Genomic DNA, 288,358 nt, shown 5'->3' with positions numbered 1-288,358 from the left:
CACTACTTTTATTTAAAGGTCTGAGACAAATGCTTTGCATTTTCATGATTATAGGCTCTGTTGGTTCAGTGGCCTTGGAACCTGAGGGAAGGATGCTGTATTAGTTTCCTAGGGCTACCATAACAAAGTACGAAAAAAATGGGTGACTTAAAACAACAGAAATTTACTGTCTTACAGTTCAGGAAGCTAGAAATCTGAAATCAAGGTATAAGCAGAACTATGTTTTATGTAACAGTTTAGGCGAGAATCTTCCTTGCTTCTTAACTTCTAGTTTGTCAACCATCTTTGGCACTCCTTGGCTCATTGATGCCCCTATAGTCTCATGCCCATCTTCTCCATTTGTGTCCTCACATTATTTTCTGTGTGTGCATAATTGCCTCTGTATCCAAATTTCTTCTTTTTATAAGGACACCAATCATATTGGTTTAGGGTCCACCCAATAACTACATTCTAACTTGATTATCTCTGTAAAGAGGCTATCCACAAGTAAGGTCACATTCTGAGGTACCAAGATTTAATACTTTACCATATCTTTCTTGAGGGACACAATTCACCCATAGATGCTTTACTCAAAAATGAGCTCCTCCTGTCTCTGGATGAATGGGAAATTCAGATGTTTAGTCTGATGACTGAAATACTGTTTATCAACTGTTCATTAAGGCAAAGGGGTGTGTTGTCTGAGGTATGTCCTAAAAATGCCTTATCTTATAATTAAAGCTAATGGAAGAGTACAGGCAGCACCAGTAGGAGCTCGTATGCCTAAGGATGGAAATTATGAATCACAATACAAGTAAAGAACACTTAGGATACTAAATGAGCACTAAAGTAACTTGAGATTGTTTCCTTCTGTAAGACAGTAAATAGACCAGAGATCAATTGGATTAGCTTAAAATCTAATTTTTTTTTTTTTTTTTTATGATACAGAGAGAGAGAGAGAGGCAGAGACATAGGCAGAGGGAGAAGCAGGCTCCATGCACCGGGAGCCCGACGTGGGATTCGATCCCGGGTCTCCAGGATCACGCCCTGGGCCAAAGGCAGGCGCCAAACCGCTGCGCCACCCAGGGATCCCCTTAAAATCTAATTTTTAAGATTCCCTTGCAGCTAGAGTTCTCATGTTACCTCTGCTCTGTTGATCTGATGCACCCACAAAAGGCCAGAAGAAAGAAATGAGTCTTTTTAAGTGGTGGTCATCTGAGAAAAGTCAGATCTGCCAGGCACACAGCAAAGGCAGTTGGTTCATTGGAGATGTCTGCAGGGAAATACCTGGATGTTGGTACCTAGTATCAAACAGGCTAAGCAACAGTTAGAAGTATCAACTTTATGTGTTGTTGGATTTGGGGTTTTTTTTCTGGATGCATCATAACTTGCTGCTTTGTTCTTGGCTCTAAGGCAATAAAGCCCAGGTCTCTGGCTGTCCTGGAGATTCTACAAGCTTTCTACATTCTGATTTTTTTTTTTTTTAAATTCTGTGATTCTAGCAAATTACTATGACTGATAGACTGTATTGGGAACTTTTCCATCTTTTTACCCAGTGTCATATCTGGATCTAACAATTCTGTGAATCAAGCTTTTATTTCGTAGCTGACTGACCAAAATTCCCCTTGAGTAACCCAGGCAGAAAAATTAGCATTTTCTAGTGCAGAGTTTCTCAATCTTGCCACTAATGATATTTTAAGACAAATAACTCTTTGTCATGGCTGGCTATCCTGTATATTGTTGGTTGTTCAGAAGTACCCCAGCCTCTACTGATAGTCACATACCCTCCCAGCTGTGACAACCCGAAATAAAATGTCTCCAGACACTTCCTCCCTGGGAGGAAAACTCACCACAATCCCCTATCTTAAAACCACTGTGGAATAATTACAGCTAACATACTTCACATACAACAATACAGTTAATCACCAAAACAGCTAAATTAATAATACCATTTTCCACATTTTACAGATAAGAATTCATGTATAGAGAGTTTACTTCACTTGCACAAGTCACATGAATACAAAGAAGTTGATCTAGATATATATGTAATCTAGAGCAATGCTCTTACTGCACTCTGTTCCTCTTAGCTCTATCACATTGTGTCAGCACTCACCATTCTCATTAAGCCTTATAGCCCTTGGTGATCTTGAGATGAATAGTCAGCATTTTAATTCTGATATGAAATTTTTAAAACATTTAAGATATTGTAACTTCATATGATATAATTTGACATGCCAAACAGTAAAATTTCATCTGACTTTGCAGTGCATCTGGCATTTTGCCTCTAGTTGTTTTTCTAAATGATAATTCCTATCTAGCAACTCTCCCCAAATCTAATGTTTGCCTTCACCTACAAAGTCTTCATTCTTTACCATTACAAATAGGGATCTTTACAGCAACCTATATATCCATGTTCATATCCTACTACTATTGTCTCCAGAGCATAAGTTAAGCACCAGCACCAGCCATACGCAACTCCCCTCTTTCCAATAATACTCCAAGCTATACCAATATATAAGCAATTTTCCCCTGTCTAGAATAGCTTCTTTTGTCTCTATGCCTAGAGATATATTCATCCTACAGACTTTGCTCTAATGCTGCCTACTTGTTAAGATTTGCACATCTCTACTTCTTAGCTGCAAATTTAATCCCCTGGGTTCCCATGGCATTTTTATAAACCTCTATTAGAACACTTGTTATATTGAACTGTAAATATTGGACTTTACATGTTTGTTTCCACCTGGAGATTATGAGCTAATTAACGGCCATACTGTACCATATCTTTTATGTCCCTAGCACTAAGCAGAGTGCCTAGCTCATAGCAAGTACTCAGAAAATGTAGGTCAATAAATGAAGGACCTATCAACTCAGGTTAATTGTCAAGGAGCAAGCAGAAGCAGTCAGTCCTCATGACTCCATGTACAAGGATGTGTTTGGAAGGATTCTTGACCCATCAAAATAACCTGTCCCTTTCCCATACCTGCTTGTTTGCTTCTGACCACTGCAAGTTCAGAATTTCCCCATTTATAGGAGGTGGAATTTCACTCTACCTACTGGTAGAATTTCACTCTACCTCAATCAAATTGATTGTTCAATGAATAAATATTAAGTTTTTATCAATTTAATAATTCTGAATAATTTAAAATTGTATAGATTTCAAAATGTATTTATCAGTCTTATCTACCTAAATCTACTAGATAATACTTCCAGTACTCAATGATTTGGATCATGTGTATATGGTCATTCATTTAAAGTCCAGTGTATTAATATAAACTGATATTATTTTTAAATGAAATATATAAATATCAGCTTGCTACTATGTCATTAAAACAAGCAGAACTGACGTTGTATTGGGGAAAAATAAAAGTTTTGGACTAGAAATGTAACACCAATTCATAGTGCTGGTTCTCTGAGAAACTGTAAGAGACACCATGAGAATATCACCAAGTTTATCTGACACTTCATATCTTTACCTAAAAATTAGAAATAATAATCCTAGTCACTAAACATAGTGGTTAAGAGAATCATAAAAAAATAAAAGTGCTTAAAATGCAAACAGCTACACAAATATGACATACCTTTATTAAAACCATTTCTTTCAAAAAATTTTTACTCTTAACACTCGTGCCAACGTTTGTGGTTTGTTCTTTTGGATGCTGATTGCTAACACAAGGGCTGATGTGTGATAAAGTGCTTATATATTATCATTTATGTCACCTTAAAATGGTGACATTGAAGTTTAAAGAAACCACCAAATACATTACTCAAGGGAGGAGGTGCTAATTAGTCAAGCTGAAGAGGGATTTTCTTTCAACTTTGGTTTTAGAAGTGCATTTCAGTAATCATTTCCATTTCAAAGTTACCAGCTTTCCTTTGCAGGAGTATTTTGGTGATTTCACAGTTGAAAACATAATCTTAGTGTTTCAATTCTTACCTTAGCTTCTTTTTTCCATCTTAATATGACAAAGAGCTTCATTATGCTTTGTTTTTGTGTTTGGTCAATTATCTAATAAACCAAAAATGAAAAGAAGTGATTGATATCATATAAATATCTATAACTAGGAGAAGCTGCTTTTTAGAAAATTGGACTGCTTCCTGCAAGGATAATGAACTATTGCCCTGGAGTCTCCCAAGGTCAGATTTAGATTTTGGTAGTCATGTATAATTTATTCATTCATTCTGCCATTCAATATATATTTATCGTGAATGTGCTAAGTATACTACTGGTCCTTCATATATAACATTAAAATAATTAATTAAAACATTTTCTGTTGGGGATCCCTGGGTGGCGCAGCGGTTTGGCGCCTGCCTTTGGCCCAGGGCGCGATCCTGGAGACCCGGGATCGAATCCCACGTCGGGCTCCCGGTGCATGGAGCCTGCTTCTCCCTCCGCCTGTGTCTCTGCCTCTCTCTCTCTCTCTCTCTGTGACTATCATAAATAAATAAAAATTTAAAAAAAAAAAAAACAAAAAACATTTTCTGTTATATTTCACAAAATGTTTAATTTTCCAACTGAACTTGCATTAATCTTTTCCCATAAGCTCTGGGTTTCTGAAGACAAAAGTGATCTAAAAGATTTTCATAAAATTTGTCCTATATTTGGCATTTATTAATAAAAATATGTTGCTTCATGGGAATAACACTGTTCAAATAATTCATATGAGTTTATTAAAGAGTGAGATTAATCACTGTTTTCTCTATTTTTTAAAATAAATACTACTGATTTGTATGTTCATACTTAGGAACACACTTCTCTTACATACGCCCCTTGAGCACACAGAGATCTAAACCATGTTCCTAGGAAAAAGGCGCCTGCAGCCCATTATAGAAGCAGGATAGTAGGTGGTTCAGGCCTTGGGCCACATCCACCCAAAAACTCCAAGGATGGTAGGTACAAAAATGTCAAGCCTACATTTATCATTTCTGAAATATTATTTCTGCAATATTCTTTTAGGCTTCTGCCATCTACTCCTTAAAAAAGATATTTGTTTATTTTCTAGATATTTATCTATGTGTCTTTTAAAACATATTTTCTTTTTTTTTTAAGATTTTACATATTTATTCATGAGACACACAGAGAGAGAAAGAGAGAGAGAGAGAGAGGCAGAGACACAGGCTGAAGGCGGCGCTAAACCGTTGAGCCCCCCGGGCTGCCCTAAAACATATTTTCATAAATACTTAGAGTGATCAAGATGAGACATACTAGTTAATAATTTATTAAAAAGGATTCTGTCTTGGGGCACTTAGGTGGCTTGGTAGGTTGAGTGTCTGCCTTCAGCTCAGGTCATGGTCCCCAGGTCCTGGGATCAAGCTCTGCATCTCAGACTCCCTGCTCAGCGGGGTGCCTGCTTCTCCCTCTATCCCCCACCTCCTGCTCCTGTTTTCTCTTGCTATCTCATCCTCTCTCAAAAAAGTGAATAAAGTATTTTTTAAAAAGGCATTCAGTCTTAAATGATAATATTTATAAGGCTCAATGTAGACTTTTTTAAACAAAAATAATGGACAAATGATAAATTTTCACAAAGTGAATACACCGGCATAACCATCTCTGAGATGAATTACCAGCCCTGTTAATTGTTCCAAGTGTCCCATCCATCCCAGATGCTATTTTCTCCCTTCTCCATAAGGAATTGTCTTACTATGACCATAGATTGGATTTACCTGCATCTGAACTTTTATTAATAGAATTATAGAGTTCATATTTTATTGTGTCTGGTTTGTTTGCTCAACATTATGATTGTGAAATTGATCCATATGATTGCAAATAGAAGAACTGCATTTATTTCCATTGGTATATTGTATTCCATCCAACATTTTTATACATTGGAATCATTTTCAGGTGTTGGCTATTATTAACAATGCTATTACAAACATCTTTGTAGTCATATATACATATATATCTGTAGAAGACTCTACTTAAGTATATAGAATTATTGGGTGAGAGTATGATATGCTCCGTTTCTGTAGATATTGCTAGTTTTCCAAAGTGATTGTGCAAATATAAGCTCCCACCAGAAGTTTATAAGGCTTCCAGCTGTCCCAGACTTCCATTTGCTCTACTTGTATCATGTATACGTTATTGTGTATAAATTAGCCCTTCTGGTGGCAGTATAGTCATATCACATTGTAGTTTTAATTTGCATTTCCTAAATGAATGATGAGACTAAGAATGTTTTCTGCATTTCCTGAATAAATGATGAGACTAAGAATGTTTTTATATCTTTTTTTATCTCTTAATTGAAAATCTTTTAAGAAATGTTTATTCTAGGGGCACCTGGGTGGCTCAGTCAGTTAAGCACCTGGCTCTTGATTTTGGCTTGGGTCATGATCTCAGGGTTGTGAGATAGAGACCCATGTCAGGCTCTGCACTGAGCATGGAGCCTGCTCTCCCTCTCTCTCCCTAAAAGAAAAATGCATATTCAAATATTTCCCCTTTGCTTTCTATTGAATTGTATCTGTCATTTTTAATTGATTTTTATGTATTTTCTGTATCAGTTTTTCTTAGTTGTGGGTTATTTTATCTCCCTAGGGATAAAACATTGCTAAGTAGCAATGTCTGGAGACATTTCTGTCACAACTGGAGGGGTGCTAAGATCATCCAATGGGAAAAGTCCAGGGATAATACTAAACATCTTAAACAAAGAGGATAGCCCACCAACTACAAAGAATATCTGTTCCAAAACATCAATAGTTCCAAGGTTGAGAAATCCTGAAATATGTGTATGCATAATTAAAATATATATACTACATTATATTTAATATAATATATACCATCTTCCACTCTGAGGCTTGCTTTTCTTACTTTTAATTGTTTGTGATGGATACAAGTTCTTAAATTTGAAGTTCTACACTTGTTTATAGTTAAGACTCTGTGATTATGAAAAGATCTTTGCCTACCCAAAGATCATACAGATATTACACTCAGTTATCTTCTAGGACTGCCCTGGCAGTACAGAAGCTACTACCCATGAATGGGTAGTGAGCATTTGAAATATGGCTAGTCAAAATTAAGATGTGCTATAAATCTAAAACTTATACCAGATTTTGAAGAATTTTGAAAACAAGATTGTAATGTGTTTCATTAATTTTCTACATTGATTATATGTTAAAATGATAATATCATGGATAGATGGTTTTAAATAAAATATATGATAAAATCAATTACATATGTGGCTCATATTTATTTCTTTTTTTTTTTTTTTTTAAAGTAACTTTTTTTTTTTTTTTTTAATTTTTTATTATAGTCACAGAGAGAGAGAGGCAGAGACATAGGCAGAGGGAGAGAAGCAGGCTCCATGCACCGGGAGCCTGACGTGGGATTCGATCCCGGTTCTCCAGGATCGCGCCCTGGGCCAAAGGCAGGCGCCAAACCGCTGCGCCACCCAGGGATCCCGCTCATATTTATTTCTATTAGCACTTTCTAGAAGATAGACTGTTTTACATTCAACATTTCAATCAACAATCCACTTATAACTCATTTTTGTATACATTATGAAGCAGGAGCCAAAAAACGTATTTTATACCACTTGGATATCCTATTGACCCAGCACAATATATTAAAAGGAACATCCTTTCCTTATAGCACTTCTATGTCTCCTTTGTCATTATTTAAACTCTTTATTTTGTTCCAAGTATTTTTTGTTATTCTTATACCACCAGAACATCATCAGAATTACTCTCCCTTGATATGTAGTAATAGAAATTCCCTCATCTCATTCTTTTGGGCCATTTGCATTTCCATGTATATTTTAAAGTCAACTTTTCAAGTTTCAAATACCTGCTAAGGTTCTCATTGGGAATAAATTTAATATATAAATTATATGGAAAGAACTGAAAGCATTAACCATACTGAATCTTCTGCAAAGAGAATAGAATCACTCCCTCCAACTTATTTGGTTAATTCATTATTCTCAGTAATGTGTTCTGTCTAAAGGACTTAAAAATCTATTGTTAGACTTAATCCTAGGATCTTAATGATTTATGAGGCTAATGAAAATGATGTATTTTTAAAATTAATTTTCTAATTATTTTTACAATTAATCATTATATACATGTTGACCTGTTATCAGATGACCTTGCTAAATTAACTTATTAATTCTAAATGTTTTCATCTATAGATTCATTCTTTAGGATTTTTCAAATACATAGATTTATTTTCTGTGAATAATGGTGATTGCATTTCCTCGGTTTCTAAACATATATCTTCTATTGCAGTTTTTTTTTTTCAGTTTTACTGAGAAAGATTTAACATACATTACTGTATAGCATGACTGATTTACATACATTGTAAAATGATTACCACAAAAGATACAGCTAACATCCATTTTCTTGTCTAGATACAATAAAAAGTAAAGAAAGAAGAAAACATATCTCCTTGTGATGAGAACTCTTAGGGTTAACTCTCTTAATAACTTTCCTACACATCATACAGCAGCAGCAGCTATAGTCATCATGATATACATTACATGCCTGGTACTCCTGGTACTTATTTATCTTACAATTGAAAGTTTGTACCTTTTGACCACCTTCCTCCAATTTTCCCTTCCCTCCTCTGCACTTCTGGTAACCACATGCCTGATCTCTTTTTCTATGAGTTAGATTGTTTGTTGTTGCTGTTGTTTAGATTCCACATGAAAATTAAATCCTAAGTGTATGTCTTTCTCTGTCTGGCTTATTTCACTCAGCATCATGCCTTCCAGTTCCATCCATATTGTCACAAATGGTAGGTTTTCCTTGTTTCTTATGGCTGAACGATATTCCATTGTATGTATATACCATGACTTCTTTATTTATCTGTGCATCAATGGACACAGGTTGTTTCTACATCTTGGCATGGTAAATACTGCCACAAATATGGGTGTGCAGATATCTTTTGAGTTAGCATTTTCATTTCCTTTGGATATACTCCTGAAAATGTCTCATATATTTCTATTTTTATTTTTTTGAGGATCCTCCATACTGTTTTCCATGTAGGTTGTACCACTTACATTACTATCAACAGTGCACAAAGGTTCTCTTTTCTCCGCATCCATATCTATCGGCTTTTGTTATCTATTGTCTTTTTTATTATGGCCATTCTAACAGGCATGAAGAGATATCTCACTGTAATTTTGATTTGCATTTCTCTAATCACTAGTGATGTAGAGCATCTTTTTCATACACCTTCTGGCCATTCATAAACCTTCTTTGGAGAAATGTCTTCTTGACATATTGCTCATAGTAGGAGACTCAATGCAGTGTTGAAGAGGAGTGATAGCAGTTATTTTAGCCTCATTTTTAACCACATTGTATAGAATTTCAATATTTCCAAAATATCTACAAAGCTGCTGTCATTTCTGTTTTTGTGTTTAACATACACCTTGGCAAATTAAAGAAGGTTCCTACTATTTATAGCATAGTAAGAATTTTTATCAAGAAGAGAATTGAATTGATCAAAAGCTTTATCTGCATTTGTTGAAATGAAAAAAAATATTGTTCTCTTTAATCTTTTAATATGATATAACAAATTGATTTTTGAACCTTTATATATCCTTGGTTTCCTCATATAAGCCCAAATCAGGGATAATGTATTCTCCTTGTGTAGGTCTCTAGACTAAATTTGTTACTTTTTTAAAGGAATTCTTATATCTAATATTTATGAGAGTGATAACTGGCCCATAGTTTCTTTTTCTTTAATATCTTCTTGAGATTTTATTAGCAAAGTTATATTGGCTTCATTCAACAATTTAGATTGTTTTTTTTATTCTCTGGAAGTTTGTTTAGAATTAGGGTTATTTCTTAGAGATACAAAACAAGTCTTTGCTGAAGTCATTTGATCTAGAGTTTACATTGTGGAAAAATTTTAATTCAAGATTCAGCTTATTTAATAGATAAAGAATTGCATAAATTTTCTACTTGTCAAGTCTTGGTTTGCTGTGTTTTTCTGTAAATTTATCCATTTCACCTAAATTTTCAAACGTATTTGCATCAAGTTCTTCATAATATGCTAGAATTGCCTATTGATTGCCTACAGAATCAGTAGAAATTTGTTCTTTCTTATTCCTGATCTTGGTAATATGTTTCTCTCTGTGTGTCTCTCTTTATCTCACTTTCTCTGCCTCTTTCTTCCTCTGCCTCTGTCTTTCTGTCTCTTGGTCTCTCTCTCTCTCTCTCTCTGACACACACACACACTCATGCACACACACATCAGTCTTAGGGGGTTTATTAATTTAATGCATTTTCTTAAAGAAGAAGTTTATGGCTTTGCTGCTTCTCTCAATTCTAAGTTTCTTTTTAATTAATTTATTTCTGATTTTATCTTTATTATTTCCTTCCTTCTACTTTCTTTAGGTTTATGTTACTGTTCATTTTCTAGCTGGCCATTGATGTTTTAGCTTTTCTCCTTTTCAAACATAATTTATATTCATATATACATGCATATCTGAAATTTTTATTTTTTTTCTTTCTGCACCACAGAAATATGTTGATATGGTTCTACTGATATACAATCCAGATCAAATGTCCTTTCTACAACTGTGTTTAATGTACACTAAAAATCATTTATCACATTCTCATTTTTCAGTTATAGAATTAAATTTGATTATTTTTATAGATTTAAATTCTCTGGTGAAATATAAGTGTTTTCCATTGCTAGTGGTTTTACTTCTATGCTTTTCAGTCTATCTTCAAATGATGTTATTCTGCTTCACATAAAACATAAGGACCTGACAACACTTCATTCTATTTCTCCTCTTTTGATCTTTATGCCTTATTGTTATATATATTTACGTACATCAATGTTCTAAACCCCCCGAAATTATTTTTACTTAAATATATTATAAAGATATTAAAAACTAAAATTAAAGTTCGTTTTATATTTATGTATATATTTACCATTTTAGGCATTCTCATTCCTTGTGTAAACTCAGTATTCCATCTGGTCTCATTTTTCTTCATTCTGAGGAACTTCTAATATTTCCTGTCATGCAGGTCTGTTGGCAACAAATTGTATCAAATTTTGTTTGTCAGAAAAAAGGTTTTAGTAAATCTAGATATAGAATTATAGAGGATACTTGTTTTGTTTTGTTTTGTTTCCTTGAACCCACTGTATCTTTCCCTGTATCTTTCTTCAGAGTTTTTCTAATGAGAAGTCTATAGTAATTCTCATTGTTATTTTCTCTATACATCTAAATTTGTTTTACTTCTTTGAAGGATTTAAGTCCTGTTCTGCCTTTGCCCAATGTCTAAATACAGCCGCCCACATACTTAACCCTGTTTTCTAGTTGTTATAGTGGGAGGGTAAAATTGTTGATATTTATAGCATCAAGCCTGTAAAAAGGCTTATCTGGTTGCTCTTAATTAAATGACAGAAATTGCGTATGAAAAGATATAGAGTTTCTTGGTATGATCTTCAGAACAGTTTTGCGTGTGATAGGAGGGGTGAGGTTCTGGTAGACAGTTGGAGTAGGAACACAGAACCTTAATCCAATCAGAAACTGAACTGGTTTACAGATGAGTTTTATTTAGTCTCCAATCTCCAATTATCCCTTACTTTTAAAATTTAAACTCTCAGGGCCCTGAATAAATTAATGGGCTATTTAGCAGGATTAACCTCCTCCAGATTCTAAACACACATTTTTCTCTCCTAGTTCCATGAACCATGAACCATCGATAATGCTGCTTAGCTATTCAGAATTTTATCAACAGCTTTCCGTTTGCTTTCTCCACATCCCAGCTGCTCTGCCTATAGAAGGCTAAATGTCTTAAAGGGAAACAATGAATTAGTCTGCTGTGACTAGTTTGTGCTACTCATCAGGATATGAGTCCTAAAATACTTGCATTGGTAGACTTTTCAGTTTTTGTTTTCCCAGTCCAATAAGATTCCAGCTTCTCTGCTTAATAGCTAGTCGTTGCTTAGCTTCTCATAGCTCTGCAGATGTCACTTTTAATTAAAAACTGCCCTTGGATATTAACCCTTTATCAGATATATGTTTTTTTTAAGATTTTATTCATTTATTCATTTATTCATTTATTCATTTATTTATTTATTTATTTATTTATTTATTTATTTATTTATGAGCGACGGGGACGGGGGGGGGGGGGGGGCAGAGACACAGGCAGAGGGAGAAGCAGGCTCCAGGCAGGGAGCCTGATGTGGGACTCGATCCTGGGTCTCCAGGATCACGCCCTGGGCCAAAGGCAGTGATAAACTGCCCAGCCACCCAGGCTGCCCCCTAAACCATCCTCAAAACATAAAACCTGAGGTGTGTCTGCATGGCTCACTTGGTTAAGCGTCCAACTCTTGATTTCGTCTCAGGTCATGATCTCAGGGTCGTAAGATGGAGCCCCATGGTGGGCTCTGCATTCTGCAGGGAGTTTGCTTGAGATTTTCTCTCCCTCTCCCTTTGCCCCTCCCCCTGCTTATGCCATCTCTCTTTCTCTCTCTCTCTGTGTGTGTGTGTGACTATCATAAATAAATAAAAAAAAAATTAAAAAAAAAAGTTAACTCCAGTTTCCAAAGAAAAACAAGATGACGGAGAATCTAACAAAGCAAAACAAAATTAGTACCAGGGTATAATATTCACCCAAATTACTAAATCTGAACAACTGCTATTCTGTAGCATTTAACATGTGAAACATAAATATTCAATAGCCATGTGGATTTTCTATGACTATATTCTCAGTATACATTGCTAGTTAATTTAAAAATAAATAATGACAATAGCACAGTATCTAAGTAAAAAGACTGTAGATCAAGTCAGCTTGGGTTTGAAACCCTTTTCAAGGAGATACTCTATTTTATCTCAGACAAGTTATTTAAAATTATTTGCATTACAGCTTCATTTCTTTAAGATGGGGCTTAAAATACCCACTCCATAATACCCTTAAATGGAAATACACGAAGTGAGTGGCACAGGCCTTAACAAATCATTAAGTGTAAACTGCAATGTAAGTTCACTGAGGGTAGGAATATTTGGGTCTTTTGATCACTGCTGAACATTTAGCACCCAGAAATTCCCAGTAAACATCTGTGGAATGAATGACTATTGTTATTATCAATAATTACTCTAAGAATTTTCTCTAAACTTAAATACCAGCCTAAATGTGATGCATTAGATGCTCTTAGCTATGTTCTACAAAGTCAACATAATCGCTAAATTAGTGAAACAGGAAGCATTACTCCTAGGGAAGGAAAATATGGGGTACCTGTGCGCCTCTGGCCACACCTCATCAACCTATCAATATATGACTTTATGTGTGTTTCTGCTTAAAAACACTTTATTTACCATGGATGGTCAATTCATTAACTTCAAACTCAACAGCCAAGAGCATCATAACTCATGCCTGACTGAAGCTTTTCTAACACATGTGTTTTCTCCATAGGCACATCATAGCCTTCTTGCTCTGAGGAACATCAGCACTTCAACAGTATGCCTGGGGGGCATTTTAAACAGCCAAATCTCTCTCTCTCTCTCTCTCTCTCTCACACACACACACACACACACACACACGTGGAAAAAAAAAAAAAAGGCACTAACTAGATTGCTAAAAGGACCCTACCCTTATTTACAGTAGAGCAGGAAAGAGAAGTGTTGCCTTGTTTGACCCCAGCTGGGAACGCGCATGTCAGGAAACAAAAATTATCTCCCACCATGCGCAAATTCCATGAATGACTGCAAAAGACACAAGAACACTGACTTGGGAGTTACCAATAAACTTCTGCAAGTAGACAGATTCATAAATATGGAATCTGCAAGTAATGAGGACTAACTGTATATCTAACAGGAAATATAAGATATTTCTGTAAGGATTACGCTTTCTAATTTTGTACCTCTGTCTCCTTTCCCCCTTCCATTTGTTCAACAGTATCCTGAATACTGTTTTTCCCAACAGCTGCTTGCTAGATAGGAAAATGAGTATATTTCAGGGAGTTTTTGTCCAGTGGAAACTAAATACTCAATAGGACTAAGAACATCACAACTTTTCTTACCATCTTAAATACATCTAGTAGAGTAGTCATCCAAAAAATACTCTATACAGCACGTCATTTTGAAAGACGTTACCTACAAAGGCATGGCCTTCCATGAACGTTATCAGGTTGTGGAACAGTTAGAAGAAACAGAAATATGTTAGATGAGGTTGAGTAAATAGAAAGTTGATAGAAAATCACTGGTTTCAATCAGGGACTATAGGACATTATAATCATAAAATGGTCACATCAGGAAAAGGCAGCCCAGAAGAAGAGGGATTGCACACAGTTGGCTTAAGTAATATGTTATTAAAAATGTCAAGTCTGTCAAATCCTGTCACATTACTTATTGTTCAAGACAAATGTCTAGCAACTGGTCCTTTCTCTGTCCAGGTTTGTGCTTCTGCAGGAAAGTGCTCACTCAGTTAATATAATAAAGTCAATTTCTCTTAAAGGGGAAGAAAGAGCATTTTCTATGCTTTCACTTTCTTTTTTTTTTTTTAATTTTTTTTAAATTTTTATTTATTTATGATAGTCACAGAGAGAGAGAGAGAGGCAGACACACAGGCAGAGGGAGAAGCAGGCTCCATGCACTGGGAGCCCGACGTGGGATTCGATCCCGGGTCTCCAGGATCGCGCCCTGGGCCAAAGGCAGGCGCCAAACCGCTGCGCCACCCAGGGATCCCTATGCTTTCACTTTCATATATTATATAATGAATGCATTTCCCCTCTGAATAAAGTCAGAAGGTTTCGAATGTCCATATGCAGCAGAGACACAGGGGACCTTGGTAAAAATGTACAATTCTAAGCAATATACCAAAAAATCAGATTTATAAATTCTGGAATTCCTTCAGGGATCCAGGCTTGGGCCACTGAAGGAATCATCTGCCCTGCACCTCCCTTTAAAAACTCAGACACAGAAACTGCAGTGAGACACCCTTCACAGCAACTTTGTAGGGGCAGTGATGATGCCTACAGACTATCTTTCTGCAGGCCGATGTCATCTGATCTCAATAAAATTAAAACAAAATGACACGGATAACACACTTATATTTGCAATGAACCACAGTAACAACATATCAACAGAAGGCAGTCCTTTCAAATTTATGATCGCAAAACTAAATCCTTGAAGGATCTCAGTTTAATATGGTCTTTGAACTAATCACACAATGTACTTAAAGTGAATGTTACACATAAATATTAAAATACTGTGAAGCACAGCATTCTTCTAAAACTTAAAATGGAATTTTAAGTGCTTTTTTGTGCTAATCACTTCATATACTATTTGCTATAACACTGAACTAGATACTTAATTCCCTAGAATCTGAATTCTATTAATAAAAATTTAAATATTAAATGAGATGGAACCTAGATATACTGCACATGAATGGTGTATATGTGTCAATTCACACACAAGTAAAATACATGCCCCAGGATAAGGCATTCAGTTGAAATCATTACCTCATAAATGACTGATAATTATATTTTCAAATTCCAGTAATAAGGTGATTTGGCCACTCATCAATATGTATCATTTCTCTGTACCAACACTGTCGACACATAATTTGTTTTCCAACCCCACTGTTTTTCTCCAGGCAGATGTATCATTTCCCAATTATGAAATTAAACATTCGATTGAAAACATGTTGGCAGTCTAATTCCAGGTTTAATAACTTTCTGTATATTTTTAGGATGATATTCTGCTAGAACGCTGGGGAAAATTATGAAATTCTAAATAGCTAAAATGTTACAGAATGTAATCAGACTGCAAGAACTGTTCGAGTAAACTACCACCACAGGTTAAAGTGTTCAGAACACCTTCGCCTTTCAGAGTTGGCGAAGTCTTTGGAGTGGAGAAGCCACAGTCTTTTGTTAGGCAGGAAGAAACAGGCTGCCTGGAGCTTCGGAGACTCTCACTAGCATCCAGACTCAGGGGGACACAGAGGTACTGAAGCCTGGTCTCCATATTTTTCAAAACACAGAACTAGTATTTGTGGAATCTGATTGCAATTTATTATTCTAATCTTAATCTGAATGCTCAGTACTGAACTGATACTATGAGAAATAAAACATCATTAGAACATATAAGGATCTTGAAATCCTAGTGAAGATTCAGATCTAGTTTGTCAGGTGTTCCCCAAAAGCGTAAATAAATAATAATAAGATCGCTCACTATGGTGGATACCCATTTTTAATTTGGTTGAATTTTCCTCAATAATCAAGGAACTACTCCTGTGTATGCTGTGATCCACAGCGAAGAGGAAGGGGTTGACACGCTCTTCCCATTTCATGCTGCATCCCTTCCCTAGAGTCAACCATCTGGCCACAGGCATCTGACCCATGCTGCCAGACACAGCCTGACCCGAGATTATGGATGTGGTGCCCAGGGGGTTACCCGACCTTTCTCCAATGACCACAGCTCTAAGATTGTACAGATTGAGAGTACTGAGTGCTTGAATTTCCCATCGTGTAGACCAGGAAGGCAGAGAGATACAGAGAAAGATGGGGCGGGGCGGGGGGGGGGGGGACAGAAAGAGAGAGAAAGAATAAGAGAGAAAGAACATGGCAAGTACCCAAAAAGGAGCAGAGAGGCAACTAGTTTCATTTGTTTCCTGAGAAAGTCATATTCCTCCTCTTGGGTAATGGGAGATCCAGCTCTCTCCTCATAAAACAAAACAAGAACCTGTTCTTTCATGAAATGTCTACAAGTTGGATTCTTATCAAATATTCATCTATTATCTATCAAAATCTATCTATCAAATATCATCTATTATCAAAATAATAAATATGTAATTATATGGAATCACATATATGAAAAAATATATGAATATATGTATTTCACCTATATATGTAATTAAAAGCATTACAATATAAAAAGGAAAAGAGTCAACATTTTTTTAAAAAAGATTTTATTTATTTATTCGTGAGAGACACACAGAGAGAGAGAGAGAGAGAGAGAGGCAGAGACACAGGCAGAGGGAGAAGCAGGCTCCATGCAGGGAGCCCGACGTGGGACTCGATCCTGGGCCTCCAGGATCAGGCTCTGGGCTGAAGGCAGCGCTAAACTGCTGAGCCACCCAGGCTGCCCGGATCTGAACTTCTGATCATCTTGGAAGTAACTACATTTTTCAAACCTCCACATCTTCAGCATTATATTTTAGAACTCAAATTAAATTTAAAATTAAACTTTAAAAATGATCCCATTAGTGCAGGACAACAGAAAAGAGAAATTACAAATAAACAAGGTAATTTTAAAAGGAGCAGAGTTAAAATACTGAAAATTACACCATTTAAAGAAAACCAATATTAATATATTAATATGTTGAGATATATATATATATATATATATGATACTGTTTACAACTACATACAAAATTCTGTATTTACTTTGTAATATACAGTCTTCAATCAGGATCTTGTCCTGAGCCCTTTCTATATTAGTAATCATTTTAAGCAGTGTCACTGTAATGACTCAATCATATCTAATTAGCTGATGTATTATCATTACCTACTCCATCTGCTTTATTGCGTATTTGTCTCCAATTTTCCACTATCAAAAGAGGAATCTTTGTTTTTTCATCTATTTTCTTAAATTCTTTGAGATGAGATTACTGCCTCAAGCCATGTACTATTTCAGGGCTTTTGAAACATACTGAAAAATTTCATTCTAGGCAGGTTGTTCGGTTGCAGGTTGGGCTCAGTAGGTATATCAGAATGCCATGCTGGGTTCCAAGGTTTTTGGTTAAGTCTGCTGATCTAAAGAACAAACAGCTACATTATGTTTTAATTACCAGGGAAAACGAACATTTTCTTGATCATTGTTATTTCTCATTTTATGATTTGCACATTCATGGTCTTTCCTCATTTTCCTACCATCATGACAGTTGTTTTCTTGTAGATTAATCCTTATATAGGAGAAATATGAACTTTCTAACTAGCATATTTATGTATCAAGTTATTTTTTTCCTATCCTAGTTCATTTCACAATGATTTTGCTGTTTAGAAATTTGAAGTTTTAATCTTTATTCAATCTTTGACTCTATGATGTCTGCCTTTAATTTTCCAATATTCTATAAATACTTACATTCCCCTAATTATTTCTACAGTGGTTTTTAGACTTAAAATTATATGTCTATAAATACTTACATTCTCCTAATTATTTCTACAGTAGTTTTTAGACTTAAGATTATATGTCTATTGAATTCATTTTGGTGAAGAATATAAATTCAAGTGGTAGAGCTTTCTGTCTCAGTTTTCTTGTGGTAGAATTAATAATAACAACAACATAAAATTTAGATAAGAGTTCTTAACTTGGGGTTCAAGGGCTTACAATAAACCTTGAATATTTTAAATTGTCTCTGAAAAGTTGCATTCCTATGCCTTTGTAAATCTTACGAAGAAGTCTCAAACTTACATAAAATTCTCAAAGAGGTATATAAAACTATATGGCAAAGAAATTTGTCTTAAAGAGTAAAATACAGATTAAACACACCATACTCCTTTTCTTTTAAAAAGTGGTAAATTCCTTTTAATTTCAGAAGAGCAGGTATGGTTTTCTGATCTTTTGGCCTCTAAAGCCTTTGTTTAAATGAAATGTCCCACAAAGCCCAACAGATAACGGCAAAGTTCTGTTAAATCAGGAATTGGAGCATCTAGAAATCTGCAGCAGAATTTTAAAATATTTTATTAGAATATGGTTCAAGGGGCAAAATATATATAATGAATTCATCTTCTATCTCTTTAATTAGTCTCAGAATGATTTATCATAACTCAAATTTACCAGGGTTACCGAAACTGAAATAAATTATGTAGTGGACCAGTTAAGGAAGATGCACCCTTGCCTCAAAGAGCTGAATATAAGATGACCCAAGTCATCCTCCTCCATCAGGCTCCCTGGCATTAGTACCCAGTTGGGTTGACAGTATCACAGAGGGAGCTTCTGTGCTCAACAGTGACTGCCCACCATAAAATCAACTTCCAATAGCAATGGCAGCCACTGAACACCACCCCCCTTCTCTCAATAATCTGCTAGAGTTCACACACCCATTTTAGAATGTAACAGGCATCCACATGTAAATTTAAATAGGTCTGTAAGTCCACACAAATATGAAGATTTCTTCAAGCAATAAAATTCAGTTCTTTTTAGGTTTCCTATTTTGTGCCCTACTAATAACACCAGTTCATTTCTATTTAATGAATAATGTAGCCAAGTTACTTAAAGACTATTGCAATGCAGGATTAGTTATTCCAAGCTTAGTCTTAACCCTAGATACTATTTAAGGTCAGAGCTCTGACGATTTTGTTTTGCTAGTTTTCACATATGAGGATCTAATAAAGGACCAGAGAAGAAACATGCAAATTTATACCCAATCAATTTTAAAAGGAAATCATTATGCAGAAGCCATTAAATTCTTTTTTTTTAATACTAAGAGAATGAACAATAGGATTCATCCATAGGCATTATCTTTTCAGTTTTGCATTTCCCGTTGTAAGCAATTTGTTAGAGGAGATAAAGTACCGAATATGTTGTCAAGCAAGAAAAGATAGTACATTAATCTGTGGGATTGAAACTGGTCATCAAAACTATTGAGCAGTAGGACATTTAAGTATTGGTTTTAAAAAGAAAAAACAACTGAATAAACCTTAATGATACTGTGTCATTTATTATTCAATAAATATATAGAACAGTTCATTGGAATATATTTCAATTTAAATATTTTTGCTCATTTGTAGATAGAGAACAAAACAATGCCAGCTTTTGCCCGAATCACTGGCTTATATGCTGGCCATACTAAAGAGTAGTCACTTATATTGTCATTTACAAAGTGGAAATAATACATATATCAGTCTTGATTGAAGGAATATAGTTTTTCAGCTTTAGAGTTCTACTCTATTTTGTTACCTTATGATCTTTTTCGGAATATAGAAGAGACTGCCCCTAACAACTAACTTCAAACACTGGTGCTTGGGATCCCTGGGTGGTGCAGCGGTTTAGCGCCTGCCTTTGGCCCAGGGCGCGATCCTGGAGACCCGGGATCAAATCCCACATCAGGCTCCCTGCATGGAGCCTGCTTCTCCCTCTGCCTATGTCTCTGCCTCTCTCTCTCTCTCTCTCTCTCTCTCTCTCTCTCTCTCTCTGTGATGACTATCATAAATAAATAAATTAAAAAAAAAACACTGGTGCATTTCTGACTACAACACTCTTTAGCTGGAAATACAGTCACTACCTCATTTCTTTTTTTTTTTTTAACTGTTTAAAAAATTTTATTTATTTACTTGAGAGAGTGAGTGAGAGGGAGAGACAGAGCATGAGCACAGGGAGGGCAGAGAGAGAGGGAGAAGCAGACCCCTAGCTGAGCAGGGAGCCTAACACCGGGCTTGATCCTAGAACCCCAGGACCATGACCTGAGCTGAAAGCAGATGCTTTACCGACTGAGCCACTCAGGCGCCCCAACTAGCTCCTCACTTCTTATATCCAAATCCATTCTAGCTTGCCTTCTGTCCCTCAAAATGCATATCTTGTCTGACTTTTGGGTAGTAGAAAGAGTTAAGATCAAAGACCACAAAATAAAGAGGATGAGGCAGACACCTGTGAGTACCAAACACCACTTCAAAAGTTGGGGAAAAAATGTCATTTTCACCACATTATATTTTGAGGAATTATTTCACCATTTTGATTTCATATAAGAAAAGATAATAGAAATTCAGTGGGCAATTAAAAGAGAGAAAAAGATATATCCTAAATCTGTGTCAAACAGGAAGAAACTTAGACATCTGTGCTGGAGAAAATTGGACATAAAATTCTACTGTGCTATGTATTAGCAGTAGGACCTTAGAGAAGTCATGTAAAGTAAGCATTCATTTCCTTATCTGTAAAGTTTAGAGAACACCAAGCACTATCCTGAGATGAGGTGAGATAAGCACAGGAGGGCATAGATAATCATCATACCAGTGAACGCTCAACACCTGTGATTAGTGTCCCTTCATTACATTTTCCCCAATTCTCTTCCTATTTGATATCACTCTCTCATGGAGAACATTTCCCCCATGGAAGATTAACAGTTTGTGATATTTTACCCAAGAAGTTGATCTGAATAATATCACAAGTAGAGCTCAACCTTTTCCATTTCTACAGAATGTCATGGAGGGCTATAGGTTGTTCTCACATGAGAAGCCCTGGTTTCCAGAAGGGACGAGAGATGGAGCATGTGTCTGAATCCTTGATGTACTCTCTTGAGTACCAGCCCCCAAAAGTCATGTCATCCTGGCACCTGTGAATGTGACATGTATAAAAAGGGGCTTCTTTTAGAGATGTATTTATTTTGAAAGAGAAAGAGAGAGAGCGAGCGAGTGAGAGAGAGAGAGAGAGAGCAGGGAAAGGAGCAGAGGGAGAGAGAGAGAGAATTTCAAACAGACTCCCCATTGAGAATGGAGCCCGATGCCAGGCTTGATGTCATGACCCTGAGATCATGACCTGAGATGAAATCAAGAGTTGGACATTTAATTGACTGGAGCCACCCAGGCACTCCAGGTCTCTGCATATATAATCAAGTTTCGGTGAGGGCATATTGGATTGGGGTATGAGCTAATCAAGCGACAGATTCCTTAATAAAAGGAAAATTTGGACACAGACACACACAGAGAGAAGTAAGCCATGTGATGATGGAGGTAGAGATTGTGGTATGCTGCCACAAGCCAAAAATGCCAAGGATTACCAGCACCCAACTGAAGGTAAAAGGGTCAAGGAAGGAGTCTCCCCTGGAGCCTTTGGAAGGAGAATGCCTGGCCCTTCTGACATGTTCCTTTAGGACTTCTAGCCTATAGAACTGAGAGACAATAAATTTCTATCGCTTTAAGACACTCAGTTTGTGATCATTTTTACACAGTAACCTTAGGAAACAAATATAGCAGGGTAGTGGGAAGGGCACCCAAATCTTGGTTTTGCTGTGGTCATGAAGATGCAGGGCAAAGCACAGAGGGAAGACTTCCCCCAGCCCCTAATCAGCCAGTTAGCAAGAAAAAAGGCTGTTTGAAAACACTGAGACTCAAAATTGTCACCTTCTATTCTACTGACAACGTATTTTAGAGAATATTTTCTGTTAATTTAATTCCTAATCATAAGCCTCTGCTGAGCATGCAAATGTTTCTGTAGAAACAGAGATGAAGAAAAGTAAAAGATGTAGTCTATGAGACTCTAAAACAGCTAGCAAAATTTGCACATGTACTATATGACAGGCTTATTCGTATATTATTTTTATCCACAGAATCAGAAATGTAATATCAAAAATCCCAATCACTGCATAGATGGGAAGACTGTGACTTAGAAAGATTGGTTAACACACAACCTCACTAACAGCTGATGAGAGACTGATCTGGGATTTCCCCACAAAATATCCCTGATTGTAGCTATAACATAATGTTTTATCCCAGGAAGATGTTCCCAAGGTACTCACGTAGAAAAAAAAAAATTGCATGTTCCTTTAAAAAGGGAGGGGGGGCGTAATCTTGAATTCCAAATGATAGAAATATTTTATTTTTAATGTTTAACCTTCTGGTTATAAGTCCTTAATGATAATGATCAAAATAATTGAATAATTGAGAACTAGAAGGCATTCCATAATAAAAAAATTAGGTAAGTTATATTACTAGCTATTGGTGCTTCCAACAAAAACAGTATATAAAATCTACATTGTCAAAAAGGATAATCTAGGGATGATTATTTGTTAAGGAGCATTCCCCTTCATTAAGTAAGCCTCAATAAATATGTAATACTCATGACATATACAGGTGAGGCATAATTTTGCTCCAAAAAGTTAATTGTATAAACACATCTTCACTTTCAATTACTTTGTTTTATTTATTATTTTTTTAATTACTTTGTTTTAATATACTCAATGAATTGTTTAAATAAATTACCATAATTGACCGTCACATGAGCAAAATGTCAAGAAACATCTCTTGGCATATGAATTTGCCTCTCAGCTATACATGAATCACCTTTCTCTTCAATAAACAGGGTCTTTGTACACAACTACTTTAACAGTAGCCATCTATCATTAAGCCAAAGATGGCATTTTGCCCATAACTAGATAATCAGTTCATTGACTATTGATTACAAAACACTTCTTAAGTCAAGTTGATCTTGGCGTTTCATTCATCAATGTTCAAAACACTGAATTTGTTAGATGTCATGGTTATATTCATATATCCCATTCATTTGCTTCTCTTCAGTTAATAAGATTAACTTGGTTCATGTTTCGAGCCTTGGATCAAGTTCTGAGGCCAGGAAAATGGAGTTGGTTCAGGCCAGGGCTGAGTCAAAACTTCACCACTGAATCTGAGACAGGAGCAATCACAAAACTGAGGAAGAGTAGGCTTCTCTAACACATATTATGGACTATGCCTGAAATACAGAACTGGATCCTTGGTAAGAAAAAGAACAACAGGCATCCTCTATAGCCTCTATAGCCTCTATAGCCTCTATGTCCAACATTTTTATTCTAGTTCTCAAATGGCAGTTGTGTCGGAATTCACCTGAAAATCTCAGTAAAAAACAGGCCCTGGCTCTCTTTCAATGATCCTAGGCCCTCATGTACTCTTTATTAGCTCTTCCATATGATTCTTATTCTGATATACCTAAAAAATTGAAAACTACTGGTCCACCCCATAAACGTAGGTTTTAGCACCCGATATTTGGTTTTAAGGAAGTCCTAGAATAAAAGAATTTCAGGGATCCCTGGGTGGCGCAGTGGTTTAGCGCCTGCCTTTGGCCCAGGGCGTGATCCTGGAGACCGAGGATCGAATCCCACGTCAGGCTCCCGGTGCATGGAGCCTGCTTCTCCCTCTGCCTGTGTCTCTGCCTCTCTCTCTCTCTCTCTCTTTCTCTCTCTGTAACTATCATAAATAAATGAAATTTTTTTTAAAAAGTTTAAAATAAAAAAAAAAGAATTTCAAAGTTCAAAGATCTTAATGGTGTTTACTACCTATGCCACTCCCTGTATGATTTTAACCAATCAACTGTCAAATGTCTCTTTTAATTTTGGGATCAAAATCTCCAGGCCCAGAAGTGCCTGGGTGGCTCAGTTGGTGAAGTGTCTGACTCTTGGTTTTAGCTCAGGTCATGATCTCAGGGTTGTGAGATCGAGCCCCACATCAGGCTCTGCCTTCAGTGGGGAGTCTCTCTCTCTCTCCCTGTCCCTGCCCCTCCCCCTGTGCTCTCTCACTTTCTCATGTTCTCTCTCTCTCTCTCTCAAATAAACAAACCTTTAAAAAAAAATCTCCAGGCCCAAGACTACGAATGGTCAGTAAATTCTCCAGTGATTCTGAGCAGCAACTCCAGCCAGGGAATCAAAGTCAATAGCAATAGGGATAAGTCATGTTGACAGGAAGTAACCCTAATGGAAATGGCACTTTATCTGTGGTCTTCCCTCCAAACCCAAGAGCCTCAGTCGAATCTGGGGAAGAACATAGAGTGTTCCGTGACTTTTTCATGAGGTGTCCTTTGTATCCAGCAGGGCTAAAAGAAAGAAGTATTTAAGAAGCTAATTTCCTACAGGAATAATTTTTGGTTTAGACCCTTCCAAGGGTGTTCTTGCATAATTATCTTTACTATTTTTTCTTCCGCAATGAACACATTCTTCCATTATTGATGTTCCCGGAGTCAAACAGCCTACTGGCAAAATGTCTTGGTAGCTGATAGGTACCAGTTAAGCATGGAGCTCTTGTGTAAGTTTGCACAGTGGTTTTACTTTCTGAGCCAATACAGAACAAATGTAATAATGAGCAAACTCGTACTCACCTAGGGTGAGGAACAGAGATAACTGCGTTTACTAAGTACAAAGCATTGAATCGATGATACAGTTGCTTTCAGATCTTTTAAATCTCACATCTGTTTTTGGCTCTGTATTTAATAACAAACCCTGGGCCTCTGCTCAGTTGCGAACAATGTAATTTGAGCAGGTACAGAGATGTCTAGATTCAGTGCTAGCTGCACCTATGATAATTCAGCAATTATAGTTTCCATTTTTGCAAGGCTTCTGGGGGGACATTGTATCTAAAAGTGCTTGAAATGAGAACGGCTGGCACATTCCAGGTATATAATTGGGTATCTCCATAGGCAGCAATTATTTTTTGGCTTTATGGTTTTCACATCTGCTTATATACCCTTAATCATATTGTATATTTATAAGTTTCACTTTTATTCTAAACTAGCACTTCCTTATTGTCAAAGTTAAAAGCAATACTATGATACCAAATCGCTAAACAATAACAGTTATTTTGAGCTGAATATAGTGTTCTAAATAATGAAAATATATTTTATAACAAATTTTGAAAAAATAAGCAACTTCATAATTAATTATAGAATATTTGGAAAATACAGAAAAAGCCCAAAAAGGAAAATAATTCTGACATTTAGGAGATGTGAATATATTGATGTTTTAACACTTTTTTTTCCAAACTCATCTCTGCATCCATATCTCTCTGATCCTGGAATACTATATAAATAGCTTTATTTATTATGTGTTAAAGTGCATATACTTTACCAGGTTGGATACAACCCAAACATGAATTTAATAGTACATAGCAGTCCCCTATATGGATCTATCCTAACTTATTTATTATAACTTATTCGGATAATTCTACTTATTAATTGTATTGTAATGAATACCACTTTATCAAATATATATTCATTCAACTAGCAAGCTTTGAGTCCTTGATACGGGCAACTGCATAACAAACACAATCTTTGCTCTCAAAGACTTATAGTGTAGTGGCCCTGATTTGCCCTGAAGCACCAAATATGAGGGACCTGGACACATTTCAAGATTTTTAGAACATAAAGGGAAAGAAGATGGAATTCTGATATACGAAAGGTTTATAAAGAAGGCTCTGTAGGGGATCCCTGGGTGGCTCAGCGGTTTAGCGCCTGCCTTCGGCCCGGGGCGTGATCCTGGAGTCCCAGGATCGAGTCCGACATCATGCCTGCTTCCCTCTGCCTGTGCCTCTGCCTCTCTCTCTCTCTCTCTCTCTCTCATGAATAAATAAAATCTTAAAAAAAAAAAGAGAGAAGGCTATGCATTTACACAAGATTTAAATAAGATATCCCAACATTCACAGAACGAAGATCCACTGAGCAATTTAACTCTGTGTTTTTGAAAGGGCATTTTGGTTCCAATGGGGAAAAAGACCTACAAAGTACAAGACTGAGTAAATAAGCTATTGCCATCATCCAGCTGCTGACTGGGTGCTGAGTGATACTTCAGAGGTGGGCTCAGCAGGGCTTCTGCTCAATGGTTGAGGAGTGAGAGAAAGAGCCACCCAACTAAAGGCTAATGAAACATTATGGAAATAACCCTTTCTGTTCCATGTGATTCCCATAGCTCATTTTCCAGTATGTTGCTGGCTGTCATTGTCCAGTGTGTTCCAATATGAGAGGAAGGAAGTTTATTTCCCATTCTACAACCTGTTTCTGCTACTGTTTCAAACAGAGATTTCCGGACTCATACCATGTTATACCAGTCCTCCGAGAATTCAATGTTTTACAGTCAGTGTCTACTCTTCCCCATATCTGATCCTGCTATATTGCTGTTGGTTGTTTTTTTTTTTTTTCTTTTCTTTTCTTACACATATTTTTTTTTCTGTTCCAATCTGATTTGTAAAAAAAAAAAAAAAAAAGTGTACTATATTTTAACTGCTAATTTTTATACCGAGGATTCTTATGAGTTCTCCACTTTTTCAAAGTCTTCATACTTTCTGGGTTAAGACTGGCCAATACTTTGACTCAGGGACTTCTAGATAGATGCTATTTCAAGTAAAAGCCATTGCTCCTTTTTAAAAATACATCACAAATTAAAACAAAAATGAAATGTTGCTATACTTCTATTAGAACAGCTAAAAGATTTAATAAATAACCTTGATAATCCAATTGCTGTTAAAGATACAGAACAACCTAACTCTCATTGGTGATGGGAATGTGAAACAGTTCAGCCACTGTGGAAGACAATCTGTCAGCTAAATAGTCTTCATATACTATCCAGCAATTACACTCCTAGTTACCTATGCAAAGTACTTGAAAACATGTCTAACCATCACACTGTATATGTTAAATTTATAGGAGGTTACATGTGAGCTATATCTCAGTAAAGCTGGGGGAACCCCCATGTGAATGTTTACAGCAGCCTCATTCATTGTTACCCAAAATGGAAGCAAGCAAAGTTTCCTGCGGTAGGTGAAAAAATAAATAAACTGGGGGTATCCACAGAATGAACTATTATTCTGCAATAAAAGGAAATGAACTACCATGACATGAAAAGACACGGATGAATCTTAAATGCCTATTATTATAGGAAAAAAGCCAGTCTGAAAAGGCTACAGACTGTATGACTCTAAATACTGACAATCCCAACTTATGATGGCTCAACTTACAATCTTTACACTTACAATGATGCAAAAGCAGTACGGATTCAGTAGAAACCTTATACTTTGAAGGTGGCATTCCGATCTTTTCCCAAGCTAACATGATGCTGGGCAGTGGCAGTGAGCCAGTCAGGTGATCACAAAGGTCAACACCTGATACATTGATAACCATCTGTATCCAATCAAACATTCTCCTTTTCACTTTTAGTGGAGCATTACCAAGTTTTGACTCATCTCTGCATCCATATCTCTCTGACCAAAGGTTTTGAGGAAGGAAAACAAAGATGACCAGTGCAACCCAGGGGATATTTTAAAGCTGTTTCTCCATTGAACTGTAATGGTGGAGACATGATAATATGCATTTTTCAGAACCCACAGAACTTTACAGCACAAGAGGGATACTTAGTGTATGCAAAGTTTGAAACTCATTTAGGAGATGGGGGAATCTAAGAGTGGAATGCAAAATGTGACAAAGCAATCTGCCGGTGTTACAAGCAGGGAATCATCTCACTGAAGGCAGTAGGGGGGCAAAGACAGAGTGACCTAGGTAACTCTGAAAGTGAGTGCAGACTGTGGCACTAAAGGAAAATCAATTGTCTTGAAGCACTGTAATCTAGTTTTTGTTTTCCACAGAGCTACAGGTTAACAATTCTGCTCCTCCTGTAAATGTAAACTGTCATTGAACACTAAAGTAAATGGGTGGCCGATGGGTGGGAGGATTCCTCATATTTAGAGTCGGAAGTTACACAGGGAGGAAGTAGAATGATCCATGTCCTAAGGGAGTAGAGTTGTAGTATGTAGCTTCATATAGATACAGATGGTTACGTATGGAAACATTTATAGATAGGTATATATACTCAGTACCCACACATGTACTCCTTGCCCAGTCACCAGAGAGGGTCTAACACAAGGATACCCCAGGAGCAAGGAGTACACCCCATTCTCCAATAAAAGGAGCCAGGGCTCTCTGGAAACATGGCTGATCCCCAGAACGGTGGCAGGGACAGTACAAGATGAGCCTGGAGCATCTTGCAGCACCAGAAAACAAAAAAGTGCTAAAAAAAAACTGCCATCAATGGTCCCCAGTATTACTTCAACAGATATGGTACTGAGGTTACCAAGTCCCACGGAATGAGGATATACAATATCCAATTCAGAACCATGATCAACACAGAGAATTGATTGGAAATGCAGGAAAATGCAGACATATTCTCTAATATAGCTTTAGACTTGTTAGCCATGTGATCATTATAGATTTGCGTGTGCAAAGCCAAATGTTTCCCCTTGAGACTCAGTCTACAAATTGCATGCACCAAGACCCAGGAACAAAGGCATATGAGCATCGTCTGCACGTTCCCATGGGCTTACTTAACCAAAAGGAAACACATGCCATGTTTTTTCTATCAAATATATATTAACACGGCCATTATTATTAGAACTGCTAAGCTTATAAATTAACTTGTATTATTCATGATTGTGTCTGAGTAGGTTATATGCTGCTTTCTACAATGGTTCTCTCCCTTACATTCCACTTTGGTACAAAAGAAAAACAGGAAATATTCCATTAGTAATAGCTGCTCCTCACAACAGATATTCTCATCAGATGTAGGGTACCACGCTATATTAACATTGAGATGGGACAGCACAAGCACCGCAGTCTGAAAATCAATCCCACTTCTCTGTCCAAAGGGATTCTAGAAACATGTGGCCACTCTTCTTCCTTTTCCTACTCTATGGCACCACATTAAACATCATACATTTAAAACAAAATGTGCAGACTTACAGTTATTGGAGCATAACAAAACATGCTTGATTCACTTATTCCCAAGCATTTACTGAACACCTGCCACCTGGCAGGCCCTGTGCCAGGAGCTGAGCACCCCTCCCCCAAACTCAGAGATGGAAAACTGTGATGCTTATCAGAGTTTACGGTCCAGCGGGGCGCAGAGATAGAAACAGCAGTCACAATGCAGCACAGTAAGTACTAAGATCAATCACTGCTTAAACTAACCCTAACTTTCACTGGGAATTCTTTCATTTAGAACCGGATCCCCTCAGGACCTTTCTGTGGCTCTGGGCCTTCAAACAAGTTTCATGCCAACTGTTCTGTGGCGCTTTCCAGAGCTACCAGAAGTTGATTTCCGCTACAACTAGACATTCTCCCTTACTGTTTCCCCCTCCTGGCTGGCCTGTCCACCACGTTGGCCTCACCTGCTTTCTTTCATCCCTCTATCATTGGCACTCACACTAAGGAAAATATAAACCACCACCCTTCACAGCAAAGTCAGCAACAGGAACCAACATCTCTGCATTTCCCAAAACACAGCAACATTTCGCAAGCCTGATCACAACCCCATCATTTCCTTAGCAGAGCCAATTATTAACTCTCATATTTTACAGGCTCCCCAGTTGGTTATCTGTATCCTTGGAATTGTAAGTGTTTCCATGTTCATTTGCTCTTGGATTTAGAAACATGCTGCATTGACCATTTTTACATACCACTCCCAGCAAGGTCTGGAGTAGTACTCATAACCAAGCCTGTTGATATTTCTAAGCCAAAATGTGAGCATTCACATTAAGTGGGATGAACAGGGACTATATTTAACTGTGCATCAGTCCAGGTGAGATGTGGTCCCTAATGATTTTTCCATGAACATATAAAAGAACCTTTGGTTTTCAGAGCCTCATGCATCTCCAAATCACAGGTAAGGCACTGAGAACTTGCACTCGTCAGACTAGCTAGCCCTTGAACAATCAACTACACATGCCAAATCTGATACCAAGATCTCTTAAAATTATTCCATCCTTCTTCAGTTATTTACTCCATCCCATTGGAACATGGATCCATTGGACTACAGTTTATAAAGATTTCAGCAGAACTGATCTGTACTGAAATACAAAGGGTACTTTCATTACAATGTTTACATGACCAGAAGCTCAGCAGTTTCAAACTGCATTATGTGTATTTACTACAAAAGACATTGAAAGTGGAGAGTACTGACGACTACCAATAAAACATCCAAAATGATTCAGAGGGAATTAACTTGAGCCATAATGGCCCAAGTCCACTAAGAAGGGAAAGGTGTCAGAATTATCACCACTGAGACTGCTTGGGAACACTTCAATCTGTGGTTTTCTTTTTTTTTTTTTTTTTTTTATTTTTAAAAGTTCCTTGGATTATTTTTTTTTTAATTTTTATTTATTTATTTATTTATGATAGTCACAGAGAGAGAGAGAGAGAGAGAGGCAGAGACACAGGCAGAGGGAGAAGCAGGCTCCATGCACCGGGAGCCCGATGTGGGATTCGATCCCGGGTCTCCAGGATCGTGCCCTGGGCCAAAGGCAGGCGCCAAACCGCTGCGCCACCCAGGGATCCCAATCTGTGGTTTTCATGGAAGGAAGATTCCTAGAACTTAAGTCCCTGGGAGTGATACACGTTGAGAACTGAGCTAATATTTGAATGTTTATGCAAACTGCGACAGTACAAACTTTCTGTGATATGATGGAAAATCTGGATATTTCCATGATGAGATTTTTAACTGTGGCAACCTTATTTTATGCCTCTTAATACAACTGAATTCTAAATGGGCTCTCCACTTATTCTAGCATTCCATGGAATCATATCACTTTCAAAGTGATATAAAGTCATACATAACACAATCAAACATAATTGAACACCAATAAAAATTAATTTTAAAAAAAAGATGAATCTTCAGGACAGTCTAAATTCTGAAAGTGTATGTGTGTCACAATAAACTGGCAAGATTCAAACCTAGTCATCTTTTCTTAGACTCTATACTGGGAAGGTTATTTCAAAAATCAAGAAACACGTTCCTAATGTCATTACCTAACTCTGAACTGACTCAACCTCTTTGGATATCCTGAAAGCATGAATCTAACAAATGATAAAGAAATAAGCCGTGGTAGAAATGCCTATCTAATGCCAGGGAAAAGAGGCAAAAGTACTAAGTCAGGGTAGAATCAGGCCTCCAACTGCAAGTAACATTCCATCATCACCACCAAATACTGACTTATCACCAGGTGTACACAAGGATAAAGTAAAGTTCTGTTCTATACCAACATACAGGAACGGGTCACAGCTCACTAAAGGCTCACAATTTAGTCAGGGACAACCAAAAAACAACTATAAACAATTAACGGCATATTCTGTCAAATACATGGTACAATCCATAATGGTTGAAGAGCTCAGGGCATGAGGGAGGTCACTGTCATACGGGAGGGAGAACTTGCATGAGTTCTCAATGGTACAGTAGAACTTAAGAAACAATACCAGCTATAAACATCGGCATCAATGATCCAGTCAATGAATCAAAGAATCAGTCCCTGAAGCAAAAAGCATGGAAACTTACAGTACCCTACTTTTTAAATATTGAGAAAATCACGTGCCCAGAAAAACTCGGCATCCTAAATGTAAGAACTGAATGTAACACCATATGCACTCAAGTGGAACTTCATATTTTTTACTATATGAAATATATTTGCATATAATACATTATATTTTATACAGAAAATCCAAATCTAGTATCTAGCACAGTAGTTTTAAATGGTATTATGTACATTTTCTGAGCATTTGCTAAAGCTGCCATCTGAGCCATCATGTTAATTTGACTTAAATTGCTAAGATTATGACATAAGCTTAAAAAGCAATTAAGAATAAGTATGACACTGATGATGAAAAAGAAGAAAGGCGTTTATTAAGGACGGTTGTGGCGTTTGGGATGATACTCATAGTGTTTTCAAGGATTTACTATAGTAAATTAATTTTTAGCTTAATTTTGAAAAGCAATCTGATCAATTATAAGAAATGTCAAGCCACTGCCTGGAGCAATGTTTTGAAAATTAAATGTGCATTGCGTTAAATTTTTAAATGTGGATTACTACTTTTAACAAATGTTGATTTCTAAATTAAAATGAGCATTTTTTTCATCTACTATAAAATATAATTTGCAATTACATCAATTGTGTTGTGTCAGAAAAACCATTAACTCAAAAAACAACTTCGTTTCTAACACTTATTATAAGGCATGATTGTAATTTGGAGAGCGACCAAATTACTGGTGTGTGCATGTGGGTGTATGTATGTATGCAGGTATGCTATTGATTAAAATGAAAAGTGATGAACCTCTTAAATCAGCTAATTAAATGTCGTCATACTACTTTAAATGTGAGCCTAAAATCCTAGGATAAATTAGCCAACACCTGGAATCAGTACTTAAGCATCTATTTTTAAAGAAAGACACACTTTGTGACATGCAGTGGTGAAAATGGCTCTTCTATTTGTATCCATAACATATTTTGTATGGATCATATGGATCATAGTCTATGTTGAGTTAGATGTACTGATTATACATTAAGCCATAAGAAAGCATCCTAAAAATGAAAAGTTTACATTTAAAAGACATTACTAGAAATATATGAGGATTTTACATTCAGCCAACAAATACTTGTTGGATTTCCTAGGAATCAACTGGGATCTGAGACATGGAGGGAACTGAACCACATGTACAGTTTCCTGTGAGGAAGTTTCCTCACATAGTTTACAGAGGAGCTAAAATCTGACCTTGGCCTTCCAATTCCAAATGCCATACTCTCTCCACCACACAACAAAGCTGCTTAATTGAGATCTGGGTAGACAGTATTAACTACAGAGAAGATAGTTAAATACTGCTTGGGGAACTTACAACACCATCTCCAGTGCTCAGTTTAATGGGTCAGCAGAATTGCCGATAGGATTTGGTTATTTCATTGCCCTCTTGATCGCACATATGAGTGCACATATGTAGCACAATGGACTGATCCTAAACTAGATTTTTCTAAAAGGCTGTCATGAAATAAGATGATTAATGACAAATAAATGTAATAGGCTATCGGAAGTTCTCTTCACATAAGTCAATACGTAAAGTAGCAAATGCTTCCATTTTGTGCATTTAAAAGCTAGATCCACCCAATTTCAATTTGCATTAGACAGGGTCCAGTTGAGTCCTAGGTTTATATTAAGCATTGCTTAAGTGCTAAAAAGTCAATTAAGCTTCTGATCTATTTTCATTTTGGCATTTAAAGATAAAGGGGAATAAGTATTCATGAACTCTCCCATTTCAATAATGAGAGGATCTGATTAGTAAAATCACATAGAGTTTAAGGCTTGAGGGGCACCTGGGTGGTTCAGTGGTTGAGCATCTGCCTTTGGCTCAGGTTGTGATCCCGGGGTCCTGGGATTGAATCCCGCATCAGGCTCCCCCCAGCGACCCTGCCTCTCCCTCTGCCTATGTCTCTGCCTCTCTCTCTCTCTCTCTCTCTCTCTCTCTCTCTCTCTCTCTGTGTGTGTGTCTCTTATGAATAAATAAATAAAATCTTTTTTAAAAAATTAAGGCTTGATAGCCCAATTTCTTTCTAGACACTGGATCTACAGGTAAACTGCCTGTTATGGACTGTTTGTATCTCCCAACTCTCCACTCCAAATTCATATGTTGACCCCTAACCCAGGGTAGCTGTATTTGGAGGAAAGAAAGAGGTAGGTAAGGTTAAATGAGGTCCTAAGGATGGGGCCCTGACTGAAAGGATTAGTGTCCTTAATGGAAGAGACATCAGACAGGTAGCTTGCATGTGCGTGCCTCCTCTCTCTCTCTCTCTGCTTCCATGCACTGAAGAAAGACTATGTGGGGACAAAGCAAGAAGGTGGCCATCTGCTAGTCAGGAAGAAAGTCCTCACCAGGAACTGATTTGACGAGAACCTTGATCTTCCAGCCTCCAGAACTCAAAAAAATAAATTTCTGTTGTTTAAGCCCTCCAGTTTGCGGCATTTTGTTACAGCAGCCAGAGTCAACTAACACACTGCCCTTGGATGAAGAGAAGAAATTGGCAGTGTCTTCGATTAGGAACAGCATCAGGCATGGCATCCTCAGAAAGATATGTGCATGCTTTTCTGTTCCATTATCTTCCTTAAAAATCTTTAGTAAAATGGCTATCCCTATAAACTTAAAGTGCTATTGTAACGTAATAAAAGGATACGTGGTAATGTATCTCTACTTGAGGCATTTACTAGACAATGAAAGCATTACTACGATCAAATGTTCAAAACAGTCTAATGTGCCCTGCCCTTGTGGAGCGTATCTTCTACAAGAGAGAAATGAACACTACACACTGAAATAAACTAGTACTTTAGAAATGTCCAGCTGTGTTGGAGAAACCAAGCAGAGAAAGTGAATTGGAATTGCTGGGTGAGATGCTGCTTTCTTAAGTGGAGTGGATCAAGACGTCTTCCTTGAGATCACCGGCATCTGAATAAAGATGAGACAGCACCTGAGGGGCAGGAATCAAATTAATTACATTAATTAGAACTGCAGGTCATTATCATTACTCCATGTTTGCAATCCTTGCAATTCCAGCTCTATTTCAAGTCTTAGGACGATTAGAATGTTTCTTAATTCTGTAAAAAATGTGTTCTTTAGTTTAGAGGTCAATTGGGAAATAGACAAAATCCCTTCTGTCCTCCCATAACTACAAGCCCGGAAACTATGCTGAGGCTGACATGACAGGGGCCCTATTTATTTTTCTAGGTTCCTAGTTCACATTCCCCCACTGAGCAGACGCTGTAGGGATCTCTCCATCATTTATTCCTTTCCTAGTCCATTTTTCAGGGGCCATGGCTTTTGTGTTGAATTGACTTAAACACCACACTGTGACAAACCCTAGGGTAGTAAATGGTCAGCAACCCAGGTCTCAGTTAATCCAAGCAGGTCATTTCATTGACCTCAGTGAACAATACACATGTGGGCAAAACCTAAGATAGACAAATAAAAGCAAACCTGAGTATTTCTGTTTGGTGACAAGAAAAAGAAGGTTCCTTTCTCCAGTAGATGTATTCGGAAATGTGACATTCAGAACTATTGCAACCTTTGTTTTATGATAATGGAAGATGCCTGGAATCAAGCTTACTCTTAAAGAGGAAAAGTGAAGGCAATCACATAGACAAGTCATAGAACCCTGATCAAACCATGCTTGAAGCCCACAATACCTGCAGACTTTTCAAATAAGTCAAACAATAAATTCCTATGATCACTCAATTCTGAGTGGAATTTTTTTCCTGCTTTATAGGGCCAAAGCAACCTGAACTGTCATCCCCCCACTGCAAAACAAAACAAAACAAAGCAAAACACACACACACACACACACACACAAAACAAAAAACAAAACACTTAAAAGTACATACACACTCAGATATAGGCTTTAATAAAAGCCTACAATTGGGATTTTCCAGAATTTCTTTTTTTTTTTAACATTTTTAACATTTATTGAGGATTCTTGCCCAAATCTGTCCATATCCTAATGGTTACAAACTTTCTAACTCTCCTACTCCTTCCAGTACATTAGAGAGGGGGAAAAATTTTTCAGAATCTCCAAATCCACAACAATAAAACAATGTTGGAAACTGCCATAAGAACACAAGTGAAAAAAAAATCTTTTCTAAGAACTGCAGGACTATAAATTTAGGAAGGACACAAAAATTATAAATGAACCAAACTCATCAAATTATATACATTAAACGTATAGCTTTTTTAAAAATGTTACTCATACTTCATTTGAATGGTTTAAAAAAAAACGAATCATGCCAAAGAAAACCATGATTTTTAGCTTAATTCTGAGTTAAGAATATTAAGAATTTGCCCACAATGCATATGGCCTCCTATATACAATAGATGATCTTATATACAATTTAAAATCCAATACATTATGAATTTATGATTCAGAAGTACCCTTAAATATTTTTAAGCAGTAGAAACACACATGATAGTTACAAGTAGAAATAATACCCGCAAAGTGTTCCACATTATTATCCCAGAGACATACCATAGAGGTCTCAGGTTATTAAGAAAACATCAAAAAATGTTTTCTATATTAAGAGTATGTTTTGGGGAGTGGGAAAGAATAACAACTTTCCCTTTGGTTTAAAATACTCAACAGCCTGAAGTCACGAACCTAAGAAGGTGTAGCTGTCTCTGGAGGAGTTGGAATTGCAGAGAAATCCAGTGTGGAAGCACACCTGTACTTTCCACTCCACCCCCCACCCCCAAACCCTCTGCCAGGCGAGGCTCAGATTCCCACTTTAAAAGAAGTTAAGGTCACTTCTATTTCAGAAGGGTAAACGTTTGGTAGTATGAATGACTTTTTCTTCTTATTAAATAGAAGAAATGGTAATTTCTGAAATGCTCTTCCAATTTAAAATCTAAGAGCTCCCGCATCTCAACCCATGAAGCCGCAGGCCCCAGTGGAGGTTGGAGGGTAATCTGCAATGCACTAGCCTGTGTCCCTGTAAGCAGGCAGCATGGAGGGTGTGAGCTGCCTACAGCCTGGCCATCAGTGTCACCACGGAGTTGACTGTAGTTCTCTTTGTACCATTGATTATAATCATAGCTGTGTCCCTTTTCCTGCTATTGAAAGTTCATTGGAGGCTCTTCATTAACACCTTATTCCTGCGAACACATTTGGGACACAGCATATTGTCCTCCAGCTGTGGGGGTGGAAAGTTACAAGCGGGGAGCAAGAAGAGGGCGCATACTCTCCCCCGCTTTTCAGGCACCCAGGTTTGTCCTGCATGAAATTGCAGGTGAACCCAACCTTCTGTGCCTGCAGGCATGCTTCTCCCATGGACCACACACCACTTGGCACCATGGGCCTCCTGTGGCGATGCCACTGTCTCCATCTTCCCAGCCCTGGCTGCAATTCTGGACCAGGAGGCAAACATGGAATCTGGGGCCAAAGTGGTCACAACAACAGTATTGACCCCCTCCAGGAGAGCATCAGACCCCTCAGGATGGGCAGCCACTTCAGGAGGGTAGGTTCCATCAGAAGGTATCTTTGTTCCAGGACTTTCCAGAGACATTTCCCCCTTGTCCATCATCACCCTTCTTTGTGTCTGGGTGAGAATCTTGGCCTCCTCTGTGGTGACAGGAAAGTTCTTCTTTTGATCTGGGTAAGCATATTCGCAGGTTCGCTTATATACATCTAATTTCTGGCCTTTGGTACTCAGCTGGAGTTCTTGGCACCAGGCCCACAGGATATCTTGGTGAAGCAAGGTGGCTGGTGGTAGTTTCAAAGGTAATGGAGGAACTGGGATTTTCTTCCCAATTCTTACTCTTGTACTCTCTTGTGCCGTCTTTTCTGAACAGGAAGCTTTGCCTTCTTTCATAGATCTCTTCCGTTTGGTCCCACTTGCTGAGGTTCCTGGTAACTTTGGTTCACCATACACCTGCTGTTTCTCTTTGGCTTCTTCCAATGCAGGTTGGGATTGGCCAGCCAGATAGTCTCCCCCCCCCCCCCCCCGCCCACTTCGTGGAGCCCTTTTTGCCTTTTGCTTTCTCCATATCCAAAGGGAAGTCAAGGTTGACAGAAAGTCTTACTCCTGAAATCCAGAATCTCATTTGTACTACATTCTTCTAGAATAAAATGAAATAGCACAGCTCTGCCTTAGCCACCCAAACCCTGGAATGCCGTTACAATCTGAAGTATCTTCTTTAATTTATCATTTTAATAGCCTGAATAACTCTCATCCACTACCACTTGTTATGGAAGTCTATTCAACTATTTCTACTGTTAATTGGGTCTTGTATGAACTGGCATGCATTTTCAAATACTTCCCTAGAAACTGATATTTTTGGTGGTACATATACCTCATCTTATGTCAGCATCCACTTTGTAGAACAGTCCACATGTGTTTTAAAGCAAACATTTAAATAAGTGTTTTAATCAAAATGTTAAGAAGGCTTTCAAATGAAGCTGTAATTTGCACGCTCTTCTGCATGTCACTGATGGGCACACTTATTCACTGCTCCAGGTAAATCCCATAATAATTTGAATAATTATTTGAGAAGTATAATCTATTACAGCTATGACAAAATGGCTAATTGTGCTATTTTTATAATTTTTAGATTTTTTAAAATTTATGCTTGCTATGTACCTGAGATATATTCGCATCACCTATGTATTTTATTTATCTTGTGTATCTACAATCCCAGCATATGCCATTTTAACACCGATGAAAGTAAAATATTTCAAAGTTCATTTAGGTGCTATCTAAAACATTTAAAATTATGCCAATGAAAAAAAATAAAAAAAATAAAATTGTGCCAATGCAAATTTTAAAATGTGAGTAAAATGTGTAAAATGTGTCTATACATTGAAACAGAATGCATTTCTGTGTATCTACACAGAACAACCAGAAATTTCATACATAGGAGCAAAGACATCTTGACATTGCAGAACACTTGAGTTCCCAGTGGACATGCATTTAATTAAAAGACGTGGTAGGGACGCTGGGTAGCTCAGTGGTTGGGCGCCTGCCTTCGGCTCAGGGCGTGATCCTGGAGTCCCGGGATCAAGTCCCACATCAGGCTCCCTGCATGGAGCCTTCTCCCTCTGCCTGTGCCTCTGCCTTTCTCTCTGTGTCTCTCATTAATAAATAAATAAAATCTTTAAATTAAATAAAAAAGACATGGTAGATGATGGTAGTTCAAGTCCACATGGTGAGATATTGCTGATAGATGTAGTAACACTATAATGGATGGCTAATGTAAATAGTTCTATGACAGGCAGATCCTTCTAAAATTTATCTTAAAGTTTGCAAGCAGTAGTGACAGCACCTAGGCTCATGGGATGGAGAACTACATAGTACATGTGGAAAAGCAAAATGAACGGCACCTGGCCAGGTGGAAAGAGGAAGCTACACAGCAAATGATGAGCTACTGCTGGTTGAGGCTAAGCTACTTTGAATCATATCCAAGATGCAGTTTTAATGGGCAAATGTCAAGGATCTTGCTAGGAAATCCCCAGGTCTCATTCTAAAGAGGACTCTGCGATGCAGCCCAAATATAGAGTTTTCTCTACTTGATCAAAATAAAATAAAATATCAAATGAAAGTATAGTAGCAATATTACTATAATTTTGGTTGTAAGATTACAATGGAGATTGGGATTTAAGATTTCTAAACAAGGTAAGTGAGTTGGTATTTCCATTATTGAGATCAACTAGAGCTAAGCTATAATTGACCAGGGCAGATTTAACAGCAGATTTAGATTATAAAAAGTAAACACTATTTGAGAACTTACTTTTAAGCTCTTCTCTCATTTTGTAGGATTTTCATTAATGAGAATTTTGTGGATGCCAAGATCCTACTTGCTAAAGGAATTATGCCTGCAAGTTATATATAAAAACCCAAATCCCTACAAAACGAACGTTCATTAAGACAGGGCAGACATCTTTAAGGAGTGATATACAGCCAGATGTAGAAATGACATGAACACTGCCATAAACAAAATGAAAATGAAAAAGAAATTTAATTCAAACCCATAAAAATGTGAAGTTTCTGTACCTATGAGTCAAAATTAACATTAAATATTAATTAAAACCAAATCAAATATGCCATTCAGGTAACAGGGCTTGTGCCAGCAATCTGTTAATACTTACACAGGACGAAGAATGGAGCTCTTCCTTCTCCCTGGGCATTTCAGCAAGAGCAGCTCTTCTAAGGAGAGCAGCTGAAAAGAGCTGCCATCAGCCTCCTCCAAGACTAGCTAAGAGGTGAGGTGTCTGGTCCTAACTTTGGGAGAGCAGAGAAGAAGTCTCCTCTCCGACCCCCAGGCCACTGATGGGGTCTCCAAGATAGCCATTGAGATATAAGGGAGTGTCTGGGAGGAAGAGGGATAGCTTCTCATTGCACCTGTTGGCCAGTTGAGCTGCAAGAGCCTGAGTCTACCCTGGTACTCACATACAGAGTGCTCTGAGGGCCTGTCTAGTGTCCCTGGGCCTGGGGGCTGGCACATGTCTGAAGAAATCTGAAAACATACACAGCATGGGGCAGCCATCATGGGCAGGGTAAGGAAAGAGGGCAAGGAGAGATTAAGTCTGGTCATCCCTTCTTTGCTAAGAAAAGTAAGTGTGAAGTTCCCATCAGTTACCTGGAGAAAACAAAAGTTAGCCTGAGCCTTTCGGTGGCATCCTTGCCCCCATAGGGTAGAGCGCTGAGGCAAGGAGATTACAGAAACAAGATATGGTCAGGGGTCTTCTGTGCACAGGACCAGCTTAAAGACAGGAGAGAATTTCAGGAGTTTATGAGTGTGTCACCCATGAAAGCTACAGGGATCAGGGGTTCATGCAGAACTAGCATTTGGGAGCTGCCATATTAGAGCCCCACAGCTGGCTGAATTAGCACAACCACTCTGCCCCTAAGCGGCTCAGCAGAAGCCAAGAGCACAGAGTGAGGACAGCAGACAGCCAGCGAGGCTGCTGATTCACCAACACCACTCCATCCCACTGGTCAGAGTGGGGGCAGCTTTGGCCTGTAGCTATGATGGAAATTCAGAATCAAGCTGGACTTGGAGCATGAAAATTGTGTGTGGTTATTAAAATCAGACAGCTTCTCTATCTGAAAGAGACCAGGAGTGGAGACTGCTTTGTCTCCACGGAGACGTTAGGGGATTCCACAGGACCTGCTGGAAGGCAGAGGCTATGGAAGGCACTCGCCCTGACCTTGGGGATGTGGGCACGTTCACCTCAGAGGATACTATGATTCAGCTCAAACAGGACTAGGGCCTTATGTAGCACAGCAGAGGAAAGATGTTCTTTATGCTTAAAAATACTACTACAAAATAAGAATATTAATGTTGGAAAGAAGCACATAATCTGAACACAGAAATTGAGGACACAGACTAAACTAAAACTTCATTAAAAAAAATTGGGGAGAGTTTCAAAATTTGATTAAGGAAAGGTATATATGATGGGACTTTCTTTTGTCCACGTCTCCTTCATCCAGTATCAAAACCATACATTAGGGATCCCTGGGTGGTGCAGCGGTTTGGCGCCTGCCTTTGGCCCAGGGCGCGATCCTGGAGACCCGGGATCGAATCCCACATCAGGCTCCCGGTGCATGGAGCCTGCTTCTCCCTCCGCCTGTGTCTCTGCCTCTCTCTCTCTCTCTCTGTGACTATCATAAATAAAAAAATAAAAAATTAAAAAAAAATAAAAAATAAACAAATTAAAAAAAAAAAAAAACCATACATTACATTTCCTTCCAGAGGATAAGAACATCATGAGTTTGCTGGGTGATCATGGTTCTTAACCACATGCTGGCTAATTAAACATGGAAATCAATTAATGATGAAAAAGCAGGAGGGAGGGAAGAATGGATAGATGAAAATAAGGAAATGTATTGTTTATGATGGGTCTAGACATTATGGCAAGGGCTTCAGCATTAATACAAGGATGCCTATGAATTCATTAATTCACTAACTAAATGCATTAATTCCTTCAACTATGTATGAGTCCATGAGCCAGGGTTTAATTCCCACAGCCAGAAAGGGGGCACAGGGCGGGAATCTCATCTGAAGCAAGCCAACTGGCTGCAGTGTCTGCATTCCTAACCTCTAAGTCTGTTAGGCTGAAGTAGCAATAAGGTAGTGGCAACAGGTTGTACTGGAATAAGCAAGTCTAAGAAAGTAAGAATGTACCAAAGAATGTGTGTGCATGTGTGTGTGTCACAGGCATTAGAAAAGGAAAGCTCATATGAGCCAACTGAAACTAAGCCTCAACTGTGAGTCAACTTACAAATGAAGGTGCCAGGTCCTTGATAAAGCAGGTAATTGTAGATGAGGATATAAGCAGAGGGGAGGAGATACAATTTGCTTCCAAGACCTATTTTTTCTTTTTAGAACCTTTTCAGAGGCTTATAAATAAGCTTAATAAGTTTTTTTTCTTTCCTCATGGACTGTTGGTTCCTTGTGGGGAAGGGCTGCGCATTTCTCTGAGATCCTACTTCAACGTCTGTACAATAGGAGTTCAATAAATATTTAATTCAAAGTGCTAAACCAGGCTTTGTGAATAGGAGACATAGGAAAAAAAGGAATACAGATTTTAAAAGAAACCAAAATCTGTCTTTATTTTCTTAATGGAAGAAAAATAACCGCAAAACCTCAAGTACTTTCCTTTCCTGACACTTCTGGGGAACTGAGTGCTCACCGACCAGGAGTGTTCAGAGTTCTGTAGCTGTGAGGCAGCAACTAATAAATGTTTACTACGTTCTTCTCCATTAAAGTCTTCCTGAAGATGTACTGAGGCATGGGGAGAGGTGAAGCAAAGAATTCAAAAGGAAGGGTGCCTTGGTGGCTCAGCGGGTTAAGTGCCCAACTCTTGATGTCAGCTCAGGTCATGATCTCAGGTCCTACTTTGGGCTCTGTACTCAGCAGGGAGTCTGTTTCTCTCTCCCTCTTTCTCACCCTCCCTACCTCATGTCTGTCCCCCCCTGCTCATGCGCACACACTCTCTCTCTCTCAAATAAAGAAATAAATCCTTTAAAAAAATTCCAAGGATTCTCCTTGTTTCTTAGAGACTTTGGGTGTATCCATGTAACCTACTGGCCACAGTTTTTATCACAATACAATAAATATATCTTGAATAATTTAACTATAAAAATGACAAAGAAAAACATTAGAATGAGGTGTCAGATGTGCCCACACATGCCAGCAAAAAAAAAAAAAAATATATATATATATATATATATCCTATTTCTCCACAACTAGCTTTATTTTCGCAAGCTGGAGCCATCAGTTGGTGGAAAATTAAATTTTATGGTAATGAGGTAACTCTAGCCAGATTAAATAATTTAAACAGCTGAATGCAGTCTTTACCTGTATGCCTATGAATCAATGCTCAGAATTTTCAGGGTCTGGCCTTCCCCTCCTCCTCCTCAAGGTGCTGCCCGATTGGTATGTGAGCCGAGTGCAATGACAGGGACATGGACTCTTGGAATGCTCTGGCAGTCCCTGTTCTGGACTGTTCCGCAGCTGGAGGGCTGCAGGACTGCTGGGGCTCTCCCTCGGCATCCTGTCAGGGCTTGCTCCAGAAGCTGGAGCCTGGGGACACCTCACAGTGTCTTCTCAGTCTTCATAGGAAGGGTCAAATCAGCTTCCCTGCAGACTCAAGTGAGTCAACAGGTGTCTTTAATCCTCTTGAGGTCCGGATCCAGAACAAAACAATCTCTGCTGCCTCCTGGATTGTCCAGCCCCTTTTGCCTGGCCTTGGCATCGTCTTCAGCAAACTGTCTAGGAAGAGTCTCAACAGACTCCTGGGCTCTGTCGTGGCAGTTTCGGACTTGCGCCCTGCTCTGGGGATCTCACAGTGGCATGGGAGAGCTAGAAATAAGGCTGCACTCTGAAAAAAGCCTCACAATTTACTTTGACAAGACTGTTCTGGGTAGCATGCAGTGCTTCTCTTATTGCTAAATCAAGAAGCCTCAGCAGGCCTCAGCCTCTGGCTTTCTCCTTCATTTTTCTAATATGTGTCCTCCTTCAGAACTTACGGTAGGAAGAGGAGACAAAGGGCCACATGTCTGGCTGCTCGCTCCCCCTATTTTTGCCTCACCTCTTTCCTACACCCTCTGAGGCAGGATTGTGAGTTCCCACCTTCTCATCTGATCTAGACACAGATATGAGACTCTATAGTCTAATCTGTCTGTCCTGGTTATTGATATGTCACAGGGGATCAAAAACATGGAAAATCCTTTTATATCTATGCATGCCATGGCATTCATGGCTCTGTCATGCTAGAAGGTCAAGAAAGCCAACTCGAGAATCAAAACTGACTCTCCATGCCGGGTGATATCTAGTATCTCCTTCCCTGGAACTATAAATCTTATGGCCCAACCAGAGGGAAAATAGTGGAATGGAACAAGTCTACAGGTAGAAATTAAAATGCATTGGGGAGCCTGGTGGGCTCAGTCAGTTAAGCGTCTGACTTCTTATTTCAACTGAGGTTGTGATCTCACAGGTCGGAAGATTGAGCACTGTGTGCTTAATTAAGATCCTCTCTCTCCCTCTCCCTAGGCCCTTCCTCCCCCCCCCCCCCAAATAAAAACAATTAAAGAAATTAAATAACTTTTGTATTTGCAAAATATTATCTATATGACATTCACTTCTCTCTCAAAATTGACAGCACAGCCTGTACTTACAAACACTGTGGTAAATTAATATAAGGACACCAATCCCAAATAAGATGTGCTCATAAAGGGTTTCAGATATTCAAATAAAATTCTCTTGGCCTTCCACTCTACATATGGAATTTACTTTCTCAATTTACAGAACTGCTCCTATTTGTATTTTTTTCTATATGGCCTGTAAATCAATGTACTCCTCTGATTTAAAGTGTTCTGTGAATGGGGCATTCACTAAGACAGTTGTATTTCTATCAAACAAGTCAAGTTAATGCTCAAAACTTCAGGCATTGTATGAAGTGGGTTTTAAAAGATGTTCACTCTCTGAACTTGCACTAAATGCCGGGTTCAGTTCATTCACAAGCTATTTGGCAATAACTGACAGCCTCAGGACTATCACAGTAACAGAAATTATCCTCCATGGTAAATTAAGCTTTCAGAAGGATTTACAGTTAACCACCATTTATTGAGCAAAATACTAATGTCTGTGATAGTCTCTAACAATGTTTATTCCCCCACATATTACAAAAATAAAAATTTCTACTTGTACCTTTAATTCCTATGAATTTTTTTCTGGGTAATATAATTTTGGCTAGTTGTCAAAATACTGCCTCTAATTATTTTCTATTGATTTCTTAAAAAACATGTAACATATAAACTAAAGGCCTAAAATTCATTCGTTAATGGTTTCCTTTGTTGGGCAGAAACCTTTTAGATAGTGACACTGTCCCACATGTTTATTTTTACTTTTGTTGCATGTGTTTTTGGTGTCACATGCAAAAAGTTATTGCCAAATCAACATCAAAAAGCTTCTTTCCTGGGACACCTGGGTGGCTCAGCGGCTGAGCGCCTGCCTTTGGCTCAGGGCATGATTCCAGAGTCCCAGGATCGAGTCCCACATCGGGCTCCCTGCATGGAGCCTGCTTCTCCCTCTGCCTATGTCTCTGTTTCTCTCTGTGTGTCTCTCATGAATAAATAAATAAAATCTTAAAAAAAAAAAAAAACTTCTTCCCTATGTTTTCTCCTAGGAGTTTTACAGGTTTTTTTTTTTTAAAAAAGGTTTGATTTATTTATTCATGAGAGACACAGAGAGAGAAAGAGAGAGAGAGAGAGGCAGAGACACAGGCAGAGGAGGAGCAGACTCCATGCAGGGAGCCCGACACAGGACTCGATCCCAGGACTCCAGGATCATGCCATGGGCCGAAGGCAAGCACCAAACCACTGAGCCACCCAGGGATCCCCATTTTCAGGTTTTAAATTCAAGTCTTTAATCCATTTGAATTGATCTTTTTATAGGGTATAAGACAAGGTTAAATTTCATTCTTTTTCATACAGAGATTCAGTTTTCCCATCACCTGTTATTGAAGAGACTATCCTTTGCCCATTGTGTATTCCTGACACTTTTCGTCAGAGACAGTTGTCTTTCTAAGTGTCAGTTTATTTCTGGGCTATTTTGTTCCATTGCTCTATTTGTTTCCATGACAGTCCCATACTGTTCTGATTACTATAGTTTTGTAATAAAGATTGAAATCAGGCAATGTGATACCTCCTTCTTTTGTCTTCTTTCTCAAGATTGCTTTGGCTGTTCAGAATCTTTTGTGGTCCTACGCAAATTTCAAGATTTTTTCCCTGTGTTTGCAAAAATGCTACTGGGATTTTTATAGAGACTGCACTGAAACTGTACATCACTTTGGATAATGTGGACATTTAACAATCTTAATTTAATCACAGTGATTGATCTATGGAAGCTTTTCTATAAATCATGGCTCCTTTATAGATCCCAATTCAGTAGCAAAGAGTCAGTTAAATTCTATTTTCACTTAAATACAACTTTAAACAAGCCAAGTAACCCCCAATAAGAAAACAACAACTCAAGTTTACTAAGAGTGAAGTAATAGTTTTTCCTCAGTAGGAAGGATTTCTCATTCTTTAAGTAATGATATACATATTACTGATAAAGCCCACTCATGTAGTACCTAATGCATACCAGTACTATATTAAATGCTTTAAATTTATCATTTTATGTAAACCTCCAAAACTAGCAAATAGGATGGCACTGCAGTCTCCATTTGAAAGAGAAGGAATGAGTCTCAGAGATGTGTAGCAATTGGTAGAAAGAGATTATGAATAAAATCATACCTTGACCTCTATGTGATACCTCTTCCATTAAGTTCTTAATAACAGTCTAGGTCTGTATTTCTAACACCATGTTTGGGGAGGAGGTCACAAATTATGATACAATTTGAAATAAAGAGAAATTTGGCTGAGAATAAATTCTGGTGATGTGATAAAAAAAAAGATAAATAGTGTATGATTTTCAAATTCTTCAAAGCAACTTATTTTAGGATAAAAAAGTATAGTCTAACAAAAGATTCATACAATACCTGGTTTGTGTAACAAATGATTAATTTCAACCAGCATGTGGCCTCTATGATGGGCTCCACACCCTAGTATTATTCATTCTTTCCCTATGAATAACTTCCCTCTTAAGTAACAACCAGCAACATGAGGTGCCTGAGTGGCTCAGCAGTTAAGCATCTGCCTTCAGCTTGGGTCATGATCCAAGGTCCTGGGATTAAGCCCTGCTCAACAGGGAATCTGCTTCTCCCTCTCCCTCTGCCCTTTCCCCTGCTCATGCTCTCCCTCTCATTAATTAATTTTTTAAAAACCGGGTGACACGGATAGGATGTCATTTCCATGAGTAGGCTAAAGATTGTGAACTTGTATTGCTGGTAGACTATCTATTGTTTCTTTGCTTGCACACAGTGATGAAGCAAGCTGCCATACTGAAGAGGCCAACATGGCAAGAAACTAAGGGAAGTCACTGGCCAAAAGCCAATGAGGATATGAAAACCTCACTCTGATACTGGCAAGGAACTCCGTGCTGTGAAGACCTACTGAGTGAGAATGGATGTGCTGTATTCTTCCCCACTCAACCCTTCACATGAGACCACAGATCATGATTCAGGCCTTGTGAAAGACTGTGAAACAGAGGGCCCAAGTGAGCCATGCCCAATTTCTTACCCATAGAAACTAGAAGATGATGTGTGTATACTGCTGTAAGCTTCTAAGTTTTACATTTTTGTTATAAAACAACAAATAATGATACATACAATATTACTGTTAAAATAATTCAATTATTCTAACTACTGATAATTATATTTAATTTTAATTTCCTTGAATCCATATCCTTAGCATAATTTTAATACTTATATCAACAATTCAAATATATATTTAACTAAATTAATGGGAATTATGTTCAGAAGTAAAACACTGACTAATAAGTGAAGGATCAAAGAGCCACACATGGTGAAGATTTCAAACTCTGGTGCTTAGTGTCCTCCAAAAGGAAGATGAAAAGATCAAAATAAGGAAAACCACTAATGAAGCATGCAATTTTCCCCAACTACTGAATTTTTTAGTTCAGGCTGAGTTACATTAGGAAGATTACTATAGCCAGTCAGGAATTCTATTGACTTAACTTTGTTCTCAAATATTTTCAAAGAAAGTATCTCATTATTTATTTTTTAGCTTATTTCTAAAGCATTTCAGCCATGGTTACGGAAACACAAGTAGCCTACCCAAATTATTAATCACGAGGATACTTCCATATCTGAGGAGAATAAGAATGAAAGTGTAAATATCAGCCATTGTAAAACCACTGAACTTTTTTTTTTTTTTTTTTTTTTTTTTTTGCTGTCATACGATTCATCTTCATTAACCAAATTAAGGTTATATATTTACATGATAAATATTTTGTAAGGTAGAAGAGCATTTTCGTACCAGTGATAAATCTGGATGAAGGCATAATTCATGATAAAGTATAAAAAGGTTTCTAAGGCTACTTGGTACCACTTCAGTGCCGTACTATATGACGGTACTTCAAAAATCAAATCTTTGGTAGAAATTAGGAATGACATCCAGGGAAATGCTTATATGAAAAGTGTAATACACCATGTGAGGCACTTCTAAACACTAAATTCCAAAGATTATAGAGCTACACTCTCTCACCAGCATCCTCATCACAGTTATCTTTATGAGTATGGATACACATGAGCGTAAAGATAAACAAAATGGAATAAAGCCAGTTTTGTACTCTTAGGCATTTTTCACAATAACATCAATAGCAAAATAATAAAAATAGTACTAGCAATTTAAATAAATTTTGGTATCATCAAAAAGAAAATTACTGAGCCATCAAGCATTCTTGTTCCAACCTGGATACTCAGCAGAACAAGCTAAATGCAGAGTCCCTCTATTTGACACATTGACAGAAAGGCATTAGTGAGTTTTTTTGTTTGTATTGTTTGACTGTCTGCCTGCTTTAGATAATTAATTGGAAGTTATAATTATTATCTCTAAGTACAGCACGTAGGACTAAATGGTTTAAATAATTCTTCAAATGATGAATTTTTAAAACACTGATTTTGTTGATAGAGAAGTGCAGGAAAGGTATTTATAGCTGCTGCATCAGAGAAGTATAAAATGTGTCAGGTTAGCTTGGTGGAGGGTTCAGAACAGATAAAGAAGGGAAAGCAGCTATGTTACTTCAAGGAAGAAGTTATGATGCCCCCCTACACAGGGGAAAGGGGGGGTGCTCAGATGGTAAATACGTTTCAGTGTCAGTTTTAATAGTCTTACAAGGTATGTATAATGTCACAATTATATAGAGACAGAGAATTCTAGAAAACCTATCTTTGGAATTTCGTAAAACCTATTTATAAATATTGATAAAATTTTTTAAATTAAAAATATTTTTAGACAGATGCTCTTGTCACCAGGTCCCTCGGGATCCATCCAGACTCAAATGGAAATGAGTTATACATAAATACTGCTCCTGTCAATGGGAAGTCACTCCATAAATGTCCTTAGCACCACAGTTAAAAGTTCAGTCAATAGGCATACAACGCAGCCCTCAGCGTCACTCCTGTGAAAAACACAGGAAGCAAAAGCACTGCAGGAAGGTGAGCAAATGCTTTCACTCCAGGTTGGATGGGAGGGTGACAGGTGGCAGTAGTAGAAACAAAAAGTGTCTCTCTTGAGGAGGAGGAGAAGAGATAACCCTCTATCCTACCATCTGCAGGAAGCAGATGATGAAAACGCATTCGAGCAAATTCAACACCATAATAAAAGCCTTCTGCAGACTAGTAATAGAGGGGAACAATCTCAATCTGACAAAGATGATCTAGAAATAGCTTACAGCTAAAATCAGTCTTAATAATTAACCCCTTGATCATTTCTCCTAAGAGTGAATGTACAGTAAGAATGTACAGTCTTGCCACTTTTATTTAGCATAGTGCTGGACAGTCTAGCTAGTAAAATGAAGAAGGAAAATAAATAAAGGATACATTGTTCCAGAAGACAGAAATGAAACAGTAATAATTCACAGACAGCACAACTGGTTATGTACCGATTCCCAAAGAAACTCCACAAAACTTACTAGAACTAGTAAGTTGCCTTATAAAAAGAGCAGGACTCTGCTTAATACAGAAAAAAAAATATATATATATATGTATATTTGCCATTAACAATTGCAAATTGAAATTTAAAATTCCATTTATAATAGCAAAACATATGAAATATGTGGGGATAAATGTCATAAAAATAATTTTAACATTTATGCAGTGAAAATTATAAAGTAATAATGTGGGAAATTTTTTAAAAGGTATAGTTTTTTTCACAGATTGGAAGACACAAATTACACATCTCCAAATTAATCTTTAGATTTAAAAAATAAAAATAAATCAATAAATAAATTTAGTGCAATTTCAGCATCAAACATTCTACAGCATGGCTGTAGGAATTGACAGGTTAACACTAAATTTTGCCTGGTAAAGGGTAGGACTAAGATTGTTTAACAAAATTTTTGCCTGGTAAAGGGTAGGACTAAGATTATCAAAAAAATTAAAAGAAAGAAGAGTAAAGTTGGAGGACTTACGCTATCTCATTCAACACCTGGGGTGAAGGTAGAATAATCAGACCCTTATAAAATGTCTTTCTGACCTAGGAATAGAAACAGGGGATGAGTGAGGAGAAGCGAATTCAGAAATATGTGCACTCATGTGTGTGGGCCCATTGCTTTGTGACAACTGTGCAGACATAATTCACTGGCCACAGGAAAATCTTCTCCACAACTGATAATACTGAAACCAGACATATTAAACAAAAGCATAAGAAGCATCTCACGTCGTGTACGAAACGTGGACTTAAAAGGCTCAGACATCTGCTGTGAAACTCACTGTGTAAACGTCCTAGAAGAAAACGTAAGAGAAAGTCTTCATAGCCCCGAGTCGGGCGAAGCTTTCAAACAAATGACACAAAAGGCATGAATGAGTCAGTGAGGAGAGAAATCGAAAAGAGCAGAACATCATCAGAATATAAACGTTTCCCTCTGAGACACACCGTCAGGAGAATGAAGAGACGAGCCCCAGGTGGGGAGAAGCTGTTTCCCGAATGCGTAACTGAGGAGAGGCTGGTACCAGGAGGCAGAAGCGCCTGCTGCTGGGGCGCCGACCGGCGTGGCCGAGAAGACCCGAAGGGACACCTGCGCAGCAGCGGTCACCGCCACAGGTGACTCTGGACCTACCACAGCCGTAAGGCAGGGACGTTCCGGAGCCGCACGGCGCCGGGCGGGGCGGGGCGGGGAGGCCTCGGGGTACAGCGACGCCGGACCGCCCCGGCCCAGACGGCGCCCTCGGCAACCCCACCCCAGAACCACCGCCTTCCAGAGCCCCCCGCAGACCCGTCAGGCCCTCGTCAGCCCCCCCCCCGTCAGGTCCCCGTCAGGCCCCCGTCAGCCCCCTCCCCCGTCAGGTCCCCGTCAGCCCCCCCCCGTCAGGTCCCCGTCAGGCCCCCGTCAGGCCCCCGTCAGCCCCCTCCCCCATCATGTCCCGGTCAGCCCCCCTGTCAACCCCCCCCCCGTCAGGTCCCCGTCAGCCTCCCCGTCAGCCCCCCCCCCGTCAGGTCCCCGTCAGGCCCCCGTCAGCCCCCTCCCCCGTCAGGTCCCCGTCAGCCCCCCTGTCAGGTCCCCGTCAGGCCTCCGTCAGGCCTCCTCGCTCGGCGACCGCCCGCCGCGGCGCAGCTGAGCACAGCGAAGGGCGCTCAGGGGGGAACGCAGGGTGAACACACCACAGCGCCACGGGAGGATACGTCAGTTCACCCGCTTCAGACGGTTCATTTCCAGCCAGTCGTTCTGACAGAACATCTAACCGGGGCTCATTTAAATTGCATCAAGTCCATCCAACGCGCAGGACAAGCCGGCGAAGGGCGCCTGAAGTGCTCTCGTGGAAGCAAACGCCAGAGCGGCTGCCCAAGTGCTGCAGCGCCGCCTCCTGGCAGGGTCCCTCGGAATCGGCCGAGCGTCTCCTCAGACCGTGGGGCGCAGGACGCGGCGCCTCTCCTGCCACACGGTCACCCTGACAAAACCCCCTCGAAACCGCCCCTGTGGGTGGAGCGCGGACCAGTCAGAAGGGTTGGCAGATGCTTCTCGAGAGGACGCTGCGCAGTTTCCTTCCCTGAGTCACGTGCCATCTCTATCCGCGGGGGCTCAGCCGGGAGCACATGGGCACGTGTGTGTAGTCACGTCCCTGCTCTACACGCGTGGACACAGAGCGCGCTGGTCTGCTCAGTCCAGAGAGGTCTGCAGACTCACTGCTGCGGGTTTCCCCCAAGGCTCCCTACGCCCTCTGGAGACTAAGGTTTCGCATGTCGTTTGCCGTTGGTCCTACTTCTCCCTTTTAGGTTTCACATTTTTTAAGAATCCACAGGCAGTAAGATTAACTTTTTGCATACAGCTCTGTAAATCCTGACACACGGATAAGTGTGTGGCCACCACCACACACGATAAAGACAAACAGCGGGGGCGCGAGCGGTCAAAGCGCCTTCCGGAGGCCGCCGGATTGCGCTTTTTTGCCGGTCTGTCGCTTTCGAAGTGCCCTGAGCGAGGTTCGGGGAGGCCGCCGCCACTGGAGGGCGTTTTTCTGTAGCTCTGACACCTCCCGGTGCCCTTGCCCTTTGACCCTGCTCGGGGCGGGGTGAGAGGTCGGTGGCCATCTTGTGGCGGCGGCGCGGGCGGCTGTTACTGCGGAGACCCATCCCCTCCCCCTCCTCGCCCCCCTGGCCGTCAGTCAGTCAGTAAAGAGCCCCGCAGGCGTTCCGGTGAGGCCCGGGCCTCGTGCGTGCGGTCGCTCCTCCCGCCGCACTGGGCGGCCCAGGCTGCTCCCTGCAGGGCCCCGCCGCCGCCACCATGTCCTCCTTCTCCGAGTCGGCGCTGGAGAAGAAGCTCTCGGAGCTGAACAGCTCTCAGAAGAGCGTGCAGACCCTGTCGCTGTGGCTCATCCACCACCGCAAGGACGCGGGACCTATCGTTTCTGTGTGGCACCGAGAGCTCCGCAAAGCCAAATCAAATAGAAAGCTTACTTTTCTGTACTTAGCCAATGATGTCATCCAAAACAGTAAAAGGAAAGGACCTGAATTCACTAGAGAATTTGAATCTGTTCTTGTGGATGCCTTTTCTCATGTTGCCAGAGAGGCAGATGAAGGCTGTAAAAAACCTTTAGAAAGATTGCTGAACATCTGGCAAGAAAGAAGGGTGTATGGCGGCGAGTTCATACAGCAGCTGAAGCTGTCTATGGAGGACTCCAAGAGCCCTCCCCCCGAAGCAACAGAGGAGAAGAAATCTTTGAAGCGAACTTTTCAGCAGATACAAGAGGAGGAGGAGGATGACTACCCTGGAAGCTACTCTCCCCAAGATCCTTCTGCAGGACCCCTCTTGACTGAGGAACTGATCAAAGCTTTGCAGGACCTGGAAAATGCTGCATCAGGGGATGCTACTGTCCGGCAGAAGATTGCTTCTTTGCCCCAGGAAGTGCAAGATGTTTCTCTGTTGGAAAAAATAACAGACAAAGAGGCAGCTGAACGTCTTTCAAAAACAGTAGATGAAGCATCTCTGTTACTAGCAGAATATAACGGGCGTCTGGCGGCAGAACTGGAAGATCGGCGCCAGCTGGCTCGGATGCTGGTGGAGTACACCAAGAACCAGAAAGATGTTTTGTCAGAAAAGGAGAAAAAACTAGAAGAATATAAACAGAAGCTTGCTCGGGTAACCCAGATCCACAAGGAACTGAACTCCCATATTCAGAGCTTGCCAGACCTCTCATTGCTGCCCGACGTCACAGGAGGCTTGGCCCCCCTGCCCTCTCCTGGTGACCTGTTTTCGACTGACTAGGACAGGTGTCATGCCCCAGATTCCCATCTCTATCAACAGAAAGAAGAGGGCAAGTCGTGGTTGGAAATAACCTTGTGGCCCCAGGTTCTGTCCCTCCTTCATCCTGGTCCTGCAGCCTCAAGAAAGAACCACAGACCCTGATTCTCCTCTCCGTCCTCTCTTTGTTGAGCACAATTCACAACAGTGGCAAGTGGAGTCATTTAGGTTCATATATGGAAGGAATACAAACTCCCACTTCATGTGTTCATGCCCCTGTTGGTTTTCCATTCTTAGCTCTCTCTTTACACCCAAGAAGTTACGAAAATCATGTGTACTTCTGGAAGCTTTCAGAAGAATCTTGTCGCTTAGGACAGCATTGTGTCACGAAAGCAGCTTCTTTTCTGAGCTGGGCTTGTTCAAGTTCAGTACAGGCCTCCACTGAAGGACTTACTCTGGTGTCATTGACTTTCCTGGCTACCATCCACCCCAAAGGTTGGAGGCACAACTGTCAAGCAGCTTTGCCATAAAGAGTTTGCCAAATCTCATCCTTCCTTTTCCTTACTTCCAGTGACATGTAGTCACAGGTGAGGTGTGTTTGTTTTATAAGCTGACTGGGGAATCTAGCAATTAGATTCACAGCTGATCTGGGACATGAAGTTGTAGTTGAGAAACAAGAGTAACAGGGATCACAGGTATGAGTTAAAAATAAGTTACTTACTTCAGGTTCCTACAAACAACCTTCCCAGGCACCCACTGTCTGAGAAAACGTTCCTAAAAACATGGTCTTTTGGCCCAAATCGGTTGTGAAGGCGGTTGTTAGAAATGGCACTGGTGGACCCCAAAAGCTACTGAGTCTGGGCTCTGCACAGGTGTTGCTTTTTCAACCCATGTCTCTTGGGGAGTAGGGCTCACACTCCTTTCCTTCACTGGGCGCATGTCTACAGTATGGTGAGTAAACATGAACATGTCCCTTGTGAATATGACACTTTGTGTATGTCAGTTTCTGCCACTGGCCACTGTGCCTGTCCTTGTGCCCGGGGGAGGAAAAGTACTCTGATGAGCTGTGACTGAATAGCTTGGGCAGAGGAAGGGGGTAAGTCACGGATTTTAATTTTGGGTTTTAATTCCACTATCATGCCAGCTGACATTATGACTATATAATGTAGTTTGAGAGGATTTTTACCTTGCTTTTAGTGAAGGTTAGGCCTGCTGACTGGAAATCGCTCTGATTTGGCAGGCTTATTTTTGACATTGGAAAGGGCAGAAACCAATTCGCCCAAATAGTATACTAGGAGTCAGAGCCCAGAGGCTGAAATCCAGAAGCTGTAAAAAGGAATTCAGTGGTGGGGGCTTCAGAATCTCCATTATTTTGAGTTATTTTCAGGATTACCAAAAAGCCAATTACTTTCAGTGGTGGGGGCTTCAGAATCTCCATTATTTTGAGTTATTTTCAGGATTACCAAAAAGCCAATTACTTGTAATCTTACATGTTAAACATGTTGAAACATAGCCTGTGTTTTAAACGTGTGGCAGGCTTTCCTTTAAGAAGCTCTCCTGCCTGCCATGAAGCAAAAAGGATGAAAAGTCGTAGCAGGTGTTCAGTTTAACTCTCTGTAGAACATAGTAAGTAGCATTTAAGCTGTTTTTTGGATTTGAATACAGACTGTGTGTTTGCTTATTGACACTGCCTGTTGTCCTGTCATTATTGAATTAATGAGTCTCTACAAAGTTTTTCTTCCCAGAGGCCATAGGGCAGTAGGTGACTTTTCTAAAATTGAAAGATCAATTCTAATATTTGCTGTTTCTGCACATATTCCCCCTCCCCATATGGCGTGCTGCTTTAGTCCTACACATGAGCGCTTGTTTTGGAATAGACCCATCTTGGACATTCTCTGTGCTTTCACCAAGGAAGCAAAATGTTACTAGCCATGAATCAAAGGGGTATAGTAGATATTTGCTTCTGTCATCTAGATGAAAATGTTATGACATAATGGATTTCGCCCACTGCTATGTTTTATCTGATTGAGTTTGACCAGCAATTGGTGCATAATTATTACAGCAAGAGCAAGAAATGAAACTGTAGCAATTATGTAAATGAATGTGTTGGCCTCCTAACCCCTGTTACTAGTGGACTTCCTTATAAGGAAGTTAGTTTTGGGTTTTTTGTTTTGTTGTGTTTTTTAATAAAATGCTTTTGTTTTTTAAATTTTAATTCTCCCCGTATCCTCCCCAAGTGTGCTATTACTTCATTTGTTTAATTTAAGTGAACCTTTCTTCTCCTTGTATGTATGAGGTGATCGGGTGGGGTGGGGTGGGTGGTTTTGTGTTGTGTGTTTTCTTTTTTTTTTTTTTTTTTTTTTTTTAAATTTTTTATTTATTTATGATAGTCACAGAGAGAGAGAGAGAGGCAGAGACACAGGCGGAGGGAGAAGCAGGCTCCATGCACCGGGAGCCTGATGTGGGATTCGATCCCGGGTCTCCAGGATCGCGCCCTGGGCCAAAGGCAGGCGCCAAACCGCTGCGCCACCCAGGGATCCCTGTTGTGTGTTTTCTTTACTTAGGGCACCCATAGGCCTCAAAGGACCTTTCCTTTAGGTCATATTCCTCAGAAAGTCTTCATTCTTCTTTTGTTTTGTTTTGTTTTTCTTAAAGAATATTTTTAAAGCTTAAATTTGTATATTAATTTAGGACTTTATTTAGAAGTATAGGCTGTCATTGGTGGCAGCAGTATATTCTGAAATGTCTCATAGATATATATTTTTGAATAAAGATGGTGTTGTTGAACGAAAAAAAAAAAAAAAAAAGACAAACAGCGTACCCGACACCCAGCAACTCCCCTTCTCCCTCATCCTCACCCGCTGGAGCCCACGGATCTGTTCTCTGTCACAGCTCTATCCTCCCCTAAACACCACATAAATGGAGCCAAACAACACGTTCACCTTCTAAGTCTGGCTGCCTTCTAAAACGCTCTTTAAATTGTAAATATGCAGTAAGGACATTTTTTTCCAGTGACCAATATTTGAGGAACAAAACTGATACCACCTCAGGACCTTACTGCTTTTATGGAATTTTTAGCAAATTAGGTTATTTAGTTTTTGTTTTAACCGGCAGATGGGAAGGCAGGGAAGACCCGTGACTCCAGAAGGTGGCAATCTGGAATCTCAGCGCATAGCTGAATAGTTATGCCACTGACCTAGATGTTGGGTTTTACATAACTGGATCTGCCCGTGTTTCCTCAGCTTTTTTTTTTAGTACAGGGATCTCTGGGAACCAATCAGTCCCTTTGGAGAAGTAGTAGGAAGCTTTTGTTTGTTTTTCTCAAAGAATTCTTCATCTTTTCTTGAATCTTTTTTTTTTTTTCAGCTAAAAGACTCAATCAAGAATATGTTCTAGTGTGAAAAGTAAGGTGCACAATTTCTTGTCATGATTATTCTCAAACTCCAGTTGGTTACTGGCATTTCCGGTCATATTCTGAGAAGAGATCAATTCTGAAAACAGTCAAATGTATATACTTTTGCTCTTATTCCTATTTCCAGGCCCTTTCTTCTTTTGCATTACGATGGCCATCATCTGTGACCCCCGGGCCTTCAGCCCGGGCCACCACCACCAGGCCCTCTACAGGAACGTCTTAATGATTCATTAGCTCCTCCAGCAAAGACTCTGATACATGTGGACAATTGAAAGAGAGAGCTATGGATGTCGGGCACTATAATTCAGCTGCCTCAGAAAGTTGAGAGTAAATGACTACTTAAGTCCGATGTTGTAGAATAAAAGTCAGGTCCTGGAACAGACTGACCCAAATCATGCCCCATTTCCTGAGCTTATCTTGAAATTTTATCTTTCATATTCTTTGCTAGAATGAGAGTATCAATATTAAATATTATATTGCATCCACTTATGAGATATACTTTCTCACATTTTATTGTCTTTGACATGGGATTATGTCTTCAAATCTTCATTTTAAAAATGTTTGTCAGCATCTTTTCTTTCACATTACCACCTAATAGTACATCTTAAAATTAAAATTTAAACATAAGAAAATCTTACTCTAATGCAAAGTTAAACATTACAATTCAATTAATGTCATAGAAATAAGGTAGGAGGATGAGGGGCACCTGGGTGGCTCAGTCAGTTAAGCGTCTGCCTTCAGCTCACGTCATGATCCCAGGGTCCTGGGATTGAGCCCCAACTTGGGCTCCCTGCTCAGCAGCAAGTCTGCTTCTCCCTCTCCCTTTGTCCCTCCTCCGTGCTTGTGTACATACACTCTCTCTCTCTCTCTCTCTCTCTCTCTCTCTCTCTCTCATGCTTTCTCTCAAATACATAAAATATTTTTTTAAAAGAAAGTAGTAGAATGATACAATATTAAAATTATTGATTTTGGGCACCTGAGTGGCCCAGCAGTTGAGCATCACCAGCCTTTGGCTCAGGGAATGATCCTGGGGTCCTGGGATCAAGTCCTGCATTGAGCTCTCTGAGAGGAGCCTGCTTCTCCCTCTGCCTTTGTCTCTGCCTCTCTCTGTGTCTCTAATGAATAAATACATAAAATATTTTTAAAGATTGTTTTAAAAATAAAATAAAATGATTGATTTAATTCAGTCCAGAATATTTACATTAAAAAGTATAAAAGAAGAACTGATACCATGGTGATATAGTATCTAATCTCCTGGAGAAGTGAAGTCTTTCCAAGAGTCAATGTGGTTTGTTAGGAGCCACGGAAGTGTGAAAGTTGTACCACATTCTACTTTTGGATTTCTTGCCTTGTGGTCACCAAACTAAGGTTCATCATGAGAACCTTTCAGAAAATAGTATTCCAGAGTCATCTATTTCTGTGTAACAAACTATTCCAGACTAGGTGATATAAATCAGTGATTTTTTTTAAATTATTACTATCTATCATGGCTCCAAGGGTTACTTGGGCTCAACGAGGTAGGATTTATTCAGCTTCTTTCCAGGGTTGCAGTCAGAGTTTTTGTTTTAACTCCCATTAACTGTTGGTAATATGCAGGGCGCTGCAGTAGGACCTGTGCTAACTCTACATTCTATCCCTTGACAATCTTTTTTCATGTTTCCCATCACTAGTTGCTTACTTGATACCTCAGTTCCACATGTCCAGTCAAGATCTTCCTCCTGATTCTCAGCCTACATATCTAGTTGTTTATTTTCCTATTTCCTTAGAAATCCAGGTCTCTATTTTCAATACTTGGAGAAAATAGAGTTCTTTTCACAAACAGAACTAGGAAAAGGAGCAGATGTTCTTGGTTTTTAAAAAAAGATTATTTATTTTAGAGAGAGAGACAGCATGAGTGGGAGGGACAGAGGGAGAGGAAGAGAGAATCTCACGCAGACTTCATGCTGAGTACAGAGGTCGACACAGGGCTGGACTTCAGGATTCTGAGATCAGGACCTGACCCAAAATTAAGAGTCAGACGTTTAACCAACTATGCCACCCAGGCATCCCTCTTACTTAACGCTTAATCTTGTCCTAGCTATTGTTTTCTCTGGGAAGCCTTCTACAAGCACAAAATCTAGATTAAGCACCCTTCTTACCCGATAGCACCCTGGACTTCTCTAACGGCACGCTGTATTATACTGTCTTATACGACTTTTGGTCACTATCAGGTGACTGTAAACTGGCCCCATGAGGACAGAGAAAACACTAATTTTTTCCACTATTGTATTTAAAACACTGCACAGTGCACACAGCAGGTGTGCATATTACTGAGATGAACTGAACGGAATGGGATTAAATTCTGCCTGGGTTCTCTCTCTAAATATAGGCCACCAAAGTGAGGTTGTTTGACCTGCCCTGTTAATCTCCATGTCTCAGCTGTCACTTTTTAGGGATGGTTGCTCAGATATATTCCCCAAAAGTCATTTTTCCAAGGTTATCAACTCTTGCTAATTGATGCCTATGAAGCCACTGACCCATCCATTTCTCAGAGAAGGAGAATCTACAGATCCATCTGGGTTCAATTAACACCTTGCCACACTTTGAAAAGTCTACCCCATGATTATCACCCCCCAAGTTTATTTAGATGTCTTTAAGCATACTGAAATAATTTATTGATCTGGAATTTATGTTCCTAGAATATAACTATATATCTAAAACCATATATAACTATAGCTATGTTCTATATATAGTCATATTGTACATATATAATAGTATATATAGCTACATTCTATGTATATAGTTATAGTCTACAAATATATACATATATATACATTCTAACAAATATATATATATATATATATATATGTATATCCTAGCACTAATTATTGAACTCTTCAAATATTCTCCAATGACTGAAAATTTCAACTCTACTAAATCATAAAATGTCCTAGTGCCTTAGAGAAGAGTGTGGATTCCAGAACCAGATGTGCAGGTCCAATTCCACTCTGACACTCAATACACCTTAGGCAGGTCACTTAGCCCACCAGTGCCTCTGTAACTCAGGGGAGCAAACACTATCTTTTTGGGGTTAATTTACATGTAAAATGCTTAAAGGAGTATTGATATAAAGCAATGTTACTGTGTATTAATCACTGTCTTCTGTTTTTATCTTCAGCTCCATTCACCTTTTCATTGTTGAACCTGTGCCACACAGTTCTAATTGCTGTGGAAGGCTAACAAATTTTCATGTCTAGGAGAATAATCTCCCTGAGTTATCACACCTTTCCCAGCTTCCTCTTATTAAAGAAAAAGACCACTTTGCTACTCGTGTACAATTATTTTTTCAGTAAAACGTATTTCCCCAAATATATTGGCAACAATAGCTCACTGTTACATACAGCTTGCTTTTTCTGGGTCAGGTTCTATGACAAAGGCTTTACTGACACAAATAATCACATTTAATTATATGAGGTATATTTTATTACTACATTTGCTTTATAGATTAGGAGAATGAAAATTGGAATCATTAAATAAGGAACCCAGGTCACCTGATTCTAATATATATACCCTGTATAACTACAGTGCATCACTTCTTTTGTATAAACTTTTATGGAAATTGGGCTCAGATTTAGATTAAATCAACATAGTTATTTAGGGAGAACTGATGGTGTTGAATACTAAGACTTCCTATTCAGTATTAGAGTTATTCTTTATCCAGTTATTTATGTTCTTCCTTAAAGTTTTATATAGTTACCATAACTAATATTTAGAGAGCACTTACTACATTGTAGGCACCTACTTGAATGCTTTACAAATATTAATGAATTTCATTCTCACCATGACCTTAGGTCAATGGCATTATTGTTATTATCTCCATTTCACAAATAGGGAATGAAGCCACAGCAATGTGTCTTTAAATTAAGTCACTTCATATCATATAGCTGATGAGTGGCAAAGCTGATATTTATACCATATGCTCTTGGCTCCAGAACCCGTGACTTTTGATGACTAAGCTCTCAACTATTGCCCAAATCATGGATAAAATATATTTTATCTCTTCACATACCTCTGATATTTGTGACTGGGAACGTTTTTCATTCCATCTGTATTTTATTACTAGTTATTACTAGTGTACAGGAGAGCATTCATTAGTTTACGTATATTATCTTCCTATCCTGTTGAAAAAAGATAAATCCCAATTGTTTACCAGCTGATTATCCTAGGTTGTTTAGGAAAGTCACGAAAATCCATCTAGATTTTGTTTCTCAATATCCAAAATTTATCAATTTATGTTATTTAAAAACATTTTGGGGGATCCCTGGGTGGCGCAGCGGTTTGGCGCCTGCCTTTGGCCTAGGGCGCGATCCTGCAGACCCGGGATCGAATCCCACATCGGGCTCCCGGTGCATGGAGCCTGCTTCTCCCTCTGCCTATGTCTCTGCCTCTCTCTCTCTCTGTGACTATCATAAATAAATAAATAAATAAAATTAAAAAAAAAAAAAAAACATTTTGGTTGGCAATTCCTGAGCAATGTTTTTTTTTTTTTTTCCTGAACAGTTTTAACTAGATTCTGCATTAGAGTTACCTGTCTTAATTTCCACTTCAGTGAGGATGCCTCTGATAAGACAGCTTCTGCGATTTTGTTTTTGTTTTCATTTTTGTGTTCAGGTGGGTAATGTCTAACATGTTAATGAAACACTAGGCACTTATATTCAGACACTTACTGGACTTTTGATTATGAAAAAATGCCATAATTCGCCCCTACATCCTGCAAAATAGAACTACCTGTTCAATTGAGAAAACAGCTACATATCACCCAGTAGAATTCTGTTTGCCGCACTATTCATGCACAATTCATACTTGTAAACAAAAGAAGTGTGAGGAAGGGTTTATGCCTCTTATCTGTCATGATCAATCCTTCCAAATTCACTTAAAAGCATTTCATGATAAATTATACTAATAGGCACTTCCAAGAAAGACATGCATCGTTCAGCTCAAGGTCACAAATTTTTTATTGAAATAAATTACAATTCAAATGGCAGAAAGCTTTGCTATACCCATTGATTATTTTCATTGAGGGCTTAGGAATCAAATGGGATCAATCCAAATGCACTAGAAGCAACCCTAAGTAGCTTACATACATTTCATGTATGTTTACCCAGGAGGTAAGCATTATACACACTTGTGGTTTCAGTCATTGAAATGGCTGCTAATGTGGCTCCAAGGTTTCTAAGTTTCTGGGTTTTTTTGTGTTTTTCTTCCTTTCAATGATGACACACACTCATTTGGTTTTCAATATGTGAGGTACTGAGTCAATGATCTTTGCTTATTTTTGTAGCAGCATTGAAAGTTTAGTACCGTAGCACGTTCCTCTTTGATTTAATTTTAAAAAATCATTTTAGTTTTATAATGGCTCTGAATCATTTCATTCCAAATCTTTTTCAGGATGTTAAAACACAGGTATAATTACAGAAAAAACAAACATCTATAAATTGGCAGAAGAGTATTACGGTCAAAAAAGACGAACATCTCAAGCAAGATGAATCTGGATCTTTTTAATCTATATTTATGTATGCTTGTTCAGTGTTAATCCATATACATGTTACACAGAAATATAATCAATAAGTAGTTTTATGTCTCCACTCTTCCCATAATTCTGTTTGGAATGTTACGGTTTGCAATATGTAAAACATTCAAGAAAGTAAGAGCAGTGTGGGACTTCAGACTTTCCTTCAACCCTTGCTGGCTAAAACCACCACCTTTGATTAGTCAACCCTACATCATCTCAGCTTCTATACTCTGCTGAGCACTGCCACAGAAATCTTCCATACTAATGTGGATGAGAGCCACTACATAATCCCATTTTTGGTCTTCAGAGTACTTGTTAAAGTCGTTTTGTTTTCTGGATTCCCTGTCTCAGTCACCACAGAGGTTTTTCCAAACCTACATTGTGCTCTAATGGCCAATGAAGTCACCAGCTCCCCATTTCAAAGGATAATTTTTACTCCTATTGACCTATGAGCTGTGGAAACCTACAGATGGAAAAGCCTTCCACCTCTCTCCTACTGAAGAATATTAAAGTAGAGCCTCCTAAGATGAACTATGACCATCTCCGAATTTAAATATATAATCATAGTGACAAGAAGAAAAATGAGAGAGTAGTCCATTCCAATAATTCTGAGATGCACACTTTTCCACATTTTAACATCTTCAAAATCAGAATGCGTCTTATAGCCAGTAGCTTCTTGACAATCCCTTTTCCGTAGATGGTGGTCATGGTGCTATTCTCAAGTCCTGCATATGTGGGCATGTGGCCCCCCTGTTTCACTCAAATGCACTCTTAAAGGATTTTGAGGAAGAAACAGCAGTTCTGGCTGTTGTCTGAAAACCTTCCAGTGACATATTCTGGTGAGATCAAGAAAACAAAACTTGCAGAATGTGTCACAACAGCTCAGAAGACTATCACAGGGGCACTGTAAAAACGCTTCTTAGAAAGATTCTGAGCCCTCACTACTTCTATGTCACTGAGGATAGTAGTATGCACAAAGCAGAGATGCTGATGACACAGCATCAAAAGTGAGTCAGACGAGAAAGATTGTGGAAAAGTTTTGGGAATATTTAACCAACTTACCAAACTTGTACTTTCATTTTTTAAGAATATGCAATAATAGGGAAGCCTGAGTGGCTCAGTGGTTTAGCGCCGCCTTCAGCCCAGGGTCTGATCCTGGAGACCTGGGATCGAGTCCCACGTCGGGCTCCCTGCATGGAGCCTGCCTCTCCCTCTGCCTGTGTCTCTGCCTCTATCTCTCTCTCTCTCTCTCTCTCTCTCTCTGTGTCTCTCTCATGAATAAATAAATAAATAAAATCTTTTTTTTAAAAAAAGAATATGCAATAATAACTTCCATTTTCTTAAATAGTGCACAACATAATGAAAAATGTGTATCTAGATGAGTCTAAGAGAATTTTTCCAATAGATATAAAATTGTGAAAAGTTACAAAAAAGTTCTGTGTCCTAGTCTATTTTCTTTCTTTACTTTTCTTTCTTTTTTCTTTCTTTTCTTTCTCTCTTCTACTTTCCTTCCCCTCTCCCTCATATACCACTTCTCTCTTTCCTTCTTTTTATTCTTCCTTCCTTCTTTCTTCCTTTCATCCTGCCTCTCTTAGTGGTACATAAAATTATGGTGGGTTTTAATTTTAAATTAAAATTGATCTTGACAATCAATTTTGTCTCTGATTTTGGCAATAATTAAAATAGTGTTTGTGATTCTGACATTTATTCACACACGGTGACAATCAGTATAAAGGCTGACAATACAAAAAGCCATTTTTCAGATTAGTATATTTTTTCACAAGTACATTTTAAATGCCCTTATTTTCATTGGCATACTAGTTAAAATATTTTTTAAAAGTCATCTGATAAGCTTCTTGCACATAAAATTCAAATACTCGTAAATTTAATGCTTTATATTTTAAGTGACATAAAAACCTGAGTTGTTTCTTATTAACTCCATGACGCATGTTATAGAGATATTTAGAATTGTCTTTAAAGTAGTTGAAAATCATCTTCTCAGAATCATCATCCAGGGGAATGTTGTTTATTTTTTATCAAAGTAAAATTTTATTTTTTCAAAAAATCATTATCCATCCCTTATTTTCTGGTCTATAGCCACAAATTGTAGTAACATTCCTCTTCAAGTTTTTTTTTTTTCCTCTTCAAGTTTTATAAGATTATGAAACTTACTATACTCTTTTCATCAAGTGAAAATGACACATTTACTGAAAATATCTTGTATGTCTGGTTATGGGTGTTCACATTGACACAAGTCTTCACTACATGAAATTAGTCTAACAAACCTTCCACAGATGACAAAGAATATAATGGCTGAAGTGAAGGTCAAGATCAATAGCAAAAAAGAAGAAATAAATAAATATGCATTAGGTAAAGCTTGTCTGGGCAGCCGGGTGGCTCAGCGGTTTAGCGCCGCCTTCAGCCCGGGGTGTGATACTGGAGACTCAGGATCAAGTCCCATGTCCGGCTCCCTGCACGGAGCCTGCTTCTCCCTCTGCCTGTGTCTCTGCCTCTCTCTCTCTCTCTCTCTCTCTCTCTCTCTCTCTCTCATCTCTCTGTGTCTCTCATGAATAAATAAATAAAATCTTAAAAAAAAAAAAAAGAAAAGCTTGTCTGAACATCATGGATATTACAGTAGCTTGACGGTGATGACACATCCTGAATTCATTTGCCATTCTAGACTGGATTAGAAGGAGTCAGGTCAACTTACTGACAATCAACAACAAAAAAAATCCATTATTGGAGAGTCCTTATTTCCTCTCTCCCTATTCTATTCTGTATTGATGTATTCAGTGGGAAATTCACTAAACTGAAAAAACCTGACATCCTTCATCTGGGTCAAGTTCCTAAAAACATTACAGTCAAAGTCTGGAAGTCACTTAAGCCCTCTGGCTTCATGCACTTAGCTTGTAAACTCTCCATGAATGACGGCTGATTGCTGATGGGAGGAAGTGACAAATTAGTGAATTAAAATTTTACACTGCATATGAATATATTTCCTGACATTTGGCATTATTGGATGCTGTATTTCAAAAACAAGTATAACAATTGAAATTTTATAAAGAGGTTTTGTGTAAAAAAAAAAAGTCACATTTTTATTTACTTTATAAGGATAAGCAAAAAACCTTAGCGATTTATGATAATTAGATATAAAATGATGAGCATTTAGGAGTCATTTAACATTTTAATAAAATGTTTTAAAAATTCATTTCAGCATAAAGAGTAGGCTATTTTTTGCAAATATTCTTAATATAGTACATGCTATTAGAATGGATCCTTAATTCCCATAGAAGCAGCTTAGGTGTGGACTACAGATATCCAGGTACGATTCTCCAATTTGCTAGTGCATTATAGCTTTCGAGTGTTAGCATGTATGTTACCCCAGAGCACCAGCTAGTAAATCCCTCCAGGACTAGAACAAGAACCAGATCAGGGAAAAAGAGAAAAAGGACTTGTGATGCCTGTTCAGGAGATTCTCCCCAAATGGGTGTAGTGGCCCCTCCAAGCTTAAGGCATGTGAAGGCCAAATGAAGTTTTGGTTATGGCCATCATTTCTTCTGCGGGGGCTTGAAGTTTTAGGACTTTTCTATATGTCTCTTTCTGTAATGTTTGTTTATTCTCATTGATTTGACTTAGTATTTTGTCCCAATTTTAGCTCTCACCCCATGGTTTAGCCTTACTTTTCCATTCCTTATGTATCACACTTTGTTTTCCTTGGGGGTCTTTCCATATGTCCTCTAGCCAGAAACACTTCTCTCACAGGTATTAGCTTGAACCATCTGCAGTTATCATTTTTTTTACACTTTTTATTTTCTTTTATTTAAATTCAATTTGCCAACATATAGTATTAACACCAGTGCTCATCGTTTCCAATGGAATCTCAGCAGTACTGTAAGGGTATTAAGGTTGTAAGGGTTCAAACAAGGTGTCCCCCACCCATCTACCCAGACCAGGACATTCTCCCATTCTGCTGCTTTTAATCTTATGTAGCAATTGATACTTGTCTAGATTTTATAAGTTATTTATTTAGTTGTTTGACTTGCACATTATCTCTGAGAGCCTTAAAGTCATGAGTCATATTTTATTAGATATCATTGTTATTCTTTTTAGAAAATTTTTGAGTATAGTTGACACAGAATGTTACATTAGATGCAGATGTACAACATAGTGATTCAACATCTCTATACTATGCTCACCACAAGCATAGCTAGTCTGTCACCATATAACCCTATTACAATATTATTGACTTTACTCTTGATGAATCTTTTATTTCCTAGGTGGAAGCCTGCATCTCTGTCACCTATCTTACCTATCCCTAACTCCTGCTTTATCTAACAACCACCAATTTGTTCTCTGTATTTATAGGTCTGATTCTGCTTTTGGTTTGTTTATGCATTTGTTTTGTTTTTTATTTTTTTTAATTAATTTTTATTGGTGTTCAATTTACCAACATACAGAAAAACACCCAGTGCTCATCCCGTCAAGTGTCCACCTCAGTGCCTGTCACCCATTCCCCTCCAACACCCGCCCTCCTCCCCTTCCACCACCCCTAGTTCGTTTCCCCGAGTTAGGAGTCTTTATGTTCTGTCTCCCTTCCTGATATTTCCCAACATTTCTTTTCCCTTCCTTTATATTCCCTTTCACTATTATTTATATTCCCCAAATGAATGAGAACATATACTGTTTGTCCTTCTCCGATTGACTTATTTCACTCAGCATAATACCCTCCAGTTCCATCCACGTTGAAGCAAATGGTTGGTGGGAATGTGAACTGGTGCAGCCAGCCACTCTGGAAAACTGTGTGGAGGTTCCTCAAAGAGTTAAAAATAGACCTGCCCTACGACCCAGCAATTGCACTGTTGGGGATTTACCCCAAAGATTCAGATGCAATGAAACGTCGGGACACCTGCACCCCGATGTTTCAATCAGCAATGGCCACAATAGCCAAACTGTGGAAGGAGCCTCGGTGTCCATCGAAAGATGAATGGATAAAGAAGATGTGGTTTATGTATACAATGGAATATTACTCAGCAATTAGAAACGACAAATACCCACCATTTGTTTTGTTTTTTAGATTCCACATGCAAGTAAATCATATGGTATTTGTCTTTTGCTATCTGACATATTTCAGTCTCTCTAGGTCCTTCCATGTTGTTGCAAATGACAAGGTCTCATACCTTTTACAGCTGTATAATCCTCCATTACAATTCCATTATAATTCATCAATAGATGAATGTGTAAAGATGTGATATATATTTATCTATTGATGGACACTTGAGTTGCCTCCATATCATAGCTATTATAAATACCGTAAATAATGCTGCAATAAACACAGAGGTGCATATATCTTTTTGAATTAGTGTTTTCATTTTCTTTCAGTAGATACCTAGTAGCGTAATTATTAGATCACGTGAGATTTCTATTTTTCATTTTTTGAAGAACTTCCACTGTTTTTCACAGTGGCTGCACCACTTTACATTCTTACAAAAAGCACAAGGGTCCTTTTTCTCCACATCCTTGCCAACACTTGTTTCTTGTCTTTATGATTTTAGCCATTCTGACAGGTAGTTAGGTAATATCTAATTGTGGCTTTAATTTGCATTCCCCTGATGATTAGTGATGTTGAGCATCTTTTCATGTGCATGTTGGCCATCTGTGCGTCTTCCTTGGAAAAATGTCTATTCAGGTCCCCTGCCCACTTTTCAATCAAATTGGGAGTTTGGGTGTTGAGATGTGTAAGTTCTTTGTTATTCTTTTTTTAAAAAATATTTTATTCATTTATTCATGAGAGACACAGAGAAAGAGGCAGAGATATAAGCAGAGGGAGAAGCAGGCTTCCCACGGGGAGCCTGATATGGGACTCCATCCCAGGACCCCAGGATCATGACCTATAGCGGATGGCTGACACTCAAACACTGAACCACCCAGTCGCCCCCTTTGTTATTCTTAATGCCTAGGAACATTTTTTTTAAGTATCATAGGTAATACTTCCATATTTGTCAAACAAACATTGAGGATTAAATTCTAGTAATAGATTCATTCACTGAATAGATTTCATTCAAAACGAAAACAGCCTTAAAGACTGAGACAGTATCTTTTCTTCTTAATTTCTACAGCTCTGAGTACAATGTTTGGTTTAATTATTTTTCTTGAATGAACAGGTATATTATGTGCCTTAAGTAGTGTACATTTATAAATTGCAAATATATCATTCACACAAACAACTGTAAGGGACAATAATTTCTGAATTACATGAATGCATCTGAAGTGGGCTTGTAAGGCCGGCAAAATTTAAATCGGAGAAATAAAATCAAAAAGAGTAAGACAAAAATGCAGAGAAAGGGATTTCAAAGTTATTTTTTCTGATTTCCTTGTTTTTTCCAGGTCATACTCAATTTACTGAACTAGATTTGTTTTTGAAAATTTGAGACAAAATTTCCCTAAAATGAAATGCACATATTGTAAGTATACAATTCGATCAGTTGTTAAATTTATACAATTATGTAATTCACACTTGAATCAAGATAGAGAACATTTCTATCATCTCTAGAAATACCTCATGCTCCTTTGCATACAACCCTCAAGTACTATCTAATTTCTGTCACTCCACTGTAATTATGCTTCCTTTCAAATTTTATACAATGGAATTATAAATAAATTGGGTCCATGATCTTTGGCTGAGCAAAATGACTTTTTGAGTTTCATTCATGTCGTTTTATATTTCAAAGGAATGTTAATGTTTACTTGATGGGCAATACTCAATTCTATGGCTCTACCACTATGTGTTTATCTATCAGAGGTATTTTTCTTATTTTCAACCAGGGGCTATTATTATAAAGTTACTATGACATATTAGTGTCACTATCTTTTTAGACATATGTTTCCATTTCACTTGGGTAAATATCTAGGAATAGAATCACTGGGCCACATGGTAGATGCATGGGTAAATTTATTACTAACTACCAGCAGAAAGCTGGGACAGATAGGCATCTCACCTCATATGCTTCTTTTCTTTCAAGAATCAAGTCCTGCAGAGCATGCTGTGCAAAGCCTGAAAACTGCAGCCTCATATACTTGTTCAGTGTTACAGGTGTTCATACCATAAGCGTCTCTTCTATCAATTACTTCTTTATGGCCAGAAGCAGAATTCCAGAATCACATGTATAATCATGGTTGAAGAATTATTTAAATAACTTTTATTTGCTGACAATGACAACTTTTACCATATATATATACACATACATACATACATATATAGACAAGGGGTAAACATAGAAATCAGTCTATCTTATCTGAAATACAAACTCTTAGGGATAGAAATACAAGTATATAAACTTGGGATTTCCCCCCCTAAACCAAAGAAAGAATTTAATTAAAAAGTTACTAGGAAATCAATAGTTTTTAAAAAATTGATTATAATTATAGCAAGGAGTAAGAAATGAACAGATTTGAAAAGAGTACTAGAAAAAGGCAAGGAAAATCTTTAATTGGCCACACAAATCCTAAGCATTACTTGGGAGACATCTTAGACATAATTTAATATTTTTATACACTACAAAGTGAACATCAGAAGTCTAGTTATCATCCATCATCATGTAACCACAAACTGTTTTATCTATGAGTTTTGTTTCATTTAGTCATTTGTTTTGTAATTTTAGATTCCACATACAAGTGAAATCACATGGTATTTGTCATTCCCTGTCTATTTCATTTAGCATTATGCCCTCAAGGTCCATCCATGTTGTTGCAAATAATGAGATTTCATCCTTTTTATATCTGAGAAGTATTCCACTCTGCATATGTAGTATCATGCCATCTGCAAATACTGGCAGTTTTACTACTTCTTTCTTCTTTTCTCAAGTGGGATGCCTTTTATTTGTTTCTTGCCTAATTGCCATGGCTAAGACTTCCAATACTGTGTTGAAAAGTGTCAACAGTGGTATCCTTGTCTTGTTCCTGATTTTATGTTCCTGACCGCCAGTGATTATGAGGTTCACTGTGATGTTCTTTTTTTTTCCTTTTTTTTTTTTTTGATCTTTTTTTTTTTTTAATTAATTTTTATTGGTGTTCTTATGCATGGCTTTTGTCATGCTGAGATCCTTCAATATCACTTTGGTGAATGTCTTTTTATCATATATGGATGTTAAATTTTGTCACATATTTTTTCCTGCATCTATTGAAAAAATCACTTTTTTTAATCCTTCATTTTGTTAATGTGGCAAATTACTCATAGATGCTGATGTCAAACCATCCTTGGATTGCTGCTATAAATTTCACTTGATCACAGTGTATGATCCTTTTTGAAGTATTGTCGAATTTGGTTTGCAAATATTTTGTTTAGGATCTTTACATCTATGGTTATCAGGCATACTGGCTTGTGATTTTTTTTATGTGTACACAAACGGTGGCCTCTACATTTGGTATCAGGCTGGACTCATAAAATGAGTATGGGAGCATTACCTACTCTTCAATTTTTTTGGAAGGGTTTGAGAAGGATGGTATAAAGTTCTTTTGAATATTTGCTGGGATTCACCAGTGAAGCCTCCTGGTGCTAGATTTTTTGTTTGTTGGGAAATTTTTGATTAGAGATTCAATCTCCTTCCTAGTATTTGCACTATTCAGATTTTCTATTTCTTCATGATTCAGTTGTGGAAGATTTTATGTTTCCAGAATCTATCCATTTATTTCTGTTATCCAGTTTGTTGGCATATAATTGTTGACAGTAGCCTCTTATGATCATTTGTATTTCTGTAGTATCAGTTGTAAATTCTCCACTCATATCTTATTTGAGTCTTCTTCTTCTTTTTTTTTTTTTTCATGGTGAGTTGCAGTAAAGGTTTGTCAATTTTTTTATACTTTCAGAGAACCAGCTCTTCATTTCATTGTCTTTTCTACTATTTTTTCATTTCTATTTTATTATTTCCATTCTGATCTTTATTCTGTCATTCCTTCTATTAACTATGGGCTTCATTTGTTTTTCTTTTACTAGTAGTTCATTTAAGTATAAAGCTAGATTGTTCATTTGGGATTTTTCTTGATTCTTGAAGTAGGTCTGTATAGCTATGAACTTCCCTCTTAAAACTGCTTTTCTCTGTGTCCTATAGATTTTAGATTAATGTATTTCCATTTTCCTTTTTCTTAAGGTATTTTTAAATTTCTCATTGATCCCTTCATGACACATTGGTTGTTCAATGGTGTATTGTTTAATCTCCACATATTTGTGACTGTTTCCAGTTTTCTTCTACTAATTAATTTCTAGTTTCACACTATTTTGTTAAAAGAAAAAGAGGCTTGATAACATTTCAATCTTCTTAAATGTATTTAGACTTGTTTTGTGGCCTAACATATGATCTATCCTGGAATGTTACATGTGCACTTGAGAAGAATGCATATTCTACTGTTTTTGGATGGAATGTTCTGTATGTATCTCTTAAGTCCACCTCATTTAATGTGTCACTTAAGGTAGATATTTCCTATTGATTTTCTGCCTGATTTAGCCAGTGATGTAAATTGGGTGTTAAATTCTCCTACTATTATTATAGTATTGTTGTCTATTTCTCTTTAACTGTGTTAAAATTTGTGTTATATATTTAGGTATTCCTATGTTGCATGCATAAATATTTACAAATGTCTTATCTTCTTGCATTGACCCCTTTATGATTATGTAATGTCTTTGTCTTTTATTATAGCCTTTGTTCAAAAGTCTACTTTATTTCACATACAAATAGCAATACTGGCTTTCTGTATGCTTCCATTTGCATGGAATAACATTTTTCATCCCTTCACCTTCAGTCTTTGTGTATACTTAGATCTGAACTATGTTACTTGTAGGCAACATATAGATGGATCTTGATTTTCTCTCCATTAGGTCACTCTGTCTTTTGACTGGAGAATATAGTCTACTTATATTTAAAGTAGTTATTAATAAGTATGTGCTTATTTCCATTTTGTGTTTTCTGCCTGTTTGTGTAGTTCTACATAAATGATTCTCTGTTCTTTTCTTTTTCTCTTCCTCTCTTCCCTTGTGGATTGATGATCTTCTTTCTTTATTTTTAAAAGTATTTTATTTATTTACTCATGAGAAACACACAAAGAGAGAGAGAGAGGCAGAGGCACAGGCAGAGGGAGAAGCAGGCTCCCTCTGGGGAGCCCGATGCAGGACTTGATCCCAGGACCCTGGCATGATCCCAGGACCAAAGGCAGAGGCTCAACCACTGAGCCACCCAGATGTCCCTAGAAACCTTCATTACTGTAATGCTTAGCTTCATTTCCCATCACCTTTTGTGATAAGTTTCTGCTTTGTGGTTACCATGAGGTTTACATATAACAGCCTATAATATGTATCTAAAACAGAAGAGTTTAAGCTGATAAAAGCTTAAACTTGAATAAATTCTGAAACCTCTACTTTTTTTACTCCCTTCCCAGCATGTTTGCTTTTAATGTCATATTTTTGCAACTATTACTTTTGTGTATTACTTAACTAATATTGTAGCCAATTTTACTACTTTTCCTGTTTACCCTTTATACCAACTTTATAAGTAGTTGATCTACTACCTCTACTATACATTCAGCTTTACTAGTGAGATTTTTAGTTTTACATGTTTCCTTGTTTATCAGTTAGTACCTTTTATTTTCTGCTTAAAAAAGTCCTTTTAACATTTCCTGTAAGGCCAGTTTAGTGGGTGATGAACTGCTTTTGGTTTTGCCCGTATGGAAAACTCTTTAACTCTCCTTCAGTTCTGAATAACAGCTTTGCCAGGTAGAGTATTCTTGTTTGGAAGTTTGTTTTTGTTTTGTTCTTCTTTTTCCCCTTCAGAATTTTGACTATGTCATGCCACTCCTTTTTAGCCTGCAAAGTTCCTGCTGAAAAATCAGTTGTCAGTCTTCTTAGTGGGCTTCCCTTATACATAACAAGTTGTTTTTCCTCTTCTTGCTTTTTTCAAGAATTTATCTTCATACTTAAATTTTGACATTTTAATTATAATACATACAATTATAAAGTATCTTAGTGTGGATCTGTTTGGGTTCATCTTATTTGGAACTCACTTGTGCTTCCTAAACCTGGATGTCTGTTTCCTTCCCCAGAATGAGAATGTTTTAAACCAATATTTCTTCAAATAAGTTGCTGGTTCCCTTCTCTCTCTCTTCTTCTGCAACCCCTAGAATGAGAATGTTACTCTGCTGGTCTGTTCTTGGTCTCTTAAACTATCTTCACTTTTTATGATCATTTTTATCTTCTTGCTGTTCTGCTTGGGTGAGTTCCACTGCCCTGTCTTCCAGGTCACAGATCTACTCTTCTGCTTTATCTAATCTGCTGTTTAACCCTGCTAGTCTCTTTTTCTGTGTAGCTATTGCACTTTTCATCCTGTGACTTCTGTTTGGTACTTTCTTACAGTTTTTATCTCCTTGCTGAAGTTATCCCTATTTTTTAATCCATTCTTCTCTTGAGTTCAGTGAGTACCTTTTGGCCATCACTTTGAACTTTTTGAAAGGTAGATTACTTATCTCTGTTTCATTAAGGTCTTTTTATAAGTTTTGTCTTATTCTTTCATTTGAAACCTATTCCTTTGTTTCTTCATTTTGTCTGACTCTGTGTTTGCTTCTGTGTATTAGGTGAAATAGCTCCCTCTCCCAGTCTTGAAGAAATAGCCTTGTGTAGGAGATGAAACTTATTGTTCTACCTTGGCCAAGCTCTTGGTTTTCTCTTCAATATTTGTGACTCTCTAAGTAGTTTGATTTATGTTTGATAGGCCTCAATTGTTGTGGGTATGCAAGGACCTGTCAGTGTTCCAAAGTGAGTGGCCTCGGTCAGCACCTAATTTCGGGCTGACTGGAAGCCAGATCTTCAGGTGGGAGCTTTTAACGTAGGTAAATAAAACCAGTCCTATGGAACCGCAATTGCAGACCCTTCTGACTTCCAGACCAGAGCTGTGTGTGTTGCCTGGGAGACAGTAACAAGAATCAGGGCTTTGGACAAGTGTATAAACCTCTTTCTGGGAGGTACCAGTGAATGTGGTGAGGCCAAGGTAGAGCACAAACATGGCATCTCCCTGCCCACATTTCTTTAGAGTACCTCAGTAGCATCTGGGTGTGTGGGAAACCTGAAGCCTGTCCTAGCAAGGCTCATGATGCACACTAGAGGTGGGTACTTCATCAGCTCTGGCCATGTAGAAAAGTGTTGGGAGAGGGACAGCAAGTCTCTGTCCATGCCCACCCATCTGTGCTAGAAAGGTGAAGGAAGAATGCAAAACTGGCACTCACCAGCACCACTTTCTCTGAAGAAAGCCCCTCACATAGATGTTTTCAGGTTAGTAAATGAAAATCCTTTACATACAATCCAGTCACCTCTCAAACTGCTGCCTTTGTGCTGGGTCCTGGGAAAAGTGAGTCCATATGAACACCCTTAAAAAGGAGTACCACAGATCCCCACAGACCCCCAAAACCCCTGGATGTAAGCCGAATTGGTTTCCAAAAACACATGTTTTGGGGGCTTCAACTCTCCCATACATATCTCAAGGGCTGGGGTACCTGGCTGATGTAGGGTATAAACCCTTCATTCTTTAAGGAGAAGTTCAGGATTCATGAGATCCCTCTCTATTGTGTGTCACTGCATAGGCGTGGGGGTTTTGGCAAGACCACATCCCTTTTTCTCCTGTCTTCATGTGGTCTTTTTTATCCCTTATTGTGGAAGCTGTTCAGCTAGTTTTCGACTATTTTTCAGCAGGAACTATTCCATATGTAGCTGTAAATTTAGCATATCCATGGTGGAGGGGAGTTCAGGGTCTTCCTGTGTGGCCATTTTGGACCACAGGTCCAACTTTCCCACTTCAAAATATTTGTATGTGTTTTGAAAACTATACAAACAGGAGGGTTTTATAAAAGTATATATCTAAATTTGCTGGCAAACTTTTCTTTGCTGGGCCATTAAGAAAGTCATTCACTATGGATACTAAAAATGGAAAGAGAGCTGTTTCCCCTTCTTTAGAAAGCAATTACTTCCTTCTGATTAGAAACCCAAATAAGATAGAATTTTAGATTTATAGTTCAGAGGGTGAAAAGAAAACCATACTTTTTCTTCTTATTACCTTTTGGAGACAGAAATAAGTTCAGAGCAAAAAGTAACTCCTTCTAACTGATGTAGATAACAAGAAAAGCAAATTAAGGCCTTTATTTTAATTCATTCTACAACCCTAAACATGATTATTAGACAATTGCTTAGATAAAAGCCATCACCAAACAAATAAATGAGCCAAAATATTTCCAGTCTGGACTCACTTGAGAAGGAAGACCCAAGAGCATTATGTCAAGATTTTATTAAGGCATGAGTTAAAGGGAATTATAGGAGTGAAGAAGGCACCAAATGGTACTTAGCTATTTTTAAGATTTTCATCTTAAAGAAATGCCTCAAATCTGGTTCTCAATTAAGGCAAGACTCAAACACAGCACTCCCCAAGTCCTTGCATATGGTCTTCCATGCATTTGGACTTTCTGGAAATAGAAAGATCATGACATTGTAGAAAATGTGTCTACATAATTGATTTGAAATATATATAAGCTTAAAAAAATAGGCTATTCTAGTGTTCTCCACTACCCTAACACTCTGTGGATTAATCTATAATGAAAAGAGAATCACATTTTCCCAGTAAAGTGAAAATATCCAACTTGAACTTGCAGTTCCATTCCTATTTGCAACTGATATTTTAATATGGACAGCCTGTCAATATATGCAATGGAAAACAGAGTGAAATTAACAAATAAGTTGCTTAACAGGTAGGATGAAAATATTACCAGAAGATATCCCTGGAAAATAAAATAGTCATTTTCTTTACAATGACAATCAGAAAATACACTGAAATATGATGTGCTCCTCAAACCACGGATTAACATTACATGTGTATATGCATAAAATGTATTTTCAAATAAGACGAGATAAAAATTCCTCTTAATTAATTATCATCCCCAAATATTACATTCTAGTGTCACATTTAGAAATGGAGAACTGGGATGCCTGGGTGGCTCAGCAGTTGAGCATCTGTCTTTGGTTCAGGTTGTGATCCTGAGGTCCTGGGATCAAGTCCCACATAGGGCTCCCTGCAGGGAGCCTGCTTCTCCCTCTCCCTATGTCTCTGCCTCTCTCTGTGTCTTTCATGAATAAATAAATAAAATATTAAAAAAAAAAGAAATGGGAAAATAAAAAAGCCAAATTTTAAAGTTGTACAATGTCTTAAAACATGTATACTCAATTCAAAGAATCTGTATACGTCAAAGATTATTTCTAATAAAATAATCCAAAAAGGAGTCAGAATTTGACCAACAAGGAATAAGAATATAATTATAAGATATTAGATATGTAGAACAATAATATGTAAAAGTACTCTTTCTTTATTTTACCACTACACCCATGGCTAATAACGTTAAATAAGTTAATGTTATTATGTCCTTGAATTATATTAGTTTGTGGAATTAGTTTTAATGATGGTAGAAGCGATTTGATTGGCAGCACTCCAGAGAAGCATTTCTTAGTGAGCCAAGAAGGTAAAAACCATCTCAAGACCAGATGCCATTCCTTCTTCAAATTCCATTAGCTGCCAACATATCTCAAAGTGACAGAGTAGTTAATTAAAAAGGTTTAGTCTTGAAATTCATTGAAATCTGGCCTCAGTTGAAGCTGCTAATGAAAATGCTCTTCCTTAATAATAGAGATTGGTTGTTAACATTAATATCTTTATTTGAAATGTCATATGCCTATCAAATACTTATGTATGTATCATTATCAAAACTGTTTGAAAAAATGATCACTTCTTTGTCATACTTTGAGAAAAATTTAGAAAAAGAATTCTCAGGACTGACTGTGTTAAGGAAACATTTAAAAAATAAAAATGGATAACATCCCTTAAATTTCATAACATAAACTCATGAATGAATTAAAAAAATTATCACTGAAAAACATTTGCCCATTTCCCTGGTCTCAGATGGCTGAGCTCATTCTCAACCAAATTATCAGCTCTAATTCACTTGACTTGCTATTTCCCCCTAAGGACACTTATCAGGCAAAACTGGAAATGACAACTTAGTTTCCCATTCTCCACCGAATGAACTGCTCCAAAGATCTTGTTCAGGGAATGAAGTATGAAGTCGTTCTTCACTGTAGGATTAAATATGTAATTGTGGGTGGGAAGCAAATTAATTGCATTGTGAAATCTTTGCTTTGAAGGAAAAACCCCAGTTAAAGGAATGGTTCCCATGGATGAGAAATCACTGAAATGTTTCTGTTTGACATCTCCTAAGACTCTTTAGATGATGAGTGTGAGGGTGAACTGGAAATTAAGAACCTTAACCAGATTTCCTCTGAATAACTAATGTCATCCTTGAGTTTACATATCTGACCGTGCCTATTGCAATTTAGTCTAGGGCTCAGTAGTGAAATTCTGTAGCTCACAGAGATGATAACGAGTATGTGGACTGGCTGGGACCTTAGCCTGTGAATCTCAGCTTCACCACTCAGCTGCTATGAGATGGTCAGCAAGCTATTCCAAGTTACTTCATTGCTGGACTTGGGATAATGACAGCTAGATGACTGTATACGTGGATAGAGATTACTCTGCATAGCATAAAGACAGTCACTTAATAAACACAGATTTCCTGAGATCTGTGTGTAATTCTTATTACATTTTCACAAACACAATGTTGATATCTTTTGGTATTTCACTTGAGGGGAAAGTAGACTAAATGATATAAGGGCTTTCTTTCTTTTTTACTTTGTAAAAGACCTTATTTATTCATGAGAGACACAGAGAGAGAGGCTGATACACAGGCAGGGGGAGAAGCAGGCTCCATGCAGGGAGCCCAATGTGGGACTTGAGCCCTGGACTCCAGGATCACGCCCTGGGCCCAAGGCAGGCGCTCAACCCCTGAGCCACCCAGGCGTCCCAAGGGGTTTCTTTCATTTCCGGTGTTGTAATTCGGTGTTACATTTTAATGCTATATGTGATATCACATGGCTATTACCTGGATAGTTTTAACATTCGATAACGGAAGATTTTTATAAGTATACATGTGTTAAATAAAAAGTATCAATTTTTTCTTTTCTCCATCTTAATACTGATATGAAATTGAGAACTGAGTAAAAAGAGTATTCAAGGACCAGCTAAGTGACCAGAGGACTCTTGGCAGTCAACCTCTCAACCTCACTGCCTGATCTTGGTAGAATCCCTTTGCTCTGTCCTTCCAAATGGACCAGTTACCCCAGTGTTTCACAAATAGGATGTCATGCTGAAGATGTAACAGCTGAAATTTGTCAGAAGAAAACAAAATGTAGCATATTCTTTTAGATAATCACTACTTACAAATCTCATGTATCATGAGCAAAGAAATATAAACAATCTCCAAAGATCTGAGCTCTTCTTCTCCAAACCTGTATGCAGTGATCATATGATTATTAATTTACTTCAAACACTGAATTTGTAATATAGAAGGATGGAGATGAAAGATGAGAGGTAGGTCTCAAACCTAAAGTTTTGGGAGACACAGGCATGTACACAAATTGCAATCTGAGATAAAATTATAGCCTCCAGGTCCAGCTGCACAGTTTGTGCACTGCCAAAAAAGCAAATGGGGGGAGAGGTAGAGACTGAAATCTGATCCTCACTATACTGGCTTACCTATGCACCCCGGTCTACAGCTGTCTTTCTAGAAGAACATTCTAGAAATCAATGGGCTTTTATCAGCCCAGAGGGTAAGGTGTCCCTTAGAGGCATAGAATGGAACAAGTACTTTAAGAAAAGGACAAACTTTTTTAAAGAAATGGACAAAAGAACTACTTTTGCCGAGAAAGATCACCATACCCTTCAGAGAGGAAGTTTTATAAAGAATTTTCAGAGATGGATTTATTTCAATAGTCAGAGATTACAAAATAAACAGAGTTTTTCCCAGATTAAGTTGGAGGAATATGTTTGAGTAAAAATAAAAGTGCACTGTAATGCAATCATAAAATAGAGCTAATTGTGGCTCATTATTGAAATTGTTCTCTTTTGCATCTAAGCAGCAGAGACAGAGACTATTGCTGGGCCAGCTATTGCGTTACAGAAGGAGGAAAGCACTGAAAGTCTTAACTACTCTTTTGTAATGTAAAGTGAATGAATTCTTCTTCTCTTCAATTTGAGAGAATCAGATTTCTATAAAACTGATAAATCCACAAATCTGGGATGCAAAGAAAGCTGAATTTCCTCTAACGTTTTAGTTGATTACTTCAATAATCATAGGTTATACAATCAGGAAACCTAGGACTTCTGTTTTGGGAACACCTCACTTCTTCCCAATTTTCCAGAAAGTCTGGAATTTACACAGCCCATAGGTAGGATCAATCTGATTTTCCCACTGAGGTAGGAAGCAGCAGGAGAGCAGAAGATAGTTGCTGTTGATCTTTACTGCCTGTAGTTATCTATATTTATCTCTCTGTTTATAGATACAGCTCTCACTATTTACAGAGAGTTACAGATATAAATGCCACTGTATTACAAATGCATGCTTGTGGGTTTGCAGTACCCGCCCCCCCCTTTTTTTTAAGCTGCTTCAATGTTGAGCAAAGACTTATTTCAAATAGCAGTAAATTATTATGCAGATGCTTTCGTTTTATGAGTTAAAATTAACTTGGAATGCTGTTGCTTTACATTTGGAAATTCAGTCTAATCTTTTTCTCATATTTTAAAATCTTATTCTGAAGGCTGGGTTTTATTGTTCTGGAACTTTTGTAATGGCCTCAAGCCAGAAGCATCAAGAATTCCAGTTGATATTAGCATGCTGATTTACTTATTCAATATTAGGAATTTAGCTGATGTTTACATTAAAAGTGAAGTGATGCTTTAGGCAGAACATTATTCATAACTTCAGATAGAGAGATAGTGAGACATAAAACTGAAAAATATATATCTATAAAATATATAAAATACACATACACATATAATTTGATGTTAGTTGGAGGCTCTATCATTGATCAACACAGACCCTAACTCAGAACCACAGAAAGGAAAAGTGAAGTGCCCCAGGCATTGGCTCAAGAGTGAGGTTTTTGATTCACGTATGGCCCCCAGATCATAATTAGGACTAAATGAGTTCAAGATCTGAGGAAGAGCAATTCAATTTAAACCATATTGACCAGATCTGAGCATATTCATCCCCATTAAAAAAGTGACTCCATATTCATTCACAGATGTTTTGGAAATAGATATAAGCATCCAATCATCACAAAAAGTCATCTGTATATTAAAATGAGTAAGTGACTCTTCCAGTCCCAAACAACTATACAATTGGGTTAGTCTAGGTGTTGACTCTGAGTGTCTTTTGAATACCAAATGTATTCATCATTCGATTTTAAAGTGAAATAATATCTAGAGCTGGTTTTTCTTAATGAAATAATCCATTAGTTTCTAAGATCATAGTGAGTTTTTAGAAAGGGTCTATCTGATACAACATAGGTCAAGTTTCTTCAAGTTCTTTATAAGGAAAGTACAATTTTTGAGTTGATTCAAATATTCAAAGTAAGACTGCAGAAGGAACTATTCTGTACAGAGAACTGAAGGAAATATAGCATTTACTAAAAAAAGGAGGAGGAGGAGGAGGAGGAGCACTTGCTCTGCTATACTCCTACTTGAGATGGGAAATAAACCAATCAGGTAAAATGAAGTGTAGCAGGATAGAAACTTTTCACAGTACCCACCCCGGCCTCTGCTTTAATTCTGTTATCCCATTTTGGAAGCATTCACTGGCATGGCCAAGATAGACTTATCTAAATAGAGCCTGTGTTCACCAGGCAAGTACACACTGGATCCACAGGAGTGGGATGAACGGAAGGGAGGGAAACCAGTGGTCAGAGCCCAACTAGAGATGCCCTTTCTTATTTCTCCAGAGCCCCATCTCCCTCTCATCTCATTCCCTGCGTAACCACACCCTCTCCCATTTTTAACTCTTTATATTTCTTTTCTTCCTTTCTCCCTTAACATTTTGCATATGCCAGTCCAAATCAGAGGTGACCCTGAAGAGATTTTTATTAAGATTGGTTTTTAAACAATTATTGATGTAGCAACAATGAAAACGTCTCCCTGAATAAAAGGGAAAGGAGAGAAAATGAGTGGGAAGGAAATATCAGAGAGGGAGACAGAACATGAGAGACTCCTAAATCTGGGAAACAAACAAGAGGTGGTGGAAAGGGAGGTGGGCGGGGGAGTGGGGGTGACTGGGTGACGGGGCACTGAGGGGGGCACTTGATGGGATGAGCACTAGGTGTTATGCTATATGTTGGCAAATTGAACTCCAATAAAATGGAATTTAAAAAATAAATAAATAAAAAGAAAAAAAAACTTCTCCCTGTGAACGACATATTCATAAATCCACTAAATATGAATTTCTTTTAAAGGAGTGAAAATCCTACATATACATAACATTTTCCAACAGCTTCCATATGATTTCCTTTTTTTTCCCTATTCCCTTTCAGATATAACGGCAGCTTTATACAGCAGCTTGCTTTCTATAGGATTAGGCTCTATAAGATGTGGCAAGGAAGTGTACATCATGACTTGTCACCATTGCTGTGAGCCTCTTAAATGGGTCACAGTTACTGAGAAAAGAAGTGAGGAATTCTTAGAGAGTCATAAAGTACGGAGGTGAAATAAATGTTTTGCACATCCTCGGCAACATCAATCCTGAGGGTTTAGGGTCCAATTTAAGGGACAAAGGAGTTCAGGAGGAGAGTGGGAAGAAATGCTGTGATTAGATCAGCAGTGAGGAGCGCACAAACTAAGAATGGATGAGTATTTACAAGTGATGTAAATCTGCAAAGTTTTAGGATAGCAATTAGAACACTAAACGGTCTAAATAGTTCTGGGATGCTCACAGAAGTGAAAGAAAAAGAGATCTACATCTACATCTTTCAAGTCTCTCCGAGCTAGCTGCCTGCAGCCCAGGCGTGATCCTGGAGTCCCTGGATGGAGTCCCACGTCTGGCTCTCTGTATGGTGCCTGCTTCTCCCTCTGCCTGTGTCTCTGCCTTTCTCTTTCTCTCTGTGTCTATGAATAAATAAATCTTTTTAAAACAATGAGTAATCTTTATTAAAAAAAAAACAACAAAAATTAGTGACATAAAAGCGGCAAGGGGTATTTTATGAATTGGCATGACTGGTCCCATTTATGGAGATGAAGACTTTTATTCTAATTTTGTATGGCCTGTTTGGCTGTTCTTTTTGTTTATATAGCCTTAAGAAGTCTCTATATACTCACATGTTTTTCTTTTGAGGCTTTTCAATTTCATCCCCCACCTTTAGAAATTTGCAATTAGACCCTATTGTGTCTTAAAACATTTACTCCATCTATTTATGGCATATGAATGTCAAACCTTTTTCCAGTTGCTAAACTAATTTTGACACCATTTATTAAATTACTCTTCTTGGGCTTTATGATACCATATGGTAATTTTTTTTAGGGTCTGAACAAATTGTTCAGGATTACTTCATAGAGGACTAATACATTTTATTATTCGTCAGGACTAATACCCTGTAGTTTCTTGCAAGAATCTTTTGTATCCTTTCCCTGCAAATCATTATAAAATCTTTTATAGTGCTGAATCTATAAATTAATGTGAGAAGACATTTTTATACTAGTTCTTCCCATCCAGAAACATTCACTCATGCTAGACACTGGGATACTGTCATGGGTCAGACTCACTTTGGGCAGGAGACATAACACAGGGGAGCATCTAAGTCCAATATTATAGATGGCAGGGTTCATACTTGAGAGCTTATCTGAACTAGGCAGCTGGTTCAAGAAAGGCCCATTAGGTAAGAAAATTCCAAACTGGTAGATTCCAGGACCTCTGGTTTGCTGTGACCAGACCAGCTACTGTTGGGGAGATTCTGGGAGAGAAGAGACAGGAGAGGTCACCCTAAGAAGGGTGAATAATGCCCTCTTCACAATAGGGGCCTCTAAAGGAATTTTAGAAAGATCTCTTGGCTGTTATGAGAAAAGGAAGCAGGCAAAGTGACTTGTCTAGGTTATCACCAAAATAGGCCAGAGTACAGATTAAAAGTGCTCCAACTATAGTGTAAGCAGAGCAGAAGGGCATATGGGATAAAATAGATGTCAATGTTAGACTGAACAAGATTGGGGTGTGAAGACAAAGTAAGGCAGCTGTAACTTCTGAGCTCCAAAGGAGACAAGTGTACCCTCAGAACTCCCTCTGTGACCCGACATCACCATTCCTTGGAGGTCTCCTGGAACTGCTTCCATGCTTTCCAACCCTTTTCCCATCACAGCACAAGCTGACAATGGGACTCTTAGGTACCAGCTGGGAAGCTCCAGCTTATATGGTACAATTTCAAAGATATATATGATAGACCACATTATGGTCAGAATGTTAGTGTCTTTGCCTACCAGACCCATCATAGAGGGCAATGGCCAATGAAATGAACAAATATGTCATTTCGAACAAATTTTAGAAGCTCTTGTGCTTTTCAACTTATCCTTTCCTCTGCTGCAGAGCCAGCATGTGGCAGCTCACCCATCGTGGATGTGAAACACAAATGAGAGAGAAACCGTTATTGCAGTGAGTCACTGAAGTTGTGCAGGTCATGGTGACACCATATTAGCCAGTGATAGCTGACTGATGGAGCAGACAAAATCATTCTTCTGGCACACCTTTTATACAGTTGTCATAGTCCATTAAGAATAGTCACGAATTATATCAACAGTGGTATATATTTAATAATTTTCAGAATATAAGCTGCATAGCTTTTTAGAATAAAAGATGATATAACCTGAGGTACATGCTTTAGGACACTTGGTTAAACAACAAGCAATCTGTGTCTTTGATGACCACCTCAAAAATGTGGCAAACTTCACAGTGTAACTTGAAAACAGATGTGGAGATAGACAATTATACATCATGGCATATTGTCTACAAAAGAACATTCTGACATTCTGACAACTTAAATAGAACACAGCACACAATTTCAAGTATTCAAGCAGTGTTTTCTGGCCAAGTAAAAACTGTCTAAAAACCGCTGATGTATTTTGACTTGGGGGGAGGGGGGGGGGCGGAATGTAGCTGCTTATTTTTCCTAAAGACAGCATTTTTTTTTTTTCCAGAATGGGACTGGCTCAGTCCAGCTTAAAAGCATTGGAGGAATAGCTATTCCTCTTGTTAAGAAAAAAAAAAAAAAACAAAAAAAAACCTAAAGAAATAAATACAACAACAGGGGTGGGCTGTGCACTAGGAGGATGAAATAATCAAAGGGAAAACCAGCTTCCCATCATTGCATAGTCTCCTGAAGCAGCAAATGTGAAAGACAACATGGAAAAGCTACTTCCTTTTCCCATCACCCAAGGGTCAGGGTCATTTTTCTGACCACCTGGGCCCCTTGACAGAGTGGTTGCTTTCTGAGAACCCCTATAATGCAACCTACATACCCTCCAAAAGAAGGTAGTTCCCATCACATGAAGCACAATGAGAAAAGATACACACTTAGGACTCCACAAAGCTGCAGTTGTCTCAGCCTCCTGATATCACTTGGATACACATTATGGGCTTGGCAAGGTGGAGCCTTAGAGCAGAGTCAGAAGGGGAGTTGTCTTTAGTCCTTTGTCCAAAGGACTGGGACAATCCTAATTCTAGCAGCTGCTATCGGTAGGTGTTCAGGGCTCCTGCAAGAGGGAAAAAGTAGCTGGTCCCAGGTCTCCTCTTAGGCCAGGGCTTCCGACACCAGACACTTGCTGCTGCTATTCCTTCATTGACCCAGATTTCTTACAACTGTAACCCAGGCAAAGAAGGGAGCCCCAGGCTTGCTCTAGCTCTGAAAGCACATTATAAAATAAAATGTACATTGTAATAAAAACTTTCTGTAGCTAATTAAGTGAATTTTTATCAATCAGATCAAAAGCACTTGTCCAAAAGAGGGAGCACCTAGCCAGAGACGCCACAGTCTGACCGTGGTTTAAAGTCTCACTTTAGATTGTTCCTTCTCTACAGGTGATCGGAGGCTGCCACCAACTCAAACCACTGCCTCAGAGCATCGCTGAGTGTCTCAGGGAGGGCATTCACATCGCGAAGAATGATGTAGAATGGGAATGGGAACTCTTCCATGTATGATCGGATTTCGGGCATCTCTCCAGGTCCTTTAAATATTGGCACTTTAATATCCAAGATAGAATCCTGTCAACAGAAAACATTTTGATATAAAAGAAAAACCAAACCAGTATCCTTGGCTAGCTTTTCTCTGATCTCTTTTGCTAACAGTTTTTACGTCTCCTATAATCTAACTCCTACATATAAAATTAGCTTTTATTACCAAGGAACAATTTTCAGAACTCTTACTGAGGCAGCAGATCTCTTTCTGAGCACTCTTTGAGGGAATATGGGCATTAAAAGGGAGAAAAGGGCAGACAAGAAAACCCAAATTTCCTATAAGGATATTATCCCATTTTCTACATGGAGTAATTCACAAGTCTTCCAACTTGTTATCCAGGCCTTAATGTGACTTGTAGAGACAATGCTTCCCCTGGAACAGAACTGCCCTGTGGGTATCTTTCACTTAGCAACCGCTGCACCCTGCTCTGAGAAGGGCACTGCTGGGATAGAAGTAATTGGAATGGGCTGGGGCTGGTCTACAGTTTCAAGTGGATAAGGCCTATTATCAAGGGCTGCAGTACCTACAAGAAGACAGTGCAGAGGGAAAGGATGACTCACGAGGGTAGGAGATGGCACAGAAAGGGTAGTCTCTGGAATCTGAATTCTGGCTTTCCTACTCATTACCTATAATAACCTGTGTTTATGTCTTTCACTGCAAAGTGGGAAAAATGATCCCTACCTCACTGGGTTATTCACCAAAAAAAAGCGCCTAGAAGAGTGACCAACAGAACATTAGGGGTGATGATGGTGTGACTTAGGCCATATTTCATCAGATAGGACAGGCTGAAGGGAATCCCTACTTTAACCCCAGAAAAGCAACTTTTAGTAACACTTACCCGTGAACTGGGATTGTCCAATACAACAAAAATGACAAAGATGTTAGCATTCCGGGCGGCCTGGACTGCTGCCAGTACTCTGTCTTTACCCTCAAGGAAAAGGCCACGTCCATCAGAGACCACCAGGAGGAGTTGTGCGGTTTCTAAAGTGGAACATATAGTAGGAGAGGAAACAGGGAACAAAAAAAAATCCCACTTTTAACAACTCAAATCTACTTGAAGACAAATTAGTGTAGCCTTTCTCTATACTATTAACCAAAGAGATGTCCAAAACCGATGAATTCTGGACATAAACAAAAGGGACCTAAGTCTATCACTTCAGACCCTCCAGTGGGACAAAGGCTGCACAAAGACATATGAAGCTTCTGTCAATAAAACAATTTCTCTGTCACATTAGATTAATTTCATTATAGCAGTAACAAAACATATTTATGGCTATAAAGTATAAACATAGCAGTATTGAGGGGTGCCTGGGTTGCTTAGTTGATTAAGCACCCTGCTCTTGGGCAGCCCCGGTGGCCCAGCGGTTTAGTACCGCCTTCAGCCTGGGGTGTGATCCTGGAGACCCAGGATCAAGTCCCATTTCAGGCTCCCTGCATGGAGCCTGCTTCTCCCTCTGCCTGTGTCTCTGCCTCTCTCTCTCTCTCTCTCTGTCTGTCATGAATAAGTGAACACAATCTTTAAAAAAAAAAAAAAAAAGCATCCTACTCTTGATTTCAGCTCAGATTATGATCTCAGGGTCGTGAGATGAAGCCCCATTTTGGGCTCCACACTGGCATGGAGCCTGCTTAAGATTCCCTCTGGTCATGAGTATAGTGGGATGAAGCAAGCAGCTTGTGAATGTACATAACAGAAAAGTATTTTGTTAATAAAAATTAAAAACTGCAGCTCACCTGGACTGGTGTTCTGTGAGGGCTGCTGAGCAGCTGCAAACATGCTGGCTACGGACTCCAGAAACTAAACCAGAACCAGAGACAGGCCATTAGAAAACTACTGAAATTCTCTTCTTTGTTGCAGAGACTGAAATTACTCCTAACTCTTAAGTGATAATCAAATAACCTTCTCAGATATATAGGCAATCACACTGCCCCTTCAAGCCACCTGTACTGGGGACCAATGACTCGCACTGTTGGCATCTATCCTTGGGTAGTGGCATTCTCCAGCACAGACCTGCATCTCTAGCATACACGCTATTAGTGTTCTCTAACACACCCTAGAGGAAAAAAAACACTTCCCTTGGGGGATAAAGATAAGACATCAAAAATGCCCCCAAATGAACAAAACAGTTGTCTTCTTTCGGAAGAAAATAATTGAGTAGAAAAAGGCAAGAAAACATACAATCTCTAGTGCAACATAATAAAAATAGGTTAAATCAAGGCAGATATGAAGAGGACAGAATTATCATCCTATGCTGTTTTGAACTTATGTCATCGTGAGCAAGTCATTGGTTTATTTTACATTATTTCTTCTCTAGACTAAATGGGGGAGAAAAATTGGCCGAATTAGAGTACAGGAAGATGGTTTATTTTTGCAAAAGTCCCTAATCTCTCAAAAAACAGGGAGCAAGAGAATTAGTGACACAAAGTCAAGCAATCTTTGGGGAACTGAGAAAAAGAAGTCATGCCCTATTTGCTAATGGGTGCAAATAAGTTTTTATTCCCATGGTAAATAGGCTGAAGTCTAGAACTATTCTGCATTGGAAATTTTACCTGTCCTAAAACCGTACTGGGGAGGAAGAGAATGCTAAAAATTATGTCTCTGGGGCCCCTGGGTGGCTGAGTCAGTTGAGGTTCTGCCTTAGGCGCAAGTCATAATCCCACGGTTCTGAGATCAAATCCCATGTAGGGCTCCCTGCTTAGTTTCTCTCTCTCTCTCTCTCTCTCTCTCTCTCAATCTGGCCCTTCCCTCACTCATGCTCGCTCAATCAAATAAATGAATAAGACCTTAAAAAAAAAAAAAACCTTTTCTAATTAAAAAAATAAAAATTACGTCTCCCCACACCTGCTTAAGAATGACTGTGCAGAGGATCTTTGATGTCGTCAGCATACCTGAGCAATCTTGGTTTTCTTCTGTTGGAATTTGCAAAGTCGCAGAATCTGGGACCCCGAGGAGTCACTGAACTGTTCATGGAATGGATGTAACAGCTTTACGGACTCTCCAAAACTAGAGAGAGAAAAATGAAATACAGTGGGAGTTATTTTTTGTGTGATCAATGTAACAATAGTTTGATTTTCCTACTGGAATTAAAAGGCACCCTTACCTGCACACAGCAATCTGACCCACTTCCAGGAGTGTAAGAGCATTTCCAATCACAGCCAAAGATTCAAATGCCAGCTATGAAATAGAAAGTTAAGGGTTGAAGCAATCAGAATATCCTCTAGATCAATGCCTCTCAGCTTTTATTATACCAAGAGTCCCAAGGAAAATGGTATTTTTGCAGGGCCCACAGGGAATATCACCATGGCTATTCACAATCAAGCCAGAGGCCATAGTGGCTCAGACCCTGTCAAGTATCACAAATCCTGAAACCCAGAATCTATTACACTAGTAGCAAAGGTCTTCTCTAGACATCATCTCATAAAAGTGATCCTAAGAGATTTGGTCCATAAAATTTTTAGAATTTTTCCCTTTGGGGGGTGGGGGTGGAGGGTAGGGCAGGAAGACTACATAAAAAGTAATCTCTTATGGCTACAAGATTCTAAAAACCAATTTATTTTAACCCATATGTAAATGATATCATAATTTTAGAATTTAAATCTCACTAAAAAGGTGATACTTATAGCAGCTAACATCTACTGAACACATATCAAGTGCTAGGCATTAAACTGAGTACATACTTCATTTTAATTTTCACAACTCTGCATATAATAGATACTATTTCAATTCTCATTTTTCAGAAGATGAAACTGACAGCAAATAAATCACCCAACATCATTAGGAAAAAGTGAGGAGCCTGGATTTGAACCTTTTTCAAGGGAACATATATAGAGATTTAGGTTGTTCATTGGTTCATTCTAGGTAATAGCATCAATGCAAAAACCATCAGTCTTCAGTGTCCATAATGGTGATATCCTAATTCAGGCCCTTAATCCATATGTATACTAGGGGCACCTGGGTGGCTCAGATTGTTAAGTGTCTGCCTTTGGCTCAGGTTATGATCTCTGTGTCCTGGGATGGAGCCCTGCATCGGGTTTCCTGCTCAGTAGAGAAGTCTGCTTCTCTCCCTCTACTGCCCCTCCCTCCCACTTGTGCGTGTGCTTGCTTTTTTTTTTTTTTTTTGAATCTTAAAAAACAAAAAAACCCTTGTGACTAAGAGAGCACTAACTCCAGATAATTTCAGACTTAGAGAAATACACTGAACACTTAAAAAAAAAAATCAATGATAGATATGTTGTTGTACAAGGTCATAAAAGATAGTTTAGTTGCATTTTGTGGAAAATAAACATTGTCATAGTTACTCTTCTGTGGCTAGACAGGAGCATAGCAAGGTTAAAAAGAACAACGAAGCCTGCCCCCTCACCCTGTGTGTGTCTCTCTCATGAATGAATGAATGAATGAATAAACAAACTTAACAGGCCTCCAACAGTAAGGGACCAAATTATTTTGAGACATCCTAAATCTGCCTTTTTAATTTCTTTTAAAAATTTGAGGTCTTCTCAAACATGATATCACATTCTAAGAACAGTAATTGGTATTTCAAAGTGCTTTTTGCCAGAACAATATTTTAATCTTCTAGGTGGCCATGAAGCATGGCTTGGGGTCAATTTCTCATTAAACTAGCACTGTGCTTCCTTACCTGTTTGGTATGGTTGTCCACCATGCTAGAAGAGTCATCAATAGCCAAACAAATCTGATACTGGCGTTTACTGGGCTTGGTCCTTCGAAGCCAAATCTTGTCTTTCCGAAATTGACTAGCAATGTATGGAATGACCTTCCTCATGTTTAGCCGCTTCCCGGTTCGATAGTCTCCTCTATTAAATTTACCCAAATGAGGCAAAGATTAGTTAACAACTGCTCCATCCTCTGATAACTTTTTTTAAAGAATAAAATTACATTGTAATACTTCATAAACAAGAATACCAAATAACCAGTAACCTGGCACACTCAAGTGTCACTGTCAATTGAGAATTGAGGGCAGTCAGAAAAACTGGCTATGTATTTGGCAATAATAATTAGGTCCTTCCAGGTAAGCTAAGACACATTTTAAAAATTAGAAAAATAGGGCAGCCCAGGTGGCTCAGTGGTTTAGCGCCACCTTTGGCCCAGGGTGTGATCCTGGAGACCTGAGATTGAGTCCCACGTCGGGCTCCCTGCATGGAGCCTGCTTCTCCCTCTGCCTGTGTCTCTGCCTCTCTCTCCACACAGCCCCCCCCCCCCCCCCCCCCCGCCCACCGTGTGTCTCTCATGAATAAATAAATAAAATCTTTAAAAAAAAAAAATTAGAAAAATATGTTTGTGCTGATTAAATCTTGGATTCTTTTCTGTTCTGAAATTGTCAGTCTGGATAAATCTTTGAAAAGATCTAAGTGAGTAACACATGCAGCAAGCCTACACACCCATCTAAAGGCTCAGCCAATTTTCCCATCAGATGTTAATAAATCAAAGGAACTGTAGTCATACCAAACTTAAAAGACACTTTTTAGAGGTAACATGAAAAAAGGTATAGAATCACATACTGGTGCCTATGCAGCACAAATGGCCACCACAAGCCAGTACTGTAAGTGGTTAAGGGCTGAGCTCAATAGAAAGGGTGACAATGCCATCTTTTCAGGGCACTATGAGTGAGTCCAATGGAGAAGACTTACTTCAGCTTGGCTGCCTGGGTAGGCTCTAATATGAGGCGAAGCTGTTCACACAACTGCTGTGAAAGAGGCGCAGTTAAGGCCAGGTAACTCTGCCACATCTCAGCTGCAGCCTTTTCCTGTGACAATAACGTGGAAGTTACCCATAGAATGTCAGAGCCAGCCAAAGTCATTACAGCAAGAGGACACTTGAAGCAGAGCAGTACAAAATGACCTGCATGAACCTGGTCCACAGAAGCTAACTCAAAAGGTTCTCTTAGCAAGCTGCCATCTAGTTCATATCCTTAAAAATGTCTCCTCTTCTACCAAACCCACAACCCTCGGTTCCAAAAGAGAAAGAATGAAAATGGCAGAAAATACTGGAATTCATGCCCAAATCAACACTTTATTCTCACTACTTATGAAGCCTATAACCTGTATGCTTCATGTGGCTAGGGAGCTGTGGATGGATATTATGGTGCTATGAGATCCAGCCACATAATCATGGGCTCTCGGGAGTCATGTTTCAAAAGCAAAAGCAATGAGTGCAAATATCTCAACAGTGTGCTTATTGCCTAGACACAAAGCTCCAACTATGGCAGAGCCCTCCTACAGGTCTGTAGGGTGAATGAGGATAGTGGCTGCAAAATATAAACATGTACACATACAGTAAATTTAGGATGCCAAGTCATTAAAAATGAAGCTTCTGACTTAATGCTGACACATTAAGTCAGCCAGCAACATTCCAGGTGGCCTATTCTGTTAATGACACATTTTGCCTCATTTTTCAACCAATGTCATATCTGTTTTATCTATTATATACAGTAAGTAATGGAAATGAAAGGAAATAAACAGGGACGTCTGGATGGCTCAGCAGCTGAGCATATGCCTGAGCTAAAGCTCAGGTCCTGATCCTGGAATCCAGGATCGAGTCCCACCATCAGGCTCCTTGTGGGGAGCTTGCTTCTCCCTCTGCCTATGTCTATGCCTCTCTCTTTCTGTGTTTCTCATGAATAAATAAATAAAATATTTTTAAAAAGACTTTTTTAGGGACAGCCTGGGTGGCTCAGCAGTTTAGCGCTGCCTTCAGCTCAGGGCGTGATCCTGGAGACCCAGGATTGAGTCTCACCCACGTCAGGCTCTCTGCAGGGAGCCTGTTTCTCCCTCCGCCTGTGTCTCTGCCTCTCTCTCTATGTGTGTGTGTGTGTGTGTGTGTGTGTGTCTCATGAAGAAATAAATAGTCTTTAAAAAAATAAAAAAAAGACTTTTCAGTTTATTTATTTTTTTGACTTTTCAGTTTAAAAAAAAAGGAAATAAATACATCAGCTTCTCTGTTTTAATTAAGCTACATATCTAGTGGCAAAGTAGGCAGAAAGCAATGGATAGGCTTAGGCTTCAGACTGTAATTATAGCCTCCATCCTCACTCTTGTTCAAGGGTGATGGGTGCTAAGAACCTGTTGAGCTTGCTGTATCTATTTAAAAAAAAAAAAATCAAGATATCTTATGAAAAGACCAGTGACTTACTTCTTCTGGGTTTCCAGACTCATGTGGCTGCCACATTTCCAGCTGTCTCTCCAGTTCCTGTCTTAGCTCGCTGATATCTTTTAAAAAGGGCTAAGAAGAAAAAGCCACAGGTAAGAGGCAGTCTAGGGTGAAATCACCAACTCATTATCACTGGCTGCCTTCTTCCCAGCAGTATGAACTCCAAATACATAACATGAGAAACAAAACTTAAGCAAATTTAATGGCACAATAAGAAGATGCCAGGTAACTAGTCTTCTTCCCATTTTGTAAAGACAAGATAAAGGAAATCTTACCATTTACAAGAAATATATACAGCAAAATAAAAACCAAAGGTATTAGTATCAGAATGTTCTTTGATTAATCGAGACTGCTATTAAATCAAATGATTAGGGAAAACAACTCCGTTAAATCTGCTTTCCCTAAGGATTCTTGCTACTTCACCAGCAAAAGCTATAAATTGTCCCTACAGGATTCTCACACAAGGATGCTGGACATGAGAAGAGTAGATCTGAGAACCTGAAGCTGGAGGACCAGACCCACCAGCACAGCCAGGTCAGGACAGATAATCCATCAGGACCCTGGGATTGACTGCTGGAAGAGTGTTATCTATTTAGAGAGAACTGTCACAAAGAGTTCTAAAAAATTTGATAAGATACTCCCAACAATGAGATATTCCATGAAGTTCTAAAGACAAACATTTAAAAGCAGTTTATAACTACATTTTGTTAACTTATTAAAGCAGTAATCTGTGAAAATTTTAGTACCTGGAAAACTGTGTCCATGAGGAACTGATGGGCTGTGTGAATGGTCGAATCTCGGCTTCTCTCTGGTTTCTCATTCTCTGTCTCCTCCTGTGATACGTCAGTCCTGGGATCTTGGTCTTCTTCTGTTTTAACAGCTTGAGTCTCCACCTCCATCTCATCAAAGCCTATTTGCATTTAAGAGAGTTTTACTTACCATAATATTACAAAAAGACCCTTTGCAATTGCCTGCCAATCCTAATAATTACTCAAACCTCACTCCTTCACTCCTCAGAAAATTTCCACATGTTCTTTCTCTTTGGGTCAGTCACTGCCAATTCTTAGTCCATTAAGCTCCCCTCCTCCCCACTGCAATGTCAAAGGCGGCTGTTCTACAAAGAGAAGTAGGGGAGACTCCGAATTACCCTGATAAGCCTTGTAAAAATGTGTGATTCTTTAAACTACATGCATATAGACCTCGGATAAAAATAAAAACTAAAAGTCACATTCCATTCTAAAGATGAGAAAACTGAGGCAAAGAATATATACTCAACAAACATATTTCCTCAACCTATAATGTGAAGAAGAGGCAAAGTCTGGATTCTGAATTTTCATCAGAGCTATGCCATTCCCACTGTTATATAATGGCTGGGCAGTCATAGTTCTAAAACCCGAGAGGACAAGAAGAAGGCAGAAAAAAAAAAGGCCCTTGAATTGGGTAGGTTCTTTTGAATTTGCATTTATTCCACCACTGATAAAGTTATTTTTTAATGTGTTAAATGTATGTCTTCTTTTCTTTTTTTTAATAAGTTGTCTAGTAATAATACTTGGTCAACTATATTTAAGACATTTGGTTACTTTTTCTTTTTTTTTTTGTTTTAATTTTTATTTATTTATGATAGTCACAGAGAGAGAGAGAGAGAGAGAGAGAGAGAGAGGCAGAGACATAGGCAGAGGGAGAAGCAGGCTCCATGCACCGGGAGCCCGACGTGGGACTTGATCCCAGGTCTCCAGGATCGCGCCCTGGGCCAAAGGCAAGCGCTAAACCGCTTCGCCACCCAGGGATCCCTGGTTACTTTTTCATATGCATTTTCCCCATTCTATTTCTTTAAATATTTTTACTGTATCTTATGCTAATAGTCTATATTTTTATATAATTGAAAACATTTCTCTAATAATCAAGAGTGTATCTTCTGATCATAGCTGAATTAAGTATACTATTTTGTTTCCTATATATTTTTTAAAAAACTGGTGGCCTGAAACTCAGGTTTCTGAGGTGTCCTTGAAGGATACTGTCTACACCACCACCCCACTTAAAAAAAAAAATTATTTATTTTATTCATGAGAGACAGAGAGAGAGAGAAAAGCAGAGACACAGGCAGAGGGAGAAGCAGGCTTCCCACAAGGGAAGGAGCCTAATGTGAGACTCGATCCTGGACCCCAGGATTATGCCCTGAGCCAAAGGGCATATTCACTTACTGAGCCACCTCAACCACTGAGCCACCCAGGCGTCCCACAACTCCACCTTTTGACTCGGAAGTGAAATATAGTGAAATTATCATAGGCAAATAAGTACCTAGACCATGGTTTAGGATACGGGAAAACAAGCCAGATCAGACTACAGAACACCAGAAGTGATTTCTCCAAGTCAGAAAGCTCAGAAGGGATTCGTTCACTGCAGGACTCACCCGGCGTGGTCCCTGACTTGACCTTCTCTGGTTTCAGCTGCTCTATGTCTGCTGCTCGGAGCTCCTCCTCCTTCTCTGTGTCCAGGAGGGTATCCTCCACCTCCTCTTCCTGATCCCTCCTGGAATCTTCTGTAGACTGTTGCTGTTGCTCCTTGCTTGCCACATCTTGCCACATCAGCATAAAGCATACAAATACATAGAAGCCTAGGTCTTTGTAGAACAAAGTAATCATGAGTGGGTGTAGTTTGTCCTTTTTAGCTTCCAAGGTTTTATTCATGCTGGTTCTCCTGCTGACCAACTATGTGCCATGAACACAGTGCTTGGCTTTTCTGTGCCCCGGAAGCTCTACTGACCTACTGATGTCACTACCTATTCTCTACCACAAAAGTAAGATGCTTAACTAGGTTTTTACTGCTATTACAAGAGATTGAACTAGAATAAACAGGCTGGACAGATGACTCAGCAGTTAATGGAATTAACCATTATGTGCTCCATTAACCATTATGAGTGAAGAAACTATAATGATTAAGAGTATAACACAGGACACAGAAGAACCAACACCGAGACTAGCATTGTGATTTGGACAAGTTCTTAAACTTGTCTGGCTTCAGTATCCTCATCTATGAGGTGGAAATATCATAGCCCAGGGATGCCTGGGTGGCTCAGTGGTTGAGCACCTGCCTTCGGCCCAGGGAGTAATTCTGGAGTCCCGGGATCAAGTCCCACTTTGCGCTTCCTGCATGGAGCCTACTTCTCCCTGTGTCTCTGCTGCTCTGTTTGTCTCTCATGAATAAATAAATAAAATCTTAAAAAAAAAAAAATCATAGCTCATTAAGATTATTGGAAAAATTTCATGATCATTCAACAGACCGAAGAGTGGTACAAAGTAAAGGCTCAATTCATGGTAGCAATGATTATTACTGCTTTATTTTTCTAAAAAGTGAAGTCAGAAAAGTAACTCATGGTAGAGCAATCATTTCTGAAACTATGTTCATGGATAAGTATCATGAACACTAAATTTTGCATATTAGGAATAAAACACTAAAAAGTCACCAAGAGAACTAGAAGGAGAGACTAAGACTGGTCACTCCCTTGTGATTTTCTTCCTCTTTTCACTTACGAAAAAAACATACACTTCTAGTTCACACCTCCTGCCATTGTAGGAGTGACCTCACAGTGACCAAGAAGCAATATGTCCAGTACTCAGAAACCCTGAAACTAGTGCTAGGTTTGGATGTGGCCAAATGTTATCATGGATATTAAAAGACTTATCCCAGACCCCGAAACCCTGAACACTTGCACTTGCTGCAGATATCGTTTTAGACCCAAACCAAACTGTATTCCTGCATAATTCTTATTAGAGAGAAAATAGTTCAAAAAAGCCATTCCCACCCCTAAGATGAATTTATTTATCTGCTGGGCACACAGTCATACAGCCTAGTCTCACAGAGAACTCAGCAAAGGAAAAGCCTTCTCTGAACCATACCATACATCTGTGCATCATAGGGGTCGCTGCCTTGCTTAATGTGCTCAAAGGCATCTGCGTCTTCTGCCTGCGGCTGGGGCTGGGCTGGCCCCTGCTCAGTGTGGTTCTCCATATCCACAGTCTTCAGCCGCTTATGCACATGCTCACTGTGATCACCCATGGAGCGTTCATTGTCGGCCTGTCCAGGTTTCCTCTTGAAACTCTGTGGGAAATAGGAAATTCACTAGAGTTTTGTCTATACTGGCAAAAAAGACTTAACATACCTAATAAAGTTAACCAGCCCCCTATGGATGGGCAACCACAGAAAAATAGAATTCAATGCAGCTGTTAAAAAGAATGGGCTGATCTCCAGACAAAAAGTATAGATCTGTATGATAGACTTTAGATCTGAAATAAAAGGAAGAAACACATCCATACTTAAGTTACATACACAAAAGTACATGTAAAACAAGAAAAAACTGTTGGCAACAATTTATTCTTATGTGGCTTAAAGACAGGAATAAGATGGAAGCTTTTTAGGGGATTGCTTTTTATATATGAATTTCATTTCATGTACATGAATTATATCCCGTTAAAAAAAAAAAAAAAAACCAAGAAACCCTAATTTTTAGGGTCACCCATGGGACTCAGTCAGCTGAACATCTGACTCTTGATTTTGGCTCAGGTCATGATCTCAGGGTCATAAGATCGAGCACCACATCAGGCTCCAAACTGGACTCAGTGCTGTGGGCACAGGGTCCACTTGGGATTCTCTCTCTGCCCCTTCCCCCACTCATGCTTGTGCTCTCTCAATAAATAAATAAATGAACTTTTTAAAAACCCTTATTTTTAAAACACAAAAAAGTGGGACAGTGGAAAAAAAGACTGGCTAGTACTAGGCAACAACAGCCAACACTTGGCTCTTAGGCTGTGTAAAGGAATAGGGAAAGTGTGTGTGTGTACACACACCCCCATGGGGAAGGAGCCTGGGGTCCTGATATGCTTGCTATAGCCACCATCATGTTTGGTGAGACAGCAAAGCCTGGGAGCTTGGCTGTTTTTAAACCACCACACTCGGGATCCCTGGGTGGCGCAGCGGTTTGGCGCCTGCCTTTGGCCCGGGGCGCGATCCTGGAGACCCGGGATCGAATCCCACATCGGGCTCCCGGTACATGGAGCCTGCTTCTCCCTCTGCCTATGTCTCTGCTTCTCTCTCTCTCACTGTGTGCCTATCATAAATAAATAAATAAATAAATAAAAAATAAATAAATAAAAATAAACCACCACACTCAGGGCATCTTTTCACACATAGCCTGCGCCCAAGTTCAGCAGAAGAGGGACAGAGACCTGTGTGTTTTTCCTGGTCTGTTTCTGGGAAGCCAACCGAGCGATGAAGTTGGATTCATGGCCTTCTGCCTGATTTGCATCCGCAGCTCCACTTCCGTGTTCCTATGAAATCCAAGCGACGAGAGAATGAAAGTGGAAGATGCCGTATGAGCACCTGGCTACTGTGCTGTTTTATGTGCAGTTTCTCTATTATTTTCCTCTCAGAGTCAAAACAATACACCTGCCTCCCTGGTCCAGAACTCACCTATGACTAAGGCCTAGCCTGTGGGCAAAATTAAGAGCATCTAAATCCAGATAGGTCACCCTCTTGAGGGACTTCACTGTGTAAGGCTGATTAGTTCCTTGTTTCCAGAACGGTAATGGCTTACTCTGAAGGCAGGAAAGACCTCTACAAGAATCCAGGCTCTGACATTTACCAGCTGTGCACCCTTGAAATGGTCATTTCACTTTACTGTGGCTTATTTAGATCAAATATAAAATGGAGAGAGTAGTAACGATAATCAGCAGTCTTAGAGAACTATTATGAGGATTTGAAGTAATAAAAATCCTTAGCACCTACCTAAATGGGTGCTCAATAAATGGGGGGTGGGCAGTACAAGAAGTATAAGTAAGTGTTGTTACTGGTGAGAAAACTGGGTTCAAAGAGCATGAACAAGATGTCCAGAGTCACCACTGTAAGTAGCAGGTCCTCTCTTTCCATAGCATATAAGTGGCCTGAACTGTGGTCCATATAGAGAACAATCACTCTAGCTAAAGGAACAAAGAAGTGCTTTGCTTTTTTAAAAAGAAAACCTTAAGAGCAGTGCCTAAGTGGCTCAGTCATGATCTCAGGGTTGTAAGATCAAGCTCCAGGTTGGGTTCTGTGCTGGGTATGGAGCCTGCTTAGGATTTTGTCTCCCTTTCCCTCTGCCTCTCCCCCTCCACTGATGTACTCACTCTTTCTTAAAAACAAACACAAAACCTTTAGAGCCCGGTGAACAGCAAGGAAATACTATTAAAAGGCAGATTACTGCCTCTTGAAGACTAAAGTCTAAATTCAACCTTCCTTTACTTGGAAGCTTTCTAAAAATTAACACCAACTGGAGTATCCCATGATGTACTACCAGCCTAATAGCTTTTTCTCATTAAGCACAATACTTATATACAGCATGTAGCAAATATTCTAGGGTTTGTTCTGAGAGCCATATAAAAGTGCATATCTGAATCATTTTCTTAAAGAATGGAAGATCATCTTTTAGATGTTAAGAGAACATCACATATACACCAACTACTTCTAAACAGATGGTGGTTTCACCCAGGGGAAAGAGACCCTCTAGAGGCAGCTGGCACAGGCAGTGAGGGCCTATTACCTCCTTCCCCCGCTCCTTCTCAGGCGCAGTCCCAGCCAGCTCCACAGCTTGTGCACTCTGCACACTCTCCAACCCAGTCTGTCCGCAAGAGTCATGCTCTTTCCTCTCCGTGGCCTCTGGCACCTGTTCCTCTGTGTCAGAATTCTCTCTGCCTTCTTCTTCTTCCTGTTTTTGCAGGGTAAGCAAACACCACATTAAAATACTCTGAAGGAAGAGTATGAGGCAGTGGGGTGAGGGGTGGATCCTGCAACAATAAGATACCCCATTCCTCACCATGGGGAGTCTGCAGGGTTATTAGCCAGAAAGGGTCTTAAACAGAAACTTAAAGCTGCTCAGCAGCGCCACCTGGTGATAGAGAAGTATCCTAAAAGATTCTGATCGGAATATAGTAACCTCTTTGCTATTATTTTTACTTGAGACAAGCCAGACACTACACAATACCTGGGGCTGGAGACCTTGGTCAACAGGAATGCCATTCTCTGCACTTCCCTTACTGGCTTCCTCGTCCTTGTCTTCCAGAGACTGCTGCTCATCCTCTGAGTTTTCTTCAGGATGTTCAGCAGTATCTTTGTCTTGGCCGTCAGTTCCCGTGTCCATCTCTTCCTCCTCCTCGCCCTTTTCCTCTTCACTGGGGCCTTCCTCAGGCTCATGTTGGCCCTGCCCTTCACTGTGGTCAGCCTCGATCTCTTCCTTTATTTCCTCAGCTTCATGACCTGCTTCTTCAGTATCCATTGGTTTTTCTTTAATTTCCAAAGGATTTTCTTCTGGATACAACAAAAGTAAGAAACACAGAATTTAACACAACTTAACATGGGATTGAGTTACATAAGCTTTTTGTTATTACTCTTGAACCAGGAATTGGCACACTATGGCCCAAGGGCCAAATAGGGCCCACGTGTCTCTGTAAATAAAGTTTTATTGGAATACAGCCACATCTATTTGCTTACTCATGTGTTTAGCCTGCCTACTCTGTGTTGCCTATGGCTGCTTTCACACTACTATAAAAGCAGAATGGAGGTTTTGCAACCCCTGTCGCAGCTTATGGCCTATAAAGTATGATACATTTATTATCTGACCCTTACAGAAAAAGTTTGCCCACCTCTGCTCTAAAACACTGTATGTTACATATAATTGTCTGGATGGTGCATTTCATTTTTTTTTTAAGATTTTATTTATTTATTCATGAGAGACACACACAGAGAGAGGTAGAGACACAGGCAGAAGGAGAAGCAGGCTCCATGCAGGGAGCCCGATGTGGGACTCAATCCTGGGTCTCCAGGATCAGGCCCCGGGCTGAAGGCAGCACTAAACCACTGAGACACCCGGGCTGCCCTACATGGTGCATTTCATTAAAAGATTCTAAGTAATCTACCAAAAAAATCCTAAAAGCCAGCACAAAAGGAATATTTTGGACCAAAGATGGGCAATGATGTTTTACCCTTGACAATAACTGGTAGACAGACTTTTTTATCATACACAGAAAATACAACATATGTTCAATGGAAACATTCCTATTTGGAAAAGTTTTGTTTATTAAAAGCATGTTCCTATACTTTGGACACTTCAGAAATCAAAGCTAAATAATTTTTTAAAATAATTGCTTCTGGGGGATCCCTGGGTGGCTCAGCAGTTTAGTGCCTGCCTTCAGTCCGGGATGTTATCCTGGAGACCCGGGATCGAGTCCCACATCAGGTTCCTGTGTGGAGCCTGCCTCTCCCTCTGACTGTGTCTCTGCCTCTCTCTCTCTGTCTCTCTTATGAATAAATAAAATTTTTTAAAAAAAATTGCTTCTTAGTTTATATACACAATTGTCTACATCTTGAATTTAAGGTTGATGTCAGAATCCAAAATTATATGGTAGTGAAATGGTCTCAGAAGTAGCAACTTATACAGTGCTAAATAAGTCAGCTAGAATTTTTTTAAGTAGGCTCCACACCTTGCATAGAGCCCAATGTGGGGCTGAATTTAGGACCCTGATATCAATACCTGAGCTGAGATCAAGAGTCGCACACTTAACTGACTGAGCTGCTCATGTGCCCCAAAAGTCAGAGTTTAAATGTAACAAGCCTCACCTTGAGATGCTGGGAAATTTCCTTTAGGTTTCTTAATAAAACTATACAAAAATGGGGGATGGGTGGGTGGGGAGTAAGCTATAGAGAGATTCAGAGAGTGAAGACTTGTTCTTAGGATGAGGAAAGCCTGTTATCAAATTTTCAATCAAATGATTCTGGTTAAGTAACAGTTCACAAATTCATTTTTTTAATTATTAAATACTTCAAGCATGGAAAACGCATTTTAAAATTAAAAACCTGGGCAGCCTGGGTGGCTCAGCGGTTTAGTGCCGCCTTCAGCCCAGGGCGTGATCCTGGAGACCTGGGATTGAGTCCCAGGTCAGGCTCCCTGCATGGAACCTGCCTGTGTCTCTGCCTCTTTCTCTCTCTGTGTGTCTCTCATGAATAATAAATAAACAAAATCTTTTAAAAAAAATTAAAAAATAAAATTAAAAACCACCTAGATTTAATAGATGTGAACACTGTGCTGTATTTGTATCAAACTTCTGTCACTTGTTTTTAAGAAATAAATGGTTCTGGGTACAACTATATGGATTCTGGATGCCTTTGCCCTTCCTACTTCCTCAAAGGTCACCATAACCTGAAGCTGCTGTGTTTTCTTCCTTTTTGTGTTTTCCTATATTTGATGCACCCATTAATATATAGTATTAAACTTTTACATAAACGTTACCTCTTATTTATTCTTTTATAACTTACTAATTTTTTCCAATATGGGGTTTTAAAAAGTTTAATAACTTTTCTATATATGTAACAGATTTGTTATGAAGCACAGTGAGGCTAGCTTCTATCTGTCTGATTACCCACCATGACTGGGGACTTTCTTTCTATTATAGGGGCATTTTCCAAACAATACAGTATCAGCTCTCCCTAGGGAACTCACTCAAACTGAACAGCGGATGACAGGCAGATTACTGTCAAGTGCCCTGTGACTTCTCTTGATTATTCAGTTTCATTCCCTGTAACAATGACTTCATATTTCAAATTAAACATGTAACAGATGCACAGCCACCAATAACTGAAACAATCATTTCCCTAAAAAAGCTGTACCTAAGGCTCCACTAGAGGCCTCATATACTCAGATTTCAGTGTTTACATCAATCCATGAGATGGGGCATCGAGATGGCTGTGAGGAAATGAAGCTTTGTGTGATGAAGGACCACACAGCTACTGCAATGCTAAAACATAGGACAGGAGAGGACATTAATGACAAAAAACCTGCTAGTTTACTTTCACTGTACTCAGCTTAAGCTTTAAGTCTAACTCAGGTGAGAGAAACACTACAGAGAAAAAGCAAACAATTTTCTCAAAGAGGAATTGAGATGACTGGACAAGATTTTTGACCTGCCCATGATATGGCATGAAGAAATTGGTTATTGTACATTTTTAGTGAATTCCAACTGGTCTCTTTAGGTTTTGAAAGACATACCTCCTTCTTCATGGTCTGTGTCCTCACCACCGTTCTTGTCTTCACTGTCTAGGTTCAAGTCATCTGGAAGGTCCAAGGCCTCAGGTTCTGGCAGCTTCTCCTGATTGCCATGGTAAGGATCCACCTCATTTTCATCATATTCCCTCTTTGGACAATGGAGAGAACAGGAAAAAATAAATTACAAACTTTTTAAAAAGTAGTATTTGCATATAATTATCTTTAAGCAGCTATGCTAACAGAATACAAAGTCTCTTCTCTAAAATTTCCCCCATACTTCAGAATTTTACAAATGCTTCTAGAAATTTCAAATTTCAAACTTCACTTTCTATGCACGTTCTCCACTGATAAGAGGTACTGTGTTGCTTAATTTCAAGAAAGAAACTAAGGTTTACGAGGAGATATATAGAAAAGAATCACAGAATTTAGCTTTCAAACTCCAGCATGAGCCCAAACAGCATGAAGACTACCTCATTAGTAACCAATAGATATTTTATGAGGTGTTGAGAGACTTTGTTACACGTTTTATGAGGCAATGGGAAAACAACTGATGAACAGGATGAAAATATCTTAAGACTTCCCCAGGAGCTCTGCAGTACAACAGCCCTGGCCTTGAATCAGGGGTAGATCCATTTCATAACCTCATCACCTCATCTATTTGTTCATTAATTTTGTCCTGGCCTTGTCCATCATCAGCAACTTCTTCTTCCTTTTCCTCCTTATCTTGGTTTTTATCTTTGTTTGATTTCCCAGCATCTAAGTTGTCATCTTTGGCAACAAGTCCACAATCTTCCTAAATGTCAGAGGAAGAAAAGGCACAAAATCACAAAATCATTATTCTCAATCTAAGAAACTGCTTTCATGTAGGTTGATTCTATCTAAATTAGTTCTTAGGCATGTACAATTTCTGCCTGTTGGGCCAATCCCATGGAAATATCCAGATGACAGGGTGTCATTTACAACCTAGAAAGAATAGTCTGGCTTTAGCCCAGATGGCAGCAGTAATAGCAGAGGTGTGAACAGTGGGATGGGCCACACTGTGCTGCTGCAGAGTCCCATCCAGCCTGACTTTTCCCAAGCAGGGAGGTGGAGAAGTTCAGTGGCCAACAGCCGAATCAGAACACTTGCATTGAGTCTTAACTTGGCTCTTCCATAATACATGGCCCAGGTTAGGCCATTCTTCTGGCTTGGAATACAATCAAGAAGAGGCAAAAAAGAAGAAGAACAAGAGGGATGAAAGAAAGAAGAAAAACAATGACAGAGAAGAGCAGTAAATAACAGAAAATGGTAACGGGTGGGAACAATGTCTCCTCTCAACCTGGGGACTATAGGATAGGGGGAATCTTTTAATTACCTCATCCATTCCTGGCCCTGTTTCTTCAGTTTTACTGTCTTCTTCCTCCTCCTCTTCTTCCTCATCATCATCACCCCAAAGCCGCTCATCTAGTTTATCAGCTTCCTCACCATTCAGATCGCCCATCTGTTTATCTAGGTCTCCACCATCACTATCTGATTTCCCATCATCCTCTTCTGAAAGGGAAGACACTGAGCTAAGGTAAATCCCCAAACTGGTCCATGTGTGCAGAACAGGGATGGATACACTACCTGGCAAGTGCCCCATCTGAGATTTATTGCTTGCATTTACAGGACTTTGTACAGGCAGATGCCTACTGAAGTAGTCCTACTGTGTTTTGCAAACTATTTGAAGGAAAAAAGAAGTCCATAATATGTGATATTAACAAACAGAAGGTGGTAGAATAGCTGTCAGTGTGTCTACTTCTGGTGCTAGGGGGAATATTCATTATGAGACTCAGCAACTTCACTGGGTTGTGGTTTCTTATCTGTGAAATGAAAGATTTAAACTATATGACTTCCAAGGTTCCTCCCCATTTCTAACACATTATATATACACTTCTATTTTATCCAACATCTAAAATCGTGTGTCTAATTCAATAGAATTTTCTTACCATTGTTTTTGCTCAAGGTCCACTGTGATAAAGGTTATATTCTTTAAAAAAAAATTTTTTTTTAAATGTATTTATTCACAAGAGACACAGAGAGAGGCAGCGACAAAGGTAGAGGGAGAAGCTCCCTATTGGGAGCCTGATGCAGGACTCGATCCCAGGATCCCTGGATCACGACAGAGCCAAAGGCAGATGCTCAACCACTGAGCCACCTGGGTGCCCCTAAAGGTTATATTCTTATGTTTCTTAGGCAAGTGTATACTTTTCTACTTTAAGGTCAACTCTCATTTCTGCAATACCTTCACTTACAATAAGACATGATATCTCAAATTACGCTATGGTCAGAAATTTAGGGCAATTGCTGAATTATGGTACAAACCTGTGACAAGTGATAATGTGCTATTAAGAAATCACATTCTCAAATAATTTATAATGATAGGGGAATGCTCATATGTTAAATGAAAAAAGCAAACTGACTATAAAGGACCCTGGGTGGCTCATACGGTTAAACATCTAACTCCTGGTTTCTGGCTCAGGTCATGATCTCAGGGTTGTGGGATCAAGGCTCACATCAGGCTCCACGCTGGACATGGAGCCTGCTTAAGATTCTCTCTCCCTCTCTCTTTGCCCATTCCCCCAGCTCTCTCCCTATAAAAGGAAAAAAAAAAAAAAGCCATCTACAGAACTATTTATGGTCTCTGTGTGTATACATATACACACACAATAAATGGAAAGGAATAAAAATTTATTAAGTGGTTTGAGTGGTAAGTCTAAGGGCTACCTATTCACTCCTGCACTCTCGTTCCAAATCATCTATAACAAATGCCTACTACTTTTTTTTTTTTTTTAAGTTGTTTAAAGAAACTACCCTGACCAATTTACTTTTGAGCTGAGAGTCAAGCTCTGTTAGGGGTATCTCTTCTTGTTCTTTCAGGCTTCCCTGAAGGGGAAGTCACTATGTCTAGCACAGGAGGCAGCCAAAATACCAATGTCTTGAGTTTACAGAGATGAATCTCCAAAACTGACTATAGACTTCTGCCTCAGTCAAGACAGTGAAGAAATATACATATGCTAATGTTTTCATTTTCAGTTATGCAGAGTAATAAACTTGTTCCAAAAAATTATAATAGGCTCCTTATTGAGAACATGTAATTTCCTAGATAAACTATTTTTTAAAAACAAGAATGAAGTAACAACCACAAACCTTGTTCTTCAAGTTCCCCACCATGCATTTTCCCATCAAAGTCTTCTGACATCTCAATGGCATTATCCTCGCCCTTAATGTCTGATTTTGAGTTAGGATCCTCTTTATCCTTTTCTTGACCTTTCTGAAATGTATCTTCTGCCTATATAAAAAAAAGCATTATAGAAAGCATAAATGCTGTCACTTTGCTGTTGTTTATTCAGCTCTAAATAGAACATAAATATATAAGCCACCATTAATGATATTAAGTTATCTCTAGGGAGAGGAAAAATAAGAGAACCAACGGGGATATAACCACACACAATAATTTCTGGTTTGCTTTAGTAGGTCTGTAATTTCTAGTTTTATTGCATTGGGATTAGAGAATATAGAATTTTGTTGAAGTTTTCTTCTTGTGAATTGTTAAAAAAAAAAAAAAAAGGCAATTCCAGACATATGCATTCTTAAAGAACGCAAAGAATACGCATTCTTAAAAAAAATAATAACTTCTTAAGAATAAGAAGGATAAAAAATTCAATCCTATTATAATGTCCACATCTTTAATATTTTTATCACTTTGGTCTCAGATAGTAACTGAATATAATTTTTGTTCACTTTTCCTTAAACTATATGTATTCCTGTATACTCTAGGTGTTATTTGTGGCAGAAGATTCATGATTGTTCTCTTATTATGGTTGAATTTTATTTTTTTCAAACTATGGTTGGATTTTAAAATGCTTTTTAAAAATACAAACACGGGATCCCTGGGTGGCGCAGCGGTTTGGCGCCTGCCTTTGGCCCAGGGCGCGATCCTGGAGACCCGGGATCGAATCCCACGTCGGGCTCCCGGTGCATGGAGCCTGCTTCTCCCTCCGCCTGTGTCTCTGCCTCTCTCTCTCTCTCTCTCTCTCTCTCTCTCTCTGTGACTATCATAAATAAATAAAAAATTAAAAAAAAAAATTTTAAAAAACAAACACAATAAAATCCCATTAAAAGAACTGTAAGCAAAACAGAAAGAGTAAGTTTCCCATGGAACCACCATCCTGCAAAAATCTCAAAGAAATCAGTATCACTGACATTCTGGTACATCTTTTTATCCAAGAATACACCTAGGTGATCTGTATCAGTACACACCCCCCACATCTTTATAAACAAAAAGGGATCACTGCTTTACTAACTGCTTTGCAATCTGTTTTTCATTTCTTTTTTAAAAAATTTTTTATTTTTAAGTAATCTCTATATTCAACATGAGTCTCAAGCTCATGACCCCGAGATCAAGCGTTGCATGCTCTATTGACTGAGCCAGCCAGGAACCCGGTTTTTCTAATTTAAAAAATATCTTGTAGATAGATTTATATGTATCAAGATGGAAATCTATCTCATTCTGTCTAATTAGCTTAAAGCACTGTTCTGCATGGATGGTGTCATAATTTTTTTTTGATGGTGTATAATTTAAACAATTCCCTCCTGGTAAGTATTTGGAATTTTTTTCACAATCTTCACCATTATAATGTTATAGGGAACATCCTTGTACAAAAAAACCTCCTTCATATACCTATTTATCTTTAATATTAACATTTCTCTCAGAAAACACGGAATTCCTAGGTCAAAGAATACATACAATTAAAATTTATGAAATATTGCCAAATTGTTTTGATAGCTTTTATCCCACTTCATGTTTTTTTGCACAGGATTGCACTTTTCTATTAAGTTTGTGATTTTTTTTTTTTGCTTTAATTTTTTTTCCATGAAAAAAGTAACGTTGGCAAAGAAGTTAAATTTGAGAAATACAGAAAAGCCAAATAAAAAAACGTATGTGTATTAAACAGAGCTCTACCATCAACACTAGCTTAACTCTTTTTGTTTTTCTTTCCAGTTTTCAAAGGATAAGTTTGAATTGATTTGCTTCTTTAAGCTATGGTTGTAGCTATTAAAAATAAATAAAAATGTGTGGTCTGCTTTAGATTTAGAATATAGGAGCTTAAAAAAAATTCCATTATTTCTTCAAGTCACAGTTGGTAAATCTGTATGACTAATAATAGTATGCTTTAAAAAAAAAAAAAAAAAAATCACTCCCAAATAAGACAGGCATTTAAAAAAAGCAACACAGGAATCTTAGCCCAAAACACCTATTTCAAAAACATTCTTGATTCCAACTAAAACAGTATATAAATTAAGATTTTTCAACAGGTCTTAAAGATATACAATAGAATCTGTTAATAATAAACACTGGTATTATTATTTAATGCACCTTACTTAAAATAGCCAAGTTTTTTTATCCTTAAATGAGTCACTACCAAAAATACTCTAGAATATCAAGATCTCTCCATTTAAAATAAAAAATTTTAGATTACTTCCTTGTCAAATTATAGCTATAACTAATGACTGAGCTACAAAGATCCCTTCTGTAGTTTTTTGGCTTTTTATTTATCTCCACTCTCTAAAACTTTAGTATTCTTAGGGCTCCACAAACCAGAGTTTGAAAATCATTAACCTAGTAAAAAACATTCATGTATAAAACTTAATATTGAGAAGAAAATAAAAAGGGAGTGAGTTTCTGAAAACTGTATGTATATTTCGGGCATGCGATAACATACCTGTTCTTCATTTTCTATCTGGTCACTCACATCTTTCATGCCCTCGCCTTCCCCAATTCCACCTCCCTCATAGTCATGGAATTCAGTTGCTCCTCCTGCTGAATCTTCCATGAATTCTTTAGGCAGGCAAAATCCCTTAAAAACAAGAGTGAATAATTAGGTACAAAAGCAATAAAAGAAAAATAATTTTTGACCTTTTCTCTCAGGATTTTCAATCTGATGGAAATTCATACAGTAGACATGGCATTTCCTTCTTCCTTGGTGATAACAGTTATTATGCTGTTCAAAGCTGGACATTAGATTTAACATATAAGCTTTTGACTTTGTAGAGGTCTTTCTGATATGTAGTAATCTTAACTGGCAAGACAAAAATCTGAATCAATTATACTAGGACAACATTTTAGGACCAAGTCACTCAGCAAGAGTAGAACCTCTCAAGTGTCTAAATCCCAAAGGGATAATTCATTCTTCTTTATTTACTTCTCAAATTAGTAAAGCCAGAGAGCAGCCTGGGTGGCTCAGCAGTTTAGCACCACCTTCAGCTCAGGGCGTGATCCTGGATAACTGGGATCGAGTCTCATGTCAGGCTCACTGCATGGAGCCTGCTTCTCCCTCTGCCTGTGTCTCTGCCTCTCTCTCTCTCTCATGAATAAATAAATAAAATCTTAAAAAAAAAAAAAAAAAAAAGAAAAGAAAAAAAAAAAAGAAAGAAAAGAAAAAGAAAAAGAAAAAGAAAAAAGAGAAATTAGTAAGTCAGAGAAGAGAGGAGGGCAAGAAGACCTATAACCCTGGAGGTACAGCAACTTGAAGCAGATGACACAGTGGGAAATTTCATTTTTACTTCAAAAATTGAAGAAAATTTGGTGTGATGCTCAAGTAAAATGTTAATTTTAATATAAAAGAAACATGCCTCCCCCTCAACTCTTGAGGTAGAACTGTCACTCTTAATGTATGTGCCACGTTTTCTACCAAGGCATCTGGCATGCCATGGGTTCTAGAGTCAAGAACAAGGTCAGACAAAGAAAAGACTCATGAAGTGTTAACAAAACAGTGTTTAGTGTTGGAAAATAATCTTGGAAAGGAAAATCAACTACTAGCATATGGGACAAAAATGAACAGAAAAACAAGTATAAGAAAAGAGTAGTTCTCAATCACAAATTTTATCAGACAAGCTATCAAGTTATTTGTCAATCTTAGGATGGAAAAGTACTAAGAAATCAGCTGCCAACTAACACAGAATCAAGAGCCCCAAACCAGTTGCCAATTGTGTCACCAAAAGCTTTCCATGGATTGTTAGAATTATGACCTAGATCTTAGCACTGAGTCTAACCTACTTTGTTTCCCTCAGGACTATTCAGAAAGGATATGAATACAATGTGGATACATAAAAACTTAAAGGAAAGGCAAAATCACTTTTAGGACATGTATTCCTGGAATATTGATTGAAAAATATGTTTTGGTTAACTTAACTAATTTTCCCATTGCGCTACATTATTTTAAAATAGGTTTAGATATAGACAGAATACAACCATACAGGAGAAGACTCAGATGTCCTTCTGCAGGAGCATCACTACAGTAGCTACCTCTAGAACAGCCAAAGGACTCCCAACACTTTTGCTTATATCAGACCCCCAAACCCCACCCGAAGCACAGGCCAAATTCACTCTAGAACCTGTCAGATCAGAGCAACAGCACAAGTGGACTAACACAGCTAACTCAAATCTCAGGGCACCCTCACTATACACTGTCCTGCTACTGTCTTTTGCATGTAGTCTATCTTCCAAAGAGTGATGGGGAAAAAAACAAAAACAAACAAACAAACAAAAAAAAGTGATGGGATGTGAGATTGGCTCAGTGCCCATTGAAGAGAGGGAGCAAATCGGACTAACTCATTTATTATTAAACAAATACAAATATCTATCCTCTAGATATGCTTGCTGCATGGGCTTGCCTCCCATTTTTAAACCCTTTCTAGTATTCCAGATACTCAGAACTAAGAACTCTTGACTATTTATAAGAAGGCTAGACCCAATCTTCAGTCTGTAAATTCCTATCTTTCTCAAGTGATTCTCACCTGTATTGTACCTGGATTTGGAGAAAATCTTAGAATACTAAAGAAATAAAAACAAAACAAAGTATATATTCAATTAAATGTAGTTCTCACAAAAATGGTAAGGAATGTAGGCAGATCTCACTTTACAAATGAGGAGACTGAGGCTCACGACAGCCCCTGGAGTCTAGGGAATTCATCAGAGGGGGACCTGCAGGTTCCAAGACCTTAATGGAAACAGGCTTAGCAAAAGGGTGCTGGATAAAGCCCTGAGAAATCCACAGGGAGAGCAAATCACCTATTTGTGAAGGTTCAAAAAAACCAGCTTGGGAACCCAAGCACTAATGGGTATGGAGGATCATGGACAGTCCTTACCTCCTGGGCCAACTCTGTAAAGACCTGGGCAAGCACAGAGAGCAGCTTTGCAGTGCTACGGTGAGTTGCCAGAGACACAGTCAGGAAGAAGAGGACGAGGTCTGAGTATCTGGAGAGCATGGGCACCAGACGCACCAACACGCAGCAGGACTGGCTGAAGAACTGTGGGCAAAAGACCACAAGGCCTGTTCACACTAGTAACCAGTACCAGGTTTTCTCTGGGGTAATAATAATGTTCTATAACTAGACAGCAACAATAATTGCACAACACTGAACCTACTAAATGCCACTAATAGTAAGTTTTATGTATATTTTCTCTTATACACACACACCCTTATGCTCACTGATATTTCCTCCTTGTTGACACAAACCCTCACGAAAGTACATTTTAAATTCTGTCACTTAGTTTCACTTAGTTAACAAGGTTTTTCGTTTTTGCTTTTAAATAAGACGTTTACATACAAATTCTATTTGGAATCAAAGTTAGCACTGGAAGCAATACTAGAGACTTATGATATCCTACAAAATAAATTGCTTCTCTGGGATCCCTGGGTGGCGCAGCGGGTTGGCGCCTGCCTTGGGCCCAGGGCGCGATCCTGGAGACCCGGGATCGAATCCCACATCAGGCTTCCGGTGCATGGCGCCTGCTTCTCCCTCCGCCTGTGTCTCTGCTTCTCTCTCTCTCTCTGTGACTATCATAAATAAGTAAAAATTAAAAAAAAAAAGTTGCTTCTCTGGACTTTTATGGACACAGCAACTTCCCCCTCTGCTGGTTTGTTGTGAAGGGAAAGGTATTTGCAGAGTGTGGCCATTCAGCCTTAGACGACAGCAGCAGCATCCACATTAAGATCAAATACCCAGGAGTATGTGGTGGAGTATGAAAGAATCCCAAGAAAATAGAGAACTCTGGATTGCTGGCATTTTTTGCGTCTGTGCATCTTACAACTATAACCCTTAGCTAGCAAGCCCTAAGAATTACAAAGTTTGTCAGTGATGTTTACATGCATAAAGAAATCAAACTTAGTGATTTTTTTTTTTTTTTTTTTTTTTTGCCACAAAGGCCTGCTTTGGGACCAACCACATGGAGCAAAGTGAGACCCACTCTGCCTTTGCTCAGCCCACTCTAGATAGCAAGAAGTCTATATTACCGTGTGCTTTGATGCTATGCCATCCTCGCCATATGATTTCAGCCTCTCCAACAGCTCAGAGACAGCGGAAATTATTTTCTGAACATGCAGAGCGCTCACATCAGCCCGTAAGTCATCCTCTAAGAGTTTTGTTAGATGTCCTGATTGCAATCTTTCAAAGCCTGCTGCCTCTTTCATTCACAGAAAAGGAAGACATGATGAATAATACAAAATACTCTTTTCATCTCCATTCATCCAGTCATCATTCCTAACATCTGTCCTTAAATATTTAGCCACAAAAATATATTTAAAAATTAAATAAAATATAAAAATCGTTTTTGCCTGATTTCAGACATACCATCCTCTTCTTGTGGTCTTGTTTGGTCAGCGTTCTCCTCTGTCTTTTTACTGTTTCTTTCTGCTAAATTCTGGATGGCACAAAGGATGGCCCTGATGGCAGTTTCCACTTGCTCTGAAAAATCTTCCACAAACCCTTCCTCCAACATTTGGTTTCCTAGTAAGTAACATGGTGCAAAACAAAAAAACCCCAATCATTTGCTTCAATGTCTCTGGAAATAATTAACAATTCTCACTTGTTACTTTTTACAAACAGCTACCTATCAAGTACCTACTATGGGTGAGCCACCGTGTCAAATTGCTGAAACAAAGGTGAATGAGACTTATTCCTTATCTAGATAAAACCTACAAGAGTTTACCATCTTTTATTGAACGCTTTCCTGGAAGAATGCCAAAAATATGAAGATAGTTGTGATGGTGCATATAAACACCAACTTAGTTATCAGCCCTCAACTTTCCAGTGTAAGAGAGAATGGTTTGTAACAGCGAGTGAGCCTGTGCCACCTCCCTACATATGTGCTACAAAGTGATATCATCAATTCAGAGGCAAGGTACTCAAAGAAAAGAGGCAGCAATAGTTAAAAGCTGTGAGTTCCAACCATACCTGTCTGTCTTAGAAACCTGGATAGATATGTCCGGAACAAAACATAATGTGTTTTTAGGATAGGCTGGACTTAAATCTGTAAGACATCACTCCTACCCTGGGCTCTGACTCCCTTGTTGAAGGACAGTCCTTACCGCCTTGGCTGCCTAAAGCAAGTAGATGTGTCTTCCAGGTAGTAAAGTCATCTGTGGCTTTATTGATTTCTCCTCTTAAATATTCCAGGCTCTCAACTAATGCCATTTGTTGATCTGTTTGCTCAACCTCCATCCCTGGAATAATGAACAAGGACTCTAGGCCTTGCAAATGAACTGACATCTGGGATAGGCAACTCAGCCCAGAAGAGCAAACTTCAAAATCTTTCCTGCAACAAGAGAAATGCCACAACGTTGAGAGGAAGGGGCTACCGTACACACACACACATACACACACACACACACACACACACACACACACACACACACACACACACACACCTCCCTCCAACCACTAAAATTTAAGCAGGGGAAAATTCACTCCATTTCAAGATTAATAGTGAAATATATGCCACAAAGCACCATGAAAGTCCACAGAAAAACAGAATTAAAGCAAAATCCCTTTCATCACTTGCTCTCATTACTAAACCTTGATCAAGTACCCGGGCATAGAGAGAGACAGTAAAGACATAGGCACACTCACCAAGAATGAAAGAGAGTCTCACAGGACAGCTGCCTGATTTTGTCCACATCAGCTTTTACTGTTTTAATAGTTTTCAGCATCTCTGTTAATCTTGCAGTTGACTGTTGCCAAACTTGGTCCTGTTTACGCATCAAGCAACCAGAGGGCAGCTGATTTCGAGGTACTGGGGATGGATAACTCAGTTCTGATGGGACGAGGTCCTGTACTGCTCTGGAAAACCGTCCCTCACTGAGGTCTGGTCCTTCTGGGTAGGCAGCAGAAGGCTGACCCTGTGCTTGGGCATCACCTCGGCCTGGAGTTGGCCCTGCACTGGGGCAGCACTGGAGGAGCCAGGAGAGCTGCTCCAGCAGGATCTGGCTCTGCATGGCTAGGTGCTGCAGCCTTTCTGTCCACTGCTGCACACCATCCTGAGGAGGGAAGGCCACTGGGTACACCAATGGGCCAGTCAGCCTGCTATGAATCTCCTGCACACAGCCAAGGAGGTTCCTGTGCCGAGAAACCAACAGGGAAAACACATGGCACCTTAAACTGTGTCACCATGTTGTTTTAAACAGGAAATTCATTTATTTCTAAACAAAGTATGGGCTTTTTCACATAATCAAGAAGACAGGATCCCCCACAGATAAGAAGTCTGTTAAATGCCTTTTAATACACTTAATTAAACACATCCTTCTGAAGACTGAAAGGAGGCTCTTCAGTCTTTCACAAGTATCAAAACTCACTGCTTATCTATTCCCTTACAGCTTATCACACCCAACATAGTCACACCACTGCAGTGATCTCAACCATTATTTAAAAAAAAGAAAATCCAAGTAATTGTAGTATACTTTGTTAGATAAACCCTTATGAGTAAAGAAGAAAACAGCTGTAGCCAAAGTGTGTATATAGTCTGGAAATACTACCTTTCAGCCAACAATCCACTCAACAAATGGATGACAGCCTTCCTAACTGTCCTCATCTTTTAAATATCTATTTCCAATGAGAAGCATCTGTGTATGGCTCAGTAAATTGCAACTCTGTGATCCAAAAAGCCTAATGAATGGAAACAATCACAAATCTGATCTGTGTTCAGAGACAGATACTCCAATACCATAAACACAATCCTGTCACACAGCCAGATAGACTGTCAACCACAAACCCCCTCAATCCAGACCTGGGTGTACTTTAGCCCGGAGCTCCTCCTCCAGGGCCCATTCTCCCAAGAGGTGGTACCAGAACCACAGAGCAGAAGCAGATCACCAAGAGCAAGGGACAGAGCCAAGAGAACCGCCACCTACATCTCTGAGCCTCAAATTTCATTTCACATGAGAGCGGACTCGAACAATTCTTCCTAATTCATGCCACAAATCCTACTAACTAGTTAGCAAATACCTGAGGAGGATCCACTGCTCAGTCAGCGTGGTCAGGGAGCGCCGCTGTCGAATAAGCATCTTCATCAAATGTGCCGAGAACCCTTTGCACCGCTCAACGTTGCTCATGCCCAACTCCTGACAGGGGGAGAAGGAAGCATGCCAAGGTTGCCGCTGGCAAACACCACCACCTATGCAGGTGTCATCAGAGAGCCGGTTCATCTAATCCTCTCTGGGGAAAGTGCCCCTTGCGTAGATAAGCTTTGGATATAGACTGCAGTCTAGAAGCAACGCATTCATCTTTTTGAGCAGTGCTTTTCAAATTATGCGTCCAGATGTTCCATGAATAGGAACTAGACTTAACATCAAAATTAGTAGTCTTTTCTCAATTCACAAAGAGAAAAAAATACCTGAAGATGGCATTCTCACTTGAAGCTTTTTTGACTTAACTTTTCTTATGCATTGGGTCTTGCTGGCAAATGTAAGTAACAGAATTTATGATAAAATGCTCCATGATTAAACACAAAATTGGCCAAATCTGATTTATATTAAGTTTAATGATGTTCTACAAAAAACTCAGTCAGTTTCGGTAATGTACTCTGATCACTTAACAAGACTTGAGAATGCTACCCTAGGGGAACAACAGGAGCTTTTTTTGGGTTTCTGCAAAATCTCTGGGGTTCTGTCACCTACCTTGACAGGAGCTGCTAAGGCTGCACTAAGTCTGGCGTGTCGTGCAAGAGAGCGAAAGAAGTATTTCTGGCATCCATCCCATGAAGATGAGATTTCTGTAAGCAGTCTAGAAAAGAAATCAACATGATTTACTTAAATAAAACCACTATTTCCCAGCGCAGATCCTGAAGACTCAGAGATTGAGACTGTTTAATCACAACTCAAAGTCAAGTGTGTGAATAAATTTATTTCTGTGCGGTCTCATTCAGTCAGGTACTTGTCAGCCCTTTATGTGAAAAATGTGTTATATATTCAGCACTGGAAGGATAGTAGGGAAATAAATTATGATGACAATATAGTTTCCTTAATGAAAACTTTGTAACTATCTTAGGAGTGGAAGCTAAGGGTCATAAATTCTGATGCTATAGGGGCCAAGCAGATAATATAAATGATTAAGGACAGCCAAGCACAAAATGATACATGTCAATGACAACTGACTTCAATGTGGAATACGCAAAAGGTATTGTTGAAGACCACAATGATCTGAAGAGCATATGTGCTGTCAAAAGGAGGGAGCTACAGTTTTAACTTTTGAGTACATGGGAAAGTGAACCCACTTGGCCAAATCTTCCTGAAAAACTGAAATCCAGAATATTTATGTAAAATTTCTACTTTTGGGGTGACTGCCTGGCTCAAGTAGAAGAACATGTAACTCCTGATCTCAAGGTTATGAGTTTGAGCCCCTCGTTGGGTGTAGAGATTGCTTAAAAAGACTTAAAAAATAATTTCTATTTTTTACAATGTTGTGTTGAATTAAAATTTAAAGCATTGAGAGGACCATTGGCAAACAAAATACAAATGTATGCATACCGAGGTGAGCAAATCATCATTTACAACCATCTCTGCCATAGTTATGAACACAGTTCTGTCTCAAAAGGTTCTCAAATTCAAGAATATATTAGAAATTATAAAGAACCTATGTACAGGGAACAGCTACAAATGTGGCCATTCTCTCATGGATTTTCACCTGTGAATTGAAATCAAGTGAAGAGACCTTAGGAAAATCAAAGGACCAAAAATATAATGGGAGAGGTGAATACAAGGAGGAAAGGAAAAGATACTTTTAAAAAAGTGTGTGTGGGGGGGGGGGGGTACTAGCTGGCTCCATCAATAGAGCATACAACTCTTGATCTCAGGATCAAGAGTTCAAACCCCATGTTGGGTGTTAGATGGAGGCAGGGAGGGAAGGAGGGAGAAAGGAAGAAAAGGAAAAGAAAGAAGAAAAGGAAAAGAAAAAGGAAAAGGAAAAGGAAAAGGAAAAGGAAAAAGAATGAACTCTTATTGAACGAATGCTTACCACAAGCCAGATCCTAAGCCAGGGACTTTTCTAAATGTTATCTGTACACCAACACTAGGAGAGAGATATTCTGTACCCATTTTGGCAAATAAGGACATGGAGGCTTAAATAACTTGCTCCGTTTATAATTTAAAAAACAAACCTAGAATCAGCTTCCTGAGTGCTGACTATAGACAACGCGCTCCGGACATCTAATGGGTGAAGATAAAGCATCTCTTGAGGGTTTTTTGAACGGGCCCAGGCAAGACCTTTGCGATATGACAAACCTGGGAAATAAATATCATGTGTTTAAGAAACTCAGAAGAGAATGAATGTGCCATGCCTCATCCCATCCCACCATCATTGCTACTCAAAATAAAGTCCTTGGAACAGCACAACCCAGTAGCTTCTTAAAAAAAACAGGCTCTCAGGCCCTGCCCTGCACCTGAAACAGAACTACTACACTTAACGAGATTCCTCAAGTCATTTGTACATGCACTAAAGTTTGAGAAATGTTGCTTTCTAAGTTATGTTGAAAGGGTGGGTGCCATACAACATGTGGTGATGAAAATAAAGCATGGTTTTTGAGAAACTTCATTACAAAACTGTGAAAATATTTGGAAATCACAAATGGTTCATCAGAGGAATTTCATATGTATGACTGTACTCTCAGAATGGCATTTCAAAATCTTGCCTACATACCTTCTGTTTCCCACCATCAACCGTCTCTAGAAATTTCCCCTAAATCACTCACGTTGTTTCCCCTGCTAATAGCTGACCATCATTCTCCATCAGGTTTCAAGCAATAATCTTACCAGTTTTTGCAAGGTGTTGAAAGAGGTCTGCTAAAGCTCGCTGCTTCCGCAGAAGAATGTGCTTGGCTTCTGATCGTTGCTTCTCCTTCTCTGCAGAGGGCTCCACCTTTAAGCTCTGCAGTTCACCTACAGAGGAAATCACTTCACCTGAGGAGATAATGAGGCAATACTGAAATCACAAGGGCTTAGTCATGTGTTAAAACCAATACTCAAGATTCAGTACGTTATGGAAAATAAGAACCAGATGACGTTCATATTTAAGGCTCTGACAACTAGCATAGTCCCTAGCACTTTGTAAATTCTAAATTAAAGGAATCAAGATGCATGGAAATAGAAAATAAAAAATCATGGATTTTATCTCAACAAACAACCCAAATAAAAGTAGTTGTTTTTTTTTTTTTTTTAATCTAGGGATTTATATTCGATCGGGCAGAAAGCACTTGTTTAGCACTATGCGCAGCAATTTATAAGAATTTAAGTCATCTGAGATAAATTTCCCATAAATATGATACATACTGAGCTCCTATCCTATACCTAGTTCCTGGTAGATGTTCCTTTATACCGTACAACTCCAGAAGCATTGATTTCTAGCTGCTTGGAGAGGCTCAGAGAGGTCTCATCACTTTCTAAAGTCCATTTACTTAAAGAATGGACTAGGAGGGGTCAGCCTGGGTGGGTCAGAAGAGAGGCCTCAGAAGAAACCAAACCTGCTAGTACTTTGTTTTTGTATGTTTAACCTCAAAACTGAGTGAAAATTAATTTCTCTTAAATCACCTTTGTTAAGGTAGCCCTAACAAACTTAACACGGGCCATCTAGCCTTCCAGTAGTCAGCAAATGTACTGCATACAGACACTGCAGGAGTGTTAGAGAATTATGTCACAGAGTGGGGGCCCTTTCCAGAGGATCCACATGGAACCTTCTGTTGATCCTGGTCATCAGGCTTAGGGTAGGGAAGGTTATCTTGAGAATGGAGATTATTAGGCTATTCTTCTAACAAGTTTTAAAGATAAAGAGCTCCCTGAGATCAGACTGTAGCCTCACTAAAGGACCTGACACTACTGACACTACACTCACTAGGGATGAAAGGGGAGAAGGATAATGGTGAAAGGTAGCCAAGACCTCAATCTATTAAGTTCTAAAATCTGTTCCTCAGTCATTGCTGTTATACTACAAAGCAAATCTTGACTCTCAACTTCCCTATGTGAGGACAACCAGGGAGATGAAATTGCTCCATTTCTCCACAGTGGAGAAAACAAGAAAACTTAAATGAAAGAAGATTCATCCACAGAGAGACAACAGTTTAAGAGGTAGGGATAGCTTACAGACTCTGGGAAATCCATCTCTCCAACCAAAGAGAGCTGATATAGACAAGGCTATTGTAGAAAATGGCATAACATAGCATTAGTTTACATTAAAGGAAGACAAGATGAAAATTATGGCTCCTGCATCTGGGGTCTGTTAGTTTTTAGCCCACTTGTTTAATTCAATGAACTACTCAACACTATTCAAGAGATCAAAAAAGGGCATACATAACAAATTTCCACCCTCTTTGGGGACTGGGGAAAACAGAGAGCAAACCCCACCCTCTGCCCTGGCTGCTGGTACCCACCAGTGAAGTGATCGAGGCTCTCCACTAGGTGAGGCAGACGGCTTTCCTTCAGGAATGTCAGGCACATCTTCCTCATTCGTTTCACGAGCTTTGGCAGGCGACGCAGCAGCTCTCCCTCTGAAGGAAAAGGAGCACCCTGACACTGTTCTGGAATCACAGCCTGTGAGACAAAGCACAAGTTAGTCTCACTGCCAAGAACAACAGTAATAGCACTAACTTGCACATGTGCTAAATTTAAATGCTACACCCCTCCAAACATACCTGGCTCAGCAAATATTAAACTCTCTCCTCCCCATCTCTGAAGTCTCACAAAAAGCATCATCAAAATGAAAAAGGCATGTGTCCTGGATATTCAGAAACCCCTCCTGCTGCTCTACATGAGATCACTGTAGAAGGAGCTCTTGTACCCCAAGCCAATGCTACCTGTGCTAACCATAAGAAGGCTCCAGTCCTCATCTCTGAATGTAGTAACACTGCCATCTTTATGGTACTGTGCTGCAGTGCATTTCTCAGCCACACAAATCCTACTTCTAACCATCTCTCCCCACCCTCCACTTCCTGACAGTTCAATTATCAGGAACCCAGACATCCAATAAAGGGGAAAGCTTTCACCCACAAGGGTCTATTTTCTTTTTTTGTTTTTGTTTTTTGTTTTTGTTTTTCCTTTAGAATCCCTGAAACTCCTATGTTGTCATCAAGAGCAAATAAAAATTTTTGGTCATCAGGACAGAAATCAGTGAGTTGATGAATATAATCAAAAGAAAGTAAACTTGGCACCCATATCATTTGTAGAGCCATATCATGGCTATATGCTCAATTTCTATTATGCTTTCTGTACTGCGAAAATACCAAAAATAGCTTGAGGACCTTCACTGCTTACTCTATGGACCCAAGATGGGAAATATAGTAAGAAAGCAAAAGCTATTACTCTCTTGAGGTGTGCTCCTTGATCCCAGAGCTCTTTACATCTAAGGATATGATGTGAGAACATACATCCTATAACAGATCTGCTCACCCAAGCTCTCCAGGACTATTATATTTTCTGGAATTTTACAAGCCAACTCTTAACTGCTGGTGCTTGAAACTGGCCACAATAAGAGAATTTATATCATGGTCATCAGCAACCACTAAAATCAACAGAGTACACTGCATACAGTCACTCCCTGTGCGGCAGCTTCAGTGGCGTACTCCTCAACTGATGCTTCGAGTCTTCTGTCACAGGTAGATGAAATCTTCACAGGTGAGCACAATACTTACTTCTCATAGGTGACCATTAAACTTTCAGTACCAGGATCAATGCTTTCTGCATTACCATGCAGCAGTGTCAGGCAGACATACAAATGCTGTACTTGTCCAAAGAGCAATATTTCAAAGGCATTCCCTTGCCTAGTTCTAGGAACACCCCCTACAGAGAAAGCACACATCTCCCCTGACTAGGCAGGAATAAGCAAACACTGTCTTAGAGATATACCTGTGCAGCTGCCGGCCGGGCCAACAGGGTCTCCCTCAGTGCCTTGTTCAGACTCTGAATGGAGGATGCCTCACTAGTGGCTGCTGGCTGTGACAAAAAGTCAGGCTGCTCCTCCTTGTGACTCTCCACCAACGATGACCGGCAGGGTTCACTCAGGACAGCTTCAAATTTCTTCATGAACTTAAAGAGGGTCCTGGCCCCAGGTAATGACAGATGAGGAGGGAAAAATGGGTGGAAAGTGAGGAAATGTAAAAGTGGCAAAACGCATACATACATAACTTAATAACCTATACGTACTGTATACATGAACTCCTTAGATATTCATAATCATCCTGTTTGTTTTTAAGGAAAAGTAAGGCAGGTATTGTCATCTCCCTTTTCTAGAAGAAAAACCTAAAGTCAGGAATGGTGGGATCACTTCACTCAAGCTGAAACAGCTAGTAGGTGACAAAAGACTCAACCCTTCTACAGTGCTTAACCTGCTTTGTCTCAAGGCACACCAATTCCTTTTGCACACACATTTTGCTTTGGGTGTTACGGTGCTGTTGAAAAGCCACACCAAAACAATCTAGTGCTTCATAATAAGTTCAAGGCAACACTACGTCAGGCCACATTAACAATGTAGTCTTGCTATCTAGCATACAAAAGTTCTGAGCTTTGGTTCCCCCCATTTTTTTTTAATAGGCTCCACACCCAGCATGGAGCCCAACGCAGGGCTTGAGCTCATGACCCTGAAATCAAGACCTGAGCTGAGATCAGGAGTTGGACATTTAACCAACTGGGCCACCAAAGCACCCCGTCACCCTCCAATTTTTAAAAAATGAATTACCTGTGTGTCTTTTCCACAGACTGTTTAATGGACCAGAAGCTGACATCATTCCACTTGGATATTTTAACAAATTCCTGAAAGATAAATGAAGATCAAGGAATGGGTTATCAAGCTGGTGTTATTCTGTTCCTTTCTAAATCATCTGTTTGCCAAAGACCAGAGCCCACTCCATCCCAAATACCAGACTATGTACCAGTAAACAAGTCCAAAAAAGGAACCACCTATTTGTCACAAAGCAATGAAAAGAGTGCTGCCACAATCAACAGGTCACCTGATATGTGCTGTTTGTGCCACGGTTGGTTCCATAACCACAGAGTTCTCAAAAGACAGGGCCCTCCTTTCCCCAAGGCATCCTGATAGCACTCAACACTAAATAACACTCCTCTGAGGTGGATAATCAGCCTGGGCAAGAGCAGGTGAGGGAGCACTAAAAGAAGTATGTGGCAATCCTCTTGAGGAGCCTTTGACTCCACTAACCTCTCAAACCCCTGGACAGGTCAGTAATGGAGCCAACGCCACAAAATGTAAATCTTGCCATCCTACTTGGCAGTTGCAATGCTCTCTTCCACTCCCGAGAGCCCCCCGGCCTCACAGTTAAATAGATAAAAGAACAGAACCAAAAAGAATTTACTGATTTTATTCTCCCAAGAATGATCATGACAATTGCTAATCTTACTTTAAGTTCTTTCTCAAGGGGAGAACGAAGTTCCATAATTTTGGCTTGGACCCGGTCAAAGAATTGCTTGTAATAATGGTACAGATTCCACAGAACACTGCAAAGTGAATCTGGAAGAAATGAAAAGGAAACAAAAACACCACACACTTGCTGCATATGCTACTTGCCACACCTATGGGCTCCAACTTTCAGTGATGCTCCTTCCTCATTACTTTTAAGACCATGAGATTATAGCACAACATTCCACAGGTAGATTATTTAATAGCTCATTGGGGAGCCTGAGTCTAGCTGTTCTCAGAGAAGCAGGCACACTGTCAACACCAGCCCATTTTTAAATTTCAGCTTGTACTGAATTTTTTGCACTTTTGTTCTTAAAGATGGTGAATCAGATGTTCCACTGAACACAATTTCAAACCCTTTCTTGGAATCTCAACATAAAGTAAGCAGAAACTGAGCCCATCTTAAAAGATGGTGAATTAAAAGGTTCACCCTGGCTGCTCATTCACATACAACCTATAGTCGTGGTTTTGTTTCATCCAAATAGGTGTGGTCAGGGACAGTAATTAACAGTGTTTTATGTGCAGTTACTTGACATGTAGCAGAGCTCTCACTAGATCAAAGAATCTAATTATGCCCTCGATCAAGCAAAAGCTTAGCAGGACATCTACACTGTCTAGACAGAAAGATCTGTAGCCTCAAAAAAAAAAAAAAAAAAAGATCTGTAGCCTCAACACACTGGTTCCCAAGATCTGAATTTGGCAATTAATCTCTGGCAGAGTCCACTAGTCAGGGCTTCATCTATAACCAGTTTGTACTTTAATGTTATTCTCTGTATCTAATGTGAATCACTTCAAAGTAAAAGATGACTAAAAGTATCTTATTTATCTTTAAAGATTTTATTTATTTATTCATGAGAGAGACAGAGAGATAGAGAGGCAAAGACACAGGCAAAGGGAGAAGCAGGCTCCATGCAGGGAGCTCGATGCAGAACTTGATCCTGGGTGTCCAGGATCAGGCCCTGGGCTGAAGGTGGCGCTAAACTGCTGAGCCACCCAGGCTTCCCCAAAAGGATCTTATTTAAAACCTGGTATGCAGAGATGCCATACCGTGGCTGGTATGCAGAGATGCCATACAGGTGGCTCAGTTAAGCATCTGACTCTTGGTTTCCGTCAGGTCATGATTTCATGGGTTGTGGGATAGAGCCACACATGAGGCCCCACACTCAGTGTGGAGTCTGCTTGAGATTCTCTCTCTGCCCCTCTTCCACTCATGCATGCTCTCACTCTCTCAAATAAATAAATAAAATCTTTGTAAATAAATAAATAAAACTTGGTATGCAACAAGATACCTATCTCATGGAGAATTCAAAGCCTAACCATGTAAATAGCGTAGTGTAAAAGAAACACACACACACACACACCCTCCTTACCCTTTCCTTCAACTTGAGGCATCAACAAGACATGACAATGGAAAACCAGTAACATCTGAAGTCGTACGTGGAATTCTCCCAGTGAGGATACTTCAATAAATGCTTGTAATGTGCTGACCAGCAACATCAGGGTCATCTGTTTGTCATCTTTAGAGATTCAAAGTGGAAAACATATGTACTTGCAACTATCATTCTGGATTTATAACATGCATCTAATCTACTATGGGACACACTGAAGGATGGCAGGCAAGTACAGACCACTTAATGTTTCAAAGCAAAACTTTGAAGCAAAGGACTAGAGATAAATTCTAAGCTGATATAAAAACAGCTGCAGGCAGGATATGTGATAAATGCAGTCACAGCAAATTATGAAACTGAATATAAGATGTTTTTTTAAGCATGAAATGAAATACTTTTAACTAAAGGACATCAACTAGTACCTAAGGAGAGAAATCTTCATTGTGACTTGTCTCTTGGATACAGAGAATAAGGAAACCTTATCTAACAACCAGCTCTCTACAATTTGAACAAAGTCACTTAAAACTCTCAGGAATACTATCAAGTCAAATGATGAATTCCATGTAAAAGCAGTGGTGCCAGGAAACAAGGCAAACAAGTAAATCCTACACTTTGCAGCACTCTCCAATTAGCCTGAAACTTTTAAATATGCAGGGAATTTATGGACAGGTGTTACCTTCCTGTTCCTCTGTTTGTTCCTGCATGTGCTTCTCAAGCATCTGATAGATAGAGAACCAGTGTTTAGTGGATTTCTCAGTATGGCGCTTCATAATATTATCCAAACTCATAGACCAGCAGCTGAAATGTGAGAGAAGAGGTCAAAGAGACGTTTAAGGAAACCCATTTGAAAGATCTGAAACCACTGAAGCAGAAGCTAAACGTTCCCTAGTCTCTCCTCCTAAGGTGGAGGTGGAGAAGCCACCTAGTTTGCTGCCTTGGAAATGTATGCTGCTGTCTGGTCTCTACTGAGACCATTTTAATGCCCTGCATTTAATTCTGTGATTAATAACCGAAAAGTACATTCTCAGTCTTACTACATCAACAAATTATCAAAAGACAAGTGTCTCTACAGCATTAGTTTGGGAGGGGAAGGGAAGTGACAGATTATCACTTACTTCAGTTCCAGTTTACGCCAACGAATGATCATCTGACTGACTAAATCGAGATGCTTCCTCAGAGAGACAGCTCGACTTGCATTCTCCTCCCAATCCTAATAAAAGCAAAGATAAAATTTACTATGGCCATTATTCAATTTCTTAATCATCTCCCACCCTCTGGAATATCTTAGACTTTTTTTGTCTTTGAGTAAAGACCACCAGACCCCTAAATAACTTTTATGGCAATTTACCAATAGCAATGAGTTTACATCTAGTGTATCAAGCTTCAAGTTGTTTCTGGTTACCTGACAGAACTCCAGAAGAGCCAAGTATAGGCAAACAGCAAAGGATTTGGGGAGCTGAGTCTGAATTCCTATTGTCAGACATGTGACTGCTCCAAAGTGCAGAGCCCTAGTTTGATAATCAGGGAAGCACCAGATACTTCAAGAGCTGTGAGAGGATGGAGGGGGACATGTCCAGGCACTCAGCTAGTTTGGAAGCCTACCTGGAAGCCCTGGCAGAGGGAGGTCCCGGTACCAATGGATATGGCATCCTATCCTTGAGAATAGGGGAGGCAAGTCCCTCACGTGCCCCACAAGGCAACTGTTTTACTTGTAATAATCTGACCCCATGCCAGAAAAACCAGGGAAGCTTATCCCTCTCTCCAAGCCAAAAATATAACTTCTGTCCTCTAACAATAACTTTACTACAAGATAATCTTTTTTCAATTGACTACTAACTAAAATGAGAGAGGGAAAGAGAATTATCTTACCTGTGCCTTTGCGAGAAGGATCTCTAAGCCATTCAGGAACTTTGAGATGGGACTGGAAAGTGGGAAACTACGAATCCTATCCATTACAACCAGCAGCTGCATTAAAAGAAGAAAAAAGATCTAGGCATCTCTGTGGGTATATCAATCACCCAAAGTACTGAAGAGAGGCCTAATGAAATTTTTATGCAAGGTCCCTGCTTTGCACCTGCTACAGCCATGGAGGAAACTTCTAGAATTGTGGATCTAAGAGAAACACTTTATCTGTTGTATTACTCTAGAAAAAACATGGAGTTTGAGAAGATCATTACTTTTTAGATTTGTTTTTTTAGTAATCCCTACAGCCAACATGGGGCTTGAACTCACGACCTAGAGATCAAGAGTCACAAGCTCTTCTGACTGACCAGCAGGTGCCCCCAGATAATCTCTCTTAACCACTCTCTGTTGTAAGAGTTATTAAAAAAATTGGCTGAAGACTACAGAGTAAAGTCTCTGTTAAAACTGCTGATAGTGAAAAAGCCAGGCCTTTGCTAATATACATAGGTATCTGAATAAACAGAGCAATATAGCAGTATTTTAACATGTGGACAGCAAACCTGATCAACAAATAAAATTAGTGGAATTTGAAACATCATTTATACAATAGCTATACAAACTGGTATGTCCATCCTGCAGTGAGTAGTGTCCCACTGAAGTGGGGTTCTGTGAATCTTTGTTTATACACTGAAATGTATACATGAATGCCCTTAGAGACGGCAGAGATCATATCCTCAGTGTTCCCTTCCCACCAGCTGCCCTACCTGTTCGAGAGCTGGGTGTTCTGGCCAATCCTGCAGTAGCTGACTAACAGCCTCTGAGAAACACTGAAGCACAGGTTGACAATGCCTTGCTTCTGGGACATTGGGGTGCTGGTAGAAGTCATAGGGCCCATCAGGCTTCACTATTAGATCCGAGGTTGCCTCACCAAACAGAGTGTTATAGGAGAGGCTGCAAGCCAAAAGTTGGCTGCCCAAGAGTTGGTCATTCAGCTCAGCTCCTATGAAGTTAACATCATAGTAAAGTCAGCGAACTCAGTAGACTCAGTAGGTTGAGATACCAAGGTACAAAGATGACAAAAACGTGTTCAGAAATAATGAAGATATTTTAAAGCCATTCATGCCCGGAGCAACATAGGCCTAAAGGACTAGGAGGACCCTAGTATCACAGGAATGTCACCAAAATCTGCCAAGTGTTTGGGATACATAGAGGAACTCAGATATTGCCTACTGTTATCAAGAGATACAGAGTTTGGTTTGATGGATTCTATTTCCTGGTTTTTGTAGCTATCTTGGTAGGCAGAAATGAAATCTAAAGCCTCCTTTCTAATAGCCAAGGAATAACTCACAAGGTCATACAGGGAACTGAATCAAACAATATTCTGTAAGATTAATTTCTGAGTCCCCAGGATGCTCCCAGGAACACATGTTTTGAAAACCACTGAAGCTATTAGAAGCAAATTAGAATATTGAGGAACAAAACCACTCAAACTAAGTCTATATCCTTATTTTTTAAATCCCTTCACTCCAAAGTATTCAGAGGAGAAAAATCCACTATTGCAGAATTTTAAATCAAGTTTTTTGAAGTAGCCTGAGTCTCTTAAGCTAAGGAAACGACCTCAACAAGGAATTCAGTAAAAAACAAGAAGGTAATGACTAACTGCTCCAGAAGTAGTAATCCTATTTATTCATTTGCATTCCCCAAAAGTTTAACACAAAAACAAACTGTCATACCCATCAGAGAGTAGAAGTGTGTCACAAGAGATGCCCCAGTTTGATAGCAGGACAGAAACAGGCCAAGGTAATGCTTTGTCTCATGTGGCGGTAGAGGCTGTTGGTACCAGAGGGACCGAGCGAAGTTGAGGCAAAGCTGCTGGTGAATCAACATCACAGCCTGCATTGAGCTCTGGGAGAAGAGGGCAGGGTCTGTGGCTGCTCCCTCTTCTTGCACATCTGAAGTTCCCTTCTTCTCGTCCAGTGTTGGCTCTACTAGAATATCTGCAAAATCCTGTCAATAACATTAGAGCAAATGAACTTCTAAAAATTAAATCGTTTTAACAAAAAAGGAAAGGGCAAAGATGGAGTGTGAACAATCAAGAAAACGAAGTAATGACTTACATAAAGATATGGTAAAAAGATAGATAATCAAACCATTCAAAAGTAACACAGGTGGTATCAAGGGAAATTGTTCCAAAACAAACCCTGTTACCACCACCCAACCTTTTCATGAAGTGGGAACTGCTTTCTGAACTCCCGTTCTTCCTCCTCCTCCTCGCTCAGGGCTGTCCTGGAGTTTCTGCTCCTATATCTGTATCTCTTGGCTATGCGTTCCTGTTCATCCCACTCATTGATAATTTCCTGAAAAGTCACACATTTGAAGGGAAACTTCTTTGCCTTTGCTGAGGTGCTTAAATAAACAAAGCAGAACTTGCTATCTCTTAGTTTCTCATGATAACAGTACCATGGTTCAAAACAAGTAAATGCCAACATCCAAAAAACTCCAGGTAATAGCAAATAAACTCTGTTTTTAAACTGTATCTGCAGCAACCCATTTTCTAAATTCCCCCTTGCTATAGTGCTACATTTTCACAGTGTAAAAACATGCAACAATAGGGCTAATGCCACTGGAACTTCCTGTCAGAAGTTAATGGAGTTCTGTACTAAGGATAAGCTCTGGGTAGGAAATGTGGGGGTTGTGACTCAGACTGGACTTGGCTAACAACTCAAGCAGCTGGACCAGGAGTTCAGGAAACAGAAATGTGGGCCAGGGGCAGGGTGGTTACAGGGCATCAATCAGGCAAAACTGGGCTATGCCTTACCACTTTTTAAATCCCCAGTAACTCTAAGATTTTTAAGTCCCAAAGTTTGGCAAAAACTATAAATTAAGAAAACACTCCGTACTGATGAGAATCAAGGAGATGAGCATCTACCTTTCAGAATGATAGTTTGTACTAAAAACCTAAAGCGGTTAATCTTCATCCCGGCAATTCTGCTTTCTAAAATTTGTTCCCAAAGACCTAGGTATAAGACTATTTATGGTGGTGGCGATGTTTTCTAAGACAGGAAAAAGACCACATAAAAATATAAATGCTCAATGATAAATTAGTTAAGCGTCTTAGAGCATATCTATATAATAGAAAACTAGACAGCTAGTCAATAGGATGTAGGTGAAAAATACCGTAATTATGGAGGAAAATAATCACTTAGTGCTCTCAGGTTTTTTAAAGCAAAGTATAAAACAGAATGGACTTTAGCAGTGGTTTGTAGAACTCTAGCAACTTAAGGACCAGCTTCAGAAGCCACAGAGAGGACAGAATTGTCCTCAATTAAAGTATGTCTTTTATCTATTACATACTGGGAAACTATTCTAAGACTTTTATTTTTAAAAGAGTTCTACTACTAAAAAACAGAAATTTATAAACCACTGGGATGAATGACTTAAATTTATAATGTCACAGACATACAGGTACAGATACATCTACAAACAAACAAGGCTAGAATGGGATGCACCAGAACGTTAAGTTTATATAGCTTAATTTAAGTGGTAAAAAATCTAGTAATTTTTATTTATATTTATTCTTTTAATTGTATAAATTGAGAACAAATTGTTTTTGTTGATAAAAAAACAGAAGTTACTTTCTTAATAAAAGCTGTTACTATCACATGGCCAAAACCACCATAAATAAAGTCTAAAACAAAAAACAGACCAGGGGAAAATATATATAGTGTGTGTCAGAGACAAAGAATTAATATCACTAATTTTTTCTAATCTCTTAATAATTCAGGGACAAAGACCCCCCAAACGGAAAACTGAATAGGAGTAAGAAACGAAGACACTAGATCCCACTGCCTAATCACATGGTCTCCATCCACATTGCTAATGTCCTGCAGATACCCTGCTTGTGCTGCCAGCGCCCTTCAGGAGGAAGTCGTGGGCTTACCTGGCACACGTGTCTGAAAAGCTGCAGAGCCCTCTGGTCCAGCTCTCCCTTGCACAACACATGGGAGCGCAGGTAAAGAAGTGCATTCATCAGCAGCTGCTCTCGCGTTGGGCAAGGTCTCTGGCCCTTGCCTTCTAGTTCCTTTCCTCCTGAGCGCTTGAGGATCAATTTTCCAAGGCCTCGAAGAACCTCTTCTGACTTCACTGAGCATAAAGTATCTGCATGAGCATAGTAAGTGGGGAAGGCAGGGCCCACCGATGGAAAAGCCAACAAGGATGTGGCCAGGCTACCCAGCCTGTCTGCACAGACTACACTGCCATGGAATGAAGCACAGACTTCAGATGCCACCAGCCTCATCCCATGCTGCAACTGCAAGATGGATGCCTGCAGTGGGGTCACAGAGTCTGGATACAGGGCATACTCCTCAGCCAGCCGCTTCCTGAACTGGTGGTGGGATTGCTGCCAGGAGGCTTCCTCTTTCAGAAGATTCTGGACCACCTGGGCAGACCGAGGTCCATCCATGTGGAGGGCCTGCAGGAGCCGTGTGAGCAGATCCTGAACAGCAGAGGCCTTGGCAATGCTGGTGACATAGTGGTGGATCTCCTGCACCAGTGACTCATAGGCAGGCACCTGGGGTCTGAAGGCCTGCTTCTTTGACAGGCTGCAGATTAAATTCTCCAGATGATCAATTCTTTGGCGAAGTAGTCTAAAGGCAAATTAACACAATATACAAATTCAGTCAGGAGAAAAACAGCGAATCTAGACTGAGCCCTTAGCTAGGAAAACAAAATAAAGACATAGCAGCCCCTAAGGAATAACATGAGGAAAATATTGACTATTATAATGTAAATGAATAATACAAAGAGATCATTCATCACATGCCACACATGGTGCTAAACAACGGAGATGCATATTTCATCAGTCTAATCGCAATTCATCAAAGTAAATGCTATTATTCTCCCCTTACAGACACGGACTCCAAGGCTGAGAGGCAATTAAGTGATCTATTCAAAGTCTAAAGGCAGGGGCAGGACTAAACACAGACCTGCTACACTATATAATGTTTACCAAGACAACAAACCCACAGAGTGCACATCACCAGACCCAATTTCTGTCATGTTGAAAAAAGTTCTGGTTTCAATGCTCCTGACCCCATGTGAATCCTGCCCCTCCTTTCAGAATATTAATTTTTCCTGACTATAACCATGGCTTTAGGGTCTAATTGCTAATGTAGTTCAGAGTATGTATTATCACCTCCAACTGCAATTACATTGCAAAGGCCAACCTCAAAATGTCTTTAAAAAAAAAAGTCAATAAACCCCCAACACAATCACTCCGCTGTTACCTGATGTGAGGATGAGAGTAACGGATAATGACTTCATCTTCCAAGTCTGTTCCAGTCAGTAGCTGGGACGAGAGCTTTCGGGTCTTCCACTCACACTGCAACTGGTGTAACTAACAGAAAGGAAGAAGCACGTCTGTTGTGCCCAGCTGTGACCCTGTCCAAGAGGACAATGCCCCAGGGAAAGGTAGAGAAACTGGATAGAAGGAATCTGGGCTCTTGAATGACTCAAGAGCAGGGGTTTCTGCTCCATTAACCTGGACCACTCACCTTAGAGCTATTAGGAAAAGAAACTACCTTATTTACACTGCTGAACTTCTAAGGACTCTGCTATAGCAGCTTAGTCTTTACCAACTCATATACTAGTTCCACATTTTGAAGAAAGAAAATTCTATCACTATCTTTATATATTCAGCTCCTGAGTTTGGTCAGAAGTTCAAATATCAAGGGATACCACATAATCTAAATCTACTTGATCCTTGAGTTTTAGATAACAAACCAAAAGTTCAAAAGCTGAGGAATACCATACCGCATCTGAAGAAGTTATCCAAGTCCAAATATTCGACTTAGTTCAGATAGAGGGAGTACGGATAGGAGAGATACCACTAGTTCTCTGGCAATGCCTCAGATATTCAACTGCCGTGACCTCTGCCTACTGTAGTCTACTGGCAAATACATCAGAAGCTTAGGAAGGACCCCTCCAAATACCTAAGCTTACTCAGAGGAATTCTCAAAGAGGAAAATGCAGTCATTAGAACACACTCCTGGGATATCACAGGGTAGCCTATGCAAAATCATCTCTCTGGTGCTCTAAGCATTCAAAAGGCAATAAAAGGAGTAATATACTAAGTCAGGGATGGAGCCCCATGCTCCAAATTCTCACCCCTCCGTACCTCTTCCTTAGCATACTTGAGCTTGTATTCCCTCTTCACTGCAGGGTCAAAGCGTGCCTGTGGAAGCCATGTCTGAATCTGGAGCAAGCCAAGGCTCACCCAGAGGCTCCCACGACGGGCTGGCTCAGAGAGGTCCTGTTTAATATCCCCTTCCCCAAACAAGTGGCGCAAGGAAGTAAGCAAGAGGCATAGCAACTCTTTGGGCAGAGGCTCCTGTCCAGCCATGTCTCCAAGAGTCTGGCCCACATGCTGGAAGGCTTGTCTGTCCCCGAGCAGCAGCTGTTCGCAGTTCTGCATATACTCCTGCCGCTGGGGTTCAGGGAGCAGCTCTGTCAAACCCGCCAGGTGCCGACACAGCACAAGCCTCTGGAGCTGGGAATCCGTGCGTCTGTAGAGATAAGGAAGCACTTAAGGGCTTGCATTACATCAAACAGCACTCTTTTCTCACAACTATCATTCTTTCAGAAAATGACAAGGTAGATTGCATTACTGCACTAATTCACCACTTAGAGATGAATTTCTCTGCTCAAGTAACCTTACATGCTTTTCTAAGCTCCGCTCTATCACAATAAGCTTAAAACCGACAGAGGCACTAGCCAACTCCTAATATACTTGTCATGGGCTAAAAACCTGCTGATCCAATCAGAAAATATACTTGTCTTCAGCCATCAAAACTAGCCACTACAGAAACAAGTTATGACTGAGTTCTCTGCTACATGCTCTATAAAAAAGACAGAACTTTACAGTCTACCTGGGAGCAGGGCAGGGGAGGGCAAGAATACCTGAATTCTGTGACTGAAGGCACAGCCATGTTGGTCCAAAGCGCCAGGCTGATGTCCTGGAGCTGCTGGGCTTTTTCAACCCATTCTCCCAGGATGACATGTGAGGAGGACAGGATAGGGAGGCCACTCACACCCCAAGGACTTCCTCTGCAGCTGCTGGTCAAGACTTCAAAACAGCACTTGGAGAATATGGCTCTACTGAGACTGCTGGGGCCCTGATGGACAGAGAGGAGTCATGTATCTTTTAGAAATTAAAAGGATTTGGGATCCCTGGGTGGCTCAGCGGTTTAGCCCCGCCTTCGGCCCAGGGCATGATCCCAGAGACCCGGGATCAGGATCGAGTCCCACGACAGGGTCCCTGTATGGAGCCTGTTTCTCCCTCTGCCTGTGTCACTGCCTCTTTCTCTCTGTCTCTCATGAATAAATAAATAAAATCTTAAAAAAAAAAAAAAAGAAATTAAAAGGATTTTAACAAGCACCACTGAGCACTTCAGAGGAAGAAAGGGAGTAAAAAAAAAAGGAGGTTCAAGTTGCTAGAACCAGGTAAACATCAACCAGAGTGCAGAATGGTGTCAGGTGTTAGGCTTTTTTTTTTTTTTTTTTTTTTAAGGTGTTAGGCTTTAAAGAAACAGACTCCATTCTCAAAGAATGAGGAACAACTGGTGCTTTACTAATGCAAGAAAACCCCTCCAACCTGGGCATCAAGAAGACCATTCTTGCAGTAGAGCTAGAAGATAAATGTTAAGAGCCAGGGACAAAGTTTGTCAAACCTGTGCTCCTTGGACTGTTCATCTGGGACACAGTAATAGCTATCTACAGCAAAGGATTAAGTGGTTAAATACATACGATGGGAAACACTGTATATACTCTGTAACTCTCGGGAATTCACAAGATTTCTCACTGAAGGCTTTCAGAAATATTCTACAATAAGGAAATCAATTTTGAAGGATGCCTGGCTGGGCCTAGTCAGAAGAATATGCCATTCTTGATTTCAGGGTCATGAATTGGAGCCCCATGAAGGGTACAGAGGTAATGAAAAAAAAATTAATTAATTTAAAAGATAATTTTGATAGAGCAAGAGAACAGAAGAGTCCCAAACCAATCCATGAACATCTGTGGGAATAAGGTATGATAAAGGTGGCATTTCAAATGAGTGGAAAGGATAAATTAATCAAATGTGGTGTTATTATACTGTTTTTAGATATACTGTTTGTGTAAAATATTTAGATACCTACCTCACAAAATAAGATATCCAGATATAACTAATGATTTAAATATAAAACAAAAATATACAAAAAATGTTAGGCAAATGGTTTTCACCTCTAGGGAAAGGGAAGGAAGACTATTTTTATTTTTTAAAGATTTTATTTATTTATTCACGAGAGGCACAGAGAGAGAGAGGCAGACACACAGGCAGAGGGAGAAGCAGGCCCCATGAAGGGAGCCTGATGCAGGTCTTGATCCTAGGTCTCCAGGATCACGCCCCATGCCGAAGGTGGCACTAAACCGCTGAGACACCCGGGCTGCCCCAGAAGACATTTTTTTAAAAGCATGACATCAAAGCCAGAAAATAGAAAGGGGCTAGAATATTTGAAAAGAAAACATTATAAAACCTGAGAGAGATGGGATGCCTGGGTGGCTCAGCAGTTGAGTGCCTGCCTTCGGCCCAGGGCGTGATCCTGGAGTCCCAGGATCGAGTCCCACATTGTGCTCCCTGCATGGAGCCTACTTCTCCATCTGCCTGTGTGTCTCTCTCTTTCTCTCCCCGTGTCTCTCGTGAATAAATAAATAAATAACATCTTTAAAAAAAAAAACCTGAGAGACAAGAGAACACTAGAAATATATTTCTAACCATATGGTGGGTAAAGGTTTAATATCTATAATTTTTATAAAGAGATCTTCAATATGAAAATGATGACTTCATTTTTTAACAAAATGAGCAGTAAACATGACTGAAAAATACATGAAGGAAATATACATACATATAAAGATGTTTAATCTAAAAAAATAATCATGAGAACAAATTCAAACAAGATTTTTTAAACTGATTAGCAATAATTTAAAATGCTGGTAACACCTAGTGTGTCAAAAATGTAAATAAATAGGGGATCCCTGGGTGGCGCAGCGGTTTGGTGCCTGCCTTTGGCCCAGGGTGCGATCCTGGAGACCCGGGATCGAGCCCCACATCGGGCTCCCGGTGCATGGAGCCTGCTTCTCCCTCTGCCAGTGTCTCTGCCTCTCTCTCTCTATGTCTATCATAAATAAATAAATATATCTTTAAAAAAAAATGTAAATAAATAGATTACATAATAAGTGAAATTGTGCTCTAGTCCTAAGTCTTCCTGTGATTATCCTGGGCTTTGTGACCTCCTCCTTTACCAGCTCCTAGCATGTTTGAAAAAGTAAAAAATACACCCTGTTGATAGCAGCATTATCAATAATAGACAAATTATGGAAACAGCCCAAATGTCCATCAACTGGTAAATGGATAAAATTTACACACTGGAATATTACTTAGCCATAAAAAAAAATGCAATATTGCCATTTGCAACGACATGGACAGAGCCAGAGAATACTTTGCTAAGTGAAATAAGTTAGTCAGAGAAAGACAAATATCATATGGTTTCACTCATATGTGTAATTTAAGAAACAAAACAAATGATGATGGGGGGAGAGCGGGGAGAGGCAAACAAAGAAACAGACTCTTAACATAGGAAACAAAATGACAGTTATTACAGGGGAAGGGGCCTGGAGATGGGTGTTAAGGAGGGCACTTGTGATGAGTACCAGGTAACTAAATTCTACACCTGAAATTAGTGTTACTCTGTATGTTAACTGGAACTTAAATAAAAACTAGGTGGGGAGGTGTATGTGTGTGTGTGTGTGTGTGTGTGTGTGTGTGAAAAACAAAAACCACTGCTAAAAACCACCTGCCCAGACATTCTGAGAATAGCCATAAATTTCTTTAACTGTACAGACATTCTAACCAAGGAATAAATTCTAGTTTTTATTATAGGAAAGGGAGAAATAAAGGCAAAAAACCTCTACATTTATGAATAAGTGATTAAATTCCAGCACATTAGAACAATGGCATACCTTACAAAGTATAAGCTGGAATGACATGTTTCCATGACATACGAACAAAGAAAGCGATCTTATTTTTATGTATATTTAATACAAAATATATGTGAATAAGATACAGAGCAAATAATACTTATTGCTACAGAATTCTATATAGTTGATCCTCGATCAACACAGGGGTTAGGAATGCCAATCCCCCACCCCCACCCCACCACATACATAAAAGAAAAACCCATGTATTTAATGGTTAACTACCCAAAACCCTAACTATGTACAATACTGTAGAAAAAGACACACAGGCCTTCTGATCTCCAACCAAAGTTGGCAAAGTTGGACCCTAGAGTGCTATCTGCTACTTGCTACTATACCCAAGAATGCAGAATCTCCTTCCACATAGAGTCCAGAGAAAGGCAAAGAACCAGGGAAGGCAGAGCACCTTTACTCACCTTTTCTGGCCACTTGCTCCACCTGGCCCCTATTCCAAGTTCTAACACCGTTCCTGCTTACAGAAAATGGTGGCAAGCAGTGAGCCAGCTGCCACTATCCCTGTGGTATTAATTTCCTGCCTCAGACTTTCAGTACCATGGATAACAACTCCTCCCCGCAGTCCCCTCCGTCACCAAGAATCCTGTTTAGTGCTCATCCTACCCCCTGGTTCTCCTAGACTTCTTACTTCAGGGAGGAGGCAGGTTATCATTCTGTTGTCCTTGGCCAACTCTGGCCAGTGATAGGTCCTACCACTGTAGTGAGAATTCACCCCCCAAGCCCGTCAGTTCCTTTGTACCTCTTTCACCATTCAATACCTCAATAACCAAGTCTTGCACAGGTAGTAGGATAAGGAGTGCCAGAATAAGATGATGGCCCTTTTGTTCCAGCCTTCCCTGTATCTTCCCTCGAACTTCCCTTTGCTTCTAGGCATTTGGCAACTTCTACCTTACTTTTCAGTCACAAATAAAATACATATTTATTGGAAAACATCCATGTGTAAGTGACCCCGTTCAATTCAAACCTTGTGTTGTTCAAGGGTCAACTGTATATACACACACATATACACACATATATTTGTATAAATGTGACTAGAAAGAATATTTTATTTAGAGAATAAAGTGAAGACTATTATTTTAGAGAGAACATGAGCAGGGGGGAGCTTAGAGGGGGAGAGGGGAGAAGAATCCCCAAGCAGACTCTGAGCTGAGTGTAGGCCCAATGCAGGGCTCAATCTCATGACCCTGAGATTATGACCTGAGCTGAAAACAAGAGTCAGATGCTCAAACAACTGAACCATTGAAGCACTCAGGTACCCTGAGTGAAGACATTTAACTTTATTTACTTTAATTCAGAATTTTTGAAATAATTTAAGATAGAGTATCTTTTTTGAAGGTTTATTTATTAACATCCTGCAGAAAATAAAGTATTAGAGAATTACTTATTTAGGTGTTCCTCTGTCCTTGGAATAAATATTTATTGCTAGATCAAAAAAATTTTCCACCATCAAACATCTTCATGATTTTATGCCAACAAACCTTCAATGTGGAGTCCAGAAGGGACCTAGGCATCTCCCTCTGCTGTAGATCAGGCAGAGGGCTCCACGTTAGCCAGTACTCTGGATTTGTAGTCACAGTACTGCTCCAAAAAGACCCAAACATGGAATTAAATAAGTCAGACCACAACGAAGTAATTTCTTCGGTAGACACCTAGAGATAAATAGATAAGAGGATATCTGAGAAAAATTCCATAAACCGAGTTATGAGGTTTCTGTCTTATAACTCATCTAAAATTAACATGGGTCTAAAGGTGTTAATTCTAATGTCCCTGATTTTCTGCCACCCTGGTCATCTTGGTTAAGCCACTTATTAATGATAATTTTATAAAACTGAGATCTGCTTTTATGAGGTACAGGAGGAAATATAAGTGAATCACATGAATATAATATCAGCAAAACAGATAAATGAATAGAGCATCATAAAAAAATTAAGGTTGTACTAATGAAGTTATATTAACTGTAGTTTACCACTACTCACATTCAATTCTTGGGGGAAAGATTAAAAACACCCACTATGTTTTTGCACAAACAATAAAAATAAGCAAATATTTTAGCCTCATTTAACTGGAAACCAAATAAAATGATTCTAGGAAGAGCTGGGAAATACACAGATAATTACTGCAAAAAAACACTCAAAATTCTCCCCCTCTGAAAGTTAATTCAAGTAAGATTGGAGTTTTGGACATAAATAAACCATTCTGCAACCAGTCTGTCACAATAAGTCTAACTGGGTCATAGTATAGAGGTTTATTTCCCTTTTGATTTTGGTTTTTACCTTCTGATGGTGCAGTAAGGACCAAAGGTCTCGAAGCTCTTGCGGAGCAACTGGTGTGCGCTTAAGACAAAATGTGATGTGATGACTTATCTCCTCATCTATCTGGGGTTGCTGATTTTTGCTGGATCTGTTCCACAAATAAAGAGGAAGAAAGGATGGGCTGTTGGCTATCAATAAAGTGCTAAAAATCTATTATGTATGGGAAGATGGAACACACAGAACTTATAGTGCATCTATTAAAAAACAGATAAGCAATTCTATTGGAATAATACCCAGTAACTTGTAGAGGTGGAATCAAAATAGGCAAAGAATCAGTGGCAACTGACTTCTCTTGTTGTCTTTCAGTAACTAGTCCCCTTTAAGTCTGTACTTTGTTTCACATTAGGATACAGAGAATAATCAAACAAGAAAAAAAAGTCCCCCAGAGGAAAATGGCTTACCCTCTTAAACAGGCCTGTGTCATAAAATTAGCTACCACTTTGTACTGCCAAAGCATAGCCAGGTACTCCATTGCAGGCCACAACTGAACACTCCTGGTAAGCTGGAGTAAGGAGGTAAAGTCTGGTTGGAACACGGAGGAAGCTTCATTGTGCTTTTTCTCCAGAAAACCAAATGAAATTCCTTTGGCTTTTAGTTCTAAACAATGAGCATTCACAAGATTCTTCAACTCATCTGGACAAAAAGACACATGCAACATTATAGCATAGTGATAAACAGAACAGGCTTAGATTCCCAACTAATCATGTGACTGTGAGCTTAAACTGAGCTTGAGTTTTGTACTTGTAAAATGATGTTATTAATACCTGCACAATTCTGATGAGAGAATTACATAATATATGTAAAGTTCATCTCTATGCCTGGCACTTATTTAATTGTAGTTATAGCATACAAAAAGAGGAAAGAAAAAAGAAAGTGAAACAGAGTAAAAAGAAAATCTAAGGGAAAAACTTAAAACGTATTGGCTACTGGGCAAGAGATACTCCTGGAACACCTGTCAGTAGGTTAAACTCCAGAGTATATTACCTGGATTGGCATCTTCCAGAATATTAGCTCTGAGGACCAATCCCCAGGCCTGCAAGAGACGTTTTTTAAAAGTCCATTCAGAAGCAACCACTTGGAGACGATTAATGTCTTCCCACCATCCACTTTCCCCAAGGGCAGGCATCCGCTCCCTTATGGCAAGCGCTTTGTTAAGGATTTTCAACTGAGAAAAACATTCCACCACCAGCTTGTTCTGAAACAACAAAACCCAGGAGAACCTACTTATAGAGGAGAAATGAGATTCTTTTGAGCAGTCTGTTCACATCTAAGAAAACATTTTAAATATTTCCACAGTGCTTCTAGAAAACATACAGTTTGTTTACCCCTGCTGCTCTCAGATTTTACAGTAATAAAGTTAAAACACCACCCAGACTAATACTGTCAACAATAAGCAAGATGTTAACACTTAACAAATCAGTTAATCGTATTCAGTGAACACTTAGAAGTTAAACATTTAGGCAAGGATAAGTCTAGTTGAATGGCAGGCCTCATGCTCCAGGCGAACTTCAGAAGAGGTCAGATCTTTGTGTTTACTACATGTTTCTTAATTATACCTTAAAAGGAAATGGTCGTCCCAGGAACTTCTGCAACTTCTTTATACCAGTGAAGCCACCAGTCGGGCTCCCCAAGCAATTCTGAATATGTTCTGAGACCGTCTGAACCTCTTTGTAGTATCTTTAAAGGGGAAAAGAGCAGAGGGAAGTAAGGAAAGGCGGAAATGCTGGATAGTAGAGACATAGTAGAGATATCATTTACATTTGATTTACATTCACCAATAGGCCAACGGAATAAACCAAAGTAAAGCAAGAAGAAAAGTTTCAACTCCAAACCCTTTTCTCTTTATTATCATAGATGTACATACTGACATCATTACTCTAAGTATGACTCTTACTTGTCTTCATGGTTCATTAGGAGGTGGGGGATTTGACGGACCAAATGTTTTAAAACCCAGTGCCAGTGCAGGGCAAGCAGGGCCAAGCCCGGGGTATCCACTTTTACTGTGTCAGCCACAGTCCAAAACCGGTCCCGCCACCGCACAGAATCCAAGATCTAAAAACAAAGTAAACCAAATTACAAACATTTCTCAGTAAAAGACACAAGAAACATATTTCAATTGATGATGACTAAGAAGGCTTAAGTGGATTAAAAAATAAATTAAAATTCCACTGTTCTTCAAGAGGTGAATGGATTGTAGTACATACATTTGATGGAATATTACTTGGCAATAAAAAAAGGAATGAACTGATACGAAACAATCTGGATGCATCTCAAAATAACTGTTTTGAGTGTAAGAAGCCAGACAGAAAAGTATAATGCATGACTCCATTTATATAAAATTCTAGAAAACACAACTGATCTATAGGAACCAAAAGCACATTAATGGATGTTCGGGTGGGGGGAAGGGAGAGAAAGGGAATACAAAAGAACATGAAGGAAGGCTTGAGGTTATTAGGTATGTTCACTATTATGGAATGGCTTCATAGACATATACATGTCAAAACATAAAATTCTACACTTCAAATATATGCTACTTATTATGCTAGTTATATACCCATAAAGTTCTAGAATATGTATATATATATATTTAAAACTGTTAAGAAATATTAAATTTCTCAAGTAATATTGGGCATATAATAACACTGTAGTTCATTTCACCCCTAAGAATCTGAAATATTTCTCTTAGCACAAAAATAAAAACATGAAGTACATTTCCTCACCTTAATGACAATGGCATCAGACACAACCCCCTGAGAGGACTGTACCCAGAGCAGGATTAGTGCATCACAAAGTTCAAAAAAAGCAGCAAGGTTGACCACAATTTCATGGGGCGGGCTGTGATAGCTCTCTGGATCTTAGAGTTGACATAAATAAGAACATTTAATCAGATTTAAATTAATCCCTGGATATTATCAAAATCAACTGTAACATGCAACTTAACTGCATCTTTAGTACAAAGGTCAATTTTGAAAGGTCAAAATTGAAAGTAAATTCTTAGCCTACTATTAAACTTAGCAAATCAGGTATGCATATCTATAGAAGTTCTTAATGTCTTAATGAAAAATGAAAATTTTAGAGCAATAATGCAGATTTTATAGAAGTACTTGTTTAAATACAAAACAAATCGAAGTGTATGTATGTTTGAAAGAATAGACAGCACAGAGGAGAAGATACAAATGAATGTACTATTAACAATAACTCCTTCAAAGACAGACTTCTATTTTTATGCTTCAATATAGTCCAAATTTTCTCTGACGATCACAGATATATTTTCAATTTAAAAAATAAAGGAAGAATGAAGAAAGAACCTATAGCCAAATAGTTAGGAGCATGAACATTTTGAGCCAACAGATCTAGATTTCAAATTCTAGCTCTATTACTTGCTAGAGATATGACCATGAGCATCTCTATACATCTTTCTCCTCTTTCACAGCATAGGACCTACACCATGCAAGGTTGCTATAAAAAGTTAAGTGAAATCAAGAACATGTAACAAAGCAGTTGGTCATTATTACTGAATAAATTAGGCCACCAAATCAAAAAGAATCAGAAAACGGCAGCAGCTGCTGAAGGTCTCTTACCTTTAGAGACATTCTGTGATCAGATGCATAACTCAAGAATACAAAAGGTTAAACTTCTTACCTTTATGGAATTCAAAGGACATTCTCAAAACACTATTTCTTAGCTTTTTGCCACCAGTGGAAACCAAATTTGCTTCAGTAAAAATCCGTTTTTCCCGGTCAAGATATAGGATTGTCCTGAAATGAGATCAATAATATAACAAATATTATCAGTTATTGGTGTATACTACTTGGCAATCACATCCTCTAACTGCTAAAATCTTGAGAATGCTTGGAACATCAATCTCCTTCAACCTGTCATTCACTTCCAACCCCTGCAAATTCTGGATTGAAGAGATGGAGGTGAAAAGTGATGATGACTGAGTTGGGGGTAGGGGTGAAAATGGGGAGGACAGATGGCTGGGAAAACCTGCATTTAGGTAAACTGCCAGGCTTTACTGTGACCTGACAAACGGCACTATCAACTCTTAAGAGCAGCCAAAATAAAATTAATCTCCAGTGTTAGAAGTTAGCTGGGGAGGCAGAATGGGGAAGCTACTAGGAGGGGGAGACAAGAGGGCCTTTGAAGTGCTACTTCATACCACATGCATGAGTTCATTTTGTGAAAATCCATCGAAACCAAATATACTCATTATTAAGTGTACTTTTCTATAATGTACATTATACCTCAATTACAAAATTAGTTTTAAAAATGTATTACATTGCTTTCATGAAGATGGCACCAAAGGCAAAGAAGGAAACCCGTGCCCCTCCCAAAGCCAAAGCCAAAGCCAAAGCCAAAGCAAAGGCTTTGAAAGCGGTGCTGAAAAGCATGGACAGTCACAAAAAAATAGAAGATCCACATGTCACCTACATTCCAATGACCCAAGACCCTGCGTCACAGAAGGCAGCCCAAATATCCTCAATGAGTGAGTGCCCCCAGGAGAAACACACCTGATCACTATGCCATCATCAAGTTCCCCCTGACTCCTGAGTCAGCCATGAAGAAAACAGAAGGCAACAACACACTTGTGTTCACTGTGGATGTTAAGGCCAATAAGCACCAGATCAAACAGGCTGTGAAGAATCTCTATGACACTGATGTGGTCAAGGTAAACACCTTAATCAGGCTTGATGGAGAGAAGAAAGCATATGTTCGACTGCCTCCTGACTATGATGCTTTGGATGTTGCCAACAAAATTGGGATCATCTAAACTGAGTCCAGCCAGCTATAATTAAATATAAATTTTTTCACTATATTAAAAAAAAAAGTATTACATTACACTGATAGTCAATTAAAAAAATAATGCTGGCCATTGTATTAAATGTGAGGAAAGACCAGCCTATGAAACAATTAGATAAATTTGTATGTTGAGTGTGTAGGTGAGCGTACAGGTGCTACATATTTCTCCAACATGGGAAGTGATGTGTAAGGCTGAGGAAAGGACCTGTGAAAGAATGAGCAGGTGAAAATGGGAGGAGCTGCTGCAAATCATGAATAGAAGACAATGGAAACATGACTATCCTATGATAAAGGATTAATTGCAAAATAAAGACAACATTAACGTTAAGCTGATATATCTCTAAAAGCATCCTATTAAATTATTAAAAACTTGCAAAATTTACAGGCATTTTGACACCAGAGCCAGAATTACTTGAATGAGCAGAGAGCATAAAGGAGAAGCAGCAATGAAGGAAATCCCACCTAATATCCACCACTTCTCGGGTTCAGAAGATTAAACACATGTAAGCTAAACTTGACAGAGTTTAGAAAAGGTATAATCTGTAAAGCTATATTGTACAATGAGGTAAACAGTGCTCAGAATATCAGGCTTCACCTACTTGTTCGCAACAGACTCTAAAAGGGCAAAGAGCTGCTCAGGCTGGTCTGTTTGTGGATCAAAGTCCATTGAATTTCTAATGATGTCCAAAGCCTGCATATTCCATCGGGGATCCAAAAGAATCACAAATTCATCTGGTGAAAATATAAAACAAAAAGTAGAATTTTGGAGTTAAACTCTTTGCCTAGAAAACTTCAGTTGAAGATTTTTACTATCTTAATTTGATCATATTCAGTTCTGATGGGGAAGGGACAGAATAGGAAAATTGCTAGTTTCAGCCCACAGCATTAGAAAAGTAAAATCCAACTGCTTTTACACTTTCCTTTCTAAATGCAAAATTTCTACTAGTCCTGAAAATTCATTCCACTGCAGGATATAAAGTAATCTCTCTGGAACATAAGCATTCCAACCAATACAGTCACTTGCTCCAAAAACAATTCATGAGCTTAATGACCCAATCTGCTGTCATTAACTTCAAAAAACTAGCTTACGGGGTGGGAAAATGAATAAATATGTCTCATTATTTGATTTCAATACGGAAATCAATTCAAGGAGCACTTGGGTGGCATAGTTCAGTGTCCAACTCTTATTTCAGCTCAGGTCCTGATCTCAGGGTCATGGGACCTGTGTCAGATCCTGTGCATGCATGGAGTCAGCCTGAGAGTCCTCTCCCTCTACTTCTCCCCCTCTTCTTTGAACTTGCAAGCACAGATGCACTCTCTCTCAAAAATAAATAAATCTTTAAAATACATACACACACAAAAAAAAACCCCTCAAGATTATTTTATTATTTAAAAAAGCCCTTTCTTTATAATCAGAGAATGTGGCATCTGCTGCTTCTTCGGCTTAAACTTGGCACCTCTTCTGTAAGGCAGCAGTGATCAGATCTGACTTTTCTCCAGAGGCTGTGAGAACTCAAAAAAGGGAGGCAAAACAAAACAAAGGTAACATAAACTTCAAAGCGGCTGGGTAGGTCAGTGGAGCACTTCAAATCTTAAAGGTATCTACCATCTGAAGAGGGTACCTGCACCCCAGTGTTCATAGGAGCAATGTCCCCTATGGCCAAACTAGGAAAGAGCCCAGATGTCCATCGACAGATGAATGTATCGGATAAAGAAGATGTGGTATATAGATGTATACAATGGAATACTACTCAGCCACCAAATAAAGAGAAATCTTGCCACTTGCAATGACATGGATGGAGCTAGAGGGTATTATGCTAAGTGAAATAAGTCAATCAGAGAAAGACATATGATCTCACTGATATGTGGAATTTAAGAAACGAAACAGAGGATCATAGGGAAAGAAAGGAAAAAATAAAACAAGAGAGGGAGACAAACCATTAAGAGACTCTTAATCACAGGAAACAAACTGAGGGTTTCTGGAGAAGAGGAGGAAGGGGGAGGGAATAACTGGCTGATGGACATTAAAGAGGGCATAGGACATAATGAGCACTGGGTATTATAGAAGAATCACTGACTTCTACTTCTGAAACTAATAATAAAGCAATTTAAATTCAATTAACATATAAAAACTTTAAAAATAAATAATAGTAAATAAAGGTTATCTACTATACAGTAGACTAACAAATGCCTACTGTGAACAGCAAAGTACATGGAGGGAACTCACATTCCAAAGTCCAGTAAGACTACATGATCCAAAGCTATACACTTGAAAAGGAAGATGAAGGCATACCTACTATGTTCCAACAGTGGGCAAATGATACCTGCTAAAAAGGGAAACTGCTACTCTAGAACTATTCCCAAAGACCAAAATTCTTTCATACTTGGGAAAGCATGATTTAGTTCAGCCACAACATGACCAGTACAGGAGTTTTCCCTATTATTTGATTTCTTCCCAAACGTTTACCTGTTACCTTTAGTGTACAAAAGACAACTGGTGTAGCACAAAAGCATCATGCATGTTTTCTTCTAAACCAAATGGCAATGGTATGTTTTGATCAATATCAAATGAAGATAGAGATGGGAAATTAAAAACCTGGTTCTGTGAACATGTCCCTAATTTCTTCATTATGCTTATGAACATAATGCTTATGTTCAACCAACTTCATATTATTCTCTTCAAGTAAAAGAATCTTACTCTAATTAAAAATAAATTCTGGGGGCTCCCAGGTGGCTAGGTCAGTAAAGTGTTTGACTTCCACTCCGCACATGGTCCCAGGATCAAGCCCCAAGTCAGGCTCCCCACTCAGTGGGGACTCTGCTTCTCCCTCTGTCTTTGCCCCTCTCCCCACCTTGTCCTCTGTCTCAAATAGTCTTTTTAAGAAATAAAAATAAAAAAGTTCTGAGTGCCTCATTTGCTTTTTGTTTTTAAGATTTTATTTACTTCTTCATGAGAGACAGAGAGAGAGAGAGAGAGAGAGAATGACAGAGACATAGGCAGAGAAGCAGGCTCCACGCAGGGAGCCCGATGCGGAACTTGATCCCGGGACCCAGGATCATGCCCTGGGCCAAAGGCAGATGCTCAACAGCTGAGTCACCCAGGTGTCCCTGAATGCCTCATTTGATTAGATACCTTGAATGGCTATTTATTTTATCATTATGGTTTTGTAACTTTATATTTAAGGCTTTAAAAAGTTTATTAAGGTTTTGTACCTTCTGAAGTAATTCACACTATATACCCATAGCTTAAAACCCTTTCTGTTAACAACACTAATAAGTAACAGAATGCTTTGAGTGGAAGGGACCCAGAAAAATGAATAGAATTCCCCTATTATTCAAACATAGGCAGTAAGTATGAATGATGGTTTCCAAATGAAGCCAGTTTGTGGCTGAGTTGGGACCACAGACCAGTCTTCCAACTCCCATTTTCTCTCCCTATGTTGTATATCACCATCCTCTTTCAAAGACTAAAGAATAAATGGATAGTTTCAAACAAAAAAAAGTGGAATTTGCATCTGGATACATTGAGTCTTCCAAAATACAGTGTTTATTATAGTGGCAGTTGTGACAGGTCTTTTTCCATGGACTCAATGAACCAATTTCCTAAACTGTGCATTTCCTGAACTCGAAATTAAATCAGGTGCAGTACCTGTTATATTTGGTTGTAATATTTTGATGACATTACTGACCCCAGCTGAGAGAGAATTTGAGTAAAAATTCCTAAGAGATGCAGCACTGGCTTCCAAATGAATCTGTATTGATTCTGTGGAGAAAGGAGAAATAATGTTAATATCTAAAGTGGGGCTGTCCAAGCAAACTTTTTGTAATAATGGAAACATCCTATAGTTGCAGTGTGAGGGCAGCCATTAGTCTTGTGTTAGTAAGCATGTGAAATGTGGCCAGTGCAACTAAGGACTGGATTTTAGATTTTATTTAACTTTAATTAATTTATATTTACATTTTAGTAGCTACCTGTGGCTAGTAGCTCTCATACAGGACAATGCAGATAAAATACAAATTCTCTCTATACAATTTTAGACAGATCACATGCATAATACAATACACATATTCTTTGGCTAAGTTCTCATGGATAGAAGGGTTCATATAAACTCTACTACTTTAGGCAACAAGTTCTACCAACAAATTCCAAGTCCTGTACTTTGCAACCCGTGCAATGTTGTTAAGGTTGGTTTTTCCTCTTAAAATGAAAAAAAAGTACAAAGAAATTAAGCAGGACAACTTAGAATACTGGAACTAAAATAAGTCTCTTAAGCACTTTAAGGCAAATGAAGTTTACCAAAAACAACCTTCCTCAGATAGGATGGTTGTATAGCAGCATGTTAAAAAAATAAGCAGTAATATGATATAGTACATTTTCCTTTTGGATTTGATAGAAAAGTGGAAGACCATGAAATGCTAAGGATTACACAGGGGCAAAGTTTCTCTTAGGACACATCTAAGGGCAGTTACATGCCTTAATGTTTTCTAACAGCTATACAAATAGTAAGGCCAGGTAACAAATTTATTGCTAGATCTCCCAGATACAATTTTAAGTGTCCTCACAGGATAATACAGCTACTGAGGCACTAAAATAGTTTATTTATGCACTTATTGTACAAATTAAGCTTTTCAACTCACCCAACCCCTGTGGTATATTCTTGGCTAAATGATAAAGCCATTTAACTCTGAGCATCCAATCTTGATTGGTTGCTCGTTCTATAAGCAATTTAACAGCCATGGCCAGAACTTCTGGTTCATCAATCCAATAAGTATCCACTTCGACTGAACTGAATTTCAAGCTCTCAGGGTTAGGAGACTGCATAATTTTCTCTAAATCGGGTAAGGTAAGAGGCTGAATCCTGAAATTCATTAGAAAAATAAGGCAAAGTCAGTACTAGAATGAACTTTCATTTTACATTTCAAAGAACCAGGAAAATAACTTTACAAATAACAGATCAAAGAAGTAATAGGGAAAATATTAGTCCCTTTCAAAGGAGAATAATTAAAACATATCTAGTGAATAATAAATAGGGAGCAATATTACAATGAACAAGGAAACTATAACAGCTGGGTAATAAATGACCATATAACATTCCGGTCAAACATGTTGGGTCATGACCACTACCATCAAAAAAAAGTCAAGATGCCAAAGAGACACAAACTCAAGGCTCCACTAACCTGGCCCAGCTGCTGGTTTTCATGCTCATCCTGTTAAGGCAATATACTAAGATCTGTCCATCACTTCGGACTACAGACAGGTGAGAGTCTTCTGTAGCAAAGAGAGCTGAGGGCAGAGAATCTGGCCACAGGCCCATAGCAAGGATGGAGTTACCCCAGGTTTCATGTGCTCGAAGAGAAAAAACATGTTTCTCCAGTAAAGCCTGTGCAAGCTGGTAGGAGATAAAAACACACAGGCAACATCTAAGTGCTATTACCAAAAAGTAGAAGAGGAATAATAGTTTTCCAGGACCTTTGTGATCATCCCACAACTCTCATCAGTCTTCAATTTTCAACACTACAAGCTAAATTCCACTTTGCCTAAAGACAGTTAAGTTTCAAAGAATATTTACATTTAACCTATTTTCCAGAAAAGTACTTAGATACCAGGTCTCTACTACAGAGTAACTGAAGTGCTCCACTCTCAGTTCATTAAAGTCACCATCAATAAAAGGAATTTCCCCCATCCAAATAATGCAAAGTGTTATAAATGAGAAAGCTGTTTGAAATACTTCATGGTACCTTCCGGTTTGCTGGTGAATGCTGGGAGCAGACATATGCTTCCCAGCATACTTCAGAAAAGGCTCTGTCTAAACTCAGCCCTCGCTGTAGGTACTGCACAATGAATAAGGCTGTTTGAATTAGAGTTGAAATAGAGGACGTTGGAGAACCTATAAAGAAAAAAAATATTGCCATCTATGGGCAACAGATTCTGCAAAATCTCCAATGAAAATAGAGAAATTCATCTTCTCATCAAACTTTGTTTCATTCAATCCACCCACTTACCTTAGAAAGCCTTCTAAGTAGAATCTAGAGTCTCACCAGCACACTATGGACTTGTAAGAACATTCATATTCCTTCCCTATCTTGTCTCCCTCCCTCCATTTCTGGCTGTCACAAACATACTGCAGGAAAGTGAAAACTACAAGTAGGACAAAGCCTGGTCATTTATTATCCTTAATCTAAAGTTGACAAACGCTGAAGTAGCAAAATGAGCATGGCCTCATAAAGGACCATGCACTTTAAAATCCAACAGAACTACATTCAAAGCCTCACTGTTTGGCTTTGATGAGTTATTCAACCTCTCTGAACCCTATTCTGTAACACGAAAACATGCCATGAATTAATGTGAAAACTAAAAAACCAACAGACATTGTACCTAACACATAGCAGTTACTCAATATACAGCATTTATCATTACCTTTGTTATTATTCTTGCTTGTTCCTGTATATTTGGACAGATAGGTTTTATTAGAAGAAATAACACCTGTCTGTTTTAAGCAGTTCAAAGTTCCCTCTTTATTCTATCTTCAAAAGACTCAATGACCAGATAAAAGGGATAAACTTTACAAATTTTAGTGCCTAAAGCAGTATTCCTTAAGGTAAGAGTGTCTGAATGAATCTACCAGAATCATCTGGGGAGCTTCTTTAAAATACTAATTTCTGTGTCTCACCCAGATTTACTGAACCCAATCTCTTAGGGGGAAGATAGGCATCAGCACATCTCTATTTTTAACAGACTTTTCTGGTAATTCCTATTTGTATGTACACTAAATTTAAGAACTCCTAGATTAGCAGTCAAATGAAAAAACATATGAATTTCTAGAAGAATAAAACTCTGCAGAGGTCTGTAAGTCAAGCACCTTACCTACTACAGTGCTTTGGATCTCTGTGTGTAGAGCCAAGAGGCTATCACACACACTATCCCCCACCAACCCAAGGCTGTGCAGCAGAACTTTCAGATCCAGGTCATCTGGGATGTTTCCATCCCCTTCTCCTGAAATGTAGATTTCAAGTCCACGATTCCTCATAGCTCGGGATATTTCTCCATGAACAGGATCCATCGAGAGAAAAAGTCTAGCAATTCAAAGGGAAAAAAAATTAAAAATTAAAATCATTGCAACCAATGATGCAGCTCAGCAACAACTGATGAGGGCAAATCCTATGTGTTAGAACTTCAGGGAGTTTATCGAGGGAGATACCATTAACTAAAACTCTGCTATTTTCATCTATATTCTATCTTTTAGTGCCAAAATACACCAATATAGCAAAATCAGTTTCTCTAAACCTATTCTCCTTAGAAACTGTTTATCCAATGCACCTTTAATGCTGAGAATATAAATTCTTTCAGATAGTCCCCAAATCAGACAGTGCTAATTCATCATTCTAACTCACCTACAGAGATCAGAAAAGGGAGCAGTGTATTCTCCTGAAACAATTACCTTCATATATGTCTAGCAACATCTCCATATAGCCAACATCTCCAAAGCTAAACAGTGGATTCCCTGCTAACCTTCCCATGTCAAACCTGCTCCTTTGCCAGTCTTTCCTTTCTCAATAAATGGTTCCCATATTTACCAATTACCCAAGCCAAAATCTTGTATAAAATCCTTGCTTCCTCTTTTTTTTCAACCCACACATCCATCAGAAAGTCCCACTCAGGGATCCCTGGGTGGCGCAGTGGTTTGGCGCTTGCCTTTGGCCCAGGGCGCGATCCTGGAGACCCGGGATCGAATCCCACATCAGGCTCCCCGTGCATGGAGCCTGTTTCTCCCTCCGCCTATGTCTCTGCCTCTCTCTCTGTCTCTCTGTCTCTCTGTGACTATCATAAATAAATAAAAATTAAAAAAAAAATAGTTTAGAAAGTCCCACTCATATGGCCACCCTAGTCTAAGCTATCATATCTCTTGCCTGAACTACTGCAAAAAACTTGTGATCAGTCTCCCTGCTTCTACCCTTTACCATCATCCCACAATAGGGACCTCACCTCTCTTATTTTTTTATTATTATTTTTTAAAGTAAGCTCTGTGCCCACAATGGGGCTTGAACTCACAACTCCAAGATCAAGAGTCACATGTTCTACCTACGGAGCCAACCAGGAGACCCCTCTTGTTTACTGATGTGATCCCAGAGTCTGGCAAATAGCAAAGCCTAAATAAATATGTGCTAACTGAACCAATAAATGGGTGAATATACTTATAACTGGATGTATAAATAAAACATGTAAGAAGGTCCTACTTATTTGAGGCAGTCAGATTCTTAAGCAGAAACTTAAGAGGCAAGAATACCTGAAATTGGGATTTGGTGTTATGGTGGGAGTGGATCCATCTATCATCCCCCTCTCACTAAGAGTGAGAACACCTCCAGGTTCAAGCAAAGCATTCAAACGATCCAGCACCGATGGGCTGCACAAAGAGAATTCAAATACAATGGTGACAGTTTGACACGCTGCACTGGTTCTATTTTCCTTGCACAGGCCTCCTACTGCTCCTGACTCAGGTCGTCCTTAAGCATAGACCACTCCCCCCATATAGAATTGTGCTCTCTCTCCCTGTCCAGTCCCCTTTTCACTCCCAAAGGCATTCTTTCCAGAAATTTACAAACAGTAAATATGCAAAATATTTGTTAAATAAGTAAATGAAATTAAGGAAAATTGTTCCATGATCTATAGCTCTTTCTTTTTTCTTTCTCCATCTCTCCACTTCCTAACATTATCAAACCAATTTGAAGACACCTGGATTTCTATTCAAACATTCTGAAAAAATCTCCAGGTAGAGAAACTCATCATCTTGACCTGGAATAGTTTCTATTATGCTGTGTACTACGGAAGTTTTACGATGCCTTTTTCCTTACTTCAGAATCAAAGCAATACACACTGATGCACATTTACTAAATGTCTGGCCTGTAAAAGATCGCTATTTCAAAAATTTGACCTCAAGAATGACCCTAACAAAAGGAGTATTTTCGATAGTAAATAAAAAGGTCTACCTCAAAAATGGTTGGAAAAGTAACCCAATTGTGTTAGCCTTCAGCTCAGTTCAAAACAGTCATACAAAACTAAAATCTTGAAACTAATGACCTTTGTTCACCACAGGAATATGTATCTAGTTAACAATGGGTTCAAAATACCAGAGCTTTCAACTGGGTTTCTACTTTGACAAGCATATCTCAAATATCAATGTTGCGATTAAGCAGAAGGTCCTTACTTGCAGAAGTTAACATTGTCCATCAAAAGCCAATCTCCAGACTTCAGAGCCCGAACAAACATGCTGTCAACCCATTCAAATGTGCCATGGCTGTGGCCACTGGTGGACTGCAGAAGCTTCACCCCAAAATTTCGGAACTCTTCCACAAGTTTGGCAAATTCTGAAACGTCACAGCCATAGCATTTATTTTCAAACTGGGACAATAAGAAAACCAACAAAAGAAAAAAAGCCCTAAGAGTTTATTAAAAGAAAATTGGAGGGCAGCCTGGGTGGCTCAGTGGTTTAGTGCCCGCCTTTGGCCCAGGGTGTGATCCTGGAGACCCAGGATCAAGTCCCACATCAGGCTCCCTGCATGGAGCTGCCTCTCCCTCTACCTGTATATCTGCCTCTCTCTCTCTGTGTGTCTTTCATAAATAAATAAAATATTTTTAAAAAGAAAGAAAATTGGAAACTTCTGACCCAGGTTTTTTAAAAAGATTTATTTATTCATGAGAAAGAGAGAGAGATGCAGAGACACAGGCAGAGGGAGAGGCAGGCTCCTTGCAGGGAGTCCGATGAAGGACTCGATCCCTGGAATGGGATTGCGCCCTGAACCAAAGGCAGACGCTCAACTGCTGAGCCACCCAGAAGTCCCTGGCCCTAGTGTTTAAAGTTTTGTAATAGAGTATAAATAAGAAGGGTTTTTTTGTTTAAACAAAACAGGTAAAAAAAAAAAAAAAAAAAAGAAAAGAAAAGAAAAGAAGAAAAGAAAAGAAAGAAAAAAAAGAAAAGAAAAGAAAAAAGAAAAGAAAAGAAAAGAAAAATTAGGGCTGGTGGCAGAAAATATTTTTTAATGCCTTTCTGAATTAATGGCTAGGTAGAGGGAACTCAAAGGTGATAGTAAAGGTAAATAATCTTTGTTATAATTTCTTAAATGGCATAAGGAGAATAATGCCTCCCACCTATTACCGCATTTTTATCAAATGAAAGGACACTAAAAATTGGCACAATGAAAATCAACGCCATTAAACTAGACTTTCTTTATAATGACGATATCATACGATTATAGTAACAACTGGTATTTATTTGCTTAGTGCTTAAACGGCCCATGCCAAAAACTTTTCAACTGCTCTTTTTTTTTTATTGGAAGTTCTCGTAGGACTCTTGTTCATATCACCAAGTATTATGCATTGGACTCCATGAGGAATAATAAAGTTTAGACTTTACCTCCACTGTTAACCACCTAAAAACTGTATCAAATATATGAAACAACTGCTTTCAAACACTGGCCAACAGCAGAGGGCTGTGACACCTAAGGAAAGGAAGCCCTATAATTTCACTTGATTTCTGCCTGGAAGCAATTTCAGGATCGCAAAGCAAGGAGAGGGAACTCAAACATACCACAGAGGTCTCAGACAGACTGGAAACAAACCTACCACGTTGAAGCAAACAGGAAAGGCTGAGAAATATTCTCACCATAAACCCCATCTATAGTGCTGTGTGACCCACAACTTGGAAAAGCCTGAAAACGTGGAGCTTCTCACTATGGAACAAAAGGTTTGAACCAGGGATCCCTGGGTGGTGCAGCGGTTTAGCGCCTGCCTTTGGCCCAGGGCACGATTCTGGAGACCCGGGATCAAATCCCACGTCGGGCTCCCAGTGCATGGAGCCTGCTTCTCCCTCTGCCTGTGTCTCTGCCTCTCTCTCTCTCTCTCTCTCTCTCTCTTTGTGACTATCATAAATAAATTTTTAAAAAAAATTTAAAAAAAAAAAGGTTTAAACCACACATCAGGAATCCCAACTTCTAAAACATGAACCTGAAAGGCAAGCCCTCAAAACATCTATCTTCTAAAAGCAACAGGGTCGCATCCCAAGAATACAAGATTGGGATCGGAGAAAGGGCTCACACACACTCAGACTCATCCACCCCAGGGCACAGCTAAGAGAGACAGCTAACTGCACCCAGACTCAAAGTGAAGGAGGCTTACCTGGTTGTATGGAAGACACACCTGAGAAGCAAGCACCTAATATAACATATACATCCTAGAGCCCGCTGGAACACTATCTGGGGAAGAAGACTGATGGGCACGATCTTTGTGCTCTTCCTTTGTGGTGCTCTAGAGCACCAGTACTTCCCAGAAAGCTTTTTACATTAAGTCTTGGGCTCTGATTTTTATAGCTATCACTCAGGGGATGCCTCTTGATCCTCTGGCTCTGGAGGCCAGGAGAGGTTGAGTTCCTGATATCATGGAACTGTAATAAGCAGTGTCACCCAGAAATGAGATAGAATTGGTAAATTCTACGAACATTCAAAAAGAATATCAATCTTTCTCAAACAATTCCCCAAAAAATAGAAGAAGAGGAGGAGGGAACTTTTCCAAACTCATTTTATAATGTCAGCATTACCCCGATACCAAAACCTGACAAGGATGCCACAAGAAAAGAAAATTACAGCCTATGGGTGCCTCGCTGGCTCAGTTGGTAGAGCATTCAACTCTTGAGCTTACAGCTGTGAGTTCAAGCCCCACGTGGAGTCTACTTAAAAAAAAAAATTATAGGCTAATATCACTGATAAACATAGATGTGAAGATTCCCAACAAAACAATCAGTAAACTAAATTCAGCAATACAGTGAAAGGATCATACACTACAATCAAATGGTTTTTATTCCAGGGATGCAAGAATGGTTCAATATCTGCAAATCAATGTGACAAAACAAGTTCACAAAATGAAGGATAGGGCAGCCCCGGTGGCTCAGCGATTTAGCGCCACCTGCAGCTCAGGGCGTGATCCTGGGGACCCGGGATCGAGTCCCATGTTGGGCTCCCTGCATGGAGCCTGCTTCTCCCTCTGCCTGTGTCTCTGCCTCTCTCTCTCTCCTCTCTGTGTATTCTCATGAATAAATAAATAAAATCTTAAAAAAAAAAATGAAGGATAAAAATCATATGACCATTTCAATAGATGCAGAAAAAGCGCCTGACAAAATTCAACATCCATTCATGATAAAAACCCTTAATAAAGTGAGTACAGAGAGAATGTGCTTCAACATATTAATATATTACTATATATAGTTTTATTATAACACAGGTAACATCACACTTAGCAACAAAAAGCTGACAGCTTTTCCTCTGAGATCAAGAACAAGGTAAGGATGTCAACTCTCACCATTTTATTCAACACAATACTGGAATTCCAAGCCAGAGCAATTAGGAGAGAAAAATAAACCATCCGAATTGGAAAGGAAAAAGGAAAACTGTCACTATTTGCACATGATGTAACATTACATAGAGAAAACCCTACACCACCACAAAGAAAGAAAAAAAATTCAGTAAACTTGCAGAACACAAAATCAACACACAAAAATTCACTGTGGGGCAGCCCCGGTGGCACAGCGGTTTGGCGCCACCTACAGCCCGGGGTGTGATCCTGGAGACCCGGGATTGAGTCCCACATCAGACTTCCTGCATGGAGCCTGCTTCTCCTTCTGCCTGTGTCTGCCTCTCTCTCTTTCTGTCTCTCATGAAGATAAATAAAATCTTTAAAAAAAAAAAAAAAAGAAAGAAAAGAAAAATGGTGCTGGGGAAATTGGATAGCAACATACAAAGCCACATATAACTTCTGACTCCTCAAAAACCTAACTAACCTCCTAATAATAGCCACCTTCCCAGCAGCAGTCTATTAACATATTATGCACACTGTATATACTATATACTATATACTGTATTCTTACAATTCTTAGTAAGCTAAAAGATTTTTAAAATATTATAAGGAAAATACATTTATAAATTTTTGGGAAAAAATCCACACATAAGTCAACCCATTCAGTTCAAACGCCATGTTGCTCAAGGATCAACAAAAATGCAGCACTAAGCGCTTAAAATTTCCAGCATCCAATCAAAATTACTAGATGTACAAAGAAAATATGACTTACAACCAGGAAAAAAAAAAAGTCAATAGAACAAACCCAAAAATCAGATAATGAAATTAGCAAAAATGTTAATGCAGCTATTATAAAAAAGCATAAGCATTTAAGATAAATATATTTTAGTTCTCATGTTAATAATATAACTCATGTATCTTCACAGTAATGTTAAGATATAAATATTTACAGAGAAAAATATTTAACCAAAAATAAAACAGAAAAATTGTTTGACACACCTTTTCTCACTCTATTAATACCCCTAAGAAATTACTCAATATGAAAGTGATTCCTAAATAAGCAGTATTTAGAATGAGCTGTGAGAACTTACTCTAAATATTTAAATTTCAACTGAAAGATACATAGAAGAACTAGACTGAAGGCTGTAAGGTCAGAGGATTAGATTCAAAACCTAGTCAAGCCACTTTGTAACTGTACATTAAGCATGGTATTTAACCTCTATGAGCAACCATTTCCATAAGCATAAAATGAAGATAATCTTTCCTTGTAATGCAGTGGTATTGTGAGGTTTAAAAGTAAATTTTTAGGGATCCCTGGGTGGCGCAGCGGTTTGGCGCCTGCCTTTGGCCCAGGGTGCGATCCTGGAGACCCGGGATCGAATCCCACATCGGGCTCCCGGTGCATGGAGCCTGCTTCTCTCTCTGCCTGTGTCTCTGCCCCTCTCTCTCTCTCTCTGTGACTATCATAAGTAAATAAAAAATTTTTTAAAAAAGTAAATTTTTAATACAAGACTACCACCCACTTGGAATTCATAGCTCAATGGGAAATTTTATAATATTCACCTTCAAAAAATTTATAAACCAATGTATAACTCCATTAAATATCTCTCACAATTAAATTTGAGTGAATGAGGAAAGGATTTCAAATCTAAATAATGGGCTTGAATTGGGGGAATTGACAAATCAAATCAACAATAAAATCATTCTCCTGCTTAAGAAAGTAAACTATTTGACCCACAGCCATGGATACATTGTTTACAGAGTTAGATGAGAGGAGTCTCACTTCTTTATCTCTAAGGAATCAACCCTTTATAACCAGTAACAGGCTTTGAAAATAAAAGATGACAATCATAGTGACGGACACAATCTATGAGCCTTTAATCTTCCCTAAAAGCATACTCTTCATCACCCAAAAAACTGCACCACAAAATGCGAGGAGATTCCATGTTAACTGAAGATTTTTTTCCACTTTCTATACAAAACTAATAAACACATCTTAATGATCAATTTAGATTTCTATTCTCCCATTTAAATATTTAATTTTGGGGAGTGCCTGGGTGGCTCAGTTGATTAAGCATCTGCCTTTGGCTCAGGTCATGATCTAGGGTCCTGGGATGGAGCCCCAAGTCAGGCTCCCTGCTCAGCAGGGAGTCTGCTTCTCTTCTCTCCCTTCCACCCCCCCAACCCCCCACACACTCATGCTCTCTTGAGCATGCACTCTCTTCAAATAAATAAATAATAATTTAAAATAAAATAAAATTTTAGGGACGCCTAGGTAGCTCAGCGGTTGAGCATCTATCTGTCTTTGGCTCAGGGTGTGATCTTGCGGTCCTGGGATTGAGGCCTGCATCAGGCTCCCTGCATGGAGCCTGCTTCTCCCTCTGCCTCCATTTCTGTCTCTCCCTCTCTCTCTCTGAGTCTCTCATGAATAAGTAAATAAAATCATAACTAACTGAATGAATGAATAAATGTTAATATTTTGAGAAATTACTTAACTAGTTTTAAAAGTCAAGAAAAAAGCCAGTTTACACGTAAATAATTTACTATCATAGATGATTACATACAAGATAAACTATCAAGCTCACTAAATTTCTTTCATTTTTGCTTTATGATAATTCTAAATTATTTTACATCAGCTTCATGTTACTTTCTAAAACAAATATTTTCAAGTTTTCTAAATAACTATTACATTAATTAAAGAATTACAGATAATACCTTATAAATACATTACTACTTATACATGGACACTACATGGACAATACTATCTACATATCTGATACACATATCCAAACACACATACCTGCCTTGGAGTAGGAGTTGATTTTGTTGTTGAGTCGCTGCATAAGCAATAATACTGCTTCCAGCTTGTTGACAATCTCCATCGTGATACCTTTACCAGCATCTCCAAGACACTTGGGCTTATAAGTCAGAAGAAAGTGACTCCAGGCTCGTAGCACTACTTCTGCATCATTAGAACTGATAAGAAGGCTGTCTCTTAACAGTGCCCTTACAGTGCCTTCCACCTTTTCTAGCAGCTGCCTCCATGGCCGTATAAGATCAACCTGAAATTTCCAGAGCATAAACTCATCATAGCCACTGGCCAGAGTCAAAAGAACACTCCTTTAAATTAAAAAAAACAAAACAAAAATTCCTACTTGTAGTCACCAACACAAAAGACCAAGAGTCAGACCACAGCATTATACATGTTTTGACTGAAAATGCAAAGGCAGACTTTACCTGCTCAAATCCACCCAGGAGCTCTGTAGTATCCGTTGCACTGTTCATAGCCATGATCTTTAATGTGTGACCAGTAAGGTGTGCCAGAAGCTGGACCAGGCTGGTCTTGCCCACAGAGGCTGGACCCACAAGGATGACCATCCAGCTCATCTGCACACATTTCATAATAGACTCCAGAGACTGTAATGACTGGTGCAGGAGCAACAGGGGACGGCGCGACAGGAGAGGAACGTAACTACCACGGGAAAGGACAGAGTAGCCCAGCTGAAAAAGACATGCCAGTCAGATTTCACAAGTGTGCCTGGTTGTGGGGGCAGAGGAAATCAAAGAAAAATGTAAAAGAATAGTGGTTTATTCTACATGACTCACCTGAACATCATAAGGAGTGATGTGAAATAGTCTGGTTCCCAAGTATGGGTTGGAACTTGAATTAAACACATCCTTGAACACAGCAATGACCTAAATGAAGATAATACAATCAAAACATGAATCACTTCATCAAATTCTGAGCCAAATCTTCTAGAAAACATGCACAGTCAAGAGATATCACAATACTGTGAATGAACACTAGTCACAATTTCCCTATCCTTTTGATTTTTCTCTTATAGATTACATTTATTTAAATCTTCAGAATGAAAGCAAACTGGAACTCAAGAAAAGAGTAATCACCTAATCTCAAACTATTTGAGATTCCAGTTGAGAATATATCATAAATTAAAGCCATGGATATTATGGCAAATCTATAGATGAAAAATGAATCTGGAAAAAAAAAAGAAAAATGAATCTGCTTTCCTTTTTCTTTTTGTTAAAAGATTTTATTCATTTATTCATAAGAGACACACAAAGAGAGAGGCAGAGACACAGGTAGAGGGAGAAGCAGGCTCCATGCAGGGAGCCCGATGTGGGACTCAATCCCAGGTCTCAAGGATCATGCCCTGAGCTGAAAGCAGAGGCTCAACCACTGAGCCACCCACACCTCCCTGAATCTGCTTTCCTCATTCAAGATACCATCTAAGGGGATCCCTGGGTGGCGCAGCGGTTTGGCGCCTGCCTTTGGCCCAGGACACGATCCTGGAGACCCGGGATCGAATCCCACGTCGGGCTCCCGGTGCATGGAGCCTGCTTCTCCCTCTGCCTGTGTCTCTGCCTCTCTCTCTCTCTCTCTCTCTCTGTGTGTGGCTATCATAAATAAATAAAAATTTTAAAAAAAAAGATACCATCTAAAAAGAAGGTAGAATAGTCTGAAGATTTTGAAGAGCAATGACCATTTTTTGAGCATCTATTATGTGCCAAACATTATAGAAGTGCTTTAATAGATTATTTCTGATCCTTACAGCCTTGCAAGATAGATATCATTTCTACTTTATACATATAGATAGCAGGATTCATAAGAGTTATCGGATTTACTCATGGTTAGTAAGTGATTTATTCCATAATATGATTTTAGCTTTCTAAATATTTATGTAGAATGACAACCATTGCTATTTTTCTGATTATTTACATCAGTTATCCCTTCCTTACCAGAAATACAATTAGAAAACTTGCCAATAGCCCTACTTCTTTCCTTCCTGGATTTCTTTTTAAGAGTAATTGGGGCAGAGAGGATAGCTAGGGATGTGTAAAATACACAATTTAGTCCAGAGTAGCAAGAAAAATTCCGGCCACCCAAAATAAGTACACCAAATTGCATGTTTCTAACAAAGCAGCCAAAACTCATTATCACTGTACACTGGACTAAAGTCAGAAAATAAAATAACAATATTATAAAATAAGTCATAGGACAGAATGTACAGCATGGTGACTATAGTCAATAATACAGTATTGTGTATTTGAAAATTGCTAATAGAACAGGTTTCAAAAGTTGTCATCCAAAGGAAAAAGTCTTTTGTAACTATGTAAGGTGACACGTGTTAACTAGACGTATTGTGATTTCACAAGGTAAACAAATACTGAATCACTGTGTTCTACACCTGAAAATAATGTTTATGTCAGTTATATCTCAACTAAAAAATTTAATAAGAGTTTGACAAACAGGAAATAAAAAAGGTAAAATCATTATCAGTACCAAATGTTGACTAGGGGTCAAAGAGCAGCACAGGAGAAAGTGCTCCTGTCACATACTGCTGGGTCCAGGTACTCAGTGACCTTATATTCTACTCCAAGGCAGATTATCCTCTCCTCTCCCTAATAGTCCACCAGAATTAAAATTACAAATACATTCACAATGTGGTTTATTTAGTTTTATTAAGTCAGACTGAATTTACTCAAACTCTTCCAGCTTAAATAAGCCTTTCTCCTATTACTATTTTTCCTCACTTTTGTGTGTGTGAATTACAATAACTGACACAGAGAACGGATAGAAACCTTCCCTTATAGTGACATACCATCTAACATCAATTACCCAATTAACTGGCCAGGGTCTTGCCACAATGAATTAGTAAGTGGACAAAGAAAATAAAGTTCTAGGTGATGGTATATGAATTATAAGTAATAAAATTATATTTTCTAAAAACTAGGTGAATACTTTATTCTAATATAATGACCAAAAGCCACTTGTACATAATAAATGAGTTAACAATTGGCTACAATTGTGAGATGGAAGGAAAGTTCGGGGCTAGAGTGCTGGCTCTACCACTTACTATAGGTGATACCCCATGACTCTAGGCACTGGATCCTCATTGGTAAGAGGTCACGATAGTGCCTCTTGCCTGCAGCTACTGTGAATATTCTGTGAGACTGGACTTTAAATACCACAAAGCAAAATGAACAGCTGATTAGTTGTTCTAATGTTGGCTAGAAATTCTAGTGTCATTTTCTATTTACAAAGGAGATATTATTTCCATTCAGATACAGAATATTCTCCTACAATACCTACTTATATTTTCTAGATAAAAGGTTTTGTAGCTCAAAAGTTTATTTAAAAACAGAAAACCCTCCTCCTCTACTGATTATCACCTGTCTCCTCCTGTTTCTCCCCTTTGTGCCTTGAAAGATGATGAAGACCTAGTTCTTTATTACTGGGAGGCCATAGTTGTTGGTTTTTTTTTAAGATTTATTTATTTATTTGTTTGTTTGTTTGTTTATGATAGACTGAGGGGGGGGTGGGACAGAGACACAGGAGGAAGGAGAAGCAGGCTCCATGCCAGGAGCCCGACGTGGGACTCGATCCCGGGACTCCAGGATCGCGCCCTGGGCCAAAGGCAAGCGCCAAACCACTGAGCCACCACCCAGGGATCCCCTGGGAGGCCATAGTTTTAAGAAGGTTTGCAATAAGAGGGTTCAGAGAGATCAACAAATTGCGTATTCCAAAGCAAACTACTCTGCACTTTGAGACCTTGAGATAGGTGAACATTTAGTCTCTTTAACTTCTAAATTCTAAGCAGCTTTCCTGAGGTTAGTATTATTAGTGAGTATGCCCTTTCTCTCCCTTAGGAAGAAATCAACTTTCAGATGGAAAAAAACACAAGGAACAAGAGTGAAACTTACCTTTTCTTTGTCTTCCTTGGTTCTCATTCTCTCACCATAGACCAAAAACACATGTTGACCAGGATCATAACACCCAGGAGACTGGTCAACTAGCATCAACTGACACCAGCGGAAAAGGTCCCGAAGGTTGAATTCCCAGGGTCCTCCTTTTTGCCCCCATTTCTTTTCAACAGTCACTTCATGATCAATCTAAAAAGAAAATGCCATTCATTACTGGGAAACATGTCCCATTGGTGGGCACTGCATTAAGTACTTTCACTGTACTACAAATGCATACATAATCGGGAAACAGAAATTAGCAGGTTTGATACAAATGTCTCTTTCTCCCAACCCAGATGTCTAAATTAGGATACTCTTGTAAGCATTAACATCCATACACATAATAGATCTGAATTACTATAATCCTCAAATAAGTGGTTTCTTCCACTAAAAATGTGTATTATTCAATGCGGTTTATTTTAGAGAGACTGGTAAATTTGATGGTATCCCACATTGAAAAAATTATGGTTCTAAAAAAGACTTATGGTTCTATCACAGCATGAAAATAAAAAACAATACAAGTAGGTACTTACTTGGTTATTGAAAGCAACCATCTTCTTAACAATATTTTTGTCAATGGCTGGAAACAGAGTACTAGCAATGAACTCTATGTCAATTACTGTAAGGGGATCCACAAAGACCTATCGAATCGAAAAAGAACACGAAGAAATGCTATTGCTTCTCTTCACTGAACACCAAGAAGGACTACCACTTGTAAAGTAAAACTGTTATTTAACACCAAAGTAACGATACCTCAGTTTAGATATATATAAAAATTGAGTTAAAGAAATCTTTCCAAAAAAAAAAAAAAAGAAAGAAAAGAAAAGAAATCTTTCCTTGCATTTTTAGGATACAGAATCCTAAAGATAAATGAAATGCAGGCAACAGAGGTTTTGTTGTTATCTCCATGCTAGTGAATTTTTTAAGGGCATAGGATCATTAACTTTAAAATTTCAACTTTTTTGGGCAGCCCAGGTGGCTCAATGGTTTAGCGCTGCCTTCAGCCCAGGGCATGATCCTGGAGACCTGGGATCGAGTCCGACGTCAGGCTCCCTGCATGGAGCCTGTTTCTCCTTCTGCCTGTCTCTGCCTCTCTCTTTGGGTCTCTCATGAATAAATAAATATTTTTTTTAAAATTTTCAACTTTTCAGTTGAAAAGTTTAAATGTTTGAAATTCTTCATAATAAATTATTCTGAAAAGATATTCAGCAAATTATTAACTGTCAATGGAAAGGGACATTAAAGAAAGCTAACATCTAGAGCCATTTCTAAAACTGGAGCCTAGTCAAACTTTGGCAAATAAATGTTAAAACAAGTAAGCATATGTACACACACACATTCTCCCCCCCACCCCCACCCCCACATTTCTGCAAATGAGAATATAGGCAGGAAGAAAGACATCGAATGTTAATAATAATTGACTCTGGTATGGAGAATACTGGACTTTTTTTATTCTTCCTGGTAGTTTTCTGTTCTTTCTCACTTTATTTTTATTTTTTTTTTAGATTGTATTTATTTATTCATGAGAGACAGAGAGAGAGAGAGAGGCAGAGACACAGGCAGAGGGAGGAGCAGGCTCCCTGTAGGTAGCCCGAGGTGGGACTCAAATCCACGGACCCCAGGATCACACTCCGGGCCGAGGGCAGACACTCAACCGCTGAGCCACGCAGGCATCCCTCTTTCTCACTTTAACTGAAATGCATTATTTTCATCATAAAAAAAAAAATTCAGTATTTTAATAGATCACTTAGACACCTGGAAAGGCTGAATACTGGCCTTTATTTTGAGCACAGTAATGGGATTTCCTGGAGGAATGGTTACCTTACTCTCTGCTAACTGATAACACACCAGATCCTCCTAACTAAAGACAAAGGGACTCATACCAGGAGAGGAGTGATGATGAAATCAGTCACATCAATATTCATTACATAAAGACACAGAACTGAGAAACAGATCATTAAACTGATGCTCTCTCATTCTTATAGTGAGTATCCTAATAGCTTTGTGCCAGCAGTCTTATCACCCTCGACACTACACCTGTAGTCTCCATGGCAACAGCAAATCTTACCTGAGTGAATCTGTTAAGGAAAGACCTTGGCAAGCCCTTCCTCCCACCTCCTTGTCTAAAAGGATTTTGACACCCGAAAATCTTCGTCTTTTCATGCTGTACTTGAAAACTCATTCCTAACTCAGGAACATAGATTTCTCCTCTGTGGTCAAAACAAGCATTGAGTCCTTCCAATACAGACTGAGAAGCCAGGTTGAGCTATTTGAAGAAAATATACATATTACATATAAATATGGCATAACTATACCAAAAAGCAGAATAATATGCATAAAAGTAGAACAGTATTGTTTTCAAGAGGAGAAAGCTCAAACAATATAAGTAATATTCTATTTTTTTTAGATTTTTTTTTTTTTTTGAAAGAAGGAAGGAAGGTATGAGGGGTAGAGAGAGAATCTCTAGTAGACCCCCTGCTGAGCACAGGGCCTGCCTTGGGGCTCAATTCCTTGGAAGACAAAACCAAGAGTCAGATGCTTAACCAATTGAGCCACCCTAGGAACCCTGGTAACATTCTATTTCTTTCTTTCTTTTTTTTTTTTTTTTTAAGATTTTATTTATTCATGAAAGACACAGAGAGAGAAAGGCAAAGAGTAGGCAGAGGGAGAAGCAGGCTCCAGGCAAGGAGCCTGACATGGGACTCGATCCTGAGACCGCGGATCACGCCCTGAGCCAGGGGCAGGTGCTCAACCACTGAACCACCCAGGCATCCCACATTCTATTTCTTAAACCAAGTTTATTCATCCTATTATTTCACACACACACGCACGTCAGACATCTAGGGTATATAAATTATCAAGAACTTTTAAGTAAACTGAATAAATACTCTGAATTTTTTTTAAAAAAGCAGTTAAAATCTTCTCTAAAATTAAACTGTATCCTTTGTATTCACCCCTATATGGACCTACCTTGCACATCCCAGCTTACCAAAACAACTTACCAGTACAGAGATCTCACTTTTGCAACTCTTGAGATCTTTAAAGACAAAGACTGCTCTTTACATACTTAAGTATCTTTCCCAGCTCAAATACTGAATGAAATCTCCAAATGGGCTTCAAAGCCATGACATAAACCACACAAAGGAGACTGACACAGGTAACTTTCACCAACATTTTTGTGAACAAGAACAAATATAAGAAGTTTCTGTGCAGCTCCGGTGGCTCAGCGGTTTAGCGCTGCCTTCAGCCCAGGGCGTGATCCTGGAGTCCCAGGATCGAGTCCCATGTCGGGCTCCCTGCATGGAGCCCTGCTTCTCCCTCTGCCTATGGAGGAAGAAGAAGAAGGAAGGAGGAAGGAAGGAGGAAGAAGGAGGAAGAAGAAGGAAGGAGAAAGGAAGGAGGAGGAGGAAGGAGGAAGGAAGGAGGAGGAGGAAAGAAGGAGGAGGAGGAGGAGAAGGAGGAGAAGGAGGAGAAGGAGAAAGAGGAGGAGGAGAAGGAGAAAGAGGAGGAGGAGAAGGAGGAGGAGGAGGAGGAGGAGGAGGAGGAGGAGGAGAAGGAGAAGGAGAAGAAGTTGTTTCTGCGCCAAAAATGAAAAGAATTTAATGGAGGTCTTCAGATGCTAAGTTCAGAGGTCAGGGATGCGAAGTGTGATAGTTTTGAAGGAATATGGAAAAATTCAATAAGGAAAATGTAAAATCAATAAAATGCAAATGGGCAAAAAACTGAACTACATTATATTAGAATTTCAAGTGTCATGTTTACATAAACACTACAAAACACAAATTCCACCGAATATTCTCAAACAGATAAAACTCTAAAAACTACTCTTAAATGTGACTGCAGTCAAGAATGTCTTGGGTACCTTGATGCATTTCCACCCAGTAAGAGTATGGTCTGAGCCTTAAACTTTAAAACCAGGCTCTTTTTTTTTTTTCACCTTAGCTGAAGAATACTATCAGGCATCTTTTTCCAAAAAAAGGAATGGGACACACCTCCTTCCTCCTTAATATCTCCCCCATGCTAAGTAGGAAGCAGCTCAGCTGAAAAGAAATCCCACAGCCCACCCTCCAACCTCAGACCCAAAGGATGTGAATCTTAGGACCCACTGGGGCCAGTCTCAAAATTTCCATCCATAGCATTTTGATCACACCAATCGCTTAAGTCCACAACTACTTCCCAGCTTTTTCCTGGATTAACAAGGCATATCCCAAAGTGACCCAACACCTTTGCCCATAGCCTTAATTCTATTTTTGTGCATCACTTTTCCATTATCTCCAGCTGCCTGCTAGTCACTAAGATTCAGCATTTATCCCAGGTATCATGAGGGGTTCTGTTCTCCCCAGTCAAAAACTTATCCAATATGCACATGTAACACTGTTTTCTCACCATTTTTTGTATGCCTCTTAAAATAACATCCTGCAGTCTTTCTGTTGTACTTATAAAACATGTGGTGGTTGACACTGCTTTGTATTAACACTCATGAAATACATACAAAATACCAAACAAGCCCACCAGAGACCACAGTATAAACTGGTAAAGAGACAGTTTTTCTCTGGAAGCTGGCTTACAAAAGGAGTAGTGGCTTGTATATATAGGGGCTTCTATATGTGCTTTATTACAAGTGACTTTTCTTATTCTTAAAAGAAACCATGGAGGACTTTTCTTCATTAGAGAATTTATCTTTACTAGCAAAACAGCAATGAGATACAGCCTAGCAATATGAAAAGTATGACTGCTCTTCCTATTGTGACCCCATGCTTGGCACGACAGACAGTCCTCTTACCTCATCCAACACAACCCAATGGCCTGCCTTCAGAGCTGCCAGCAAGGGGCCATCCCGCCAGGCAAACTCTCCTCCCTTGCCACCTTCAACAGGTAGATCTGCTCCAAACAGGTCTGTGATGTCCTTTGAGAGGGGGTAGAAAGGAGGAAAAGCCAACATTACATAAAAAAATTAACTAGATCTCAAGACCATAAATCTAAACTGATAAATTATTGGGCCTTATGTCACTTTTCCTTTTTATACCCAAGACAGAACTAACCAATCCTAGCACTCTTTACCAGGAGCCCAGACATGCTCTGAAGAATCGTTCTATCAATCATTTGGATTAGAGCTCTGTATCAGTAGTTCTCAACTGTAGCTATACTTGGAAATTAATTGGTGAGCTTTATAAAAAACAAAACTCAAAACAAATAGGGACGCCTAGGTGGCTCGGTGATTGAATCTGCCTTTGGCTTAGGGTGTAAACTCGGGTCCAGGGTTCCTTGTGAGGAGCCTGCTTCTCCCTGTGTCGCTACCTCTGTCTCTGTGTCTCCCATGAATAAATAAATAAATAAAATCTTTAAATAAATAAAATAAAAACAAAGACCAGTAACAATATCCAGGCCCTCTCCAAGACCTCATTCCTAGAGAGTTTCATTTGTCACCTCTTGTCCCATAATTTCGTAAGACTGTTAAATGGACATTTTATTTCTACTAATTTTTTCTAGAAAGTACAAAAATAAAGGAGAGTATACAGAATTGGGCAATTACCTCTCAAAAGACTATTAGAATAAAGCATCTAGAGAGCACAATATTATAGATATCAGTTATTCATGTATCCAAAAGGACACTTAGTTTAGAAGCTCATGTTGCTGTGGTCTTTTATCACTAAGACATATTTGGAGTACTGAAAAGGTCATAACTATTTTTGATTAAGAAACTCTATGAACAGATAAATCCATTACTCCATATACCCATCCTCATCAGCTGTAGGATGACTAAGCTTACCGTCTGTTCAGACAAGTTGATTCGAACAAGGATGTTGCCTGAAGCCTTGGCTAATGCTCCCACCAAACTTGTCTTGCCCACACCAGGGGAGCCCTCCAGGAGAATAGGTTTGTTCAGTTTTGTAGCTCTTAAAAGTCTCTGGGTGTTCATAGCTGTGGTGCCTGCACTAAGGGCATAGTCAGCAATATTACTTCTGTGAAGGACAGGTCCTTAAATAGAGAAAAGAAAAGCCACATATAAGTTGGACCTCAACCAAATCACATATACATATCCATTCAAGACTTTAAGAATCTAACCAGTAGATTTTCAGTCAGTGAAGTACCATCTGTAATGAAAATGCTCAGCCCTATTTCAACGTTTCCCCACTTCTAGGTCCATAAAATGCTTTAAAGAAATAGCCAGCAACATAACGTTCTTCAATTGTGCCTACTACTATGATCCCTCCTGCACTTATAATTACACATATATGTACTTACATAGGTCTACTTGCAAGCACACATTTTTCCTTTCACAACCTACATCTGGAATTACTATATGTAATTGTACAATTTACCTTTACAAATAAGTATTTTCCTAAAAGTCTAAGCTAGTGTAAGCTAGGTGTATAGGCCACATGGTTCCAAATAAATAATTTTATCCAAGGTTTTTAGGTCTTGAGGACAATTCAGGATGTATCTTTAACCCATAACCTAGCTGAATTACAGATTAATAATAGTTTTATACGGATTAACATTTATGTCATTGTGTCTCTTAGAAGAAACTTCTCATATAACAGTTTGGAGGGCTAGGAAAACATCCATGATCTCAGCTATGGAAGCAGAAACAAGGACCACCCCAGTCCCAGGTCACTAACATACAGCTCCTATATGAGAGTACCAAATACTATGATGGTGATATAGGGAAATAAGATCATGGATGCACCATCAGGAAAGGAGAGCACTACTTAAGAGGGAAAGAGAAAAGGGCAATATTCCATTAGGCCAGGAACCTGACTGGTTTCGTTCACTACTGAACCCCCAGTAACTGCCAGTGTTCCTCTCAGCATTTCAGACACTCAACGATTATTAATGTACGGAGAGAAGAAGGAACAAGAAACAAATGACCCTGCTAGAGAAGTAACAGTCTAACAAATTATTAGTGCCTTAGAAGATAGCTAATCTATCTCATTTAAATATTTGGTAGAAGCAACCTAGTAAGAATGAGAACAAGGATTAGAACTGAAACCCACCTGAGTTTCCGATTTATCATTCATTCATTTATATCCATTTACTCAATCAAAAGACATTTTCTGAATGCCTACGACTGCTGGACTACATCTCAGGTGTCAGAGACAAGACAAGAGACACAATTCCCACCCGCAAGAGTTCACTAAACTATCTTGGTAAGCACTGATGAGCATCTATAGGTGATACATTATGGGCTGAATTATCACTATAGGAAAGCTCTTGTCTTAAGCATCAAATAAAAAATGAATTTTTAACGTGACAATCTATTCATAGACTAAAGACTATACTTTCTCCTACTTTTTATATGTCAGTTATGTATTTTTAATTATTCATGAAATTATGGTTGGTTATGCCAAGTCAGATTCTAATTCAGATAACCAGTTTAGAAATAATCATGAACATGATACACTAAAAGTCACAATAAAAGTCAAGTACCTATGATCTACAAGAAGAGAATCTTCATTTATTCAAAATTATTCTTACCCCTTGGTATAAAAAATGGATGAATTCCCCAAAGGTTATCTATTCCAGTAAATTCTTTGGCTTTGAGTCTGTCATAAATCTTCAATTCATTTTTCTGACACTCTGTAAGTCGCACTATCTTGGAAAGTTTCTTGATAAGGAATTTCAGACATTCTTTGCGAGCCAAGAGAGCCGTACCAAACCCTGAGGAAGTTACCCCTAAAAGATAATGGATCAGTCCATCAAACATGACATGACATGACACCATGCTTTCCAACTACTAATCAAGAGCTCTTGAGCACTTTCACGGAGAAATGAGGCCCAAGCAGAAGTACACCCAAAATACAACTGCTAGTGTAAACAATCCAAAGGCAAAAAGTCTGGATCCCTTATCCCTTCAATTTACAGATCAGCAGCAGCTTATTCAGTAAAGCACCCATGCACTCCATGATGAATCAGCCTGGAAGGCAGGAGTAACTAATGTGGTACTGCTGATCATTTTGGGTTTAATCTCTAATCTTCACTGCTGAAAAAACAGAAAAACACTGAATTTTATGAAATTATGGTAAACTTAAAAACAAACTAAAAGATCCAGGCCATTAACTATAAATGACGATTCATGTTAAGAATATCCAGTCCTGGGTGCCTGGGTGGCTCAGCCAGTTACATTTGCCTTCAACTCCGGTCGTGAACCCAGGATCCTGGGATCAAGCCCTGCATCTGGAACAGGGAGCATGCTTCTCCCTCTCCCTCTGACTGCCGCTTCCCCTGCTTGTGTGCTTGTTCCCTTACTCTGTCAAATAAATAAAATCTAAAAAAAAAAAAAAGAATTATGCAGTCCTATTAAGGAAGGCATGTGATGTAATAAGCCCTGATATTATAAATGACTGATGAATCACGGACCTCTACCTCTGAAACTAATAATATATTTTAATTGAATTTAAATATAAAAAAAAGGGGGGGGGGGGGAGAAAGAATTATCCAGTCCTTCAGGAGCAAGAGCATTTCCAAGTCTTCTTTTTACTCTAATCATCATTTCATGTTTACCAAGTTCCTGGCCTAAAAGCAATGAGAAGTTGCAGCCTATCTTTCATATTGAACATCTCTCAAAAACAGAAAGAAAAGAAAATCCATTCTTGGTCTTGGAAACATTAGAGTGACTAATTTTTTAACATATCTGGGTCAGAGGTCAGAGATCTGGCTTGCTCCATTTCATACTCTCCTCTACGCTAATCCCTTTGTCCCCACACCATTTAACAGACAACATACCTGAACCTATTCCATCTATGTACACCAGGCATGCAGCATGGACAAAAGACGTCACAGTGGAGATGGTCTCTGGCCTTTTCAAAGCAGCTTCCTCCTCCATTGTGTTCATGAAATTAACCCAGGACAGGATATCTCTGATACTGACCACACATCTTCGGCCAAATTCCTGATGGGTCAGCCAATAAATGAAATCCAGCATCACCTCAGCTATGTCAGCCCCTAAAATACAAAGAGGCAAAAGCAGTTGCTTAGAAGTAGTTGCATCAAACACTCCTAATGGGGTTTTGTAATATAGGCCCCAGAGATAGCCTACAAGAGGTCTGTGCTCCGTAAGATTATATGCAAATTTTTTTTTTTTTAAATTTTTATTTTATTTTATTTTATTTATGATAGTCACAGAGAGAGAGAGAGGCAGAGACACAGGCGGAGGGAGAAGCAGGCTCCATGCACCGGGAGCCCGATGTGGGATTTGATCCCGGGTCTCCAGGATCGCGCCCTGGGCCGAAGGCAGGCGCCAAACCGCTGCGCCACCCAGGGATCCCTATATGCAAATTTTTATGAAAGTACATTACTGCTTTTTCTAAGGGGGGAGGTGTGTGTGTGTGTGTGTGTGTGTGTGTGTGTGTGAAGTCCATAGTTTTTATTACAGTCCCAAGAGGTTCATGTATAGTATATCACATCTTAAGAATTACAGCCTAAGAAGCAATCCTGAAAACCACTCAAAGAAAAGTATTCATTTGGTTCATGTTCAAATACAATTCTGAAGTTAAGGTACAATGATTTTAGAAAATATATAAATTTTATTTTATTTTAAACTGATTCACTGGAACGGAGATGCTATATTTGCAATGGCATTTTTTAAAACGATTTATTTATTTATTCAAGAGAGAGAGAGAGAGAGCGTGTCTGTGTGTGTGTGAGAGAGAGAGAGAGACAGAAAGAGGAAGATCAGGGGGAGGGGCAGAGGGAGAAGCAGACTCCCCACTGAGCAGGGGGCCCCATGTGGAATTTGATCCCAGGACCCTGGGATCATGAGCTGAACGCAGATGCTTAAACGACTGTGCCATTCAGGCATCCCTTCAGTGGCATTTAGTTCAGCTTTGTTTTACTGAATTAATACATCCATCAGAATTCAGCAAATTAGAGGATTCACAAATTTTGTTTCCTAAATTTTGTTTCATGATTTATTCTAATTATCACAATTTCATATTGTAAAGTATTTGGAAACAAAATACTTCTTAAGTAATACAGATTAGGGGACGCCTGGGTAGCTCAGCAGTTGAGCGTCTGCCTTCAGCCCAGGGCATGATCCTGGAGTCCCGAGATCGAGTCCCACATCAGGCTCCCTGCATGGGGCCTGCTTCTCCTCTGCCTGTGTCTCTCTCTGCCTCTCTGTGTTGCTTATCAATAAAAAAAAAAAAAAAAAAAAGTAATATGCATTAGAAATAATTAAGTTTAATAAAGCACTTTATGTAACTCCTGAGGTTAATACTAAACGTTTATCTAAAAAGCATGATACCAAAGAATGTTTTTTATTTTTTTTTCAAAGAATGTTTTTTAAAAAAAGAAAATACAAAAAAAACCCAAAAACAAACAAACAAAAAAAAAAAAAAACAAAAACAAAAAAAGAAAATACTATAAGGAATAATCAGCACTGCTATTAATAAAATTGGATCATTTAGCGAAAGGCTTTAAGGCTACACTGTGAATCACTTAGAAGAAAACTAAAGTTTCTTTAGAAGAAAAATATTACCAAAAAAAAATCCATTAATCTCTAAAAAGAACTTAAAATGACAGCTCAAGGGAAAAAAATCCAGTCACAATGAGGAAAGAAACTAAATGCTGTTTTAGCAACTAGGTATTAAACATGAGTACTTGAAAAACAAACCAACAAACATGAGTACTTGGATCTACATTTCAGAGTGGAATAAGTTTGAAGTAAATCAAGGACTTAATGGACAACTTTAGCCACTGTCAGAGGATAATTAGACCTTGACTGTTAGAAAACCATCAGGCAAGGTGGTTGGGTTCATACATGTATTTTTTATAACAAATATTAAAAGGTAACAAAAAAGGAATCTATGTGTTAAATGTAATAAATAATACTAGTATGTAAAATGATTGGGGTGCATGGCTGGCTCAGTCTGCAAAATATGTGAGTGACTCTTGATCTCAGGGTCTCGGATTTGAGCTCCAGTATAGGATGTAGAGATTACTTAAACAAATAAAAATAAAATGATTGGTATGTATTAAAAAGTAAATCATGCAGAATGCTCATCACTAATAATTAAAGAAAATGAAATTTTAGACTATCCATTAAAGTAACAAGAATAAAACAATGGATTTCATAATATTACAAACAAAGAAAACTCCATGTTGGAAGGACTATGCCAAGAAGGCACATTTACTAAGTTGCTGGTAGCACTACGAATGGGACCATCCTTCTGGAAAGCAATTTGGCCATAACCAATGAAGGCCATGAATTTATTTCCACTTTCAGAAATACTACTCAAAGAAATAATTCTAAACAATACATGATTTTAACAAAAATATAATGTCTTCAGAAGTACTGGTCATAAGAGTAGGAGATGTAAAAAAGCCCACATGCCTTTCAGAGGTTATTATAAAAAAAAAAAACATCAGTTTCGTAGAATCTTTTCTGTTTTGTTCATATTGTAGATGTAGAGATAAAATTACTATAGAGATTCGAGAACACAAAAAATTCCTAGAGAAACTTAGAACTCAGTAGTATTTATTTTGATTAAGACAATGCACTAAATATATCTTAAGTATTCTGAATAGGATCAGAATTCAATTTAGAATTCATAATCAGCTGATATATTAGATTCATTAAATCTTACAATCTTTAAAAGAAAATCTGGAAATAAAAGCTTTAGTTTCTTTTTTTAAAAAACATTTTTATACTATGCCAATCTGATCGATTTCTAGATGATAAAAATTAAGCCACTTCTCCCTTATTCTCCTTGCTCCTTCAGGATCTCTAATGCTTCCCTCAAAGAAGTTGCTGCCATATAGCCTACAAAGCTTAGAGTAAACAGGCTCTCTAAGTAAAAGCAGTGAGGCTCAGAGTCAAGTCCTAGGAGCTCCAACGGCAACTGCCCTATAGAGGAAATGTTCACTCTGTTAAGCATGAAGGCCACTGGTGATGGAGCAAATGTGGCAGTGTAATGGCAGCTACATTCTCTGCCATTCTTATCACAATCCAAATAACTTATAAGAAGAGTACAGAGCCCAATAAAACATACAGAGGCTACTAAGTCCTAGGGGGATCTGGCCCCAATACAGAGCCAAAACATAAACCATTTTACCAGAATTCTCACAATAAGTGCAGGACTGCAAACAGCACACAACCAAGGTAAGTCAGAATTTCTGAGTATGGGCCTTGGACCAACATTATTGGTATCACCTAAAAAATTATTAGAAAGGCAAATTCTCCAGCCCCACTCCAGACTGACTGAATCAGAAACTGTAGGTACAAGGCCCAGGAAGCTTCATTTCTTTAAGTCCAGGTGAATTTAGAACTCAAAGAAGTAAATATCCTTTTATCTTCTTTAAGAATGAGAGATTTAAAGAGAGAGAGAGAGAGAGAGAGAGAGAGAGAGAGAGAGAGAGAGAGAGAGAGGAAATGATCCAAAAAACTATTAAGGTTTGAAACCAGAACTGGATTCTAAATTTAGTTCTTCAATATGTTAAGATAAATATATATATACATCATGATGAATGTTAGATTTATTGTGATCATTTCTCAATAGATACAAATAATGAATCATGTACACCTGGAAACTCAGGATATTGCATATTGATTATACCTCAATAAAAAAAAAACACGCATGTAATAATACATCAAAGTAATCTAGGCTCAATAAAAGAACCATATAAAAAATGTTTTGATCCTTACTAGGGATCTTTTTTTATTATTTAAATTCAATTTGCCAACATATAATACCCAGTGCTCATCCCATCTTAAAATTTGCTAAATTTAGATTTTAGGTATACAGAAGTTTCATTTTTAATACTAATTTTCTATTTCCTTATGTTTGAAAATTTTTATAATGAAAAGAAAATTTATTTTTTTTCTTGAAGAGAGCGAGCAAGTGGGGGAGGGGGGGAAGAGAGAGCAAGCCACCCAGGAAATTTTTAAATAAAGTTTATAATAAATTAGTTGATGACAGGAATGCCTGGGTGGTTCAGTCAATTGAGCATCAGACTCCTGATTTCTGCTTGGGTCATGATTTTAGGGTCATGGGACTAAGTCCTGCACTGGGCTCTGCACTGAGCAGGGAGTCTGCTTAGGATTTTCTTTCTCGCTCTCCCTCCCCCCAGCCCCACCACACCTGCTCTTTCTCTTAAACATACATCTTTAAAAATAAATAAAGCTTTAACATAGATTTTTAAAAAGAATTTTGGTATTATTTCTGATTTTAATTAAATGAAATCTTAGACCTAGTCCTATTTTCTAAAGCATGATTTCTAATTTCTATTAGCTTCAGAAGTTTGCGAATTACATTTGCTACCTAAAAGATCTCACCTTTATGATCTATTCTGCCCAGAGACAATCCTGGACGAAGATTATGTCTGATAATCTGAATTAAATCTTCACGATTTGTGCTTTGTGGGCACCATATTTCTGTAAACCGGTTTCTTAAGGCAGGAGACAGCTACAAGAAACAAAAATTTCAATGTGAATGTAATACCTATGAGGAAAACTAGAAAACAAATCCTTTGAAGGAGTATTAGCTGATGAGTCTAACAAACAAATACCAGATGCTTCTTTTATTACCTCTACTACTAGGTACAATTTATTAAAGACCTTTTATCCTGACTCCTTCCACAGGCCATCTATCTCCACCACACCCTCCAAGACAATATTCTCATCACTTTCTTTTTTAAGATTTTATTTATTTATTCATGAGAGACACAGGGAGGAAGAGACACAGACAAAGGAAGAAGCATATTCCCTGTGGGGAGCCTGATGCAGGACTCGATCCCAGGGCCCTGGGATCACACCTGAACCAGAGGCAGATACTCAACCACCGAGCCACCCAGGTGCCCCCCATCACTTTGTTTATATGCATAGTACAGAACTTCAAGGTCATATAGAATAAGTGCTGCAAGTTGAATTCCAGCCCCACTGGGTAACCCCCAAACCTGAACACTTTCCCCTAAACAAAGGCTCTTCCTTTACCTTCAGTTATATAATCAATGCTTTAAAGAAAATAAAAGCTATTATCCCACAGAGGAGAGCTGTCTGAAGTAGAAAGAGAAAACTTCTTTTATGTGGCTCAAAGGGGGACAGTGAAATTATTAAGGAAGTACATATTTTATGTCTTGTATAACAAAGAATTGTTAGTCCTTCCAGTTTTATGGCCTTTGCCCTCAAAATGGATTCCTCTAACCCTTCTTTCCCTTTCCCTACATCAATTAACTCCTATAAACAAGAGTTTACAATGCCACATATCCATTGAACTATTAGCTTATCATTGCTTTCCTTTGACTTGATAAACTCCATCATTCTACCTGGCTTACTGCAGCAGGACTAGGAGCAATGCCTATACTCAGGTGCAGCTCAGTGAAGACCCAGTGAATGTGGGAGTGTTCCTTGTTGCCATCCTATATAAGCAGTGCCATTGGTCTTCAGCATCCTAACTCACTCTGCCTGCTAGGCATACAGAAACAAAAAAGAACTTTCCCTTAGAAAAAGATTGCCTACTTTCACCTAAAAAAAACAAACTATCCTAATTTAAACTAATCCTAACACACACAAACTTGAAATCAGATCTTTCTATGCTATTTCCATTTGCCAAAGAACCAGTTTCCAAGTAAGGTTTGAAGATATGCTGTATTTCTTCCTATTATTTCTTCTCTTCAGAACATTCAAAAAGCATACTGATAATCTTTCTTATTATGCTACGGGAAAATCAAGCCCCAAATATCATATTCACATTTCAGGGGCACCTATCAAGTTGCCAAGAATTTTAATCACTTTCATTCACAATCAAACCCTGTTTTTTCTCATCATCCCTGGCCTGTCACCACATCAACATTTTCCTAACAGACCAGGATCCCACACACAATGCAAACTTCTCCACTGAGAGGCTTCAACATGGTGTTTAGGGTATTGGATCTGGGCTGAATCCTAACACCACCCCACCCTCTGTACAGAATGCTGTTCTCCACCCTTTCCTTTACAAATAATATGAGAGTAGCCCACATAACGTCTGGAGAGAAGAGATACGCACCACCTGCAAAACCAGAAGAGATTCCAGGCTGCAACATTTTTGTCACTTTAAAACACTCAAAGCCACACTTGTGTTTAAGTGTTTAACTAAAATCAATTTAAGATTAAACTTTAGTTTCAACTTTTCTCATCCATGAAAGTAAGAAAATAACTCACACATAGTTATTGTGAGGATTTGTTATAGTAACATATGTAAAAAGCTGGGGAAAATGACTGAAACAATGAAATTTCAGTTACGCACACAGAGATAATAAGGAAACAATTATGTCAGAACTTCTGAAACTTGTAATAATTCTAAAATATCTTTCTAGGTTTTAAATTTTTTCCCAATATAAAATTCCAAATGCATTTTTCATGCTATATTTACAGCTGCCAATGAGCTGAGGTCAAAAACTGGAAAAAAAAAATTATGCTTCAGGAACACAATTTTACCTCTTTTTTTCCAAAGTCGCCCCCAGGGTTCATGGTTGCTAAGATACGGAATTTTTTCCCAGCAGTCAAGAGCTCTACCTCATTATCCTTGTCCTCTACACTGCCCTTTTCAGCTAATACCAGGGACTTTTCCACTTCAAGGACACTAAAAGACAGAAAAATTGAAGAATATAAGATTAGAAAAGGCTTACATAACCTTCCTATTTTGTGGCCTTCAAATTCTTTTAAAAAGGAAAGAAGTTATCTCCTCTCCTGAGCTATTTTAGTTAACACTTTCCTAGCACAAATTTTAAAATGACTCATTATCCCAATTCCTGTGTAATGGAACAATATTTCTGATCAAAAAGAAAAAAAAATCCCTTTACCCACTTATGCCCCATTAAGACATCTGGTTTAAAAATGAGTGTGTCTTGTAATCAAACATCCATGGCAGCATTATTCATGAGTAGAAATAACCCAAATACTGTCAAGTGAATGAATAAAAAAAATATGGCATATCTATACAATGGAATACTCTCAGAAATAAAAAAGAACTAAAAAAAAAAAAAAAAGAACAAACTATTAACATAGGCTATTAACATGGATGAACATCAAAAAAATGCAAAGCAAGAGAAGAGGCCATTTATACACAAAGTGCTGAAAAGACAAATGTTTCGTTTTTTACAGAAAGTAAATTAGTAATTGCCTGGTGCAGTAGGTGGCATCAGAAATATACTATGAAAAGGCAGAAGGGATACTACTGATATGGTGAAAATGTAAAACTGGATTGTGGTGCAAAAATCAGTAAATTTGCCAAAACATATATAATTATACATTTGAAATGGATACATTTTATGGTATGTAAATTAAACTTCAGGGACGCCCAGGTGGCTCAGTGGTTGCGCATCTGCCTCCAGCCCAGGGCGTGATCCTGGAGACCCCGAATCAAGTCCCACATCATGCTCCCTGCATGGAGCCTGCTTCTCCCCCTGCCTGTGTCTCTGCCTCTCTGTGTGGTGTGTGTGTGTGTGTGTGTGTGTCATGAATAAGTAAATAAAATCTTAAAAAAAAAAAAAAAAGTAAATTAAACTTCAAAGAAGAAAAATAGGTATATATCAAAAAAATTCATATTGGTCTGAGATTTTGAGGTCGTACAGCCATATATAATCTGTAATTCTAATTCTTCGAAGAATTTAGACAAAGTGACATTATTTGCCTTAATAAAGAGTTTTAACTTCGCCTCATTTGTTTTAGCCCTGCCATTCCACAGTCCCACCTTTTTGATTATTGACAGTAAAACAGAAAACCTAAGCCTCTTAAAGGACCCTGCGTGCTAAAGCCAAAAAACAAACAAAAAAACAGTAACTCATCATCATTTTCAAACATTTACTATGTATCTATGAAGAACTTTACTATAAAACAAGACCAGTAAGCAGTATAGACAAGTATCAAAAAATTAAAAACAGAAGTACCGTATGATCCAGTAATTCCACTACTGAGTATTTATCCAAAAAATATGAAAACACCGATTCAAAAGGATATGTTTATTGCATTATTTACAACAGTCAAATAATAGAAGCAGCCCAAACATCCATCAATAGATGAATGGATAGAGAAAATCTCTCTCTCTCTCTCTCACACACACACACACAGTGGAACATTACTTAGCCATAAAAAGGAATGAAATCTTGACATTTGCAACAATATGGATAGAGCTAGACTGTACAATGCTAAGTGAAATAAGTCAGTCAACGAAAGACAAATACCATATGATTTCAGTCATACGTGGAATTTAAGAAACAAAACAAATGAACATAGAAAAAAAAGGAGACAAATCAAGAAACAGACTCTTAATTATAGAGAAAAAACTGATAGTTACCAGAGGAGAGGTAGGTAGGAGGATGAATAAAACAGATGAAGTGGATTAAGAGTAGACATATCATGATGAGCACTGCTTAATGTATAGAATTGTTGAATCACTATACTGTAATCTGAAACTAATATGCTTTATGTTAACTACAAGGGAACTTTAAATTTTTTCATTACTTAAATAATTAAAAAATAACCAGACCAATGAAAACATCACACACAGGGCAAACCTCTTATACATATACCTATTGAGTCTTTCCAGGACAGAGTCATCAGCCAGTGAGATCTCATCCAAGAGAAAAAAGCCATCTTCCTTCATGGCCAAAACTAGAGGACCATCATGCCACTCAAAAAGTCTTGATGTATCAATTTCTTCCTACAATTGGGAAAAGAAGGTGTGAAACTAAAGAGCAGTTGGCTCCACAAGAAAATACACATGTAGCTAGCTGGTATCTACTGGAGTTAAGTATTCATTCTGCAGAAAGTAAGGGTCTAAGAACAAGGAATAAAACCTGCACAACAGGATGCTATGAAAGCCCTTTGTAGAAAAATGAAAAACCTAAAGATATATACCAAACCTGGAATCAAAACCTCACCATGAACAAATTCCACAGCTGACTCATGCACAGAGCCAAGAGTAAGTCTTCAAATCAATGAACACATCATCATTCACTATTGAACAAACCTTGTCCTTTGACATCTGTCTCACTGGCCGTAGCCCCCCCAGGAAATCCGATGTCTCCATGTGTAAGTGGCAGTTGACAGAGTATAGTTTCTGATTTGACAAGCTGGCAAACACCTGACAGATAGTAGTTTTCCCACACCTGTTAAAGAGATACATACCAGATTAACAAGGACCAAAAATTCCAAATATACACCCACAAACACACTAGTCAGCAAGAGGGGAGCTCTGATGAGGGCCTCACGGTGGCAGCAGATGATGTTGGCCAACATAGAACCTCTGCACCCTGGGCTTAGGACATCCTTCCCCCAAACATCAGCACCCTATAGTGTTTCTTATCCAAAAAAGCACACACTGCCTGAATTCTATCCTTTCCTACTTCTACCAAAACCACCAAAGGATGAGAAAGAAATCTAATCCTTACAGACTTTCAGGAGAGAGTAGCTCATCTGCTGTTCTCTATAGATATATAAATGAATGTGGGATCCCTGGGTGGCGCAGCGGTTTGGCGCCTGCCTTTGGCCCAGGGCGCGATCCTGGAGACCCGGGATCGAATCCCACATCGGGCTCCCGGTGCATGGAGCCTGCTTATCCCTCTGCCTGTGTCTCTGCCTCTCTCTCTCTCTCTGTGACTATCATGAATAAATAAAAATTAAAAAAAAAAAAAAAAAAAGATATATAAATGAATGTCACTATTTAAAAGAATTACAGGGATCCCTGGGTGGCGCAGCAGTTTGGCGCCTGCCTTTGGCCCAGGGCGCGATCCTGGAGACCCGGAATCGAGTCCCACGTCGGGCTCCCGGTGCATGGATGGAGCCTGCTTCTCCCTCTGCCTGTGTCTCTGCCTCTCTCTCTCTCTCTCTGTGTGTGACTATCATAAATAAATTTAAAAAAAAAATTTTTTTTAATAAAATAAAAAATAAAAGAATTACAAAGAAAAAAGAGCTGCACTGATAAAAATGTACAAAATCATTCTTTTCTATCCTCTTCTGAAAGAAGAGGAAAATAAACAATATCTCTTACATGCTCTCTCCAAAAATAAAAACAGGGAGAAAAGGAAAAGAAAAAAAAAAGATCGCATTCCTGATAATCCTTCACAGATAACTCAAGTACTCCTATGCAACTGAACTGAACCATCATGAGTTACTATCACAGAAGCACAGAACTTTACCCAGTGTCTCCAACCAGCAACACTGGTTCACCAAATTCCAGCGCCCTTCCCACCAGCATCGCCAGTCTCCGCATGCTTTCAGTCCACACAATGTGTCGGAATGTAGATTCCAAAGTGGATACCTGAGTGGACAATTTACCTATAAAATGTAGAATAAATATTTAGCTTCTAATAGGAGTACAGTTCAATTCATTTCCTCCGGATATTCTGACCTACTCACTCAGTAATTTTAGGACATTTTCCCTGGAGAAGAGGCACTGAGGACACAATTTTTTCTTGAAATGTTTTTCAAGGACTTCTTGAATCACATCAATCTCCTCCTGTTTCCTGACCCGGCCTGAGAGAAGCATAAAACCTTAAAAAAAAAAAAAAAAAAAGAATCATCAAGTGTCAGGTTACAATAGCAAGGGATGTTGAGAATATGTAGCAACAGCAACTCTTATTTACTGCTGTTGGCCAGGGTATCTAAAGAACAACCTTGGAAAACTGGGAGAACCTACTGCAACTAACCATATGCAGGCTATGTCCTAGCAACATGACTTCCAGGTAGACCTAAACTCAAGTAAACATGTGTGCACCATAAGACCTACAGAGGAATGCTCAGAGCAGGTCTTTTCATAATAGCTAAAAAGTGGAAATAACCCAAATGTCTATCAAGAAGAAAATGAAAAAACATATTATAGTATCTCCATACAACAGGTTATAACACAGTAATGATAAAAAGAACGAATTCCTAATACACATAACAGTATGGTTGAACCTCACATTACAATGGGTGAAAAGAGGGACGCCTGGGTGGCTCAGTGGTTGAGCATCTGCCTTGGGCCCAGGTCGTGATCCCAAGGTCCTGGGATCAAGTTCCACATCAGGCTTTAGACAAGGAGCATGCTTCTCTCTCTGCCTAGGTATCTGCCTCTTTGTGTCTCTCATGAATAAATAAATAAAATCTTAAAAAAAAAAAAAAAAAAAAAAAAAAAAGAATGGGTCCAAAGAAGTCAAACCAAAGGAGTACATACTGCATGATACTAGCTGAAGCTCAAGCATAGACAAACATCAGTGGTGATAGAGGTCAGAGCAGACGTTACCTCCAGGGGAGGTTAAGACTGGCAAAAGTCATGATAGAATCTTTTGAGGTACTACAAAATATTCTAAACCTTGGCCTAGGTGATGTTTTATGTGAGCACATACATATGTTAAATAAATAAATAAACAAATAAATAAATAAAACATGAAAAAACAAACACTAAATTCACTTTACTATATATGTTATAACTTGATTAAGAACTGTTTCCCTTGAAGTTTTTTTTTTTTAAAAACATGTTCCTCCATCTATCTACCAGTAAAGAAGAAAAAATACAACTTTCATAGGTTTAATTTACTCTCCTTATTAACCACTCCATTAATGACTCATTAGCACTTTTCAAATCCAAAGATTCTGAAATGCTTTCTTTCATATAGAGAAACATATAAATTCTTTCCATGGATTACACCAAAATGAGGAATCGTGAGTCTCGGATGACATAAATGCCTTCCTTCAGAATTCTGATATTACCTGACCAACCTGTCAGTTTTCTGTTAAAGGCACAGGCATGACTCTCTAGGAAGAGTGGGTTGCAGATACATAGTCTGCAAAGACACCACCAACCACCTACCGAAACTCTCACAGGCACCAGGCTCCTATCTGACTCTTACATGTAGCCAAAGCAGAGAGAAACCCAAACAAACTAGCACAAAGGCCTGCAGAAAAGAACCATTTTCAAAAGGACTTGGCACTAGAGACAGAATGACTATTTCTGGAACACCTATTAATATGTATATATTGAGCACAATTTGGGAAAGATTTATTTTAATAAGGTTTGATATCTGACATAACTCCAATTAGCATCCAATTAAAAGCATACCATCATTGGCTAAATGCTGTAGCCAGTCATACTCTTTCTCAGTCTGTTCAGCCAATCTGTACCTTTCAGCCCATCGAAAAAGATCACGAAGGGTGATGAAACCCTGTTTTCCAGCAAACACTGAAGAACTTCTGCGATAGGACTATTAAAATATCAAAACAAATTAAAAAGGGCAATGGTAAGCACAGTTTACAACCTATATAAAATTTTTAACAAATTTAAGCTCTATAAAAATGATTCATCCCATTAAGATGAATTTTTGAAAAAAGTAAATGGACTGCAATCCTTTGAAGATAAATATTCAAATTCATGTATGAGGATATAAATTTCAAATCATAATACCAAGAAAAAAAGGAATTCCTTTTCCTATACTATATAAAAAAAAAACTATGAATACAAATGATGGCAAACATGCAGAAACATTAATCCCATAATGTGGGAACATAGTAAGATTGCCAATTATTATTAGCTCTCTAGAAAATAAAAGTATATTAATTCTGCTAACACTTTTAACACCATAAAATGAGATATTCAAAAAACAAACTGTAGCTTTGCAGAGTTGACAGGGGAGAGACCAATCTTTAGTTATGTCCATTCAAGGACTAAATTCATTTAGAAAACAAAATTGTAGCTTGTCAATGCCAAATTCCAAACTAAACAAAATGTTCCAACATTATCCACAAGGAGGGAACTATTACCATAATAAGCGTGAGAAAAACTGTAACATATCAAATTGTTGATTTACAAAACCAAAAAATGGATATCATGGAGTGCATTTTAAAGATAGTATCCTTACTCTGTGAAAAAAAAATGGATGGACTGCTGTGGCTAACTGAGAAGGCCATCAAATTTTAAATTTACTCGCCAAATCTAATCAGTACATTCCATTTGAAACTAAATGAGAGAAAGAGGAAATACCTGAAGGTCCAGCATGACTTTAACCAACTTGCTACAATAGGAGGGTGGCAAACTACAGCGCTTATGCAAGATTGTTTCCAACTCAGAACTAGGCAATTCATCGAAATGCAATTCCACAAACCGATTCCTGAAGGCTCTAGAAAGCACCTGGGAAACACACAGGAAAAAAACATGATGAAGAAAGCCTTCTTATCCAGTTTCCAAATCGGAGGCTCTCCTTTGCACCACAAAAAGAAAAACCCTTCAAAAGAAATAAAAACATCTCAGTCTAACCCAAGAAAGATCTATTACTTGACCAGGTAACAAATGGGCAAATGAAATGCTACACACCTTTCTGCCTCCATAAAGTCCTGGGGGATTCTGGGTAGCAAAAAGCATGAACCGAGGGTGAGCTTTAACAACTTCTTGTGTTTCTGTGATGAGCAATTCACGATTATCATCTAGCAATCTGTTCAGTGCCTCTAACACATCAGTAGGAGCCAAATTTAATTCATCTAAAATAATCCAGTAGCCCTTTCTCATAGCATCAATAAGAACACCTTAGGAAAAAACAAACACTGAGGATTAGAGCATAAATTAGTCCAAAGTTTTAAAATATGTTTAAAAATGCTACATAAATCAACCAATCCTAGACCACTACATTTCAAAACAAATTACTCCCTGCAGCAGTTAGTCATGCCCAAAAATAATTTGTGATGCCAAATATCAAGGAAGCACAATTTTCAATTAAAGTAATCCTTTTATTTCACACAGAAGGGGAGCTAAGGCTGATAAATATATTTCCAATTTTTCCCCCTGCAGGCTAATTTCATTTAAATCACCACATTCGGGCAGCCTGGGTGGCTCAGCAGTTTAGCGCCACCTTTGGCGCAGGGCATGATTCTGGAGTCCGGGGATCGAGTCCCACATCCGGCTTCCTGCATGGAGCCTGCTTCTTTCTCTGCCTGTGTCTCTGCCCACCGCCACCCCCACCCCCCGTGTTTCTCATGAATAAATAAAATCTTTAAATAACATAAAATAATCAATCAACCACCACATTCTTGGGGCACCTGGCTCAGTCATTAAGCATCTGCCTTCAGCTCAGGTCATGATCTGGGGGTCCTGAGATTGAGCCCCATGTTGGGCTCCCTTTCAGTGGGAAGCCTGCTTCTCCCTCTTCCTCTGTCCCTCCCCTGCTTATGCTTTCTGTGTCAAATAAATAAATAAAATATTTAAATAAATAAATCACCACATTCTCATATCTATTCTAAGCTTCCGTCTGTTCAAAGCTCATCTCATTCTTCTGAGTCTCTAGGAGATTAAGTAGCAGTTCAATTGCACCCTACAGAACTTGGTGCTAGTCCCAATAGAGCTGACAAGATGAGTGGGGCCCAAAAGAAGCTGGATCCATAACCATCTTCCCTTAACCAGGGAGATCAGAGAGAGAGAAAAAGCAGCTCTTATGGCAAAGGTCCATGTGCCTCAACTGAAAGAGATGAAATTTACATGGGGAAATGTGCTTAAAAGAATGAATGCCTATACCCATGGAATGAAATAATAGTCCCACCTTCTTTAAACACAAGTTTCCCTGAAGAGTCAGACGTATAACAACCAATGTACTCCTGAATATCCGTGTGTTCATGATTGTTAATACGCACACAGTGGTTACCAGTAGCTGCAGCCAGCCACCGGATAAGGCTTGTTTTACCAACTGACGTCTCTCCCTGAATCAACACTGGATAGGTTCTTTAAAAGACCAGCCAATAAAGCAATTTAAGGGGGGGAAAAAAAAAGACAAAAACCAGAATTAATTCAAGTAGTATTAAAAAGGAATTTATCACCATAAAAAAACATTTTTATATACCTATATGCCACTAATGGAATGTTTCTTAAGCCCTAAGAAGTTTCTATGTAAAAAGGGTTCCTCGGAAAATACTGAGGAAAGCAATCTCAACCTTGCTTGTAGTACCTGTTATTCATTTAAATAATGGATGATAAGTAGTCATCAGCAAAATACTGGAAAAGAAGCATAATGATGGCCAAAATAATCTGCATCTGTATTGCTTCCACCAAAAGGTGCAATTAGAAACAATGCTTTGTGCCAGGAGAAGAGTGACAATACTGATTTTAGAAGGAATTACTCATTTAGCCAATAAACAACAATAAAGAATTCAAAAATTAAGTAAAAAAAAAGGTAAAAAAAATAATAATAATAAAAATAAAAGAAAATTAAGAAAGTAAGACTAGAATGTCATCAATGCCTATGCTGGTAAAACTTTAGAGCAGCAAGAGAAAAGGTCCACACACCCTGCAGAAACCACTCGGACAATGTCTCTCTGGTTCAGCTTAACAGAAGATGTAAGAATGTAGGTCTCATCTATTGTAGGTTCCTTGTCTCCCACTGAAATCCAATATCCTTCAACCTGGATAAGTCGTCCTCCTTTTGGTTCTGGAATAGGCTGAAAGTCACAGAAGTTAGAGAAATAACCCATAGTCCTATTCTTTCAGAGAGGGGCCTAAGGTAGGAAAAAACGCTGTCACCAAGAATGCTGCCCTGTTCTGGATTCTTTCAACATTAAAAGCCATGGGTGAAATATGAAAAGTACTTTGAGGAATGAGAACAAAATGATGACATGTATTGGTTTTTAAATCCAGGTGAGTGGTAGTGAGGAAAGAACTTGAATTGGATAGTTTCTGATTCAGTTCTTTTCTCTCACCTACCAAAATTTTCACTCTCAGTCTGATGAAATATTTGTCAAAAACATGTACTTCAAATAAACTAAATTCCTAAAAACAAGACCAGTTCTGAACTGAGGGAATGGGCTTTTGCATTATTACACTGATTTATAACAAAACTGCCATTTTCATACATCAAAAATAGTCAAAAGTGGTCAGATTTGTAGCTATGAAAAAATGCTCTTCTAAAACATTTAGTTCCCTAATTTGAAGCTACTACCATTCTAGGCACTTCTTTAAGAGCTCCTCAACTGAGCTCAGAAGCAGTGGGGAAAAAAGGCCTCCATCAGGGGTAACCATGAGGAACACATAAAAAAAAGATAAGTAAAGGACAGTGGCATTAGAATAATAATCAAAGGAAGCTTAACTTTTTTTTTCAATGTTTTTATGGTTAACAAAAGTACACATTCATGTGTTACTTGTATAAATTTTAAAAAGGAAAAAATACTGAATCCAAAGTAATCCTAAGTCCCTAATAAGGTTCTTTCTTCCTTAAGAGCAAGGAATCAACATAAAAACCAGCCAGTTAGTTGATAAACTACTTTCTCAGCATCTTTCACTCCCATGTTATTCTAGAGTCTCCTCCTCAAACTGAAATGGTTGCTGTGTTTAATAAGAAAAAAAAAAAAAGGCCAACTATCAATCAGATGGGAAATGTGTACACAAACTATGGTGTAAGCAACAAATTACTATGCAACCATTAGAAACCATGTCATAGTGATCTATGGTACAGACACAAAAATATATCCAGGATATGGTTAGGCTAAGAAAGGAAGCCACAGAACAGTATTATGAGATGATTCCTTTTAAGTCATGTATATTAGATATATACATTAGAATTTGCCCTTACTGAGTGAAGTCAGGAAAAGACAAATACCATATGATTTCACATATATGTACAATCTAAGAAACAAACAAACAAAAAAGACAACCCCAAAAAAAAAGACTCTTAATAAGAGAGAACAAATTGATGGTTTACCCAAGGGGAGGGGAGGGAAAGAGGGGGAGATGGTGAAACAAGTGAAGGGAATTAAGAGTACACTTAGCTTCAGCAACGAGTAACATACATAAAGATTTGTTGAATCACTATATTATATACCTGAAACTAATGTAATACTGTATATTAAATATACTGGAATTAAAAAACAAGAAAGAATTTGCCTTGATAAATCTATACATACACTGTCAAAATTTAAATATATAAAAAACAAAATACAAATATAATTTAGGTGGAAAGGTATATGGTTTAAATCTAAAGTGTAGAAGGATTACTAGGAATTTTCACCATCTAAGACACAACTTAATTTTTTGGAACAAACTGATTACTTTTATAATTAGAAACAAGTTTAAAAAAACAAAACACCAAAATTTTGATAATTCAGCCTTTCATTTATGTTAAAGAAGTCAAAAAAATCAAAAAACATACCTGCTTCAGCAGACTTTTTACATTGCCAGAGACAATGTGTTGACAAATGAGCTTCTGAACTATTGGGTGTGATGCCCTGTCAAGCTGTGTTAAGAAACCCAAACAAAAGCCCTAGAAAAAAAAAACAAATATGCATAAAACTGATTACACCCTTCTGCAATTACAGGCCAACTTATTTCAAGAAAAAAAATTCAACCTCTTGGGTGGTGCTGGTTCCCAGAACAACTTTTAAATGTGATATTATAGTAGAATAAGGACAGGGTCACTCTGGTATGTTCTGGGCTGATCTGACTAAATGGAACACACATACACAGGCAGACCCAGCATATGCATCACCACTCCCTCCCTTTCAACGATGAACCCATCCACCAAGCTCCCATCCAAGCACAAACTTCAGGAAGACCTCATAGAGCGAGCGCTGGATGTTGCCACACGGATTGGAAGCTGCAAATCGCAGAGCCCTGCAAAGGGTCCGAAGGCTGTAATGAGGTCTATGGCCAGTTCCATCCACCAATTTTGTCCCAGAGTCTTTCCGGAGAGCTGTGTACAAGCTACAAAAAAGACAAAGTTCAGATGACTTTATTAACTCATAAGCATTCACCATTTTGCCGTTACTTTGATTTTCTACACAAGGCCCAAAAGCCACTTTTATAGAATTAGATAGTTAAGCTTACATGCAATTTCCTAGAGCATTCATCAAAACCTCTCAGACATTCACTTTTATTTTTTTTTTTATTTTTTATTTTTTGACATTCACTTTTAAATCTATTTCTCACACACTCAAAGACTTTTTCAAAAGAAAGATCTATCAATTTCCTTTTGGGTAAAAAGAGGAGAGAGGTGATGTTCTTAACAAAAAGATGGCAAGACAGGAGAAGTCCTTAGTAAAAATATCCAGAGTTCAGAGGCACTTGGGTAGCTTAGCCATTTAAGTGTTCAACTCTTACTTTCGGCTCAGGTCATGATCACAGGGTTGCTGGATCAAGCCCCTTGTTGGGCTCTGTGCTCAGAGGGGAGTGGGCTTGACCTCTCCCTCTCCCTGTCCCTTCCCCCTCCCCCCATGCTCTCTCTTTAAATATAAATAAATCTTAGTATATGTATTGCAGAAGCGAGCACATAAATAAACCTTAGAGAGAGAGAGAGAGAGAGAGAGAATATACAGAGTTCAAACACAGTGTTCCTAATACTCTAATACAATGGGGAAATAAAGTGCCTATGTAATCTATACTAGTAATGGAGAAGAAGCACACAGGAAAAATCATGGTGTATTGAAAGGTCATAGGTACAGCCATAATCAACAATGACAAAATGTTAAAAAGCATGAAAATATGACTGTTACTGTTATCATTATCACACACTTTAGAAGTCTAAAAGATGACAAGATGTTAGGAGTTTCAGAGTAAAACATGAAATGCGAGGAATTTAAAATTTCATGAAATTCATGATCAGCTATACAAGATCAAGAGTAACCAAATGCATGTCACAGATGAAATCCAAATGAGATTTGGCTTATCTCTGAAATCTAGCTATATATTCTTTCTTTTATAGAAAGAATCTACATTCCAGAAGTGGGTTATTACAAATGGAACACTTATTACTTATACTATCAGCATCTTACAAGAGCCTCTGCTTTACTAACCTGTTTTACCTCACTTTTGAATTTTAATCACACGTATTTATACTTTTGTCCAAATAATCTTGGCTAACAAAATGTGTTCCAATTTTAGAATGTGGTATCGGTAAACCACTCCAAAGCATTTTCACAAATGCCTTCTTAACTATTCTATTTAAAATGGGCCCCAAGCCTGTATTTTCTAATCCCCATTTTACTTTATGTGCTATTTTTCTTCACTTACCATAACCTAAAATAAGGAGAATCAGGATTCAGATATAGCTATTATTAATATTAAATATTCAGATATTTATAGCTATATCTCTAGCACCTGGGCAACTCAATAATTATTTGTACAAAAAAAAAAAAAAAAGGGAACAAACCACAAAAAGCAAAGCAAAACATTAATATGATCCTATTTCAAAAACTTTACATAATGTAATGTTCTTTCTAGATGACACAGACAAAATTAAAATTACTAAGTAATGTGCCCAGAATGATAGAATTTGTTTTTGACAGAGCCTGTACTAGGATTCAGGCTGTCTAATATAAGAGACTGTACCCTTTCCACATGGCATAAAAACAACAACAGAAACAGTTTGCACTAGCATGCAAACTGCAAAAATAAGATTTCATCAAGACAGATCAAAATACAAGCAAGCCTTTTACACCTTCCAGAGATGCAAACTCCTAGCTATGAATACAAAACTAATTAGGAGAACATTGTCTAATTGTTTACATATTCTCGTTAAGTGGTAATTCCTAAGCTTTCGATGTGGCTTCATTAGGAAGATCCACGGGAATTCTTAAAGTTCCAACTTTATTTTTATTTTTTTAATTTTTTTTTTTTATTTATTTATGATAGTCACACAGAGAGAGAGAGAGAGAGAGAGAGGCAGAGGCACAGGCAGAGGGAGAAGCAGGCTCCATGCACCGGGAGCCTGACGTGGGATTCGATCCCGGGTCTCTAGGATCGCGCCCTGGGCCAAAGGCAGGCGCCAAACCGCTGCGCCACCCAGGGATCCCAAAGTTCCAACTTTAAAATAGAAACCTTAATGATAATCCTTCTCTAATAAGAAGCATTAAATAAACAAACAAACAAACAAACATAAAATTAGCATTTGCGGATGAGGCACACAGGGAACCTACCTGATGATCCCTTGCACTGTGGTCTTATTTACACTCAGTCCTTTCAGATAATCCACAATAAGAATTTGTAAATCTTCTTTACTTTCCAATTCTTCTACATAAAGTTCTGTGAACCTATAAGACAATGATTATTACATAATAACCACTTTTTAGGAAGTTAATACAACTATTCTGACAATTAAAAAATACAAAACACAAAGGGTGGCTGGGTGGCTCAGTCAGTGAGCCAGTATCTTGCCTTTGGCTCTGGTCATGATCCCAGGTCAAGCCCCTTGGGGGGCTCCTTGCTCAGTGGGAAGCCTGTTTTTTTGTTTTTCCCTCTCCCTCTGCTACTCCTTCCCACAGTTTGTTCTCTCTCAAATAAATAAATAAAATCTTTAAAAAAAAATACAAAACACAAAAAGTTATGTAAACTCATTTTAATTGCTTATAGTATAAAATATGAAAGTCTTTCATCTAGCTATAAACTGACCATAGTGAAATAAGATAACGTAATTGTTACCAAAAATTTATTATTTCTACGCAATACTCTTTGTAAGAAATAATTATAAAAAATAAGACATTTATCCCTTATTTTCAGAGGTGTTATAGCTACATGTAATAAAAAAAACATCCAGCAGCAACAACAAAAAGCACCCACACATTCAAAAATAAAGTCACTGGGGATCCCTGGGTGGCGCAGCGGTTCGGCTCCTGCCTTTGGCCCAGGGCGCGATCCTGGAGACCCGGGATCGAATCCCACATCGGGCTCCTGGCGCATGGAGCCTGCTTCTCCCTCTGCCTATGTCTCTGCCTCTCTCTCTCTCTCTGTGACTATCATAAATAAATAATAATAATAAAAAAAATAAAATAAAATAAAATAAATAAAGTCACTGGAGCAAAGGAAAATATAATGTTTATAGTTTATAAAATTTTCCTAAGAAGGTTTTATTACTCTTATAATGAGAGGAATCTAATAAAATTTTAACACTATTTTAATACTCAAAATTCAACAAAAGGTCACCAACAAAAATAAGATCATTTATCTTTTTCCAAATGCTATATATATAAAATACCAAACAACTAAGTATCATGTTAGTGTCAGTGTTTACTGAACACTGAAACTTAAAAGGCCTTTTACAAATCACTGGCCTCATCCAAGAGGATTCATTCAGTTCCTAAAATGTACTTATACTGTTAATATATTATACTGTTTTATCAATATGTAAAGGTTTTCCTAATAGCTATAAGGTTATTTGAAGGAAGAAAAAATTTTATTTTCAACAATATCCATGAGCCATTACGTGTCATACAAACAACTGAAAAAATTGTCCAGTGTTCTGGGGTCCTCCATATTCCTATCACCTAAAGAAAGTAGAATATGACAAAGAAGAATTCCTCTTAGCAGAGATCAAGAAATTTCAAGCACTATTATGAGGACTGGTTATGTTATTATTATCAACCAATAAACAGAATTTTTTAAAAAATCCCCAGGAACCAGGCCATGTCCCCTCACCTGTTTCTTATTCCTGGTGGGAGATTTCTTTTGCCCACGTCTGTTGCTGGGTTCATACAAGCAAATAAACGGAAGTCAGGATGACGAACCAGGGGTTCTGGTAAGAGAAAAGCATAAGTTCTCAACTGGTAACATCAAGTGATCAGCCACAGGTGCCCCGGGGAAGACTATCTAAGTTCACAGAACCTCAGGCCAGGAAGCCCTGCCTCAGACATAGCAAGAATGGTGCTGGCGGTTCAAACCATCCTTGCTTTTTCTGAAATCCCACTGAAACCAATTTCCAGACATATGTAACAACTTAATCTTATGCTCCCCTTCCACCATCTTTTAAGGTATGGTTGTTCATTATCATTTATGTTTTATCACCTATTTACCTATATGTATATCACCTATTCAAATATATACAATTCAGTATATACTACCAAGTAACAAATTCTTATTCTTGGGCGCCTGGGTGGCTCAGTTGGTTAAGTGTCTCCTTTTGGCTTGGGTCATAATCCCAGGGTCCTGGAATCAAGTCCCACATCGGGCTCCCTGTTCAGTGAGTAGCCTGCCTCTGCCTTTCCCTATGCCTCTACCTCTCTTTTTCTCTCATGAATAAATAATTTTTTAAAAAAGATTTATTTATTTATTTATTCATGATAGACAGAGAGAGAGAGAGGCAGAGACACAGGAGGAGGGAGAAGCAGGCTCCATGCCAGGAGCCTGATGTGGGACTCGATCCCCGGACTCCAGAATCGCATCCTGGGCCAAAGCCAGGCACCAAACCGCTGAGCCACCCAGGAATCCCTATGAATAAATAATTTAAAAAAATTTTTTTAAATTCTTATTCTTTGCATTCCCCATGCCTCCTAACTTGGCAGAAAATTAGTACTATGGAATGAACACTGGGAGACCTATGTAATCTACCTAACCAAAAGAATCTGACTCTAAAGAGGTCAAAGACCTGGCATCAAGTCAAACCTCAATGAGATCAAGTACTACCTGTGTCTCCTCGATCCAGCAACACTAGGGAGCCAGAGGAACCTTCAAGTAAACCACTGAGACATTCTAATGTTTCTGGAGCAGCCAGATTAATCTCATCCAACAAGATCCACTCTCCTTTCTTTACAGCTTGAGCTAGTGTACCCTAAAAGAAGATAAAGTGTTAAAAATCCACTGCAAAAAAGATACTCTCACCTGTTATGTAAGCAGGGTTAGAAACAAGGGCAAACCTCTTGTACTTAATGAACTTTCACCCTAAATGCTGAATGGCTGCCAGGTGATTTCAAGAGCTAAGGTCAAGTTACCATTTTTAAATGTCCAGAAGGGTCAAGGGAGTATGTATGAACCTAACAGAGACACGCAACAAACTAAATCATCTCAGTAGATGGATAGTCAGGTAACTAATAATATATAATGTGTTTAGATGTTTAGAAGTATCCAAATGGTTATTAAAACCATTGAAAATAAATGTAGGGTCAGCTGATGAGTATGTAAAGATGAGACAAATGACTAAGTCGAAAGAATGCAGTGGTTGTAATACATAGCCTTATACATTTGCTAAAGAATATCAAAAGAAATCTTTCCTCTTCTTCATTGATTTATCTCTTCAAGTTCTGTTTCCAAGAGAACTGAAATATAAATCTTAAAATCCACTGTTGATACAACACCAGAAACTGTTTTATTATTAAATGACTTTATACTTTTGTTTTCACAATGATACTAACAGAATCTTCTATAAATTGAAAACATTAAAACAGGACAAGGGTATTGAACTCCAGTGTAATGCCAAGTCATGAAATAGATATAAACCCTATTTTGAGAGCACTTGACATCCTAATTGGTTATTTAAAAAAAATTCCTATTAAGATTAAGCTCTGATCACCAAATTTCCCATATTGATGGACATGATTGAGTAATCTCTCTCACCAAAACACTATCTCAAACAAGAGTCCCACCTCCTTTTAAGGTGTGGTCTAAAATATGTCACAGAAACAATTATTATTATTATTTTTAAAGAAATACCACAGTTTATTGAAGACTACAAATATTTTGTTACAAGTTGAAACTACATGCCTTCCAGAATCAAAAGCAACAGCAGGTTTGTGCACTGACGCTTCGGAGGTGCTGCACCACTTGAACTCGAAATGGGTAAGACAGGGTCAGACACATGAGGGAGAGGGAAATGGGGAAAGGGCAAGTTCAAAGCTCAGAAGGCAGAAACAATTTTTTAAAATAAGAATTTAAAAATCTTAAGCTGGGGATCCCTGCATGGCTCAGCGGTTTAGCACCTGCCTTTGGCCCAGGGCATGATCCTGTGGTCCCGGGATCAAGTCCCACATCAGCCTCCCTGCTTCTCCCTCTGCCTGTGTCTCTGCCTCTCTCTGTGTGTCTCTCATGAATAAATAAATAAAATCTTAAAAAAAATAAAAATAAATAAAAATCTTAAGCTATGAAAATTTTTTAGGTTGGTCCTTCCCACAGGGTGATAGGCAGAAAACAGCAGAACTACCCATTCACTGAAATAGAGAGTGAGGCTTAAAGTGAATAGATCCAAACCTACTACCCTTTCCCCCTCACTATGAAACCGAGTCCACTAGTTGTCCTCAACTGCAACTTCAAGAATAATGGTGCTCATCAAGACCTTATAATTTCCATAAAGGCTATTTTTCAGAAATCTCTCCCTGAAGTATTATTTCATTAGTGTTTATTAAGTCTTAAACACCAAGCACTAAAAATATCAACATAAAGATAATACAAAATAGTAGCCTGCCTAAACCTGAATTTTGTATCAAATCAACATTCCTTTAACCTAAATAACTGAACCAAAATACCTCTACAAATGCAAACAATAGGGCATTTTCAGTCATTTTCATCTGTTGTTGAGCATGGTTGAGTCTAAGACCAAATGCTTCCCATTTCTCTTTTAGGAGTAACCCTAGAAAAGAATAAGGACAAGAATTTAACATACACTTTAGGTTGTAAAACATAGAACTTAAACACACACAAAAAAACAAAACTCACATAAAAATCAAACATCTTAGAAGTATAAAAAAATAAGTTCAAATACTTACATAATGTATGTTTCAGCCACAATAGTAACTAGTTCACTTAAATGCATATGTACGTTAGTTAATTCTTTCACCCCTCATAACAGCTTCGAAGTAGATACCCTTATTCCCATTTTATGAACGATGAAACACAGAGAAGATAACTAAACTACCAAAAACCCTTTGGCTGTAGAATTCAGCTTTTTGGATATAATTTATTTTCTAAGGAAAGATGACTTATTGACCAATAAGTGGTACTTGTACATCAACATTAACAACCATGTTTTTATCGAAATCATGCCTAGAATCACAGGAGCAGCAATACTTCAGAATTAGTCATCTCTCCCTTAAGTCCTACAAAGCTCCAATTTCTACTGCTTCATTCTTCCCCAAACTCCTCCTAATTCTGTAAGGGAACCCAAGTTTATCTGCCTGATGTGCAGTGAAGCCAATCACAAAGACACCAAGTGTGCAGCAAGAATTTATTTAAGAGTCAGCCCAATGAGGGGACTCTGAATAGAAGCCTCAATCCACCCTTCCCCAAGAAAGATAGGAAAATTTAAAGGCAAGTGAAAACAGGTCTGGGTAAAAAGTTGCATCTGTGGTTTTAGTCTGCATCTGCACTTATTATTGGTCCCACTAACCCTCTGTTACCAGTTTCAATCCCCACTGTCTTTTGAACATGATTCACTCGAGTAAATTGGGCTAACAGTTCTAACTACTTCCTACTGAAACAGGGTGCAGTTTCAGGGTCTGAGGAATCAAACAACTTTGTGCTTTCTTGGAAATATTCCCTAGCACTTGGCTTAACATGTACATTCTGCTTGACTAAACAGTAGTTTCTTCTTTGGTTGCTTTCAAGCAACATCAAAGCTGACATATCCAGCAACCATACAAGTTACCAGAAGCAGCTCAAGTCCTTTACCTCCATGCAGCAACTAACCTTCATCAAGAATAAGGAGCTTTACAACTTGGGAAAGAGCTGTATCCCCAACACTCTTTCTTGTAACTAAATCTCATTTTTCTGGTGTGGCTGACAACTGCATTATCACCAGTCAATTCTTTCACAGCAATGCCTGGAAGCTCTAGAAGTTTGCTGAATCTGTTGCTGGTGTTGGAAGTAGTGTTAAACACAATTCACTGAATTCTACTGAATCTCCTTCCTTTAAAACCCAGCCACCTGATCTAAGTCTTGGATATAAATTGGTTTTTCCTCAAAGCCAAATAGCATTAGTTCACAGTAGGCGTTGGCATGTGACACCAATGACACTAGTAAAAAGCTGAATGCAAGAAATACTTAACTGTGGAGAAAAACATTCTTATACTGTACAACAGGTGGGTCATAAAGTGCTGTCATAACACCTCCTACTCTGACCAGATGGGTTCTATCAGCATCAGTGGCCACCATCTGTGTATACCCCCTGGTCATTTTTCTGCATGTCCATATTCAGACCCTTGTGTAGGTAAAAGCAGGAAATCTGGCCACTGTTTTTCTATTAGAGACACAGCTCTTCTTACAGTGGCACTTTAAGGATGTACAAACACCATCACCTGTTGTCCAGCCTTTATTGCTTGTGGATTCAACCTGATGTAAAGTATATAGCAAATCAGTAACCCCAAGTAATAACACTCCTCTGTTAGTCTGTCTCTTAAAAAAAACATCTTAAGATATATTGGGGTGAGGCACGCGGGTGGCTCAGTCAGTTATATGGCCTACTCTTGGTTTTAGTTCAGGTCATGATCTCAGGGTTGAGATGAAGCCACAAGTCAGGATCTGCGCTCAGCAGGGTGTCTGCTTAAGACTCTTTTCTCCTCTGCCCCTCCCCCCATCCTCACTTGCTTGCTTTCTAAAAATACATAAATCTTATTTAAAAAAAATCTGTCAGAGCTCACAAGAACAGTTAGCAAAATTTTCGTTCCAAAGATAGTGGGTGAAATCGATACTCAAGGTGTGCCACCATCCAAGGTTTGGGTGATCCCGGCTCTTATGGTTTTTTTTTTTTTTTTTTTTGTCTTTCTTTCTCAAAAGTCAAAAGTCCCCTTTCCGGGGGCACCTGGTTAAGGCTCTGCCTTCAGCTGAAGTCATGATCCCAGGGTCCTAGGATCAAGCCCCAAGGATCTCCCTCTCCCTCTGCCACCCCACGCTGCTTGGGCTCTATGTCAAATAAATGAAGTCTTACCAAAAAAAGAAAGAAAGAAAGAAAAAAAAAGACCCCTTTCTTTCCAACTAGCTCCATGAGTATGTACTGGTGAAAAGGGCTTCAGCTTTATTGATGTTACCACAGTATAGTGAACTTCCTTGTATATGGTTACAAATTAACATTCTTCCCTTTTCACAGATTTTTTTTAGAAAAATATCACAATCGCTGCAGCCCTGGTGGCTCAGCAGTTTGACACTGCCTTCAGCCCAGGGCCTGATCCTGGAAACCAGGATCGAGTCCCACGTCAGACTCCCTGCATGGAGCCTGCTTCTCCCTCTGCCTGTGTCTCTGCCTCTCTCTCTCTCTGTCTTTCATAAATAAATAAAATCTTTTTTTTTTTTTAAGAAAAAAAAATATCATAATCCAACATTGTTTCTTGTTAGACTGAGTTTAATTGTTCTGGACCTTAGGTAAGAAGTTTGCTCCATATCTCACAAACCAATCTTAGTCTTCAAAATAGGTCAGTTCTGTTAAAGAGTTGTCAGCTCAGGAGACTGTCCTGCAGGTGGGCTCTCAAAGTTAGACCAGGTAAAGATGCTTTGTAAGCAAGGTATCTGTAAGCACGGTATCAAGCTGCTATTTCCAAGGGGCTTTATTGGCTCCATAAAGTCAACCTACTTCTTTAATGCTGTCTGGTCACATTTGAGTCTATGCATTTCACCCTCAAACACCCTCAAATATGACATTCCAGTCAAAGCCTTGGTAATATAACCAATGTTTCCAGTGGCATCCTATTACACGGAGAATGGATTCTTAGAGACCTTATGCTAATAATTATAATATATGCCACGAAAATATAAGAATTTTCAGAGAATTTCTGAATTCTGGAGGAAAAAATAAATGTTTCATATTTTTTTTACAAAGGAATATTATATTAAATTCCTGTGAGTCATAGCTGAAGAGAAAAAGTTCCCTTAAATCTGTAAGAGCAAATATTAGAGAACCAGAAATATTTCAAACAAAAGTCATAAAAAATATATAATCATTTTTCTCAGTTCTCTTAGTCCCATGTTATTCTGTTTGAATCTAGTTCTTTCATTAGTTCAGAAAATTTTACCTTGTTCAGTTTTATCATCTTAAAGATATCAAAAAGCCTTATTTGTCAAAAGTCCTTTCTATGAATTGCCTTTAAGCTGAAACATACTTGCAAGATCATCAACAATAACTATAAATGGCAAAAGGCTCAAAAATGGCCATGGTTAAAGATCTGATCAGAGTTCATTATAATACAGTTGACAGGGAAATATAATTATTACTGGGCACACAACATTTTAATAAGTAGAATTACAAGTAATGTACCAAGTTATATTAAAATCTTATAACCTGGGATGCCTGGGTGGCTCAGTGGTGTAGCGCCTGCCTTCAGCCCAGGGTGTGATCCTTGAGTCCCGGGATCGAGTCCCACATCGGGTTTCCTGTGTGGAGCCTGCTTCTCCCTCTGCCTATGTCTCTGCCTCTCTCTCTCTTTCTCTCTCTCTCGGTCTCTCTCATGAATAAATAAAATATATTTTTTTAAATCTTATAACTTAAGAAGGTTTACCATCCTTTCTTTGACAATGCTTCCATGTAATCTGACATAACAAACAAGCCTAATTAGTAAAAAAGACTTCATTTAGAAGTTGAATTTTGGGAAATTTGTCAGAAGTATCAGAAAGTTTTGAAGCATATGCCAAAAATAGGATTATAGATCATTACAAAACTTAGTAACCTATTTAGCCAAGGCAGCAATAAGAGATTCTAAAGGTTACAGAATACAAATACAGAAAGTTACAGAATTGTTAGCAACACTGAGGACTTTTAATACTGAGAAGATGCAACTTTCTTGAGTAATCAAGGATTTAATAAACACAAAACACAGAAATTTGTTTTTCTAAGTAGATTAAAGATAAAAACCTGTTTATAATTTATTAGACCAATAACCTAAGGAAACTGTCATTTTAACATGAAAACCTAATTCCAATTTGATGCTGGTATACTTCTGATATTAAAGATTACTTGTTCCAACAAATGAATTCTTTAAAAATTTATAGAGTCCCTTCCTTTTTCCTGTCATCTCCCATGCTGACATACACTTATCAGGATAAGGATACCCAGGACACAGCATGGATCTGAGTTCTTGCGGTGGGTGTAGTGATGTGCTGACCAGAATCTCCATCAGAAATGAAGGACTCTCAGCTGCAGGGGTGCTGCCAACAGTCCTCAACTCTGAAATGCCACTGAGGATGGCCTTGACTAAAGACAGCTGCCTTACCAAGGGCATGCCCTCTTCCCAGGTGGTCACATCCAATAACTATTATAAAAGTCCAGTCCCAATTTTGCCCCAATTTAGGATGGTTCTGAAGGGGCAGCCCCGGTGGCGCAGTGGTTTAGCACCGCCTGCAGCCTGGGGTGTGATCCTGGAGACCGGGGATCGAGTCCCACATCGGGCTTCCTGCATGGAGCCTGCTTCTCCCTCCACCTGTGTCTCTGCCTCTCTCTTAGCTCTCTCTGAATGAATGAATAAATAAATATTTTTCTTTTTTTTTTTAAAAAAAAGGATGGTTCTGAAGGATAATCCAAATTTGAAACTCCTCAGAGAATCAGCTAAGCTTCTGTTGATATTGTATCACTGCTCAACTTCTGTCTAATCTTGCTTTCTTACTCCCTTCTCCTCCCCAGGTGTTTATCACTCCCTAATAAACTTAATCTTAGTGCCTACCAAGCGCAAAATTCCTTTCCAAAGATTCCTTTCTCACAAACCTACAACTTTCCTCTTTACATTCACTTTTTGTCCTCAATTTTCCCTCTAAATAACCAGTCTCACTTTCCTTGCATAGTTTTTTCTCTGATCATTTCCATTAATTCTATATATTAGAATTCTTAACTCTTAGAAACCTTAAGTTTCTAGTGAAAACTAAGTAGTAACTAATTGTGAACTGTCTGTTGTACCAGCAGCATTCCTTAGACTGGTGAATTTATGATATTTAAGAATTTTTAGGGATCCCTGGGTGGCGCAGCGGTTTGGCGCCTGCCTTTGGCCCAGGGCGCGATCCTGGAGACCCAGGATCGAATCCCACGTTGCGCTCCTGGTGCATGGAGCCTGCTTCTCTCTCTGCCTGTGTCTCTGCCTCTCTCTCTCTGACTATCCTAAATAAATAAATTAATTTAAAAAAAAAAGAATTTTTAGAAATATATGCCTTATCTCAGCAATGGCACAAAACATGTTTACTAACAAACTCAAATATCTTTAGTTTCTCTGTAAAAGGAGGCCAAAAGCATATAAACCTATGTTTAGTAATTAAGGTTTTATCTTACTTAGAAATGATCTAGAGATTTAGTGTTTTTACTTAACTCATCATTTAACTTAGTAAAACTTTAGTTTTAGGTTACCAAGGACTTTGAAAATGACTTTAAAGTTTACCTATAAACCTTTTCATCTTATTTACAAGTTTGTTCTTAACAGTATGTTTAGATTACCCACGAAATTATAAAAGACAAAGTCATTCGTCCACGCTATATATATTTAAAAAATTGTATCAATTTATTTGACTTAAATAAATTTGACTTAAATAAATGCTGAAAATTCTAAAGATATGTCTATTTTAATTAAACCAACAAACTTAAATTATCTTTAATACCCAATATTTTTTCAGATCATATGAACTTGAAAACCTTGGATTAGTTTCTGAGTTTTAGAATGCCCAATTCTTATACACACTCGCCTTTAACTGAAATAGTGCTCCTTTACAAACTAATTTTAGCACTACCCAGAGGTGGAGAAAATATCTCATATTTACAGCATACATGAACACATATCCAAATACACAAACAAGGTACAAACAAAATCTTACAGAACAAATCCAATTACGAGATGGTATTATAATTTACGGATCACTAAGTGGTCATTCTTATCCAAGGTCTAATGAATATTACGGCCAAGCAATGTTGCAAAAAAAATCTTTTTTGTTTCATAAGTTCTTAACTACACATTGCCCAATTTTGGAGAATATAGCCCAAAGGGCTACATTCAGGAATCAAGTTGTCATTTCCCATTTTCCAATTAAAATGTGGCTGATTTTATCCAAAGATGACAACAAAAGCTGCAGCAACAAACCAAATTAAGCCCAGAATACCTCTATAAGCACTGGTTACTCCCTAATATCAGGGCTTCACCAACCAAAGCAAATGGCTTCCTAGTTAACCTTTTCCTAATCCAGCAAGGAAAGGAGGCTAAGAAAGTGAAGACAAATGGGAGAAAGAAATAAGCTCACTAAGACACATCTGTCCAAAGCAAAAACCATTTCCTTGCCACACCAGCTAAATTAAGCACTGAGGGCTGGCAGCACCCAGTCAGGGTAGGGCTTCAGGTACAATCCCTAAGACAAAGAGCCTAGGCAGCTGCTTGAACTTGTAACCAGATTTTTGTTATCATCTGGCAGCCCACGAACCACTGGCAAAAAGCTACTGGATGGATGGCTCACCAAATTCATAACTAAACCAAAGTTCATGTCTGACACACAGAAAAGCCAATTGAGTAAGCAGCAAGGAAAGAGATTTACTTAAGGAGGCAGCCAAGAAGCAGCTTATCTCAGGGTTGTAGGTCTGAGCCCCACTTTGGGTATAGATTCCTTGAAAAATAAAATCTTAAAAAAAAAAAAAAAGGGCAGCCAAAATAAGGAGATGGAACAATAAGCCTCAAATCTGCCTTGCAGGGGAGAGGAGTCAGGGATGTTTAATGGAAAACACTGTGTATAGATTCCTTAAAAATTAAATCTTAAGAAAAAAAAAAAAAAGGCAGCCAAATAAGGAGATGTAACAATAAGCCTCAAATCTGTCTTGCAGAGGAGAGGAGTCAGGGATTTTTAAACACTGCAGCCTCGTTTATTAGTCCCGTTAGCCTTGTGGTCACTGGTTTCAATTCTGCTAATTACACCCCAGCCTCATGACCTCCCACTAGTAGTATGGGTCCTATTCTTACCAGTTTCACTCTCTTTTTCATCCTTGTTGACAGCCGACTTGTGCACATGCTGCATTAGTCTGAGGAGATCCTGCCACCGTTTCTGCCTGTAACAGGTCTGAATATGTCCCAAGAACGTAAAGTTTCGCTTCTTAGAAAATGTCTGGGCAAAGAGTTCTTCAAATGCCTCCCGTAAGGGCAGCCAAATAAGCTTATGGTCCACTGGTTTGTAACTGAAACAAAAGATAAATGTAATTCCAAAACTTCTGAGACTAAGAGAATTTAGAAATCATGTCTTAGAATATAGGAATTTTAATCAAATTTAATCAAAATCGGAAATAATACCAAATACTTTTAAAATCTATGTTAAAGTTTTATTTTTTTATAAAGATTTATTTATCTGAGAGAGAGAGACCAAGGTGGGGGTGTGGAGAAGGAATCCTCAGGCAGGCTCTCAGCTGATCAAGGCCAACCTGGGGCTCGATTCCAGGACCCTGAAATAATGACCTGAGCCAAAAACCAAGAGTTAGCTGCTTAACCAATAGAGCCAGCCAGGTGCCCCATTTTAAAGGTTTAATTAAATTATAATCTATTTTCTCCACACTAAGTGTTTGAAGGGTCTATAATGAAGGTAAAAACTATTATTTGATAAACAGTATTATGAAAAAAATTGGAAATTCCTAGTTGGGCAGTAAGAGGCATGTCACTTATTTTACTAACATGTTTAAATAAACATCATTAATGATGTATTTTATTAAAATTAACCAAAACGTTTTCAGGATATTTTTAGAAGAAAATACAACTCTGAAATTGATTAACTTAAGCGAAGTGAACACAGCTCATAGCATCTCAGTTGATGGGGGAATATACTGCTCTTAAAGAGACTCTCTCTGGGAGAGAGTGGGCAGCAACAAAATCTTAGACATTGCAATGGTTTGTGGCCCTCCAAAGCTCAACATTTTATTACTTAGTATTTAGATTCTCTCTTATTCTCTAGCAATTCTCTGGTTGAGGAGCTAGAAAATTAATTCATATAAATTTTATTTATTTATTTTAAGCATTAGGCTCCAGACCCAGCATGGAGCCTAATTGCAGGGCTTGAACTCACAACCCAGAGGTCATGACATGAGTTGAGATCAAGAGTTGGACACTTAACTGAGCCACTCAGGTGCCCCTCTGTAAATTTTAATTTAATATTCAGGGTTAAGGATGATAATGAAGAGTTGAGAAACACTCCTGTAGCTAAAAGTTGCTCAAGCACCACTAATTGTTCCTGAAAAATATAAGTATACAATTTTCTGTATCCTAAGATACTAATACTATAATTCAAGGACCATGACATAAAGTTTATTTCCAAGAAAAATAACTTGAGAACTGAAATACCAAGTATGCTTCAGAAGAGTCAAGCACAATTAGAGAACACATAGACCCTATTTACTCATTGGACTGTGAGGGAGGAACCATGAGATAAGTAAAACCAAGACCCTGACACTGAGTATCTATCAAAGAGTCGGATTCCAGAGAAAAAGTACAAGAACTTCAAACTCATTTATATTTAACAGCAAGCACGAACACATTGATAAAGACATTTACTCTATTTACTCAACAAAAATTTACTGAGTACCTGCTAGGTGTTAGGCACTGAGTAAAACAAGACTCACAAGGTCCTGCCCCACTGTAGCTCACAATCTAACAAAAGAGAAAATAAAAAATATACCTACTATAAAATACAAGTAGTGCTGTGAATATAAATAAAGGAGAGAGGGAGAAGAAGGCACTGATAATTCAGTTATGATAGTCAGAAAGGCTTTCTTAAAGATTGGAATTTGGGGATCCCTGGGTGGCGCAGTGGTTTGGCGCCTGCCTTTGGCCCAGGGCGCGATCCTGGAGATCCGGGATCGAATCCCACGTCAGGCTCCCGGTGCATGGAGCCTGCTTCTCCCTCTGCCTGTGTCTCTGCCTCTCTCTCTCTCTGTGTTCCTATCATAAATAAAAATAAAAAAAAAAAAATCTTAAAAAAAAAAGATTGGAATTTGAAGGGGATTCAAATCAAGCATGGGGGCGGGGTGGGGGTGGGGAGGGCGGCAAGGGATGCCACTGAGACAACAGCACCTAGGTGCAACACGGAAAAGTGTGTGGCTGGAGCTCAGTGGCAGAGCCAGACAAAGGAAATTATGTCAGAGAAGTGCCAATGCTGGATTATAAAGGGCCTTAGAGATAAAAAAAAAAAAAAAGCCTTTGGAATATACTCTAAATTGCCTGAGAAGTCAATGCAAGGATTTGAGACAGAGAATGATGTGCTTGCTGTCCAACTTCTGATTACACCTTTGAAAGACGATTAACTACTAAATGGAAGAGAGACCACAGGGATATCAGGACTACAAGGAAAGATGAGAGAGCTACATGCTGGAGCAAGCAAATGATGATGAACAGTAGAAGTAAGGAATTAAAAAAAAAAAACACATTTTATTTAAATAAAATTGCTAGTCTTTAGAATGATAGTACACATGGAACCCAAAGCAAACTGAGGTAGCAGAGTAATGATTAAAAGTACATACACTCAGTATAGACTGCCTAGGTTCAAACATGAACCAGCCATTACCTTGAACAAGGTACTTAATCCCATGTGCCTCAGGTCTCTTGAGTATAAAATGGGGTAATAGTCTGTGCCTCATGGTTGCCAAAAACATTAGCACAAAGGACTCCAGGGTGCCTGGGTGGCACAATTAAGTGTCCAACTCTTGGTTTTGGCTCAGGTCATGATCTCAGGGTCCTGAGATCAAACCCTGCATCAAGCTCCATGCTTGGCAGGGAGTCAGCTTGAGGTTTTGCTTTCTGCCTCTGCTCCCAACCCCTCTCCCCCACCTTGCTCTCTCTCTAAAATAAATAAATCTTTTAAAAATAAAAAATAAAGGACTCTAAATAGTGCCTGGGGCAGCCCCAGTGGCACAGCAGTTTAGCGCCGCCTGCAGCCTGAGGTGTGATCCTGGAGACACAGGATTGAGTCCCACGTCGGGCTTCCTGCACTAAGCCTGCTTCTCCCTCTGCCTGTGTCTCTGCCTGTGTGTGTGTGTGTGTGTGTGTGTCTATGAATAAATAAACAAAATCTTAAAGAATAAAATAAAATAAACTATGAGATTAAAAAAAATAGTGCCTTGGGCAGCCCCGGTGGCGCAGCAGTTTAGCGCCGCCTGCAGCCCGGGGTGTGATCCTGGGGGCCCCGGGATCGAGTCCCGCATCAGGCTTCCTGCATGGAGCCTGCTTCTCCCTCTGCCTGTGTCTCTGCCTCTCTCTTCTCGCTCTCTCTCTCTCTCTCTGAATAAATAAATAAATCTTTAAAAGAAAATAGTGCCTGGAACATGAGTATATGTAAGAATCAGCTGTTATAATTATTACCATTATTAACTGGCTCAAGTTTATTGAATTCATGAAAGTATAGTAGCTTAATAACTACAAATTAGACTCAAAGAAACATTTGTTCATTTAAAGTGGAGCCTAAAAAAAAATAAAAATAAAAAAATAAAGTGGAGCCTAGTGACTGAAAGAGTTAAGTCAATATAAGTCAATTTTACAAGTGATGTAAAAACTGAATGTGTGTGTGTGTGTGTGTGTGTGTGGAGATAGATAGATAGATACATACATACATACATACACTTCAGGGATATCTGGGTGGCTCAGTGGTTGAGTGTCTACCTTCAGCTCAGGGCATGATCCTGGGTCCGGGATCGAGTCCTACAACAGGTTCCTTGTGGGGAGCCTGCATCTCCCTCTGCCTATGTCTCTGCCTCTCTCTCTCTCTCTCTCTCTCTCTCTCTCTCATGAATAAATAAAATCGGGATCCCTGGGTGGCACAGCGGTTTGGCGCCTGCCTTTGGCCCAGGGCGCGATCCTGGAGACCTGGGATCGAATCCCACGTCGGGCTCCCTGTGCATGGAGCCTGCTTCTCCCTCTGCCTATGTCTCTGCCTTTCTCTCTCTCTCTCTCGCTCTGTATGACTATCATAAATTAAAAAAAAATTTTTTTTGAATAAATAAAATCTTAAAAATATACACTTCAGAAAAGAAAAAAAAACTGAACTGCAACACAAATATTCAGTGAGAACCAACCTGACACTTGAGAGAACATAACACTGAGAATGCATGTAAGAATTCATTTGAAAATGGCTAAAACAAAAGAAAATGACTTTCTAAAACTGTAATATGTGATAGAACAAAAAACAGTACATGCTGAGAAATGATAAACACTCTTCTTCAAGGGGCACATGGGTGCTCAGTCGGTTAAGCATCTGCTTTGGCTCGGGTCATGATCCTGGGTCCTGGAATCAAGCCCCATGTGGGGCTCTCTGCTCAGCGGAGAGCCTGCTTCTCCCTCTCCCTCTGCCTGCCACTCCCCTTGCTTGTACTTTTTCTCTCTTTGTCAAATAAATTAAAAAAATTTTTAAAGGGGGTGGGAGTAAGAAACACTTTTCTTCGTTTTAGAGTCACGATTCCAAGTTTATAAGCATATGCACTTCTGCCCTGCTCTCTTCTAGCAGATGTTTCTACGAGTGGCAAGAAAGAGGATAGGATGCAAGTTGGTCGCCCTTCCCTTTCTACGCGATCTTTACTTTTCCTCCGATTTTTTCTTTCCTTCATTGACAACTTCTCCAAAGGTACCTCTCCTTCTCTATACAGCTGTTTCTCCCTCAGAGGTTGCCTTTCCCAAGATAATCTCCTTCTCAATAGTCAGTACTGTGAACCTGTGCTCTGGGTTTTGCCATTTAGTCCTAGACTTTCTCCTTCTGGAATGATTTTATCTGGTTCATATAAGTCCTCTGTCTCCTTTACTCTTCTTTATGGAGTCTCATCACCCTCAACTCTGTTTGAACTTGGGTTCTCTACTCACAGGTAATCTAAAGGTCTATGTTCTGCCTACCAGAATAACAGGAGCACCTGGCTGGCTCAGTCAGTGGAGCATGTGACTCCTAATCTCGGGGTTATATGTCCAAGCCCCCATGTTGGGTGCAGAGATTACTTCAAAATAAAATCTTAAAAATTAAAAAAAAAAAAAAAAAAAGAGCTAAAATTAAATGGAGGGGATCCTGGCTGGCTCAATCAGTAAAGCATGCAACTCTTGATCTCAGAGTCATGAGCTCAGGCCCCACGTTTGGTGTGGAGTCTACTTAAAGGGGAAAAAAAAACCCCCACAAACCTAAAATTAAATGAAGGAAAAAAGTATACCAAGATAATACTAATAAAAAAAAACAAGGGGGTACATATACCAACAAAGATCAGTAGGCAATCTGCATAACATAAAACTCTGATGGTCTCTGAAGCTTAACTTTTACCAAGTGTTTTTAATCCTCAATAATAATCTTCTTAAAACCAATCTAAAGGATCTGGATTCACAAACCAAACTAATTAGGTTTATAAATTTTTTCATTTTTTTAAAAGATCTTATTTATTTATTCATGATACACAGAAGGCAGAGACATAGGCAGAGGGAAAACGAGGCTCCTCACAGGGAGCCCGGTGTGGGACTTGATCTCAGAACTCTGGGATCACGTCCTGAACTGAAAGTAGACACTCAACCGCTAAGCCACCCACGCGTCCCTCTTTCGTTATTTTTTTACAATACTATTTGACACATGCAAACTATGTTTAACATAAGTTATAAAACCTAATAAAACAGATGAAAGTAACAACACATCCCCAAAATAAAGTTATTACCCTTTCTAGATCCCATCTCCCTGCCAACTCTTGAATATTGTTTTCCACTCCCTTGTCTTTTATTTACTTTTTTTATTTTTTTTAAATTTATTTATGATAGTCACACACAGAGAGAGAGAGAGAGAGAGAGAGAGAGAGAGAGAGAGGCAGAGACATAAGCAGAGGGAGAAGCAGGCTCCATGCACCGGGAGCCCGACGTGGGATTTGATCCCGGGTCTCCAGGATCGCGCCCTGGGCCAAAGGCAGGCGCTAAACCGCTGCGCCACCCAGGGATCCCTCCCTTGTCTTTTAAAAGTAATTTTGTCTCTCTTATATACAAAAATTCATAAGCAAGGGAATCATCCATGCATCTACAATATGTTATATACTAAAAGATCTGATTTATACTACTGTCCAGTAATACAAAAGAATAGGAAGCAATGCATATTTCCAATCATATAAAAATTGAAGCATATGTAAGTTTTCTGATAGCTGATGCTAACCTACTGACAAGGAAAAATGAATATATATTCTTTTTAGCAAGTTGGCACTAAAACAAAATTCCAGTTACCTTATTCTGATTCTAACCTTTTAATATTATCAATTGCATCAGGACACAAATAAGCATCTTTGTACTCACTATGTTTAAAACGACTTAAAATGGTTGACATAACACTATAAATTCTTACAAGAGACAGACCCAGTCCATGTTCATTTAGTACAAGCCTAGCCATTTATCTTAGGAATACATAACGAGAATATTCCTGCAGACACATATAGTTACAGAATAGAGAGAAATACATGGTAGTATAGATATACCTAGTTAAGTAACAAATTCTATGTTAGTGAAAACACATGGCCAAGTACTTCAATGAGGGAAAGGGGAGATTAAGTGTCAATTAATTGATAGAAGGAAAATAAACACAAGGTAGAAAGATCACCGGGGAAATAAAAGTAGAATTAGAGTAAGAAAGATAAGCCTCAGCTAATGGATCTTAAGATAATATATATTTAAAACATATATATAACATATATATTTAAAATAAATATTTAAAGCATTAAGTACATAATTACTAACATGTGTAGAACAGAATATAAATAATAGGTAAGAAAAGAAAAAGTACCAAAGGAAGCAGGATTCCAAAGTGGCACTCTACTCACAGCGAGGAAGGATATAAGACAAAGAGTATAAACAAAAAGTGCTGTAATGTGGTCCTCAAAAAAAAAAAAAAAAGATAAATGAAAGGTTTTCTGGCAGACACCATAAAGAGCAAAAAGGACAATAAATTCTACTTCATGCCTTTAACGATTTTTTTAAGTAACTGTTCTGAGTTAATAAGACAGATCCTAATATTGCTCAACATAAAGTATGCCAATAGCATCCATCAGCTTTACAGCTTTCAGCACAAACTAAAATTGTAACTGTAACATATTCAAAAATACCAACATGGAAGAAGGGCATTTTAATGACCTTTATGGGGTCCTAGGAGCAGCATTTAACCAAATAGTTACTTAATGTTTCAAAGATAGCTGAACTGCAAGACAGAGTCTAGCTTCAAGGCATTGTGACTCCAGAATGTAGGCTGATAAATGACTGGACACACAAATATTAGTTGGTTATATACTTGTTTTTTTTTCTCTCTCTCTCCATTCCAGCATGATCTTTGAAAGCAAGAACCTCAAGTGTTCTTTAAAATAAAAAGAAACATCTACACATCCAAGAGCTCTGCAATACAGTCCAATAAATAACCTGCTTGGGTGGGGGTAGGGGTGCACATCTTTGAACCTTTTTCTAAGGCTACTTTTGAACTTTAAATGGAAAAATTATTTGTTCCCTCAAGCAGAACATAAAGTAACAAGAAAATAATTTTAAATCATACTCACCCCCCAAGCAAGTCTGCAGTGTCACTTTGTTGATTCATATTGACAACCCTCAAACGATGGCCTTTTAAAAAGAAAGGGCGAAAGGGTCACTCTGAAAATGTCAAGACTAATTATATCCAGTGTGATCTTTAAGGATGTGTGGACATGAGCATAAGGCAAATCTTTAAGTGTGTATTTCTTCTGATCCTCTTATTTTACTTTCAGGAATTTCCCAACCATTCAATAATTTTCACCTAACCCAGAAAGATATGTGTAAGAAGATTCATTGTGTATTATTGCTGTGGCATCAGATAACTGAAAACAACGAAAAAATCCTTCAGTTAAGTCAATGTCGTCTATAAGTTAGAATTAAATAAACAGCCAGTATAGAATATTATTAATTAGCCACTGGAACAGAAATGAGGTAGTTCTATTTTTAAAGATGCCCAATGCATTTAGGAACTAAATGCAATACAAAGAGCATGATCCCATTTTTTTCAACATAAAACCAGACTTAAATGTTTATATGTTTGCAGGCCATAGATTAGAACCAAAAAAAGTTAATACCAAGCCATTAATAGCAGTTATTTCCAGGAGGAAAAAATTACATTATTTCCGAGGAAAAAATCTTCAGTGGTTATTTCCAGACAAAGTGGAGTGGTGGCACTTTTTAAACTCCCAATATTTTGTGGACTTTTTATTTAAGGGGACATAAAAGGGCAGCCCAGGTGGCTCAGCGGTTTGCCGCCGCCTTCAGCCCCGGGTATGATCCTGGAGACCCAGGATCAAGTCTCATGTCGGGCTCCCTGCATGGAGCCTGTTTCTCCCTCTGCCTGTGTCTCTCTGCCTCTGTGTGTGTGTGTCTCTCTCATGAACAAATAAATAAAAATAAAATATTTTAAAAAGGGGAGGTAGATAACAAAAACAGGCAATGTCAAACGTTTATCGTCTGGGGGCAGAGTGCTTCCCCTCAAGTTACCTGTAATGTGAGCCAAGTACTGGACAGTAGAGGTCTTGCCAGTCCCTGTCTCTCCCACCAGCAACACAGGCTCCCCTTTACTAACACACACTGCAAGCTGTTCAATAAGAACAGAGGACGGCCTTGTAGGAGCAAAAGTGAACTTCTCCCTGGGAATGGGAAAACAAATAAGCAGTCAGAGAAGCAGGCTACAAGTTTCTCTTAAGCATAATTTTGAGGAACCAGATTTTCCAGACTCCACAAAATGAGAAAACAACCCACAGCATCTGTTTTCATACTATAAAACAGGTATCCTTATAGTCTATGAGTTGCAGAATTCATCAATTCTACATTACACCCAATACTTTACTAGACTCCCAAGATTCAAAACATCAATAAGGTAGGATGTTATCTGTCCTAGCTATGTCATCCTAAGCCAATTACTTAGGCTCTCTTAGCCTTCATTTCCTCACCTGTAAAATTTGGATCAGAGTTACTATTTGTGTTGGGTTGAATAATCTTTCCCCAAAATTCATGTCCATCCAGAACCTGTGAATGTGACCTTACTTGGAAAAGGGGTCTTTGCAGATATAACAAAGTTAAAATCCTATCATACTGGGTTTAAAGGTAAGCCTTAAAATCCAATGACTGTTGGATTTTACAAGAGACTTAGAAACAAAAACACACACAAAAACAAAAACACAAGAAAGATGATATGACAATGGAGAGAGAGAGAGAGAGAGATGGAAGAGTGTAGTTACAGAAACAAGGAACACCAAAGACTGCTGGTAGCCATCAGAAGCCGGAAGGAGGCAAAAGCCTTCGGTGGAAGTGTGGCCCTGCCAACATTATTATGATTTCAGATTTCTAGTCTCCAGAGCGGTGAGGAAATAAATGTCTGTTGTTTTAGGCTACCAAGTAATTTGTTATGGCACCTGTAAGACATTAATAAGTTAATTCATAAAGTTATTATAACTGCTACATAAGAAGACATATGCAAAGCACTCAGCACAATATTAGGCGTATACAAAGTATTTAATAAATGGTAACCAGATCTCAGAATCTAATACAATTCCAGCCTTCAAGGAATTAACAGACTAGCATTAGGACCTCGTCTAACTTCCAAGTGAGGCTTACTTTGTAAATACATGATAGTGAATAAAACAAAAAATACATTTTTCCTAGTTTCAAGTCCCTAATGACCCTCATCACCTCCTTTACCTATTAATGTCTAATTTTATAGACTATACTTTAGGAAAGCACTGCTTCTTACCATCCAGCACAGTAGAGAAGTCATCACTCACACAACACATTTTGCTCAGACACAAGGGGCTGGACTAGTCAGTCAGTCCTTCTATCATGTTCCTAACGCCCCACAGTCTCAGATTAGTTGAGAGACTATTTACCTCTGTATGTGGACAGCCTCACTTTGTTTCCGTAGAAGCCGTACTCGACCCACTTGCACATCTAGCTCATTGATCACAATTTCAGGTTTATAAAGCTGACAGAAGAATTCGGCCTATGGAAGGGGACAGAGTAAAATTCTGTATAGTCTTTAAAAAAAAGAAATTCTGTATATTCTTCAAACATTTCCTCGTCCATGTGGCTTATTATGCCCATCTAATTAGCCCTTTACTACTAAGGATTTTCTACTTCCAAGATAGGCGAGTTAGCTTTAATTATGTCTTTTCTAGAACTGACTGAATTTGGGCAGCCCGGGTAGCTCAGCGGTTTAGCGCCGCCTTCAGCACAGGGCATGATCCTGGAGATCCAGGATCAAGTCCACGTCAGGCTCCCTGCATGGAGCCTGCTTCTCCCTCTGCCTGTGACTCTGTCTCTGTCTCTCATGAATAAATAAATAAAATCTTTTAAAAATAAGTAATTAAATAAAATTGACTGAATTTCTGTTCATGTTTTTTAAAACATTGATTATGAAATACTTTCCTATAATGGTACTTTTTATTCATTCAAATAAGCCCATATCTGCCTATATCTAAAGTGAACATACAGACCTATTCCAATAGCAAATGAACAGAAAGTTCTACTCCTAACTAAAATTTATGAAAAAGGGGATCCCTGGGTGGCGCAGCGGTTTGGCGCCTGCCTTTGGCCCAGGGCGCGATCCTGGAGACCCGGGATCGAATCCCACATCGGGCTCCAAGTTCATGGAGCCTGCTCCTCCCTCTGCCTATGTCTCTGCCTCTCTCTCTCTCTCTGTGACTATCATAAATAAATAAAAATTTAAATAAATAAATAAATAAATAAATAAATAAAAATAAAATTTATGAAAAAAAAAAGTGTTCTTCACCTATACTTTTCTAAATTATTACTAAATATTCTAAAATATTAGATTCTAAAATATTGCAGGAAACAATGACTTGAATGAACCATGGTACATCTGACTATAGCCAGAACACAAAGAGAAGCTGTGACAGATGCTTCCAGGGTATCTACCAATAAGCGATTCTTCTCTTGTCCTTGTCACTAATCCTAAGAACCCATTTTGTTTAGATTTGGGGCAGGAATGAAAGGAGCAGTGAAGTGTTCAGGGAAAGTGAATCTCTCTTCAACCAAAAGGGATAAATACTGATCAGTCTAAGCCAATTGTGGTAGTTTCATTTCTTTTTTGCCTACTATAATTATTAATTATTTAAAGCCCATTTAGTAGGTGTTCTGTCACACCTGCAGCTAAAACCATCTCAACAGTTTCAGAATCGTAAGGAGCCCCTTGAACATAAGGTTTTTTTGAGTCATCTATTTGGAAATGGCAGATATCTGCCACAAGATGGGCCTCAGACATTTCTCTAGCTACCATTACCACTCTGAAGGGCTCTCTCCTCCAAAAATACATATTTTGAAATAAAACAAGAATGGCAAAATATTAAAAATCTCAGCAATGAACCTAAGTACTAGTCTTTGTACTATTCTTGGTATCCATTGGTACTACTATTTTCAATTTTTCTGATGTCTGACATTAATGAAAAGTTGGAAAAAATCTAATTGTGCCTAAAATCACAGACAAAGGTGTTACTAAAACAGTTCCAGTCCTGAGTCCACAATCTATGAAATAACACGTCCATTAAAACACTGGAGAAATTAATGCATACATGGTGATATAAGGTACAAGGTGACTCACTTTAAGAATGTAGAGCACATGGAGAACTACTTATCTAAGAGACAGTGAGAGCTTTATATCCATGAAAGGCAACAATGAAACTATCAACTTTGACAGAGGAAGTAGTTATTACAAAGGAACTATTAGATAAGGACCAGACTCTAGCAAGTAAATATCCCAGCTTCCTTCCAACAGAAAAGTAAAAATAGCACTGCATACCTTTTTCTTGGAAATGTTCAATTTGCTTCCAATTATTTCTGCCATTTTCAGTTTGCTTGTATGCTTAGAAAGCATTGCTGTGAAACAGTCCAGAGCCTATTAAAATAACGAAGGTCAATGCAAACTGATTTTTTTAAAATACTACATTAATCACAGAGCACCACTACCCTGGCCACAAAAAGGAAGCATATAAAACCCAGGAGAAACATATCTGCTAGACTAAGGAGAGTAGAAATAAGGTACCAGCCCTAGACTCAAGGGCCTTACCATAATACAGACAGGATAAACAAATGTGAAGGCTTTACTATCAAAATACTGCTGAATTAGAAAAAAAAAAAAAACCCACACAGAAAAAGCTTCATTTTACAGGGTACCTGGCTGGCTCAGTTGGTTAAGCATCTGATTCCTGGTTTTGGCGCAGGTCATGATCTCAGGGTCCTGGGATCAAGAGTCCCATGTTGTGCTCTGTGCTCAGCAGGTAATCTGTTGAGGATTTTCTTCCTCTCCCTCTACCCCTTCCCCTGCTCATACCTCCCCTCCTGCCTTCTAATTTTTTTAAAAAGCTTCATTTTACAAATTGAAATTCAGGCAAAAATAGAATTAGAGTTAATCATTATATGATTCATGAGGGAACTGACTCTTAAGCCACGAAAGTAACACCAAAAGATTACTTGCTAGCTGTAAAGGAAAATTCTTGATGCACACCCTAATGCAGTAACTCCATCTCAGCCAACTACTGACAGGCCAACCAGATATGTGTCTTCTGCTTTTTTTTTTTTTTTTTTTTTTTTGTAAGTAAAAAATGTGGGGCTTAAACTCACAACCCTGAGATCAAGAACTGAGCTAAGGTCAAGAGTCAGATGTTTAACCAACTGAGCCACTTGGGTGGCTCCAGATGTAGGTCTTCTGATGAAATGAAATATAAAGTATATATTACCACTAAAAATGAATTCTACCCAAAAAGTTTGAATTGGAATACATTAAGCATTTTAATAAACTTCTACTTACAGGAAAGACAAGAGAGAAAATAACAACAGAAAGGATACTATGAGTATAGTAAACAAGAATACATTTGGTTCTGTCACCACCAAGTGTAAAACATCAATAAACTTCATAAGCATTTAAAAAGAGAGGGAATTTATACAGTCCTTGTTCCTAATACCTGGCACAGAGTTTTAAAAACCCTTGGAATTACCAAAAATAAGAAGTGTCTTTTGTTATTCACTAAGGCCCCTTTGGACCATACTTAAGTTTATTAAGCTAAGCAAGGTGTGGGACACCTGGGTGGCTCCCGGGTTGAGCGTATGCCTTTGGCTCAGGATGTGATCCCTGTCTGAGGATCGAGCTCCCAGCGAGGAGCCTGTTTCTCCTTCTGCCTGTGTCTGCCTCTGTCTCTCTCATGAATAAATGAATAAAATCTTAAAAAAAAAAAAAAGTTTAAAAAAAATTTTAATATTTTAAAAAATTTTAAGCAATTAATTGGTTAAATTGCTTAACCAATTAAAATTTTAATTGCTAAGCAATATGACTCTTAATGGGCCTTTAGATAGTTTAAGGAGGGACTGGCCAGGTCAGAAAGACCAAGCACTGACTTGGAGGGTTGAAATTTTCAGCTCCACCACTAAGGGAGGGAGGAGGGGCTAGAAATTATGCTCGATCATATGGCCAATGACTTAAGACCTAATAAAATACTGGACATCCAAAGCTTGGAGAGCCTAGCTGTTGGTGGACATATGGATATGCCAGGAAGCTAGCACACCCTAACTAACTATGCTCAGGACCCTTGAGACTTTGCCCTTTGTCTCTTCCATTTGTCTTTAAGTTATATCTTTTATAATAAAACCATAACCCGTACTTTAAGTATAGTGCTTTTCACGGAGTTCTGTGGGTTGACTATTGAACCTGAGATGATCATGGGAACCTCTGAATTTATAGTTGGTAGGTCACAAATACAGGTGGCCCCCAAGACTTGCAGCTGGAGTCTAAAGTGGGGGTAATCTTATGGAGGCCTTGAGCATTTGATTCTTGATCTTGGGGTCCTGAGTTCAAGCCCCAGGTTGGGTGTAGGGATTACTTAAAAATAAAATCTTCGGAAGGAAGGGAGGGAAAAAGGGAGGAAGGAAGGAAGAATAGAGAGAGATCTAGAAGGAGATACACCAAGGTATTAAAAGTGTTAGGGAATGTCTGGATGACAGCTATTTTTTTTTAAGATTTATTTATTATTTATGATCGACATAGAGAGAGGCAAAGACACAGGAGGAGGGAGAAGCAGGCTCCATGCCAGGAGCCCGACGCGGGACCCGATCCCGGGTTGACGGCTATTTTTATCTTACCACTTTGCTTTCCTATATTTCCCAATTTTCAACAATATATATATATTGTTTCTACATTAATAAAATACCTGTATACAAAAGTTCAGAACACTATTTGTCATAGCCAAAAGGTGAAAACAACCCAAATATCCACCAATGAATAAACGGATAAACAAAATCTGTTATTATCAATATAATGAAATGTTATTCAGCCATAAAAAATAATTCAGGCTACAACATGGATTAACTGAGAGAATATGCAGAGTCAAAGAAGTTAGATACAAAGGTCACATATTCTATGATTCCACTTATATGAAATATCCCAAATCAGCAAATCTATAGACAGAGATAATGCCACAGTTTTATTTTAAAAGTGCAAAACAAGGTCATCTCTAGAAAGATGATAAATTTAGGGGAATGAAAAAGTGAGTTCATGGGAAAGAAGAACAAGATTCAAGGACTGGCACACAGCATTTCAGGGTTCAGCTCACCATAAGTGAGAACTCCAAATGTGGTTTCTTTCTACTGATACTAACTTTGCCAAACACAACAAGAATGCAATGCAAACCAAACTGGGTCACTACTCTCCTCAATCCCAAATGACAGAAACCAGAGTTAGTTACTTACTTACTTAATTTATTGAGAGAGAGAAAACACCTGATGTGGGGCTCAATCTCACAACCTTTGAAATCATGATCTGAGCCGAAATCAAGAGTCAGATACTTAACCAACTGAGCCACTCAGGCACCCTTAGAAACCAGAACACTTTGGGATACCTGGGCGAGTCAGTGGTTGAGCATCTGCTTTTGGCTTGAGTCATAATCCCGGGGTCCTGGGATAGAACCCTGCATCAGGCTCCCCACAGGGAGTCGGCTTCTCCTTCTGCCGATGTCTCTGCCTCCCTCTCTGTGTCTCTCAAGAATAAATAAATTAAATCTTTTTAAAAAAGAAACAAACAAGAACGCTTTATAATCAAAATTAGTGTTTTGGGGATCCCTGGGTGGCTCAGCGGTTTGGCGCCTGCCTTTGGCCCAGGGCGTGATCCTGGAGTCCCGGGATCGAGTCCCATGTCAGGCTCCCAGCATGGAGCCTGCTTCTCCCTCCTCCTGTGTCTCTGCCTCTCTCTCTCTCTCTCTCTCTCTCTCTCTCTCTATGTCTATCATAAATAAATAAATAAATCTTTAAAAAAAAAAAAAAAGTAGTGTTTTAAGAGCCCACAGCTCTTCAGACAGTATCACTTTTATTTTTAAGCAAGCAGGAATAAATATCTCCCTGTTCTTATTGAATATGACAGAGTTGTAATTCAAGGGGGTTTCCCTTCTGCACAACACATTTTTTGCCCAAGCCCAGCATACAAGGCTATACTTTGTAACCCCTATGTAAATTTCTCTGGACTAAAGTAATAGGCCCTACCAAGAAGTGGAAAGATCAGACAAATACAACTCTTATCAAATAGATTATGAAATTTTATGTAGGAATAAATACTGAGCATTTTTTTCAGTAGGCTCCATACCCAAAATGGGGCTCAAACTCATGACCTCAAGATCAAGAATCATATGCTCCACAGACTGAGCCAGCCAGTCACCCCTAATACTACACATTTGAGAAACACTTTATATTTCACAACATTACTGTCACCTAGGAGATTTTCTTTTCATTTTATCTGTAATATTTCAGTGTCTGCTTTACTGTATCTAAACTATCCTTATGGGATCCCTGGGTGGCACAGTGGTTTGGCGCCTGCCTTTGGCCCAGGGCGCGATCCTGGAGACCAGGGAGTGAATCCCACGTCGGGCTCCGGGTGCATGGAGCCTGCTTCTCCCCCTGCCTATGTCTCTGCATCTCTCTCTCTCTCTGTGACTATCATAAATAAAAAAATTAAAATTAAATTTAAATTTAAAAAAAAGTTTAAAAAAAAATAAAAATAAACTATCCTTATTTATAATTTATAGTAACCTGTTTTAAAACTAAAAACAATATTATGCCCGTATTAATATGCCCAGTTAGTTTTAAGGCAACATTAGTTGAGTTTTAACTAGCTAGGGATAATAAACACAAAAGAAAAATTCTGATAGCAGCCAAGAGACAGAAAATGACAATGGAAATCAACAGCCTCACAGGATAGAAAGAAAATAAACATGAAGACTCTATCTTACCTCTTGAAAAATATTTAAGGATGCTGATGAAGACAGACTGTCAAAACAATGGACAATCCTATTACACCAATTCAGTAGATCCCTTTAAAAAATAAAAACAAAAACAAGGAAATAAAAGACCATAGGTCAAAGACATCAAAGCCATCAGAGTTCAATTCAATCCACCTAAGTCTGGGGAACACATGACAATGAAGTCTCTCTGTTTCTCTGGCATTGTAAAGATAAATAGTGCAGGGGATAGAATAAGTGAGGGACCCCACCTATTAGGAAGTGATCTGTCACATATATTATCCCAATCCATGCCAGGTAAGGTTGGGGAGAGTGGGACAGCAACTAACTCTCAGAGCAAAAATCAGGGGAGTTGCCCCATTCCTAAGGCTCACTTAAAGGGAAAGCCAATCATCGAGAATAGAAAGCAAAGGTACAGAACTCACTATATATAGCAAAATCAAGGGTCTTATTTAAGACCCCAATTGTCACAAAAGAAAAAGCCAGTGAAAGAATTATGTCAGTAAGGAGTTTCAACCTTAGCTTTTAAAGTTATTTTTTTTTCTTTTTTTTTTAAGCAGCCTCCACATCCAACATGGGGCTTGAATTCATGACTCTGAAATTAAGAGGACCATGTTCTACCAACTAAGTCAGTCAGGTGCCCTCAAAGTTATTTTTTAAAGCTAAAATAACATTCCCTTATAAGCCTTCCTAATCATTATCTATAAGATCTGAAACAGGATCCAACATCATGAAGCAGCCCACAGGTCTAATTTCAAAACCTGACCTCTCATAACCATTTAGTGATAGCTGCTAAGAACTTTTAAGGGAAGTAATTTTTAAAATATTAACTCAAGGAGCACCTGGATGGCTCAATCGGGGGAGCACACAACTCTTGACCTTGGGGTAATGAGTTCGAGCCCTGTGATAGGTATGGAGCCTACTTAAAAAAATAAATAAATAAAATATCAACTCAAAAGTGCTTAATCTAGTACCTTAGAGACAATTCTCTTCCTTCAAGGCTTAGTCTTTTGTTTTCTCTTCTGGCTTCTGCAAATTCTTCAGGTACCTGTTCACATGTAACAGAACTATCACTGCAAGAGTGATGTTTCTCTCCAGTAAGTTGGATGTAAATGTCAAGCAGGTGATCAGTTACTGCCAAGAGGCTGGGATATCTATTCTGAAGAACCTGACAGAGGGAGGAAAAAAAGCAAAGAAAATTTAGCAGCAGACACAGTAATTTTTAAAAAGCACATATAAGGGGAGCCTGGGTGGCTCAGTCAGTTAAGCAGCTGACTCTTGGTTTCAGCTCAGGTCATGACCTCAGGATCCTGGGATCAAGCCTTCCATCAGGGTCCACGCTCAGGAGCCAGTCTGCTTGAGGACTCCTTCTCCCTCTCCCTCGGCCTCTCCCTGAGCTCACTCTTGTTCGTTCTCTCTCTCTCACTCTCTAAATATATAACTTTTAAAATAAATAAATAAAAGCACATGTAAACTCCTGCTAGTATTAGTCAAGCAAAAAATGAATTTCTCTTTGAAATTTGTGCCAAGTAAATACTCCCCCAAGAAACCCAGTGGATGCCTAAAACTGCAGATAGTACAAAACCCTAAACATACTATGTTTTTTCCCCACAGACATACCTATGATAAAGTTTAATGTACAAATTAGACATAGTAAGAGATTAACAATAACTAATAATAAAATAGAACAATTATAATATGCTGTAATAAAAATTATATAATGTGGTCTCTCTCTCAAAATATCAAGTATTATGCTAACATGAGGTGATAAAATACCTAGAAAATGATATGAAGGGGAATGACACAGGCCCTGTGATGTAGTGTCAGGCTACTACTGACATTCTGACAATACATCAGGAGAACCATCTGTTTCTGGACTGAGGTTGACTGTGGGTAGCTGAAAGTGCAAAAAGCAAAACCAAGGATAATGGGGAGCTACCATGTAAGAACTTCTGCCTGTACCAATATCCCTTGCCCCTCAAAAACCACAACTTTTTTCCTGGCCAGAACGCAGGTATCTGGCAATCTCATCATTTACACAACTTAGGGTACAGAAGCCAGATGGGAAAAGAGAGTCTTCAAGCAACAAACACATCCAAGTCCTAGGAATTTACGCACTGAAGAATCCTGCAAGTACTACTTTAATTTTAACATAATTCTAGGGGCACCTAGATGGGAAAAGAGAGTCTTCAAGCAACAAACACATCCAAGTCCTAGGAATTTACGCACTGAAGAATCCTGCAAGTACTACTTTAATTTTAACATAATTCTAGGGGCACCTGTGGCTCAGTTGGTTAAGTGTCCAACTCTTGGTTTTGGCTCATGTCATGAGCTCAGGTTGTGAGATCCAGTCCCAAGTCAGGAGCTGTACTCAGCAGGGAGTCTGCTTGAGATTCTCTCTAGGGCAGCCCAGGTAGCTCAGTTGTTTAGCGCCACCTTCAGCCCAGGGCCAGATCCTGGAGACCCCAGATCAAGTCCCACGTCAGGCTCCCTGCATGGAGCCTGCTTCTCCCTCTGCCTGTGTCTCTGCCTCTCTCTCCTCTCTCTCTCCCGTTCTCTCTCTGTCATGAATAAATAAATAAAATCTTAAAAAAAAAAAAAAAAAAGAAAGAAAGAAAGAAATTAACTCTTTGGGGGAAAAAAAAAGAGATTCTCTCTCTCCCTCTACCCCTCCCCCAATTCCCACTCCCAAAGGCTGGCACATGTATGTGCTAAAATAAATAAATAAATATATCTTTAAAAATAAACAAACAAACACAATTCTACTAAGATTTGTTAGGTCAGGGCAGCCCGGTGGCTCAGTGGTTTAGCACTGCCTTCAGCCCAGGGCATGATCCTGGAGACCCGGGATCGAGTCCCGCCTCGGGCTTCCTGCATGGAGCCTGCTTCTCCCTCTGCTGTGTCTCTGCCCCCCTCTCTCTCCTCTCTGTGTTTCTCATGGATAAATAAATAAAATCTTAAAAAAAAAAAAAAAGAAAGAAAGAAAGATTTCTTAGGTCATTTTTCAGCAAAAGCAACCAGAAGCAATTAATAGGAAAAAAAATAATAAGCATTTAAAAGCAAACCACAGTAAAAGAAGCTAATATAAAGTACTGATAAAAAGCAACTGATCTTTAAAAAAGCAAACAACAAAAAGCAAACAACAGAAATTAAAAAGCAAAAAATGTACTTAATTAATTAAAAAGCAAAAGTAACTGTACCTATTTACTTCAATTATTGAGAATTTTTTTCCAGAATAATACTTGGTACTCATACTATTGGTTTTAAGCTTTTATGATATGGATTTATTCAAACAGGTCTATTTGAGAAAAAAGGGAAATATGTATATATTAGAAATATTGTCTGGGGTGCCTGGCTGGCTCATCAATGGAGTGTAATACTCTTGATCTTAGGCTGTGAGTCCAGCCCCAGGTTGGGTGTAAAAGTTAAAAACAAAATCTTGGGCATCCCCAGTGGCACAGTGGTTTGGCGCCGCCTGTGGTCCGGGGTGTGGTCCCTGAGACCTGGGGTCGAGTCCCACATCGGGCTTCCTGTATGGAGCCTGCTTCTCCCTCTGCCTGTGTCTCTGCCTCTACTCTCTCTCTCTCTCTCTCTCTCTCTCTGAATAAATAAATAAATCTTTTTTTTTTTTAATTTTTTATTTATTTATGATAGTCACAGAGAGAGAGAGAGAGGCAGAGACACAGGCGGAGGGAGAAGCAGGCTCCATGCACCGGGAGCCAGATGTGGGATTCGATCCCGGGTCTCCAGGATCGCGCCCTGGGCCAAAGGCAGGCGCCAAACCGCTGCGCCACCCAGGGATCCCAATAAATAAATCTTTAAAAAAAAATGAAAAGGTCCTTTTTAAAAAAAAAATAAAAAATAAAAATAAATAAATAAAAACAAAATCTTAAAAGAAAGGAATATTGTCATCCAATACATTTAAATTAGCTTGAAAAATATATTGTGATTCCAATTTGTATATGAAATATCCATTTATTCTGTATATATAATGTATACATATTTACAAAAATAAGGATCTACAACCTTTTAACAATGTCATCTCGAGTAGTAGATATCACAGATTTTAATTCATGTTTTTTTACTGAAGGACTTTACAATAGATACTGCTGAAAACATGTTTCAGGTAGATTAAAAATTAAAACAAAAAAGTTACAAAATCAGTAAAATGGATACACACATAGATCTTTAAAATGCACAATATATATTTTTGGGTAGGGAGTAAACATTTATAAAATTGGATATAAAAAAAAATAAAATAAAATAAAATTGGATATATTGATGACCTTGGTCACCACAAACAAAATATAGACTATTTCCAACACCTCCCCCTTTTTTATTAAGATTTATTTATTTGCTTATTTAGAGACAGAGCACACGTGTATGAGCAGGGGCAGGGCAAAAGAGAAAGAGAAAAATCCCAAGCAAAATCCCCACTGAGCGCAGAGCCAGACACAGGGCTCCATCCCACCACCATGAGATCATGACCTAAGATGAAATCAGGAGTTAGACACTTAAATGAGTCATCCAAGTGTCCTTCCATCACCTCTTCAACAAAAAGTTCCTGGGACACCTGGGTGGCTCAGTGGTTGAGCATCTGCCTTTGGCTCAGGGCATGATCCCACAGTACTAGGATCAAGTCCTACATCGGGCTTCCTATATGGAGCCTGCTTCTCCCCTTTGCCTATGTCTCTGCCTCTCTCTCTGTGTGTCTCTCATGAATAAATAAAAAATTTTTTAAAAGTTCCCTTATGCCCCTTTTGTAATCAATCCCTTCTCCCACACCCCTGCCTGTGGGAATCAGGTATCAGATTCTGATCCCTATAGATCTGCTTTCAAGTAGTCATCTAGGGGCAGCCCCAATGGCTCAGCGGTTTAGCACCACCTTAGGCTCAGGGCATGATCCTGGAGACCCAGGATCGAATCCCACATCAGGCTACCTGCGTGGAGCCTGCTTCTCCCTCTTTTTTCTTTTTAATAAAGATTTATTTATTTATTCATGAGAGACAGAGAGAGAAGCAGAGACACAGGCAGAGGGAGAAACAGGCTCCATGTGGGGAGCCCGATGTGGGACTCGATCCTGGGTCCCCAGGATCATGCCCTGGGCTGAAGGCGGTGCTAAACCACTGAGCCACCCAGGGTGCCCGCCTGCTTCTCCCTCTGCCTGTGTCTCTGGCTCTCTCTCTCTCTCTCATAAATAAATAAATAAAATATTTTTTTAAAAAGTGTCATCTAAAAGGAGTCATACAGGATGTAGTGTGTAGTTTGGTTCTCTTACTCAGCTAATGTTTTTGAGATTTATCTAGACATTACTGCATGTATCACTAGTTTAAACGTTTTCACTGCTGAGTAGTAATTCCATTATATAAGCATGTATATTTATCGTAAGAATGAGAAAAAAACGATTTTTATTTAGAAAAAAGAATTTTATCAGTTTTACACTTTAGTGAGGGCTCAGCTATTTGGGAAAAAAGTTCTGAATAGAAAAGATCTATAAATACACACAAACCGGCTGTTTTCTTCCTTAGCCAAAAAATCTTTTCTTTGTTATTACCACAAATATAAAAATTCTAAAACAATGTCACTTAATAAACTAATCTGATATAATATGGCTCTATTATCAATTTAATATACGTATTTTGGAGGTTCATTCCTTTAATAAGCATTTCTTAAGTCCCCACTTACATCAGCAACACTAAGGATACGAAAACAAAACCAAAATGAATGTAGCCTACCCTCAAGAAATGCTATCTGGTCTAAAAAGCAGATACACAAGCAAATCAAAATTGCAATGTGGTCAGCCCTCCCTGGAGACCCAGGAAGGTTTCATGGAGATGTTGCACTTGGCAGATGTCATTAACGGTTGTGAATAGGCACTGCCAGCAGAGACAGTAGGTCTTCTAAGGCACTATCTCCTAAGATACGAGGGCACATTCAAGGTGTACAGAGAGACAAGATTTGAGAAACTGCCAGGAATGACTCCCTGGCACTTATTAGCTATGAGGAGTTAGCACTATATAAATAGCTCATTTTTTAAAGTATAATTTGTTATTTCAGCAAGTCAAAGACATCATTTTTTAAAAAATAGGCTCCATGCCCAGTGTGGAGCCCAACATGGGGCTTGACCTCATGATCCTGAGATCAAGACCTGAGCTGAGATCAAGGGTTGAATGCTTAACCGACTAAGTCATCCAAGCGCCCCATTCAAAGACAATCTTTCTAGGCATAAGATGACTGGAGCTGGCAGCAATAGAAATGCAGTCCCTTGTGCTCCCCATGAGATCAGCTTAGGATATTATTTTATTTCCTAAACAATGCACACAAGCATTTTAGCCAACAGTCACTTATTCCAGAGAGCGTTATTAGAATTTATTAGTTAGGTTCAAAGGCTTAAAAATAAGAGAACTTCTCAAGGTCAACTAATATGATATACATTATTTAAATGAGGGGGTGAATGCTCCTATTGTGCGTCCGAGAAGCAGAATGACTCAGCTGTTCATGACAGAAATGGAAAATGAGCTTTGGCTTTTACTGAAGAAAAAAAAAAAAAGTAGCATGTTGTCATGCTTTCAATCCCCAACAAATCACACCTAAATGTGAATTTCGGACCTCTTATTTAAAGAATAGGATGGCAATTTAGGAATGAAAACTAAACACTGAAATGTCTACAACTGCAAAAGAAAGAGCTGTGTGATGACAGAGCAACACAACAAATGCTTATAAAGTGCCAGGTGGAGTGGATGCTGGGGACACAAAGATGAATGTTATTGGAGGAACTATTGTAGAGGGCAGCAAAAGAGGGATACACAAATAGACACAGAAATAGACAACTAGGAATTAGAATGAGATAAACTCACAAGTCCAAAATAGGCTGCAGAGTTACAAAATCACAATGGCAAAACAAGGCTTCTGAGAGATTACACGATCAAACTTTTTTCCAGTAATACAGTGAACTAGATACCCTGAAAACCTCTCTGCTAATAAACACTTAAAATGGTGAATAAGATATTTGGTATGGTTGTCTTGCGTCACTTATTTATCTAAAAACTTACACCAAGAAAGAGCAAAGCATCCTTCCCATGCCTGTATAATCACCAATAGTGCATTATTTGCTATGCTCCCAGATGAAGTGTTGCAGAATGGGAAGCTTTCCAAGGTAATGTAAGAGGAAAGTGGGGGGAATTAGCAGGGTAGAGAGGTATAATTCTTAAACGTTTGAGGATAATGAGCAATACCACAAAATGAATCAATGAGTAACATCTAAAAAATAATTCATCTTGGGCAGCCCTGGTGGCTCGGCAGTTTAGCGCCACCTACAGCCCGGGGCTTGATTCTGGAGACCCAGGATCGAATCCCATGTCGGGCTCCCTGCATGGAGCCTGCTTCTCCCTCTGCCTGTGTCTCTGCCTCTCTCTCTCTCTCTCCTGTGTATTCTCATGAATAAATAAATAAAATCTTTTTAAAAAAATTAAATAAAAAATAAAAAATAATTCATCTCCATTTTTATTAATACCCAAAACAAAATGTATATTAAGTTGTTGAATATATGAGACATTAGTTACAAAACAACTTAGTAAATTATTTTTTTAAAAAAGGATCTTTGGAAACAATTGAGGAAACTTGAATATAGTCTGAAAATTAAATGGTATTGAGACATCACTGTTCATTTTACTGGGGACAATAAAGTTATTGTGATTATATATGGAAAGGCCCAGGGCACCTGAATGGCTCAGTTGGATAAGCATCTGCCTTAGGCTCAGGTAATGAATGATCTCAGGGCCTGGGACTGAGCCCAGGCATCCTTTGGGCTCCCTGCTCAGTGGGGAGTCAGCTTCTCCCTCTGCCCCTCCCCCTGCTTGTGCCCTAGCACTCACACATGTGCTCTCACAAATAAATCTTTTTTTCTTAAAGATTTATTTATTTATTTATTTATTTATTTATTTATTTTTTTTTTTACGAGAAACACAGAGAGAGGGGAAAAGACACGGGCAGAGGGAGAACCAGGCTCCATGCAGGGAGCCCAATGTGGGACTCGATCCTGGGACTCCAGGATCACGCCCTGAGCTGAAGGCAGATGCTTAACCGCTGAGCCACCTAGGTGTCCCTCAAATAAATCTTAAAAAAAAAAAAAAAAAAAAAAAAAAAAAACTTAAATTTTTAAAGCAAAGTATTGAAGTATTAAGTGTATGCATTAAAGTATTCAGGTATGAAATGTTAAGGAGTTTGCTTTCAAATACATTAGCAAATAAAAAATATTAGATGAAACAAATTCTGTAAAATGTTAGTACATTAACTGTTAAACTTGGGTTGATGAGTATTTTGATGACCAATTACACTATTTCCTCTATTTACATGTGTATCTGGAACTGTTAATAATAAAAAGTAAAAAAGAAAACCACTAATGCTTTCCCACTGATAACCACATACCTCATTCAGTTCTGTCTTATCCATGTTATCCATGTGAATTTTTGTCCAGTATTTGTCTAGCAGAGTAGCATGACTATTTAGAGGTCGATACCAATTTCCTCCACAGCTCAAGAGTCTGTATTTCAAAATTTAAAAAAAGAATTACACAAAATTCCCAATTTAATCTTTAATTATGCCTCTGGTTAACCCTTGCTAGACATTATCTCATTCTGGTGCCAGATTACCAATATGTTGGGCTCACAGGGCAGATGACAAATGAAAGAGAGGCTGACAGTTGACCCAAGTCTGACTCTTTTCCTTTTTTTTTTTTCAAGATTTTATTTATTTATTCACAAGAGACACAGAGAGAGAGAGACAGAGACACAGGCAGAGGGAGAGCAGGCTCCATGCAGGGAGCCCGATGTGGGACTCGATCCCGGGACTCCAAGATCACGCCCTGGGCTGAAGGCCGCGCTAAAGCACTGAGCCACCCAGGGATCCCGTGACTCTTTTCCTTTTCCATGTAGGGGCTGTGGGAATACTTTCTCTAAAATAAATAATTCTTTAAAAAATAAATAAATAAAACAGGAATGAAGGGGCGTCTGGAGCTCAGTTGGTACAACATGCAACTCAATCTCAGCGTCATGAAGTCAATCCCATGTTGGGTACAGAGCTTAAATCTAAAATATGGTAATCGGGACACCTGGGTGGCTCAGTGGTTGGGCGTCTGCTTTTAGCTCAGAGCATGATTCCGGGATCTGGGGTTGAGTCCCACACCAGGCTCCTTGCAGGTAGCCTGCTTCTCCCTCTGCCTGTGTCTCTGCCTCTCTCTCCCTCTCTCTGTGTTTCTCATGAATAAATAAATAAAATCCTTAAAAAAAAAAAAAAATACTACAGTAATTAAGATACTATGATATTGGTGTAAAGATAGACAAATGAACAGAGTCCTGAAATAGGAACTAGATCTTTAAAAATTAGCTAATTAAAATAAAACAGGAATGAAAAGGGTGGATCTGTCATCAGTTCCAACTGATCCTCCTTAATGTGGGCCCAGAAAACTACTCCAGGACTCTGGACTCAGTACTCCAGTGTGGGGACTTATGAGAAAACGGCTCCAGTGGGAATAGATAGGTTAATAGAACATACCTCCTAGTTGCAAAGAACTGAAATCCAGGAGCCACTTTCAGACAGTCACCTCGGCCAGGAATCAAGAGCTCTCCATTCTCCAAAAGAGGGATCAGCACGGAAACCTAAATCACAAAACCCAAATGATAAAACTATTAAGGCAGAAGTAACAAAAAAACAAAAGAACCCTCTCTCCAAACAATGAACACATCCTTAAAGGAAACCTTAGTTTTCAGAACATGAACTAAGATCAAAAGGCAAGTGGCAAGGTATGAGCCACCTAGACTCCAATGATTTATTCATTCAATATTTACCAAGCCAGACACTCAAAATCCAGACATGACTGAGGCCTTACAGCCTAGCATCTGACAAAACAGCCATGCAAACCACCATATGGCATGATGAGTATGACCCTAGGGATGACTGTGAATCAGAATAGAATGGTGTAGAAGCATTGAAAGTGCAGACAGACATCCCAGAGATAATGATATTCACTGAGTCTTAAACGTGAGCAGGAAGCCAGTTTTGGTGGGAGGGAAACTCCCAGCACATATACTCCAGGCAAATAATATTCAAACAGATAAAAATCTCTGTTCCTAAGAGCATAGCATGAGAGGATTCCACTGTTAGGGCAGAATGTGCATATGAAGTAGTGGAAAACTATAAAACTTAGAAATAAATAAATTAAGGGTCTCCTGTGCTGAGCTAAGGAATTTGAATTTTTTTCATGAAAGTTACAGAGAGTAAATTAGCCTGGGGGAAAAACTATAATTTTTATTTTAGCAACAGTGCAACAAACAGAACATCAACTGAAAGGAGGCTAGCCTACAGGAAAGAGGCAAAAACAAAGATAGGATGGCTATATAGATAGATGTCTGGCTGGCAAGAAAGAAGAGTAAAGGGCAGCCCTGGTGGCGCAGCGGTTTAGCACCGCCTGCAGCGCGAGGTGTGATCCTGGAGACCCGGGATCGAGTCCCACATCGGGTTCCCTGCATGGAGCCTGCTTCTCCCTCTGCCAGGGTCTCTGCCTCTCTCTCTCTCCCTCTCTCTCTCTCTCTCTCTGTCTCTATGAATAAATAAAATCTTTAAAAAAAAAAAAAGAAAGAAGAGTAAAGAAAGAAAAGAAAAAGAGAAAAATAGGTAACAAAGCAAAATGGCTAGACAGACGGATGAAAATAAATCCTATGCTAAGGCAGTGGGAGAGAAGAGAATAAAATAAAGAGATAAAAAAATACTAAGCAATTTAAGACTAAATAACTAAGAGACTAGAAGGAGACATCAAACTATGGAAGAAAAGGCTCTTCTGAGAAAGAGCAGGCAAATTCCATCTTGGACATCTTTAACTTCCACCAGCTAAGGGACATTTTTTTTAAATATTTCAAGAAAAGGGTGGGCCATACACATAGATCTAGGGAACATGAGTTTATACAGGAAGCTTAAAAAGAATACACAAAGTAAGACCAAAGAGTCAAAGAAAAGGGTTCTAAAATATCAGACGTAATTTTATTAAATATTCTTACTACACACATGGCTAGAAGCTGAAAGGAAAGCCCAAAATAATATAGGAGCAACTCCAAATGATTCCAAAACTTGAAACTAAAGAAAAATAACCTGAATATCTGTAAAAGCTACCTTAAAATAAAAAAGGACTATTAGCTAAGAAGTTCTGAAAACAACAAAACAATAATCAAAAGATCTAGGCATGTCTTTAAGTAAACACAACTTCATTATAACAATAATGAAGTTTAAATATAATAAAATGAGCACCATAACCTTTGTATGAACACAACAAATATATGAACAGGAGAATGGTCTACAGAAAATTGGACTAAATGTAGAAGAATTTTCTGACATTTATCAGATACTGCCAAAGGAAGAGCAAGTCAGAAATTGTCAGTTAAGTCTTGAATCTGGACTTTACCTTCAAAGAATATAATTAACTATAAGACAATACGAGATCCCTAGGCTCCATCATGGCCTGGATGTAACCTCTCTCATGTTCACCTATCTTCTTTGGCTCTAATTCCACAATGTACAATCCTAATGATTTCCAGATACCCTGATAGCTGAAAAAACTGCCTAAGGAAAAAGCACTAGAAAATGGAAAGCCGGGGCAGCCCGGGTGGCTCAGCAGTTTGGTGTCACCTTCGGCCCAGGAGGCCAAGGAACGAGTCCCATGTCGGGCTCCCCGCATGGAGCCTGCTTCTCCCTCTGCCTATGTCTCTGCCTCTCTTCTCTGTGTCTCTCATGAATAAATAAATAAAATCTTTAAAAAAAAAAAAGCAATTTTTCTAAAAACGAAAATATATATCCAGTATGTTTTCCGTAATGAAACAAAGACAAACATGCTCTCTTCCTTTACCTGTCCTCAGCCTGCTGCTCTACAGATGCCAAAGCTAGGAAGCAGGGTCTCAAAGTTCTCAATGTATTTGTAACATGGGTAAGCTATTTCCCACAAGGCCTATTCTTTTGGAAATGTTATGACACTGATCACATATTCAACTAAAGGAGCAAAAAACTACAATGAAATTGATCACATATCCAACTACAGAATTTCCCCCTTATCCATGTGGAGTATGTTCCAAGACCCTCGGTGGTTTCTGAAACTGTGGATAATACAGAGTCCTATATATACTATGCTTTTTCCTATACATACATACTTTGATAAAGTTTGCCTTACAAATAGGCAAGGTAAGAGATTAACAGCAGTAAATGACAATAGAATAGAATAATTTTAACAATATACTATAGTAAAAGTTATGTGAATGTGGTTTCTCTCAAAGTATCTTACTATACTCACCCTTCCTATGGAGATATGAGATGATGAAATGCCTATGTGACCAGATAAAGTGAGGTGAATGATGGAGACATTTCGACATAGTGTTAGGCTACTACTGACCTTCTGATACATTAGGAGGATCATCTGCTTCAGGACTGAGAGTAACCAAGGGTAACTGAATGGCAGATAAGGGGGGACTACTGTACTCAGTGAAACAGTACCAGCAGAACTTTATCAATTTTCTAACAAACACCAGATTAGGTAGGTAATCATGAATGAGCTTCTCACAAAACGTAACAGCTCTAATCAAATACCTATTATTTTTTAAAAAATATTATTTATTTTAGGGAGAAAGAAAAGGAGCAGAGGGGAGGGGCAGAGGGATAAAGAGACAGAGAAGCAGACTCCCCCACTGAGCAGGGAGTCCCATGCAGGGCTCCAATCCCAGGACCCTGGGATCATGATCTGAGCCAAAGGCAGATGCTTAACTAACTGAGCCACCCAGGTGCCCCTGATTTCCTGTCTTTGAAATGTATTTTGTTAATAGTGATTTTGGGAGATAATTTCGGTAACACAGGTGTCTGGGGCACCTGGATAGCTCAGTGGAGTAAGCATCTGTCTTAAAAAATAATCATGAACCCATGGTCATAGGATAGAGCCAGGCATCCTTAAGCTCTCTATTCAGCAGGGAGTCTGTGTCTCCTTCTCCCTCTGCCCCACCCCCACCCCACTAGTGCTCTCCCTCTTTCTCCTAAATAAATAAATAAAATCTTTCAGGGGAAAAAAAAAAGACAGAAAATCAGTAAATAATTAGTGAGGTAACATACCACGTCTAAGGGGGCATAGTCAATATCCTCCAGAAGGATCCAGTGTCCCTTTGTGACTGCCTGTGTGAGAGTACCAGGTTGCCACACAAACTCTCCTGGGACATCTGTACACCGATACATTCCCAACAGCATCTGGAGGAAAAGGAAAAAGTATTAATGAAACCACATATCCGAGATCCCAATGCCACATCCTTTGATTAATTCTGTTAAAATTCTATACAGATATAAGCAGGCACTTGGTGTTTTTACACGTTGGTCCCATCAGTTATGAGGAGGACCAATAACTATTCTCACATTCCCTTAGCAAAAACAATACTTTAATGCAAACATTTATAAGCATGTGAACCCACCAAAATTTGCTATTTCTTAATTACCTTACTGTCGGTCTGATCTCCAAGCTGGACTTTAAGAAGCTGAGGGGGCTTCCTTCTACCTGTCATTGCACCTAAGTGTTCAACTAAGGAAGTTTTTCCACATCCTATTGGTCCTTCCAACAACACAGCATTCTGAGAAGCCACTGCCATAGCCAGTGTCTGAAGATTTTTGCAGATTGAATCAACCAGCACATAAGATCTAAAGGCCAGCTCCTGTTCACGAGAAGAACTCCTATTACTAGCCTAAGGAAGCAAGGGAAAAATAAAAGGCATGTTAACAGTCTTTCCTCCAAAGTGCACAGATTAATTTCTACAACAATGCTTTCACTAACCTTTACATAAACCTCTAATTAGTAGTACTAGAACTATAATAACAACAGGTATGTTATCCAAAATAAGGATCTTTTTCCTTTTGGCAGGATTTAAGGAAAATCTCCCACCAAAGTCTGAGAAGCCAAAAAAGTTGACACACAAAAGATAGGGGCAAACTTCATCTCATGACTGCATTTTTGTTTTCCTTCCTCTTATACCACATTCTAGGACTTCGTATCTTTTTTTTCTTTTTTTTTAATTAAGATTTTATTTATTTATTCATGAGAGACACAGATTGAGAGAGAGAGAGAGAGAGAGAGAGAGAGAGGCAGAGACACAGGCCGAGGGAGAAGCAGGCTCCATGCAGGAAGCCTGACGCGGAACTCGATCCCGGAACTCGATCCCGGGACTCCAGGATCACACCCTGGACCCAAGGCAGGCGCTAAACCGCTTAGGGATCCCCTAAGACTTCATATCTAAAATCAAGAATGCACACAACATATTTATCAATCAGGGAAAAGGATACTTTGTATTATAAAATTATTGTATTTTTTCAGGTATAATAAAGAATAATGGCTTTTTTAAAAGTTCTTTTCTGGGATCCCTGGGTGGCGCAGCGGGTTGGCGCCTGCCTTTGGCCCAGGGCGCGATCCCGGAGACCCGGGATCGAATCCCACGTCGGGCTCCCGGTGCGTGGAGCCTGCTTCTCCCTCTGCCTGTGTCTCTGCCTCTCTCTCTATCTCTCTGTGACTATCATAAATAAATAAAAATTAAAAAATAAATAAATAAATAAATAAATAAAAGTTCTTTTCTTTTATATGTATATACTGAAATATTTAGGCATGAAATGATGTGCTATCTGGAAGTTGCTTCAAATAACACCGTTTGGGGAAAGTGTGCAGAACTATAAATAAAATGTAACTGATAATTTATAATTACTGAGGCTAAGTGATGGGTACATGGGGATTCATTATACCACTGTTTCTACTTTGAAATATATTTGACGTTTTCCATTAACAAAAAATAAAAATAATAGTAATAATTCTCTCAGTATGTTTAATGTGTATAGAGTTTTAATTCTGCAAAATGAAAAAGTTCTGGAGTTTGTTTACAAAACAAGATGAGTATATTTAACATCACTGATGTGTACACTTAAAACTGTTTAAGACGTTTGGGATGCCTGGCTGGCTCAGTCAATAGAGCATGTGACTCTTGATCTCAGGGTTTAAAGTTGGAGTCTCACATTGGGGGTAGAGTTTATTTACATAAAAAAAAAAAGTTTAAAATGGTAAATGTTTTGTTTTACTGCGTTGAAAAAATTTTCAAATAATAATGTACCTAATATAACATAAGGAAAAAGATCCCTTGGGAAGGTGGAATTTTTAAGAATTTTTTTAAGGAATAAAAACTTCTCAAACATGACTAGTTCCCTATAGATACGTGAGAATAAAATGAGATTCAAGGCTGGAAGTTTGTTTGCTTTTTATTTTTTTATTTTTTTTGTTTGTTTGTTTGCTTTTTAAATTCTATTTATTTGAAAGAAAAGAGAGCATGAGCAGGGGAAGGGTCAGAGGGACAAGCAGATGTCCCACTGAGCACAGAGCTGGACACAGGGCTGGATCCTAGGACCCTGAGATCCTGACCTGAGCCAAAGTCAAATGTTTAACCACTTAACTGACTGAGCCCACCCAGGTGCCCCAGGACTGGAGTTCTTGAACTCTCTGTAGGGCTATTACTCTGTTATTAAGCAGGCAGGCTGGGACATAGCACCATTTTGTGCTTCTGCCCCAGTGCCTTGTCACTGCTACTCAACATCAGGCCCATCCCAACTAGAATCCTTCCCTATGTTAAAATTCTAATGCTCCAAACCTAATCCATGTTAGGAGAATGGTTGGGGTTGGGAGGATCTTAGTGACTAGAGGAAAACACACGGGCCGCTAGAAATGCTGCTATCCTCATGCTGCTTACATAGATATATTCAGTTTATGAATAATCATTGAGCTGTACATTTCAGATGTGCATTTTTAAATGTATATTAAGCTTTTTTAATATTTTTAAGGTTATTTATTTGAAGTAATCTCTACACCCAACATGGGGCTCAAACTCACAACCCCAAAATAAAGAGCCAGAAGCTCTTCTGACTGAGCCAGCAAGGTGCCCCCATTATGCTTCTTTTCTTTAAATTGTACTGCCCAATGGACAAACCAATGATTCAAGGAATGACAAGGGCTTTTTCCAAAAAGAAAACGGTGAATCTGACCATCACACAAAGTGACAACTGACTAAAGACTACTAGGGAAAACAGACTGGCTCCCAACAGTTTCAGATTATAGAGCTAGATTATAATCTATAAATCTTTCAAAAGCATGGGTCTGGAGACACATTCTTGAAAAGAAACTCATTTCATATGGCAGGGGATGTTCACTATACTTACTAGCCTCCCACACAATGAGTAAAAATAATGTCATGACATAAAGAGGCTGCTGGGAGTTATACTTGAGCCTAGCCCTGTCTCTCCCAAAGAGCAACCCAAAGGTCTCCAGACTAATCATTCTGCCTTTGTTTCATATAAATATGTTACCACAGCATGAACTACCCAACATCACACAGAGAATAAATGGAAGAGCTTTGCTGAAGTTAAAAGCATCATATAGGCATCATTAGAGTTTCTAATTTAACATCAAATAGAGACAAAGGAAATATCAAAGAGAGCCCTGGGTAACTTTTTCTTAATCTCTTCTGAGTACTTCTGTAAATGGAACAGCAATTTGGCAAACTTAATTTGACTCACACTTTTAACACAGGGCCCAGCCAAAGAAAAAAGCACACTGAGTGTTTAAGAGGGGGGAAAAAGACACCCTACTGATGCCAACATACCTGCTCTCCAGGGACTGGTGGCTGCCCAGGCAGCACCACACCACAGACAGCAGTCACTCTGGAAGAGAGGTCAGCTGAAAAAAGATGTCCCTGTAAGTACTGCAGCTCCTTCTCATTACGCCAAAGGGAGGTTTCTGGATTAGCCAAAACCAGGGCCTTCTCCAAGTCCTGCAGCTGGGCCTCTTCTAGTAACCTGAGGAAAATGAGGAACTCATCAGTTACTTTAATACACAGCAAAGCCACATGAACATCTCTAAGAATCCTCCTTCTTACCTCAACCTGAAATGAATCAGTTCCTCACTATTAAAAATCTTCTTAAGGAATGATAACTTGTGCTCTTCCTTCATACAAGTGACCAAAGCAAGACAATTGGCTGTGTACCTGGAGAAAATTAAAGTATATAAACTCAGAACAAGCAGCTAATTCTCAAGAATAAAGAAAATTTGCTAGCCAACTAAATACTAAAAAAAGAAATTCTAGGGGCGCCTGGCTGGTTCAGTTGGTAAAGCATGCAACTCTTAATCTCTAGATGGTAAGTTCAAGCCCCACACTGGGCATAGAGATTACTAAAATAAATAAATGAAGGAGGGATCCCTGGGTGGCGCAGCGGTTCGGCGCCTGCCTTTGGCCCAGGGCACGATCCTGGAGACTCGGGATCGAATCCCACATCGGGCTCCCGGTGCATGGAGCCTGCTTCTCCCTCTGCCTGTGTCTCTGCCTCTCTCTCTGTGACTATCATAAATAAATAAAAAATTAATTAAAATAAATAAATAAATAAATAAATAAATAAATAAATAAATAAATAAATAAATGAAGGAATGAATAAACTTAAAAAAAAAAAAGAGAGAGGGACGCCTGGGTGGCTCAGCAGTTGAGCATCTGCCTTCTGCTCGGGCATGATCCCAGAGTCCTGGGATCAAGTCCCACATCAGGCTCCCTGCATGGAGCCTGCTTCTCCCTCTGCCTGTGTCTCTGCTTTTCCCTCTCTGTGTCTCTCATGAATAAATAAATAAATAAAATCTTTAAAAACTGATAATAATAATTATATAAAGAAAAAGAAAAAAAGCTCAGTCAGTTCTGCCTTCTGCTCAGGTCATGATCCTGGAGGTCCTGGAATCAGCCCCTGCTGGGCTTCAGCAGGGAGCCTGCTTCTCCCTCTGCCCCTCCCCCCCAGGTGCTCCCTGGCTCTCTCTTGTCCTCTCTCAAATAAATAAATAAAAACCTTAAAAAAAAAAAAAAAAAGAAAAAGAAATCTTATAGAATTGATATATTATAATTAAGAGTACAAAATACAGGGATCCCTGGGTGGCGCAGCGGTTTAGCGCCTGCCTTTGGCCCAGGGCGCGATCCTGGAGACCTGGGATCGAATCCCACGTCGGGCTTCCGGTGCATGGAGCCTGCTTCTCTCTCTGCCTGTGTCTCTGCCTCTTTCTCTCTCTCTCTCTCGCTCTGTGACTATCATAAATAAATAAAAATTAAAAAAAAAAAAAAGAGTACAAAATACAAATCAGGCATGATGAATTCATTTGACAGAACCTGAAAAAGGTGCACTCCACTAGTATCATCTCATTTTCCATGTAAGAGATACATGATTAAGGAAAGGCAGTAAGAACCCCAAAGGCACCAGAATAAAAATAACACATTTTACATAGCTTCCTTTCCCTCCTGACGCACAGAACTCTACACTCCCTCTACCATCCCCACACTTGAAACGTGAGAAAAGTCCAACAGCTACAGACCAGCGGACCAAGGTGTCATGGCTTCTGAGGAGAGGGACACACACACTCCAGTCCCAGAGCTCCCGAAACACAGACTGGTCTTGTTGCAGAAACTTGTAAGCTGCTTCCATTAGGTCCCGGAGCTTCATCCGCCTGCGTCCATAGCGGACTGGATTAGCATCTGAACTCTCTAGGAAGAGTCTCTGAAAGACTGGAGAAGTATCCTTGAAATACCTCAGGGCAAACCTTCAGAAAGAGAGAGATTATTTTCATTTGTTAGTGAGGATATCAAAGCATAAATTTCTACTTTGAGACAGGACAGCAGAATATAACAGCAATTTCCAAGGGTCTGAAAACAGATACGAATACTGAAGCTACCTAGTCCTAGACAGTATCCTGTTTAACTAGGACCATGGCATGATATGCCTAAGAAAATACAAAAATCAAAAGTACTTACCCCAAGTGTTTTCTACTGAAAATACACTCATTTTCAACAAACACTTACTGACCTCACACTAGAAGCCAGACACTGTGTTAACTACAAGGGGTACAAAACCAAGGAGATACTTTCCTTGAAGAGCTTGAATCTAGCAAGGAAGATAGTAATTTACAGAAACAACAAGAGGCACAAAGGAAAAAGATTCAACTAAATCTGGGGGAGTCCAAAAGAGATGCCTTGGTTGCATCTGAAGAGATGAACAGACTTGCACGAAACATGGACGGCGGCTAAGATTGTGAGAGGGACAAAAACTTCAGACGAGGTGCCTGGGTGGCTCAGCCAACTATGTGTCCAATACTTGGTTCGAGCTCAACTCATGATCTCAGAGTCATGAGATTGAGCCCTGCATGAGGCTCCATGCTCAGTGCTCAGCAGAGTCTGCTTGAGATTTTCCTTCTTCCTCTCCCTCCCCTTCTGCCCTTCCCTGCACTCTTGAGCTCACACAGTCTCTCTCTCAAATAAATAAAATCTTAGGGAAAAAAAAAAAAAAAGCTTCACATTGAATTTCTTTACATAATCTTAATGTTAATCCCCTATCAGAGGCAATTTGCAAATATTTTCTCCCAATCTGTAGGCTGTCTCTACATCCTTGTTTCCTTTGCTGTGTAGCAGCTTTTTAGTTTGATGTTCCATTTGTCTACTTTTGCTTTTGTTGCTTGTGCTTTTGGTGTCACAAAAAAAAGATAAAATCACTGCCAAATCTAGTATTATGAAGCAATCAATCTCTTCCATCAGCCTGTTCCTGAGTTGCATCCTTTTATAATAACTTGGTGAACTAGTAGTCAGTAACAGAATCCTCAGGAACCTACTGGGGATGCGACAGAGCAGGGGCAACAGCCATTTGAATCTGTTTTCCAGAGCAACTTGTATTGAAGCACCAAGGAAGTATACCCCAGACTCCTAGCTCAAGAAATCCCCAAATATACAACTGTAATTGGGAAATAATGAGAATTCAGGAGATGGTTGGGAAAGCTTGGGACTTCCACAAGCAAGCCAACAAACAGGAATAGGGACTTGGTAAATTAACACGTGATATTCTGAAGGCGACTGGATAAAGGAGACTTAGAAGATTCAAATGGGGCTCAGAAGAGACCTGGCAGAGTAAGAAAAAGAAAAGAAATTTGGGAGAAAACACACCAAAACTATTATTAATAAGTTATCCCTAAAAAGTAGGATTTCAGGGTGAAGACTTCTGCTTTTGGCAATTCTTATTATTACTTAATACATTATTACTTAAATATACTACTTTTGTAAAAATAAGACATTTTTTTCTTCACAAGTATACTGTCAGACTAATTCTTCAGGGGAAAGAGGCTGGTATTCCACTAGCTCAGAGGCAGCTAATGTTGGCAGCACATGTGGGACTAGGTGGACAGTAACAAGTATGCAAGCATGGCAGCCCGGGTGGCTCAGTGGTTTAGCGCCGCCTTCAGCCCAGGGCGTGACTCTGGAGACCTGGGATCGAGTCCCACATCGGGCTCCCTGCATGGAGCCTGCTTCTCCCTCTCCCTGTGTCTCTGCCTCTCCCTCTCTCTGTGTGTCTCATAAATAAATAAATAAAATCTTAAAAAAAAAAAAAAAAAAAAAAGTATGCAAACAGAAAAGCAGTAACCAAATGGTCAACCTGACCCAGGAGGTCTTTGAGGAAGATGGGGGAAATGAGCAGAGTGTACTGGCAATGATCCTCCATCTGTGCAGCAACGGGGAGAAGAGAACAGTGATCCAATCTAAGCACACAAAAGGGAGTTTGGTCAATACTCTCTTCCAAACTTATTTGACTACAGTAGCACCCTTTACTCTTGAGACCCATCATTTTCAAGGAGTGCTCTAAAATTCTGGTCTAAACAATGACAGATGAACCAATAAAGTAAAGCATTTTTAGCCAGAGAATAACAACATTAGTTTTTTCCCTAAAGAATATTCAAAGACTAAGGAGAAGAGAAGGTCTCTTTCCTGTAGTATGATAAAGAGTCATAAGGTTCCAAAATGCATGTTCAAAAATGCAACATGGAATATCACCCAGTTAAACATCTAATCTTGGACAAGCCACTTGGGCAACTCATCAGTCCTCCTACCATCTAGAAATAAGACCTGTGATCCAGTTCTGGCCCTGACACTTAGGACAATTTAGTTAACCTCTCTAAAGACTTAAAATAAGAGTAATAGTGCCTGAAGATGTTTTAATATAAAGATTAAAGAACGCCTGACTGGCTCAGTCAGAAGAGCATATGACTCTTGATTTCGGGGTTGTGAGTTCAAACCCCACAGTGAATGTAGAAAGAAAAAGAATAAACAAAGAAACTTAAAAAAAAAAAAAAAAAACAGGAAACAGTCCACCACTAAATGCAAATCAAAAAATAAAAAGAATAAAAAGATAACATATAGCTACATACTTAAATGCCATATAATCCTGTATAAAAATTACTAAAACACCACCATTGGGGATCCCTGGGTGGCTCAGCGGTTTGGCGCCTGCCTTTGGCCCAGGGCACGATCCTGGAGTCCCGGGATCGAGTCCCGCGTCGGGCTCCCGGCATGGAGCCTGCTTCTCCTCCCTTTGCCTGTGTCTCTGCCTTTCTCTCTGTGTCTCTCATGAATAAATAAATAAAATCTTAAAAAAAAAAAAAAAAAAAGTTCTCTTTTCTCAATTAAAAAAACTCTTAACACTCACTTTACTGCCCCTTTGACAATTCCACACAAAAGATACTTTACTATTAATTTAAAAGGCAAAGGTAGATAGTGTGGTATGAAGCAATAGACCCCAGCTATTTGGGAGGATGAGGCAGGACTGTAGTTCTGGTCTGTAGTGCACTATGCTGATCTGGTGTCCATGATAAATTTGGCATCAATATGGTGACCTCCCAGAAGTGGAGGACCACCAGGCTGTCTAGGGAGGGCTGAACCAGCCCAGCATGGAAACAGAGCTGGTCAAAAGAAAATCACATTAGAATCCAGTTCTAATACCACTTCTTACCATACTGCTTCGGATAGATTGTTATAAAGTTAGAACGGACACCAGAACTCTTCTGACTCCTGCAGCTGCTCTAGCAAGCAAAAAATAGCATACATCTGAAGTGAATGCTGTAAGAGCTTCAACTAAAACTCATTTAAATCAGGGCACTCGGGTGGCTCAGTTAGTTAAGCCTGTCCGCCTTCAGCTCAGGTCATGACCCTGCACTGGGCTTCCTGCTCGTGGGGAACCTGCTTCTCCCTCGCCCTCTGCCTGCACTCTACCTACTCTCTATCACATAAATAAATAAAATTATTTTAAAAAATAATAAAATAAAACTCATTTAAATCACCTTATATGGATGTCTCACCAAATGATACAATCCTTGAAGATAGGGAACCTATCTTGGCCATTTTGCCAGACCTGTCTTGATGGCCAAGATTTAAAAGAACCTAGTAAATGGTCACTAAACTAAGCTAGATAAAGGGATTCCACTGTGATCATTTTTATAAAATAGTACCATCTATATTTCTTCTTTCTTATATTTCCCTTCTCCTCAACTCACTCCTTCTTTACATCCCAAGTTCTACTATCTCAAGGAGAAATGTGAAGAAAAAACGGTTACTCACGGAAGGATGTCAGGATGGTTACAGATGAGTTTGCTCATTGACACACAGAGCCTTTCGTGTAAATCATGGTTGACTTGGCCTCCAGCTTTAATGGCCTCAGCATTCCTTTCCAGCAAATCCAAAAGAAGAGGGCGTAGCTGGCGACCAACCAGCACAGTACAGTCTTTATCCAGAAGTAATTGTGCTAAGGTATTCAGGATACACTGGCGATCTTGAGGTGTCCACACCTGAGAGAAAGGCAAAACAAAGTCTATGTGAATGCTACTCATTTGCACTGCTACAGAAGAGCAAAAAGTCCTAGCTTGGAATTAAAACATCCAATTTCCAGATTTCATAAATGAGTTTACCTTATAAAACACAGTGAAGGTTTTTGTAATAGACGATTACAGTGAATTTAATGTAAAAGGCTGTTACAAAGAAGTTTCAGTCCACTGGGGTTTTAGCAAAAGGACTGATACCTGAATTCCATGTAAAATGCTACACAGCTTCCCTGAAAAATAATCTGTTTCATGGTCTCAGAACTTCCCAGAAATTCCAATGTTTCCCCCAGCTCCTTTGCTCTTGAAGGAAAACAGAAATTGCATGGGTTTGGGCACCAACCTTGCAGTTATTATGTAAAACTGTCAACTGTCAACTGTCAAAACTGTCAACTCTCTTGAGGTAAGGATAGAGAATTGATTAGAAATCAATTCCTCAAAATGAATGAGGACAGCCTTATGAAGGCTTCAGCCTCGAAGAAATAAAACAGATCCAAAGGAGACAGCCATACTTTGATATGAAAGATGAAATAGACCACAAAATTCTAGTGCCTGGATTCAGAATGTCCATAAGACTAACAAAGAAAACTGAAAAAGTGTGTGAAAAGTCTCATGTTGCTAGTGTGCATGGAGGCCTATACAACCCTTGTGGCCAACAATGAGATTGTGGGTTTAAACTGTTTAAGGGTCATAACCTCTGACCCAGCAAATCCAATGCTATGAATTTATCCCAAGGAGTTTCATACTAAGGAGTTTCATTTTTACATCAGATGTAAAAATTTAACAGTTTTCCAAAATTATCTCTCAGAAAAAGGTCACCTTACACTTAAGCTCTTAAAAGAACTTCCAAAATATACAGCATTGACTTATAAAACTAATTCTGAACAAAGCACTGATTGGAGGAAGATGTTACATTGAAACAATTTCCATCAATATTAGTCCTGCAAGGACATTTAACAGATTTGGTCATGATTCACAGGAGCATGATATGACATTTTCGATTGCTGAATGTCCCTATAAACAAGTCCACAAAAAATATCACTTAAAAAGTATACAGTAGGGATGCCTGGGTGACTCAGTCAGTTAAGCATCTAACTCTTGATTTCGGCTCAGGTTATGATTTCAGGGTTGTGATCGAGCCTTGCCTCTGGCTCCATAATGGGCGCACAGCCTGCTTAAGATGCTCTGTCATGGGACGCCTGGGTGGCTCAGCAGTTGAGTGTCTGCCTTCGGCTCAGGGTGTGATCCTCAGTCAAGGGATCCAGTCCCACATCGGGATCCCTGCAAGTAGTCTGCTTCTCCCTCTGCCTGTGTCTCTGCCTCTCTGTGTCTCTCATGAATAAATAAAATCTTAAAAAAAAAAAAAAGATTCTGTCTTCCTCTGCCCCTCCTCCCACCTCAAAAATATAAATAAATAAATAAATAAATAAATAAATAAATAAATAAATAAATAAATAAATAGTATTCACTAACTAGTTACAAAGTGAAGAAAAAGAAACTTCCTCTACAAAATGAATGAAAGAAACCGTAACTCTCCAGGACATGTTCTACAAATGGATACTTGCAGGTTGGGGAAAAAACCTCCAGAGAGAGTATCATTTCATGAGCTTTATCTTCAAAAGGTAATATGGAAGTGCCTGGGTGGCTCAGTGACTGGGTGACTGCTGATTTTGGCTCAGGTCATGATTTCAGGGTCTCAGGATCGAGCTCTGCATCAGGCTCCACACTCAGCAGAGTCTAGCTGAGATTCTCTGTTTTTCTTCTCCCTATGCCCCTCCTTCCTGCTCATTCATGAGCGTGCTCTCTCTAAAATAAATAAACAAAATCTTAAAAAAAAAAAAAAAAAGTAACCTGGAAAACTGTGTTAGAAGAAATAGATAGCCTTTTTTAAAAAGTAAACTCTAAGCCCAACATAGGGCTTAAACTCCTGACCCCAAGATCTAGAGTCCCATCCTCTGGGGCACCTGGGTGGCTTAGTCAGTTAAGTGTCTCTTCGGCTCCAGTCATGATCTCAGGGTCCTGGGATGGAGCCCCGTGTAACACTCCCTGGTCAGCAGGGAGTCTGCTTCTCCCTCTCCCTTTATGCTCGTCCTCTCAAATAAATAAAATATTTAAAGATAAAAATAATTTAAAAAAACAATAGAAAGAGTCAGTAGTGCTCTACCAACTGAGCCAGCTAGGTGCCCTCAAACATTTAGCTTTTCAAAAACCAACTTCAATCCATCAATCTTTTTTGACATATACTCTACATATAATAAAATGCACCCATTTATAGTTTGATAAGTTTTGACATATATACAGACCCATGCAATCACCACCCAATAAAAGTATCAAACCCAAAGTTCCCTTATGCTTCTTGGCAGTCAATCTTCTCACCAATAATATGATTTTACGACCACAGATTAGATATGCCTAGTCTAGAACTTTATGTAAATTTAATCAGGGCATGCCTGGGTGGCTCAGCGGTTGAGCGTCTTTGCCTTGGCTCAGGATGTGATCCCAGAGTTCTGGATGAAGTTCCACATCGGGCTCCCCACAGGGAGCCTGCTTCTCCTCCCTCTATGTCTCTGCCTCTCTCTGTGCCTCTCATGAATAAATAAATAATCTAAAATAAATGAATGAATTTAATCATGCAGTATGTGCTCTTTTCTGTCCAAGTTCTGTTGTTCAGTATAATGCTTTTGACAATCATTCGTGTAAATAAATGCTTCAATAGTTTATTCCATTTTGTTACTACTTTTTCACTGTCTGAATAAACCACAACTTTTTTATCTATTTGCATGTTGATAGATAGCTTCACTGCTTCACTGTTTCCAACTATCATCCAAAAAGCTACTATGGGAGCACCTACTTCAGTGACTTAGTGGGTTAAGTGTCTGACTTGATTTTGGCTCAGGTCATGGTCTCACAATTTTAAGATCAAGCCAGGCATTGGCTCCCTTCTGGGTGTGGAGTCTGCCTAAGTTTCTCCTTCCCTCTGCTCCTCTCCCTCCTCTAACCAAACCCCTTAAAAAAAAAAAAAAAAAAAAAAAAAAAAAAAAAGCTACTATGAACATTTAGGTACATATATTCAATGCTTTCTTTTTTTGTACCAGTTGTAATATATCTTACATTACCTAAGAGTGAGATTGCTAGGTCATATACCTATATGCTTAATTTGAATGTAAATTTTAATTTAACTTAAAAAAATTTTTAAAGATTTTATTTATTTGAGAGAGAGCGTGTGCACAAACACAAAGCTGGAGAAGAGGCGGGGTGGGGGGGCGAGGAGCAGAGAGTAGAGGGAAAGCAGATTTTTTTTTTTAAGATTTATTCATTCATAGAGACACAGAGAGAGAATGAGAGACAGAGACACAGGCAGGAGAAGCAGGCTCCATGCAGAGAACCCGACGCGGGACTCGATCCAGAGTCTCCAGGATCATGCCCTGGGCTGCAGGCGGCGCTAAACCGCTGCGCCACCGGGGCTGCCCGGAAAGCAGATTTCTTGTTGAGGGCAGCGCGGGTGGCTCAGCAGTTTAGCGCTGCCTTCGGCCCAGGGCCTGATCCTGGAGACCCGGGATCGAGTCCTGATTCCGGCTCCCTGCATGGAGCCTGCTTCTCCCTCTGCCTCTGCCTCTCTCTGTGTCTCTCATGAATAAATAAAATCTTTAAAAAAAAGAAAAATTTCTTGTTGAGCACAGAGCCGGATGGGGCTCGATCCCAGGACCCTGAGATCATGATCTGAGCTGAACTCAAGACACTTTTTTTTTTTTTTAAGATTTTATTTATTTACTCATGAGAGGTCTCAGAGTCCTGGAATCAAGCTCCCTGTGGAGTTGCCTGGTCAGTGGGGAGTCTGCTTCTCTCTCTCCCCCTCCCTCCTGTCTGTGCTCTCCTCTTACTGTCTCTCTCTCTCTCTCAAGTAAATAAAATCTTAAAAAAAAAAAAAAAAGTCACATGATCTATCAACTAAGCCAGCCAGGCACCCCTCAACATTTAACTTTAAAACAAGTTGGGAGGCAGCCCCTGTGGTGCAGCAGTTTAGCACCGCCTGCAGCCTGGGGTGTGATCCTGGAGACCCGGGATCAAGTCCCACGTCAGGTTCCCTGCATGGAGCCTGCTTCTCCCTCTGCCTGTGTCTCTGCCTCTGTGTGTGTGTGTGTGTGTCTATGAGTAAATAAATAAAATCTTTTAAAAAAATAAAAATAAAAAAATAAAATAAAACAAGTTGGGGATCCCTGGGTGGCTCAGTGGTTTGGTGCCTGTGTCTCTCATGAATAAATAAAATCTATTTTTTTAATAAATAAAATCTTTAAAAAAAAAAAAAAAAAAAACTTTAAAACAAGTATTTGTACCAGTGTACACCCACCAGCAATGCCTGAGACCTCTAGCCGCCAGGTAACTTCACCAACATATGGTATTGTCAGTTATAATTTTAGTCATTCTAGTGGAGTGAGAGTGGTAGCTGGTGCTTTTATCTGCATTTCCTTGATGCCAAAGATGTTGAGAATTTTTTCAAGTGTTTAGTAGCCATACGTTTATCAACTGTTGTGATGTTTGTTCAATCTTTTATCCATTTTCTTAAAGATTTTATTTATTTATTCATGAGAGAGAGAGAGAGAGAGGCAGAGACACAGGAGAGGGAGAAGCAGGCTCCATGTAGGGAGCCTGACGTGGGACTCAATCCCAGGTCTCCAGGATCAGGCCTTGGGCTGATGGTGGTGCTAAACCGCTGAGCCACCCGGGCTGCCCTCTTTTATCCATTTTTAAATTTGGCTGTTCACATATATTCAATGCTTTGAAAATGTTACGAATTTCCTTCCAATTACTCCTCTAGCTGCATTCCACAATTTGTTTAAATTATCATTCAATTCAAAATGCTTTCACAGGGGCACCTGGGTGGCTCAGCAGGTTAAGCAAGCATCTGCCTTCGGCTCAAATCATGATCTCAAGAGTCCTGAGATCCAGTCTCATGTACTTCTGGCTTCCTGCTTGGCAGAGGAAGTCTGCTTCTCCCTCTTCTTCTGCCCCTTCCCACAGCTCATGCATGCATGCACATGCACATGTACTCTCTCTCAAGTAAATAAAATCTTCAAAAAAATACTTTCTGATTCTACCAGTGATTTTCCTTCAACCATCTTTAATTTTGTTTTTTGTTTTTAATTCCTAACATTCAGGGTTTTTTTTCCCTAATTTAATTCCATTGGGGGGCAGCCCGGGTGGCTCAGCAGTTTAGCGTCGCCTTCAGCCCAGGGCATGATCCTGGAGACCTGGGATCGGGTCCCGTCAGGCTTCCTGCATGGGGCCTGCTTCTCCCTGTCTGTGTCTCTGCCTCTCTCTGTGTCTCTCATGAATAAGTACATAAAATCTTAAAAAAAAAAAAAAAAAAAAAAAAATCCATTGGGATCACTGAATATCTCACGTATGACTTTAATTCTCCTAAATTTATTAAGACTTATTTAATGGCTCAGAGTATGCTCTATCTTGGTGAATGTTCCAGATGAGCAGAACATGTATTCCACAGTTACTGGGCACAGCATTCTATAAATGTCAATTAGATAAGGTTTACTGAGAGTGGGTCTTCCACATGCTTAGTGATTTTCTGTATTTCTTCAATTACTCAGGACAGGATATTAAGTCTCCGATTATAATTGTGAATTTGTCTATTTTTCCTCCTCTGTCACTTTTTGACTCATGTATTTTGATCTTCTGTTATTAGGTGTACAAATATTTAAAATTTATTCCTTAAATTCACACTGTGAGGCTAACACATGCATTATAACATATTTGGCAACACTCCTGGCCTCTAAATAGTACATGCTAGAAGCAACCCCACCAGCAGTTGTGACAACCAAAAATGTCTCCAGATTTGCCCTTGGGGGCAAAATTACCCCAGTTGAGAATCACTAGGCTGGATTTAAAAATATCTGAAACAAAAAATGGAAATAAAGCTGACAGAAAAAAAAAAAAAAAATTCTTTTAAAAGCTTTTGTTTTGGGGGCACCCGGCTGGCTCAGCTAGAAGAGTATGAGACTCCTGATCATGAGTTTGAGCCCCACACAGGATATAAGGACTCAATAAACTTTCTCTTAAGAAACTTTTAAATTTAAAATTAAAAAAAAAAAAACCCTCACATACCATTTTAGAAAGCTGGATATTTATTCTAGAGACAATAGGGAGCTTTTATACAAAATACTTAGAGTCAGATGACTTATTAATTATAAGTATATTAAACAATCAGAATAGGTAGATAGATAAAAACAGTAAGTTAGTGGTTGCCTGGGGGGATGTGAGAAAGCACAGTGATGGGGGTAGGGCGGTGATAGCTAAAAGGTATGGGTGCTTCTTTTTGAAATAATGAAAGTGTCAGGGCTTCTGGCTTGCACAGTTGAAAGAGCATGCAACTTTTGTTCTCAGGGTCATGAGTTTGAGCCTCACATTGGGTATAGAGATTACTTAAAGAAAAAAATTTTTTTTAATTTTTTAAAAGGATGAAAATGGGGACGCCTAGGTGGCTCAGCTGTTGAGCGTCTGCCTTTGGCTCAGGGCGTGATCACAGGTCCGGGGACTTGATCTCCCACATAGGGCTCCCCGTGTGGAGCCTGCTTCTCCCTCTGTCTCTACCTCTTTGTGTGTCTCTCATGGATAAATAAAATCTTAAAAAAAAAAAGGGACACCTGGGTGGCTTAGCAGCTGAGAATCTGCCTTCAGCTCAGGACGTGATCCTGGAATCTGGAGATTGAATCCCACATCGGGCTTCCTGCGTGGAACCTGCTTCTCCCTCTGCCTGTCTCTCTCTATCTCTGTGTGTGTGTCTCTCATGAATAAATACAATATTTTTTAAAATAAAATTTAAAAAAAAAATCTTAAAGAAAAGAAAAAGGATGAAAATAAACCTGAGCCAAAGCCAAGAGTGGGACACTTAACAGACTGAGCCACCCAGACAGACACCCCATGATTTTTAATAGTACATTTTTCTTAAAAGCCCTTGGAACGTCCTGTGAGGAGAATGATAAAAGTGTCTTTTGTTGTATTAAGGAGGTGAATTTTATGAGGTTTTCAAAGTTAAGTTCTAGGCCCAACGTGGCCCACCATCCCAAGATCAAGAGTTGCATGCTCTACCAACTTATGCCAGCCAGGTGCCCCACAAGTGAATTCTGGAAAGTACCCAAGGGCTGGTTGTCTAGAGAACCAACCAAATCATTAGTGTTGGACTTTCAGTCATACACCCATCTCCACCTCAGGCCAGGGCTGGATATAGTTCCAACACCAATGGCTAAAGATTTCATCAGTCATACCTAAGTAACAAAGCCACCTCAAAAACCCAAAAGGACTTGGTCGGGATGGCTTCCAAGTTGGTGAAGACATGGATATGTGGAGAAAGTGCCACCTCTGGAGAGGGCATGGAAGCTCTGCACTCCTTCTCACATACCCTGTCCTATGCATCTCTTCCACCTAGCAGTTGCTGAATCTGCTTCTCTCTCTGTCTCTTATGAATAAATAAATGAAATCTTTTTTTAAAAAATTCTTATTTCAGATCCCAATAGCAATGAGAATCCTCTTTCAAAGGTTATCGCTTTCCAATAGAAATGGTTTTGTTTCCAAAAATAGGAGAAATACAGACTGGCAACACAATCAACTCTTCTGAGTGAAAAATCTTAAAATTATTACTGAAAATGGCTCAAGGAACAAACCTGAGAAGACATCTCAGGACAGAATTTAACAATGTGAAGCAAAGAAAAGGGAAAAGCAAAGGTGTTCAAATCTCCTTAATTCAAATGAACTTTTTTTTTTTTTTAAGATTTTATTTATTTATTCATGAGAGACACAGACGAGAGAGAGGCAGAGACAGGCAGAGGGAGAAGAGGCTCCAGGCAGGGAGCCCGACGCAGGACTCGATCCCAGGTCTCCAGGATCACGCCCTGGGCTGCAGGCGGTGCTAAACCGCTGAGCCACCAGGGCTGCCCCCTCAACTGAACTTTCTAGTAGCTTTCGGATCCAATACTATTTCAAATACAATCTCAGATGGGATCCCTGGGTGGCGCAGCGATTTAGCGCCTGCCTTTGGCCCAGGGCGCGATCCTGGAGACCCCGGATCGAATCCCACGTCGGGCTCCCGGTGCATGGAGCCTGCTTCTCCCTCTGCCTGTGTCTCTGCCTCTGTCTCTCTCTCTCTGTGACTATCATAAATAAATAAAAAAAATTACAAATACAATCTCAGAATCCACATGAGTGGTTCTCACACTTACGTGTATCAGATTCTCCAAAACTTTATCTCCTAAAGACTACAAACCCTTTCCCCACCCTCCTCCCAATACATAAACACCAATTTTACATTTTACAACAGCAGTGAGGAAACATCATCAATCTCCTGTTGCTGGTTCATGATCCCCGGAATCAGAGCCTGTGCTTTGAATTCTAAAGCCCACTTACAGAAAAACACCTCTAGCGACAATACATAACATAGTAACATAACATAATTCAGGAGCCTGTAACGAAAAGCTCAGCTCACGCGAACGGATTCTCTCTTCCTTAGTCCAACCCATCAAAACTCGGTTCTCTTTCTACAGCTCACCATTTGATTAGGGATTCCCCTTCACTGGGTCTCAGGAGCCAGAAATTCCAGGCTATCTTGACTCCTCCGTCCCTTAACTTTACACTTTCCATTTGTTGTCACCAAACAGAAACGCCTCTCGTGTCAATTCTCTGCTGCTCCAGACCCAAAATACTCCCGTTACTCCCTAAGCAATGCCATGTGTATGTGTACAACGCATGAATGACTTAAGTTAGATACTGGAGTTAGAAGGAAAAAAAAAAAAAAAACCCACATTTTCTACTCTCAAGAAGCTCCGAGATATTGGGGGTGGGGAACCTTAAAAAAAGGAAATTAAAATGCAACGTGAAAAAAAAATGCATGATAAAGGTCCTCCACTCAGACAGCAGGGAGTCCAGAGAAGGCTCTTAAAAGGCCAAACACCCACTTCCTAGAAGACTCTAATTCACCTCCTAACGCATATGGTCAATGTCGTCACAGTTCGTACTCGCTGTCTTGCTTCGTCCTTCGGCTGTTTTCTGTGTTGACCGACTGTCTCCAAAAACAGACGCTGTAGTTAGTCCGCTGCGGGCAGAGACCGTCACGAACGTCTCCGTCTCCTCACAGAAGCGCACGGCTGCCTCCCGTGAAGCAGGAACGCAGTCAATACGTGTCTGCGGGCCCGAACTACGGGATGGGACGCAGAGGGGGAACAACAAGAAGTCACCCCGACTGACGGGGGTGGCTCAGACTCGGCACACTTAAGGGACACACGTGTCGAACGGGCTGAGATCCAACCCCAATCGCAGGGAAAACCACCCACGTCTCCTTCGGGAGGCCGTGTCTGCCACAGAGCGCTCGGCGGCTGCAGGGAGCGGAAGGGTCTCTCGGGTGAGCACAAAAGGCTTCTTCCAATGTCCTCAGACGCGCGCGGACGTCCCCGCCCCTGGCCAGCCCTGGGGAGGGGGCCTGGAGGGCACAACGCCGAACCTCCGTACCGCGAGCGTAGTGCGTCTCGCTCAGGGCCGCGGGGCGCGCGCCACGGGGGCGACAGGGTCCCGGCCCGGCGATTCCCCTCCCGCTCCCCCTCCCCCTCCCCCTGCTTTTACCTGTTTGGCCAAGAACCTGCCCAGTTCGCTACGGCTCTTCTCGTTCTTGGCAGCGAGTAAGCGCAGCGGGGCAGCCGCCACCTCCAGGAAAAGGTGCTCCATGTCCGCAGGCCCTGCTGCCCCCGGCGGCCCCCAGCGCTCCCTACGTAGCGCTCGGAGCACCCCCCGAGCCGCGGAGGTCGCGCGCGGCAAGCGCCAGCAACTACGCCCCCGGGGAGAGCCGAAGCGGCAGCCCCGCAGACGCCGGGAGAACCGCAGCACACGTGGGGGGAGCACGCGGCGCCCTGCGTCATCAGCCCGCGACCGCGACCGCGACCGCAAAGGCAGGGCAGCCCCAGCCCCAGCCCCGCCCCCTCGGCGGCGGAAACGGCGAGAGTCACCCCCGCGCCACTTCCGGGAGGGAAACTGGGGCCGACAGCTCTTGCGGTCCGGGTCCCGAGGGTACCGTGATGGGAGGTCTCAGAGACCACGTGCGGCGGGACCGCGCGATCGGAGGTTCCGCTGGGCCCGAAGCGGGGGAGCCCTCGGCCCACCGTGTCTCCCTCCGATGGAAGTTTCTCGCACACGAGCACACCCCTTGCGACATTCTTAATATATATATATATATAATATTGGAATATTTGTATATGATATGTATATTGGAAATAAGTGTTCAGTTAGGGAATATTTAATGAAACTGGTGTATACATCATAGAATACCCAGAGGCCGTTGAAGAGCGGAACAGAAGGGCGCAGGAAAGCTCACTTATGTGAGGTTCAAGAGCAAGCCGAGATAATGACAGAGTCGAGCTAACGGTTGCCTTCGGGAGTGTTGACAGCCCAGGGTCCTGAGGGAACACGGTGCGGGGATGGAGGCTTCACGGTCTTCCTCTCGCTGGACTGTATTTTCTCTCCACACGCAATTCCCAGCCATCCTTATGCACTTAACTATCCATTCATTCATTCAACCTAAAGTTAAATCACCAACAGTTATGAAATTAGAAAGTACTGGAGCCATGATAGTAGGAATTTTGTTATCAAATAGAGATTTTTGGAAAATGCATAAAGTAAGTTTCATTAAACTATTAACATTTTCTTGAATATTCCAAAAATTTGAACGAAATGGGTGGGTTTATTTCACTTACATAAAATAGTCCAATAGCTATAAACATCAGAACTCCTGAAATGCATTTTACACAATCAATTCAACTTTGGTGGTTAAGAATGAAATTTATTACTATTGTTAAGTCATGTTTTTCATTGACTGAATAATGTCATTTTTAAAATCGTAACCACTGCACAAAGAGTAGCTTCCGTATTCGAGCATCATGGAAGGTCCTTCCTATAGTATACAAAAGAAGGATACGTCAAAGAGACACAGAAGCACTTTCCATAATATAACTCAAATAGTGGCTAATGTCTTTGAATTTTAATTAGGATCACCTGGAGTCTCCTATCTAATTTTGTGAGAATCCCAACCAGTCCAAGCTTTATGCAAACCCTGGGGCCTACTGTTCTTCCAGTCATCATTGGCTCTGAGCTCCTGCTTCTGTAGGAAAGGCCTCTCTCTTCTCTCAATTACAACAATTGACCCAGGAGAAGACCAAGATGAGAAAGACACTTGCTTTCTTTGATTTTACCCAGACTCCTTAATATCAGATATTGGCCTGTGCTGGGGCACGCCTACATACCTGTGGTTTCAGATTTTAAAGCACAGCAATACAAGCTACCTGATTATCAAGGGTTCTAGACTCATTTGTTTCTTCTGAATTGCTTTATAAAGAGTTTAATGAAAAAAAAAATGACAGAAAAAATGATTATATATTCTTCTAAAAGTTGAAATCTAACATAAGTATAATCAGGAGCTTCAAAACACCTCTCACACTCTCTTCATCGTATTTATATAACATCACATGTAATAATCTGACCATAAGTAAAACTCTAAAAGTTTATTTGTTCCTGTTGTTCCTCAGCCAAGTATCCTCTTCTTCTCTAAAAAGTTCATAGATAACCATAGAAACCCTCAGATTTACCTTTGGGTTTCATGAATTCATTCAAAGTTTGAGATTGCATATATGGTTAAGTGTCAAAGAACTGGTTGATATAAACTAATTAATCAGGTTTCTATAAACTAATTAAGGAGCACAGATCTCCATGGGATCACAATAAATTTATTAACTAACATGTCTGTATAATTTGTGTTATAATTTGCATACATTCCATCATGACTCTGAGCTGTAACTCTCTTCATTTTCCTAGATGATCAAACTTAGTTTTGAAAAGATGTTGCATATCTTAACCAAGGATTTTCAGTAAGAAAATGCTGGAGGAATTTAAATCAAATGCACCGATGCCAAACACATCACTTTTCCCACCATATTAAATATTGGCCCAAATCCCATACCCACTGATGAATAAATCCTTAAAACAAAATGACACCCTTTACCTTCAGGAGTCACTACTAGTTTACCCTGTTCCATTGCAAAAGTACTGAAAATTTAATTTGTCCTTACACCTGGAAGAAATATTTTCAGCCCAGTAATGCCTATTGCCTCTTCAAAGGCAAATTATCAAAGGTTCATCAAATATCTTAGCTCAAGTCTTTAACTGGACTCATGAAGGCATTAGTTTCTAATGCTATATAATAATAGTTTGTTGACAGACACCAAATATTCAGAAATTATTAACAATCTCAGATAACTAAAAAAAGACTCTTAGCAGGTATAAACATCTGCATATATTTAAACATTCCAATATTAAAAATAATTTGTAACATTTATCTTTAGTGATGGAATATTAATAATAGATTTTTGTTTTTGCTAACAAGTTGAACGACAAACTTCAAAGATCTTTAACATTTGGAGGAGACCTGAGTTCATTTAATCAAACTTTTTATCCAATGTGAGTCCCTAACAGATATTCATTTACATTCTCCTTAATTCTAATAACTAAAGATTCCTCTTTCTTTCTTTGAATTTTTGGGCAGCTCTGATTTTTACTTTTGTTTTATTGTTGTCAGGCAATGTTAACAGTACATAGCCTTTCCAACTTTTTCATACCCTAGTATCCTAGGATTGTCATATCTTAGTTTCATGTACTAGTCAGAAAAATAATAATATATTTTGGGCATCTATGGAAAGGCAATGAATGAAGCTGGCAGCAAAAGGCCCACCCAACCCCATCCAAGGTTGCAGCCATCAGATACCACTCCATTTACAGGCAGCGCTGGTATATTTCTGTGCTGCCACCCAGTGGTCAAAAAGTCTGCGACTGATCATTGTTACTGAATTTCCTGAAGAGACAGAAAAAAGTACTTACTCGTACTTTTTGGTACTTTTCAAAATCTGTCATTTGTCAGCGTCAATTAAGAGCAATTCTTGCACGTTTAAAAATTTCCACATTTTGAATCTATCCTCAAGGTAGATTTGCAATAAAACTGGTCATTAACCTTAGCGATATAAACCTTAAGTCTGACTCTTTAGGACGTTCCCAATATTTCAAGAGTTAGTTAAGGCACTGAGTTATTCCTTTTTCAGTTTAAAGTTGCTTAATTTTGAAACGAAGAATCATGTCTGATACAAAACTGAAACTTGCCACCCCCAAATTTTGATCCTTTATCCTAATTCTCTTCTCAGTTGAGTAATACCTAACTAATAGAGGTTTTCTCCTTCTCCATAACAAATATTTCAAGGCAGCTCTTCCCATCCTCCTTCCCATTCTACCCTATCACAACAATCCAAAAACCAAACATCAACAGCTCCTTCACCTGACACATAACTTTTAGCTTCTAGACCCTTCACAGGCATTGGTATACTGTCCCAGAATGCTGGGGCTTACAACAACTTATGTTGAGGAGCTTATTTTGTCTATTCCATAAACACGCTGCTAAATATTTTAAAATATAGTATTTAAAATTTATTCTCTTTTTTTAAAAGATTCTATTTATTTATTCATGAGAGACACACAGAGAGAAAGAGAGAGACAGAGACATAGGCAGAGGGAGAAGCAGGCTCCATGCAGGGAGCCTGATGTGGGACTCAATCCCGGGACTCCAGGATCACGCCCTGGGCCAAAGGCAGGCGCTAAACCTCTGAGCCACCCGGGCATCCCTAAAATTTATTCCCAATCTGCTATAGAATGGTTTGGCATGTGTTATTAGGCTCTGGCTTAGCAGTTCATTTAAAAAAGCTGCCACAGTCCATGAGGGTAACTGCAATACAAAGGACATACAAGAACAAGGATGTGAAGAAATTGGAACCCTAACAGGTGCAGGCTCTTTGAAAAACAATTTGGCGGCTCCTTAGAATGGTAAACCTAGAGTTACTATATGACCTAGCATTTCCATCCCTAGGTATTTACCCAAGTGAAATAAAAACACAAAAATAGATACAGCTAGTCATAGCAACAGTATTCCCAATAACCAAAAAGCAGAAACAACATCAAAGGTCACCAATAGACGAACAGATAAATGAAATGAGACACATCCATACAATGGGATATCACCTGGAAATAAAAAGGAATGAAATAATGATGTATACTGCAACAAGGATGAACCTTGAAACATGGTAAGCGAAAGAAGTTATTCACAAAAGACACTACATTTATTTATGATTTTGTTTATGTGAAATGGCCAGAATGGAAAAATCTATAGAGACAGAAAGTAGATTAGTTGTCTTCCAGGGCTGTGAGGTTTGGGGGAAATGCAGAATGACTCTTTATGGGCACAGTATTTCTTTCTGAAGGGACAAAATATTTCAAAATTAGGTTGTGGGTATGGCTGCACATCTCTGAATATACTGAAAACCACTGAAATGGTTGAACTGTACAGCACATGAATTCTATTTCAACAAGCTGATTTTTATTTTTATTTTTTAAATAATTTTAGTTTCTTTTAAAAGATTTTATTTATTCATTCATGAGAGACATAGAGACATAGAAAGAGGGAGAGAGAGGGAGAGAGAGAGAGAGAGAGAGAGAGGCAGAGACACAGGCAGAGGGAGAAGCAGGCTCCATGCAGGGAGCCCGACATGGGACTTGATCCCGGGACTCCAGGATCCCACCCTGGGCTGAAGATGGCGCCAAACCGCTGAGCCACCGGGGCTACCCAACAGGCTGATTTTTAGAGTAACTTCAGCATGTATAGAATCACATGACTTAGAAGATTAAGATAGGAATGGTCTAAGATAGGAATGTCTCTGCCTCCCTCTCTCTCTCTCTCTCTTTCTTTCTCTTTTTCTCTCTCATGAATAAATAAATAAATCTTAAAAAAAAAAAACTACAACAGTCATTTATCTTGGTCATCAATCTCCAAACATCAGTGGGAACCAACTGTCTTTGCTCCATATGGCATCATTTGGGGCTACTTGTCTGGGGGCCATCAATGGCTCAAATGGCAAGTTGATGCTGGTGTCAGATGGGAGTTCAGATGGTGCTATCTGCCCAGAGACTGAGCGTCTCTCCACATAACCACCTTCACTTTATGTGGCTGGTTTCTAAGAATGAGTATGGAAAAAACCAGATAAGAAGATAACACTGTCTGTCATACCCAAGCCTCAAAAGTCATATGATGTCATTTCCTCCACAGGCTCAAGCCCAAGTAAGGAAGGCAGAATTACAGAATCCACCTATTAACAGGGAAGTGTCACACTCGCATCAGAAGAAAGAAGGTCACAAGAAATTGGAAATAACACTGTGGCCACTTCTCTACAATACAACCTGCCACAGTGACTATCAGGGTAAATATGTTGCTAAAATTCACCCATTACAATTCATCATGGAGAAATGTTTACACTACGTCCACATTTCTAACAAAAACAACCTGTTCACTTCCTGCGTTGACATGAAAGTATATTTAGATACTGTTTTAGTGGAGTAGCTTTCGTTAACAGGCTGTTTTAAGACACTGTCTTCACTTTGTAAAGCTTTCTCGTAGAAAGTGCTGCTAAATAAACTCTCAAATGACCTAGAGACATAATAAAGGATTTGCTACAAAAGCACTTAGAATTATCCAACAGAAATCTTTGTAACATTTTTATATGAAGACTCTATTTCCTGTGACATGTTAGTAAGGCTGTAATTATTCTTTTATACACTTATGGAGAAGTAAGTTGTGTGTCCAGAAACTTCCATGTAAATATGCTCAAGATCTATCTTCTGCTAATATATAAAAAAAGCTAACTATAGCAAAAACACCACCATATAAAACACATACGGCACCCACCATTAAACAAATGTACAAATGAACAGCAACTACAGCAACTATGGATTTTACTTCAAAATCCATAATAATTTGATTTTTAACATTACAATATTAAAAGTACAAATCACCAAGTACAAATACGTGAAAAAAATCTCCCAAACACAAAGCAAATCCACTTGTAATCACCAAGTACAAATACGTGAAAAAAATCTCCCAAACACAAAGGAAATCCAAGATAAGCAAGTAATGATAAGTACATGGTTGAACTGCTGTAGACTCTGGAGAAAAGTATATTTTCAAAGGACAATTAAAAAACATTGAAAGAGGGATCCCTGGGTGGCGCAGCGGTTTGGCGCCTGCCTTTGGCCCAGGGCGCGATCCTGGAGACCCGGGATCGAGTCCCACATCAGGCTCCCGGTGCATGGAGCCTGCTTCTCCCTCCGCCTGTGTCTCTGCCTCTCTCTCTCTCTGTGTGACTATCATAAATAAAAAAAAAAAAAAAAAAAAAAAAAAAAAAAAAACATTGAAAGAAATGGGGAAAATCACTGGAAGAAATATTTTTTTAAAATGATAAATTTGGGATAACTGCATATAGACAAAAGAAACTGGTATTTGTGTCTTTTTTTTATGTGTGAAGTTGCAGATTCATGTACTAACATGGAGTGTTTTGCTTTGCTTTGGGCTAAAATAAGGAACATAGTCTAGTTCAAGAGAAAAAGACATCAGCCTAGAGATTTTATTAATGAAGGATAGGTTTAAGTTAATTTTCCTCATCTTAAACTGAATATATCTCATTCCACTTGATTAAATGAGTTTCAATTCGGGCTGTTTAGAGAGGAAACTGCAATTTGGGAACCCAGGGATTCATCAAAGTAAATGGGCTAATTCTGAAATGATATGCAAGTAGCTCAAAGGGGAAGACGCAGATCCAACATGGCCATTAAAATAAAGGTCAAAGAATATGATCAATGCAACAACAGAGATGAGACCTTTGTGCCACACAACTAAAGTCTGTTATTACAATTAAGCAAATCATTCGCTTTTCAACTAAAATGGAACATAAAAACACAGTAGGTTCATTAGTGAACTCGTACCCTCAACACAAATACTCTGAATTCGTCCTCTACATCTAGCACTGCTCTGAGGGCCAGCAATGCAGCAGTAAGGAAGGGAGATGCAGCCACAAACCTATTCCATAAATGAATTAATTAGCATTTCTTAGGAAAAAAGAATTGCACTTTTTAATAATATTACTACTACTATTATTATTTTCATTATAGTAGGAGTATGCATGTAGTACTAAAATATTTCATTGACATTAAATCAAGTAACAACAGTGTGAGACAGGTTTCCAATATCAGGTTTCCACGAAATTCCAAAAAGCTCCCAGCAGGTAATTTCTTATCTTCGGTCTCCATAAAGACAGAGTCATCATATCACTGCAGTATTATTAAAGCCATGTTTCTGGAAGGCATTCCCAGGGAGGGCTAAAATGCTGATCCTGATACAAGCAGAGTTCCCAAAATAGAAAGAATTTACATTCTAAATTATTAATTTTAATAATATATTGCCTCTGACTTCTGACAGGAGGTCTATAGCAGGTAATTGGAGGTCTCTGACAAGTATTTGGAAGATGTGGTACCATTTATTAAGAGTGTCTTTATGAAGCTGATCTCTTGTCTGGGTAGAGGTGGTAGATATGAGGGTGGACCTATCCTTTCAAAACTTTGAATCAACTCAAACAGTTAAACACCCTTGGTTGACACCTTAGAGTTCTACTTCCGAAAATACAACAGACTTGCCTACAATTATGAAAGAATCTTGAACTGAATTTTATAAAATTCTTAGTTTCAATTTTGAACGTAACTTCTTCACCTAGCAGATTTTCCAGGATGTGTAAACTGCAAAATGCACCCCCCGCCCCAATACCTAAATCTATCAACATGGTGAATTGGCAACCAGATGCTGAGGATTACCTGTGCAAAGTGACTTTTGTTTGTTTACTTTGGTCTTGTTAATATTGAGTCCTTCTGTCTTCTAGTAATTAGGCAAGTGGTCCAGCTACTTCTGGAGACCCTGAGCAGAATGGAAAGTCAGAGCTCGTCATTAGTCAAAGAGGAGGATGCCGATCATCACTTTTTTTTTTTTTTTTTTTTTTTACAGCAGCAGGCCATAGAGCCAGTTCATTTAGAGCCCAGGGCATGAACTTGCACATTACTTTAATGACTGCAGTGAGTAAGGCCACTTGAACATGATCTATGGGCTGCTGCGGGCATGTTTACCTGTGTCGTGGATGCACGCTGGAGAGGACTTCCAGCCACACCACTGATCTTGAAAACAGGAACAAACAACGAAAACAATGCTGTGTGGCATCACAGCACCTCTTCTTACTACATTTTCTCTGAAGACATTAGCTAACAATGAGGTGTGTAAGTTCCTGGAATTCTTTTTATTTAGAGTATCTTTAATGATTCCTTTAGATTTCAAAGTTAAATTACAGATCAAATGATGTGAAGTTGTCCGCCTCTCTTTGTCTAGTTAAGTAAAAGCTAGACAGGCCGGTGCATCATTTAACTTGGCCTCAGCAAACCTTGGTCATAGAGAAATGTTCCTCTTGGGAAAACTACTAGAGCATATATTGAAGCCCATTATCATACCTAAATTATGAGAGAATGTAACTGAGTGAAAAGAGTACTGGATTCAGAATAAAACAAACTAATTTTCTCATTTAAATTCCATGGCAATTTCCTACATGGCTTTAGGTACGTATTTTTTGAAGTTTGAGTTTCTTTGGTCATAAACAGAAGATATTGAACAAAATAATTACTAGAGAAAATGTTATTACTTAACTATATATCTGATGAAATAAGTCTTACATAGTTTACAGAAATGTCATGTATGTTTTATAAAAATATGTATATTTTAAAAAAATATAATATCTAACCTTTTAAAAAACATTTTTGTTATTTTGAGGTACTATTTAATAATGTTTCCTTGTCCTATCATATTTCATATGTTTCTCTTCACTATCTTTAGCATATTTGGTTCAGTTGTTCTGAATACTATACATGTTTCCCCTATTTATTCCCTCCAGAATATTCTACTTGTCAATTTCCTACTCTGTGCAAACCCTGTACAGGGCACTGACTATTATATCCCTGGAGCTCCTGCTTCCTATATCCTGCCTGTATATCTTATGAGTAATTAATTATGATATATTTTCCCAGAGAGTTTGTAAAGGTCTTTAAACTCTTTTTCAAAACTGTGCTCCAGGCAACTTCTGTCAAAGTAGACCTAATGATTTATGTACAAGGCAGTATGACATGTCATTTTTGTTTCATCTGAGAAAATTGAATCAACCTAAGAGATCAAAACAATAGGAAAGTTCAATAAAATTATAATACTAAATAACTCACAATGTATCCATTTATATAGCCACTAGAAAAAGTTTTAATATAATAGTGATATGAAAAAATGCTCCTGATGTAATATTAATTGTCCAAAGAAGTATAAAATATTTATATATAAATGAAAAGAAAAATTTTGTACAGATAATTATATATTCACATAAAAATCTTAGAACAAACTCTTCCCAAATATTTGCAACAACCACTAGCTGTAATATTATTTTCAAATAAAATTTTTATCTTCATTCCTTACTGAGCTTTTAACTTTTTCACAATATGCATGAATTACTTTTTAGTGGAAAATCCACTGAAATTTTTTAAATGCATATTTTAAAGAATATTTTAATATCATATATATTTAATATTTTACATATTAAAAAGAAAAATGATTTCATGTATGAATATTTAGCAATAAATTCTTTTTTAACATTAAAAATTTTTATTTATTTATTTATTTTTAATTTTTATGTATTTATGATAGTCACACACAGAGAGAGAGAGAGAGAAGCAGAGACACAGGCAGAGGGAGAAGCAGGCTCCATGCACCGGGAGCCCGACGTGGGATTCGATCCCGGGTCTCCAGGATGGCGCCCTGGGCCAAAGGCAGGCGCTAAAACCGCTGCGCCTCCCAGGGATCCCACAGTTTTATTTTTATTTTTTATTTTTTTAATTTTAGCATAAATTCTAATGCTAAATATAAAAGAGGCATTAGAAATGCACTCTAATGTCACAGTAAAAAAAATCCACATATTAAACGCTTACCTTCTAATTTAACATATAAAAACTAAGTCCATTTTTATTTTTCCCATCATAGCCTCCAGTCCCTAAAACACCCAACTCCTAATAGCTTCAGAGGGATCAGAGCAGACAGCATTAATTAATTCTTGGAATAGAGTTTGGGGTGATTAAAAAGGCAGGTAAATATAAAGGTGACTTGAGAAGGGTTACAAAGTCAAATTTTAAGGGAAAATAAAGCTTTAGGAAAAAATTCAAAATAACTTACGGTCAAGAACAGAATACACATAAAGGAGCATGGTGGGTAGGGGGAGGGAGTGAGGGAGATGATCCATCCACACTTCTAGGATTATTCACTCATGACTAGAACTCCTAGCACTAATTTCAATGTTTTCCACAAGTAGTTTAGGACCTTTGTTGCTCCTCTATCTCTAGCTTCAACCATCATTTTTGTGGTGAAAAAGATCCAGAATCCACAAGAAACAGACCAGCTTCAAATCCAGCAGGTTCCATCATTCTGCCACCACCTGACCAGTCCCCTTCCTTCCTACATGGAGTTCCCCAGTTCTATTCACACTACTTGGTGTCTTTCTTTGCCTTGTTGCAAATCTAAACACACAGTTTGGTCCGTCTATCTGCACCCTGTCTGTATCTGGGATATCCATAAGGCTGCTGACTCCGAGGTCTGTCCTTCCTTGTTCCAAACCTTCTACCAGGAGCCAGTTCTACAGAATCCTAGCTTGTACCCTCATATCTCAGTCCACCTCCTGAAAACAGGGCCATCACAATTCCCACCATAGTTCATGTTCCAACATGAAAACGAGAAAAATATGCTTTTTTTTTTTTTTTTCATTTTCCAGCTACATCTAACTTGAAACAAGAAATACAATAAAAAATTATCAATCAAGGGATCCCTGGGTGGCGCAGCGGTTTGGCGCCTGCCTTTGGCCCAGGGCGCGATCCTGGAGACCCGGGATCGAATCCCACATCGGGCTCCCGGTGCATGGAGCCTGCTTCTCCCTCTGCCTGTGTCTCTGCCTCTCTCTCTCTCTCTGTGACTATCATAAATAAATTTTAAAAAAAATTAAAAAAAAATTAAAAAAAATGATCAATCAAGCAGTTATTTTAATTTTAATATACGGAAAGAGCTCAACTTGTGGTGCTATGGCATATATAATTCTTTTTTTCTCTGACTAAATGAATATAAAGTTCACTAGTCTTTGCAGATAATCCTTTCCTATCTTCTCGACATTTCCTAAAGGTGTTTTAATTTCCTCTTTTTCATGGCTGATAATTTTGTCATTACTTTCATGAAATGCTTTTCCAAGATACAGTTTGGAAAGTGATTAATAGTTATAGGTCATTTTCCACATTGCATTATCAGAAGCTATTATTGCATATTACAGTAACACTAATAATGCTGAAAGACTTGACAGTGACATGTGACACTGGAAGAAGACCAGTTAAAGGAGTATTTTATAATGTGCTCCTTCCCAATCATATTCATTTTACACAGAGCTAGTGGAATCTAACAATTACAAGTGTAGAAGCTAAATAAAAATAAAGGTATGCAATCCTCACCATGAGTTGATGTAAAATATCATGAATTCTTTAGATTTTATATAAGATGAAGTTTTCAAAATGCTTTCTTTCTTAGTGCCTTCATATGACATAACATGTAAAGTACTCTGTGCACTAGTTTTTGTCCATAGCGGGAGCTCAGATATCTTTTTACTCTTATTTTCCTCTATTAAGTATAATAACAATAGTGGTTGAAAACAAGAAAACTTCTATTTTACTACCCAGAAATCATTGATAGTTTAAATAATGTACTAAAAATTTCCTCTGAAATCAAGAACATGACTATAATTCTTGTGAAATATAAAGAACAAGAGATGTTATTGGAGCAACAGAGTGTCCAGGGTTATAAATACTGTTAACCTGAAGAATGTTTTTATCAATATATAGCACCTGGAGCTTTTAAGTAAAATGACTAGAGGGTTTTCATGAAATTTCATCTACAGTTTTTAAAATATTTCATATCTTTTATATAAGTTTTTTAACTTGGGATCCCTGGGTGGCGCAGCGGTTTGGCGCCTGCCTTTGGCCCAGGGCGCGATCCTGGAGACCCGGGATCGAGTCCCACGTCGGGCTCCCAGTGCATGGAGCCTGCTTCTCCCTCTGCCTGTGTCTCTGCGCCTCTCTCTCTCTCTCTCTCTCTCTCTGTGACTACCATAAATAAATAAAAATTTAAAAAAAATAAAATAAAAATAAGTTTTTTAACTTCATTGCTAAATAGTTGAAGGCAAACTTCAAATCTGTGTATCTACCATCCAGAGGAAACACAGTTCTATGCACATAGCTGGTATTTGATAAACACTACTGAAAATACAATGAAGTAAAACATTTGCAATGCTGTTATATACATAGAAACTTCTATTTAACCTATTCATTATTAAAATACTTTTCTGTTAGAATTATTAACCCCCAAAACCATATGCTGCTGCTTGAGGGCTTACACTTGTGGAATTGCATTCCCTTCTGCTGTGACACTTAAAATATATATATATATATATATATATATATATATATAAATCAGTCCTGGTGACACTATTTTTCCTTCTATTTGGACCATGATAAGCTTCAGAGTAGTGACTTTGGGAGCAGGGTAACTTAGAGTGAAGAGACATTTATGTGGAGACGTTACTTTGCATGTATGACACAGAGACACATTAATCTAAGTCATAATAATTTACAAATACCAGTGAACAATATGAGCCATAAAGGTTTTTAAAAATAACCCATAATTTTTCTAGCCAATATTAGAAGATTGTTTAAGATGCCAACTTTGGAAATGTGTGATGATCAAATGGTCAACTGTAGGGAAAGAAATCTTATTGTGAAATAAATATATATTTTAGGAAAGTCATGGTTTTCTTAAGAGCAAAGTAGCACCTTGTTGACTTAAGACAAAATACAAAGACAAAGGTTATATTACGTGAGAGAATGTAAATTCTTGTCTAATAGTATAGACCAACACTGTTACAGTTAAAACAGTGAAAACACACAGGTGAAGATGGGGATGACTACACCCATATAACCACAAGCCACCATCAGCAGGTTTCTCACGAGATGTAGCAGTATCAGTCCTCTCTCTACTGAGGGTGACTGGAGTACTGTCACTGTTCCTCACCACTGTTCTGGAATCATCATCACTCACCACCACCTTTCACAGAGTCAACGAGGGTTCTCTCTCTTTCCTCGTTGTTCACCAACATGAACAATAATTACTTTTAAATTCTGGATTTAAGCACACAACTCTCAAGATACCACTATCTATACAGACGACTCCCTGCAAATATATTGTCCATACCAAGTTTTCTTTTACCTGCTTCCATTCCATGTCCATTCCAGGATCCATCATTATGACCACTGTCTTGCGTCCCTTACCTCCAATGCCTCCTTCCTTCACCTCTGCTCAGCCCAGCTCACCACTGGTCCTCCTAGGTCCAGCTCACAAGCGGACTGTGCCCATCTAATGAGAGGGAAAGACCTACCACGGTTTCCAACACCAAGCCACTGGAGGACCTGAAACCATGTATCTCGATTCTTTCCCATCCTCAGGGTTGAACTCTGTTCCAAAAGCCATTCTCTCTACTGGTAGATGGACCCCATGCACTCTCATCTACCCAGTGATTTTTTCCTCTGAGATTATTCCCTTTCTCTCAAGCATCATAAATTTCTCTATGAGTCAATGCCATCATCATAGGGATACCTTCCATTCTTAAAATAAAATCCCTTCACTGTTTCCATTCCTTTAAGCCACCACACTTTATGGGCTGCCATTTGTAATGATTAGTTTTCAATTACCCCTCTTAGTTATTTATCCAAATCACATGACCAGAGTCATCACATGCCCAACCTCTATCCTCCACTCCTCTTGTGGTAAAGGACACTCACTTACAGGAGAGGAAATAGGAATTAGGTTCCTCTTTCTTAATGCCCCATAGTGAAACCTGGTTACTTGGAAATGAAACAGGTATGTCTGAGATACAGAAAATTACCTATAGAGTAATAACATAAATCCTGGTCCTATTTCTGTTGATATAAAACTGTAAAATTCACCAGTTAAAAAGCAATCAGGATGGGAAATTTGAACAAAGAAAAAAAAGTCAGTGAACACCTTTTCATTGAGCAATCCATGCCTGCTGGGTTGAAGGATTCTAAGACTTGTTTACAAATTCTCAACATGCCATACATGTCATGCGGACATGCTGACTTAGGGCTTGTCATGACTTAAGTTCATTCTATGGTTATAAACCAGAATTTATTTCTGTGCAATGTTAACTGCCTGCCTAAAAACTTATGTTCTCAATTTCAATAACACTTTTATTCCAATAAACTGTCAAATTGAGTTTTCTTTATGCATGTACTTTATTACCCTTTATTGTACTTTGCATATACAAAGTGCTCAATACATTTAATGAATGAGTAAATAAATTATGCAACCAATTGTTTGCCAGGTAGCTTAGAATATATGCCTCCTATGATAAAGAATGACTTCTCGGGGATCCCTGGGTGGCTCAGTGGTTTGGCATCTGCCTTCGGCCCAGGGAGTGATCCTGGAGACCTGGGCTCCCTGCGTGGAGCCTGCTTCTCCCTCTGCCTGTGTCTCTGCCTTTCTCTCTCCCTCTCTCTATCTCATGAATAAATAAATAAAATCTTAAAAAAAAAAAAAAGAATGACTTCTTTCCCACAGAGCTGATGTTCAAGGAGACAAGCCTAAAGTAGCACATAAGAGTGATGCTATAAAATTTCTTCCTTGAGGTCCTCTAACTTAATAAAAAGAATTTTTAGTAAAAAAGCTATTTTGTATTAGCACCTAAAAAGGATCAGGAAAGCAATATTCAAGTGAAAAATTTACAAATATGTTATGTACGTAACTATTAAAAATCATAAAGGATATGAACTTTTAAAGTCGCTTTTCCTTCATCTCAGCTAATTTTTTCCCAATATATTTAACTTAGCTTTAGCTCCACAGATAACAGTCTAGACCACAAAACCTTAATAGTTTAGGACAAAAATAAAAAATTGTTTGCTTACAGTAGGCTACCCCAAGGAAGTCCAGGGACCTTGCTGCTTGTGGATTTTGCCTTCACATGGGCAGCTGCTGCCTATAGGAGCTGATGCCTGAGCCTCTGATGCAGGTGCTTCAAGCTGTTCTACTCAGCTTCCAGGACAGACTTTCATGCCTGCTCACGTTAGTTACTGGTCACAAAGAATCTCATCTTTGCATCCAAAAATGGACAATGGACTTGTTTTGACTATTAGAAAAAAACTCTTCACAGTAAGTCTTTTTTATGAAATTCTCATCAAGGATTTGGAGAGGCCATTTTATTTCCATAATATAGTTTTGCTGTCAGCAGCTTATCCACTCTCTCAACTACAGACATCACTATCTCAGCTCAAATGGCATTTCCTATTATCCAAATCCAACGAATATCTATTCCAGTCTCCCAGTTCTTTCTCCCAATTTGGATTGTCTTCCCTATCCTCTATATCTTCTGCCTATTCCTACTTCCAACTAATTGTAAACATATATAGTAACCAATGTTTATAGTTTGATTTATTTCCTCCTACACTTTTCCAGATGTTCATAAATATTGTAAACAACACAAAATATTTATTATTATTTTATAAAAACAGGATAATATAATGCTAAAACATTTCATTTCTAAAATCCTCATGGAGTTTTTCAAAGGTGTAATATATAACTCCAACTCATTTTAATTAATAACTACAGAAGAAGGATACAGCTTTTGTATAAAATATTTTACATAGAAGATAGGTCTTTTTTAAATTCTTCATCAATCAGTACTGCTCCACTTTTTTACTATCCCAGATAATTTTGCAATAAACACCAATATACATAAAATCTTATGTTCTAGATCACCCATTTCTATACTACATATGTCTAAGTATGACTAATCAAAGGCTATTGAACACTGTAAATGCCACTTCATAGCAACATATCATTTTAAACAAAGATTACAGGATTGCACATTCCCATATGGAGTGACAAAAATGTGAATTTCCTCAAACTTTAACCCTTAGCTAGATTACAGAATATACTATTTTTTAATGTCTGTCTATTTGGTAGATTAAAGAAATTAATATTTTCATCTTGATTTTTATATCCCTGATTAGTAGAGTAGAAAGCATTTCCATATAGTCGTTAACTTTTTGCATTTTTCTTCTATGAACTGCTGTTCATGTTTTTTGCCTAGTTTTCTATTCTGTTATTTTATTTTTTTATCTCATCAACATTAGGAAGCATTAATATATTAATTATATCAATACTTTGTCATATTTTTGGCACACATTTTCTCTTATCCAATTTTTTCTACTATTTTGGATTGAATATGTCCTTGAGATTCTGAGCCCTCAGTTACATCCTTTTAAAAAATTTTTTACCTTTTTTTTAAAAGATTTTATTTATTTATTCTTGAGAGACACACACACAGAGAGACAGAGGCAGAAACACAGGCAGAGGGAGAAGCAGGCTCCATGCAGGAAGCCCGACGCGGGACACAATCCCAGGGTCTCCAGGATCACGCCCTGGGCTGAAGGCAGGGGCTAAACAGCTGGGCCACCAGGGCTACGCCCTTCAGTTACATCCTATAGAGAGAACATTCTTTCCAGTTTGAACCAACTGGGCATGACAGTGATGATGAAAATGTTTAGTAAGATAAAAATCTATTAAAATTTCCTTGTAACTCTCAAACATTTATGATTTTCATATGATCTTTAAAATAGTTTGATTCAGTTTGCCAAAGAAACAATCAGTGACAACATATTACTACAATAGCCTTAAGTTTATATCTTAATTTGAGGAAAAGTAATATTATGATGATAACTAGGCTTTTCTACACAGGATATACACTGTCATTTATTCTTAATTACTTTATGTCTTTTAACAAAATGTTATAGTTTTCATCAGGCAGGTCTTGTCATTTCCTTGTTAAATTTATTCCTCCTACTTTGTATTTTGTCAATACTCTAAAGTTAGTGGTTCAGCAAGACTTCTAGATATATGAATAAGATACCATGACATAAACCAACTTTAACAAAGCAGTATCCTGAGTGTGGGAACTGATATGAACCTTTGCTCCCTTCTTCTATTACTCCTTAAAAATAATCAGCAATCTCATGAGAGGGCTTTGGAAGCAAACTAATCCAGTAATACAGCCTGTGCTTCAACCCAATTTCTTGCTTACTGACCATTTTCAAAGCCCAGATGATCCAATTAATCTATTCAACTTTCCTTTGTGTAACTACTTAGCAGCACACTTCCCTCCCTGGTGACGCACGTCTGACTGACAGCATCACGGATCCCTTACCTCAGTGGACCTTCTCTCAGCTACTCTACTGAGAGCTTCGCCACTACTGTTGCTCACTCAGCACTCCTTGAATCATACCCAAACACAGGACGCTTTCAGTATTTAAAAAAATTATGATTTATACCCTGCCACATGCTAAAAGAAGTGAAAAAAATCTTGATTTTCCAGCTTTCTTTGATTATTTACCACCTTTTATTTATAAGAAACATGACTTTGAAGGAGTAATTTTTTTTAAACTAAGACTTCAGATTTTATTAGCCATTTATAAAGCAAAGTAATGCTGGAGGAAGAATCATGAAGACTTTAATTCATTTTACAGGGAAAATTCTAAGATACTTTCTTCCTGATCCAGCCCAGAAACACCAGAGAGACCAATTTGCCTTGACCCAACACAGGATTCATCTGCTGTCATTATACTAATTTTTTATACTTACGGATATATTTTGATTGTTGGTTAGACTTTATATATATATTTTTTGACTTTTTATTTTCTAAAAGCCAATTATTTGGCCTCAGGCACATAACAGTTTTACGCTGTATTGGTCCATCACCGAATCTACCAAGACTTCACCAACAGGGAATTTTGCCTATAAAGTGTTTCCCCCTACCAAGGAATATTTTTTTCAAGGAAAATGGCCTAAATCATGAATAAAAACATAAATTCAAAAGCAACTATAATCATGTCAAAACATTTTTATGATAAGTGAAAATCATGATTTTCTTCCAACATAAAAGTCCTCGTTGTTCATCTGAAGGAACAGTTTCTAATATGTTCCCCTAAGTATGTCACAAAAGTGGGATGTCTCTACTTGTTCTTTGACCGAGGCGAGGATAGCAGAAGTGGTTTCTGTCTCGGAGCCATCTCCGTTGGAGGTGGTCAGGCCAGGGCTCAAGGAGCTGGTCTTCTCTGAGGTGGAAGAAGGCTGGTCTGGAACAGGCATAGCTCCTGCAATGCAAAAGGACATGCTTAATATAATGGGAGGTTGCCACCGCATACAGACACAACTATCAGGCAACTAAACAGCACTCTTTGGAGAAATGAAAACTATAAACTACAAAGAGAGCACATGACTACAAAGAAAGCATCATCATCAAACAGGAAATAATACAGGTAAATGGAATGATTTCTCCTATATCACCCCAAACAAATTCCAGGACACACTCACAACTTGGTGTTTTTGTATTTGAGGTAAGTGGAAGAAGAGATACTAAGAAGCAAAAGGCAAGAAAGGTAACAAGAAAGAATAAAGAGATGAAATACTGAGTCTAACAACAACAACAACAACAACAACAACAACAAAAAACAGTTGAACTACCATTTTATTTGAACCCAATTCATAAATGGATGTACATGGACAGCTTAGAAACAGCATCCCAGTTGTTTCTTTCTTACTACCTTTCCCAAACAAGTAAGACCAAAGTATTTGTTCCGTACATTACCTAGCAATGCTTATCAGCAGAGGAAATAATTAACTAGGACAATTTTTACCAGGGCCCAACAAAATCAATATTCAAATAAAAGCCTAGGAGTAAATAAAGGTTGTTTTCTTGCCTAAAGCTATCCTATTACATGTCCCTCCAAGAACTAGTATTATGGGAATGTTAAAATGTATTTCCTATTATAGCGTAACTAGGCAGACTGGGTTTTACAGTAGGAAATATAAATTCCATAGGAACCTTAGCATTGTGAATAGTTTAGGGCTATGGTCACTGAAAAGTGTTCTGTTATAGAACTGTCCTTAAAATATACAAAAAGATTGGTCATCTAATGTTATCATTGGACATTCCAACTTAGTTTTGTTTTCATTTTGAAGTAATTTTAAAAATAATATTACCAATGAGAATTAGAATAGTATTGGAAAGATAAATCCATTACAAACAACATATAGGAGGGTTTGGGAAAATAATATTAATAAGCAGAATGTGAGCAAAGGATAAAGATCAAATTTAATCTAGTGTAGCAAAATGCAACCCTGGCTAAAAAAGCAGAAGGTATTTTAGGTGGTGGATACCAGCAGGATGAAATGAAGTGATTTAAATAATTACAGTGGTGGGGTTGGGAAGACGAGAGGAAAATAGTTTTGTGTTCATCTTGCTATCATATGTAGCATCTTATCTGATCAAGCCTCATAATTATAAGGATTTGGATAAACAGATCAACAAATGTTGTGCCCAGGTGACATAGCCCAAAAACCAAACTTTCTCATTAGGGAAGTTTGAGGGATGGGTGGAAGGGGAGAAAGCAAGAAGAAAGGAAATGGTAGTTCTTGTGTGCAAAGTCACCCCTCTCCGTGACCCTGGAGTGGAGAGGTACAGCAGAGATCACTCTATCTATGTCAGAGGCTTCCAAAGGGCCTGAAGCTGAGAAAGGAGAAGTCTTGCATGTTTTAAGATTTTATCTATTTATTCATGAGAGAGGCAGAGACGCAGACAGAGGGAGAAGCAGGTTCCCTTCAGGGAGCTCAATGCAGGACTAGATCCCAGAATTCCAGGATCATGACCTCAGCCGAAGGCAGACACTCAACCCCTGAGCCACCCAGGCATCCCGTCTTGCAGGTTTTAAATCTTCACTTTTGTGTTTTCTAAATTTTATTGGGGCCATGTGAATCCCGGTTCTGGACTAGTATTATTGCCAACCTGTTTTTTGACAAAGAACTTGTCCAAGGTCCCAAAGTTATTTATATAACCAGGCCTACAACTCAGATTTTCTCCCTTTTTATTCCTGTTTTAGAGTCCTTTAATGTGGCGGCCTATTTTCCATAACCTGTTCTGCTGGCTGTCTCATAAATACTAGTCTATATATCAATTTTTTTAATAAAATATTACTCTTAAAAGTATGAGAGTAACCTGTCACAGTAAAATATGGGATTTAATAGGCAATGAATCAAGGCGTATCCTTGGGCACTAGACAACTTGGATCTACACACTATAAGGAATAACCAAGTCTGTTTATGTACCCCCATTTCTCCTTAGAGCAGCAATAACAGAACAAAAGAGAAAGCTTCAAGGTTTAGCTACCATACAGAGCTACTGCAACCCAAGGCAACCTCTATGCCTGAATGGAAATGACTTGGTATAATTTCCACGGCTCAAAACTTTTCACATCCAGACTTAATTCAACCATTGACCATCCCCGTGTATGAATGGTTAAGACTGTCCAACCTCAACTGCCGATCCTCTTAGCTCACAGCACAAGAGGAGAAGGAGGACCATATGAAGACCAAGCTGTGGGCTGCCTAATGGTAAGTGTAAAAAGTTTTAAGCCTTCTGACTTTGCAGTAAATGGCCAAGTACTTTAGTTTTAATTAGAACTAATCCACTAAATTAGTAATTAATCTGTACTAAATCCAGGAAATCCAGAAAATGTAAGGAGACAAGAGAAAAACAAAATCAAAAAAAAAAAAAAGAAAGAAAGAACGAAAAAAACAAAGGAAGAGCAATCCTCAGTAATTCTGGCATCTGAGATAAGTATATTTACTTTGGTATTTTTGTATGTTTCTCTGACAGAATTTTTTTTTTCTGATTTAACTCCCTCTGTATAATGAGATTTACATATAATAGAGTACTACTAATATAGCGTTTTTTAAAATTTTTATCCAGCAACATATAATGAACTATTTCTTATGTTAGGAAAAATTATTCTACGGTTTATAAACGTAGTGACGTGCTCACTTAGGCAGCACGTATACTAAAAATGCAATGAATAGTATTCATAATGTATCATAATTTACATATCTTTTTAATTTTTATGACATTTTCACACATGTGACATTTTCAGTAGATAAATTCCTACATGTGGTACTGATGGAATGAGGAGCTGGAACATGTTTCAGACTTTTGAGAGCCAAAACAAATTTTCCTGCTGCCAGGCTGGTTCAACTTATCTGCCCACCGGCAGTGCTGTGAGAACGACCCTTCCCCACAAAGTTAACAACACTGGCCTTAACTACTCTCTCCTGCTTTTACCAATGTGACATAGAAAAATTCATCCCTTTGATTTTGTTTCTCTTTGGCAATGAGAACAGTGGGACATTTTCCAACAGATTTACTGATCCTACATAACAACACTTCTTCATTCTCTTTATACAACTACTATGTAAAAAGTCTTTCTATCGCTAGCCGAATGCTTAATCTGCAAATATCTAAGCTGAAATTTAGACTTGGTAATAAGAAGTTCTATGTCCAGAAAATACAAAACAAGTCATGCTGTATTACACCCTCACATGCATGAGCAGTGTTACAGATTCAACTGTGTTCACTCATACCCCCACCCAGGATCCCACCCCTGTCCCAAATCCACATGCTGAAGCCCTAATCGCCAATGTGACCGTATTTGGACATGGGGCCTTTTGGGGGGGGGGTAATTAAGGTTAAATGCAGTTATGAGGGTGGGGTTTATAAAGGTGGGATTGTTGTCCTTACAGAAAGAGTATAAGACTGGAGCTCTTTCTCTCCATCTATGAGGACAGAGAGAGAAGCTAGAAGGTAGAAAGAGTGTTCTCACCAAACATATATCATGCCAGCACTTTGGCCTTGGACTTCTGGCCTCCAGAACTGTGAGAAAATACACTTCTGCTGTTTAAGCCCCTCTGTCAGTGGCATCTTATGGTAGTGGGGGAAGACTAATACAAGCAGGACTGGATCGGTCTAGCTTCTTTCTCTGTTTCCCCCATGAGATGAGTATGGGGGAGCCTGGGGATTGATGGTAGCAGGGTGGCACCATCATGTACAGCTCCGTCAATACCTTCACCCAAGATAAACTACAAGTGTCAGAGAAAGGCATGCACTGCTTCAAATAAGCAACCTGGATAAATCAAATCTTAGGAGATGGTTGTACCCAATTTATGTGAAGTAGGTCTGCAAAAAAAAAAAAAATGCTTTATTTCAAAGATGATACAATAAGAAATTCAGAAAAGTTGGCTGGATGACAATACGAGCAAAAGCAGGTAGCCCCCATATACAGAGTGTCTTTCTCAACATTAACGTATGTCCCTTATGTAATAAGATTTCATGAAATCCGAATAAATACTCTAAACTTTTATTTCCCAAACATGAGTCACTATAAATTTACATTATACTTGGTAACCTGTTAAAATCTTATATATACTTTAAAAGGCCAAACTCTCTTGCTCTTAATTCAAGGACTGCATTCAAAGCTATATTTTATTGACTTCCATCACCCAAAAGACAGTAAAATTCTTTTTGTATATTTTATAATGGAAACTTGTTATTTTTTAATTAATTAATTAATTTATTTATTTATTTATTCATGAGAGACATAGAGAGAGAGACAGAGACACAGGCAGAGGGAGAAGCAGGCTCCTCACAGGGAGCCCAATGCAGGACTCGATCCCGGACCCCGGGATCACGACCTGAACTGAAGGCAGATGTTCAACTGCTGAGCCACCCAGGCACCCCAAAATTTGTTCTTTCTTTAGCCACTTCTGTCTAGCAACTGATGACTTTATTGGAAGAGGATATCATGAAGACATGACAATGAGTTAACCCTTGAGTTGGACCTAGGCAATTGGAGGCTTCCTACTGCCCCTCTGTGTATGGGATGTGTGTCTGCTTGCCTTCCCCATGCCCAGAAGCTGTTCTAAGAATATATCCCTGAGGTAGAAATGTAGTGTTGAGGTTATCCACACGAGGTATGGGACTGAATCCAGTTAAGGCCTATATAATCTTTAAAGATTCTGGCCAGTGGCTGCAGAAATCTACCTGTCCTGTAGCCACCCAAGATGAGCCTTGTAAATAAATTCACTTGCCTCTTTAACCTGCTGCCTACCAATCTAGAGTGATCGTCTTTCAGTCTCTCCCTAATCTCTGAGTAAGGAGGCCAGTTTGCAGACCAACAGATTGACATCGGATATGGCCATCTTCAAAAAATTAACTGATGGGACTCTGGTGTCTCACAATTAACCAATTCAATGATCCATCTAGCATTCTTAGACCACCATTACTTGATTTCCTCCTCTCTGATTCAGTGATTCCTTTGGCTGTGATGAGGTCTTTGCTTCTGTTGAACTGCCCACCCCCAATCTGTAACCCATGACCTCTTAATCTTTTCAACTGTCTACTCATTCTGTCACTCCCAGGCCCTCACGCTATGTTGTCAGAGACCTGTTTCTTCCTTCTCCCAGGTCCCACCTACTTAAAATTCCAGAATCTCCAAATCCCTTACATATTGTGGGACTCAATAAATATTTCATTAGCTAGACTTGCACTGTCTGATATGGTATCTTCTAGCAACATATGGCTATTAAAATCTCAATAACATTACAAAGCCAGTTTATTAGTTGCATTATTCACATTTCAAGTGTTCAATAGCCACATGTGGCCAGTGGATATTGTACTAGAAAATAAAAATGTAGAAGAACGTCATCATTGCAGAAAGTTCTACGGATCTATACCCAATGGTCAATCTTTGATGTAATCTTTCTTCTGTAGTTTTAATCCTTGGCAGTAAGTCAGGAGAAGGGGTCAGATTATAAACATATTTTGAAGGGAGAACTGTCAGGATTACTGATAGGCTGCATGTGGTAGTGAGGCCAGGACAGAAGAATCTAGATGATTCCAGGGTTTGGTTGGAGTGACTGGCCATTAGTCACAATGTTGACACTGTGGGTAAAATATATTTCGGGCAATGGAAGGTGATCTAACATGGAAACTTACAACCCAAAACACATCTATCTGTGACTCTTCTTTGCTGTTAACATCTCAGCAGCTGAAACCAGCTCGAGTCAGAAGCTACACTCTGATATGAATTGGGCAATGGAAGATTGATGACTTCTAAACACTATATATCACATTTCTCCCCCCATCCTTTTTCTGTTTCATTAGGCAGGTCCCTTTTTATCTTTTACTTTAGAGTTGCTAGAAACTTCTAGAACTTTTCTCATCTTTGTTTAGCTTTAGCCAATGGCTTCAACTTACGACATTAACTCAGACATTAACTCAGACATTAACTCAGACATTAACTCAGACATTAACTTCCTTGCATCTCACACCAAACTAACAAACCCCACATGTGTGTGGCAACATCTAAAGTTATTTCCAGGGGTGCCTGGCTTGCTCAGTGGTTGAGCATCTGCCTTTGGCTTAGGTTATGATCTAGGGTCCTGGGACTGAATCCTGCATCAGGCTCCCCGCAGGGAGCCTGCTTCTACCTCTGGCTATGTCTCTACCTCTGTGTGTCTCTCATGAATAAATAAAATCTTTAAAAAAAGTAAAACAAAATAAAAGTAAATTATTTCCTTCCTTCATGTGTCCACTCTCTTCAAGACAGTGATGCTCCCTGTTCTTGATCCTATGTTCTACAATACAAGTATATTAGTGCAATAGAATTTTGGTTTACCTCATCATTAGGCGTAATTTTCACAATTTTCCATTATGGTTACACCCAAGGGAGTAACAAAACTGGCCATTATAATACTCCAAATATTACTATCATTTGTCACACATACATTTATGTATCCAACTTGATATTTTAAAATTGAATATAATTGAACACACGGGATTCTTATAACCTTCCACCCCACAGGCAATATGTGTAAGATTATGATCATGTACAACTCAAGAATAAGCAGAAACATAAGCATATTACTAATATTAGGTTGCAGAGATTGTGTAGATTCATATAAATTAGTAACATGAAAGATACCTCATTTGTATAATCATTCTGGTCACTAAAACTGCAATTCTGTATTTGCAACTAAGATGTCATGAATATCAAAACCCAACACAATAGGCAGAGAAGGAGGCACAGCAGTGTCCTCTCTCAGATGCATTCCTGACACGTAAACATATATCCATCCTTGCTTCTTCTTTTTAAAAAGAAATTTAAAATTAGAGCTTATCCTAATAATATACACAGTATAATAATTAATAGCTGTCAAAACTCAATATAATTAGACCAAAAACTCAATCTCTCTTGGTCTATGTCCAATTCCCCACATTGGCTCACTATCTACTATATACCAGCCAGTTAATAAACATTTGTTGAAGTATTAGTGTAAGATCAATAATGGTTGCTTAGTAGAGCATGTAACATAAGTAAAATGGGCTTTGCATTAGAGCATTTCTGTAAATGATATTTGAAATGACACCCTTTTAATTTCCACTCAAGAAAGCTGCTTTTCTGAAACCTTATTAGTACTAGTGTATGGCTTGGCCTCAGTCGAATGCCAAAGAAGGGATAGCCTGGGTTGCTGGCTTCTTAGGTAGAGCCATCAATCAAGCAGGATCTGAGGCCTCTGGGACTCGATGCTTGCAACTCACAACTTACAAACAGAATCTGGCAATATTTATGGAATGCACCCTGCAAGGAAGAAGTATCGAGACATATTCAGAATACGCAACTACAAGCAAAGCCAGGAGGTAGAGAAATGTCCAATTCTACCTGATAGTTTGGGGGTGAGGCATGAGATGTTAATCACAGAATCAGAGACCCGAGGTCCCTTGTTGCTGTGGTGGAAGATATGATGACAGAGGGGAGAGACATGGGAGAGTCAGAGTGAGATTCACATGTGGAACACAAGGGGCTGACTGTTCAACCTGTGTGTTCAGAGAAGTGGTTCGGAACGGTGGGAGTGGAACATAGCATGGAGGCTCAGGAAATTTACTTTGTGCCGTTGCGTGAGCCATTAATCACTGAGGAGGATGGGACCAACTTAACTATCACCACAGACTTAAGGCCACCTGAGTATTATTCTTAGTGATATAAACTGTGTCTGAAAGTCAAAAGGAGCTTCTGTGGACTATAGAGCAAGAAGAAACTGCAGCACTCACGCATGGGACAGATATATAAGCAGCCAAGCTGTAGCAAAACAAGGTCAGTGAGGACAGGACGGGGTCTTCTCTTGGTGTCTCATGGTCCTGTCTCCTAAAGCATCATCTCAGGCATTTTCAATTATGACATTATGACATTAAATGTAACGTTATGTCAACAATTTATCGATCTTGTTGCCTCTCCGGCCCCAGCTACACTTATAACCAAGGGCAGGTACTTAGGCCACCTGGAGGTAAGGTAAGGTAAGGTCACGTTATGTCAACAATTTATCGATCTTGTTGCCTCTCCGGCCCCAGCTACACTTATACCAAGGGCAGGTACTTAGGCCACCTGGAGGTAAGGTCAGATCCCGACATGTAAGATGTTAATGGTGGGATCTCACGGATTCTGCAACCATGACCAGGGTGCCCAAACCTGAATGGAGGGAAAAGCTGAGAGAAGACAGTGGCTTGACAGGATGACACTGGGAAGGCAGATGGTTACTGGTAGAGAGGAAAGGATCAGAATAAATCTATAAAGTGAGATGACAGGGGCAGGGAAGACAGCACTGGGGCTGGCATTCAGGGAGCATCAGAGGTGAGCCTGGAAACACTGGAGGTGTGGGTGGATTGCAGCCAGCTGCTATGCTGTTGGGACTTAGTAAGGCTTTCATTTGCAAGTGACAGAAAATCCATCCCAAATGGCTTAAAGAAAAAGGGCATCAACAGTCATATTTAAAAAAATCCCAATTCCAAAAACATTAAAAGATTTTTAAAATCCCAGAAGATGTATGATCATTATAGCTCATCATGATAAATGCGCTGCTTGAGGAAGGTTCACATTGCAGAGCTAACAGTGAGGAGGAAGGGACCAATATTGTAGAATTGTTTTAAAAGACTGCAGAGAAGAAGAAATACATGTGTGGAATGATGAAATTAGAAATATTCAAATTAATGACTGTGGGTAGCATGTAATATTAAAGTAGCCAACCCATACATATCTCTACCAATCCACCTTTGTCTACTTTTACAGCGGGCATGTATCTGAATGAGGTTAATGATTATGATTTTTAAAAAGCTAAAGATTCGGGGCACAACTTCAGTAAAAAACTGACCCACTTCTGAAATGAATAACCCATCCTCGTTCCCTCAAACATGACAAGGACGTCTCACCAGCCAATTTCATGGGTCTGCTAAGCTGGAGGGACATTTCTCCTTAGGCCAGAGAAATGAAGTCCAAGGTTCTATAATTACAGACCCATCACGGTAACAGTAAACTGAAGAGAAATCGAAACAGGCACAATACCTTTAACGTTGGCTCTCCCTGAATAGAGGAAAAGTTCTAAAACATTCAATAATAAAGAGGCTCAGCGGTAGACTGACTATTCTTCTGGCTGAAACTTCAAAGAAGCATGCTTAGCACCACTCCCAATATAGAGCTGGTCACACACAGTGACTGCCCAGAACACGCTGTCACTGCCAAATGCCCCAGGCACCGACGTCCCCCTTCACATAGCCTCTAAAGATTCGCCACCATCTCCGACACTGTGTCTTTGCAAGATGCTGAGCAACAGCGTCTAAGCCAGCAAGTGAAAAATAGTGTGTCCCCTCAAACACTCTCCCTAACAATACTTTAAACAAATACACAGTTTTCCATTTCACGTTCTCCTACTTAATCACAGATTGACATGATAAAAATCTGGTACCAAAAAAATCATGCTCTAAAGCCAGTCCACAACAATTTTACTATTGTGAACTACCAACGCTGATTGTCACAATCTATTAAACAGAAAGTCCCCAAATGCCAGCCACACACTGGCTGGCAACATGTTCTCACTTCATAGTACTTCAAAGTATCCATTCAAATTATGGCAATTTGCCCTTCATATTGATTCCAAATACATTACATACCTGCCACTTGACAATTTTGCAAGATACTAGACCTCTACCACACATTTTTTTCCCCCAGAGTAACTATCAATGGAGAGTCAAAAACAAAATCTTGCACTGTAAGAAGTATCTGCACTCCTTAGAAAACATGTTTAATCCATCAAAGCAGGGAAACTGTCCATCAGTGTTTTAAATTTGATTCTAGAACAGTTTCAACTACACCTACGCAACTTCAGTTGCTACCACTGACTTAGAAATATTTTAAATAAATCTCTCTACAAATCTTAAAGGAAAAAATACATAAAACAAAAATTGAATGGAGCCATAATAATTTTTGATACTTACTAAAATATGCTGACATTGTTATGCATACATAAGAAATTCTGAAATTTTAAGTGATATAATTAGCTTACTATAACACATACATCAAGAAAAAGGTAAAGCTTTGCTTAGAAAGTAAATCTAAATCCTATGTGTAAAGAGGTTTCACTGTACTTGTAAAGGTTACATAGAAAAGAATCTCTCATTTTTTGGAATATATATTTATTAAATACATGTTGGGAGTTCAAATATTTTGGCATGTGATCAATAAATAATTTTAAACAGATGAATGACTGGATATTATGAAAAGGTGACTATCAATCCCTAACTCTGCTTTTTTGCCAATTTCTTTTCCATGTACTAGTTTCTGTGAGTTAAGCATTTTTTGATTCCACATATAGGTGAGATATTGTATTGTATTTGACCTATTTCACTTAACACGACGCCTTCGAGGTTTATCCATGTTGTCATAAATGGCAGGATTGCCTTCTTTCTCATGGTTGAATAATATTTTACATACACACACATACTCCCCACATTTTCTCTATCCATTCATCCAAGTGTCCATTGATGGACACATAGGCTGTTTCCATATCTTAGCTACTTAGTATCCATATCTTATGCTGCAAATAATGTGGGAGTGATCTCTCTTCAAGATCCTATTTTCATCTTCTTTCAATATATACTCAGAAGTGGAATTGCTGGGTCATATGGTAGTTCTATTTTTAATATTTTGAAAATTTTCCATAATGTTTTCCATAGTGGCTGCACCAATTTACACTCCCACCAACAGTACCCAGCAGTTCCCTTTTCTCCACACCTTTGCCAATACTTGTTATCTCTTGTCTTTTTGATGATGGCCATTCTAAGAGATGTGAGGTGTTGACTGCACTTCCCTGATGACTAGTGATGTTGGCACCTTTTCATGTACCTGTTGGCCATTTGTATGTCTTCCTTGAAAAAATACCTCTTCAACTCCTCCGTCCATAAAATGACATTTTAAACTATACAGTCCATCAAACAAAAAGCTAATTCCAGCCAGAGAGAAACACAAGTCATCTTCACTCTATAACTTGTCAAGTGAGTGTTATACTTCCCTTAAAGGCAATTTTCAGCAAAGCTGTTTGAAGAGAAACTCCTCGGTTTCCAGTTATTCTATACAATCATAACATATTTTAAGTCTCAGATATGAGTAAATAGGTCTGTTTATAATATCATATTCCTAATCTAAAAACAATATTTATCATTTTAAAGTTCATTTGTACCATCTTTCTACTTTATTTTTTAAAATAATTTCTTTCTCAATTAAATTATTCTGTTTGATAAAAAGTTTCTAACATTAAGGCTTCCCACCTCCCACTTTCTTCTTTCTCCTTTTTCTAAATATTTACAACATCTCTCACAATCCGTAGGCACCACTCTCTAATACACAAGTTGTTCCTTAATGAGAAGTAAAACATTTTAATATTTAGTTATAAAATTAGTCAATTATAAGAGTTCAAATATATAAATAAATTGAAAGAAAAATAATCATAGCTCCTACAAAAAGAAAAATAAAATTTCTGCCAATCAGGTAGGAAGCTTGCACTTTTTATGTGTTGATATTTTGGTTTGTTATTATCTTTCTTGCGGGAGAGGTCCAAAAGTAAACTGGATTATCATCTACTTTTTTATGTCTCTATTTTGTTGACGAACTTTCATGATCTCTAAAAGATAAAACTTCAATTAACTAAGGATGTTACTTTTCTAAAAGGGGGAAAACAGTTTAAAGATCTATCTAATGTAAAAACATTAGTTGGGAGCCTGAGTGGCTCAGTCGGTTAAGCATCCAACTGCTGGTTTCAGCTCAGGTCATGATCTCAGGATCCTGAGAGGGAGGCACATATTGGGCTCTGTGCTCAGTGCATGGTCTTTGAGATCCTATCTCTCCCTCTTGCTCTGCACCTCGTCCCCTGCTCACTCCCTGAATAAATAAGTAAAATATTCAAAAACAAAACAAAACCATAAAACCCTTTACAATCTATAGGGATTATTAAAAGCACAATAAAAAGACCTGAGATCGAATCTTTTTTTATACAAATGTTCAACGGTCTTAAGAAAGTAATAGTCAAAGATAAATCAACATGGTATTTAATAAAAATCCCTATTATCTAAACACTGTTTAAGAATATATATCATGTGGGATGGCTGGGTGGCTCAGTGGTTGAGCGGTCTGCCTTTGGCTCAGGGCGTAATCCTGGTGTCCCAGGATCAAGTCCCGCATCCCGCTCCCTGAAGGGAGCCTGCATCTCCCTCTGCCTGTGTCTCTGCCTCTCTCTGTGTCTCTCATGAAAAATGAATAAAATCTTTAAAAATAAAAAGAGTGAGATCTTGCCATTTATAACAACATGGATGGATCTAGAGGCCATAATGCTAAATGAAATAAATCAGTCATAGAAACACAAATGCCATATGATTTCACTCATATGTGAAATTTAAGAAACAAAACAAATGAACAAACAAAGAAAAAAGATACAACAACAACAACAAAAAACAGACTCTCAAATACAGAGAACAAACTGGTGATCGCCAGACACCAGACAGGAGGTGGTGGGGGCAGGGATCAGTGAAATAGATAAAAAGGATTAAGAGGTACAAACTTCCGGTTACAAAATAAATAAATCACAGAGATGAAAAGTACAGCATAGAGAATACAGTCAAGAAGATTGTAATAACCATGTTTGGTAACAGATATGACTATTCTTATGGTGGTAAGAGCCCTGACTAATGTACAGAATAACATTCTGGAAGCTTTTTTAAGTGGCTCCATTTATAACCCTACCTGACTGGCTCCCATGCACCTATGGTCACTTGTCCACTCCCAGGCCCACCTTATGACTGGGGTCCTCCTGCCCTTATCAGAGGATAGCCATGTTACCTCCAAACCCATTATTCCAGATTGACTTGTAATTATTTTATTTCATTAAACATATGTAAACTACACAAATATAATCACATCAAGAATAAGTTTTTGTTCCTTTATAAATGCTTTGGTGAAACTCCTTTATGGTAACCCATTTTAAAAAGCTATGGAATTAATTATGAATGAGATTATTATAAAGAGCTAGGGAAAAACTATAAGCACATAGGGGAGTTTTTTTCTTCAAAATGCTTCACAAATGTTTTAGATTCTTTCCTTACTTTAAAGAAATGGAAAGGGGAAATGATGCAAGGAGGAGACAGTAGGGTTGGGAAGGGCTCTGCACATTTTTTTTTTTTTTTTTGGCAGTCTGACGAGCAGACCCATATTTAAAGCAATAACCCAGGTTCTATAAGGCTAGTGAACATTGGTACAATTAAATTGAAACCAAATGAATACAGCCACAAACAGTTGTGTGTTTTTTTTTAATAAAAAGATTCCCTATTTTAAGTAATTTCTCTTTACTGATAGGCTTCAATCTCTTGATTAAATGTTTTACTGGCCAGTGTCTCCATACTTATTTGTTGAATGAGTAAATGCATGAATGAATGAATGAGTAGTAAATGAATTGATCATTCTTAACCTATTCTGTCTGTTATGTGATTATTTAGCTGGTCTTTACATTGTATGAGCATTTGCTTTGGAATAACTTACTTACCAGATCAATTAGTCATTTGTTAACTTAATTAAGAAACAAGTGGCCACTGAGACTTGTTGATGTCAGTAATTCCATCAAAGAAAACGATGCCGGGTTTTGAAAGAACCTTTGTTTCGCATGGGTTCCGCCTCTGTGGCCTTGTGACTTTGTCTGTTCATGGCATCCGCATGAGGCGATGCAGTCTGATAGACTGCTTTTATGAAACAGTAAGTACTCTAAGCACGATGCTAAATTTAAATTATACAAGTGACTGAATTTCAATTTAGAATAACAAATCTACACATCATCTTATTGGAAAATCATTATCTAATTTTTGTGTACCACACATAGGATTTGCACAATTGAGAAAAAAATGTCTCTCAATTACCTGTTTAAAACAAAATCTCTCTGAGCTTTGAACACAGGATTAAAGTCCATTGATATACTGAATGAATTGAACGAAACAGGGTGAAGACCATTAATTAAAAATTAACTTGCAAATTTTATTTTTAAGATTATATAATATCTAGTCATGCTTTAATCACTGTGTATGTAACTAGAGAAAACTGAAAATAAAGTATGCAATTTTAATTTTATATATTTAAATTTGTATCATACTGCACAGATACATCATTAAATTCAAGTTATCAGAGTCATGATATAATGATTTAGGAACAAACAACCTCAGAATAGAGGATGAGCCTCGTCTGAATCCAAGAAGCTGCTTTGGCTCAATAAGACCTAATCAAGTTGCCATTTAAATATGTTTAGGATCTAAAATCAAGGTCTCCAACATTTACAATTTTGTACTCCCCTCCCCTTAAAAGAGTGTAGTTTATACTGGTCACCAAGAAATCCTCCAATTTAAATTTTAAATTGACCACAGGATTTAACATAATAGGCAAATTTGGAAAACTGGACTCTACCATGGTTAGAAAAATGTAGGAACTGAAAGATTGAGGGCCTGAGCCACAAAGAGAGTACTGGTCATCTCATAATACGAAAAACGGTGTTATCTATATGCATATGTGACTTCTTTATGTTTAATTTTATTATGTGGAAGATAAACTGTACCTTTAAAATGAAAAAAAAAAAAAGCATACTTGTACTTGCTGGCATAGCTAGGTGAAATCACAATTTCACTTGATCAATTCTACAGCCCCCTGGAATAATGACATCCATTCTACATGTTCCTTATTGGCGCACAGCAAAAAGCAGAGAAGCATAGGAGCAGCCTTTGAGGAAGCAGCCCAAGGGAGAACAAGGACTCTTTGCAGATACCTTTTATAAATGGGAGAGTAATGAGGCATATAGGAATTAAGTAACACCTTCAAGGTCAGACCCTGGGCCTGTAATAGAGCAGAGAATGAAACCATAAGTTTAGGCTATTAGATACATACTGTAATGTTTAGAGCAAGCTCCCAATCTTACCCTCTTGCACAATGAACCAAAAGGAAGTACCTGGCACTATACAAGCCTCCTAAATGTAATTTGAAACACTTGTTTATCCAAGACACGAAATGATCCAAAAAAGAATTATTTCAAAAAGCAAATTAAAGACAAAAGAAAGGTGCATGACTATTTCCAAATGAATGCTTTGAGATACATGGCAGCGTTCAAATATATTTCTCCTTTGCTTGCTTTTATTCATGTACTTTGCGATGACCTTGTGAGTTTCACGTAGGGTATCAGAAATTACAAGTTCAGCCATCTCAGAATGACCGGGAGCAACTCCATTAAGGTGGGCATCTTCTGTTGGGCCAGTCAACTCTAAACATGGTCCTGTGCTGTTTTCTCCTGCTTATCTGTGAATCTGAATTCACACACTTGAACTTGCAAAAGGAAGAGAATTCATCAACTGAATCATGCCTGGACAACTGTTCTTAACCTAGGGTGCAGAAAGAAGTTCTTTCCACTGGCTGTTAGTAAAGGCTCATAGGAGGCAACAGAAATGAAAGAAATACACTTTCCAGAGCTTTTACATTCAGCCCTATTACCCAAACCAATGCCATCCTCTGAAAACAAGCAAACTGATTACAAATCCTTTAGGCCATTTCATTGTAGGAGGATGGCCATTCTGTACAAGTTATTTGGCTTATTAATGTCCCAACAATCTATAGGTCTAATGGCTAGGACAAGTTTTTTTTGTAGAAGAAACAGAAGAAATGCTGACTCAGCTTTAATTGTCTGCCAAACTTGGCCAATTGGCATTACAAAAGCTTCCAAAGTGAGTAATAAAGAAGAGGGCAATGACTTACCTGAATGCTATTTCAAACATTTCATAATGGCAAATTCACTTACCTAACTTCAAGCATCCTCACTGCAAGGAGAAACAACTTTAGGGTGTACTTTTCAGTACTAAAAATAAACGAACACAATGATCTTCAACATGTGCAGGGAAAATCTGTTGTCTTTGTTTTGTTAGCCCTTCTTTCTGCTTCTGTTAATAGAACCGTGACTTTCCTGGAGGGAGTTATCCATCGCAGGCTGCGTGAAATTCCCTGGGTTCCCATCCAATGACGGCCCCCAGAGTGGACCACGTACCAGTTCCCCAGAATCTGTATGTTACGTTATGAGACAAAAGGGATCCATGCAGACAGATGTCAGGGTGCTACTTAGCTGCCGTTGATTTGGGCAGACTACCCTGCATTACCTTGGTGAGGCCAATGTAATCACAAGGATCCTTATTAGTGGAAGAGGGAGGCAGGGAGGTAAGAGTCAAGGAAGAGATGTGATAATAGAAAAAGATGGAATGGTGTGACTGCTGGCTTTGAGGATGGAAGGGAGCCACAAGGTATGGGACGTGGGCAGCTTCTAGATGTAGAAAGAGCAAGGAAATGGATTCTCCTCTGGGAGCCTCTAGAAGCAATGCGGCTTTATCGACACTACCATTCTAGACTCCTGACCTCCAGAATTATGTGTTGTTTTCAGCCATGAATCCTGTGGCAATTTGTTATCGCAGCCTTAGGAACCTGACATACTACATGCTTTTCTGGCCAACTGTGGAAATGTCTCTAATCTAATGGGCTCCTCTTGGGGTAGAAACAAGGATAGAGAACAGTTGAATTTTAGTCACTGGGGACACTCCGAAGTCACTGGATCCGGACGTTCCTAAACACTGGCTTTTGGATGTTCCCTTTCCTCTTAGGAGCATCTCACAGAGTTCCAACAAATGCCTCTTTCTCCTCACAGTAAATCAGTCGTTCTCTGACTTGCAATCAATGATCCTATCTGACACATTTCATTCAGTCAGCTAGCTACCTCCCCTGGTTGTAGCAATACCATTGGTCGACTGTGCTATGACAAGTTTATTTTCACAGGGCCAGACACTGTCCTGGCACTGAGGGTCAAGAAGTCAACAAGAAGAGCAGTTTGTACATAAAATGCTTACAATCTAGTAGCCAATATTGCAGATCCAACTCAAATGAATAAAGTTCTATTCATACTGAGGAAAATATGTCCTGATAAAAACTAAGGAATATCATCTAACTGGCACAAACTAAGACTGGAAGCTTGTCGAGATTCTTTTGGTCACTGTGAATATTGTAAGATCCACCCTCGAGAAGTGAGTCACCAAATCTCTCTTCAGGTAGGGCCTGCGCATCCATCTGTCTGTCCGTCTGCCCATCCTTCTTCTTTCCATCTCTCCTTTCTTTCTTCCTTCCTTCCTTCCTTCCTTCCTTCCTTCCTTCCTTCCTTCCATATACTAATGCAGCAGGTATTCATGAAGCCCCTACTGTATGCACTGAGCACAGGGAATAGCATGCAGAGAAGCAAAGTCAAGAGATCTTGGAGTTCTAAGGTCCCTAAGTGGGGGCCACTGAATAAAGAGACGGCCACTGCAGTGAGACAAATGTCCTGACAGGGCCCGGCAGGATGGCAAAGTCAAGAGCATGTCTGGGGAACATGACACTGAGTCTTGCAGGAAGGCCGAAGTCAGGCTGAGGGAGGGTGGAGGGCAGGGAGCTCTAGTCGTGGGGAGCATGCATGCTGCTCTGGGGCAGTCATCCATACAGCAAGGTTCCAAGCTGCTAAAGTGATCAGGAAAGTGGAATGAAGGCTCAAAGAAAAGAGTCTTAGAAGGTGTGACCAGAAAGAAAGGAAGGTCCAGGCCACAAAGGTGCTGGGGCCCACAATTAGGAGCTTGTGTTCTGCAGGTATCATAAAGAACCTGGCCATGTATTAGAGGATCTTATGCATTGGGTAATGACCCTCGAGGTCAGATTCTAATCATTTGAAAACTCTATGCTATGGAAAGAAGGTGTAGGATTATGGCAGAGCCCAGTTATAAGCCTCTTGCAGTCATCTGTGTGTATTGGGGGTTCACATGAGATGCAGAAAAGGTGAAAGATGGGATATGCCAGGAATCGACCCCAAGAAGCCCATTTGAAGGACATGGGTTTTTTTCAAAATGAGTTGAAACTAGGGTCAGATTATGATCTGAATAATCTATTAATAGTAAGTTATTAAATATTTCAATTAAAAACAATTGCTCAAATAGTAAAGTGTGATCTATTCACTATATCTGAATAGATCCATTATACCTGGCGGATTTTATATTACTTCTTAATAACTAGAGTCATCACCGAAGACGGAAACAAAGGCTTGGATTTTCAAAAAGACCTAC

The 288,358-nt window shown here is 38.8% G+C and overlaps 2 protein-coding genes, 1 long non-coding RNA gene and 1 pseudogene across 9 annotated transcripts; 2 read left to right on the top strand and 2 right to left on the bottom strand.

Moving 5' to 3' along the window:
- Window positions 1-36,792: 36,792 nt before the first annotated feature.
- On the bottom strand, window positions 36,793-37,722 carry LOC140596463 (developmental pluripotency-associated protein 4-like). Its single transcript, XM_072745103.1, has 2 exons — window positions 37,689-37,722; window positions 36,793-37,636 (listed from the first exon to the last, which is right to left on the bottom strand). Exons 1-2 carry the CDS (start codon window positions 37,720-37,722, stop codon window positions 36,801-36,803), a joined length of 870 nt encoding a protein of 289 aa, XP_072601204.1. The 3' UTR covers window positions 36,793-36,800.
- A 13,634-nt stretch (window positions 37,723-51,356) lies between these two features.
- LOC112912745 (regulation of nuclear pre-mRNA domain-containing protein 1B pseudogene) lies at window positions 51,357-55,750 on the top strand (annotated as a pseudogene).
- A 28,475-nt stretch (window positions 55,751-84,225) lies between these two features.
- LOC140596464 (midasin-like) lies at window positions 84,226-251,788 on the bottom strand. Of its 6 annotated transcripts, none has more exons than XM_072745104.1 (102): window positions 251,436-251,788; window positions 241,558-241,784; window positions 237,501-237,725; window positions 236,035-236,142; window positions 235,762-235,954; window positions 232,573-232,815; window positions 232,199-232,330; window positions 228,614-228,717; window positions 227,489-227,603; window positions 220,036-220,229; window positions 219,053-219,134; window positions 214,585-214,680; window positions 212,657-212,769; window positions 211,272-211,420; window positions 210,314-210,374; window positions 202,764-202,975; window positions 195,390-195,493; window positions 193,558-193,702; window positions 192,574-192,670; window positions 191,079-191,192; window positions 188,721-188,868; window positions 188,318-188,428; window positions 186,463-186,614; window positions 185,723-185,901; window positions 184,507-184,715; window positions 184,177-184,323; window positions 183,259-183,400; window positions 181,578-181,712; window positions 181,358-181,496; window positions 180,190-180,328; window positions 179,750-179,880; window positions 177,657-177,801; window positions 175,515-175,644; window positions 170,966-171,184; window positions 169,718-169,915; window positions 168,009-168,217; window positions 167,022-167,144; window positions 164,307-164,504; window positions 162,772-162,879; window positions 162,200-162,388; window positions 159,083-159,172; window positions 158,714-158,977; window positions 158,277-158,538; window positions 152,340-152,499; window positions 151,422-151,538; window positions 150,002-150,210; window positions 148,876-149,024; window positions 148,315-148,526; window positions 147,775-147,995; window positions 146,786-146,899; window positions 143,736-143,868; window positions 141,976-142,091; window positions 141,054-141,187; window positions 140,228-140,385; window positions 139,890-140,010; window positions 139,318-139,528; window positions 138,735-138,966; window positions 138,295-138,421; window positions 137,500-137,670; window positions 132,896-133,110; window positions 132,114-132,501; window positions 131,224-131,333; window positions 129,879-130,584; window positions 128,158-128,295; window positions 127,672-127,945; window positions 126,703-126,938; window positions 125,906-126,001; window positions 125,152-125,246; window positions 124,713-124,834; window positions 124,019-124,165; window positions 122,590-122,699; window positions 121,914-121,987; window positions 121,085-121,277; window positions 119,614-119,773; window positions 118,004-118,150; window positions 117,352-117,475; window positions 115,874-115,979; window positions 115,203-115,318; window positions 113,832-114,317; window positions 113,291-113,517; window positions 112,554-112,709; window positions 112,217-112,386; window positions 111,069-111,230; window positions 108,644-108,778; window positions 106,068-106,209; window positions 104,254-104,429; window positions 103,549-103,692; window positions 102,903-103,047; window positions 99,846-100,168; window positions 99,405-99,569; window positions 98,056-98,157; window positions 96,730-96,931; window positions 95,244-95,453; window positions 93,580-93,743; window positions 92,816-92,905; window positions 91,315-91,430; window positions 90,306-90,480; window positions 88,770-88,843; window positions 88,558-88,672; window positions 87,403-87,466; window positions 86,510-86,652; window positions 84,226-85,697 (listed from the first exon to the last, which is right to left on the bottom strand). In XM_072745104.1, exons 1-102 carry the CDS (start codon window positions 251,535-251,537, stop codon window positions 85,509-85,511), a joined length of 16,800 nt encoding a protein of 5,599 aa, XP_072601205.1. In that variant the 5' UTR covers window positions 251,538-251,788; the 3' UTR covers window positions 84,226-85,508. The 6 variants fall into 6 exon arrangements, 3 of the variants coding, with proteins under 3 accessions (XP_072601205.1, XP_072601206.1, XP_072601207.1); XM_072745105.1 differs by having other exon boundaries at window positions 95,244-95,408; XR_011998439.1 differs by lacking the exon at window positions 104,254-104,429.
- LOC140596465 (uncharacterized) lies at window positions 250,868-261,269 on the top strand. Of its 2 annotated transcripts, none has more exons than XR_011998442.1 (3): window positions 250,868-251,217; window positions 256,999-257,149; window positions 259,777-261,024. It is a non-coding gene; the product is annotated as an uncharacterized lncRNA (long non-coding RNA). The 2 variants fall into 2 exon arrangements; XR_011998441.1 differs by having other exon boundaries at window positions 250,900-251,217; window positions 259,655-261,269.
- Window positions 261,270-288,358: the final 27,089 nt, after the last annotated feature.

This window comes from Vulpes vulpes, unplaced genomic scaffold (genome assembly GCF_048418805.1).
Source record: "Vulpes vulpes isolate BD-2025 unplaced genomic scaffold, VulVul3 Bu000000666, whole genome shotgun sequence".
NCBI classification, from domain to species: Eukaryota; Metazoa; Chordata; class Mammalia; order Carnivora; family Canidae; genus Vulpes; species Vulpes vulpes.
Note: the sequence above shows the minus strand (reverse complement) of the source record. Positions and strands in the feature narration are given on the sequence as shown.

What these genes read in the sequence shown, in the direction of transcription:
- LOC140596463 (XM_072745103.1), bottom strand. Translation starts at nt 37,722, where the DNA reads ATGGAGAAAGCAAAAGGCAAAAAGGGCTCCACGA. An exon ending in AGGCAAAAAGGGCTCCACGA is followed by an intron (nt 37,637 to 37,688) that starts AGTGGGCGGGGG and finishes AATCCCAACCTG; the next exon opens with CATTGGAAGAAGCCAAAGAG.
- LOC140596464 (XM_072745104.1), bottom strand. Translation starts at nt 251,537, where the DNA reads ATGGAGCACCTTTTCCTGGAGGTGGCGGCTGCCCCGCTGCGCTTACTC. An exon ending in CATAGATGGAATAGGTTCAG is followed by an intron (nt 169,916 to 170,965) that starts GTATGTTGTCTG and finishes ATTATCTTTTAG; the next exon opens with GGGTAACTTCCTCAGGGTTT. An exon ending in GGTCAGATTGCTGTGTGCAG is followed by an intron (nt 88,673 to 88,769) that starts GTAAGGGTGCCT and finishes TTCTCTCTCTAG; the next exon opens with TTTTGGAGAGTCCGTAAAGC.